The sequence below is a fragment of the Carcharhinus amblyrhynchos genome, chromosome 5 (genome assembly GCF_965287045.1).
Source record: "Carcharhinus amblyrhynchos chromosome 5, sCarAmb.v2.hapA, whole genome shotgun sequence".
In the NCBI taxonomy this organism is placed as follows: domain Eukaryota; kingdom Metazoa; phylum Chordata; class Chondrichthyes; order Carcharhiniformes; family Carcharhinidae; genus Carcharhinus; species Carcharhinus amblyrhynchos.
The window spans coordinates 38,839,750-39,113,838 of NC_137328.1; the positions used below are offsets into that span (position 1 = coordinate 38,839,750).

At 43.1% G+C, this 274,089-nt stretch overlaps 1 protein-coding gene and 1 non-coding gene across 2 annotated transcripts; both read left to right on the forward strand.

Moving 5' to 3' along the window:
- Positions 1 to 4,677: 4,677 nt before the first annotated feature.
- On the forward strand, positions 4,678 to 170,859 carry mtap (methylthioadenosine phosphorylase). Its single transcript, XM_080188684.1, has 8 exons — positions 4,678 to 4,803; positions 26,360 to 26,446; positions 40,720 to 40,778; positions 47,626 to 47,793; positions 115,067 to 115,169; positions 121,171 to 121,410; positions 165,099 to 165,221; positions 170,700 to 170,859. The coding sequence occupies exons 1-8, from the start codon at positions 4,792 to 4,794 to the stop codon at positions 170,736 to 170,738; spliced, it is 831 nt and encodes a 276-aa protein (XP_080044810.1). The 5' UTR covers positions 4,678 to 4,791; the 3' UTR covers positions 170,739 to 170,859.
- trnak-uuu (transfer RNA lysine (anticodon UUU)) lies at positions 46,887 to 46,959 on the forward strand. The gene has a single exon. It is a non-coding gene; the product is annotated as a tRNA-Lys (tRNA).
- Positions 170,860 to 274,089: the final 103,230 nt, after the last annotated feature.

Below are 274,089 nucleotides of genomic sequence, written 5' to 3' on the forward strand. Positions count from 1 at the left end.
ATAAATCAAAGAAAGGGTTTAATAAAAAATCATCATTACTCCAAACATGGGGCCTCACCCTGGGCCACTCCAAATATCTCACAATTCTACATAGTTCCTTATTTATAGTGAATCAGTTGGTCAGCTGACTATTACATCATTTTGTGATTGGCTCCATGTTTTACTGGGTCAGCTGGTCCTTACATCTTGTTCCTATTGGTCACATTACAGCCAATACAGATTTGTCACTGGTTATATTGTAACACAGGTATGATTCAAATGACCCACTAAGAAGATTATATCAAACAAAGTTTATTTAAGTGTATTGTTAATATATATAGAAATAAGATTAGCAACATTTTTTACCAATTAAAAACAAGAAAAAAAAATCAAGATATTGTGTAAACCTTAACAGCTAAACACCATTCCAATGAAATAAATCCCTTACACAGGTTTAACACAGAAAAAACATATGCTCATGTGATACTGGAATTCAGTTCTTTGGTTGAATGCTGCAGTTCTCTTGTGTGGCACACACATACAAGCTTGGAGTCAGAATAGATTCCCAAAACACCAGGGAGACTCGAATAAAGCCAACCACCAACAGCAGATTTTCTACTCCTGGAAGGCCAGGAAGCTTGCTTCCAACCGATAGTAGAATTTCCAAAACTGGGGGGACAGAGAGAAAAACATTGCTTTCCAGTCTGAGGGTCACCCCTTTCTAAGTTAAAACTGAAACTGAATTCTTAGATTTTTTTTCTGGGGAGGAACCACCTGACTTTGACATGTCAATCACACTTCCCTCTCACAATGCAAGGTCATAAAAGATCCCAGTATAAAAATAAATAAAGTCCCATTTAAGCCATTGAAGTAGCAATAAAAGGACTTGTAGCATAGCATACCACCCGGCAACAATGAGTAAACAAAACTGAAAAGGTCTGCCTACAGTTGCAGAGAACATGATTTTAAAAACATTTCTTAAAGGTACACTAAGGTCATATATCCCATGCTTAAAGTTACAAAGCCAATGCTCAGAGTGAACTGGGCAAACCCAAATTCATTGCCTTGCTTGCTCCAAAAAACAAATTCAAATTGAATCCAATTCAAGGTCCCCACAAGAGTGGCAAACAAAATTCAATCTATCCAGATATGGGATGCGAATATCAATGCAATGGATGTATTGAGGGCAGACTGAATGGTGATGAAAGTAAATCTGGTTACATCAGAAGACAAAATTGAAACAGTAATAAAGGGCAAATACATTTTAAGACTATCCCAGGTCAAATTAACGGATAAAGTTTAAAGTTTGTTTATTATTGTCACAAGTAGACTAACATTAACACTGCAATGAAGTTACTGTGAAAAGCCCCTAGTCGCCACACTCCGGTGCCTGTTCGTGTACACTGAGGGAGAATTTAGCACGGCCAATGCATCTAACCACTATGCCTTTTGGACTGCGGGAGGAAACAGGAGCACCCGGAGGAAACCCATGCAGACATGGGGAGAATGCGCAGACCCCTCACAGTGACTCAAGCTGGGAATCAAACCCAGGTCCCTGATGCTGTGAGGCAGCAGTGTTGCTTTGGATGTGACTATTGTGTGGTAAATTGCCCAGAATGATCAAGCAAGATCTTTGAAATAACACATAAAGAAAATAGTGCTGATGAAGATTGTGATGAATACGAACAAATGAAACTGGTCACAGTGGGCCTTATTTTAACATTTTAATTCTAAATTCTGGGCAGATTTGAAACTGGGAGTGTTTTAGATCTGATTTTCAGGCCTGTTCTCAGGCACCCCATACACACTCTGCCTAAAAAAAATCAGCAGTTCTGAATCATGCTGCAGAAGCCTGTGAGCGGGGCTTAATGTGCCCAAAACCCTGTAGCTCCGATTGGCACCTCCAACTGCGCATGTGCAGGAAAAAAAGATAGAATGCGGCTCCCTGCCACATCCCTCCCAGGCTGGATAATACCTCCTCCTGATCTCCCCCACTGATCTCAGACAAAGTGGCAGCAGATCCTCCCTTCCCCCCACTGATCACAGGCAGAGTGGCAGTGGACCCCCTCTTTCCCCCACTGATCTCAAACAGAGTGGCAGCAGACCTCTGTTCATCCCCTACTGGTCTCAAGCAGAATGGCAGCAGACGCTCGACACCAACCTTCTCACTAACTGGAGCACCCGAATTGGGCTTTTATGGAGCATGCCTGTTTCACGCTGATTCCGGATGGGCGAATGCATGGTAAAGGGAGAAGTGCCGGTAAAGTTGGGCATGCAGCCCATTAAGTCAATTTTAATGCATGCAATACATTTTCGGGCCTTGGTAAAGGAGAATTGGCATCAAGACGGGCACCGATCGCGCTACTCGTCTTGAGTTTATCAAGTTTTTGCACCTGAAAGTGGGTGCAATGCAATGGTAAAATCAGCCCAATGAATTTTAATCCTTTGAAGAATGTTGCAGATTTCTTCAGTTGTGCAGTATTAGATGGCCTCATCTATTGCTCAAACCTTTGAGATACCTTGCCTTCTGGGGTAATCTGAGATAGACTGGGAAGTTTTCAGAGATGAAAGTGATGGCCTTAGGACAGTTCATGAGATTGCATGATATAAAATGTGATTTGAGTTTGAGTTATAAGGAGTTATAAGGAGAGGTTGGATAGACTGGGACTTTTTGCGCTGGAGCATCGGAGGTTGAGGAGTAATCTTATAGAGGCCTATAAAATAATTGGGGGGCACAGATCAGCAAGATAGTCAATATCTTTTCCCAAAGGTAGGGGAGTCTAAAAGTAGTGGGCATAGGTTTTACGTGAGAGGGGAGGCATACAAAAATGTTCAGGGGGAAAATTTCTTCACACAGAGGGTGGTGAGTGTCTGGAACAAGCTGCCAGTGGTAGTAATACAGACGAGTACAATTTTGTCTTTTAAAAAGCATTTAGATAGTTAAGTGGATAAGCTGGATATAGAGGGCTATAGGCCAAATGCAGACAATTAGGATTAGCTTACAGGTTTTAAAAACAAAGAACGGCATGGACAAGTTCGCTGAAGGGCCTGTGTTCATGCTATAAACCTCAATGACTCTATGATCTGATCAGGGGAATTATTATCCCAGCACATGCCTTTGATGCATCCTATTTCGGTATCAAGTTTGCATTGTGAGCAAATGGCTTGGGCCTTATTTAGGAACTTGCCAATAAGTCCAACCTTAGAATGCATAAAATTGTAAAAATCCAAATGTGAAGGTATGCTTGTGGTTGATCATGGTACAAAGCAACAGGTGAAGTAGCGAAATGAGTGGCATTCGCCATGACCAGGATGCTGCCATCACACCCTGAAATCCTCAAAACCAGTTTCTGCCAATCCACACTGTGAGCTGCTCTTTTTTCCTCAGCAGTGCTATTAATGGTGACGGTGTGAAGGATCTCCAAGAAATATATTAAAGAACTTGAATTTCAGCAGAGCATTTTACAACCCAAAGCACCTCACAGCAAGTGGAATCACTGCCCAAATATAAGCTAGGGTTGCAGCCAGGTTGCACAGCAAAGTCCCAGAATTGGTAGTAGATAAATGACAGGATAATATGGTGTGGATGGTGTTATTTGAAGCTAAGATTGGCCAGGGCTCAGAGAACAGAGAACATCAATTCAGAACATCTCATGTGAGATGACCAGGTCTATTATATTTGACAATGTTTTGAGTCGGGATGGTACACAGAAGTTAGCACTGCTGCTTCACAGCACCATGGTACCCAGGTTCGATTCTGGCCTCAGGTCACTGTCTGTGTGGAGTTTGCACTTTCTCCTGGTGTCTGCATGGGTTTCCTCCAGGTGTTCTGGTTTCCTCCCACAGTCCAAAGATGTGCGGGTTAGGTTGATTTGGCCATGCTAAATTGACTCTTGTGTCTGGGGGATTAGCAGAGTAAATGTGTGGGGTACAGGAATGGGGCCTGGGTGGGATTGTGGTTGGTACAGTTTTGATGGGCTGAATAGTCTGTTTTTACTGTAGGGATTCTATGAAAACATTGGCTCTGTTCCCTCTCTACAGATGCTGTCAGACCTGCTGAAAGTTTCTAGCATTTGCTGTTTTAGATTCCAGCATCCACAGTATTTGCCATTATTTTTCCTATTGGATATAACTGGTTTAGAGCATCTTCTATTTTCTACTAAACAATAGAAGTAAAGTTTATTTATTAGCCACAAGCAGGCTTACATTAACACTATAATGAAGTTACTATGAAAATCCCCTAGTCGTCATACTCTGGCGCCTGTTTGGCTACACAAATGGGCAATTTAGCATGGTCAATGCACCCAACCCGCACGTCTTTGGAGTGTGGGAGGAAACTGGAGCACCCAGGGGAAACCCACGCAGACATGGGGAGAATGTGCAAACTTCACACAGGCAGTGACCAAAGCCAGGAATCAAAGCAGTCCTGATAACCTACTCAAGCCTGTTGTAACACCAGTTTGTGGTCAGCAGTGTCAGGGGAGCAGTTACTAAACTGTAGATTAAAAGTGTTGCAATGTACTGAATACCAAAGATATGGGTTAGATTTGGAACTGTAAAACAAAAGTGACCAGGGTTGAATGCAATCAGTTCGATAGTTTCCTTCCTCTGCTGGCTGGTTCATTTCTGTTCCAGCGAATGAGTGAGCTGATTAAGGATACTGCAGCTCCCATGCAGCTTATATCACAATGTTTCTGTTTAATTTTCACACGGTGGCTATGAGTGAAGTCTCGCTGCTGTCAGTCTCTTCCTGCAGAGACACCGGAAGCTTACCCAGAGAGGCGGCTGAGGCCGGTGACACAGCAGCCGGGGATGGAGGTGAAGGTAAGGCCGCCCTCCAGCCGCACTGAGCGGCTCCGCTCCACTGGCACTGCCCGTGGCTGGAGCGGCTTCCAGCGCCCCGCGGCTTCCAGCCTCCCCTTCCCCTGGCGGGTTAGTGAGTCCGGGAACTCACCCGCGGGGGGGGATATCCCGGCCGCTCTAACCGGGGAGTTGGCCGGTGTAACTCGTGGTGGGGTGGGGGGGAGGGAGGAGCTGCACATTGTTCACTGACTGAGCCCAATCTCCTGGTCGCAACTTGCTGCCAGTTAGGGTGAGGTCAAAGTTGGCAGCCACTCACAGCTGGCACTGCTCCAACTTACTGCATTTATTCCCCAATTCGCGGGAGACACGAGCCGAGTGGCTCCAGCAAATGCTTTGGTTGCCCACTGAGCTTGTGCCTCTTGCAGTGATACCAGGATGGAGCCCTGGGTTGAGCCCTTGGGTACTGGGGTGGAGCTCTGAACTGAGCTGTGGGCATCAGGATGTGGAGGTGCCGGCGTTGGACTGGGGTAGACACAGTAAGAAGTCTCACAACACCAGGTTAAAGTCCAACAGGTTTATCTGGTAGTAAACCCACAGGCTTTCGGGGTTTGCCCCTTCGTCAGGTGAGGGCATCAGCAGCAGGAAGTCAGCTCATCAGGGCATCTGAGCTGAGCTGCGGGCATTAGGACGGAGCTCTGGGCCAGGCCATGGGCACCGGGGCAGAGCTCCAGGCTGGGTTGTGATGCCAGAGCGATGCTTCACGCTGCAACATTACTGTGAGGTCATTGTCATCATTGGGTGGAAGATGTGCGGAGTTTGAATTTTTCTACATAGTTTAGAAGTTTATTTTTAAGGTTTATTTATAAGTTTCACAAGTAGGCTTGCATTAACGCTGCAGTGAAGTTACTGTGAAACTCCCTAGGTCACCACAGGCATCTCTAGTGCCAGTTCAGGTACACTGAGGGAGAATTTAATATGGCCAATGCACCTAACCAGCATGCCTTTCAGACTGTGGGAGGAAACTGGAGGAAACCCACGCAGACTCCGGGAGAACGTGCAGACTCTGCACAAACAGAGAGCTGGGAATCCAAGCTGGGAATCAAACTCAGGTCTCTGGCGCTGTGAGGAGCAGTGCTAGGTGCTGTGTCACTGTGCTTTCTGCAGTGTGTAAACTGAGGTGATCCATTACATACTTAACTGGGTGGAGCCTTTATTCTATTGATGAATTCTTGACCTTTTGGCCTAAGATCAAGCATCAGATCAAGCTCAAGTTGGGTTCCAGTGCCTTATCTTATCAGCTTGGATCTTGTTTGTCTCTCTTGTGGGGACCATGAATTGGATTCAGTTGGATTTTGAACTTGGTCTTTGGAGCAAGCAAGGAATGGATTTGGGTTTGCCCAGTCCATTCTGAGCATTGGCTTTGTAACTTTAAGAGTAAAGACTTTTTTTTATAAAAGTGAATATCACATTTAAAAGGGAAGTTGATGTGTTGATTGACTATTCATAGAATCCCTACAGTGCAGCAGGAAGTCAGTCAGCTCATTGACACTGCATTGATGCTCCGACAGAGCCTCTTACCCAGGCCTCATCCCTGTCATCCCGTTTGTTTAATTAAGTAATTGAAATTTAATATGTACAAACCTTTCGCCTCCTGCAGATGATACTTTCACAATACTGGTATACAATAATGTGACAAAGAAGATCAAAGTTCAAATTCATTGAAACAAACAGACTAGAGCTTTATTCTTCAATAACATCTTAATAACGGGAAACAGCATAGAGATAATTATTTGAAAATTCCAGATTTCTAGAAACAATACATTGTAACATGCATCCTGTATTATGTAACCTTTATCATTTGATGCCTTCCAGAAAACTTACAGGATGCAAATAATCAATTTTCCTAAAACTCTCATGTCCTGCTAGAAGCCAACCTAACTTGCCTTTGTTTCAACTTAACATCTAAAAGGTGACCCCACCACATGTGTTACTTCAGTGATGGAGGCATCAAGTATCAACCTACTTTGTGTTCATTCGTTTCGAATTATTATCCCTTTTCAGATGGCTTTGTTCATCTCAGACTTTATCAAGACCATCATCACCATCTCTTAAAATAGTTTCAAACTCAAAAGTCCTCCTGTATGTGCAAACATTCATCACAAAAATGCTTGCGACATTCAGGGCACTGAACAAAAAAATATGAAATTAATTAAACTTTAATCATATTCTGTTGTAATCATACGAATGGTAATACCATCAGAAAAAATTAGAGAATCTACTTCAAAAAGACAATCAAAGGAAGAATTGGGTATTCATTTGTACTTCAAACTGACCCTGATGACAGTTATTAGGATCAGTTTGGGCAGCACGGTGGCGCAGTGGTTAGCACTGCTGTCTGAGCAACAGGGACCTGTGTTCAATTCTGGCCTTGGGTCACTGTCTGTGTGGAGTTTGCATGTTCTCCCTGTGTCGGTGTGGGTTTCCTCTGGGTGCTCTGGTTTCCTCCCACAGAACAAAGCTGCATGGGTTAGATTGATTGGCCACGATAAATTGACTAGTGTCAGGGGGTTAACAAGGTAATTATGTGGGCTTATGAGAAAAGGGCCTGGGTGGATTGTGGTCAGTGCAGACTCGATGGGCCGAATGGCCTCCTTCCGCACTGTTTGGGTTTCTATGATTATGTACAAGGACACCAAGCCACAAAGACAGTTAGCGTAGCTTTGCTAATCTTTTTTCTTGCCATTCTTTTGTCAAACTTCCAGATCTATTTTAAGGATAATTGGCTATGCCTTGATTACATTATTTTCCTATGATTATTATTATTTATTATAGTATTTATTATATGATTGTTTCCAATGCCACTAATGAATCAGGTTAGTTGCGTTGAAGTTCATTTTTAGATGTCACTCATATATGATACCTGTCTTTGAAAGCTGGCATGTGATTGAATCTTCACAAAGAGAATAGTACTTCAATATGCACAACATTATTCGGTTATATCTATCATACATAATCTATCAATAGATAAAAACAATTCTAATAACCTTTACTCCGACATTCATATCAGGTCAGTTTTAATTGGAATCACTAAAATCTGCTCAGTATTGAAAACACGCTTTGTCATTGTTGGGTAAAATAAAATAATCTTTTTCTTGCAATTGTTAAATTTCACAAGAATATAATTGTCTCCAACTTGTGCCATGCCATTATTATCTGAACATGAATGTTGGTAAAATTAAACAAATCTAATGCCTTCTCCAACCTTGCAAATTGAAAGTATGCAGGGAGGAGTGATTGGATTTTGTCTGTGTGACAGGAGTATTGATTTTTACATTGAAGGGATGGCTTTCCAAATTTATGCACCAGATGAAGCAGGAAAATTCATACTTCTTTTGTAAAGTGTTGCTTTAAAAAGCATTTCAATAACTTTTTACCTTCCTGATAGTATTGTCTTGTTCGCAGTTAAGAATATGAGCAAACCAATGGAAATAATGGCATTTCCATGATGTTGGAGATATAGTTACAGACCTGTGGCTATCATTTTCTTGCATGAAGTTTTTCAAGTAACTCAAAATTGTTGGAGCAAAAACTAATTTCCTAGTGCACGTCTCCATGCCGGGTTCTGCATATAGACAGTTTTTGAAAAGAGATTTTAAAAGCTTTGATACCAATTATTCCCTCACTAGTATACCAGATACAAGTAAAGCAATTTCACAAGTGCACAGAAAGGCTCCTGCAGCTTGTGCTGCTGTTGGCTGTGCAGTACCTTATTTCTGTCTTTGATTCAATGTCATTAATGTGGCACAGAAATTTAAAGCAGGAGCCAGGTTATCTTTGACATGCAGAAGATAACTCAAAGCTTTATATTTGGTCAGGAGACAAATTGCCATATTTCATGAGGCTTAATTAAGTTCTTGTTGCCGACAGTAAAGGACCTATTAGGTTATTTTAAAATTCTGACCCTTGTGTTCAAATTTCCTCATGCTTTGCCTTTTTCTATCCTTGTCATTTACTTCAGCTCTGTGTCCCTCCGAGGTGTCTCTGGTCCTTCAGTTCTGGCCTATTGCGAATCTTTGATTTTCTTCACTTCACTACTGGCAGCTCTACTTTCAGCTACCTCAAACTATAGCTCTGGAAATCCCTCTGTAAATCTCTCTACCTCTCCCAGACTTCCTCCTTAAAACCTACACATCCCCTATCCTAACATCTGCTTATGTGGCTCAGTGTCAGAGTTTGGTTGATAATGCTTCTATGATGTGCTTTTGGCCACTTAAAATCCCTACAGTGCCAAAGTAGACCATTTGGCCCATCGAGTCTGCACTGACGCTGATAGAACACCTTATCAAGGCCTACTCCGTCCTATCCTGGTCACTCACACATTCACACCGTTAATCCCCCTAACGTACGTATCTTTGGACATGTTAAAGATGCTATATATTTTTGTGTGGATTTGACAGGATAAAGCATCTTGGGATACGTTTCACAGAAGGAGGGTTCAGTTTTAATCTAATGGGTGTTTCTGAGTCAAAGCAAATTGCTGCTTTTAGGTGACGAGGGACAGTGGGAGAAATTTGGAAATAAACAAAGTGTTTTGCGGCACAGAACTGCTCTGGTTTCTGAGATGTAGTTTTCCAATACAGTTACAATTTAAGGTCAGGGTGTTTCTTTTGGTTACGTGATTTTTTTAAACTAGTCCTTCTCTCCAAGACTGATGTGTTGTCCCTTTGTATTTCTAATCTTGCCGTTCCTTATAATTACACTTTTGTAACTATTCATTTGCAATGTTTTATTTTCCTAACTCACTCTGATCTATGAAGGACTATATTTTTTTGTGTCACCAGTGGATCATCAATTGTCATTCACACCAGTTTCAGATGTAGATTCTGATCTGAAATTGATTGGAATGTAATTAGTGGACAGAATGATATATGCAACACTTTGTAGTATACTAGCACATTAAAGCAATACATCACGTAATCAGCAGGAGGTCAAAATATTATGTACATGACACTGATCCTATATTTTTCAGACTAACTATTAGAAGCTCTAGGCCTCATTGATATATTTGTAACCACATTTATGGTGTAGGAAACTGGAACTCATGGTATTTGTGATTTGTGAGCTGTGTTGCATTTAAACTTAGAACACTGGGGTAATTTTAATCCTCCTGTGTCAGAATTCAGGCAAAGGGCAAATGAAAGTGGCTGGGTGTTACCTCTGCTAACTTCAGTACTGGATCCTGCTCTCTTTTGTTATATCTTGCTCTTCTCAGCAGGTGACAGGAACACACTCCTGTGAGGTCAGGGATGGCAGGATTGGTTCTCCAGTTTCCATTATGAATAGATTAGGATTCCCTCATGCCAAATTTCAAAAACCACCTTCTGACAACGAGCCTACTCAGGTGCCAACTGGTTTTTTCCTTCCCACTAATCAACTGATCCTGCCCTCCAACCAGCCACTAGATGGCGTGCAGAGGGCCCTAGAGTTGAAATTTCCCATGCCTCGCATAGCTAAGGTCAAAGGTTACCACTCATCCCACCTCTCACTTGCCTGAATTCAGCTCCAGGTTACAATTCGGATTTGCTTCTAATTGATGTTTTGTAGCTTGATTTGTACTTTATAGGCTTGTGAGGTACAGCTTGTGAACAACGTTAATATAATGTATCGAATATACTTAAATACTCCCAAGGTATTTCACATGAGTGTTATCAAAGTTTGACACCAAGCTAGCTAAAGAAGTATGAGGATAGATGACCAAAAGTTTGAACAGGCACGTAGGTAGACAGTGGTAAAGAGATATAGAAAGATAATTCCAGACATAGTATCATTATTGCATTGCTGTTTGTGGAAGTTGGCTTTGTGCAAATTGGATGTTGGATTTCCTATGTTACATTTGTAACTACACTTCAGAAGTACCTTTTTGGCTATAAAGTGCTTTGAGATGTTTAAGAGATAGAGGTCCTGCGTTTGGAAGGTGCCGTGGAAGACTCTTGGAGAGTTCCTGCAGTGCACCTTATAGATGGTACACACTGGTGCCACTCTGCATTGGTGGTGAAGAGAGTGGATGTTGAAGGTGGTAAATGGAGTGCCAATCAAGTGAGCTGTTTGTCCTGGCTAATATGAAGCTTTTTAGTGTTTTTGAAACTGGAATTGAAATTAAGAATAGTTCAATAAGATAAAAACTGACAGACTGTTTCCAGTACCACTTTAACAGGAGAGCACACATATAAGATAATCACAAAAAGAGTTAAAAGTGAGTTTAGGAAAGAACAGTGTCCACAGAGTGCAATTTAAATGTGAAATTCTTGGCCACACACTGTAATTGAATCCACAAATTCCATGGAATTGGAATCAGATGTCTACTTGGAAAAGAATACCAACGATAGAGAGAATGAGCAGGCAAGTGGGTTAGATCATATATCTTATTTAGAGCAAAAAGCACAGAGCTGATGGACCAATCACTTTCTGTCCAAAACAGTCAAAAGTACCTCCTTTTTATAAGCATGCAACTAATACAGAACTAAATCATGAAAAACAAGGAAAATTAATATCCACCGCAATCTTTGTTGCTTGTTGAGCTGTGAATACCCACCTTAGCCAGACCCATGAGGAGTTTCTCCAACTTGCCTGTTCCCCCTCCACATTAGGACCAAAGATTAGGAGCATGGGACTGAAACGGAGCAAGAATTTGAGGAGTAGCTTCTTCAAATGATGATTTATTATTGTCACATGTATTAGTATGCAGTGAAAAGTATTGTTTCTTACACTCTTCAGACAAAACACACCATTCATAGAAAAGGAATGGAGAGAGTGCAGAATATAGCGTTACTGTCATAGCTGAAGTGTAGCGAAAGATCAACTTAATGTGAGATAGGTCCCATTCAAAAGTCTGATGGCAGCAGGGAAGAAGCTGTTCTTGAGTTGGTTGGTACGTGACCTCAAACTTTCGTATCTTTTTCCCAATGGAAGAAGGTGGAAGAGAGAATGTCCGAGGTGCGTGGGGTCCTTGATTAAGCTGGCAGCTTGACCATCTGCAGCATGTTTGTTCTGTTTGGGTTTTGAATGTTGGCCCTTCTAATATTCTGATAGGCTCCCTGTGAGTATTGCAGACTGTTTTGGACAGAAAGTGATTGGTCCATCAGCTCTGTGCTGACCTTTTACTCTAAATGAAGTACATGATCTAATCCACTTGCCTGCTGATTCTCTCTCTTCTTGGTATTCTTTTCTAAGCAGACATTTGATTCCCATTCCATGGAATTTGTGGATTCAGTTGTAGTGTGTGGCCAAGAATTTCACATTTTAATTGCATTTTGTGGACATTGTTCTCTTCTAAGCTCACTTTTATCTCTTTTTGTGATTATCTTATATGTGTGCTTGCTTGTTAAAGTGGTACTGGAAACAGTCTGTCAGTTTTTATCTTATTGAACTATTCTTAATTTCAACTCCAGTGGAAAAAAAATCTTAACTTCCCAAGTCTCCTTGTAATGTTCATCCCTGGTTGCACCCCGGTGAATCTGAGCAGTTGCTCTTCCATTGCTGTTATATCCTTTTAAGAAGGTGCCAAATCTGTGCTATTCTGCATTTCTGACCTCATTAAAGGAGTCTCACACAAATTCAGCAAAAACCATATTTGAAATGTAAAACTGTTTGCCTTTTCATGGACCTATCAAGTTGCATTGTCACTGTTTTTTTATTTAACTGAACATTTGTTGACACATTTAGCAGTTAAAATATTTATTTCTTCTTTGACATACTGACTCTGCGTGCTGAACTGCCTGTGGTCTTTGTGTGTTGGACGGACGCGCACACACACACACACACACACACACACACACCCACCCTCCAGAAGTGTTGCAGACCCCTGTGTGCATGGATCTCCTTCAATCGTTCCATACCTTCACGCAGTTTTATGTCCAGGCTGTTGTCCAGACAGCTTAGGTTTAAGGTGAGGAGAAAGCGGTTTAGAGGGGATCTGAGGAAATGTTCTCTCACCCAAGGGCGGTGGAAATATGGAACATGCTGCCTGAGAGGGTAATGGAGGCAGGACCTCTTGCAACATTTAAGAAGCATCTGGATGAACACTTAAATTGCCAAGGCTGAGTTCCAAGTGCTGGTAAATAGGATTAGTATAGATTGGTATTTGATGGTCAGCGTAGACATAGTAGGCCAAAGGGCCTGTTTCTGTGCTGTATGAGTCTATAAGTCTATCACTCTGATTAAAATGAGAGGCCATCAGAAGCTCGAGGTCATGATGCGGACTGAACAGATATTCCACAAAGCATTCACTCAATCTGCGTTTGGGCTCCCAGTGCAAAGGAAACAACATTGTGAGAAGTGAATACAGTAGGCTAAACTGAAAGAAATGTGTGTAAAGCATGTAAGGATAAACTGGCTAAGCCAGTTTAATTCCAAAGATAGAGTCATACAGGTTTACAGCAAGAAAACAGGCCCTCCGGCCCAACTTGTCTATGTTGCCTTTTTTTAAAACCCTAAGCTAATTCCAATTGCCCACATTTGGCCCATATCCCGCTATACCCATCTTAACCATGTAACTGTTTAAATGCTTTTTAAAAGACAAAATCGTACCCGCCTCTACTACTATCTCTGGCAGCTTGTTCCAGACACTCACCACCCTCTGTGTGAAAAAATTGCCCCTCTGGACACTTTTGTGTCTCTTCCCTCTCACCTTAAACTTTCGTATTTCTCCCCTCTCACCTTAGCTTTAGACTCCCCTACCTTTGGGAAAAGATATTGTGCCCCTCATTATTTTATAGATCTCTATAAGGTCACCCCTTGGCCTTCAACGCTCCAGAGAAGAGTCCCAGTCTATCCAGCCTCTCCTTATAACTCAAACCATCAAGTCCCGGTAGCATCCTAGTAAATCTTTTCTGCACTCTTTCTAGTTTAATAATATCCTTCCTATATTAGGGTGACCAGAATGTACACAGTATTCCAAGTGTGGCCTTACCAATGTCTTGTACAATTTCAACAAGACGTCCCAACTCCTGTATTCAATGTTCTGATCGATGAAACGAAGCATGCCTTCTTCACCAGTCTGTCCACCTGTGACTCCACTTTCAAGGAGCTGTAAACATGTACCCCTAGATATCTTTGTTCTGTAACTCTTCCCAACGCCCTATCATTAACTGAGTAAATCCTGCCCTGGTTCAGTCTACCAAAATGCATCACCTCGCATTTATCTAAATTAAACTCCATCTGCCATTCGTCAGCCCACAGGCCCAATTGATCAAGATGCCATTGCAATCGGAGATAACTTTCTTCACTATCCATTACGCCACCAATCGTTGTGTCTTACTAACTTACTAACCAATGGGTGAAGGGGTTAAAAATCATTGAGTGCGCAGAGTTCTCATTGAATTAAATACAGCAGAATTCCTGTGGGATGCTGTAGTGAAGTTCTTTCTGTGAAGCTCCCACAGCCACTGTTGGGCTGTACAAACAAGAAACCAGAAAAAGCTAGCTGTAACAGCCTAGGCTTGCATGTGTGGGTGTTTGGATGTTGTATCCATGTAGGCGTGCCTTGTTAGTAATGGAATATTATAATTAGGCATGAAGTTGTAACTGGTTAACTATATTCATCAGAAGTAGAACAATTAGCTGTAATTGGATATCCGTGACTTTAGAACAAATGTATTCTTGTGATGGGTATATAAAAATTATTTGTAAGCTCGCCAGAGATATAGTTAATGTTCCAGTGTATCATTCAGAGAAGTCTATCCTGTGGCGGCAGACTTCCCTCCTATAGCTTGAATAAAGATCTTTAAAAAGAGCTCCGCAAGTTTAGTCTGGTCTCTCATGGGAAGCCAAGTAAGAGGTAACTGGATAAGTAAAGTTCCCTAGCAATGAAACGATAATCCGGAACATTTTTGAAACGATAATCCAGAACTAAACTAAGTCAGTTGGACAAATGCAGATTGATTAGGGAAAGCCATCATAGGTTTCTTAAATTAAAGATGGAGTTTTTTTGATGAGGCTAAACAAGGGGTTAATGAGGCTAATGTGGTTGATGTGATGTACGCGGAATTCCAAAAGACAGTTGGTAAAATGCCACATGATAGGCTTTTCACCAAAGTTGAAGGCCGTGGAATAAAAAGGAAGTTGCCAGAATGACAGGAAATGGAGCGTAGTTGTGAACAGTTGCTTTTGGGTTGAAGAATGGGCTTCCAAGAGGTTGGTACTCGAATCACTGCTTTTCTTGATACATCTGAACTGTAGGATTCTATGATTCCATATTATGAGCTAGACTTGGGCATACAATGCACAATTTCAGTTTTCAGATGACTCAGAACTTGGACATATTGTGTGAAGGGTAATGATAGACTTCAAGAGGACATAAAGAGGCAGGTGGATTGGGCAGACACAAGGCAGATAAAATTTAATGCAAAGAAGCAAGTAGCACATTTCAGTGGAAAGAATAAGGAGAGGCATTATAAACTAAAAGGTGCAATTATAAAGGAGGTGTAGGACCAGCGAGACTGGGGTTTTACACAAGTGGTCATGTGGGCAGCACTGTGGCACAGTGGTTAGCAATGTTGTCTACAGCGCTGGGGATGTGGGTTCAATTCTGGCCTTGGATGACTGCATGGAGTTTGTACATTCTCCCTGGGTCTGTGTGAGTTTCCTCCAGGTGCTCCAGTTTCCGCCCACAATCCAAAGATATGCAGGTTGGGTTGATTCACCATGCTAAATTGTCCCTTAGTGTTAGGGAGATTAGCCGGGTGAACATATGGGATTACTGGGCTAGAGCCTGGATGGGACTCGTCGGTGTCGGTGCAGACTCCATGGGCGGAATGGCCTCCTGCACTGGAGGGATTTTATGATTCCAAGTCATTGAAGACAGCAGGGCAAGTTGAGAAAGTAACTAAATAAAGGTACAAAAGTGGGATGTTATGGTGAAACTTTCTAAGACGTTAAATGGCTCTTAACTGGAATAGCATGCCTAATCCTGAGCACCACACTCTTGTAAGGATGTGTGAACTTTGGAGAGGGTGCACAAAAATTTCATGAGAAAGGTTCTGGAATGAAGGACTTTAGTTATGTGGATCATTTGGAGAAGCTGGGGTTGTTTCCTTTGAGAAGTTTGAGAGGAGATTTGGTAGAGGTGTTCAAATCATGAGAAAGCTAGACAGTAAATAGATTGAAATAGTATGTATTGGAGGCCTAGCAGACATTGGTTTAAGATGGTTGGCAAAAGAACGGAAATAACATTGAAAAAGATACTGGAATTTGAAATCCATTGTCTGCGAGTGTGCTGGAGGAGATACATTTGGGCTTTCAAAGGGGATTGGATAAATGCCTGAAGAGAAATCATTTGCAGAGCCACAGGAAATGGGCAGATTAATGGGACTAGCTGAGTTAATCTTGTACAGAGCTGGCACGGGCCCAATGAATTGAATGGCTGCCTTCTGCACTGTGTAAGAATTCTGTGATAGTCCAAGAGATTTTCTTTTGCTCTATTCTGTTTCTGCTCTCCGAGCATCTCTCTTAATGTGGCCATGTTGCCCGCGATGCTTTTTCTCTTGGGTCTCCTGTGTACAGTCTTGTTTAGTTGACAGACGCAATTCATAAAGAATGATGTTTGAGTGAAGAGTTCTGGTAAAATGTCCTTCAGCATGAGCATGCTCTTGCCTGGAGAGAAGAGAGGAATATTAAAAAGAGAGGGTTTCATCAGCTCTGGACTAGATTGCATTCTGTACATGTAATGTCTCCGAGAGTGTATGGACATGTTTACTGAACGCATATAAGGGAAATCTAGTGGAGCATGGTTGGTTAAAGGAAGCATGTGTTGAAAGGATTAGATGAAGAAGCATGATGTGGAGCAGCAACACTAGAATACATCATTTAGGCTGAATGGTCCATTTGGGTGCTGCAGATTCTGTAATTCTGCACAGCTATTTGCATTGGTTTATTGAACTATTTTTCTGTTTTTTTTGTTATCTTTCCCCTTATTTAGTAAAGCACACAGTGGTACAGTGGTTAGCATTGCTGCCTCACAGCGCCATGGACCCGGGTTCGATTCACAACTTGGCTCACTGTCTGTGAGTCTGCACGTTCTCTCTGTGTCTGTGTGGATTTTCCTCTGGGTGCTCCGGTTTCTTCCCACAGTCCGAAAGATGTGCTGGTTAGGAGCATTGGCCATGCTAGATTCTCCCTTAGTGCACCTGAACAAGCACCAGAGTGTGGCAACTGTAGGATTTTCACAGTAATTTCATTGCAGTGTTAATGTAAGCCTACTTGTGACTAATAAATAAAGTTTTAAAGGAGAATTATCTTTCACGGAGCCTTGCAAGGAGTCAGCAGCAGTGGTGGTGGTGGTTTGGGGAGAGGGGTTACACAATGCAAAACAGTGTTTGCTGGGGATGCCTGCATTGTATGAGAACCTAGTCCTCTGATTACTGAATCAAATACAGGTAGGAAACTAGTTGCCTCATTATGTCTTCCACGTGTAAAAGAGAGACTATCTCCTGTCAAGTTAAGGGAGTTCCAAGTGAGGAGAAAATGAGGCACAAATTGAGGTGCGTGCAAGAAATGCAAGCCACCCGTTTCACTTGAGCACCATAACCACTGCACTATTGGTGATTCACAAGAGGGAAGGAGAAACAATAAGAAATATTTCTTCAAATTAGTCCCTCGGAGATTGAGTTGGGGGCGGGGGCTATCACGTTGGCACTTTGAAAGAGATCACCCTGGCTAACCTCATTCTACTCTGCACAGTCTGTGTGAGGTGGAAAATTAGCAAGACTCATTAAGCATTCCCATAAACAGAGACGTATTTAAAATTAAAACAAAAGCGCACAGGATGCAGGAGAAACATTTTGAACTGGCAACATGCCTGCTGGAGGCCGATTTAAAATAATTTCCAAAAGCATCAGAAGGGCATGAGGAGAATTTTTTTTCCACAGTGTGAAATTATTATTCAGATTGTCTAAGGAGCACCATTTTTGATTTGATTTATTATTGTCACCTGTATTGATATACAGTGAAAAATGTTTTTCTTGTGCTCTACACAAAGTATACCATATGTAGAGAAGGAAAGGAGAGAGTTCAGAATGTAGTGTTACAATCATAGCTAGGGTGTTGAGAAAGATCAACTTAATGCGAGGTAGGTCCATTTGAATGTCTGATGGCAACAGGGAAGAAGCTTTTCTTGAGTCCGTTGGCACGTGTCCTCAGACTTTTATATCTTATTTCTGATGGAAGAAGGTGGAAGAGAGTACGTCCGAGGTGCGTAGGGTCATTAATTATGATGGCTGCTTTACTGAGGCAGTGGGAAGCGTAGACATAATCAGTGGATGGAAGGTTGGTTCGCATGATGGACTGGGCTTCGTTCATGATCTTTTGTAGGTTGCAAGCCTAACTCAGGGCAGATATCAATTATAAATCTGATAGTTGGTGCAAGCTTCAAAAATAGATGATAAAACTGATTTTCTTTCTGTTATATCTGTCCTCAGTCTGTGTGACGAGGAGTGGAACAATTTGCGATGAGGGCATGCAGGTGCTAGACTTTCAGGAAAAGAACATATGACACAGAGATGGCTATGAGCTTACTTTGCAGTATGTGGGGCTGAAGGTGAAGCTTGGACGGTTGATGCTACTCAAGAAAGTCATTACTGGGTTCTATCAAATGATGATAGAGGCAAGGAAAACCTCTTTGATGGTTGGAACAATATTATTTATGTCAGATAGAATTTGTCTCCTTGGTGCTTTAACAGAGGATAACAGCATTAGATAGATGAAGGAATAAAGAAATGAGTGCTAAGGCCTGGGGACAGTATTAAGAGAGTGGGTGAAAACTTGGTTGAGAAAGTGGGTTTTGAGCGGGTTTTTAAAGTGGAGAGAGACAGAGGGGCTTACAGACAGAATTCCAGAGAGTCGACAAAAGTTGTCTTCATTGGTTGTTTAAAATTTAAAGTTTACTTTGTTAGCGTCACAAGTAGGCTTACATTAACAATGCAATGAAGTTACTGTGAAAATTCCCTAGTCGCCACACTCTGGCACCTGTTCAGGTACACTGAGGGAGAATTTACCATGGCCTATGTACCTAACCAGCACGTCTTTCAGATTGTGGGAGGAAACTGGAATATCCAGAGGAAAGCCATGCAGATACAGGGAAAACATGCAGACTCCGCACAGACAGTGACTAAAGCCGGGAACGTAACCCGAGTCCCTGGTGCTGTGAAGCAGCATTGTTAACTACTGTGCCACCACCATGCTAACATGCTGCCCCTTGTCTGTTGGGCAAAGAGAAGGAGAGATACACACAAGTCGTGAGTGGGAAAATTAGCAGGTGATGGGACAGTAAACGACAGGAAGGAGTTCCCATGATGGAGAAGAGTGAGGTCATCGAAGGATTAGAAGTTGAAGCCCAAAACTTTTATAATTGAAAAGTGTTGAGGACAAAGGAGCCAATATAGCTCAGCAAGCACAGAGATTATGCATGAGTAAAACTGAATATCATTCAAGATAAGGGCAGTCACATTTTTAACAAACTTATTTTTTGATATTACATGCTGATAGATCAGCAAGGATGATATTGAAGAAATGGACTTGAGAAGTAACACGAACGTGGATAAGGCTTTGAGTGTAGTGGGGATGGAGGTGAGTGGTTACAGAGATGGATTGGTTAGCTTTGGGTTGAAGAGGATTCCAAGACTTAGTCTTTTTCAGACTGTGTGTCAGGGGGGTAGTGTTTATAGTGCGGCTATAAATGGTGGCTTTGACATCCCAGTGTTAAGTTGGCGGACATTTTGATGTATCCATAATGTTATGGGGTTGTAATGCCTGCTCTGTGTTTGGTTAGTGCTGCAGTGATGGTTGTAATGGGTAAACAGTTGTACAGTCGTTTGAAGGTTCATGAATGATAGGTGAAATTGTAGCAAGTATATCAACTTGATTATCTGACTTAACAGGTGAAGCAATGTTACGACATTCATTCATGCTAAAGGGAAGAATATTTTTCAAAATTTACCTACTTAGCAAATTGATGCAAACAAGTGTTGGCAGAAAATCCTTCACGTGAGAGTCAGATTAAACCTAATTTGATATAGTTTCTGTAATGTCACTAGTTTTTCATACTGTGTATTTTAGAGAGTACTGGTGTATAGGGGAAGGTGGAAAGTATTTTTTTTTTAACCTGTCATATGTGTGTATGCAGTTTTGTGCTCAGTGGTGTTATTGTTAACTACGTTCCATGTCAATTAATCACAAATTGACTGCATCTAACTGACGAGAAAATTGGGGAAAGATATATTTTGTTGCTGAGGCTTGGGTTCAAAACACAGCCAAGTAGTTTCTGTGTATATGGTGTGTGATTCTTGAATAGGCCGCTAAGGGGTGCACAAGAATGGTCTAGTCTTTTTTCCTCTCTTCACTATTGCTGGGGAAAATACCCAGCCTCCGAAGATCTTCCTTAAGCCAAAATGTCTGAAATTGCGTCCTTGGAGAAGCAGCAACCCATGTTCTGTTGGTGCTTCAAATATCTGTTTCGCCACATTGCAGTTATATCTTAAATAAATTTATTACATAGTCAGTTGATCGATTGTTATACATGATGACCGTGGGACACAATTTTTTGGAATTGTACCCCTTGCCCAGAGAGAACAGAAAAGCTCTTCCTTTTGAAGTATGGTAAAATGCTGTAATTCTGTCAGTCTGTATAGTTGTTAAAACTGAACGTTAATGAGATCAATGAAGTCTATCGTTCGTACACGATTGACCTTGCGTTGATCTGATTTCGTCACGACTGGCTCCATTTTCGAATGGTTTCCGTGCGGCCATTTTCTCGATCGCTTATTTTAATCAAAATCGTGGACGAATCTTTTTTTGGCCACACGGGGGCAATAGATACGCAGTTATTTCAGAACATGATTGTATTTCAATTGGGCAAGTAGCAAGGCTGTTTGTTTGTTATGAATATGCTAGGTATTCCACCAACTGATTTTGTTTTTTGTGTCTCTTAGAATCAGAGTCAGAGTCTACACTGAAAAAAGTACCCTAAATCTACATTAATCCCACTTTCCAAGCCTTGAATGTTGTGATATTTCAGGTGCTCATCCACATATTTTTCAAAAGTTGTGAGATTCTCCCCCTCAATTATCTTCTCAGGCAATGCATTCTGGACTCCCACCACCCTCTGGGTGAAAATATTTTTCCTCAGATTCCCTCTAAATCTCTTACCCCTCACCTTTAAATTATGCCCCCTTGTTATTGATCCTTCAACTAAGGGGAACAGCTGATTCTTTTTGAGCTGTCCATACTCCTCATAATCTTAGACATCTCAGTTAGGTTCCTTGCAACCTTCTCTGCTTGAATGAAAACCTGAGCCTATCCTGCCTCTCTTCATAGTGCAAATTCTCCATCCCAGGCAACATCCTGGTTAATACCCTCTGCACCCTCTCCAGTGCAATCGCATCCTTCCTTTAGTGAGGTGACTGGAACTGCTTATAGTACTCCAGCAGTGGCCTAACCAAACTTTTATACAACTCCAACATAATCTCCCTACCTTTATAATCTGTGCCATGACTGATGAAAACAAGTGTCCTGTGGGCCTTTTTAACTACCCTATTAACCTGTCCTGCTTCCCTTAGGGATCTGTGGATAGGCACCCCAGATCTCTCTGTTCCTCGGAGCTTCTTAGTGTCCTGCCATTCATTGAGTACGCCCTTGTCTTGTTACTCCTTCCAAAGTGCATCACCTTGCACTCTTCAGAGTTAAATTCCATCCACCACTGATCTGCCCATCTGATCAATCCATCTATATCTTGCTGCAACCTAAGAACTTCTTCCTCACTATTAACCATCCCTCCAATCTTCATGCTATCTGCAGACTTACTTATCATCCCTCCCCCCACATTCTTGTCTATGTCGTTTATGTATATTTCACTTGAATATATATGTCCTGAACACAACTAGCAGAATAGTGGTACATTGATGAGCACTGTTCCCTCATAGTGCCAGGGACCAAGATCCAATTCTAGCCTTTCGTGACTATCTGTGTAGAGTTTGTATATTTTCCTTGCATCTGTGCGGGTATCCTTCGGGTACCTCCAGTTTCCTCCCACAGCCCAAAGGTGTGCAGATTATGTATGCAGCCATACTAAGTTGCCCCTTAGTGTCCCAAAGTGGATAAGTTAAGGGGATTAGCAAAGTAAATAGGTTGGGTAATGGGGACAGGGCCTGGATGGGTTACTGTGTCGGAGATTCAGTGCAGACTGTTCAGCACTGTATGAAAAAATAAAGCAAGAGAAACTTTGATTTATGTATTTACATATAAATGTGTAACTACGAGCTACTCCTTTTCCTTGGTTACTGTTCCGGTTCCATATTGGAATTCAGAATTGCTTCCATACCTGCATTGCAGCCCTGTTGGTACTTGATCATCTACCTTTCAATTAACATTGCCGTGGTAACAAATGTTGATATCTATTGACATGTCACAATCATTCCTGAACCAGTGGAAGCTGTAGTTACCAGCTGGAACATGCGTGACACCCAGGGAAGTTTGTTTGGTGTGCTATTTCTCTTACTCCACTTTGTTCTGAATGATGCTTTCCAAGCATCAGATTGTTGTCTGTGGGACCTTGCTGTGTGCCAATTGGCAGTTGTGTTTTCTACATTATAATTGTGACGACTCTTTAAAAAGTATATATTTGAATTGATTATAAAGCAATCTGGGACAGTGTAAGGTTTTGAAATGTACTCAATAAACACAAGTCTCTTTTGTGCTGACAAATTGGAAAAGCCGATCATACCTCTCCAGGGATGGTTAAGCGAACCTGGCACTTGCATATTTGCAGTATCACATCCATTGTTAGAACATTATCTGTACAACTTTTACACCTTGAAAGAAATGCCTAATTGTAGCTGTTGGCCAGTGTGACCTGACACATCTTGCTGCCGACTGTTTCTCATGTCCCGACACCGACTTTGCTGACAGCAATTGGGTGGCACGGTGGCACATTGGTTTGCCCTGCAGCCTCACAGCACTAGGAACCCAGGTTCAATCTGGCCTTGGGTCACTGCCTGTGTTGAGTTTGCACGTTCTCCCCATGTCTGCGTAAGTTTTCTCCGGGTGTTCCAGTTTCCTCCCACTGTCCAAAGATGCACGGGTTAGATGGAATGGCCATGCTAAATTTCTCCATAGTGTCCCACGATATATAGATTAGAGGATTAGCCATGGTTAGTGTGTGGCGTTACAGGGATAGGGTGGGAAAGAGGGCCAGGGTAAGGTACGTTTCCAGAGAGTTGGTACAGACTTGATGGGCTGAATGGTGGCCTCCAGCAGTGCAGGGTTCCTAGAGGATTTTGTGAGTATGGTTTTTTTGTTTACACTGGTTGAATCCAGTAATGCATTGAGTGAAATGAATGGCCAGTAAAAAGAAGAGGGAATCCGTGTTTGGCAGTTGTCTGACAAAAGCAGAGGAACAGGTTAAATTAACTCAGAAATCTAAGATGGAAGTAAATACATTTAAATTATTGACACATATTTAGGGAAAAGCAGCAAAAATAATTTCCAAGCACAAAGAGGCAGTCTGTTTGGCATTGATAGTGAGGAGGTCATTGTGGAGACAAAATACATTTGGCTCTTTGCTGTGAGGTGAGTTTGGAAAGTTATACAGGTCTGGAATATGCAGTCTGAGAGGGTGGTTGAGGTGGATTCAGTCATGGATTTCAAAAGGGAATTGGATAAAAACCCTAAGGGTCAAACTGCAGTAAACAGTGATCGTGGAAAAGAGAGGGTACAGAGGCTGCCTAAGTTTAAGTTTATTTATTAGTGTCACAAGTAGACTAACATTAACACTGCAGTGAAGTTACTGTGAAAATCCCCTAGTTGCCACATTGTGGTGCCTGTTTGGGTACACTGAGGGAGAAATTAGCATGAGATTCAATTCCTGCTGTGGCTGGGATGGACAGGGGAATCTTACCCTGCCTTGTGGTGCTGTGAGTCGGACCTGCCTTGAAGAAGAAAACTGAAGTAGAAGAAAAATAATTAACTTCTTGTTTACTCATTTTTTTCTTACAATTGCTTACCTCCTGGCTAGCTTGATCACATGATTGGTCACTAGAAGCAATTTGCCTCTGACCAAAAAAAGTCATCTTCCAGAGATACCTTGTCCTTAAAGGGACCACACTATACAAATAGTGTGATTTGTAGCACAGAAGGAGGTCATTCATCCTACCATGTCTATGCTGGGTCTTTGAGGAGCAATCCAGTCTGACCCTTTTCCCCATTCTTTCTTCAAGAGACCATCTAATTTCTTTTTGAAATCACTGTCTGTGCTTCCACCACCCCCAAAGGCAGCAAGTTCCACATCATTACCACTCACATATTTGGCCATAGCTGTAGGCCAATGGATTTTAAAACCCTGTCCAGGTGAATCATTCCTGAGAACCCTCATTTCCAGTGGATGGTGCCAGTTCACAGCAACCACTCAGCAATGACGCTGTGTGTCTGGACCATGTTCATGAAACCCTCCGCTATGGTCCTCAGAGACTGAATCTTGGACTCTGCCACTCATGGCCTGGACATTCTGTCCCAGGCTTTCCATTGTGAATGCCACCCTTGCAGTGTTGGCCTGGTTCCTATACTGGCATCATTTCCTGCGACAGAAGGCCTTGGGACTCCTCCAGGCAGCTTTGCTGGAATGTTTCTGACACCCTTTCCTGCATTTCCCCACTCTAGCTTTGCATCTCCAGCAGCTCTGGGAGAAACCTAACCAGAGGCTGGACATCTGGTTGGGGGCCAGCAGACGTCCGTCTGCCCAGTGCCATGGACGTTCCTGCCTCCGCTTGATGTGCAGCAGCAGCTATGTGATGGATGTCAGATAGTGATCCAGAAGCCTGTCCAAGACATGTCTGACCGAGGTGTGTGTCTCTGGGCTGGTGGACGATGCGGGTGATTTCTGTGATGACTGATCAATGTTATCTTCTGATTTCTCCTCTGAGGTGACTCCAGGGTTGCAGAGATAATCCCCCTGACTTACACCCGGAGGAAACCCACACAGATGTTGGGAGAACATGCAAACTCCACACAAACAGTTACCTAAACCTGGGCCCCTGGCGTTGTGAGGCAGCAGTGCTAACCACTGTGCCACTGTGTCCCCCAACTGTTAATCCCAGTCTGGTGAAAAGATTCCATTCTACCGCATCAGGAGAGATTTGCCTGGCATTCTGGCCAACAATTATTCCCGAACTAACGTCAAAAGCAGAGAACTTGAACATTCATCTCATTGTGGAAAATTTCTGTGTGCAAAGTCATTGCTTGCAGTTTTCTACAAAACAACTTTGACTATACTGAAAAAGCAGCCCATTAGGTATAAAGCACTTTGGGGTACCTTAGAGACACGAAAAGAATTTATAAATGCTAGTTTGATTGCATTGTTGGTCAACTCTTGAGTCCATGCATGCTGCAAAAAACCCCCGAGTTTGTGACTGCAGTTTCATGAGAGAGTTTCTGTCTACAGTTATTCGTCCTGATTTGACTATTCCAGTGTTCCTTCGGATTCTTACGGAAGAAAACAGAATGTGCATTTATAAAGTGCCTTTATGACCATGGGTTGTCACATTACGTTGTTCTCAGACCAGCTGAACTATTATACAACCGGAAATTTGGACATTATTTTATTGACCAAGACCGAGATCTTCTTAGGTGGACAAAATAAAGACATCTAAATTTAGTACAAGTCTACTTTATTCAGAAGAACTATCTTAATTTAAGAGAATATAGTACAGAGATGACTCAGACTCACTACTGCGATCTAGGTATTACCCACATTGGTAATACCTAGATTACCCTAGAGGGAGCCAGACAGGCTTTAGTCACTTGATACGGATATCTTCTTCTCAGAGATCAGGGTCCTACTTCACTAACGATGCATCCCAGTTTGTGGCATTCTTTGCATGTTCCAAGAGCCCTTATACAGAGTTAATAAAGTGATCAACCCCAACATGTGATAAATTGATCAACCACCACATCCCCTGACTTACCTCTGTCAGGTTTCTGCTTCGGGCTTACAAGTTAGGACACACTTTTCTGCTATATTTGCCTGTCTACCTGTTACAATTTAAAGGAGGACTTTTTAAGATTTACTAAATGGAATGTATAAATGTGACCAGCAGTGAGGACAGAGTGAGAGTCAATTGCTTCATTTTGTGTTGATAACAAATGCTGGGAGTTAGTTTAGTTCAGTTAACTGGATGACTGGTTTGTGCTGCAGGGCGATGGCAACAGCATTGGTTCAATTCCCGTACCAGCTGAGGTTATTCATGAAGGCCCTGCTTTCTCAACCTTGCCCTCACCTGAGCTGTGCTGATTTTAGGTTCATTCACTGTGGTCATCTGGGACTGTGTATTAAAAATCTATCTGCTTTTGGTTGTGATCTTGGTCCCACAGTTGGTGTAATACTAAAATATGCAATAAATTTGTATAAATTTGACTGAAAATTTCAGCATCCTGAAATTACCTGAGAAGCTTGATTAAACATTCTTGTCCACTAATTGTTGCCTGATTAATAAAGAGTATACATTTAAATTTAACTTTCCGTTTCTTTGGATTACAGATTGGAATTATTGGTGGGTCAGGATTGAGTGACATGGACATTTTGGAGGAAAAGACTGAGAAATGTGTAGATACGCCGTTTGGAAAGGTTTGTTACTTCTTGTGTGTTTTGAATCATGGATCCACATATGATTGTTCATATACTTTTTTCAATGCAAAGAAAGTACATATATCTCATCTGGTTTTCTTTTCTTCTTTCCTTGAGGCTTATACTATGCTTCCATGTCTATAAAAGGATCTTTTCATCTACATTTTCAAAGAAAAAACTTATCTTATTTTATCTTTTTTCTTTTCTCTGTAACATGTCAGTGCAGTGTTTCAACACTGGCTACAGGTTAGAAAAATGTATTTGATTTTCACATCCATAGAATTTTACCTTTAACAGTCTGAGCTTATTGAGGTAGAATCATAGAATCCTTACAGTGCAGAAGGAGGCCATTCAGCCAATCGAATCTGCACCGACCACAATCCCACCCAGGCCCAATGCCCATAACCTCACATTTTTACCCTGTTAATCCCGATACTAGGGTCAACCTAATCCGCACATGTTTGGACTTTGGGAGAAAACTGGAGCACCCAGTGGAAATCTACGCTGACACGGGGAGACTGTGCAAACTCCATATGGACAGTGATTCGAGGCTGGAAATTGCAGCCGGGTCCCTAGCACTGTTAGGCAGCGCTGCTGACTACTGCGCCGCCCTTGGTGACGAGTGCCGTGAAATGACAGTTTGTGCAAATGCTCCAGCACAATAAATAATTTACTAAAATGCTGTTTCTTAATAAGAATACAAAAAGAATAGATGGAAATGAAAACCTAATCCCTATTAATGAGCTTTCCTAGTCTCATATCAGTTATCCATGTCTGGAATTTGTTCAGCATTTTGTAAACTTAATCCCTGCAGTGAATCAGATTGACTATAAAGCTACCAACTTTACAACAAAGAACATAAAGTAATAATTTAAAATGTACTCAATATTTGAGGATTAGAATGTGCGACTTTATTTAAGGAGCAAAGGGTTTCCGTTACCATTAGTTGCTTCTGTTAGAAACAAGTTAGACAGGTACACTGAGACCTGAGTGCTGCTGACTCATTTGCCATGGAATGTTAATTTTTATTTGGTTTGAGAAGTACCAACATTAAAAGCCGACTCTTGAATGAGGTCCATTTTATTAGTGGCACATCCTGAAAGAGAAAAGCTGTTAGATTGATGTTCTTTCATTGTAAGCTATGATAGAAGCGTGTTATGCAAATTGCCTAGGACATGTATGGTGTTCACATCTGTGCAGATGTTAATAAGATGGACTAAAAATCTCGAAGTGCTTTTAGAGATCCATATTTTATAAAATGGTGCTGATTGCATGTAGCCATATAAAGTCATAGGCCGGAATTTTACTGTCTTGCTCGCCACGGGAATTGGAATGGGTGAGGGGAGGACCATGGAAAGGTCCGTTGACCTTGAGTGGATTTGACAGTTTTGGGACAAGTGAGACTGTAAAATCCCATTCATAGTCAGCACGGAAACATGCCCTCCGGCCCAACTCATCTATACCAACCAGGTTTCCTAAACTGAATTAGTCCCATTTGCCTGCATTTGGCACATATTCCCTGAAACCGTTCCCATCCGTGTATCTGTCCAGTGTCTTTTAAATGTTGTAATTGTACCCACCTCTACCATTTCCTCTGCAGCTCATTCTATATGCACACCACCCATTGTGTGAAAAAGTTGCCTCCCAGGTCCCTTTTAAATCTTACCCCTCTCACCTTAAACCTGTGACCTTTAGTTTTGGATTCCCCCCACCCTAGGAAAAGACCATTGGCTATTCATCTTATCTATACCTCCAATGATTTTATAAACCTCAATAAAGTCACCCCTCATTCTCCTACACTCCAGGGGAAAAAAGTTCTAGCCTATCACACTCCCCCTTATAATTCACACATTCCAGTTCCGGTAATACCCTTGTAAATCTTTTTTGCACCCTTTCCAGTTTAATAACATCCTTCCTACAGCAGGGTGACAAGAATTGTATGCAGCACTCCAAATGTGGCTATACTGATGTCGTGTACAGTTGTAACGTAACGTTCCAACTCCTGTACTCAGTGGTCTGAAGGCAGGTGTGTCAAACGCCTTCTTCACCATCCTATCTACCTGTGACGCCACTTTCAAAAAACTATGTACCTGCATCCACAGGTCACTCTGTTCAAGGTTTATTCTAGCAGATCACAACTAAAATAAATTGGAAGGTATTTTTTGCAACGTTAATTGCATCATTGATCGCTAGTGTAAGCTATAGGTCCTGTGTACCAGTTTGATCCTTTCGAGTATCAGAATAGCATTTTTGCTATTTTCAAAATACGGCAATGGCATCATTGAATTTATCCTCCCACTTCTTCTGTAGCTTAGTGGAAGCACTCTTACCTCTGAATCAGAAGGGCATTTGTTGAAATCACAGTCCAGTGACTAGAGCTAACATGCAGGGTGGAGAGCCCAGTGAAGTAGATAAGGAGTGCTGCTGTGTTGGAGGTAACGTTATTGGGTTGTTGCATTAAACCTGCTCTCTAGGTTCGATGTAAAAGATCCTGTGGCACATTTTCAAGGAAGAGTGGTGTTGATGTTCCGATTTGACCTGGCGAATGTTTACCCTCCAATCGACATCGTTGAAATTATCCAGTCATTTTCTCATGACGGTGGTACAGTGGTTAGCAGTGGTTGCCTCATAGTGCCAAGGACCCAGGTTCAATTCCCAGCTTGGGTCACCGTCTGAATGGAGTCTGCATGTTCTCCCTGTGTCTGTGTGGGTTTCCTCCGGATGCTCTGATTTCCTCCCACACTCTGAAAGATGTGCTGGTTAGGTGCATTGGCGATGCTAAATTCCCCCTCAGTGTACCTGAACAGGCATCGGAGTGTGGCGACTAGAGGATTTTTACAGTAACTTCATTGCAGTGTTAATGTAAGCCTACTTGTGGTACTAATAAATAAACATTTCTTTTTGTGGGAGCTGCTGTGTTTCCCCACATTTAACTGCAGTGAATATATTTCAGATTGACAGTTAAGCCCTTTGTAAGGTTGAAAGGTGCTGAATAAATGTGTGTTCTTTCTTCGACATGTCAATTGGTTATTTGCTATAAAATATGTCGCGGTTAGTTTTTCTGATTTCCCAGATGCTGATCCTTGGTCATGGCACCACTAAGAGGAAATAATCCTGTCCAAGGAGAGAGAAAAGTATATCTGCTACACAGTTGGCCCTGACCATGGGTTCCTACTTTGTTGCGGTTGGTTCTGTAGCAAATCCTTATGTTGTGTGCTGACCTCTGTCCTTGACTAATGATGGTGGTTGCTCTGGGAAGACCATAAAGAGAAGGAATAAGCAAGAAAGCCTATTTCATTCATTCACAAAATGCAACCATCACTCAGCCAGCATTTATTGCCCAGCCACAATTGCCTTTTAGAAATTATACGGAAAAGTACTTCTTAAATTACAGTTGTTACAGATCTTATGCCGTTGTCTTTCTTGACATGGACACTAGCTAGATCTTCATGTGGTCTCTTAGTTGGGAAATTGTATACACAAATACAGGTAGGTTTGGGTGAGGTGAAATCTTAAACATCAGAATCTTGACCCAAACCTATTTCCAACCAGTCTGTTTCTGGCTTTAAAGGAGGCATGATAGAGACAGGCGACTGACCTGCACGAAGGAGGTAGGTTGTCTCTTTAACTACGATAATGAGGCTACAATGTTCAGTTTTCAATGCTAACCATGGACTGCTGAGTTTTCCCAAGCTTCAGGAAAACCTGGCTACTAAATCTGGGAGATGAGTTCCATTGCACCTACTCTATCCAGCATATCTGTCTTTGAGTTTTGCTGTACCTAATGCTCAGCTTTAGTTTTTATTGTGAAGTTTTATTTCCAAATTTTAAACAAATTAAGCAAAATCTTTCACTTCATTGAGATAAGACATGTTGGTGCTGAGGGATAGATCATAATTAAGATATTTTCCACCCAGCATCATGAGAAAAAACGTGGGTTAGATGAACAAGGTGAACAGCTCATACACTAGCTATTCTCCTGATCTCACAAAGCGAAGAATTTGATTTGATTTATTATTGTCACATGTATTAGTACACAGTGAAAAGTACTATTTCTTGTGTGCTATACAGATAAGGCAAACTGTTCCTAGAGAAGGAGACGAGACAGCACAGAATGTAGTGTTACAGTCAGAGCTAGGGTGTAGAGAAAGATCAACTTAATGCAAGGTAGGTCCATTCAAAAGTCTGACGGCAGCAGGGAAGAAGTTAGCTGGTATGTGACCTCAGACTTCTGTATCTTTTTCCCAATGGAAGAGAGTGAAAGAGAGTATGTCCGGGGTGCACGGGGTCCTTAATTATGCTGGCTACTTTTCCAAGGCAGCGGGAAATGTAGACAGAGCCAATGGATGGGAGGCTGATTTGCGTGATAGATTGGGCTCCATTCATGACCTTTTGTAGTTTGTTGTGGTCTTGGGCAGAGCAGGAGCCATACCAAGCTGTGATATGATCAGAAAGAATGCTTTCTATGGTACATCTGTGAAAGGTGGGGAGAATCATAGCTGACATGCCAAACTTCCTTAGTCTTTTGAGATAGTTGAGGCATTGGTGGGCTTTCTTAACTATTGTGTCAGCATGAATAGCCAATATTGTTCCTTTGTTTAAGAAGGGTAGCAAGAATAATCCACATAATTACAGGCTGTGAACCTAAGTCAGTGGTGGGGTAATTATTGGAGAGAATTCTTCAAGACAGGATTTACTCCCACTTGGAAATAAGTGGACGTATTAGCGAGAGACAACATGGTTTTGTGAAGGGGAGATCACATCTCACTAACATTAAAGAGTTTTTTGAGGAAGTGATGAAGATGATTGATGAGGGTAGGGCAGTGTATGTTGTCTGCATGGACTTCAGTAAGGCCTTTGACAAGGTGCCTCATGGCAGACTGGTGAAGTCACATGGGAGCAAAGGTAAGCTGGCAAGATGGATACAGAACTGGCTCGGTCATAGAAGACAGAGGGTAGCAGTGGAAGGGTATGTTTCTGAATAGTGGGCTGTGACAAGTGGTGTTAGGGATCAGTGCTAGGACCTTTGCTGATCGTAATATGTATAAATGATTTGGAAGAAAATGTAACTGGTTTGATTAGCAAGTTTGTTCTTTCCATGGGGGGGCCAGGACAGGTTGTTGGTGATCAAACACCTAAAAACTCGAAGCCCTTTCTACTTCATTCTCGTTGATGTAGACAAGGATGTGTTCTCCTCTATGCTTCCTGAAGTCGATGACAATCTCCTTTGCTTTGTTGACATTGAGGGAGACATTATTGTTGCCGTACCAGTTCACCAGATTCTCTATCTCATTCCTGTACTGTGTCTCGTCATTGCTAAGATCTGTCCCACTGCGGTGGTGTCATCAGCAAATTTGAAAATCGAATCGGAGGGGAATTTAGCCACACAGAAGTTTGTTTTGTTTCTCTAGCTTACAAATAAAAAGCTCATATCTGAGGCTGAGGGTTTCATGCGGTTTCTCAGGTGTGTGCCAAAATGTTCTGTTCCAGAAAGCTAACTGGTGAAGGATAGGACTGGAATCCAGCTTTGCACACTGTTACCAAAATGCTGGGAAAACTCAGCAGTCTGGCAGCATCTGTGGAGTGAGAGAATAGAGTTAATGTTTCGAGTCCGCTTAACTCCTCTTTAATGAGTTTAATCAGGCAATTGCGCTTGGCCTATTAGAATATGAACTCCCTGATTAATTGACGGGCCAATCAGCAAGCCTCTTGCTTTGTGCTTAATCAAGAATGTCTGTTCCTCTGGGACAAAAAGAGAAAATGCTGGAAAACCTCAGCAAGTCTGGCTGGAGTCCCTCTGGGACTCCTGGTGTAGGATGTTAATGGAAGGCATTCTGTATACTGTTGTCAGGCTTGTAAATAGAAGAATTTTGGTGAAGGGACTTGTGCCTCTGAGGACTTACTACACTTCTTCAGCACTTTTATTTATACGCTTCTATATTTGTTTACAGAATTGCACAATATAATCAACTACAGTTTAGCTGCTGTCTATTTATTAGGGACTCAGGTGAATCATCAGTTAATAATCCACACCAGCATACAAATAAACATACTTATTATACAATTACCTCAAAGTTGACCAGGGGTGACCACAGAGGGATCTACACATTATGCTGGCAGAACTCTGTGGCGAGAATGGCCATTTGTAACGTGTAATATTGTTAGAAAGGACTTGAGCTATAAAACAGTTTTTTACAAACGAAAGGAAAGCACTGCGGCACCTCCTTGCCCACAAGCAGTGCTGCAAAGGCTTGTAACTTCCTCCCTGAAGCTGTTCTTGCCTGCAAGGCCCAGAAAACTTGGCTATCCACCATAAAACCTGCAGAACAAGTTGAATCAGAGGGCGCTAGCCTCTTTAAAGCTCAAAATTGCTAATCTGCCTCCTGGGAGCAGGTTGGCAGTCAACACCTAGTTCTGCCTCTTAAATTTGCAAGTGGGGAGGTTGTGTTGGAATTCAGATTTTTAAAAATGTTACCACTTGTTGAAGCCATCCGTCTTACTTCAACTCTTCATGTCTGCACCTGCAATTTGGCACTTGTGACTCCAGGCACAGCCTTAAGTCTTCAAATTTTCAATCTGTAATCAAATGATTCTGATCATTGGAATATTTATAGTGATGATTACAACATCAAGCTCACCAGCAACAAAAAGAGTGCAAAAAAGTAAACAACTATACTGCAGCAAAATAGGGTCAATATTAGATGCAGCAATCACTCAAATGGCTGAAGGCAATTCTCCCTTCCTGCATCTGTTTTAAATGGATTCAAAATAACTTCATTCATTGCCAGCACTGAGATTGAAGATGACATCAAAAGATACTTTGAATATATTTGCCTAAATGTTAATGATTTAGCGAGCAAATTGCACACAAGCCCTCTGGAGCCTGACAGTAAAATCCACAATGCTTGAGAAATAAGCCGGTTCAACTGATTCTACTTCTCCCCTGAGTTCAGCTGACTGGTGGCAGCTTTACTGATCCACTTAAAGGTTTAAATGTTTTGTTTATTTATTAGTGCCACAAGTATGCATACATTAACACTACAACAAAGTTACTGTGAAAATCCCCTAGCTGCCACACTCTGGTGCCTGTTTGGGTACTCTGAGGGAGAATTTATCATGGCCAATTCACCTAACCTGCACATCTTTGGACTGCGGGAGGAAACTGGAGCATCCAGAGGAAACCCATGCAGACATGGAGAGAGTGTGCAAACTCACACAGACAGAGACCCCAAGGCTGGAATCAGACTTGGATTCCTAGTGCTGTGAGGAGCAGTGGATTCAATTTAAATTTGAATTGGTTTTTGGAGCAAGCAAGGAGATTGATCAAGGACTTGGTGTGCATCGGCTTTTTAAATCTGAGAAAGGAATAACGTTTTTAAAAAAAAATATCTTTTACATGCTTTAATGCATTGTACCCATTTGGTGTTCAACAGGAGAATACAGTGAAATCATGCTACTTATGCAGAAGAAATTAAGTGCTCCCTAAACCATTACAATAGAAGCTCAAATTGGTTGACGAAATTCTGTCTTTGACTTTTAATTCTTTTTGTATGGGTGTGGAATGCTCCTAGTTCAATGTATATATTGCGAACAACACATCCTTTATTCAAGAACTCTTGGCATTTAAGGCACCCTTTGTCTCGAAACAAGACTGTCTACTTCAGCTGACTGACTGCCCTCACAGAGTTCTCATATTTTCACAACCATTTTTCCTCTTTGGTGAGCAAGAGTGAGGTTTTTTTTCAATATTCACACTGTGCATGGCAATTGCTGGTAACATTACATATAAATTTGTTACCCCGTGTTATAATAACAAATATCTTCATCACACAGAATTTAGGTTGTAGTTTTGCGGTACTGATTCAATGCACGTGCCATGCATTCGGCTCCAGTCATAGAGATCTCAGTGGGATGGTTTACATGCTCTTTACTCATCCACTAAGATGTGGATAAAACTGATTACAGTTCTCAGAGAACATTGTGTATCAGGGCAGAGGAGACTGTCCTCTTTGAGCTGGTTCCTGCTGCTCAGGCTGCTCTACCTAGCTTCCTTATCATCTTGAACCATTTAATTTAAGCATTTACTGCCTGTTGCTTTTATATTGTGCCAAGGTATGCGATAGTGGTGCCAGTTCCCAAAGTACGAGTCGTATGCTGCCAACTACAGCCTAAAAGCCAACATATTGGGTTTTGGCGTCACTGGCATAGGGTGGCAATGAGAAGACTGTGGTGGTGGGTGGGGGTTCCAGTGCAATATACAGTTGATAAGTTTGCTATCAGCAGAAGGGAGCAGGCTTATGAGTGATGTCATACTTTGGATATAGGCCGCACTATGCTTTATTTGGCTGCATCAGGTGCAGCGATCCTGGGCGAGCTTCTCCCAGGATTCAGTCAATGTCAAAACGCCTAAGAAAAGCCTTCAGAGTGCCTTTGCACCATTTTTTTTGAGTGCCATAGGAGCTCTCCATAAAAGATTTGCCTTAGTAAAGTTTAGGGCGGCATGGTGGCACAGTAGTTCACACTGCTGACTCACAGCGCCAGGAACCTGGGTTCAATTCCGGCCTTGGTTGACTGTTTGCACTTTCTCCCCATGTTTGTGTGGGTTTTCTCCAGGTGCTCCAGTTTCCTCCTACAATCCAAAAATGTGCAGGATAGTTGGATTGGAGATTGGAAGGGTAAATACATGTGATTATGGGGATAGGGCCTAGGTGGGATTGTGGTTGGTGCAGACTCGATCGGCCGAATGGCTTCCTTCTGCACTGCAAGGATTCTATGATGGTTCTTCTCAGTGAGCGTCGGACATTCTGATGATGACCAGCCCGACTCAGTTCTGTCCCAGTAGAGTATGGATGCTTGGCATGCCAGGTCAGGTGAGCATCTTGATGTCTGGTGTTTTGTTTTGCCAACTGATCTTCCTAAACACCTGAAGGCAGCTCAAGTGAATATGGCTTGCCATGAGGGTGGTAGATAATCCAAGTATGTGTGTCTGTGTGTGTATGTTAAGGGTTACGTGTGGCCATGGCAATATAGACAGCTTGAGAAGGTGTGCTGCCAAGATCAATGATCTAATCCACTGCTGACAAGTTCTGGACATCAACAGAATCCTTGTGCTCAAGGTTGGGTTGGCACTTGACTTCAGTTCACTTTGTGTTGATGCTAAGGCCAAAGTTGTTACATGCACTGAGAACAAGTTCATGCTACATTGCCTGTCAGGCTGGAATCCAGCAGTTAGTGCCCTTTCAGTGGCAATTAGCAAGTTGTACAATAAATGCTTGGAGACCTTTTCTTTGCCTGGGCCTGTCTCAGAGTGAGAGATTTCCGTTCATGCGATATCTGATTTTGATGCCAGCCCTGCCATCATGGAAGAGAAAACCAGGCTGCAGGGCTGATTGTTTTTTCATCAATAACACAATCCTATTACAGATTATTGATAATATTTCTGGTGAAGGAAATTATTTTTTCCATAAATTCCTCTCATTTCTATTTGTTATCCATTATATACTGTATAAATCAAGCTTGATGAGAGTTGTTGTGATAAAAACCAGTCATAGTCCAGACCACAATGCTCCTTTCCCATGTTCTTAATGTAGCCTAATCCCTCAATTTAATGTAGCAGTAGTTCTTTTCCTCCTGTCCTTGACATTTGTCATGCTCATGTTATTTGAATCAGTGAAAATAATTTTCTTGAATTTGGTATAAATGGTGTTATATCCATTTGTCATCAATATTTCAGAATTAATTTCAAATATATGATTTTATAGTTGATCTGTAAAAAGTTTAAAACTTCATTCCATTCAAGCATCTTTCTGGGAATTAAATTTAGTTTTTCAAAAATTAATCCGAAGTTGCAAAGACAAGTCCAGGTGGTGTGAAGGTGGTTAAATGTAAGGGTGTCTGAATCATAGAATCCTACAGTCCAGAAGGAGGTCATTTAGCCCATCGAGTCTGCAATTCCTGCAATCCCACACATTTATCCTACTAATCCTCCTGACACTAGGATCAATTTAGCATGGCCAATGAACCTAACCCACACATTTTGGACTGTGGGAGGAAACTGGAGCACCCGGACGAAACCAACGCAGATATGGGGAGTATGTGCAACCTCTCCGCAGACAGCACTGTCGTACGTCGCAGAGTCGCTGAGCAGAAACTGACAGCCAAGTTCCACACACATGAGGATGGCCTCAACTGGGATTTTGGGTTCATGTCACACTATTTGTAACCCCTATGACTTGCCTCGGCTTGCAACATCTCGCTTACTGTCCTGTCTGGAGACAATACACATCTCTTTAACCTATGCTTAATGCTATCTCCACTCACATTGTCTGCACCTTTAAGAGTTGACTAGCTGTAAAGACTTGCATTCTAATCAGTATTCTGTAAACTGAGTGTGTGCTTTATATGCTCTATTTGTGATCAGAGCTCCCCACTCACCTGACGAAGGGACAAAGCCCTGAAAGCTAGTGGCGTTTACTACCAAATAAACCTGTTGAACTTTAACGTGGTGTTGTGAGATTTCTTACTGTGCTTACCCCAGTCCAACGCCGGCATCTCCACACCATCACCTTAACCCAGAGCTTCTATCATGCTAATATCCCTAACTTACTCATCTTTGGACACCAAGGGGCAATTTAGCATGACCAATTCACCTAACCTGCACATCTTTGGAGTATGGGAGGAAACTGGAGCACCAGGAGGAAACTCATGCAGACACAGGGAGAATGTGCAAACTCTACACAGGCAGTGACCCAAGGCCGGAATTGAACCCGGATCCCTGTGCTGTGAGGGAGCAGCGCTAACCAATGTGTGACCCTAAATATGGCAACCTAGTGGATATTTTATACTAAAGGAGTGAAAAAGTAAAGGAGTTCAAGAAACTGTATCGTTTCTCTGTTGCTTGCACTCCTAGATATGAATGAGCTGAACTGCTGGCTGTGTTTTGAATTTCTGAAAATATCCAGTTAAGACTACCTGGTTCAGTAAAGTTATTGTGTAGGGCAAGTGCAGCACCTATAAGCTCTCGTCTGTCAGAGAAGGGAATACAGACCTGGCTCCTTGTGGTTCCATTTCCACATTTTGTGGTTGTTTCTTTCCTGTTCTCTGAAGTGGTCACTTACTTACTGAAGAATCACCAAAGGACCCAGGGATGGATAATGAATTGACAGTGTTCACATTCAAGAACACATTTTTGTCAAGTAATGCCCATAATTATTCTTTCTTTATTTGCAGGATGTGGGCATCACTAACCAGGTCAGCATTTATTGCCCATTCTTAATTGTTCTTGAGAAGATCACTTCTTGAACCATTGTCAATGTATACCCAGAGTACTGTAGATAATGCAGGGAGTTCCAGGGTTTCAACACAGTGACAAAGAAGGAAACCCAATGAATTTGCAAGTCAGGATGTTGTGTAACTTAAAGGAGAACTTGTAGCTGACAGTGTTTCCGTGCGCCTGCCACCTTTGCTCTTTCAGGTGGTCAAGGTTTCGGGTTTGGGAAGGACTGTTGAAGAAGACTTGCTGGGTTGCTGCAGTGCATCTTATAGATGATGTACGCTGCAGCCATGGAGTGCTGTTGGTGGAAGGAGTGAAGAATTAAGATGGTGTATAGCTGTAAGTCAGCAGGCTGCTTTATCCTGGATGGTGTCAAACTTCTTGAATAATGTTGGAGCTGCAATCATCCCAGAAAGTGGTGAATATTCCATCACACTCCCAACTTGTGTCTTCTCGATGTTGGAAAGTCTTGGGGAGTCAGAAGTTGATATATTTGCTGCAGATGACCAAACCACTGACCTATTCCTGTTGCCACTGTATTTATTTGGCCTATCCAGATAATCCAGTTATCCAGCCTATCTAGAGAGGGCGGCACAGTGGTTAGCACTGCTGCCTCACAGCACCAGGGTGCGGGTTCAGTTCTGGCCTCGGGTCACTGTCTGTGTGGAGTCTGCACATTCTCCCTGTGTCTGCGTGGGTTTCCTCTGAGTGCTCCAGTTTCCTTCCAGAGGCCAAAGATATGCGGGTTAGGTTGACTGGCCATGGTAAGTCGACCCTAGTGTCAGGGGGATTATGTGGGGTTATGGGAATAGTCTGGGTGGGATTGTGGTCAGCGCAGACTCAATGGGCCAAATGGCCTCCTTCTGCACTGTAGGGATTCTATGATTGTACAAAGTTTCTGATCAGTGGTTTGGATGGTGAGGGTGGGGTGGTTTTTACTGTTGTTAGTGCCATTGAAAGTGATGATTGAATTGGTGATGATTGGATTCTTTCTTGTTGGAGATGATCATTGCCTGACACTTGTGTGTTGCAAATGTTACTTGTCACTTACAAGGCCAAACTTGAACGTTATTCAGATCTTACTGCGTGGGGGAACAACCTGTTGCAATATCTGAGGAATTGCAAATGGAACTGGGCGTTTCATGATCATCAAGTAGCCCCTCTTTTGATTTTATGCTGGAAGTAAGATCATTAAGTAAGCAGAGCCAGGCAGTGACCATCTCCAACAAGAGAGAATCCAGCCATCTATCCTTGACACTCAATGGCATTACTGTTGCTGAACCCCAACTATCAACATCCTGGGGGTTAACACTAGTGATAGTGAATGAGCATGTGCACACAGAGCTATGTCACAGTATGTCACTCACAGGGGAGTTGAATGTGAAGCATTTCAGAGAGTATCCCCAACCATGTTTTGGTTTTAATTAACCTTTGTAAATTGTTAGGTAGTTTTTGAACAAAATACCATTGCCTCCGGCAAGACCTCTTCTAGAGTAAGAAACCTGAGATAAACCTACAGTAACAGAAATTGATTTATGAGAAGTATAATATTAGGTGAATATATAGAGATGTGGATGAGCTTTTTTATCTATTTGACCAGTAAGAGATTTTTGAGTTAATTCATGTTGTTGTTGAAATAAGGTCAGGTTCAACTAACAAATGATTATCTTGCAGAGGACACGTAGATTGTTAATTAGAACAGTAGAGATCATATTACAGAAAGGGGTAATTGCTCTGGAGAGAGCACAGAGGAGGTTTACAAAAACGTTGCCAAGGCGAGAAAAGTGTAGCTATGAGTAGAGATTGGATAGTTGGGATTATTTTCCTTGGAACAAAGAGGGTTAAGGGGTGACTTGATAAAGATGTACAAAATTATGATGAGGAGTGATGAGGACAGGATAAAATTGTTTCCCTTGGTGGAGAATTCTCAAAGCAGGGGACATAGATACAGTGAATGAAGGGGGAACATGAGGAAGAATTTTGTTAAGCAAAGGCTGGTGGAATTCGCTGCCTGAGTTGGTGGTGGAGGCAAAGACCCTAAACTCTTTAAAAACATACTTGGATTTGGACTTTAAGTGGTGTAAGCTACAGGGCTGAGGGCTAATTGGAGGAAAGTGGGATTAGAAAGAACACTTGAGTGTCCTTGGGCTGGCAGGGACAAGATAAGCCAAATGGCCTCCTTCTGTTCTGGATCTTTTCTATGGTTCTATGGATAGGAAAACCAGTAACTCCAGAACCTTTTAGACAGCCCACAACAGTTCACATCCAATGAAGTAGACTTGATAGATGACTTAATGATCTGCTTTGGTGATGTTGGTTGAGAGATAAATGTTGACCAGATCACCAAGAGAAATACCCTCTTTCTAAAAAGATCCAGGTAAATGTCCATTCGTAGTGCCACTTATTTCAAATATTTGGTGCTGTTTGAAATCTGTATGAAGCAAGAGTCTGTTCAAAAATGATTCGATCTGTACTACTGTCGTGAATTTCTTTTAGTTGAATTCAACTTATCGTTAACTGTACAAGGTCTACATACCATCCCCTGTGTTTCTGTCTCGTGATGAATTGGAATGTGTTTCTGCTTTATGGAATTCATCCTTGATTCCCCAGAGTACTTACTATTAGATTCTTTTGATTGTGCAATTTTTTGTTTTAGTGTGTGCAGTAATCACCAAGTCAGTGGAATAGCTTCCAAAGTAGCTAAAGGAGCTCACTAGCTCTCTGCTGAATTTTGTTAGGGGCAGTCTTCAATAATGTGAGTCATTGCTTGGGGGTGTGATGATATTGTTTGTGCCTTTAAGAAATGTACTTATGTCATGTTTCTTGTGTAGGTTTTTTTTAGCAGTCAGTTCCATATACATAGTGCCACTTTATGGAATTGATGCAAGTTTTAAAAATTGAGACTAAAGGACATTTGCCCAACATGTTTTAACATACTTGTCCAATGATGGACAATGGTTTATTTGTCTAATGCTTTACAATTGTTCTTTTTCACAAATAGCCTTCAGATGCCCTAATACTGGGGAAGATCAAAAAGGTTCAGTGTGTTCTCCTTTCTCGGTAAGTTCTTTAAACAAAAATCAGTGCTTGGATATTGACTGTAGTCTGCTTTATTATTTCTTGGAAATCGACCTGCCATACCAACACTGGGTAGTCTTCAACCATTTCCATACTGGCCAAGGCCATGGGAACCCGGACTGCAGCAGTGGTGCCCCCTGTTAGGGACCAGGTCAGAAATTCCAAGGTATATTGTGAAGTTAGCTGAGTCCCCAACGTTTTTTGGCATTATTGTGAGCATAAGGTGTTTCGTTCCAGGTGTGGTTCTATTGACCCAGTAAACAAACTTTATTTAACAACACAGTTAAAACATAACAAAATGAATTAGCGTAACCTGTACCAACTGAGTTACTTAAACATGGCAAGGTGTAATTCCTAACTGCTGGCTATCTCTATAGTTCCAAATTAAGCAATATCATCACAGACGCAAATCCCTCTTCAGAATTAGTTAGCACAAAAACATATAGGCTCATGTGGATGCTCGATTTCAAGCCTTTTAACCCTTCTGGACAGAGATGCAGGACAACACCTGTCTTCTGACTCCCATACAGCCATCTCCAGAGAAAAATCTATCTTCAAACAGCAGACCTTTGGAGAAAGAGAGAGAGAGAATTGTTTCTCCCTAACGATTCCAAGCAGCATCTGCTTTCTCTGCATAAGCCTAGTCCCACCCCAACACTTGATTTTTCCTGTTAATCAATCTAATCAAATCCCACTCTGAAGAACCTCAGGGTAAAACACTAAAATAATAGAACTACATCAGCCCAGATTAAAACAGCAATGAGGATCGTTTGTGCTTTTGCAGTGTTGACAGGGGCACTACCTGTTACAAACAAAATGGCACCAGGCGAATAGAACTGCACAAGAAACATGATATAAATACATTTCTTAAAGGCACAAAATACATTTTGCCATAGATTAATAAAGAGCCCATAAAGCACTTTGTTGAGGACGCACCATATTTATTATCTGTGGGGAGATCAGCGCTCTGGCTGCTAGGAAATTTTTTCCCGGTTTAATTACCTTATGTTGGGTATTGAAATAAGTTAGGAGAGTGATATAAATTCTTTGGGCTGCATCACCTTTTCTCATTCCCCAAGCAATGGCTTACATCATTGAAGACTGCCCCTGACAAAATTCAGCGCAGAGCTCCTTTAATTTGGAAGCTATTCCCACGCTGAAACAAAAAATTGCACAATCAACAGAATCTAATAGTAAATACTTTGGGGAATCAAGGATGAATTCCTATCCGGGTTCAGGTGATAATTCTGGGGAGTGGAAGTCATGAGATAGATCGTTCTAAGAGCTGGCACAAGTGTGTGGGCTGAATATCTTGCTTGGGTGCTGCATCATTCTATAACTCTCAACCAATTAAATCCTTTAAAAAGAAGCCAGCTGATATGTCCAGAGGATAGATCAAAAATACATTTTGGCATAGCTTAATAAAGAGCCCATAAAGCACAATGGGGCACTTTGTTGAGGACGCACTGTATTTATTACCTATGGGGGAGATCAGTGCTTTGGCTGCTAGGAAATTTTTTCAGAGTTTAATTACCTTATGTTGGGTATTGAAGTAAGTTAGGAGGGTGATATAAATTGTGTGTTTGATTTGGGCTTCATCACCTTTTCTCATTCCATTTTTTCTGATCTGTTCTGGTGAAGCACGCTTGAAAAACTAGACAGACCAAATTGTCCCGTATTTCTAAAGCAGTCTTTGCCAAGTTATGAATAGCTGCTTGGCTCAGTATTGTAACATGATAACCAGTCAGAAATCTTCCCATCTGTGATTCCTTTTAAAATAGGGAGGTGTTTTTCAGAAGTGACGCAGAAAAAACTCTACTAATTAGCAATTTCTGTTTGTTTTAACTCCTTTTAACAGCTTAAGGCAATTTGGTGCAAAATAGGCCAATGGGCGGCACGGTGGCACAGTGGTTAGCACTACTGCCTCACAACGCCAGGGACACGGGTTCAATTCCGGCCTCGGGTGACTGTCTGCGTGGAGTTTGCACATTCTCCCTGTGTCTGTGTGTGTTTCCTCTGGGTGTTCCAGTTTCCTCCCACAGTGCAAAGATGTGTGGTTTTAGGTGGATTAACCATGTTCAATTGCCTGTTAGTGTCGGGATTAGCAGGGTAAATATGTGGAGTTATGGGGATGGCACCTGGGTGGGATTGTGGTCGGTGCAGACTTGATGGGCCGAATGGCCTCCTTCTGCATTGTAAATTCTATGAAACTGCCCAAATAGTTTTATACTTCAATGAGTGATAACCTGAAAATGGCACATTCTTCAAGGGCAGGGAATGGATGTAATGGGAGCTGAGGCAGCAGGACTTTGGAGCTCAAGCAACCTTCTACTGGACTCTTCCCCTTCCTGACTGGTGTGCTTTGATTGGCAGTGGGGGTATTATGAGGGCAAGGCTGACCGGTCTCCCTGAAAGTCCCACCCCTTCCACTTCCTCTAGTGCCAGGGATAATTGTTGCTACTTGTAGGCTTCACAGTTCTATTCAAGTGGCAGTCAACCCAAGATGGTCTGTCTCTAATTTTTCATTTGGCTTCTGCTGTTAACGAGTCAGTTGTTCCCATTTATATCTCCTCTAGACTTAAACATAAGAACATAAGAAATAGGAGCAGGAGTAGGCCATCTAGCCCTTCGAGCCTGCCCCACCATTCAATAAGATCATGGCTGATCTGAAGTGGCTCAGTTCCACTTTCCTGCTTTCTCCCCATAACCCTTTAATTCCCTTGTCTGCCAAAAACCTATCTACCCGTGTCTTAAATATATTTAGCAAGGTAGCCTCCACCACTTCAACGGGCAGAGAATTCCAGAGATTCACCACCCTTTGAGTGAAGAGGTTCCTCCTCACCTCCGTTCTAAACTGTCCCCCCCCCTTATCTTGAGGCTGTGCCTCTAGTCCTGCTATCCTTTCTGAGCGGGAAGAATCTCTCTACCTCTACCCTATCCATCCCTTTCATTATCTTATACGTCTCTATAAGATCCCCCCTCATCCTTCTAAACTCCAATGAGTACAGACCCAGTCTATTTAGTCTCTCTTCATAGTCCAACCCCCTCATCTCTGGTATCAGCCTAGTGAACCTCCTCTGCACTCCAAGGCCAAAATATCCTTGCGCAAGTGCGGCGACCAAAACTGCACACAGTACTCCAGCTGCGGCCTCACTAATGCCCTGTACAGTTGCAGCAAGACCTCCCTGCTTTTATATTCTATCCCCCTCGCTATAAAGGCCAGCATTCCATTCGCCTTCTTGATCACCTGCTGCACCTGCAGACTGGGTTTTTGCAACTCATGCACAAGGACCCCCAGGTCCCTCTGCACTGTAGCATGCTGCAGCTTTTTGCCCTTTAAATAGTAATCTCTTAAATAGACTTATCTGTTGTTTCTTTACTTGCCTCAGTACCATCTCCTTTTGCCATGCAACATCACCTCTTTCCTGTCACAGACCTTGCCAAATGTTCTGCCATTGTCTCCCAAAAGGTACAACAGCAAGATGAAGCATGCATGGAGTTGTAAGCAATAGATTAGCACAGATAGAAGATTGGTTGACTGATAGGAAGTAGAGTGGGCATAAATGGGACATTTTCAACTTGGCAGGTTGTGAATAGTGGAGTACCACAAGGCTCAGTGCTGGGGCATTTATAATCTTTAGATGAAGAGACAGGAAATAATGTATCTAAATTTGCAGATGGTACAAAACTCGGTGTGAAGGTGTGTTGTGAGGAGGGCACAGAGAGGCTGTTAAGAGATATGTGCAGGTTAAGTGAGTGGGCAACAAGGTAGCAGATGGACTGTGATGCAAGGAAATGTGAAATTATTTACTTTGGTCGGAAGAATAGAAAAGCTGAACATTTTTTTGAAAAGGTGAGAAACTTGTAAGTGTTGATGTTCAAAGAGACTTGGAGATGCTCGCACAAGGAACACAGCAAGATGCAGCTTACAGAGAGCAATTACAAAGAAAATGGCTTGTTGGCATTTTTCAAGTGGCTTGGAGTACAGGAATAAAGGTATTTCATTAGGGGCTCAAAGGGCTAGATGGCCTACTCCTGCTCCTATTTCTTATGTTAGAATTGTACAGGGTTTTGATGAGACCAATCTGGAGTGGTGGGAACGGTTTTGGTCTCCACATTTATTAGAGATAGAATTGCACTGAAGGTGGGTGGTGCAGCGAAGATTTATCAAATTGGCCTCTGGGATGAGAGGCTGAGCAAATTGTGTCCTTTTTCTCTGGAATTTGGAAGAATGAGAGGCGATCTCATTGAAATGTATAAGATATATAAGAATGGATAAGGGGCTGGATATATTGATGCTGAGAGATTGGTCGAGGAGTCTAAAACACGGTGGGTACAGTCTTGGGACCAAAGGCTGATCATTTAGGACTGAGATGAGGGCAAATTTCTTCATTCAAGCGGTTGGGAATCTTTGGAATTCTCTGCCCCAGAGGGTTGTGGATACTCCATCATTAAACACATTTAAGACTAGGAGAGAGAGCTCAGAGAATTGAGGGATACGGGGAGGAGGGAATTGGAGGCCAAGATCAAATGTTATTATATTGAAAGGCAGAACTGGCTCCAGGGGTCATAAGGTGTACCCCCCTGCTTCTCTCCCCCTTCTCCCTAACTCCAGCCACTTTCTCTATCTCTGTTCTTGTTTAAAGCATGTTATATTTCTGCCAAGAAATTGGTGAAAAATATCATGCTGCTACTTAACGTGATCAAGTTCTGATGAAATACTGGTTCTGATGAAATACTGTCGACCTTGGAATGTTAATTCTCTCCACATGCATCCTTGGCTGTTGAAAATTTACTACTGCGTTCTCTGGCCATATCACAGATTGAGTGCTGCAAATTTTCAATTTCAACCAGTGCACCAGTGCTTCCACCCACTCCCATCCTGTTGGAATGATAGGCTGGTGTTCTAAACTCTCACTGGCTGTAAGGGAAGAGTGTGTGCCAATACCACCTGTGTTGATATCTGTCCTTGTTGTTTAAGTATCCCCATCTCCAGGAATCACGATAAGTCAATTCTGCCACAATTTTGATATTGCAGCCCGGGGAATATAAATTTGAGTTAATGTTCCAGTGCACTCCCAACATTATTTGTCTTTGAACTTGATCACGTTAAGTAGCAGCATGATATTTTTCACCAATTTCTTGGCAGAAAGATAGAATCCCTACAGTCCAGAAGGAGGCCATTCGGTCCACCGAGTCTGCACTGACCACAATCTCACCCAGGCCGTACCCCCCTATGCCTACATATTTATTCACTAATCCCTCTAACCTACGCATCTCAGGACACTAAGGGGCAATTTTAGCATGGCCAATCAACCTAACCCGCACATCTTTGGACTGTGGGAGGAAACCAGAGCACCTGGAGGAAAACCACACAGACACGAGGAGAATGTGCAAACTCCACACAGACAGTGACCCGAGCCGGGAATCGAACCCAGGTCCCTGGAGCTGTGAAGCAGCAGTGCTAACCACTGTGCTACCGTGCCGCCCAGATAGAATATGGATAGAAAACAGATAATTGGCAGCAGCTTTTAAGGCAGTTCCAACAATTAAAAAACAAAACAGGCTTGTTCATCTTTAATGACCTTGAATGTATCCATAATGGAAACAAATTGTAAATGGCATATCAAAGCATAATTCATAGTGTTATTAATGTTCATGTTGTTAATACTCTGTTAATGTTTTAAGAACATAAGAACATAAGAAATAGGAGCAGGAGTAGGCCATCTGGCCCTTCGAGCCTGCCCCGCCATTCAATAAGATCATGGCTGATCTGTCGTGGCTCAGTTCCACATTCCCGCCCTCTCCCCATAACCCTTAATCCCCTCTCTTATCAAAAACCCATCAACCCACGTCTTAAAAATATTTAGCGAGGTAGCCTCCACCACTTCAACGGGCAGAGAATTCCAGAGATTCACCACCCTTTGATCAAAAAATGATCAAAAATGATTTCCTGATCAAAAAATGGTGACAGAAGAAAAGGTGATGCGAATCAGCAGAAATGAAGTCCACAACAACTTCTCAGCCTTTTGGCTTAGATCAAACGTCACATCAAACCCAAGATGGGTTGCAGTGCCTTATCTTGTCAGGGCCCAGATAGCTCAGTCGGTAGAGCATCAGACTTTTAATCTGAGGGTCCAGGGTTCAAGTCCTTGTTTGCGTTTTGGGGCAGCACGGTGGCACAGTGGTTAACACTGCTGCCTCACAGCAGCAGGGACACGGGCTTGATTCTCGGCTTGAGTCACTGCCTGTGCAGAATCTGCACGATTTTCTTGTGTCTGGAAGGGTTTTCTCTGGGTGCCCTGGTTTCCTCCCACAGTCTGAAAGAAGTGCTGGCTAGGTGCATTGGCCATGCTAAGTTCTCCCTCAGCGTACCCGAACAGGCACCAGAGAGTGGCAACTAGGGGATTTTCACAGTAATTCATTGCAGTGTCAATGTAAGCCTACTTGTGACACTAAAAAATAAACTTAAAAACCTTGGATATTGTTTGTCTCTCTTATGGGTACCATGAATTGGATTCAGCTGGACTTTGAATTTGATTTTTGGAGCAAGCAAGGAATGGATTCAGGTTTGCCTGGTCCAATCTGGGCATTGGCTCTCTAACTTTAAGGGTAGAGAAAAGAAATTTAAAGGAAAACAAGAAAATTCCTTCCTCAATGTAGGAAAAATGCATCACATAATAACTTAATTAACAATTGGATACCAAGTTTAAAGGTGCATAGGACTTTGTACTGGTAGCTCCTTTCCGTAATTTTTTTTTACAGAAAATGTAATGCATTTGCCACCCCCTGTCGGGTTTTCTATAATCAATTTTCCTTTATTTTGTAGACATGGGAGGGGACACACCATTATGCCAACGAATGTCAACTACAGAGCAAACATCTGGGCATTGAAGCAGGAGGGCTGCACCCATATCATTGCCACTACTGCTTGTGGCTCACTGCAGGAAGAAATCCAACCTGGGGACATTGTCATAATCGACCAGTTTATTGACAGGTAATTTTAATGTGTGGTTTGTAACGCGGGTGTCAGAGTTTGAGTGTGGGTGTAACAGTTGAGCATTCCAAATTGGGGTGTAACATACTGAGTGTTACGCTTATTAAACGGCAAAATAAGTGACAATCAGGGCTGCAAGCAAATATTTTAATCTCCTGATTTCTGCATGCCTTCACCTCCAAATCGTTATCAGTTGTTCCTGTAGAGGTGAAATGTTTAATTGGCAGGTACCACAGAAGTAAACAAGAACATACTGTTTTAACCCCTTCATAAATTGAATATCTCTTTGTCCCTTTAGATTCTGTATGTATATATATATATGGTTTCCTTATTTGTCTCATGCCATTGTCCATTTTGAGCAATATAAGGTTGAGATAGGGGCCCAAATTTTCATTACCAAGACTGTTAGCTCAAATCAGGAAATTTCCCTACTTACCTCATATGCCTCTGTCAAATAGCTTTTGACTGGCAGGATCTACCCTCCGGGGAATGTGCAGAATAGAGCCGGGTCCACTGCTGTGGGCACAGATTAGACAGCCACAAGGGTTGTGCCAAGGCAGGCTGGTTAAAAGGCCCACCTTGGCTGTAGTCTCAGTCATTTTGCTGCACATCAAAAACAGCTAATCCTTTAATAGCTTATTTTAGCTGTCAGTCAAACTGCCCCACCATTGAGATAATTGTAGCTTGTGGAAATCAGCCAAGTATTCATAAAGAGACCTCAGGCAAAGGTCAACAAACAGCTATTGCAACTGCTGGAAAGAGCTTTCTCAACTCTTGCTGACATAACATTCTTAAATTTTTGTTCAGAGACTGGGCATATAAATAACTTGATGTGGAGATGCCGGCATTGGACTGGGCCAGGCACAATAATAAGTCTCAACACCAGGTTAAAGTCCAACAGGTTTATTTGTAGCATGTGTTTTCGGAGGACTGTCCCTTCATCAGGTGAGTGAAGTGTTGGGTTCACAAACAGGGCATATATAGACAGAGGCAGAATTTTACTGGCATGTTCGCCCAAGTTTCGCACGATCCCACCTGAGGCCAATGGAGAATGCCGTTCTCTGAGCCGAGGTTAAAGAGGTATGAATTGTCTCAAGCCAGGACAATTGGTGAGATTTTGCAAGCTCAGGTAAGTGTGGCGTTACAGATACTGTGCCATGAACACAAGATCCCAGTTGAGGCCGTCCTCACATGTGTGGAATTTGGCTATCAGTTTCTGCTCAGCGATTCTGCGTTGTCGTGTTTCTTGAAGGCTGCCTTGGAGAACACTTACCCGAAGATCAGAGGCTGAATGCCCTTGACTGCTGAAGTGTTCCCCAACAGGAAGGGAATGCTCCTGCTTGGTAATTTTCAAGTGCTGTTCATTCATCTGTTGTTGCAGCGTCTGCATAGTCTAGCCAATGTACCATACCTCAGGACATCCTTTCCTGAAATGTTGGCCGAGTTGCAATTGCAAGAGTATGTGCCCTGTACCTAGTGGGTGGTGTTCTCACGTGAGATGATAGCATTGGTGTCGATGATCTGGCACATCTTGCGGAGGTTGCTGTGGCAGGGTTGTGTGATGTAATGGTCATTGTTCTCCTGAAGGCTGGGTAGTTAGCTGCGTACAATAGTCTGTTTGAGGTTACGTGGTTGTTTGAAGGCAAATAGTGGGGGTTTGGGGATGGCCTTGGTGAGATATTCGTCTTCATTGATGACATCTTGAAGACTTCAGAGAAGATGTTGTAGCTTCTGCACTCCGAGGAAGTACTGGATGATGAAGGGTACCCTGTCTGCCATGTCCAGTGTTTGTCTTCTGAGGAGATTCGTGCGGTTTTTCACTGTGGCACGTGGGAACTGTTGATTGATGAGTCAAGCACCACATCCTGTTCTACGAGGGCGTCTTTCAGCGTCTCTATTGCGATCCTTCTCATCTGAGCAGATCCTGCGCTTATACGTAGGGGATGGCTTCTTTAACGTGTTTAGGGTGGAAGCTGGAGCTTCATGAGGTTATCCTTGGGCTTGCAGTACAGTGAACTGCTGAGGTGACTGCCCTTGATGGAGCTGTATATGTTCAATAGTGCAACTAATTCTGGAGAGTAGTCCATGGTGAGTCTGATGGTGGGATGGTACTTGTTGATGTCGTCATGTAACTGTTTCATTGGTTGTTCACCATGAGTCCAAAGGAAGACAATGTCATCAATGTATCTAATATATAGCGTCGGTTGAAGGCCCTATGCAGTGAAGAGGCCTTATTTGAACACATGCATTTCCATCAAGGACGGTCCTCTTCACCACACAGGACCTTCAACCTATGCCATACACTACAGCATCTCAGTTGTATAGACCTTATCCAACCTTGAACAGCCTGTATGTCTGCTGTATAAATTTATGATACTCATACTGCTGGTTAAGGACTTGGTACAGTGAAAATGGAACCTCCTACTCAGCACTGAGTTCTCTCACCCTTTCTCTTAACCAGCAAATGTGGGATCTATCAGAAATGTGGTTGGGACTTCTGAATCCACATTCCACTCACCATTTTAATGATTCATGGAGTCTGTATGACTCGACGGAAGTCCGAGGTATTGTGTCCACTCAGCACTTTTAATGGCATGAGAAGTTTACTGTGCTTACAGATCACAAAATGTTTCATTGGTTCAAATTGTATTTGTTCTGGTAAATTTTCAGCATGTTTGCGAGGAAGGGATTATCCTGTCATAATCTATGGTAAGATGTGGACAGCGCAGAGGCAACCTTTCACAGAGCAGCTTTATTCGTAGCATTGTGTTTGGATGAGAAATACCACCATTTAGAACGGTAAACCACAACTTTCAAAGTTGGCTCTGGGAGAGGCAGATTTCGCTAAACTCAGTCTTGGTTGGGTGTCACTGGAGATGCCGGCGTTGGACTGGGGTAAATACAGTAAGAAGTCTCACAACACCAGATTAAAGTCCAACAGGTTTATTTGATAACACAAGCCACTAGCTTTCGGAGCACTGCCCCTTCATCAGGTAAATGAACTTCCACTCACCTGATGAAGGAGCAGTGCTCCGAAAGCTAGTGGCTTGTGCTACCAAATAAACCTGTTGGACTTCAACCTGGTGTTGTGAGACTTCTTACTGACTATCACTACCCATGGTTATCCTGCTTCCTTGTTGTTTAAACCTACTGCTTCGTCTGTTTAATTTCTTCCCTTCTCCTCCCCACTCAAATTGTAAGGAGGGAGATGAATAGAAGAAAAAGGCAAAGAAGCAACCTAAACGATTGTGGGGCATAAAAGTGAAGCAAGCCAAACTTGAATATAAAAGATAAAAGCAAATTATTGCAGATGCTGGCATCTGAAACCAAAAGAGAAGATGCTGGAAAATCTCAGCAGGTCTGGCAGCATTTGTAAGGAGAGAAAAGAGCTGACGTTTCAAGTCCAGATGACCCTTTGTCAAAGCTAAAAGGCATAGAAAATGGTAGATATTTATACTGCAGTGTGCAGGAATGAAAGATGAGTCATAGCCACAGAAACAAGGGGAAATGGCTGCTAATGGCAATCAATAGAGTTAATAAATGGCCAAGCAGCAGAGAAGCTGAAGATTTGGTGAGGGGTGGGTGGAATGGGTGGAAAGGGGAAACAAAGGGAGAGAAAAGGAAAGGGGGCATAAAGTAAGGGAGAAAGAAAAATGAAGAAAGACAATAAAGAAATAAAAGGTAGAGAACAGTAAAAAATTAAATAAAATGAAAGCAAAGGGATTGAGATAGGGTAAAGCTAATCATCTGAAGTTGTTGAATTCGATGTTGAGACCGGAAGGCTGTAAAATGCCTAGCCGGACGATGATTTCTGTAAACCATCCTCCAGTTTGCATTGAGCTTCATTGGAACATTGCAGCAAGCCAAGGACAGATATGTGGGCACGAGAGTGGGATTGTGTGTTTAAATGGTAAGCAACCGGAACGTCAAGCTCCTGATTGCACACAGACCAAAGGTGCTCAGCAAAATGACCACCCAGTCTATACTTGGTTTCTCCAATATAGAGGAGACCACATTGGGAGCAGCGAATGCAATACATCAAATTGAAAGAGGTGCAAGTGAAATGCTGCTTAACCTGGAATGAATGTTTTGGACCTTGGATGGTAAGCATGGAAGAGGTAAAGGGACAGGTGTTACACCTCTGCGATTGCATGGAAAGGTGCCGTGAGCGATGGGAGATGTGTTGGGTGTAGCGGTGGAGTGGACTAGGTTATCCCGGAGGGAATGGTCTCTGCAGAATGCTGGCAGAGGGAGTGAAGGAAACATGTGTTTGGTGGCGGCATCACACTGGAGTTGGCGAAAATGGCGGAGGATTATGCTTTGCATGAAGAGGCTGGTGGAGTGAAATGTGAGAACAAGGGGGATTCTATCATTCTGGGAGGGAGGTGAGGGGGTGAGGATCATGGTGTGGGAGATGGACCGCACGCTGTTGAGGGCCCTGTCGACAACTGTAGATGGGAATCCATGGTTGAGAAAAAAGGAGCAAATATTCAAAGCACCAGTTTGGAAAGTGGCATCATCAGAACAAATGCGATGGAGGCAAAGGAGCTGAGAGAAAGGGATGGAGTCCTTACAGGATGTAGGGTGTGAGAGCTGTAGACCAGATAGCTGTGGGAGCCAGTGGTCCTGTAATGGATATTGGTAGAATATACTGTTGAATATAGAAGAATTGGAAGCAAACTATAACAAGAGAAGGCAGTCAAAGAAATTCAAAGGAATTCTTGTACCTTGCCAAATATGCTCATCAATCAAAATATTTCCATAAAACAATTGCGAACCACCTGCAGTTTTTATCAAGGTAACAGTTTTCTGGTGTAATGCTATGTTCCATTGTGATTTGCAGCAGGCTGTACATTTGGTAAACTTTCTTACTATTACTGTGCTGAAAAGCTTTTCTTGGTCAAAGAAAACAAGCATTGCAAAAATAGTTTCAGCAATGGTATAAGGCCTTCAGATTACTGTTAGCTGTACATTTTGGTTGTTGTTGCATTCTGCTTATATCACCAGGTAAATGGGTGCAAATGTCATAAATTTGCTATACCTTCACTAATTTACTGGAAATCTATACACTAAAGGCATTTAGATTTGTTTAGTCGCGGCTTTGACTGAAACTGGATGAGGAACTCTGAAAGTAGGATATCCAAATGCGTTTTGCAGACTCCATCTAGCTGGCGGTTGTGTTCAGAATCCGGACACATTTCGGAAGTAGCTTTACTTCTGTAAACCATTTTAAACCAAGTGTGATATGCTAATGTGAATTAATTCATGAATATGCACTACCTGCTTCAGTGAAGTGGCTGGGGAACTCCAACATTTGTAGTTTGGAAGAAAAACACTTGTTTGCAGGACAGGATCTCATCAGTATGAATTTTCTTTAACGGTGCTGGTTTATTTTGCAATTTTCTTGCCTATTTTTGGTCGCCATTGGATAATTGGTCAATCGGCTCTTCTGATTTCCACTACTTGCTTCATTTGAATTCAGATTTTCAGGAGATGTGCTTATGAAAAGCAAAATGTTTCCAAGTGATATCACGAAGGGGGTCATTTTCTGCTTGACTACACGAGTGTATGATGGCATCATGGGGGCAGGGTGGGACATTTGGAAAAGTTGTTGCTCTGAATGCATTCAGAGGGAGTGTGCTACCTAGAATTTATTTTGCCAAGCTCGCCTGCTGCAGCATGTGGGCCTTGTTAAGGGTTTGAACATAGTGTAACCCAAACCCTGCCCTATGTTTCACCAACTGTTTCTGTTGCAAAACAAATTAGTTGACCAGTTTTCCAAAGGAAGGCCCGGAAGTAGGGAGTGATTGTTGACGTTTTCATGGTGATTGGGTCAGCAAGACTGATGAAATCCAGGTGACCTCATAGGCTTCTTTCTGGAGAGCAGAGGGATTTATGAATAGGAAGGGGAAACACGTGTGTTTCACATGACCATCAGGGTTTACATCAGGCAGGTAAGAGACAGGTTCTGTGGAAGCATTCACCATCCATATAGCCATTGACAGTCAATAGCTTGCCCTGGCTGACCCATGATGTGAGGATGAGGAGAATGTCTCCTGGAGAGCGGAGATGTCCTTTTGAACATGGGTACCAGTTTGAAATGCATGAAGTATGACAGAGGTAAACTAAACAACCAAAGGCACACCAAAACAATGATTTTGCTGGTTGAACAGATCGGGTGATGTCCTCTCGTCCAGTCCCATAAAAATATCCAGAGTGATAGATAATAGTAATGTGCTCAATGGTACAAAGTTCCGAGGAGGAATCAGCATGAAACAGCTGGAATTGGAGGGTGAGTGAAGTGCTGAAGAGGATGCTGATAATAAATCCAAGCTGAAGAGCTGCCAGGTCCCCTCCAGCTGCACTGAGGAAGATAAATCCAACACATCTATTAGAAAACTACTTCAATTAATATTCCCATTCACTCCAGCATGGACATATTGTGTGTGCTACCAATGATCGGTCATAACAAACCGCATTAGTACTACACAATAAATAGAACAGCCATGTCAGGTGCACCTGTGGAAGGACAAACAAGTTGCTGTTTTATTAGAATTGTAAATTATTACACATGTAACAAATTTTAAGCAAGTGCTGAGGCAGGGAAAGGTGGTGGGGGAGAACAGAAGGGAAGGTCTAATTGGATGGAAGGCAGGAGTGATTAAATGACAAAAGGAATGTTGGTTCAAGGTGTGGTGAAATATGAGGAAATGTGTTTGCTCTGCAAATATTTTTGATTTGACTTATTATTGCCACATGCATTGGTATACAGTAAAAAATATTATTTCTTGTGCAATATACAGACACAGCATACTGCTCTTTGAGAAGCAAAGGAGCGAGTACAGAATGTAGTGTTACAGTTATAGCTAGGGTGTAGAGAAAGATCAATTTGATGCAAGGTAGGTCCATTCAAAAGTCTGATGGCAGCATAGAAGAAGCTGTTTTTGAGTTGGTTGATACATGTCCTCAGACTTTTGTATCTTTTTCCCGATGGAAGAAGGTGGAAGAGTATATGTCTGGTGTGCATGGTGTCCTTAATTATGCCGGCTGCCTTTCTGAGGCAGTGGAAAGTGTAGACAGTGTCAGTGGGTGGGAGGCTGGTTTTTTGTGATAGACTGTGCTTTGCTCACGACCCTTTGTAGCTTTTTGCAGTCTTGGGCAGAGAGCAGGAGCCATACCAAGCTGTTGTACAACCAGAAGGAATGTATCTGTAAAAGTTGGTGAGAGCCGTAGGGAACATACCAAATTTCCTTAGTCTTCTGAGAAAGTAGAGGCGTTGGTGGGCTTCCTTAACTATAATGTTGGCTGGGAGGACCAGGATAGGTGTTGGTGATCTGGACACCTTGAAGCTCTCAACCATTTCTACTTAATTTTTAATTTTAGCTTTTGCAGAGTCATAAGGACGCTGGAATAATTTAATATAAAGCACCAGGCCGTCTCATGTGGCATTGCACATGGGGCATTATGTCCCAGCATCACCCTGAACTGAAGGCAGGAGGCAGAGGGCAAAAAGCAGAAGATCGTAGACCAGCCAACTCCGATGTAATTCAATCCTCATTTTAGTTCCATTCAGTTTAATTATAAATCCAGTCCTTATTTTGATATAGTCCTTTATAAAATTCTTGTGTTCGTATTTATAATCGAATTAAACTTGTCACATTGTAATTACACCCTTTCAGAAGTGTGAGTGCTGTGTCCCTGTATACAGACAATTGGATAGAATTAATTGAAATTCAGTACCACACTTATAGCTCTTTTATTGCTCAATGTCAGTTTGAACACCACAGTTTTCTTGGGTGCTTTAGCCAGTGGCTTGGTTTAAGCAAGAGTGTCATAAATAAATGTAAATTAAGGTCCTAAAATAATCTCATCCCACTTCAACTTTGGCTACGGGCTCTATATTCAATAAGGTCTGGTGAACAATGAGTGGAGGTAAGGGATTTTTGCAGAGTCATAAGGATGCTGGAGCCATTTGAAAATGGTGGGTGGGATCCAATTTCAGAATTGCTGCCCCTATTCTTGGCACATCAATACCTGGCCAAATCCGTTGTGGGGTTAGACCACTCCTGGCGGCCCCGCGTCCCCACCCCCACCTTGGAATTTTTGTGGCCAGCTTCTTCATGATACTGGTTCATGGCCCCTCAGAGGGGTCAAACACCATCCCCTGGATTCAGCAATCTTTTGAAATGTAATCTCAAAAGACCACACCCACGCTTCCTGTGTTTTTCTTCTCTTTGTGCTTACTTAGTTAATAAACATCCAGGAACCACCAAGGGTTTGGTTCACATAAAAATATGTTGGTTCATTTATGATTGAAATGTTAGTAACAATATCATACAATTGGAGAACTTGTACACAGGCCTGAATTGGTAGCTTAGAACAAATTGAGATAAAGTCTGAATCAAATTATACATTGCATCATTTTTCCTCAAATGATATATACAGAAGACGTAACACTCACATAAAGTTGTACCACAACAGCCCCATGCCCCCCCTACATGCCAACTCATGCTTCCACCCACCACCATGGCCTCGCATATCCTCCATATCAACTCATGACATCGCCACACATAATGAGATCTGGCTGAGAGTTCAGATTCTCCTGAAATAATTACCTCTGTTGATACAGCTGGAGAGAAGGGAAAATGCTGTCTGAGTGATAGTTTTATGATGTTATAATAAATTATTTTCTATGAACTCTTTTGTCAATGGCTCGGTGTTGATTTGCACGAGGTATCAAGTGCTTATAGTATATGTTCTTGACACTTTAAAGGTTTGGTTGATTGACCAGGAAATGTTAGACAGAGCCTAACTCCTGGTTTCTGTATAGATGACACCCCAATCACTCACACTGATTCTCTACCCAACCTGACTAGTCTCTGACTTGACCTGACACGACTACACCGCACCACCCCCCCCCCCCCCACCTGCCACTCTACCACCACATGTGCTACCCCCTTAACTACATGCCTTACCCAACTGTACCCCCTTGCTCACTCGATCACTTATCCGCTCTTGACATCTTTTCAAAGAAGCTTTGACACGTTTAACATCTTTATTTACCAGCTAGTGTTGGAAAGATTGGGATGGGAGGGAGGGCCTTCCCCTGATGACCCAAGGCTATGAAGAAGCCAGGATTGGATGCCCTGGCCAGAAAATACAGAGCTCTGCTATGGTAAAGAAAAGTACGCGTGGAGTGGCAATCTGATGTTAATTACTCTTCCTTGCAAGATTTAGGTCATCATCTTTAGAAATAAGGTAATATAAAATAAGCATGCAGACTACATGGGAAGGAATATAGGAGATCATTCAGCCTCACAAGTCTGTTCCAACATTCACTCAGTTTGTGGCTGTTCAGTTCATGGGGGGCAGCGCAGTGGCATTGCTGCCTCACAGTACCAGGGAGCCGGGTTCAATTCCAGCCTGAGGTGACTGTGCAAACTCCATACAGATATTCTCCTCGTGTCTGCGCTGGTTTCCTCCCACAGTCCAAAGATGTGTGAGTTAGGTTGATTGGCCATACTAAATTGATCCTAGTGTCAGGGACGTTAGCAGGTTAAATACGTGCAGTTGCAGGGATCGAGCCTGGATAGCATTGTGGTCAGTAAAGACTCATGGGCCAAATGGCCTCCGTCTGCATCGTCAGGATTCTATGATATCTTAATTCTCATCCGCTGTGATACTTATGCCTAACCAAAATTGATCAGCCTCAGTCTTGGAATTTGCAGTTGGCCTGGCCTCAGTGGTTTGTTGGTGGAGAGTTCCAGATTTCCAATACTCTTTGTGGCAAGAAATGCTTCCTAACATCCCTGCTGAACAGTCTGGCTCTCACCAGACTCAGATTTCAGGTCTACTGCAAAGTGACTCATTTCCTGATCAGTGGCTTCATGCATTCCTTTCACTGGTGCTTTTGTTCAACTAAAAGACAAGAGCAAAAAAAAAACCATGAAAGGTTAAAAACGCCTTTGTTTTTTAAAAAAAATTCAAAATGAGGAACATTCTAGCTGCTCCTGCATGGTCCTACACCTCCTGTATTAAGGACAAAAAGAGATGAAAGGTAATTATGTCTTTGGGTTGGAACAAAATAATTGAATCCTAGTTTGTGATCTCATCCAAATGACATTAACTGAACGCATTATCGGAAAGGCTCAATGTTAAGGTGCTGAGCGATGTTAATAAAGGTATATCTGATCTGTTTTTGGAAATAGGAAACACATTCAAGGAAGAAATGTATCACTTTGAGTTTTTTTAATCCTTCCTGGTATATGGATGTCACTGTGTTTAAAGTTTATTTATTGGTGACACAAGAAGTCTTATATTAACACTGCTGTGAAGTTATTATGTAAATCCCCTGTTTAATGCCTATTCCTAATAATCATAGAATCCCAACAGTGCAGAAGGAAATCATGCATCCATTGAATCTGCACCTATCACAATTCCATTCAGGCCCCATCCCCATAACCCCACACATTTACCCTACTAGTCCCCCTGATGCTAAGGGACAATTTAGAAATGCCAATCCGCCTAACCCGTACATCTTTGGAGCGTGGGAGGAAACTGGAGCACTCGGAGGAAACCCCCACAGACACGGGGAGAATGTACAAACTCCACATGGACAGTGATCAAGCCGGGAATCGAACCTGCATCCCTGGCAGCAGCCTAGTCACTGTGTTGCCTTGAGAATATGGTGATTTTTATTATAAATTTGCCACAAGCTGGTTACTTGTTTATAATTACATGAATAGTGTGTAGCTTTGGTTATGATAATAATCAAAATGGCAACGTAACTTTATTGCCAAGTTGGCTTTTACTTTGAGATCATTCATTTATAAACAGTTAGGAAAGAGATTTATGGATTTGACTGTTGGGGCATTTACATTATCATGGTCTGTATAAGGTCATGTTCTGTACAAATATGTTTTACACATTAGAGTTGTTTGTTCAGTTATTAACTTCTGGCTTTCACTGTTACTTCCTCTCTCAGCTGAAATGTTGCAAGATTGTGACGTCCAGTTACACATTGTCACTTGGAGATGAATGTAGTTGGCTGACTTCCTAAAATAAACCCGACATTTGAGTTTTGGCAAATTCGCAGAGAGGATGAGTCCCATGTCATGAACGTAGATGGCTTTACTCCAATGCTAAATTGGAAACCCCATTTCCTGAAAGTTGCAAAAGTTGAAAAGCCATTTAACCTGTTGACCTGTTCAGGGCCAATAAACTGCATGAATCTCAAGACTTTCAGCTTGAAATAATGATATAATGTGTTGCTTTACTGCTGAGTTTATAGACGGGAGAGACTGGGATTCACTGTGATTAAACCCAGTTGTTAACTGAACAGTCAAATCCATTTAGCTTGTGCTTCTCCAGAAAATAAATTGTTGGTAGTGGAATGGAACTTTCACTGGGAGTTTCCTGGGTGCGGGGTGAAGAAAGGGCGGGGCGGGGAGGTGTGGTGGTGGGTGCTGGTGGGGGAGGTGGGAGATGAGGTTCAGCTTTGACCACTAACTTTGGTGTGGAAATAACTTCCCTTGACTGACTTAGCAGCAGCCCTATGTTGCGGCAGTCTCCTGAGTTTTGTGGCTGTGATAAGGCCAATCTGCTCCACCTACCCTCATAAGACAAGCCCGTCATCCCAGGAATCAACTGAGTGAATGTTTTCTGAACAGCTTCTAATGCAAGTATGAAAACATGACTCATCCTCTTTCAGCATGTGATCACATTGGACGTGATTTATGAGGGTGATGCCGAGAATGGTGAACCCATCTCAAGAGGAACCCTTTCCATTTGAGATATTCCAATGCATTTTGATGCAATGCCAACACAATGATGTGCGTGCTGTCAGTGAAACCCTACACCATGGCAGAGCTACGTACGTACAAGCTTCCCTCAGGACGGACTGGAGGCAGTGTCTCTCTCTTTGCAACAGGACGTCAGTCAGCTCCCTTGCATAACAATGGATGTTGAACTATGAGTTGTTGGAGCTATCCCTGCTTGAACTGGGCAAGAACCTGCGATGAAGAAGTTCAGAGACACGGTCACTTTAACAGCCACTGGTAGTGCTACCCCAACCCACTGTGTGGCTGCAAAATGTAGCAGATTTCAGTGATCTCCACCCGAGAGAATTGGGGTGAAATGTTCCCTGTTAAGATTCGGTAGGGAGAATTGCACTCTGAAGGCTCTGGGTGAGTGCAACCTCCGACTGAGAGCCCTTCTTCTTCCCCCTCTCCTCTTCCTCCTCCTTGAGCAGCTTGTCCCTCTCCGTGTTGTCTCCGTTCATTCTCACTATCGTACTGCAGGCCGAGAGGTGGTAGAAACGACAACATCCTTGACTGGGAACAAATGGCCTGAGCTGAACCTTGCAATCAGAACCAAGACATTCAAGTTGCTCCCCATAACCGTTAGCAGTTTTCACTAGTAGTAAAACTGACACTTTATTAACCTGGTAAGACCCAACAGAAATCAGTCAGCGACTTTTTTTTTATTTCGCTCATGGGATGTGGGTGTCACTGGCTGGGTCAGCAGTCATTGCCCATTCCCCAGGGAATTTAGGAGTGAACCTTATTGCTGTGGCTTTGGAGTCACATGTAGGCCAGACCGGGTAAGGATGGCAGATTTCCTTCCCTAAAGGAGGTGAACCAGATGGGCTTTTACAACAATTGACAATGGTTTCATGGTCATCATTAGACTTTTAATTTGAGGGTTTTTATTCAATCCAAATTTCACCATCTGCCGTGGCAGGATTTGAACCTGGGTGCCCGGAGCATTACCTCGGGTTTCTGGATTACTAGCCCAATGACAATACCACTACGCCACTGCCTCCCCATAACCTGCAAGTGGTTCATTACGCAGCACAAGTGGGGGGTCCTTTCTGCTGCTGAATGAATATTTAGATTGAGGGTAAGGTATGTTGGAGTGTTGAGGTTGAAAATGGCTCTGCTGGAGTCACATCAACGTTAGATGCTGACTGCTGTCAGTCTGCCTGCACTGCACACCTCTTGAGGCATGATAGTCACACGAAACTACCCAAAATGGTGGTCAGCCTACTCTGCGGAAGACTTGTGTCCAGGCAGACGCCGTTTAACAGCAGTCTTGGCGTTGGGTGTGGGTGTTACAGAGCTGAATCGTCTTGGGCTTCCTGCATCTGGTGATGCACAAGGTATTTAAAGGATGTGCTTATGTTTCTTTCTGCTGCTTATTTTTCCTGGAACACTTGCTCACCTGAAGCAAGAAGCCATATGTAGCATGAGGTGTGCACACTGTATCAAGCCTAACTGACTGCGAGGCTCTCCTACACTTATGACCAGTCATAGGTGTGCTGCATGTATTTGCTGGTTGATAATCAACCTGTTTGGCCGTGTTATGAACACAGAGCTGAGTCTTGCAGCCCCAGCATCCAAATGGCCCCAGTAAAAGCCATGACCCGTGAATAATTCTGCCAAACTGAAGGGGAATCGTTTTTCTTTTACTGCCTTCTGCCTCGCCTGGCCTCAGGTTTGCAGCTGATGTAATTGCACAACCGAGCTGGGAGCAGAGGCTTTATTCTGTAGTCAGTAACACAACTCGTGGTAGCCCCTAGCGACTGGGCTGCCCACACTGTCCCTGGTTTTAAATAATGCTGCTGCAATGTTACTGCAGTCTTCACAGGGTCAGACTATCATCAGAAGCTTGTTTTGAAGTTTCCAGATCGAGATTGCATCATGTCTCAAATGCATCCTGTGCCATCAGAAAATGACGCTGTGGTTGGCTCTGTTCACGGTCATTCACAGTGCACACCTAATAAAGGAACACATCAACCTCGAAACAGCTCAGGTGCAGAACACATGACCCATGGATTACCTCAACTATTCAATGACTCATATGAGCTGATTGTTATTTGTTTGAGTTAGCTCCTGTGTTTGTTTGGTGTGTTGCAAAATTTTCGACATTGTTTCTACTTGTTCCCGTTTGCTGGTATTTGCTCACAAAAACAGCCGCGGTAATTTTCGGCATTGCATCTGAGCTCACCCCAGGGCAGGACCAAATTTTATTCTGTGTTCCAGAGACTTGAGCATTAGGGCGGCACGGTGGCAGACTGGTTAGCCCCGCCACCTCAGCACCAGGGATGTGTATTCAATTCTGGCCTCAGTTGTGGAGTTTGTATGTTCTCCTTGTGTCTGTGTGGGTTTCCCCCAGGTGCTCCGGTTTCCTCCCACAGTTCAAAGATGTGTGGGTTAGGGTGATTGGCCATGCTAAATTGCTCCTTATGTCGGGGGTGCGCGGTTTAGCAGGTTAAATACGTGGGGTTATGGGGATAGGGCCTGGGTGGATTGTTGTTGATGCAGGCTTGATGGGCTGAATGGCCTCCTTCTGCACTATAGGGATTCTACGATTCAATATTGGCTGACACTCCAATGACGTACAGAGGGAAGGCTGCCCTGTCAATGGAGCCACCTTTTATTTCAGAGAGTGGTGCCCTGTGTGTCCTTTTGGATCGATGTGAGGATTTTGTGATAATGTTCTGAAGAAGTAATGGAAATTTTCCATATTTGTCCTGCCATCAGTGAGTACCAGTAAAAAGGGAATACCTTGTCCTTATCTCCTTGCTGTTGGTCATTTCTGAAATCTGGCTGCCCTATTTCCTAACTCAACAAAGGCTGCTTTTCACAAGGTACATCGTTGGCTGTGTCGCGCTTTGCAGTACTCTGAGATTGTGAAAGGTGCTATGTAAATACAAACTCTATCTTTAGGAACAGAGCTGTGTAACCACTTGACTCCTGTCAGGAACCCCACCACTGCCCCTAGTAGACTTCCCAATGCCAGGAATGGAGTTCCATAATTATCATTCTAATAGCATGTGTTGACACCTTAAAGGAACATCATGGTTTCCTGCTTCCTCTCAAGAGGTTGCAAAATGCGCCATACTGTGTCCAGCCTATGGTTGGGTTGGGGAGAAAGGGCTTGGACTTTTGGGTAGGACCCACATGTACCTTACGCTGGGCAGACTGGTTGCCAATTCTGTCCCATTCTATCACTAGGCCAGGTGCAGATAGAGGCCTTTGCTTCCCAGTGGAATATAAAGGGTAGGCGGAGGCTTCTGCCTTTATAAGAGTTCAGAGAATCACCATTGCCAGCCTCTGATCATGCAAATCCAGGGGCTGAAGTTTCCAGCAGCAGAGGTGGCTCCCCATTGGCTGGCGTTGGGACTTTCCAGTCCTGCTGATGTCCACAGCGTTTTTTGCGTTGTTTGCCTGCTTGGGAACCAACTGCGGGGAGGTTGCCATCAATGGGACTGAATGATCCTGCTGATGGGAAGGGCTGGAAAATTCAGCCCCAGGCCCCAATCCGTTTCCAAGCCTTTTGGAACTTAGTACCTAGACTGCAGTAAAACAGTGCTTCAGAGGAGCATTGTCAAACAGCATTTGACACTCACCCATGTAAGGACATATTGGGACAGAGGACAGTCGCAGAAGTTTGTTTTAAGGAGCACCTTAAACGAGGAGAGAGAAAGCTGGAGAGGCAGAGGGAGGTTTTCCAGCAATTGGGCCTGGATGGCGGAGGCAGGGCTGCCAATTTTTGAGCATTTCAAATTGTATGCTTTCACAAGAGGCTGTAACTGGAGGAACATAATTTAATCTCCCAGATTTCTGCTAGATAGTTATTGTGGTCCTGGGTGAATAACAATGCAGTGCACGTTTCCGTAACTTGCCTTCAATTGAGCCAAAATTTAGCAGGCCAGCCACCTGAGTACTGGTGCCTGGATTTTACCCGCCTGAAACCTTGTGGATTTTGCAGAGTCAGGAAGCAGCTTATAGAATCATTGAACCCTCACAGTGCAGAAGGAGACTAGTCAGCCCATCAAGTCTGCACTGACTCTCCAACAGAGCATCTCACCCAGGCACATATCCTGCCCTTTACCCGTAATATCATACATTTACACCGTAACCCCTAACATTTACCCCACTAATCCCTCTAATCTACATATCTTTGGATACCAAGGGGCAATTTAACATGCTCAAGCTACCTAATCTGCACATCTTTGGGCTGTGAGAGGAAACTGGAGCACCAGGAGGAAACACACACAGAATAGAACTTGAGTTTCTGGCACTGTGGGGCAGCAGTGGAAACCACTGTGCCACCATACTGCCCATATTATTCCTATGTAACATTGAAGTGGAGGACCCTCAGATCTTTGGGGTACATTTAAGACTCCGCCACATGAGAGAGGCTGCAAAATTGAGCTAAACATTGGGGTTCCCTCCTCCTGAGTACTTTGTAAAGGGAACTGCTGAATAATGTGTGAGTCCAGAGCCAGCTGCAATTATGTGAGAATACAGACATCAGTATCTTCGTAATTCAAAGAAAAAGATATTTAAAATCTTTTATGATGTGCTTGTTAGTGTCTTTGTGTCTAAAATCAGCTTCAGTTTTAAGGCTTGCAGCAAGCACAATTAGTGGGAGTCAGTGGTGATTAATTTGATAGTGGGTGTGGCTAGATTTGTGGATGGAGTTGAGGTATCATGCAATTCTTAAAATAAACGCAAATGCAAAACACTGCAGAAGCTCATTGTGCTGAATGCAACTTGTGCTGAAAGTTGCACTTTGTGTTGCTTTGGTTAATTCAGAGTAAACAACCAGGAAAACAGAAAATCCAGGCCCAACATTGTGAACCGCACTCCAAGCTTGGTCTAACCAAGGTTCTGCATAAATTCAGCATTACCTCAATTCTTCCAGACCCCGTGCTTGTGTACACTCTTTATAGTATTATCAACACGCATTGATTATTTTAGTAATTTGTGTATCTGTCATTCTTGATCTCTTTGCTCTCGTATCCTATTTAGTTACTTATCTTTCATAGCCTCTTTATTTCTCTGCCAAAATAAACCACCTTGTATTGATTTTCATTTACTATTTATCCATGTACCAGGCAAGTCTGTTGACATCTTTAAACCTCCGTATTATTGTCGGGCATTAAGGTTTGATCTTTGTTTAGGCTCGCTGAACTTGGAGTTCGGCAAATTGATTTTGCACGAAGGACATCATTTAAAACAATTTTCTGAATCCAACTTTACCTCTTGTACACAGAATTTGCCTGCATTAAGGTAATGTATAACACATCATACAGTCCTCCCCACCCAACTCAGTCCATTTATTCCCAGGATCTCAAAACTGTGCAGTTCTTTAATTGTTGCTTTGTCTTCATTCCTATTCATTCTTGCTGCCTTAGTTTTATCCTACGATGTAGGATAAACTGGACCAGATGCTGGGCCACGCGACAGCTCAGTGACTATCACTGTTTGCTGTGCAGACACATGGACTTGGGCCAGTGTCTGCAGGAGTTTGCGCATTCTCCCCATGCTTGCGTGGGTTTTCTTCAGGTGCTCTGGTTTCCTCCCACACCCCAAAGATGTGCTGTTAGGCTGATTGGTGTAACAAATTGTCCCTAAATTAGTCTTCCCTCAATGTAGAATGCCATAAGCACAGACAAGGGTCATGGGTGGAGGGGGGACTCATAATGTTAAAATGGTGGCGTGGGCTCGTTGGGCCGAAGGGCCTGTTTCCTAGGCTGTGTTGTTGTTTTTTGTATATGTATTTGGGCCTTAACCTAGATTTTCCAAGTTTAATGCAAACAAATGTTGCTGAATTTAGTTTTGGTCATGTGCTGGCCAAGGTAGACTACCAGTTTCATGGTTTTGTCTTGTGTTATGTGCCTGCATTGCATTGTAATAGGAAGGTGCTCGGCAAAGTAAGGGTTAACATGGGACTGGACAGTAACACGACCCATGGTATGATGTACACAGTAACATGGTAAGGAATTCTGAGAGAACAGTTTAGAACTGAACTTTGTTAGTAAGCAGCCTATCTACATGGTGAACAGCACCATGCATGACAGTAACCTGGGAATTGTAAATAGTTAAAGACAACAAATAAAGAGTTCATGTTTAAATATACAGCCTCAAGCTCTCCTTCTCTAGACTTCTAAAGAACCCATAATACAACATATGGTGGCAGCAAACAGCATTCATACTGTGACATAATGTGCAGCAGTGATGGTGGTGATGACCAACGGCAGTGGTATCATGGTGATTAGCGGTAGTGGTCAATAGTGGTAACAAAAGTGGCATCTCAAATGCAAGAACTCCAGGCATTCCGAGGATTACAAAAAATGAAGCCTAAGTAGAGAGACATACACCTAAGAAAAAAAATGGCAAAACGCTAGAGTGAGCGATCACAGGATGGGTAAGAAACAAAGGAATACTTACGTTTTAGAATAAGTGGCAGTCCCAAGGCTCAGCATGCAGAGGGCAGCTGAAAGAGAATTGCGAATAAAAAAAAAAGTTTTAAAAAAAGCTGTGCAAAAAAGGCAGGCAGATACCAGCCATGCACAGTAAGAAAAAATGAGAACAGTCTGCAGAGTTAAGGCAATCCACGCCAATAGAAGGGTGTAGCTATAAGTTAGAAAAAGAGATTGAAAAGCACAGAAAAATTGAAACACAAGAAAGCGATAGCTTGCAAATTTACAGGGAAATGCACTCGCTGATCATAGAATCATAGAACCGTTCCGTGCAGAAAGAGGCCTTTTGGCCCATCGAGTCCCACCCAGGCTCTAACCCCCGTACCCCTACATATTATACCCACTAACCCCTCTAACCTACGCATCCCAGGACACTTAAGGGCAACTTCTTAGCATGGCCAATCAACCTAACCCCCACATCTTTGGACTGTGGGAGGAAACCAGAGCACCCGGAGGAAACCCATGCAGACATGAGGAGAATGTGCAAACTCCACACAGACAGTGACCTGAGTCAGGAATCGAACCCAGGTCCCTGGAGCTGTGAAGCAGCAGTGCTAATCACTGTGCTACCATGCTGATGCTCCTGAATTTTAATAAAAACCTGCAGAGTTTAAAGGCAGCATTGGCTGAATTTTCTCTTAATCAGAAAAATGTTTAGCAGTTTAGAGAACCTATAAGAGAAGAGGCCCATGACTGTCAAGATCCAAAAAAGCATGGGAAACTTGCAAGCAAAGGAACCCAACAAGCTGCTGACAACCTGAAGTAAAGAAAAGTTACCGTCTTGAAGTGGCAACACATTTCAAGGGATAAACACAGGGTTACACAAATGGCTATGCAGAACATGTTACAAAAGATCGCAGAAAGAGGGCAACTCTGCCAATCGTAACAAGAGACCACAGAGAGAGGACAACATCGCGGGAGACAAGTGACCCCAGAGAGAGAGGACAACATCGCGGGAGACAGGTGACCCCAGAGAGAGAGGGCAACATTGCGGGAGACAACAAAAGACCCCAGAGGGAGGGCAGTGGGAGAATAAACAGCTGAAAGATCAGTTGATTGCCCTTCAAGATTGAATGCAATAGGAATGCATAACCATTCAACAACATGAAGAAATTAGTATTGTCTTAAACAGCAGAGTGGAAGCATAGCAGATGAGATGTAAAGAGGTGCAACTGAATGACAGGAAAGCTCAAGGTGAAACAAGCGAACTTCACAATGAAAAGGAAAACCTTCTAAAATACTTCCACGTGTTACGTGACTTTCTCAGATTAAAGTTTATTCCTCTGAGCAATTACAAAGTAAAATGAGTTTAACATTACCCTGAATAAACTGACAAACTAGTTGGCAGAGAAGACTCAGCAATGCTCCATATTCTAGGAGGAAACGAAAGCTACAAGAAGCTGAAGAACTGAAGAAGCAGTTGAATGACAAAGAGGAGGCATTGAAAGAAAAGCCGTAGAACTTTCTGAGCTCTGAGTAGATAATCATAGAATCCCTATAGTGTAGATGGAGGTCATTTGGCCAATCAAGTCTGTACCGACAACAGTCCCAGCCAGGCCATACCCCATAACCCTACGTATTTATCCTGCTAATCTCCCTGACATTAAGGAGCAATTTAGCAAGGCCAATCAACCTAACCGGCACATCTTTGGACTGTGGGAGGAAACCGGAGTACCTGGAGAAAACCCATGCAGACACGTGGAGCATGTGCAAACTCCATAGACGGTGATCTGAGGCCGGAAGTGAACCCAGATCCCTGGCACTGTCAGGCAGCAGTATTAACCACTGTGCCACCGTGCTGCTCTTAATGAAGCTATGATGAAGCTATGAGTAGCACATTTACAGAACTGAAACAAGTTTCGACTTGGCAGGCGACAGACATGTCCGACAACGAAACTAAAGCAAAGGACAAGGACAGAGTTCTGCAGGAAGCAGATCAAGAAAGGACGGAAATGAGATTGGAAAATGTAAATCCAACACTGAAGGCGCCAGAAGAAGACAAGGTTGGATTGAATCAAAAGATTCATAAGATGGCACAATGACTTGAAAACAAAACAGCAAATACATGTTTGGTTGAAATTGTGAAATAGTTGGAAATGAAGGTTCCATTTGCTGTGCATGTGTTCAGTGTAAACATGATGGACACCACAGGAAAAGAAAATTTGAGTTCATTCTTGGAATGAAAGGAGTGCACATACTACTCGAGAGAAACGGGACAAATACACAGTGTCCAAAAAAAGACCAGAGAGTTGTTAATAAAAGGAAGCACAACTTGAAGGAGCGCAAAAAGCAAATCAAATGGAGATATCCAAATATGAGAAACACAGAGTACTACTACCATTCCTCCAAAAATGACAGATTAAGATGTGGCAATTCTGCCAAGCCTTAGGACCATCTGAAGTTATAAAGTCAGAAACTTGAGATTGAGTAGCAAGCAAAGATTGTATTATAAACTCTGTGAGAAGGGTGGAGAGTTTTCTTTAGAGAAGAAAGTAAGATATTGTGCTATGTGACAGTGTGCCATTGTAATATAAAGGTGTTCGGTAACATGGGACTAGACAATAACACTGCCCATGGTATGATGCAGAGAGTGACGTGGTAAGAGATTCTGAGTGAACGGTCTAAGACAGAACTCTAAGTAAGTAGTCTGAACAGCACCACGCATGATAGTAAGTAGAAGCTATAAGTAGTTAAAAACTACCTGTGAAGTGTTTCTGTTTAAGCATACAAGTCTCAAGCTCTCCTCATTCATACATCTAAAGAGCCCATACTGCAACATTCGGTAACAGCAAACAGCGTCCGTACTCTGATGTGTAGACTGCTATTTTTATAATTGAAGAGATATTGTTTTTATTTCTGCGGGAGCTTTGGCATGCCTATGTTGATGGCTTATGATAGAAATCATAGAATCATAGAATCCCTGCTGTGCAGAAAGACTGGATCTGGCCCATTGAGTCTGCACTGACCACAATCCCACCCAGGCCCTAACCCCATATCCCTACGCATTTACCCACTAATCCCTCTAACCTACGCAACTCAGGACACTGAAGGGCAATTTTTTAGCGTGGCCAATCAACCTAACCCGCACATCTTTGGACTGCAGGAGGAATCTGGGGCATCCGGAGGAAACCCACACAGACACGAGGAGAATGTGCAAACTCCACACAGATAGAGACCCAAGTTGGGAATTGAACCCAGGTCCCTGGAGCTGTGAAGCAGCAGTGCTACCATGCCACCCCATCCAGAATTGCCACATCTTAGTCTGTCATATTAGAAGGAATGGTAGTAGCACTCTGTGTTTGTCATACTTGGATGTCTCCATTTGATTTGCTTTTTGCTAAAGTTACTCAAAAGTTTTGAGTAACTTTAGCAGGAAAGCTTTGCAGTCTTCTGTTGTATTTTTGAATGTTTTACAACCTAAGTAGTCCAGCAGAACATGTCCTGTGAGGTCAAGGCAGTTAAGGCTGTCCTTTTTATGTAAACATTAGTGTAGGATTTAGATAAAATCCCTCTGGTGAAGTTACCCTCAATGTACGCAGTGACACATTCTATATTCCAGTTTTGAATGGCCAACAAAAATTAGGGGCCACACATTTAAGCCGATCACTAATAAATGTAAACAACAATTCAGAAGAATCTTCTTTAGCCAGAGAGTGGGTAAAATGTGGAATTTGCTGCCTCATGAAGTCATTGACGCAAGTAATATAGAAACCATTGAAGGAAAATGAGGAAAGCACAAATAAAGGGGAAATCAATGTAAGTTTATGGGGGTAGTTTTCCCATCCCACCCACCACAGGAATCCTAGTGGGCGGAGGTGGACCATACAAAGGTCCATTGACCTCAGAAGGGATTTTCAGGTTTTGGGGCGAGCGTTACTGGAAAATCCTGCCCTATGGGGTAATTCTCCCAAAAAAATTCTAAGTGTCAAATTTGCAGGAAAATGAGTAATTCACACTGGTTTTTTTTCAGTGGGAGTTCAGATTAGAATCTCTCAACTCTGTGCACTCAGGGGCCACCAGTGTGAGTGTCATTAGATTTCAGGAGGTGGGGCGTATTCCCACCCCGGAGGCTGAGACCAGCAAACTGGGTTCAAGCCTGGCCTTGGGCGATTGTGTGGCGTTTGCACATTCTCCTGGTGTCTGCACATGTTTTCTCTGAGTGCTATGGTTTCCTCCCACACTCCAATGGTGTGCAGGTCACGTGGATTGGCCATGCTAAATTGCCCCTTGGTGTTCAACAATGTGTAGATTAGGGGGATTAGCAGGGTAATTGCATGGGGTTATGGAGGAATAGGGCCTGGGTGGGATGCTCTGACAGAGAGTTGGTGCTGACTCCATGGGCCAAATGGCCTCATTTTGCACTGTTGGGATTCTGTGAATATGCTTCTATGAAATAGTGCATGAGATCTTTTGTGACCACCTGAAATGGAAGATAGGGCCTCAGTCTGACATCTCATCTGAAAGACAGTTTTACAACACTGCAGCACTCCCACAGTACTACGCTGATGTATGAGTCTAAATTTTTGTGCTTGAGTCTCTGGAAAAAGACACTGCCCCATGGCTTTCTAAAACAAATATTTGTTTTTTCTGACATAATAGGTATGATGCAACACGGTCCCAAACATTAACCTTCCACTCTCTGTCAAACTTTTCCTTTTTGCCCACAGTCCTAGACCTTCTATTACCTCCCAATTTATCTCTCCCTCAGTTGTCCCATTCATGAAAGAGATTGCAGCACACGTTATACATGTTTAACAAGAGACGCAAATCACAGTTTTGGATTTGTCCAATACTTTTCTTTTAATAGTTTCACAGTTGTCCCCACAAGTGACCCCTTGTCCCGTATCACTCAAAACTCTGGATAGGTTACAGTGCAAAATGTTAGACACCTTTTGTTGTTTGGGCTGTAGTTTTGTAGATTTTGCAAGAGATTGAGGAGTCTCTGCGTCTCTACATCTCAGAGTCTCAGCATCTCAGTCACGGCGTCTCCCATTGATATTTTTGGCTTTGTCACAGACAGCTAAAAATAGCCTGCAAAAGTATGGAAATTTATAAGTTAAAACAATTACAGTATTTTTAGAAGAGAAAGAATATTCAGAATCCAACAAAACAAGGTGACATTTTAGAAACTCGAGGATGTTTTAAAAGCGAGGTTTAAGAAAGTGAGTGATATTATCTGATAAGAGAAAGCAGGGTAATGAATTACAGTTTTACCACGCAAATTTATAACAATGACAGGATGAAATCTGTCAAATTCATATTTACAAAAGTAAATGCTGCAACTTAACATATAAAGGTTGTATGGTACGGATGGAAGCATGAATCACCCATGACTTTCCTGTGATGCCGATCATTATTACAAATTTTTGTGGAATGATTTTCTTTCTACAGTTCCATAGTAACTCCTATGAATGGACCTTGCTCCCTACCATTCACAAGCTGTGATTCTGTGCAATCTGCTTTTTGCAGAGTTGGGTGAACCAAGGATTAATAATTACCTTTTTTTCCGGTAATCTGCTTATTGGAACGGACAGTTTCCTGACATGACATTGCTTATGATTGACATGTTAAACCACAACAGAGCTTAACAAACTGCATAAACATGTGTGCTCATTTGCAGTAAGGTAGAAAAAAATGAAGTGCAGACATTGGCAACTTATAGTAAGCTCAACACCCAAATACAAGCCATAAAAAAAATCTGCAGCAGATTCATTACATTTTATAGGAATGTCTTTGTTCAGACAAAGAAACTATCCAGCCTAGTGCTTATAAGAATGGGAATTTCCACATGCTTTTAACACCTTGTACTTAGAATTGGTGAAAATTTGCTCCTCTCAATCAAGAGTTAAGTGGGCTTTCTGTTTGATTCCTTTGTGGGACGATCCTTGGTGGGCCATGTGATGGGCTGGACCCTATGGAGGGGCCACGTGGGAGCCGGGCCAATCAAGAGCAATAGCACGCATCCTGGGAGGAGGAGAAGAGAGTAAACCTGTGAGAGAATTTTTTGTAAGACTCTTAACTTGTATTTGTATTATTAAGTTAAACCCTTTGTTGTTGGACCCACACCGAGTTGCCTCCAGTTATTACACTGGCGACACAGAAAGACTATGTTCGTCATCAGAAGATCATAGTGCGCAGTTAGAGAGGCAGGAAGGTGACAGTGGAAGCTAAGAAGAAACAGGCACAGATGCCGTCTGCGTTGCAAGGAAACAGATAAAATTGACCAGAATCCCATCCAGGCCCTATTCCCATAACCCCACTTATTTACCTGCTTGTCCTCCTGACACTAATGGATAATTTATCATGGACAATCAACCTAACCTGCACACCTTTGGACTGTGGGAGGAAACTGGAACACCTGAAGGAAATCCACACAGACACGGGGAGAATGTGCAAACTCCATACAGATAGTGGCCCAAGGCCGGAATTGAACCCGGATCCCTGGCACTGAGGCAGTAATGCTAACTGCTGTGCCACCAGACCGCCCCAAATGATAAAGGCTTACATCTCCTGGAGGACAAGGTTAAAGAAGTACCACAGCCTAGGAACATGACGTTTCTAGGGATGGTAAACTATTTAGGGAGATTACTCCAGAATGTGTTCACGACTCTGGCCCATTACACTAGTTTCTGAAGAAGCATCAGTGATGGATATGGGGAGAGGCATTTGCTAAAGCACACCCTGAAGTCCTCAGCACTGCCTGTACATTTTGACCCAACCAAACCGTTAGTGTGACTTGCGGTGCATCACCATATGCAGTGGGAGCAGTCCTTTCCCACAAGATATCAAATGGAATAGAGAAGCCAATTACCTTTGCGTCAAGAACCTTATCTGAGGCTGAGAAGAAATAGTCTCAAATTGACATAAAGAGTCTGGTGGTAATCTATGCGGTGAAGATATTTCATCAGTGTATATATAGAAGACATGTCATCATTGTATCTGATCACAAGTCTCCATTAGGATTGTTTTGAGAGGACAAGCCAGTGTCTCCAGTTGCCTCTGCGAGGGTACAGAAATGGGCCAGGTTAGCTGTATACAGCTTTTCCTTCCATCATAGACCAGGGATGCAAATATTGAACACGAATATACTCAGCCGCTTCCCTCTACCACAGACTGTACCACCTTCACCTGCGCCACAAGAAATAGTTTTGGTCTTGCACCTTCTGGAGACATTGCCCATTTCTGCTGCCCATATAAAGTCTTGGACTGACAAGGATCCATTATTCTCCAAAGTAAAGAGGTGGTGCTGCAAAATTGGCACCATGATGAGTTGGAGTGAATAAGTTCCTACTTGCAGTGTAGGACTGAGTATATGAGGATGGCATGTTATTGTAGGGAGTCCATGTTATAGTGCAACCCAGGGGTGCAGTCTTTTACTGCAGGACTCGCATGATGCACACCTCAGACAAAATAGGGTGCAAGCACCGGCCTACAGCTATGTCTGGTGGTCTGGCATCAACAGAGAGATTGAAGGAATGGTTAACCAGTGCCTGAACAGACAAACGCAGCAGGCATTGCCATCAGCAGATACGCATCCGTGGGACTGGCTCGATTGGCCGTGGTCGCGATTGCATACAGACTTCGCTGGACTGGCCATGGGATACATGGTTTCTCATCCTGGTTGATGCAAATTTAACATGGCTAGATTTCCAGCTAATGAAATCTGCTGTGGCCACAGCCACTATTGACAGATTGTGGCAGATCATTGCCAGTCATGGCATTTCTGATGTCTTAGTGTCAGACAATGGCACTGCATTTACAGCTGCAGAGTTCCACCAATTTGTAAAGTCTAATGGCAGACGCCACGTTTGGTCTACCCTGTGTCATCCAGCCTCGAATGGCTTGGTGGAGCGAGCCATAAAATATTTAAAGCTTCAATGAAATGCAAGGTCACAGACCATTGACCTTATATCTGGCAAGTTTCTTGTTATTCTATAATACCACGCCAAAATGCTACCCCAGGGGTTGCACCAGCTGAATTATTAATGGGATGATGTCTACGAACCCACTTGGATTTGACATTTCCAGATTTATCAGGGAGAGTGGAGGCTAGGTGAGCCTCCCAGAAACGAGGCTTTGTGTTGTGCTTATTCAACATGCTAAAATTTAATTTTTTGTGGTTTTGAAAGTGGATCAAAGCGTGTGTGGTACCTTTGAGGCTCTTGTGCAGCTATGCTTGGGCAGTGCTTTGGGGGAACACTGCATGGGACATCCACCAATATACAAACAGAAATATGGAAATGTGGAGGTCAACCAGGTTCCTATAGTCCAGCTAAATTCCAAATGTCATTAATAGACAAACCATTCTATTAAAATGCAGCCAGACATTGCTACCGCACAAAACAACAAACTTATTTGGATTGTCTCTTATTTGGATTGATGCAGTCATCTCAGTGCAAACCATCTGAAATAAATTGATAGTATATTGTGGTTCTTTTGTAATGTAACAACAGTAAAAATTCAAATTCTGAGAGTGTAACATTGCATGAAAATACTTCTAGCTTTAAAGAATCCCTAGTGTGGAGCAAGCTGACTCTTTAGAAGGCTAGAACAACCATCGTGCATGTTATTGACATCTCACCAGCTCCATTATGGCCGTGTTGATTAGCCATCCTTCTCAAATTCATATATATTCAATCTTCCAACCTCCTACTTTCTCATACTGTGAAATTAACTGTCTTCAGTCAACATAATTCACTACTGGAAGAGTCAACTTTTTCCTGTTCCTGTTTTTCTCTTGAAGTGTATCTGTCTCCATTCTTCTCTCTTTCTTATCCTCCTTTTGCACTATGTCCCTGTTTTTCATTTGTATTTCATTAAGTGTTTTATGCTCATTTTTCACTGTAGCCCAAGGTAAGAGTTGATAGATGGGCTTTCTCCCCATCTAGCTGACCTAGCCCTGATCCTGAAAGAATTTTCCTGAGACAGCAGTGTTTATAGTTTTTATGTTTGGGAATTCCCCTGCAGGATTTCAACACTAGTGGCAACATAAACATCGATTTACACTACCTACAGCTTTCCACCTGGCTGCCTCCACTAATGAAGCAAAATTACATCAATTAGGATATTTGCCTTTGAAGTTCCTGCTATGCCAAGATCACTATCTGCCAGCTTCCATGTTAACTTCTACAGCCATGAGTAGAAGCCAGAATTACTTAGGCCACTATGATGGGGCATGATGTGTAGTGTTACTCTATTGTCATTCCCATGTACTATGCAATGGAATTTTCCCGTCTGCCATGGGAATCATAGTGGGCAGGACATGGACCACCCAAAGGTCCACTGACCTCAGGCGGGAGTTTCCGGTCTTGCAGTGAGCGTGGTTGGAAATCTTGCTTGAGATGTCTGGGAGAAATGCTTTTAGAAAGCCAGAGAAGCCACAGAAATGGTTTGGGGTCTATTGTAAGGGGATCTCATTGAATTTTTCACTCTAGCACTGTTGGTATATGGGACATGTTGTCGAGGAGACTCTTGCCAAATGGATTTTAGCATAGAGTTCCAGGGTCTTGACTGTGCAGTCGGTTTGGAGTTTCAGCGAGCATCGTGGTTTCTATTGTGTTCTTGCTCTAGTAGTCAGCAAAACAAAAGTACAACTTGATCCAAAGTCTCCTTTCTTTGTTTTCCGTCCATGTCTGTGTAACTGTCTTGGGGTTGTCACTTCACTCTTCAATGGAAGCCTTTTGTTTTCGTTGCCAAATGTTTTCCTTATTGTGATGATAGTTTGATCCACAGTAAAAAGGTGAAACTGCACATTGATGAAAAACCGGCTTCTCAAAAGACAGGTGTACTACCCAGCGTTGGATGCAAAGCTTTGATTTGGCTTCTTGAGCAATGTGACCTTGCGTGTGAAGCCCAGGAGTAAAACTGATGTCTCTGCATGCAAAAAGGGAAGCAACAGCAGACAACGTGGAGTTACAGCTGTACAAAAACCTCTGTCAAACTATACTTACTTCCATTTATTTACTCTTCCAGCTAACTTAGTTTAAGCAACAAAAGCTTGCATTCATGTAATATCTTTATTGTAGTAAAATGTCAGAGAACGCTTATCTGAAGATCAGAAGCTGAATGCCCATGACTGCTGAAGTGTTCCCCATCAAGAAGAGAACACTTGCCTGATGATTCATTGTCGTAGCATCTGCATGGAGTCCCCAATGTACCATGCCTCAGAACATCCTTTCCTGGTACTGTGTACCAGGTACACGGTACATACACTTGCAACTCGGCCAACGTTGTCTACCTCATATGTGCAGGGCAAGCGTTCTCCAAGGCGGCCTTCACAACAGACGACAGCGTAGAGTCGCTGAGCAGAGACTGATAGCCAAGTTCTACACATACAAGGATGGCCTTAAACGGGTTTTTGGGTTCACGTCACACTATCTGTAATTCCCACGGCTTGCCTGGAATTGCAAAATCTCACTAACTGTCCTGGCTGGAGACAATACACATCTCTTTAACCTATGCTTAAAGCTCTCTCCACTCACATTGTCTGTACCTTTAAGACTTGGTTACTTGTAAAGACTCGCATTCCAACCATTATTTTGTAAATTGAGTTTACGTCTTTATATGCCCTGTTTGTGAATAGAACTCCCGCTCACCTGACGAAGGAGCTAGTGGCTTTTACCACCAAATAAACCTGTTGGACTTTAACCTGGTGTTGTGAAACTTCTTACTGTGTTTACCCCAGTCCAATGCCAGCATCTCCACATCTTGATGACAGAAAACAGAGGGTGGTTACTGTGGGTTGTTTTTCAAACTGTAGGCAAGGGGTGTGCCTCAGCGATCAGCACTGGGTCCACTGTTATTTATATTAATGATTTGGATGAGAATTTAGGAGGCATGGTTCATAGGTTTGCTGATGACATCAAGATTGGTGACATAGAGGACAGTGAGAAAGATTATCTAGGATTGCAATGGGATCTTGATCAATTGGGCCAGTTGGCCGCAGAATGGTAGATGGTGTTTAGTTTAGATAAATGTGAGGTGATGCATTTTGGTAGATCGAATCGGGGCAGGATCTATTTAGTAAATGGTAAGACATTGGGGAGAGTTATAGAAAAAAGAGATCTAGGAGTACAGATCACAACCCTTTGAAAGTGGAGTCATAGGTCAGCATGGTGATGAAGAAGACATTTGGAATGCTTGAGTTCATTGGTCAGACCATTGAATACAAGAGTTGGGACGTCTTGTTGAAGTTGTAAAAGACATTAGTAAGGCCACACCTGGAATATTGTGCACAGTTCTGGTCACCCTATTATTAGAACGGGTATTATTAAACTAGAAAGAGTACAGAAAAGATTTATTAGGATGCTACCGGGACTTGATGGATTGAGTTATAAGGAGAAGCTGGATAGACTGGGCCTTTTTTCTCTGGAGTGTAGGAGGCTTAAGGGTGATCTTACAGAGGTCTATAAAATAATTAAGGGCATAGATCAGCTAGATAGTCAACACCTTTTCCCAAAGGTAGGAGAGTCTAAAACTAGAGGGCATAAGTTTAAGGTGAGAGGGGAGAGATACAAAAGGATCCGGAGGAGCAATTTTTTCACGCAGAAGATGGTGAGTGTCTGGAATGAGTTGCTAGAGGTAGTAATAGAGGAGGATAAAATTTTGCTTTTTAAAAAGCATTTGGACAGTTACGTGGGTAAAATAGGTATAGAACGATATGGGCTAAATGCGGGCAATTGGGACCAACTCAGTGGTAAAAACTGGGCGGCATGGACAAGTTGGGCCGAAGAGCCTGTTTCCATGCTGTAAACCTCTGTGACCCCTATGACTAAAGTTCCTTTATGTATTCTCTGCCCAAAGGCAGTTTTTTGGTTTATTGTCTGCTGATGTTTCATCTGGAGCATTTCTTGACAGCTTCTGTCAGTGTTGTTTTGCCATTGCTTTCCACTCTCGGGGCAAAGAGAGGAAGTGGGTGTCAAGCCCACCTAGGCCAAAATGAGAACCAAACTTGGACAGTTAGTGTTAATCTGAACCACACACTTGCCATCAAGCCTTATAAGCTTAACCAGCCTCGCCACATACTATTGTGTATAGAAACAGGGAGGCAGAACAGATAATGTGTGGCTGGAAAAGTGATGCAAGAGGGAGGATTTAAGACTGGGACAACGGGATTAGTTCTGGGGAGGTGGGATTTTACACAAGGTTGCTTCTCGGCAAGATCAGGAGCAATGTTTTTTCAGGCCAGTTAGCTAATAGTTTTGAGGAGCAGTTAATGAAACCAGGATATAGCACTAGAAAAGAGAAACAACATACGTGAAGGATTGGGAGGGACAGATAGCATTGAAGTAAGAAATAATATGGTATTCGGGGTAGTCAATGTAAGAGAAGATGCAATATTGTCTACATTAAATCGAAATGCACAAATCACAATAAATAAGGTTAGTGAACTGCAGGGGCAGATAACCACATGGGAGTATGATGTTGTGGTGATAACGGACTTGGCTTAAAAAAGGGCAGTTCTAGTTATTAAATATTCCTGGATCAAAAGAGCTCTGCTAAAATAGGAAGTGGGACAAAAAAATGGAGAGGAATGGCAGTATTGATAAAGGGGAATATTACAATGCTGGAGAGAGAGAGCAGGGGGATGTCCTAGACGGATCGAGAGCAGAATAAGCAATAAAGGTCCCATTGCGTTGCTGTGTATATTGTATAGACCATTATTTAGTAGAATAGATATAGAAGGCAGGGAAACTACTATACTATAAAATAGTGATAATCCCAGTTGATATTAAGGTAATAAATGCTGCAAAGGGCAGAATAGGGGAACATTTTCTGAATTGTGTTCAGGAGAATTTTTTTGATCAGTATGTTTCTGGTCCAACGAGACAGAAGCCAGTGCTGAATCTGGTTCTGAGGAGTGAGGTAGGTGTGAAATGGGTCAAGTATCAAGAAGGGAACATTGAGGAAAGAGAGATCCTTGTATCGAAAGATTTAGGTTAGCAGTAGAAAAGGACACAGAGCAATCTAAAGTGTAAGTTAATAATTGGAGAGGCCCAATTTCTGTGAGTGGGAGCAGATCTGGCACAAGTCTTCAGTACCATTGCTGGAATGTTGTCAGGGTCCATAGACTTTGCCTTCAACTATTTCACGTGGAGTGAATCAAATTGGCTGAAGACTTGCACCAGTGATGCTGGGGACTCCCAGAGGAGGCCACAGTACATCAACCACCCAGCACTTCTGGATGAAGGTTATTGCTAATGCTTTAGCCTTATCTTTGCACTGATATGGTGGGATCGGCCATCATTGAAGATGGGAATATTTGTGAAGTGTGATTGTAAACTTAAAATCAGAAATGATAAATTCAGTAATTAAAGCTCTTTGCTGCAGTTTGTATTATAAATGCCCAAAGTGTGCAAACAGGAAATTTTGCATTCTATCAAACAAAGGCCAGGATTTTCCAATTCCGCCAGTGGCAGTCTTCATTGCGGGTCGGATGGGAAAATTTGGAGAGCGTCAAAAGTTAAGGCAAACAGGGAATTTTTCAATATTCAAGAAACTCTGTAAATACAAGTTACACTTTTGGATATTTTAGTCTTGAAAGCATAACTGTTAAATGTAATTAAATTAATTGTTGATTGCACTATAGTAATATTTAATAATAAAGAAGAAGAACATAGAAAAGTACAGCATGAAACTGGTCCTTTGCCCTCCAAGCCCATGTCGATCATGATGCCCTGATTAAACTTAAAAAAAACCTTCTGCCCTCACTCAGTCTGTATCCCTCTATCCCCTCCCTATCATGTACCCGTCCAGATGCCTCTTAAATGTTGCTAATGTGCCTGCTTCCACCACCTCCTCTGGCAGCACATTCCAGCTACCCACTACACTGTGTGGAAAAACCTCCTCTGGACATCTCCCTTAAACTTTCCCCTTCTCACTTTGAACCTGTGCCCCATATAATTAACACTTCCACCCTGGGAAAAAGCCTCTGACTATCTACTTTATTTATGTCTCTCATAATTTTGTAGACCTCTATCATGTCTCCCCTTAGCCTCTGTCATTCCAGTGTAAAGAATCCTAGTGTATTCAACCTCTCTTCATAACCTATGCCCTCAAGGCCAGGCAACATCCTGGTAAACCTTCTTTGCACACTCTCCAAAGGTTCCACGTCGTTCTGGTAATGCGGCGAACAGAATTGCACGCAATACTCCAAATGCGGCCTAACCAAGATTTTATATAGCTGCATTTAGGAGATTTGCCAACTCTTATAATCAGTGCCTCAGCGAAGTAAATACTATTGTGCACTATAGTCATATTTAACAGGAAGAGGATTGGGTTGTTGTTAATGAAATGCTATAATTGAGTGGTTTAGTAAAGGGGCAGTCATTCTTCAACTTGCCATATATGTTTGCATGCCATTGATCCAACTGGCAAGTGTCCATGTGTAAATGTTTCACAAGGACATTGTCGGGATTGGATGTCGTGTACTGTTTGGTCAGCAAATGAACTTGTGCCAATATAAATGAGGGATGAACATTCTTGAATCTTGTCGGAGGTGGGACTGGAGGCAGGAAGACCCAATGATTGGCATTGGAGACTGGCGTGTCAGATTGCCAATTTGAAAATATCCCATTTATCTCAACTTTTTTATTGTTAAACAACCCTTTAACCGTATTAAATATTATTCTTACCTCCATCTTTTGGAAATCTAAGTGTACTCAACCCACAGGTTCCCTGTATCTACCCTACTAGTTACATCCTCAAAATCACTAAATAAATTTGCCAAGCACACTTTAGTGTTCTCATCATATTTTGCTTTCCAATGTTAAGACTTCCTTGATAATAGACTCCCAACACTTTCCTAACAACTGATACCAGGCTAACCAGCCTATAGTTCCCTGTTCTCTCTCTCTCTCTCCTTTCTTCAGTGTTGGTGTTCCATTGCAGACTCCCAGTTGGGAAAAGAATTGTGTTATTGTGGGATTTTTAAAAGCTAACAGGTCAGAATATTGTAGACTGGGTGCAGATTGAACAAAAGCTGAGACAATGGGACTGCAAATTTGAATTGTCTTTTGGAGAAATAGCCCACACAAACTTCCTAAAGGTGGGAAGAGGTTTGGGTCCCACTGACATGATGGAGAGAGAAAACATAAGAACATAAGAAATAGGAGCAGGAGTAGGCCATCTAGTCCCTCGAGCCTGCCCCGCCATTCAATAAGATCATGGCTGATCTGTCGTGGCTCAGTTCCACATTCCCGCCCTCTCCCCATAACCCTTAATCCCCTCTCTTATCAAAAACCTATCAGCCCGCGTCTTAAAAATATTGAGCGAGGTAGCCTCCACCACTTCAACGGGCAGAGAATTCCAGAGACTCACCACCCTTTGAGTGAAGAAGTTCCTCCTCAACTCCGTTCTAAACCGCCCCCCCTTTATCCTGAGGCTGTGCCCTCTAGTCCTACTGTCCTTTCTGAGCGGGAAGAGCCTCTCCACCTCTGTCCTATCCATCCCATTCAACATCTTATACGTCTCAATGAGATCTCCCCTCATTCTTCTAAACTCTAACGAGTACAAGCCTAGTTTATTCAGCCTCTCCTCATCGTTCAACCCCCTCAATTCCAGAATCAGCCTAGTAAACCTCCTCTGCACTCCCTCCAAGGCCAAAATATGCTTGCGTAAGTGCGGCGACCGAAACTGCACACAGTACTCCAGCTGCGGCCTCACCAATGCCCTATACAGCCGCAGCAAGACCTCCCTACTTTTATATTCAATCCCCCTCGCGATGAAGGCCAGCATCCCATTCGCCTTCCTGACCACCTGCTGTACCTGCAAGCTGGGTTTTTGCGACTCATGCACAAGGACCCCGAGGTCCCTCTGCACTGTCGCATGCTGCAGTTTTTCGCCACGTAAGTAATAGTTCTTCCTACCATTATTCCTACTAAAATGGACAACCTCACATTTGCCAACATTAAATTCCATTTGCCAGTTCCTGGCCCATTCGCCCAGCCTATCTAGATCCTTCTGCAGACTCTCCACACCCTCCGCACAATTTGCCGTTCCACCAATCTTGGTGTCATCAGCAAATTTCGACACCATACACTCGGTTCCCTCCTCCAGATCATCTATATAAATGGTGAATAGCTGAGGCCCCAGCACTGACCCCTGGGGCACTCCACTAGTCACCAACCGCCAATCTGCATAGCACCCATTGACCCCCACTCTCTGCCTCCTATTTGACAGCCAATCCTCTATCCACGCTAACACCCTACCCCCAACTCCATGCCCCTTGACCTTCTGCAATAACCTCTTGTGAGGCACCTTGTCAAATGCCTTCTGAAAATCAAGGAAGACCACATCCACCGGCTCTCCTCTATCCACCGCCCTAGACACATCCTCGTAGAACTCCAATAAATTCGTCAGACACAACTTCCCCTTAACGAAACCGTGCTGCGTCTGCTCTACCAAACAATTCTCCTCAAGATGCCTTGCTATTTTCTCCTTGATCACGGATTCTAACAAAAACTACAGGCCAGTTGGCCTGATGTCAGCTATTTGGAAAGTTGGCAAGCTGGACTAGTGGACTGCTTCAAGAATCAGTGCTAAGATCTTAGCTAATCCCAATATGTATCAATGACTTAAACAAAGAGACAGAGAGTAATGTGTTTAAGTTTGCTGACAAAGAAAGCTGAGTAGTGTTGCAAGCTGTGAGGAGGACTCAAAAGAATTTGCAAAAGCATATGGGCAGGTTAACTGAATGGACAACAAAACGACAGTGGAATATAACTGTGGGGAAGTATGAGATTACTCACTTTGTCACAGAGGAAGCAGAATATTTTTTCAAAAGAGTAGAATTTGTAAGTGTTGATGTTATGAGAGATTTGTACAAGGAAATAAATAAGTGAGCAATTATGAAAGCAAATGGCATGTTGACTCCATGGCTGGAAAACTTAGATACGCACCCTGATTCTACCAGCGCGGCTGCCTGAGCCTCATAAGATCGCAGCTGAGGCAACGGAGAATGCTGTCCTGTGAACTTCGCCCACCCCAATTTCGGGGCAGATGTGCTGGTAAAATCGGGGCCACAGTTACTCAATAAAGGGTGGATTATTTAGGACTGAGACGAGGAGAATTTTTTTTCACTCAAAGGGTTGTGAATCTTTGGAATTCTCTACCATCCAGAGTTGTGGATGCACCATTATTGAATATATAAGACCGTTTTTGGTGTCTCAGGAAATAATGGATTTAGGAGCAGGCAGGAAGGTGAAACTGAAGCCCAAGATCACCCACGATCGTATTGCATGGCATAGCAGGCTCAGTTTTTTATGTTTTAAAACCTTTACTCTGGAAATATGGTTAAAATTCATAAAATGTGACCAACAAACAAATCATTTAATCCATTGTAGATGGTACAGTGCTCTATCTCATCAGACAAAATATATTCCTTGGAGCTGAGAGTTTGCCAAAATTCCTCAGAGATAAGCTCAGCAGAGTTAGGTGTATATCTGTCAGAATGTTTTTTCTGAATGACAGAATCATTAACCGGTGAAAAGTATCATTATTCACTTTTGCCCCAGTCATGTCATGATTCGAAAAATCATCAGTCACACAATGATACCACTTTGTTTTCTTTTCTCTTGATGTCTAGGGATGGAAAATAAAAAAATACATTATTTGGAAGTGAATCTGTGTCATCTGTGCAATACAAGTGGCAAGGACCAGGTGTAAGCATTCTTGCTTTGATCAAGCTCCATTAACTGTAGATGTGCAGTTGTACCACTAATGGCAGTTCTAAATGTTAGCAACGTCCATACAGTTGATGACTTTGTTCTCTTAATTTATGGAGCAAATGGTGCTGAGATGAAACTGTGTCTTTCCTATCTGCTGTGAGCACATACTGAAAGAGCATTTTCCTAGAAGACTACACAGTTTGAAAATGAATCGTGACGTCTTCGGACACAATGCATTTGTGGGTGCAGAACAACCAGTCTTCAAGACCATAGTATCTTCTTGGTCATAGTATCATTGTATCAAGTATCTTGTTAGCCTCAGATTGGTGTTAAGATGAGTGACACAATAAGTTTTTTGGTTATGACTGCACGTTAAAGGCTAAGTGCCTTCCCCCAAGTTTTCATTTGTACTAAGTAAGAAGGAAGAGAGCACGCGACTCTCATGCTTTACACACTGGGAGTATTGCATTCCTTATCCTTTGGGTTTGGTTTGATAAGGGACGAAAATCAATGGTTGTTGCCAGTAGCAACTGTGGCCTTGCTGGTTAGGGTCATTCCCTTGGCTGGTTTCAGATGATAAGCAGCTATCATTTGCACATGTTGTTCTGTTCTTTTTCCTTGGTCGGAGGACGGGGGAGAGGTGGTAATATGTCCTGCACAGAACGTCTTAAACAAATAACAGAAAATTTATGTTCTTATCTTGCTGCAGGACAATGAGTGACAGAGATGACTACTTTGCTGCTAAGAAAATAAGGGCTTGTAAACTCTAAGCCCTGTCTTATCTATACACAGCCGCCTCTCTCTTCGTTGTTCTCCCACCTTATCACATCAGCTGCAGGTTGCAATTTTATTTTGCAGGAAAATAAAGTCAGCTGGACTGGTTTCACTTTCAGTTGCCTAGACGTTTACGCTCCTATTGAGCCAAAATGGACGTTATCTTTGAGGCAGACAGCACTTATCCTTATTTCTGTGGAAATCCCACAGCAGCTTCTGGTGACCACTCATACACAGTTAAACGCAGAAATCAAAAATTTGTCACCCGAAATGCATTGCTCCTGCAAAGGCTTTGCAGTAATTTGTGAGAGAGACATAGCGTTGAAAACAAAATCAGGCTGAAACCTGTTGTATCAAAAGAATGCCAATTATGTCAGCAAATGTTACTCTGCGTGAGTAGCTACATAATGAAGTCATGTGGATAAATAGTGCAGTTAAGATTGATTTTTAAAGTAGGTGCATGCTTGAACAGGACAAGATCTAGTGCATAGTGTGATAATAAAGAATGAGTGGTTTAAACCAGTACTGCAAATTCAACAACTTGTTTTGAAAGGATATTTCATTGCACTCTCACCGAACAGCACTGTTTAACCCAGATGAAACTCTGTTCCATCTTGGATTGCATGCAGCACCTTTTGTAATGTGGTGGCGTTTTGTCTGCTTTTTTTCTCTTTTTTCCTCTCTTTTGCCCTCCCTTTTCTGTAGGTGCTGTATCGTTTCACACATGTCTAACTTAAGGCTAGAATAATTGGAGTGAAATTCATTGAAATTCTTCACAGTTACACCGATTGTCACACCTGCAGCTTCTTTGTCTATCAGGTACAGTTACACTCTTGATAGCCCTCATTACTAAGTGTCCTTTTGCTCATTTTTAAATGGTAGGTACCCTTTTAGGAACATAGAAACAGGAGTAGGCTGTTCAGCCTGTTGAGCTGGCTGATTGGACACTGTGATGCCTTTTATATCCATTATTCCCATAATGTTTTGCTGGTACTAGCAAAGGAACACTTAATGTTTTGATAACGTTCCTCCATTCCCCACTTTAGGAAGTGTTAAACCATTTACTGTAAATAATTTAATGCCCACATTAGCAGCAGACAGGAGAATTTCATATAAACGTATTAAATGTTTGTTGCCAACTGTTATTTCCAGGCTATAGTTTTTATAGAAAACATGGACGATATTGGATAGATCTGTTTATTCAAGTGTCTGGGCATATTGCTGGTCAGTTATAACAGCACGCACTAATTGAACATTCGTTGAAAGTGGTTGCTGACTCTGGATAGAAGATCAAGTGAAACTCCCTCCTCCTGCACAGCTCATTTTGCTTTAGTTGTATGGAATTTGCCTTCAATTATAAAATCAGTTTTATTTGTATTCCCAAGTGACCTCATATCTTTGTGATGCCTGGAGTGATGCCATGGTGCCTCATTCCAGTGAATGGGGAGTAAGCAGATGTGTGGTGTGCACTCTCACAACTGCTGTCGCATGCAAGGTTTTTTTTGCAGTAAGCTGCCTACTTACTGACTTTCGACTGGATTTTACTCTTAGAATGAATCACTGCCCATAATAACCCACTGCGCTTGGCAGTATCTCCAGCCACAGTTGATTCTTAGAATTCACCAGAAAAAAGAAAAGTGCAGCCCCATTCTGACACTCAGCTGTGTTCACGGCACATTATCACACGTCAGGCGCAGCTGAATAGGAAGTTTGTTGAATTGGGTAATCTTCAAGTGCTCTTGCTGCTGTGCTGGTGAGAATCCTGACATCACAATGCCACATAATTTGGTTCACAGCTTGCATTTTGCAGACCTCGCATAGTTTTCCGATCAAGAGGATGATAAAGCCACTCTTGGATTGATGACCTTGTTCTTCAGAGGTCAGATTTGAAAACCAATACAATGCAAAAATGTGTTGGGATGTTGGGACTCTATTGTCTCTCCACAGAGCTGCTGAGGTTATCCAGCATTTTTGTTTTCGATTCATATGCGTTCCTTTCCTGCAGCAATAGCTTTGCTGGCATTCTGACACTATTATGGAATTAATGACCAGGGGTCTATCTTCTGACAGGTCTCTGTGTTGCAAAGATGAAGTTGTGGGACCCACATTTAAGAGTAGATAGTTTGATGATGATTCATAAGTTGAAGCGTGGTATCAGTTGTAAAGGCTGGAGGCAACTTGGGTCCGCACATACACTGGGAGTATTTTGAACACTGGGAATTTTAAATACAAACTGCTGGGAGCTGGGAGTCTGCCTTAATTATGATGTAAATCAGGCTGTTGCCTTATAATGTGATTGGAGTCTTGAGTGGTGTTGAAGAGGAGACTGCGGCGAAAACGGAAATTCTGGCACATGTGCCCGGCACTGTTCCCTGTCAGATAGGAAAATTGCCCGCTGCATAAGCAGACACCCAGCAACCTTGCACCAGCTGCTGGTGCCTAGCACTACAGCATTCTTCTTCATTGTGAACAGCACACCCAGGAAGCCAGAAGCTATTGCAAATCAGCAAAATGCTGGATAATCTCAGCAGGTCTGACAGCATCTGTGGAGAGAGAGTAGAGCCAACATTTCGCGTCTGGATGACCCTTCGTCAGAGCTCTGTTGAAGGGTCATCCAGACTTGAAACATTAATGCAATTCTCTCTCCATTGATGCTATCAGAGGTGCTGTGATTTTCCAGTATTTTTCTGTTTTGGTTTCCGATTCTAGCAATCACAGTTTTTTGCACTTACCTGTTGCAAATCAGCTGGTCACTTCATTTATGTGCAAATGCATCTAGCACCATTTCTGCAAACGCTGTCAACCTCTTCATTTTAATATGTGTTAAAATGTCTTCAGAACAATGCAGCTTTCATTGCAATGCACCTCCTTTACTCTCAGTTTTCAGACTCAAATGTCATGTTGCTGCGACTCCTGTGTTAATATAGTTGGAAGTTGCACAGCCTTCATAGATCAGAGTTATTCCATTTAACCAACACACGTGAGGACTTGAGAAGTATTTATCAAAGAATGGAGTGCAGGGATGGGAAATGGTTTGCTTGTTAACTTCACATTCAGGAGTAGTGGTGTGGTGAGGTGCTGGATCTCACTAAAAATGTTCGCTGGTCGAAGAGAAATGTGTATTCGGACAGGACTGAACTTTAACCTTCACTCGAAACTGAGTTCTCTGCGTTAGCAGCATGGCTGTGTTTCCAGATGCAGCGACTGGACATTGCCAACTTTTCATGCTGACAATGTGCAGCTTTGCAAAAATATTTTGTTTTAATTGAGAGTTTTGCTACATTTTACAAGCAATAAAATCATTCTCCTGGTTTATCTTTGAGCTGTCAGTCCCATTTGTAGTTAGACATCCATGAGTTGAGATAGAACTTACAATAAATTGTGGGGAGGTGATAGCTAGTGTTATTATCGCTAGACTATTCATCCAGAAACTCAGCGAATGTTATGGGGACCCAGGTTCGAATCCCGTCACAGCAGATGGTGGAATTTGAATTCAATGCAAAAAATATCTGGAATGATTACCATGAAACCATTGTCAATTGTCAGAAAAACCCATCTGGTTTGCTAATGTCCTTTAGGGGAGGGGATCTGCTGTTCTTACCTGGTCTGGCCTACGTGTGACTCCATAGCCACGGCAATGTGGTTGACTCTCAACAGCCCTCCCTCTGAACAAGAGCAACTAGGGATAGGCAATAAATGCTGGTGAGCCAGCGATGCCTATGTCCCACAAATGAATAAAAAAAATTACTTTGAAAATAAATCAGTTATCCTGAAACTTGTCTATTCAAAAACAATTGTTCGAACTCCTTTAAATGTGGAGAGAAATTCTTTAAAAATGTGCATCTGTTATATATAGTATGAACATCAACGTTTAATGTTGGATGTAAAAATAGATATTGGAGAATGTATTGAATTTTCTTGATGTAGTAGTCCATTGTGTGAGCAAGGAAAAAGTTGCTGCCAGGCAGTGTTTTAGACGTTCAGAAATGTGTTCATTGTCCCCAAAGGGTTGTTGCATTAAATGGACAGTTTTAAATTGACTAGGGCAAAATTGGCCTGCACCAGCAGCATAAAGCAGGCTTACCGTGAATCAGCCATCTATTTCACACTGCATTACTTTTTATTTTCTGCTACCTTGGAGAAAATATTGACAAAATACTTCACATCAAGCCAAATAATAGCAACAGTGAGACTTGACTTTAGCATACTCAGTGCACTTAACCAGCACGTCTTTTGGACTGTGGGAGGAAACTGGAAGAAACCCATGCAGACATGGTGAAAATGTGCAGATTCCACACAGTCACCCAAGCTGGGAATCGAATATGGGTCCCTGGCTCTGTGAGACAGCAGTGCTAACCACTGTGCCACCGTGCCTCCAAAAATGAGTTTGAACCATCATTCCGTGAACATCAGTGTGACAAAGACTGGGCGCGGTGAAAAATTGCAGCAACTACTAATTTGCTGAAAACCCCTATTGCTTTATTGCCATTGATCAATTTCTACCACCACCCCACTACATCCACCCACTGAAATGAAAGATGTGATCCAACTTTTAAATCTAGTTTCTATTGCAGTGGACTTGGAACAGTGGGGAGCTGAATCATGTGCTGTGGTCAGGGTTTTAACTGGCACAAAACTCATGAGACATCCGTTTAGTTGAGACTTGAAATGGAAATTGCGATGTATGTTTGTTTGCTGCAGTTCTGTTAATCTCTTCCTCCACACAATCCGGCATCATCGGGAAAAAAGCCTCAGATGCTCAAACCTTGCCCAAACTACGATATTACCTGCCCTGCCCTGGTTGGAAAAAAGCCAATATATTGTGTCAGTAGCCTTTATTTTAAAATAATTATCCATCTTTACAAATACTTTTTCAAAAAAAAAATCTGTGAGAAGTATTGTCACAGATAATACTTCTCCCCACAGGCTTTACTTCCTCTTTAAAAAAAACTATTCACCAACAATTTTTTTTTTGCTTAATTCCAGAGAAGCAGTGAAACTGGAAATCATCTGCAAAAATGGGAAGTGTATTGAAGTGGGTATTCAGAGGTGTTCGCCATTACTGTACTGATTGCAACCCAGCACCTCAAGTCATCATTATAACATTGCATATTCAGTTTTTAATTTTGCTATTCTATCATGCCTTTCTTCCAATCTTCTATTTAGTCACATTGCCACAAGAATATGATTGACTCTCAACCTCTTTTGGACAGCTGAGATGGGTAATAAATGCTGGCCAGCCAGCGATGCCCATATTCCGCGAATGGAACTAAAAAAAAATTTAGATTGTGTTTTGAACCTAGCACATGACCCAAGTCAGGGCAGAGGAGAACTGAACACTCTGGTGAGGGCAGATGACTGAAGACAAAGTCAAACCGGCTTTCTAAAATTGGGGAAAGAGAGTGATGTGAAAGGGCTTTATGAGGTATTTCATAATAAATCGGTTGGACTGAAACCTGGTGTTGTCAGACTTTTTACTGTATTTCATAGAGTCATAGAAGAATCATAGAATCCCTACAGTGCACAAGGAGGCCATTCAACCCATTGAGTCTGCTCCAACAACAATCCCACCCTGGCCCTATCCCTGTGACTCCATGTGTTTACCCTGCTAATCCCCCCGATGCTAAGAGGCAATTTAGCATGGCAATTCGATCTAACCTGTACATCTTTGAATTGTGGGAGGAAACCCCTGTGGACGTGGGGAGAATGTGCAAACTCCTGGCAGACGCTGATGGTGGAATGGTAGAAAACAGAATGGAAAACTGGAGAATATGGGCAAGCATGGAAGTGGGCGGAAGCAAAAAATAGCAGTAGCTATTTAGATTGTCTAAAGGCAAATAAAGGCCTACTGTTATGAGCAGACTGAAATTTTCAATTTGGCTTACAAAACCCTTCTTCCCACCAACATGAGATACTAGGCCAGTTGCCCTGATATGGCCTTCTGACAGCAGACGGAGTAAACCACAGGGCCTAACCAAGCTTTGATACTCCCCTCACCTACCTGACCACCGCTGAGGCCACAGGCTGTCCTGTGGAAATAACCCATTCGCCATTGTGGCCTGGCTGCTGGGGCCATTGTCTGATTTTAAAGTTTGATGAGCTGAAGAGAGGACGCCTCAAGATAGAGTCACTCTCTCTTTATGTTTTTCCTGAACTATGAATTACTGTGTTGGAGGGCTGGATAACTTCGAGAGCCTGCTTGCTGTTCACAGCTAAATTATTAGTCTGCCAGTGGCTATTAATTGGCCAATTTGACTGAAATTGCAGCCGGGTCACTATTTCCTACACACTGCAGGGTTGTGATCCATATTTGGCCATGATGTAGGTGTTCCAACCCAAACCCCTCCCCCATGAGTTTGAATGTGGGACTGGAGGAAGTTGATGAGAAGTGAAGCATAGAGTCCAGGGACTCGAGTAAGGTATAAGTTGAAAGAGGTGGAATGCAGATATTTGGAAGTTAATAAGAATAGAGGTTGCTGATGCTGAGTCTGGAGCTAACAAATGTGTGTCAGAGCTTTGGTAGTGGTGCCAGTGTAGGGTAAGGACAGAAGTGTACGTTGTGGCCAGAACAGTCTGGATGCAACATGTAGCAGGAAGCTTAGCGCAAAGTCACCGAGGCTGTGCGCCATAAGGCTCAACCTGTGCACACAGCTGTGAAAACAGTTGTGCCAAAGCCAAGGCACACTCGGCTTTGGGGGGGAATGAAACAGGATAGCTTTAGGCTTGACCGCGTAATTTGGAGGAACGTTTAATTTCAAATCAAAAAATGTGTTTGAAACCCGCATATTAATGATATATTGTCTGCCAGCACAGTGATGGTTATGGAACCAAGTGTGACAGCAATAAGAAGAAATGCATTTTGACACTCCAGCTGTAGAGAGTGTCCCATCTGTAACAGATGTCAATGAGAGGCAGCATGTAAATCAGAAATTGGAAAGGCCAAGGGTGGAACTTTGGGATATTCCCAAGAAGACAGTGTGATGACAGGAGAAGATGTTATTTCAGGATATGTGGGAGCAGCATTGGAAAATGTATAATCAGAATCAAATGATGGCGTTAATATGGAGATTGACCACAAAGGGGAAATTAATGACAGGAATAGACTATTTAAGCCCTTGAAATTGTATTGCTACCATTCAATGAGATTGTGTCTGATGTTTGATCTAACTTCATACATCCTCCCTTACCCCAAATCCCTCAATATCCTTGGCAAACAAAAATCTATCAATCTCAATTAAAAAGGTGGTGTAGCTATAGTTGTCCTTGGAAGAGAGTTTGAAATTTCTGAAATCCTTCTGTCTGAAGACATGTTCCCTAATTTCATGCCTGAAAGGCCAGAGTCCAGTTTTTACTCTGTGCCCTAAACTCCCGACTAGCAGAAATTCTTTATTTCAACCTATCCTAACTGCTCCCCTCAATATGTTAGAGGCTTAAATCAAATTACCCCGTAGCCATCTAAATTCCAGAGAATATATAACCCTAGTTTGTTAAATCCTTGAATGTTAACCATTGGGAGTCCAGATATAATTCCAGTAAATCTGACTTGCATTTTCTCCAAGGCCGAGATATTTTTGTAAAAGTCTAGTGCCCAAAACTGCTCGCAGTACTCCAGGTGCGGTCAAATCAGGGGACTTGTGGTTTCCCTCTGTGATATGCACGATCTTCCAGTAGTCAAACAGAATAGTTTCCAAAACCGCCTGGTTCTGGGAATCCATCATTCTTTAATGTCACAAGCAAAGTAACAGTTATGGAAAGATTTATATTAATTTTGATTTAATTATAGCCTCCCTGGGATGTCTGGCATGCTGACCTCGTACTCAACTATAAATCCTGATAGAAAGTAATTATTCAGTCTGTCTGGCATTTCTTTATCTCCATTAACATTCACTTGTTCGTTTTAAAGGGACTGGTATTGCTTCTGACCCACCTAATTCTCCCGAATGTAATTGCAAAAGTCAATCGTGTTGATTTTGAATAGTCCTTGCAGGTTTCTTATCATATCCCTTTTTGGAGCGCTGTCTGCTTTGTCACCCTTTTCTGCTTTTTGTGTACCTTCCTGTGGGTGGAGCAGGAAGCCAGAAAATTGACTTGAGTGAGTTTGAATGGAGAATTGTGGGAGAGGTTGAGATGGAGTTGAGTGGCAGCGAGAGGAAAGGAAGTTTAGGAAAGAGATGGCGGCTGGAGAGGATGAAGAGATTGAAGATAGTCCTTTGAAGAAGGGGCGGTGGTAACAATTTGAAGGGCATAGATACAATACCTTTGCAAAAGAAGCCGTTAACAAAGTCAGCTGACTTCGTTCATGGCTTCCTTTGCAAAGGTATTGTATCTGTGCACCTCAAATTGTACCACTGGTAGTTGAGGCAAGAAGAGGAAATCATAGTTCTTGAGGAAAAGCGAGGAGAGGGCAGTGTCAGGTCTGGAAATGGTCAATGTTGCAAGACAAAGAGCCCATTCTTTACTGTTGTGAGTGAGGAAGGAATTGCACAACCAAAGAAAAAGGAATCGTGGTTTGTCGGGTGCCAGCCAGCAGATGTTTTAAACAGTTTGAAGGCACTGTGGACTCAAAGGAAAGTCTCCCAAAAGCAGTGAAGCATTTCTTAATCTCGTGTTTCTCGGATTTTGAAATGGAAAGCGGCCATTTTGAAAGACTGAGCGTGTGAAATGGGAATTGGGTTAGAATGTGAAAGTTAACGCTTGGGTAACTTAATCATTAAAGAGCTCAGGCAATCCTTCTGACAGCTGGCCATTGTAAGATATAAAGCTAACAATGTTGCCAATGAACCCCGTGTAAAATGTCTGGACAGATTATTGAAGGAGAGATTGGTTCTTTTCGAAAGTAAACCTGAAGAAATATAAATGAAGATGTGTCACATCTGGAAATTTTCTAAGTTAGATCCCTCTGCTGCCTCCACTCTCGATTGGACTGTTTGTCTGACATCCGGCATTGGATGAGAAGCAATTTCCTCCAAATAAACATTGGGAAACCTAAGCCATTGTTTGTATTCCACCCACAAAGTCTGTTCCCTAGTTACCAATTCCATCCGTCTTCCTTACAACGGCCTAAAAGTTGAACTTGATTGTTTGGAACCTTGGTGTCATATTTGACCCTGGATGAACCTCTGACCAAACATCTGCACCATCAGTTTGACCACCTATTTTCACCTTTGCAATGTTGCCCATCTACCATTGCCTCAGCTCACCTGCTGTTGAAATCGTCATCCAAAAATCCAGGCTGACACTCCAATGCAGTATTGAGGGGGTGCTGCTCTGTCAGAGATTTGATTTGATTTAATACTGTCACATGATAAAAAGTATTGTTTCTTGTATGCTATACAAAGCATACTGTTCATAGAGAAGGAAAGGAGAGAGTGCAGAATGTAGTGTTACGATTGCAACTAGGGAGAAAGATCAACTTAATGCGAGGTAGGTCCATTCAGACATCTGATGGCAGCAGGGAAGAAGCTGTTCTTGAGTCGATTGGTACATGCCCTCAGACTTTTGTACGTTTTTCCCAATGAAAGAAGGTGAAAGAGTGTGGGTCCTATTTTACCATTTTGATTCTAAATGCTGGGTGGAGTTGAAATTGGGAATGATTCAGATCTGACTTTTAGACCTGTTCTCACTCTGCCTGCAAAAATATCATCGATTCTGAATCGCGCTGCAGAAGCCTGTAGGCAGGCCTTAACGTACCTGACATCCTACAGCTCTGACTGGTGCCTCAAACTGCGCATGCGCAGAAAAAGATTGATAGAATGCTGCTCCCCTCCCACATCCCTCCCAGGCCAAATAACACTTCCGTCTGGCCCGCACAGACATTGCTCCACCCCCACAACATTACTGATCCCTTTATGCCCCCACCCCTCCTCCCCACCCAGACAGATTGCACCACCCTTCCCCGACTGATCATAGGCTGAGTGGCAGCAGAGCCCCCTCCCCCGCCACCCCCCTTTCCCTCCACCGATCTCAGGTAGAGTGGCAATGGACCCACTTCCCCACCCCCACCGATCTCGAGCAGAGAGCCATTGGCGCTTGGCACCTATCTCCTCACTAATTAGAGCGTCCGAATTGGATTTCTATGGAGCATGTGTATTTCATGCTGATTCTCGATGGGCGAATGCAGTGGTAAAGAGGGAAGTGCTGTAATGTTGGGCGTGCAGCCCATTTAGTTAACTTAAAGGCATGCAAATGTTTCGGGTGCACTCCCAATTGTGGCCATTTTTGAGCCTTGGTAAAGGGGGAAACAGCACAGAGGCAGGCATGGATCATGCTACTCACCTCAGTCCAACTTTACCAAGTCTGTGCGCCCGAAAATAGGTGCAATGCGATGATAAAGTCGGGCCCAGCATGCCCAGGGTGCGTGGGACCCTTTTCCAAGGCAGCGAGAAGTATAGACAGTGTCAATGGATGCGGGCTGCTTTGTGTGATGGACTCGGTTTTGTTCACAAATCTTTGTAGTTTATTACAGTGTTGGATAGAGCAGAAGCCATGCCAAGCTGTGATACAACCAGAAATATGCTTTCTACGGAGCATTTGTAAACATTGGTGAGAGTCTTAACAGACATGTCAAATTTCCTTAGCCTCCTGAGAAGGTAGAGACATTGGTGTGCTTTCTTAAAGATAGTGTTGGTATGGGGGAGTGGGGGGTGTACCAGGACCAGTTATTGGTGATCTGGACACCTAAAAATTTGAAGTGCTTGACTATTTCTACTACTTCTCCATTGATGTAAACAGTGGTGTGTTCTCCTGTATGCTTCCTGCTATCTCCTTTGTTGTGTTGACATTGAGGGAGAGATTATTGTCATCGCACCAGTTCACCAGATTCTCTATCTTTTTCCTGTACTCCATCTCGTCATTGTATGAGATCTGACTCACTATGGTGGTGTCATCAGCAAACTTGAAAGTCAAGTTGGAGGAGAATTTGGCCATACAGTCATAGGTGTATAAGGAGTATAGTATGGGGCTAAGGACACAGCATTGTGGGACACCAGTGTTGGGGATCTCCTGGAGGAGGCATTGTTGTCATTCCTTACTGATTGTGGTCTGTCACTAGGATCTAGTCGCAGAGGGAGAAGCCAAGCCCCAGGCCATGGAGTTTGGAGATGGGTTTCGTAGGAATAATGGTGTTGAAAGCTGACTTGTAGTCAATAAATAGGAATCTGACATAGATGTCTTTGTTGCCTAGATGTTCCAGGGTTGAGTGTAGGGCCAGGGAGGTGACATTTTCTGTGGACCTGGTGTGGTGGTAGGCGAACTGTAATGGATCCAGGCGATCTGGAAGGCAGAATTTATTCATGCCTTATGAAGCACTTTACAATGATAGGGGTCAAGTCACCGGACGATAGTCATTAAGGCACATGCTTGGCTTTTCTTTGGTAGTAGGTTGTCTTCTTGAAGGAGATAGGGAGGTACTGTCTTTCAGATGAAGTATGAAACTCAGGCCCCATCTGCCCCCTCAGGTGAAAGTAAAAGATCTCTTCACTATTTTGAAGATGAGCAGGAACGTTATCCTTGCTATCCTGTCCAATATTTTTCACTTGATCAGCTTGCTGTGTGCAAATTGGCTGCAGCACTTCCTACATGACAACAGTTAACAACACTTCAAAAAGTACCTTATTGGTTTAAAGCATTTTAAGACTTCTTAAAGTTGTGAAAGGTATATAAATGCAAGCATTTTTCAATTATCATCCCTCCTCCAGTGAAGTCTGTAAATTGACAGAAAGATTGGGATTTATAGATCTGCTGTCACACCCTCAGGACCTTCCAGGGCACTGCCAAGCCCATGAAATACTTTTGAACTGTGGCTGCGATCTTATCACCATTCACACTGGTCGGATTTTCCCATCCTACTGTCATGAACAGAGATTTGGCCTGCCGCCAAATTTTCCGACCTCGCTGCAGCGGGAACGTGGCACGAACGGGTGGTAAGATTGCACCCAGTTTCTTTGTTGCCATATGGGAAACCTGGACTGAAACTCTTAGGGAATGTGCCCTATGATTTCCCATGTTTTTTCTGACAAATTTGCAACCCAGCGGAAGGTTTGGGAAAATCCAGGGCCAGTTGGTGTCCCTGGCTAGCCAAACTGTGTGCAGGGGAACATAAATTTGTAACTTACTCCTGACACGCGGAAACTGCCTTGTTCTTTGAGTTCCCATTGGAAGGAGGGTCAGTGCTGCAAGAATGATTGCTGCTTGTGGAATGTTTACTTTAAATGAAAATGATTGAAAGTAATGAAACAGTTTTTTTCTCTGCTTGGAGCGGTGCGTAATAGGATGAGATCAGCTGGCTAATACCATGGCCTGTTCCTTTGGCAACAGGGATCAGCTCAACCTCCTGCTGGTCTCATTGCTGACTATCAGCAGAATCTGTTCGGTGGAGTTTCAGTATCTGCTGTTGGTCGATAGTCTGACAGCAAAGCCAACTGGAGGGAGGGGAATAAAAAGAGAGCGTCTGACATTTAATGAAAATTCTTTCAGCACCACCCCCTTCCTCAAAAACCTATGCCCTGTGACTGACTATCTTGCTAAATGAGAACAACCTGAAAATTTATTGTATTGCTCTTTTAAAGGTAAATGTCAGTGTTAATCAGTATTCCAGCGGATATTAGTTCTTCTGCGACCTTCAGCTTTCACTTTGTTTCTCGGCATTCTTTGCCAATCTCACATGCCTCATTTCTGGCATGTCCGGGCATGCTCCGATAAAGGAATCTGCTTGTTTGTGTCTGGACTTGTTGAGACCTGCACTCCATGTGATGAAGTTTGTCTGTGCAGTTTGTGGTGACTGAGCCAAGTATATCTGTTTAAACAGCTAAGTGAGGCAGCCCAACAGAGGTTGAAATGGGTGCACAGTTGAAGCCCTGGACTGACATGCCACTGCTGAGGTGGTTTTAGCTGCCTCACACCAACTGATTTGGTACATCCAATAATGTAATTGAAAACGGAGGGATCGGTGCAGGAGTAAACCATACACCATTTCGAGCGAGCTGTACAACTATTGGCTGAACTTCACTTTCAACTTGCACACACACCAACCACCTCCCCGCCACCCCCCCCACCCCCGACCCCCCAGCCACCCCATTCCCCTGCTGACAAAAATGGTTTCTATCCAATATGAGGTTCAGATTTGAGGATTGAAGATCCGTCCGCCATTTTGGATATGGTGCAGAGTCTTGTCGACACTGTGAAAACCCAAGCCCAAAAATCTGTCTTTCCCAGCATTGAATATGTTTAATGATAGAGCATCCATAGCCCACAAGGATAAAAAATTTCAAAGGTGCACAATTCTCTGAGTGAGAAAGGTTTCTCATGAGTCCTTAATGATCATCTCCATATACCAAGACACTGTATTCTGGATTCCCTAGCCAATGTTCTTTCAGTGTCTACCCTGTCAAGCCTCTTCAGAATCTTGTGTTTTTCAGTGGGACCACCTCTTATTCTTTTAAACTGCAGAGAATATAGGTCAACCCTCTCATCTCATCTAGTGAACCTCTCCTCTGCAACCTCTCAGGTAAGTGCAACCATGCACGGTGGCACAGCGGTTAGCACTGATGCCTCACAGCGCCAGGGACCTGGGTTCAATTCCCGACTTGGGTCACGGTATTTGTGGAGTCTGCATGGGTTTCTTCCCTATGCTCTGGTTTTCTCCCATGATCCAAAAGATGTGCTGGTTAGATGCATTGGCCTTGCTAAATTCTCTCTGTGTACCTGAACAGATGCTGGAGTGTGGCAACTAGGGAATTTTTCACAATAACTTCATTGCAGTGCTAATGTAAGCCTACTTATGACACTAATAAGTAAGCTTTAAACTTAAACTTTAAACATCCTTCGGAACCGCTTAATACAACATCTTGACCAGGATCTGTTGCTGGGGAGTCTGCAGCTTCAGAAAAGTTTGAGGTACTGCTGAAATGTTGTTTTCAGTTGAACAGCTCCAGGAGAAATGCACGAACAGAACATGGACCTCCACACCATGTTTGTTGACCTGACCAAGGCCTTTTGACATAACCCATCTGAGACCCTTTGGGAGGTAGTGGAGAAACTTGGCTGTACCGATAAATTCATCACGATGGCTCAACGGTTCCATGTTGGCGTGCTTGTGCATGTCCTGGATCGTGATTCAGTCCCAGCCACTACTGGCATTAAGCTGGCCCTCTTCCTGTCTTTCTCTGCCATGTTGTCTGATGTCCACAATGCTGGTGATCCTGGCTTCGAAATCCAATATTGTGTGGATGGGAAGCTGCTCAATCTGACACAACTCTGGGGTAAAGATCAAAGTTGCCAAGGACACACACACAATTTCCTGTTTATTGATGATTGTGTGTGCGTTGATGGTTCAGAGATATCACACAGTGTGGCATGAACTTGCTGCCCAGTACATGTGACAACTTTAGCCTTATGATCAACACAAAGAAAACTGAAGTAATTTACCAGCCTACTGCAGGAAAGCCCTCCCTCAAACACAAGGTTTCAGTCCATGGCCAGAATCTGTCAGTAGTGACTAAGTTACTTTATCTCGGCAGCACTCTCTTTCAAAGCGGCTGTATCAGTGATAAAACACGTACAACAATTGCCAAAGTTAATGTAACCTTTGGCTGACTTCAATCAGCAGTCTGAGAATTAAAGAGAGTAAGTCTGCCTGCCAAACTGAAAGTCTAGCGGGCAATAGTCCTACCCATTCTGCTCCACGCATGTAAGACATGTACTGTCTACTAGCATCATTCCAAGAAGCTCAACCACTTGCACATGAGCTGCCTTTGGAAGCTTCTAAAGATCAGATGGCAGGACAATGGAGCAGACACTGAGGCACTCACCTGAGCTGATATTCCAAGCATCTACATGATACTGAGATAGCCACAATTGAGTTGGGCTGGTCATATAGTTAGACTGTTTGACTCTCGGTTCACTGGAAAACTTGAGTCTTTCAGAAAATGAAAGATTTCTCTTTCATCAATGTTTGGTTGCCATTTTTCGGTTTTCAAACCTTTCTAAACCACAGTCTTGTTTTGCAGCATTCTAAAATCTTTTTAGACCATGTTGGGCAAAGGTAGATACATCTACAAAGACACTCTGAAAGCTTTATTTAGGAGTTCTGGGAGAAACTGGCCCAGGATCGCTGCAGCTGGTGTAACCAAAATAGAAAATGGTGCTGCCTATTTCAAAAGCAAGGAGACAGAGGCAGAGAGAGAATGCAAGGATACAATAAAGCCAACATGCCCTTTCCCTTCTTAATTCCATGTGGTACCTGCATGCTATCGTTATGTTCCTTACACATGTACACCCAAGTCTCTCTAAACTTAAATCTTTAAAGGTTTCAAGCCTTTGAAGAAAATATTCTGTTTATCTGTCCTTACAAACCGAAGTGAATAACCTCAGAATTCCTCACATTATACTCCGTTGCCATCTTGTTGCCCACCTGCTTAACCTGTCTATATTTCTTTGCAACATCTTTGTATCCTCCTCACAGCTTGCATTCCCACCTAACATTATCTCATTAACAAAATATAGGTACATTAATCACTCTCTTCCTCCAACTCATTCATATAAATTGTAAATAGCTGACACCCCTTGCTACACTTGTCTAGTCACAGCCTGTCAACTTGAAAGTTCCCCATTAATCCTTGAACTCTGCTTCCTGTTCATTAACCTGTCTTTGATCTATGTGAATAGATTATCCCCAATTTCATGACCCTTATTTTGGGTATTAATTTTTTGCATTAGCTTGAACGCCTTTGGAAATCCAAGCATACTGCATCTACTGGCTCCTCTTTATCCACCCTATTGTTATGAAACTCTAATAAATTTGAAAAGCAAAATTTCCCTTTTGTAGAGCCCATGTTGGAGTTCTGATCATGCCATGATGTTTTAAGTGCATCATTAAGACTTTTTTATAGTAGATTTCTGCATTTCCCCAATGACTAATGGCAGACTGACTGGCCCCTCTCATTCTACTTTTCTCTCTCCCTCCCTTCTTGAAGAGTGGTGTCACAGTTCCTAACTTCCAATCCATTTGAATCTCGAGAATTTTGGAAAATCATAACCAGTATCTCTGCCGCAACCTCTTTTAGAATCCTGGGATGTAGGACATCAGCCCATGGAGATCTGTTGGCTTTTAGTCCTTAAGTTTCTGTAATATTTTTTGCTCTGTCTACTTTCAGTTTCTCACTCTTATTAGTCCCATTGATTACCCTCCATGTCTGGTGTGTAATTTGTGTCTTCTGTTGTGAAGACGGATACAAGCTATTTATTTAACATCTCTAGTTATTTCCTCAAATTCTATGATAATTCCTCTTGTCTTTGCCCTTCAGGAATCAGTGTTTGTTTGCCACTCTCGTTTTTATACCCATTTAAACAGATTGTAAGCAATGTTACACTCCTGGCAAGTTTACTCTCCTATTCTATTTTTCTCTTTCATCAGTGTTTGGTTGCCATTTTCTGCTTTTTGAACCTTTCTAAACCTCAGTCTTCTTTTGCAGCATTCTAAAATCTTTTTGTAATCCGATACTGTCCTTAACTTCCCTGGTTGGGCATGGATGAATCCTTCTCACTGAGTTTGTTTTACGGAAAGTCTTTCTATTGAACACTTTGTATAAATTCTTAAAATGTTTCTCACTGTTCATTTACCACTATACAGTTGAGTCAATGTGCCCAATAAAACTTTGCCATCCCTCCCCTGTGTGATTGACTTTGTTTGTTTAAGATTCTAGTATTGGACCTGAGCATGTCAGCTTCAAACTTAAAATAGAATTTAATTGTTTTATGATCACTTTTACTATGAGAGTGCCAATTAACCTAGCCCTGTTACATAATACTAGACCAAAAATAGCTTTGGTCCTGGTTGGTTCAACAATGTGGTGTTCTCGGAACTGTTATGAGAGCACTCTATAAACCCATCTATCAGAATGTCTTTGCCCATTTGCTTCGTAAAGTTTCCCATGGCTATTACCGGCATTTTCATTATTCCTAATCTCCATCCACATTTATTCTACTCTCTGATCTTTGGAGGCAAGATCATTTCCTACAGGTGTCCTTTTGCCATCTCTTATTATTAGGGCTTCCCTTCTCCTTTACCATTCTGTCTATCAATTCAAAATGTTGTCTACCCTGAAACGTTTATTTCCCAACCATGGTCACCGCATAATGTAATGATGAATATATTAAACCCTTTTATATCTAAAGCCTCAGAAGGCTTGGTCTGCCAGCATTTTAACATTGAAACTCCCAGCGGAAAATATTTCACTGTGATAAAATGTGGCTTCTCTTTCCTCAGTTGTCTTACTCTTGGCTTTAAAGACTGTTGAATGTCATTTTTAGAACTTTCCATTCTGGCTTGAATTTACGAACTGCAACTCCAACTGCACCACCTTCCCATTTGTTAGACCAGGTATAAGTTAACATCCTTGGCTTTACTTAGAAATATAGAAGATAGGAGCAAGAGGAAGCCATTTGGCCATTCAAGCCTGCTCCACTATTCAATACAATCATGGCTGATTATCCAACTCAATAGCCAAATCCTGCTTTTTTCCCATAACCTTTGATTCCATTCGCCCCAAGTCTAGCTGTCTCTTGAATACATTCAGTGTTTTGGCATCAGTTACTTCCTGTGGTAATGAATTCTACAGGCTCACCACTCTTTGGGTAAAGAAATGTCTCCTCACCTCTGTCCTAAATAGCCTACACCAAATCCTCAGACTGTGACCCCTGGTTCTGGACTTCCCCAACATCGAGAATATTCTCCCTGCATCTATCCTGTCTAGTCCTGTTAGAATTCTATAAGTCTCTACAAGTTCCCCCCTCATTTGTCTGATTTCCAGTGAAAACAATCCTAACGTAGTCAATCTCTCCTCATACATCAGTCCCACCATCCCCGTAGCCACCCTGGTAAACCTTTTCTGCACTCCCTCAAGAGCAAGAACATTCTTCCTCAGAAAAGGAGACCAAAACTGTGCACAATATTCTAGATATGGCCTCACGAAGGTGCTGTATAATTGCAACATCACTTCCCAGTTCCTGCCCTCGAAACCTCTTACAGTGAAGGCTAGTATACCATTTGCCATCTTTACTACCTGCTGCATCTGTATGCTTACCTTCAGTGACTGGTCCACAAGGATATCCAGGTCCCACTGCACAGTCCCCTCCTCCCAATTTACAGCCAATCAAGTAGTAATATGCCTTCTTGTTTTTGCTTCCAAAGTGAATAACCTCACACTTATTCAAATTATACTGCATCTGCCATTGATTTCCCACTCACCCAAACTTTCCAGATCATTCGGAAGGATCTCTGCATCCTCGTCACAGTTCACCCTCCCACCTGTCTTGGTATCATCTGCAAACTTTGAGAAGTTACATTTTGTTACCTCATTCAAATCATTAATATATATTATGAATAGCTGGGCTCCCAGCACCGACCCTTGTGGCACCTCACTAGTTAAAAGCATCCATTAATTCCTACTCTTTGTTTTCTCTCTGCCAACCAATTTTCTATCCATCTCAATACACTTCCCCCAATCCCAAGCACTTTAATTTTGCACGATAATCTCTTATGTAGGACTTTGACAAGCACTTCCTGAATGTCCAAATATACTACATTGACTGGCTCCCCCTTAATAACTCTATTAGATACATCTTCAATGAATTCCAACAGATTTGTCAAGCATGATTTCTACTTCATAAGTGCATGCTGACTCTGTCTGACCCTGCCACTGTTTTCTAAATGCTCTGTTATAAAGTCCTTGATAATGGATTTGAGAATTTTCCCCACTATTGATGATAAGCTTACTGGTCTATAATTGCCTGTTTACTCTCTACCTCCTTTTTTGAACATTGGAGAGACATTAGCTACCCGCCAATTTGCTGGGACTGTTCCAGAGTCTATAGAATCCTGAAAGATGACCACCAATGCGTCCATGTCCCTCCATGGCCTCAAACCTCGTTATACCTGTAACCTTCTTTAGTCTTATAACTCTACTTTCTCAGGAGGCTAAGGAAATTCAGTATGTCCACTATGATTCTCACCAACTTTCACATATGCACCATTGAAAGCATCCAATCAGATGTATCATAGCTTTGTATGGCTCCTGTTCTGAGCAAGTCCGTAAGAAACTACAAAGGGTAATGAACAAAGCCCAGTCTGTCATTCAAACCAGCCTCCCATCCATTGACTCTGTCTATACTTCCCACTGCTTCAGAAAAGCAACCAGCATGATCAAGGAGCCAGGCACCCTGGACATAGTCTGTTACACCTTCTTTTGTTGGGAAAAAGACACAAAATCCGAGGTTGTGTACCAACCAACTTGAGAATAGCTTCTTCCTTGCTGCTATTCCTTCTTGATCCTGGATCTACCTTATATTAAGTTGATCTTTCTCTACACCCTAGCTATGACTGTAACAGAACATTTTACACCCTCTCCTTTCCTTCTCTATGAATGGTATGCTTTGGCTGTATGGCACCCAAGATACAATACTTTTCACTGAATACCAATACATGTGACAATAATAAATGAAATCAAAAACTCTCTCAGGTCTCTGCCCACTCATTGGGTGATATTTTATGGCCTCGCTCGAGTGAAACCAAAAATTCCTGCCTGAGGTCAATGGACATTTCCATTCTCTACCCCTTTCCCTTTCCAATTCCGCAATGGGCAAGGCAAAAGAATTCCAGTGATTGTGTCTTCTTGCTCATGTCTGATTTTCCATCTCTCCACATAAGAAGGAAGGAAATAGATAAGATAGAAGTAGGGAAGTTGTTTCCTCTGGCGGGTGAAACTAAAACTAGGGGGCATAGCCTCAAAATAAGGGGAAGCAGGTTTGAAGAGGACCTTTTGTGTAAAGGGCTGTGAATCTGTGGAATTCCCTGCCCAGTGAAACATTTGAGGCCTCATTGAGTGTTTCTAAGGCAAGAGTAGATACATTTTTGGACAGTACAGGAATTAAGGGTTATGGTAAGTGGGCGGGTAAGTGGAGCTGAGTCCATGAAAAGATCAGCCATGATCTTATTGAATGGCAGAGCAGGTTCGAGGGGCCAGATGGCCTGTTCCTGCTCATTGTTCTTATTTGCCTCTTACATCTTCAGCTGCCTCGGCTTAAGTTCTGGAATTGCCACTCTGACTTGTTCTTCTCCTCTAAAATGCTTCTTTGAAGTCCATCTCTTTGACAAACGTTTTGGTCATTGGTCCCAGAGTCTTTGTATGTGTCTCGGTGCAAAATGTTGTTTGATAATTGCTCCTGTATTGTGCCTTGGGACGATATGCTATTATTAAAACTGCTGTACATATGTTGGCTGTTTTTAGAAAGGCAGAGTGTGGGCACTCAGCACTAAGTGAATATGGAATAATTTTATGAATGCATACTTTTTTAATTTACCTTGGATTGTCACTCATTGTCAAATTGCATACTGTACTCTTAAGCTGTTTTAATACAAAAGTGAAAGTAATTGTCACTTTCTTCATTCTATCATCTCTCTTCCCAGCTCCAACCCCGATTGTGTATTCGAAATTCACAAATTACTTCCATACGTAGAATATCTTTTCCTTCACTGCACCTTAGTCTCTCACCCCTAACCCCCACCTTGCCCAACCCAGCTCCCCCAATAAAATTAGTGAGAGGCCATGGTTTACATGATGTCTTTTTTATATGTGATGTGTTTTTGGAAGCCAGTAACCATTGAGTTAAATTTTAGAATAGTGATTGATACATTTCAGCATGACCGTCCTATTGAAAGCAATAACACTAACCAGAAATAACTGCAGTGAATATTACAGCAGCAGAATTTGCTTTGCATCATCTACACATTACTGTCGGCTCTCATTTTAGAGTTTGTTCAGTGGATGGCTGACAGCTCCTTCTGCTTTGAAACTGACTGTCTACCCTAAGCGTACTGAATAGCTGTCAAATATGATTTGTTATTCATGTAGATAAGCATGTAGGTGACAATAATTGCATGTAGCTGACGCCCTTGACATTAGCATGGCTGGCTGAAGGTCTTTTTTAATGACTGGTACAGATGTTTGTTGACGCTATGATTTCATTTTACAAGACTTAATGGAGCATAAACAAGTGAGCCACCCAGTTGCTGTTTACCAAAGGAAGAAAAGGCAAGAGTGGGACATTTCTTTCCTTACCCTTTTCCATTCTGTTTGTTCAGCGTTGGCAAATAAATGAGCAATCTTGAATTCTTAGCTGCCTGATCGATGTCCAGTATTCAACCTTAAAGCTGGTAGTTTCCAATATGTTCTGACCCAGTAATCTATCTAATAAATGGTAGAACAATGCTTCCTCTTAAGCAGACCTTCACTTTTGCATTTGATAAAAGTTTATTTAAAGCAGCTGGCTGTTTTTATATTATACTTGTGCATCCTGCCAGAATGTACAGCTTTAATGTACAGCTTAATCTCCAAATTTGCAGATGGTACAAAGTTGGGTGGGAGAGTGAGCTGTGAGGAGGATGCAGAGATGCTTCAGCGTGATCTGGATAGGCTGAGTTTATAGGCATCTGCGTAGCAGTATAATGTGGATAATTGTGAGGTTCTCTACTTGGTAGCAATAATAGAAAGACAAATTGTTATTTGAATGGGTGTAAATTGAGAGAAGTGGATACTCACTGAGACCTTCGATACATCATGCATCAGTTGCTGAAAGTAAGTGCGCAGGTGCAGCAGGCAGTAAAGAAGACAAATGGTATGCTGGCCTTCATAGCGAGAAGATTTGAGTATAGGAATAGGGATGTTTTGCTGCAATTGTATAGGACATTGGTGAGGCCACACCTGGAGTATTGTGCATGGTTTTGATATCCTTATCTGAGGAAGGATGTCCTTGCTATAGAGGGAGTATAGTGAAGATTTACCTGGCTGATTCCTGGGATGGCAGGTCTGTCATATGAGGAGAGACTAAGTCGGTTAAGATTATATTCACTGGAGTTTAGAAGAGTGAGAGGGGATCTCATAAAAGCTTATAAAATTCTAATAGGGTGACAGGGTAGATTCCCACAAATGGTGGGGGTGTCTAGAACTGGGGGTCATAGTTTGAGGATAAGGGGTAAACCTTTTAGAACTGAGGTGTGGAGAAATTTCTTGGGTTTGGAGATAGAGGTCTAGGAGTAAATGAAACTAGATAGTTGAGAGAGGGCAGAAAACAAATGGTTGGGTGAGACCTGGGAATGGATGGGATTGTGTTGAAGATTAAGGTATGGAGTTGGCTCTAAAGGTGGTGATAGTGCTGCAGCAGACGAGAATGGGGTTGGTGACATTTTGGCAGGTATGTTTCAACATCATTCAATCATAGAATGCTATGGTGCAGAAAGAGGCCATTTGGCCCATCGAGTCAGCACCGACCACAATCCCACCCAGGCCCTATCCCCATAACCCCATGCATCTAATCTACTAATCCTTCTGACACTAAAGGGCGATTTACTGTGGCCAATCCACCTAACCCGCAAATCTTTGGATTGTGGGAGGAAATCGGAGCACCCCAAGGAAAGTCATGCAGACATGGGGAGAATGTGCAAACTCCGCACAAACAGTGACCCAAGCCAGGAATCGAACCTGGGCCCCTGGTGCTATGAGGCAGCAGTGCTAACCATGGTGCCATTGTGCCGCCCTTGTTTGCCTCTTTCCATTTCTATGTAAACAGGAAATACTCAATGGTTGGGTGAGACCTGGGAATGGATGGAATTCCTGCAGTTGGAGGTTTTCATTGTTATAAATATAAAGAAGATACATTGCTGCTTCAAGACAACAGATTGACTGCGTGAATTAACTGAGGAAACAAAGCTTTGAACAGTTTAGAACAAACCCGAACACACGACGAGTCATGGTCACATTATACAGTTTAGAACCATTCTAAAATAAGAATGACTTGCTGAGCATGCAGTTGTCAGGTTAATCTAACATGATAGACACATGTGTTTATAGCTAATCATGATTGTCGTGTGCTCTCCTCACAGGTACACACCAGGTGTTTACCAGATTACATACTGTCAGTGAATCATAGACTTTAAAATGATTATAAAGGAGCAACACTTACTAATGGAGTTGTTGTAAAGCTATAATAAATGTTACAATAAAGCTAATAATAGAATCTAAATACGTTATTTTGTGTCCAATGTCTTACGTTAGAGCCTTCTAATCACTTTAGTCCAAGCTTGTATCTGAATAAATTGCAAATAACTAATTGGATACTTTCAAAAAAATGCCCCACGTTAACCTGACAACTGCATGCTCAGCAAGTCATTCTTATTTTAGAATGGTTCTAAACTGTATAATGTGACCATGACTCGTCTTGTGTTCGGGTTTGTTCTAAACTGTTCAAAGCTTTGTTTCCTCAGTTAATTCACGCAGTCAATCTGTTGTCTTGAAGCAGCAATGTATCTTCTTTATATTTATAACAATGAAAACCTCCAACTGCAGGAATTCTTGAGCAAAAGCTGGAAACTCCCAGCAGATCAGTCAGTAGCTATGGTGGAGACAGACAAATGACTGTTATACTTATGATTGGGACTGCAAAGAAATCACGGGAACAGCACCTTAAAAGGAGCAGAGCAAAAACATGGAGAGAAAAAAACCCACACACACATAAAAGGGGAAAGAGAATGTTTAAATAGAAAAGAGGGGGTGGGTAAATTGCTGAATTGATAGCAATACAAAATAGTACAATACAAACTGATCACACTTAAGGGATACGGAGAACACTGGAATCACTGAATAAATTGGGGGTAAGGCAGTTCTGAAATGGGACGGTGAAATGCTGGCAGTGTAGAACAAAGTGAAGCAACAGGAGAAGAAAAGGTGCAGATTTCTTTGCCAAGAGGGGGCAGCTCCAGTAAAATCCTGTTTTTCCACTTCACTCTCATGAAAAGCCGGTCCCACATGAAGAACGTGGCAGCTAGGTGTTATATATTTAAATGGCTGCATGATTGTTGGAAGAGTTGGTCACATGATTTGATGATGCTGTCACTGGGCTGTTTCACAGGCTCCTGCCTTAGTTTCAATGTCCACTCTGGACAGGCAACAATAAACCTAATAACCCTTCAATAAACCCGTTGTTGTTATTTTGAATCTACAAGTGCAAACCACAACTTTTTCTTTTTGTTTAAAATCTACAACCCCTAACGTTGTTCGAGCATTGCAGTAAGGTTTAAGATTGAGTTTGGTAAAACGAATGTTGGGACCAGAGCATTGCAAAGTGTCTAATTAAAAGATAATTGGCTGTTTCCTTGTGTTGAACTTCCTGACAGCACTGCAGAAAGATCAGAGCGGGGTTGGAACTGGGAATTAAAGTGGCAAGTGATAAGACACTCAGGATGACACCTAAGTGTGTTTGGTCTTTCCATTATAGACCAGACCACACAAACAACTGAAGACACCTACCAGACTGAGCCAGCAGCATGTCGTAAGAGAACTAACAAGTATCTTCACAAATCTTTCTGTCAAAGATTAATTTATCCATGATAGTATTGGTAGCAGTGGCCGCTTTACAGTCCTTGTGGAAGCCACATGATGATGGGACTTCATCTTCACATTGCTAAATGGGATAGAGCCAGAATGCACTAGCACCTCAAAAGTGGGCCTCCATGAATCACTGAGGGCCAACAGCAGCAGCAGAATTGTGTTCAATGGCATTTTGTAGCCGAGCTTATTCCTCACTCTATCCTTTTCATAAGCCAGGGACCAACCCTGGCAAAATAGGAGCAACATCAGCCACATCAAAAAGGAGTCTAACCTGGTAAAGCAACAACACAGCACTGCATGCATGATGAATAGCAGAAGCGGCACACAGTAGACAAAGCTCAGCAATCCCACAATCATTTGGCCAGATCACAGCTCTGCAGTCCTGCCACTTCCAGCTCTGAATCGTAAAGGACAATAAAACAACTAACTACAGGAGGGGACTTCAAAAACATGCCTATCCCCATACGTCAGTGTCAGAGACAAAGCTGAAACATTTGAAACCATCTTCAGCCAGAGTTCGGAGTGGATGATCCAACTCTGTCCACTCTAGCGATTCCCCAGCATCACAGACGTCAGCCTTCAGGCAATTTGGTTCACACCACATGATACTGAGAAATGACTAAAAGCATTGGATACAGCGAAGGCCATTCCATTTGTGGTTCTGAAAGCCTGTGCTCCAAAACTAGCAAAACACTTTGCAAAGCTGTTCCATACGTCTACAACACAGGCATCTTCCTGACAATGTGGAAATTTGTCTAGGTGTGTCCTGTCCACTGAAAGCAGGGCAAATTCAATCTAGCCAATAACCATCCCATCAGCCTACACTTGATCCTGAGTTAAAGTGATGTCAGCTGGAATTTACAGAGCAACAACCTGATCGTTGATGCTCTGTGTCATTTCCACCAGAGCCACTCAGTTCCAGACTTCACTACAGTCTTGGTCCAAAAATGGACTAAAGAACAGAACTAACTCGCAGAGTGAGGTGAGAGTGACATCGAGGTGGCATTTGACTGAGTGTGGCATCAAGGAGCCCGAGCAAAACTGGAGTCAGTGGGAGTCAGGAGAAAACTGTCCACTGGTTGGCATCAGACCCAGCACAAAGTACGATGGTTTTGCTTTGGTTGTTGACGGCCAAATATCTCAACACTAGGGTATTGCTGCAAGAGTTCCTCAGGATGATGTCCCAGGCCCAACCATCTTCTGCTGCTTAATCAATGATCTGCCGTCCAACATAAGGTCAGAAATGGGGATGTTCGCTGATGATCGCACCATGTTCAGAATGAGTTGCAATGCCTCAGAGACTGAAGCAGTTGATATCCATTTGCAGAAAGACCTGGACAATATCCAGACTTAGTCTGATGAGAAGCTAGTAACATTCATATCACACAAGTGCCAGGTAATGACTGTCTCCAATAAGAGAGAATAAAACCATCCCCCCATAACATTCAATGGTATTACCATTTCATGAACCCCCCATTATCAGAATCCTGGACTTTACCATTAACCAAAAACTGGACTGAACCAGTCAGATAAATACTGTGGTTAAAGAATAGGCCAGAGACTAGGAATCCTGCAACAAGTGACTCATCTCCTGAACCCCCAAGCCTGTCCACCATCTACAAAGCACCAATCAGGAGTGTGATGGAATACTCCCCATTTTCCTGGATGAGTATAACTGCAAAAACACTCAAGAAGCTCAACGCTGTCTGGGATAAAGCAGCCCACTTGATCAACAACCCATCCACTAACTTAAATGTTCACTTCCTTCAGCACCAATGCAAAGTTGCAGCCATAAGCACTATATACAAGATGCATTGCAGCAACTCATTAAGTCACATTCAACAATACTGTCCAAACATGTAACCTCTACCCCCTAGAAGGACAAGGGCAGCAGACTCATGAGAACATCTTTATCTGCAGTGTTCAAGAAGGTGGCTCACCAACACCTTTTCACAGGCAATTCGGGATGGACAAATGGTGACCTTGCTAATGATACCCACATCACGTGAAAAAAGTTTTGAAAAAGTGTCCTGAAAATTGCCTTGAAAGTGTCCTCCAAGTCAAATCAGAAGGCTAATGGGACGATGGGATATACGTCATAGGTAAGAGCTGTGAATAGCTTTGGGAATAAACCATGTTCATACAGCGGCAAAATGCAGGACTTTCAGGCCATAAACTGACATGGTTTAGAAGCAAGAGAGCAACAGCTTCTGACAGATTGGTCACTCAGATGAATAGAAAGGGGAGTTTATTTAAGTTTGAAGTGTAAATGCAGAAGGTGCTTTGGCAAAGATTCAGGTCTGGAAGCTCTCCAGAGTTCTTGTTTTGTTCAGAGTTTGCTTCTTTGATCTTATTGTTGTATTAGTGATCTGTATGGCTCATGATGAGTATTTCTAACGATCAAAACAGAGAATGAAAGACTTTAGACATCAAAGTGTACGACTGTGCCAACTGGTGCATGTCTGTGTACATATTTATCTGAGTTTAGGGATGGTGATATTTAAGCAAGCAATTTCTGATTAAAAAGAAAGACCTTCATTTATAAAACATCTTTCATGACCTTAGGATTCGCCATTATTCTTTACAAGTAGAAGTGAGGAATGTCGGATCAGCCCTGATCCTAATGAATAGCAGAGCAGGCTCAAGGGGTTGACCAGCCTACCTGTGTTCCTATTTCATATGGTTTGATGGTCATCTGAGAAACATGGAAGGGAAGAGACCAGATATTGATGGGGGCGATGAATTGATAGATCGGAATGATCAGAGGTCAGGTGGGGTGGAAAAGGGGGATCAGAGGATCAAATTTTGTAAAAGAATTTGGCTGCAATGTGCCAAATTGAGAGGTATTTGGATTAATGTGGTCAAGAAAGCATACAGCATGCTTGCCTTCATCAGCCAGGGCATCGAGTATGAAAGATGGCAAATTATGCTACAGCTGTATAAAATTTTAATTAGGCTGCATTTGGAATATTGCATGCAGTTCTGGTCACCACGCTACCAGAAGGACATGGATGCTTTGCGGAGGCTGCAAAGAAGGTTTATCAGAATGTTGCCTGGTCTGAAGGGTTTTAGGTACGAGAATATGGATAAACTTAGATTGTTCTCACTAGAAAGATGGAGGTTGAGGGGGTGACCTGATAGAAGACTACAAAATTATGAGAGGTGTAGATAGGCTGGATAGTCAGAGGCCTTTTCCCAGGATGGAACGGTTCCCACAAGAGCACACAGATTTAAGGTGAGAGGTGGCAAGTTTAGGGGAGATGTGCAGAGAAAGTTTTTCACACAGAGGGTAGTAGGTGCTTGGAACGCACTGCCAGTTGAGGTGGTGGAAGCAGGCACAGGAGCAACATTCAAAGTGCATCTTGATAGACACGGGAAATGGGAGGTGAACAGAGAGATAAAAACTGAGTATTGGATCGGGCCTATTGGACCAATGAGCCTGTTACTGTGCTGTGTTGTTCTTTGTTCTCCTCTCACCACCTGTCCGTAAACAGAAATATGTTTTGATTTTGATTTCCCATTTTATAATCTGTGGTGTATGTCACAACCCCTCAGCTTTGGTGTGATCCAATTTTTATTAACACCACAGCAGATTTGAGAGAGGATGAACTCCGAGGGTTAGTTTATTTGTGCACACTCAAAGCACGGAAAGGGAGTGTCACAATAAAATAAAAGAGGGACAGCAAAAGAAGAATTTGCAGGGCCAGAAGCACAAAGAATTATTATTTCATGTGAATGCAAAATACAGAATCAAATGGTTATTCCTTCACAGAGGTTGGCAGGCTGAACTGATGCTGAATAATTCACCTTACCAGTGGTGTTGATTCTATGATGAGTGAGGCATGCAGAGATGAATTAGTCTCATAGGTAGTGCTCCATAAATTCAAAAGTCCAACCATTAAAAATGTGTAAGGAGGTTGCATGGTCCTAGAGGACTCTTTTGACCAAGCCTGGATTAGGAAATGTAGATGGCCTTTCCATCATTCCTTTCACTGCAACCCACAAGGTCATTAGTGTCTCTTTGGAGATAACAAGTTGTAAGCTTCTCTGATACTACCAGAAAATTCCTTTGGTTCAGTGTTATAACCACCCATGGCTTCAATCATTTTAAAAGCTGATTGTCCAATTTTAAAATTTGAGGAAATAGCCATGATGATGGATATAAATGTGAGGTTTTAGCTCCATTAAAGTAAGAACAGAGGTTGTCAATATTCAAGTAGAAGATTCCACAAACAACAATGTGGTGATGACGTTGGTTGAAGAAAAGATATTGGCCAGAATATTGCGAAGTACTCTGCAAAATAGTGTAATTCTTTCTGCTGCACCCACCTGAGAGGGCAGACTTGGATTAATGTCTTGCCTGAAACATGACACCTCACGACTGTGTAGCATTCCCTCAGTCCTGGATTCTCAGTTTAGACTTCATGCTCACATCCCTGGTGTTGGCTTTAAGCCTTCTGACTGAAGAGAGAGTTAACACTTAGCCAGAGTTGACACAGTTAACAGAGCATAAGGTGGATTTACCCAGCAGCAGAGGACGTAAGGGGAACAAAGAACACAGCTCCAAAAAGATGCTCACCATTCAACCTCTTGGAAACCAGCACCACTGTCCCAGGGCAAATAGCTCAAAAGACAAGTTGTATATGTTCTAAAAACTTTGCTTGCCACCAGTACATAAATTTGATTCCATTCAACAGCCTGGTTGCTACCATGTGTATCTAAGCAATTGCTGTCCATTGCTATCTAAGCAATTTAATTATAAATTCATCTCAATCTCAGATTCTGATCTCAACTGTAATTTGATCATCAGTAACCAAGTTACTGTTGAATTACTGTTATACCATTGATTTGCCTTCATAACCTCTGTTTGCAGTGGAGAAGAGCAGTGATGTTGAGACACAGAATAAATGTTTGCATATTTCTAAACCATCAGAATTTTGTGCTACCCGGACATTGGGTGTGCTTCAGATGGTACCAATAGAGAGCACAAATTAAGGGTGATACAGTGGTTAGCACTGTTGCCTCACAGTGGCAGGGACCCCGGTTTGATTCCCAGCTTGGGTGGAGTTTGCACATTCTTCCCATGACTGCGTGTGGTGCTCCGGTTTCCTCCCATAGTCCGAAAGATGTGCATTGGCTGTACTAAATTCTCCCACAGTTTACCTGAATAGGTGCTGGAGTATGGCGACTAGGGATTTTCACAGTAACTTCAATGCAGTGTTAATGTAAGCCTGCTTGTGACACTAATGAATAAATATTTAAGCTATGACCTTTTACACACTGTTGATGGAACAGGCATAGAGGATACCTGCAGGATACTGAATGAGGAACAATAAATTATATCCTTTTAGTTCTCATCAGCAGGGATTGTCAGTTAATTGTGAGTGAACAATGAAATGAATAGTGTTCCACAGTTACGGATGAGTATTTAGGATTATAAATATCTGACCATGAATTTAAATATTTCAAATGATGGTTTAGTTTTAAGACGGTCATGGGGCTCTCTCCCTATCATGATAGACAGCTTGCTTCCTCCTTTAATAATTAAACATTTAAATGGAAATGGTGAGCTAAATTATTTAAAATTATTTACAAAACTTGAAGGGAAATGTTTCTTAAAAAAATTAAAATTTCATTAACTTAGAACTTAATTAAAAATTTAAAATAATGCATGATTGAGTCTTTCAGAAACATCCCAGAATGTTTAACATATCATGCAGCAGCCATTTTATGCGCAGTAAGATTTGCCAAGCAGCTTTGGCTGAGGGAAGAATGCTGTGCAAGACCTTTCTGACTTTTTTCTTTCAACCATTGCCATAGAATCTTAAGTATCAGAAGGGGTAGGAAGACCTTTGCTTAACCAATCACTGAAAGAACTGTTCCAGTGACAGTGGAACAACCGATTGCAGAGGAAATTTGTATGGCTCAGTGAGAGAGCGGGTGAGTGGCAATGAAGGTATTCTGATTTCCTTTGTTGTTGTGCACAAGATTTCACATAAAATGGAAATGGATTGTTTCATAAGATATTTCCTCAGTGAATAATCTTAATATTATGTTCAATTTCCAGCTCTCAATACACTCTGTGCAGCCCTATAATACAATCTTGTTTCATTCAATCACAGAACAACAAAGAGGCATCAGACGTTCTATGAAGGCAGTTCAGCCAGCCCAGTTGGAGTTTGTCATATTCCAATGGCTGACCCATTCTGTCAGAAAACTAGAGAGGTGAGTACTGAATCATGCAATAGGACCAACAGGTGTCTCACCGATTTGAAACACAGATGTATAAAATGATCCTTTTTCCACAGAAGCTCCTAGCTAAGCAAAATAGGCAAACCTACTTGTCTAAAGTTAAGGCAGGCTTGCAGGTTGCAGAGAGACTTCAAAGTATAGTTTCCCATAGTCATAGAGATATACAGCGCAGAAAAAAGCCCTACGGCCCAGTGTGTCTGCTTCGGAGGGAGCGAATGTGAAACCCACTCCTGCCCAAGATCAAGTTATTAATGCGATATTAGGCTGACTGGCCAATTAACAGCCACCCAGTGCAAAACTCGTTCTGTGAAAGGCAGGTAGAGGATAAGTGCCAAGAAAAGGTAGCATGCAGGCTGGCGCTTCCTATGTGTTCCCTCAGGTAGACAGTCACCACTGAGCTGTCTGAGGGAGCTGCTAGCTTATCAAAAATATGTATAAGTGAAAAATGATGCCATGAGTGTCTGGGCAGCACAATCGTACACAGCCCTCAGTACCCAGACACATCCGTTAACTTAATTTGAGCTCTGATTTTCATCCCATTCTGGATTGAGATTACAGCTAAAACATAAAGGCTGCCTTGCCAATTGACCACCCGGCAACTGTGAAGGCAGACAAAATCCCAGTTAATTGCTGTTTAATTATCAGCCGTGATCTTATTGAATGGCCGGACAGGCTCGAAGGGCTGGATGGCCTACTTCTGCTCCTATTTCTTATGTTCTTATGTAATTAATCTAATTGGCTGCTTGATTGGCAGTAGGCACACTTGTGACTTGTGTCCATGCTGCCGACCAAAAGACCAAAAAGGCCTGATGACATTGGGACACGCACTGAATTTCTTCCTGTGCAATTTTATGCACATGTGGGAATGGCACGCGCCTGCCCGAGTCACATAAAAGTCTGGCCCACCTTAACTACTTCCACCATTTTTTATTTTCATTTCAACACAGAATCTAAGATCAACATTGTGCATCTGCAGGGGGGCAGGGCGGGGGGGCTTGCTGTATACTTCACAAACATGATATATATAAGAAAGCAAGGTAATTAAGGATAGAAATAGAGCTAATACTTTGACACACTTCAAGAAGCATTTGTTTTACAGAGATACACATTCTCAACATGCACCTCCTAACCCAACATGATTTTAGTCTGTTCTTATTTGCAAGAACACAGTGCATCTCCAGTTAATAGAGTCATAAAGGTTTACAGAATGGAAACAGGCCCTTCGGCCCAACTTGTCCATGCCGCCCCTTTGTTTTAAAACCCCTAAGTTAATCTCAATTGCCCGCATTTGGCCTATATCCCTCTATACCCACTGTACCCATGTAACTATCTAAATGCTTTTTAAAAGCCAAAATTGTACCCACCTCTACTACTACCTCTAGCAACTTGTTCCAGACACTCACCACCCTCTGTGTGAAATAATTGCCCCTCTGGACACTTTTGTATCTCTTCCCTCTGACCTTACACCTATGCCCTCTAGTTTTAGACTCCCCTACCTTTGGGAAAAGATATTAACTATCTAGCTGATCTATGCCCCTCATTATTTTATAGACCTCTAGAAGATCACCCCTCAGCCTCCTATGTTCCAGAGATGAAAGTCCCAATCTATCCAGCCTTTCCTTATAACTCAATCCATCAAATCCCAATAGCATCCTAGTAAATCTTTTCTGCACTCTTTCTAGTTTAATAATATCCTTTCTATAATAGGGTGAGCAGAATTGCACACAGTATTCCAAGTGTGGCCTTACCAATGTCTTGTGAACTTCAACAAGGCATTCCAATTCTTGTATTCAATGTTCTGACCGATGAAACCAAGCATGCCGAATGCCTTCTTCACCACTGTGTCCTCTTGTGACTTCACTTTCAAGGAGCTATGAACAGGTACCCCTTGATCTCTTTGTTCTGTAACTCTCCCCAGTGCCCTACCATTAACTGAGTAAGTCCTGCCCTGGTTTAATCTACTAAAATGCATCACCTCACATTTGTCTCAATTAAATTCCATCTACCATTCATCAGCCCACTGACTCAATTGATCAAGATTCCGTTGCAATTCTTTACTAATGTCCATCGCCTGTATACATTAACATACATGTCGGCCATTTAGCTCCTCAAGTTTGTTCTGCACTGTTTAATGAGAACAGAGTTCAGTTGTGACCTTCACATATCCCCATCACACCACCCCCCCCCCCCACTTTGTCCCACATCCCTTAATATCTTTGATTAAACAAAATCTATCAGTGTCTCACTGTAGAAGTTTGGGGCTGGTACTAATAGTGTAAGGACATTAACTGACAAGATTTATATTCCTGCAATGCTACTCAACCTCTGGACAGAAGGGGAACATTTATATTCATGTTGTCTCACTCCTGCAAGTAATAAATTGTTGGTGGTTATTAAAATTGAAACTTTTTTTTGTTACATCTCTCTTTTTCTCGATCTCCCTTCCCTATTAATTGTTCCTTCTGTCTCTGATTTGACTCTAATTCAGCTGGTATCCTTTGTTCGGGTTTTGGACCCGAACCCTAAGGTGTATTATGAAGTCAGATTAAACTCCAACAATTTTTCTGTTTTTGGCATAAGTGTAAGGAAGGGAAGCCTCAACTCAGGAGTCACTTCACTGACAAACTAGGGATCTTATAATCAAAACAAGTTTTATTCATAACCCAATTTGAATATAATTTTAACAAAATGAAACAGCTTAACTCTTAACTGGTGAATAAGCTTTAAACATGAATAGAAACAACAACTTATCTCTATGTCCGTTCCAATTAAGCATTATTTCTCTTATTGGCTTAAACCCCACTTTAAGAACATAAGAACATAAGAAATAGGAGCAGGAGTAGGCCATCTAGCCCTTCGAGCCTGCCCTGCCATTCAATAAAATCATGGCTGATCTGAAGTGGATCAGTTCCACTTTCCCTCTTTCTCCCCATAACCCTTAATTCCCCTGTCTATCAGAAACCTATCCACCTGTGACTTAAATATATTCAGCGAGGCAGCCTCCACCACTTCAATGGGCAGAGAATTCCAGAGATTCACCACCCTTTGAGTGAAGAAGTTCCTCCTCAACTCTGATCTAAACTGCGCCCCCCCTTATCTTAAGGCTGTGCCCTCTAGTCCTGCTGTCCCTTCTAAGCGGGCAGAATCTCTGTACCTCTACCCTATCCCTTGCATTATCTTAAAAATAGTTAGCAAACACAGATATGAAGTGCAGACCCATTATAACACGATGGTTGGGCCCATAAAATGTTAGCGTGGATGTTATTGGAGTGGAGCTAAATCGGGGTTGCACTAAAATCACTGAACTGGAAGGAGCGAAAAGAAGGATCCATCCGTCATATTGCTTCATATCTGATTTTTGCACTAAATGGGGGGGTGGAAATTGGGGTTCCACTGTACTTGCGCTGACTTGGATAACAACTTTGTAGCTTTCAGAGAGAGAGTCTCTTTTTAAGATCTCCAAGCATCAGCTCCCTTTTCGAAATTAAAATGAAACAGTTTTTTCCTGCTATAAGCCTTGCTCCTCCCATTAACCTAATGTCACATGACTGTCAATTACTCCAATCTGAAAACCCAGGAGAACTTAAGTTAACAAAAATACATGAGGCCTTCTACTTAGTAAAAAATAGCTAAAATGAGTAATTATCTTGCTTTCTAATATCTGCTGCATTCCTTCGAAACAAACCGACTGCTTGTAACAAAACACTGCTTCTTAAAGCAGTTCCCCTCAAACATATATTAATAGCACAATATCGTCACACCGTCTCTATTATTCCTCTGTTTCATAAGAACATAAGAAATAGGAGCAGGAGTAGGCCATCTGGCCCTTCGAGCCTGCCCTGCCATTCAATAAGATCATGGCTGATCTGTCGTGGCTCAGTTCCACATTCCCGCCCTCTCCCCTTAACCCTTAATCCCCTCTCTTATCAAAAACCCATCAACCCGCATCTTAAAAATATTTAGCGAGGCAGCCTCCACCACTTCAACGGGCAGAGAATTCCAGAGATTCACCACCCTTTGAGTGAAGAAGTTCCTCCTCAACTCCGTTCTAAACCGCCCCCCCTTTATCTTGAGGCTGTGCCCCCTAGTCCTACTGTCCTTTCTGAGTGGGAAGAGCCTCTCCACCTCTATCCTATCCATCCCATTCATCATCTTATACGTCTCAACGAGATCTCCCCTCATTCTTCTAAACTCTAACGAGTACAAGCCTAGTTTATTCAGCCTCTCCTCATAGCTCAACCCCCTCAACTCTGGCATCAGCCTAGTAAACCTCCTCTGCACTCTCTCCAAGGCCAAAATATCCTTGCGTAAGTATGGCGCCCAAAACTGCCCACAGTACTCCAGCTGCGGTCTCACCAATGCCCTATACAGCCGCAGCAAGACCTCCCTACTTTTATATTCAATCCCCCTCGCTATGAAGGCCAGCATCCCATTTGCCTTCCTGACCACCTGCTGTACCTGCAAGCTGGGTTTTTGCGACTCATGCACAAGGACCCCGAGGTCCCTCTGCACTGTCGCCTGCTGCAGTTTTTCTCCACGTAAGTAATAATCCTTCCTACCATTATTCCTACCAAAGTGGACCACCTCGCACTTGCCAACATTAAATTCCATTTGCCAGTTCCTGGCCCATTCGCCCAGCCTATCTAGATCCTTCTGCAGACTCTCCACACCCTCCGCACAATTTGCCGTTCCACCAATCTTGGTGTCATCAGCAAATTTCGACACCATATACTCGGTTCCCTCCTCCAGATCATCTATATAAATGGTAAATAGCTGAGGCCCCAGCACCGACCCCTGGGGAACTCCACTAGTCACCAACCGCCAATCCGAATAGCACCCATTGACCCCCACTCTCTGCCTCCTATTTGACAACCAGTCCTCTATCCACGCTAACACCCTACCCCCAACTCCATGTCCCCTGACCTTCTGCAATAACCTCTTGTGAGGTACCTTGTCAAACGCCTTCTGAAAATCAAGAAAGACCACATCCACCGGCTCTCCTCTATCGACCGCCCTAGACACATCCTCATAGAACTCCAGTAAATTTGTCAGACACGACTTCCCCTTAATGAAACCATGCTGCATCTGCTCTATGAAGCAATTCCCCTCAAGATGCCTCGCTATTTCCTCCTTGATGACGGATTCTAACATTTTACCTACAACAGACGTTAAACTAACCGGCCTATAATTCCCCGCCTTTTGCCTGGCACCCTTCTTAAACAACGGCGTAACATTAGCTGTTTTCCAATCTTCCGGCACTTCCCCGGAATCCAGCGATGTCTGGAACGACGTCCAGCGACGTTTCTTTCGCAATCCATAAATCTTATTCGTTAAGGAGACAGACCATTGGTCTCATCCAGGTAAGAAAGTCAGAAGAAGTTTCTGTCTCTAATTCAGAGTTTAAGACCTTTTTTCAGTGGATCCCAGAGAGAAGAGGGATTTGCTAATTGCAGTTCCCATGGAATCCTTGCATTGGGACATCCGACAAGTCCCTTATAGCTTCTTCCAGGGTACATCCGCAGATTGGAAGATCAAGGCCATTATTCCAACACTGGACTAGTAATCAGCCATGATGGAACTTAGTTCACTTTTGAGGTTTGACTTATATAAAAATGCAGCATTTTGAATGTTGTGGGCAGTAGAACAGTTTCACTTGCTGGTGTAGACACAATGCGCCAAATGGCCTCACAATGAAGGGACATAGAGTTACTCTGACAAAAGCAGTGCATCTTGGGTCCACTGCGCTTGTCATAACTTTAACTACACCCTTCTGCATGTATAATATTGTTAACACAGAAACCTGCTAAATATTGAATCCTGTTTGTTCAGGAAAATGCCTTTGTATCTGCTGCTGGTTACATTTAGGCTTTCGCATTGAGTTTAACTTAGATTTTCAAACATGTTCCTTTTATCATCATAATTGGTGAAAGATGATCCTTAATTATCTCATTGCTTTTATCCATTTGAACTTAAGGTGTTGCTAGATGTTGTAAAGAAACTGGGAATTAAACACCATGCAAAGGGGACCATGGTTACGATTGAAGGACCCCGCTTCTCTTCTCGAGCTGAGAGTCTGATGTTCCGTCAGTGGCACAGTGATGTTATCAACATGACCACTGTTCCTGAGGTAGTACTAGCTAAAGAAGCAGGCATTTGCTATGCTAGCATTGCCATGGCAACCGACTATGACTGCTGGAAGGAGCATGAAGAGGCGGTGAGTACAATGTATTCTTTTCGAATCACTGAGCACATGAATAAAATATATTGTTGTGGTATAATTTAGGTGGATTTATCACAATAAATTGCCCCTTGGTATGTCTGCGTTTGTGAATGTGAGTGTGATGGATTGGCGTCCAGTCCTGGGTGGATCCTGCCTCAAGTCTAGTGTTTGTTGGGAAGGGCTCCAACTCCCTTCGTTGTCCCTGAATTGGAGTAAGCGGTTCAGCGAAAGTGAAATGAATAAGAATAACCTTGTTGCTAACAGTGGTGGAGGCAAAGATAATGGATGAGTTATATCAAGAATACCCTGTTTTTCTTGTGATTGTTTAAAACAATTTTTATATAAAATTAACACAGAAAATGCAGGAAATATACAGCAAATCCAGCAGCATCTGTGCAGAGAAAAATAAAGTTAACGTTTTTCTCACAACAGATGTGGATAGACTCACTGTGTATTTGCAGCATTCTCTTTGCTTATCTCAGATTTCCAGTGTCTGCAGTGTTTTGCTTTTGGATCTGTTTTCCAGATCCCCTGATTTTTATACTGAGGTGACTTAATCTGAAGCTGAGATTACTTTCCAGAATCTCAGCTTGATGGAGGCTTTGCAGAATCTGTTCAGTCTTTTAGTTGTATATCGACATGCTCATTTGTATTACCAAAAGATATATTTTTCTTTCGTGCTATCAAAAACATAGTGCAGCCAAAAAGAGGTTAGCAATATTGTAAATGTGTGCTGTTTTCAGATAGGATGCAAACTGCAGCATATTATATAATTGAAACATATTAAGTGAATTAAGTATTAAGTGAAGATCGCATTAATGTTACTTTCATCTTGAGATATGTCAGTGCTCTGGAATGTGGTACTAAGCACTTTATGCAATTTATTTTTGAAGTATTTCTCCATCTTTACTGAAGGTGCTAAATATTACAGGGATATTGCTTGCACTAACACTTCCTTGGTCACTCAGAATCTTCACCATGTTGAGATTAAGTTTTAGTTATTTGTCTCTCCAGTGAGTCACGGTAGATCCTGCTACCGGAAATCTGCACAGGAGCACGTGACTGAAGAACAGAGGGCAGCGGATATTCTGGCTGTTTATTTCTTCCCATCCCTGTAGGCCATCTATAACACACCAACAGCTTCCCTATTTGTGAGCAGCTAATTCAACTCATTTCAGGAGACAAGCTGGAATGCTTGGATCTGTTTGATTTAGCACTAAGCCTTAAAGGGAGTGGTATTTTCATTATTTTACTAAGACAGACAATAATTGGTCATTATGTTCCAAATTTGTACAGCACAATTAGACAGGGAAGTGAAAGATATTTTTTCTGTACAGCATGCAGAATTCAAAGGCCACCTTGAGTAATCAAATGTAGTAATCAAAACCATTGTCTCGTGACACAGAAGACTGCCAGAAAAAAATTTGCAGTGATCAATAAAATCTTACTACCCAGTGAGTAAGGGGTTGCCCATTTCAAACAGAGGTGAAGTGGAACTTTTTTCTCTGTGGGTTGTGAGTCTTTGGAATATCCTTCCTGACAAAGCAGTGGAAGCAGAGAGTTTGAATATTTTTAAGGCAGAGATAGATAGATTCTTGGTGAGTAAATGGAGTGATAGTTATTGGGGAGTATGTACTCAAGTCCACATACACAACCAGTTATCAACATGATATCCCTTCCTTACCAGATGAAAAACATGTCCATGATTTCTTCTGTTTGGTATATGTAGCTTACACTCCATCTCTGAGTAACATACCGCAATAATCTTTGCAAACAAATTTGAAAATCATTTCCCTACTTCACTGAGTAATTGAATGTCTTCAGTTATGAATGTTAGATAAATTCAGTGCATCTTGTCCAAAATAGGTCATCTTTTGTTTGGTATTTCCCTCTCTGAAACTGCTATTTCCAATTTCATGTTCTCTCGCTAAACTACCCAAAATCTTCACATCACTTTTGTGGTCTCCTCTTGTGCTGTGATCTGCTGCTGTCTCAGAAATTCTGATCATCCAGTCAGGATTAAAAAGTGTCGTTGACTCCTCTGGAACTGATGCATTTCCTGCTGCATAGCAAGATGTCTGCCTGCCATCAGCATCGCCGGGTTACATTTACTGATTTCTGGATGTCACCTTCACCTGAACCCTGAATCTGTTTCATCTGCTGCTGTGTCTTTGTCGCCATATCTTTTAACATAAGGAAATTATATCATGAGGTACTTCTGGCTATAGCACAGCCACAAAGTTTCCCTTCTACAATGACATGGTATAGGTTGGGGGAAAATGGTGTATTCATCTTACTCGGTCTCTCAAGTCTCAGCTGTACCTCATCACCTGGCACCATATCAGTCTCTCTAGTTTACCTTCTATGGTCTGCACAGAACATTGCTGCTGCACCACCTCCTGATCCACACTGATGTCCCTCAGCACTGGCATCTTGGTGTGTGTTTTGCTTTCAAAATAGTAGCCTCACTGGGCTCTTCCCCATCATAGTGTGTGAAGTTGCTCCATAAGTGGCCATATATGACAGCAATGCCTCATTACAATCTTTGCCCTCAGTCTGAGCAATCGTCACCTGCTTCTCTAAGGATTGATTTTGTTGTTTCATTTTCCTCTGGCCATTTAGTCTGTGAAAGCCTATGATTTGACTGAAATCTGCAAAGATCCGTGAAATAAAATGTAACCAGTTCTCTCTCTAGTTATCATTTCTCTGTGTGTAGCAAGAACGGCCACAAACTGCACAAACAATTCTGCTTCCTTCTCTAGTAGGGATCTGTGTGTTTGATCCTCTGTAAGTGGGTTGTGACAGTGGGTCAGCAACGTTCATCCTTCAAGCAGTGTGAAGTACTTGTACTGCTGGAGACCCAAAACCCATCTTTCAATTCTGGTAGTTGCACCTGAGACATTAAATCATCTCTAATGGCTTGTGATCCATCACTAATTCAAACTCAATACCAAACAAGCATGCATGGAATCCTTCACGTGTCCCCACCAATACTCAGATCTCCTTCTGCATTTGTGACTATCTCCTCTCAGATTTCCATCAGTGATCCACTCTCAAGGGCAGTGATTCTCAGGCCTTTAAAATGCATTCCTCCTCATCCTATTGGACTCCTATCAGCAATGGCTTTCATTGGTGCATCCGGCACTTGTAAAGCTGCCTTTCAATATAGCAACTTTGAAAACAGCTTTCTGTTCTTCATCAAATCTGAATGGCTCATTCTTTCTGATTAATGGATCAGCCAGAGTAGCAAAGCTTGGGATATACCCTGTTCAGTAGTTCACAAGTCACAGAGAACTTCTCACTTTTCTGGCATTCTGTGGCTCACATGTCTCTGCTATTGCTTCTATCTTGTCTTTGGTCAGATTGATCTCAGCACTCGTTAGTTTATGTCCTGTGAACGTTGGCTCTGTTGTGCCCAACAAGCACTTGTCTGCATTTACCGCTAAGTTCTGCTGCTGGCACAATTAGCCAATACTAATCTCAGCCTCTCATTGTCTTTGTGAAAAATGCCAGCAGGATTATTTACATTGTTGGCTTTTTCAGTGGCTATATTAACATGAATGGCAACGTGCCTGTTAGTATATTTATACTGTTTGGTGCTGTCGGCAGATATATTTGCAGTAATGGTTGTAGCTGGTGAGTATTTTTACCTTAATGGTTACTGCCAGTGGGTATGTTTACATTGAGAGGTATTCTCCGTGGGTATGTTTACATTGAGAGGTATTCTCAGTGGGTGTATTTACACTGAGAGGTATTCTCAGTGGGTGTGTTTACACTGAGAGGTATTCTCCGTGGGTGTATTTACACTGAGAGGTATTCTCCGTGGGTATATTTACACTGAGAGGTATTCTCCGTGGGTATATTTACACTGAGAGGTATTCTCCGTGGGTGTATTTACACTGAGAGGTATTCTCCGTGGGTGTATTTACACTGAGAGGTATTCTCCGTGGGTATATTTACACTGAGAGGTATTCTCCGTGGGTATATTTACACTGAGAGGTATTCTCAGTGGGTGTATTTACACTGAGAGGTATTCTCAGTGGGTGTATTTACACTGAGAGGTATTCTCAGTGGGTGTATTTACACTGAGAAGTATTCTCAGTGGGTATGTTTACACTGAGAGGTATTCTCAGTGGGTGTATTTACACTGAGAGGTATTCTCAGTGGGTGTATTTACACTGAGAGGTATTCTCAGTGGGCATGTTTGCATTAACCAGGAACAGCCAGCAAAGATATTTACACTAATTGGATAAGGTAAGAGGAGCGGGAATTGGCATTGGGTTTCTTTACACTGATCAGAAACTCCCATCATGAATATTTACAGCAATAGCTCAGGTAATTATACCAATTAGGTGTTGTCAGCAAAAATACTGAAACTAACTGATTATTGATGACAAAATTTTACCATTGCAATCATACTTTTACACTTGCTGGTCACTGGGATAGGAGTACAGGAGTGTCTTATACTAACCAGTGATTAAAATTCAAGACATTTTCTCTCCTAGTGCCTCTGAATTGTCCCTAATATGTGATCTAAAATTGTCATTTATGCTTACAAGGCTATGGCTATTGGTAGTGATCAACTTATTGTCCTTATCAGTGTGGTCAATATACCTAATGTTCTGTATTGCTAAGAATTACCTTTCATCTTCCTGTTGTAGCATTGCCACATTTTTTACAGAAAGGGAGTATATAACATTCTAATACTTCAGGCAAGGCAGAAACAATGGTGAAGAAATACTGGGCATGATACTGTCATCCTTCAGTGTTGTAGTGCTGCTTGACTTTTGTCGAATACAATATATGTTGACATCACATGGTGTGGGTATGCCGGCGTTGGACTGGCGTAAACACAGTAAAAAGTCTGACAACACCAGGTTTTAGTCCAACCTATTTATTTGATAATATACTCACAAGCTTTGAGTATATATTTGAGTACTCAAAGCTTGTGAGTATATTATCAAATAAATAGGTTGGACTAAAACCTGGTGTTGTCAGACTTTTCACTGACATCACATGGTAGCAGAGACTGATAGCCAAGTTCCGCACACATGAGGACGGTCTCAATAGGGATCTTGGGCTCATGTCGCACTATCTGTAACCCCCGTGACTTGCCTGGGTTTGCAAAACCTCACTTACTGTACTGTCTGGAGACAATACACATCTCTTTAACCTGTGATCAGTGCTCCTTCCACTCACATTGTCAGCCACTTTAGATCTTGAACAGCAGGTTAGGTGTAAAGATTCGCATTCTAATCAGTAATCTCTAAACTGTCTGTGCTTTATATGCTCTGTCCGAGGCCAGTACTCTCCATTCACCTGACGAAGAGGGAAACCTCGAAAGCTGGTGAGTTTACTATCAAATAAATCGGTTGGACTTAAACCTGGTGTTGTCAGACCTTTTACTGTGTTTACCCCAGTCCAACGCCGGCATATCCACATCATGACATCACATGCTGAGCAGGATTTTAAAAAAATCTTATTTATGATTGCCACATGAACTGTTTATGATTTATTTAACCTGTAACATCTTATACACTCTGTCCTGATGTTTGACAGGTCCTGTTATAGTTTGGATGTAAGGCACTAAATCAGATATGTGCATAAAGCTAAAAGGCCAGGAGAGGGAGTGCAGAGTAAGTGTAACTGGAGGGGGAGACAGTGGAGACCAGTGGCTACTTGCTATCCAAAGAACACAGCTAGTCTGGGAAGCAAGTGAAAACTGAGATTTTGGAAGAAAGTACTGTTGTGGTTAGTATGTTTTGTGAATCCATTCTAATATGATGGCTCAAACCTTCTGGTCTCTAGATCTTTGGAGACCAGACATAAAATGAAAGTGAGTCAAGATCTTGAGTGAGTTCTGACATGTGGACGTAGGTGACAATTGCTTGAGAAGTTTTAATTTCCGCTGGGAGTTTAAAACTGGGTCTAACAGCTGGAAACCTTCACAACACAACTCCCTAATTAGACTACACCCATCTGACTATTGCACCCCACCCCACACCGGAGCACCTGACTGCACTGTAACCTTACCAGACTACCACCCTACAACACCTCCATTCTGACTAAATGCCCCCCTCACCCCCGCCACAACCTGACTCGAATGGTCCCCCATCTGACTACCCTGCCCTGCATCTGACCTGACTGCCCCCACTGACCAGGTCTAAACACCTGACCAGATGCAAATATGTCTCCAATCACCTGACTACCTTCCACTTACTCGACTACCCACCTAAGCCATCTACCGGCTTCATTAACCCATTCACCAATCCACACTCTGTAATTAAAAGCGTGGACCTTTAAAAAAATTACCTGAAAGTGGCAGCTAGTGCCCTAAAAAGGAGGGCAGTGTCCTCTCCCTCCACTGGCTGGAGTTAAACACTGCGCTGCCAATTTTTCCGTCAGTTGGGATCAGAAGATCCCAAGAAATGGGCAGGAGCATTGTGTCAGGAAAATCTTCGTGGGCAGTGGTGATGCACAACCATTACTGTTGACCGGAAGACCTAATCCAGCATTGTGGCCAGATAAAAGAGTAATCCAGTAGTGTTGAGAAACGAAAACAGCAAGCTTGTCAATGACCAACACAAGGTGGAAGGAAGGAGGCCTAATGGTGATTTAGGGTAAGTGGTCATTTATTTTCCCCCACAAGAACCTGCTGGGTAAAATCAATTTCCTTAAGATAGATGAATGGTGAATATGCATGCAGACGGCAAGCCTGAGAGAGGCAGCTCCTCAGTTGGCACCTGGGGATTTAAGGAGTGAGGTGGCATTCATCGTCCTGCCCCATATATAGCTTTATTCAAATAAACAATTTTGTTGGTTTTCAGCTACCTAGTTTTTGTTGCGCTTTGTGGTGGTGACAGATATTTTCCCAAAAAATTCCAAGTGTAGCGGTCCATTTTGGCAGGAGCAACGGGATGCAGGAGTACAATATCAAGGATAGGAGTCTTAGCTGGGTTGAAGACCAGAAGGATCTTGGGGTCCGGGTCCATAGGACTCTTAAATCGGCCTCTTGGGTGGAAGATGTGGTCAAGAAGGCATATGGTGTACTGGCCTTCATTAATCGAGGGATTGAGTTTAGGAGTCGGGAGGTAATGCTGCAACTTTATAGGACCCTTGTCAGACCCCACTTGGAGTACTGTGCGCAGTTCAGGTTGCCTCACTACAGGAAGGATGTGGAAGCTATTGAGAGGGTGCAGAGGAGATTTACAAGGATGTTGCCTGGATTGGGAGGCATGCCTTATGAAGATAGGTTGAGGGAGCTAGGTCTCTTCTCCCTGGAGAGACGAAGGTTGAGAGGTGACCTGATAGAGGTTTATAAAATGTTGATAGGAATAGATAGGGTGGATTCTTGGAGGCTATTTCCCAGGGCTGAAATTGTCGCTACGAGAGGACACAGGTTTAAGGTGCTGGGAAGCAAGTACAGAGGAGATGTTAGGGGAAAGTTTTTCACTCAGAGGGTGATGAGTGAGTGGAATCGGCTGCCATCGGCGGTGGTAGAGGCGAACTCGCTGGGGTCTGTTAAAAGACTTCTGAATGAGTATATGGGATCTAATGGCATTGGAAGTTACAGATAGTTCTATGGCTTGGTAGGTATAGATGTGATCGGCGCAACTTGTGGGCCGAAGGGCCTGTTTGTGCTGTAGTGTTCTATGTTCTATGTTCTATGTTCTATGTTCTATGTTGGCCCACAAATATAACAGAGACTTGAGCCTGCCCAAGTTCAGGTTTTTCTGTACGGCATTGTTTTCGTACAATTGGCTAAATTCTCTTCCTTCATAGAAACCCTACAGCACAGGAGGAGGCCATTCAGCCCATCAAGTCTGCACTGACCACAATCCCACCCAGGCTGTACCCCCATATCCCCACATATTTACCCACTAATCCCTCTAACCTACGCACCTCAGGACACTTTCAGCAAGGCCAATCAACCTAACCCGTACATCTTTGGACTGTGGGAGGAAAGCAGAGCACCCGGAGAAAAACCCACGCAGACACGAGGAGAGTGTGTAAACTCCATACAGACAGTGATCCAAGCCGAGAATCGAACCCAGGTCCCTGGAGTTGTGAAGCAGCAGTGCTAACCACTGTACTACCGTGCCACCCGGTAATCTGGTGATCTAAGTAGCTGTGACAATGAAGCTACTTTATATTTCCATCTATTTCTAACCAAAATGTGCAGAGGAACATGTTCAGTAAAAATGACCTTGTTTTCGCACACTCACATCAATCTAGAATTTTCTCTGCAGATTATTTAGATAAAGGGAACATTGTGATCTTGTTTTTTTATATCAGTTCTCTGCCTCTGGGTGACACTGGCTAGGCTACATTTATTACTCAGTCACAGTTACTCAGTGAAAGTGATGAGAGGCCTCCTCCTGGAAAAAGTGTGCTCCAACAATGGTCTTGGATGGGGAATTCCAGGATTCTGATTCAGTTACAATGATAGAACAGATACGTATATAGATATACAGATTAGATGCTGTGGAAGTCTGTAGAGTGTAGCAAATCGATGTAGAATTTGGTGGTAGTGATACCCACATGAACTGCTCTCTCCAAGATAATACCACACTACTTGGAATAGTAATTTGCCATGGATAATATCATAGAATCCCTACAGTGCAAAGAGGCCATTCGGCCCACCAAGTCTGCACCAACCCTTGGACAGAGCACCCCACCTGGGCCCTGTCCCCGTAACCCCACACATGTCCCATGACTAATCCATCTAACCTACACAAGTTGGGACATTAAGAGGCAAATTAGCATGGCCAATCCTCCTAACCCACACATCTTTGGATTGTGGGAGGAAACTCATGTAGACATGAGCAGAATGAGCAAACTCCACACAGATAGTTAGCCAAGGCTGGAATTGAACCCGCATCCTGGAGCTGTGAGGCAACAATGCTAGCCACTGTGCCACCGTGCTGCCTTCTACAGCTGATGGTGAACAAATCCCTTTATTTTCAATGGGGAGTATTTTTCCACATCAAACCTAACAACTGAATATAATAAACCAAGGCACTGATAACATTGAAGGGTTAGTTATCTCAATACAGAGTCTATTGTCTTGCATGTTTCTTTTAAATTCCTGTTTGTGTTAATACCACAGTTAACTTACTTATTTGAATTGGTTTGATGAGTGAGTTGTGAAGTGAAGGCAAGAATCTGATGAGCACATGTTAGCCAGTGTTCTAAAAATAATCCACACATTGATTTGTGTGACATCATGCAGACTGATAAGAAATTGAGTTAAGTCCAGTTTTTTTATTATTTGTTCTCAGGAAAGTCTCCACCCACTCCTTTCAGACACAGCTGTTTCCAGTACCGTCCACACCTGAATAATGAAAGGTTTTGTAACCTAAAAACAATTCCAAGTGCTTTGATGGAGTAAATATTTTCAGTTAACTCTTCAAGATTACCGTTTGTTTCAAGATTGAGGGACTATGGAATAGCTACAGAAGAATGCTGATTTGGAAGCCTTGCCAGTGACTCTGCACTCAATGTCAAAGAGCACCAAGTTGGCACAGAGCTGGATGCAGAGCTTGGGATGTCATCCTCACTAGTGGGGAAGCGGTGACCAACACCATTACCACATCTTGTACCCAAACGTGATGCAGCATCATGTGGCCAATTCTTCAAAACTGCAGCACGAGCAACTTTCACCAAGAATGCTGTAAAGGAAGCTGAGACTCAAGTCACACAAAGCTACCTCAAAGCCATACAAACTCACACCTGCTGGTGCGGTGTCTAAGGATATTTGTCCTCAGAGAGACTCATGTGGTGTTACAGCAGTCCAGTAATCGGATCTCCAAATAGAATTGCTGATACATGAACCCTGAGGGTGCAGGATTGGCTCTATGGAGTACAAACCTATTGCCCTCTCTTGGGATGACAACATTCATCTTCCCTACAGTACTGCTGCCCATCAGCCAGCCAGCCCAGATTGCAGCCGTTCATGTCAAATCAATGCAGTCTAAAGCCAGGCTTTCTATGTCCAGAGCAGCTCCAGGCTGTCCATCTGCAATCCATCCACTCAAAGTCAAGGTCTTCAACCATGCTCCAGCCACTGAGAGAGCACTGGATAGAAAAGTAGGACAGGTAAAGACACACAAAAGACAGGCAGTAAGGGAATACACATTTGTGTGGAAGGTGGATGCTGGTCCAGTTTGAAATGTTTATTTTTTTGTTGGTTTTATGTCTCCTTTATGGTCAAGTGGATGCAGTGATGATTGGTGGCAAAGGTAAAGTAAGGCTGGAGTTGTTGAACAATGTGTTACTAGTATTTCACTTTGGCGAGTTGTTCAGGAATAGCCCACCAGAAAGGGGCTGCTTTGGTCCCCTCCTCATGCTCTTGCTGAGTGGTTCACCGTGTAGCTATAGGTAAGAGCAGTCCTATTATGATTACTAGGCATCAGACCAACACCATTTTTGACGATTTGCCAAGTACTGCAGGGCTCCTCCAGTGAAGCCCAGTTAGAAGAAGTGCTGCTTTGCTGATGGTCTGCTCTAACATATTACCTGTGGCAGCGTGGCTGTCATTGTATGCATGCTGTTTTTGTATTGTGCACTGAAATCATCAGCCATGTCATCAGTAGGCAGTCTTCCGCATCCCATAACCCTCCTTCGGCTCATTGTAGTGGCTGTATTCCAGTAGACACAGAGGTCTGACACAAAATGAAGGCCATGATGCAGAGACGTAGAGAACCTTCCACATACCAGACGAAGGCACAGCGTTTCCGAAAGCTTGTGGGATTACTATCAAATAAACTGGTTGGACTTTAACCTGGTGTTGTGAGACTTCAAAATGAAGGCATCATGACTCCTGCCAGGATGCCCGACATTGACCTACATACTTTGCTGTATGTGGTCACACAGCAGTTGGATGTTGAGGGAGTGAAGTCCAGTATGGGGCAGAATTGACATGTGCCATCGGCAAAATGATGTGCATGTGGTATATGTACATTACACCTTCAGGAAGCCTGCAGTCCTAGTGAAGCTACATGCTCACTCCCCCTGCTTGCCCCTGGCAGGAGGTAATCGAATCTAGCTAGGTCGCTTTGAATAGAGAGCCTCTATGACCTCCCACAGTGGATGGCAAGCTGTAAATTATTGCAAATATTCCCAGTTTCAGCCTGGAAACAGATGGCTACATAAAGATTCATCACTAAAGTCACCTTCGTGGTCATTGACAAAGCAGCCTAGTCCTGCTCTGAGGTGTCAATTGTGGCTGCAGAAGGTGCCAGATTACAGAGAGGATACCCTTACTGAAGTACAGATGTGTCATGCGTTGTTCCTTGCTCAAGTTCTGGTTCGAGAATTGCTCTGTGGGCATGGCTTTCTCACCCTTTTCCTCCGTCTCATTTTTCCAGCAGTTTTGTTCTGCTTTTTGTGCTCTCTGTTCATTCTGCAAGAATGCTGTGTTTCAAGGGACACATCTGGGAGTTAACATTTGTACAGGAGCCTTGAAGTCAACAGAAATTCCTGCACATGGAATAAGAACATAAGAACATAAGAAATAGGAGCAGGCGTAGGCCATCTAGCCCTTCGAGCCTGTCCCGCCATTCAATAAGATCATGGCTGATCTGTCGTGTCTCAGTTCCACATTCCCGCCCTCTCCCCATAACCCTTAATCCCCTCGCTTATCAAAAACCCATCAACCCGCGTCTTAAAAATATTTAGCGAGGCAGCCTCCACCACTTCAACGGGCAGAGAATTCCAGAGATTCACCACCCTTTGAGTGAAGAAGTTCCTCCTCAACTCCGTTCTAAACCTCCCCCCCTTTATCTTGAGGCTGTGCCCCCTAGTCCTACTGTCCTTTATGAGCGGGAAGAGTCTCTCCACCTCTATCCTATCCATCCCATTCATCATCTTATATGTCTCAATGAGATCTCCCCTCATTCTTAATGGCACCATAATATGCCAGCTGTACACACAACTGGCAGCTATTCTCGTGATCCAGATACCCAAGCATTGCTCTGGGGCTCAAGTTCAAATCTCACCAGAGCAGATGATGAAATTTGCATTCAATAAAAATCTGGAATTAAGAAGTCTGGTGATGACTGCAAAACCATTGTCAATTGTTGCAAAACCCATTTGGTTCATTGACGTCCTGTCAGGGAGGAAATCTGCCGTCCTCACCTGGACTGGCCTACATGTGATTCCAGATCCACAGTAAGTGGTTGACTCCCCTCTGAAATTGCCTAGCAATCCACTCAGTTCAAGGGTAACTAGGGATGGGCAATCAATGCTGGCCCAAACAGTGACACTCGCATCTCATGAATGAATTTAAAAATTGCTTTAACATCTATCCCAATATGGCATCTAATGTGATTCCCTTGAAAGTGCGCGTGCCGTAGATGTTGTTTTGGAACTTTAGGCACTCGGAATAACCCAGAATGGGTGGCATCAAGCTCAATTTCTCACCCCTAAAGTGTGCCTGGCTCATATGGGGAACAGTTTGGTTAATCCCACTCCCCTGCTCATTTTGAATGAAATGAAGAAATGAGGAAGCGAGATTAGAAGAAACTATTTTGTGAAGTCACGGAAGTTTACAAGACACAGGGAGTCCGTTAATGCTAAAGTAATCCAAAACTATTCCACTGTCCTGCCTTTTCCCCGTTCTGCTTCAAATATTTATCCACTTTACTCTTAAACCCACAATGGCCTCAGACTCAGATACATACTGTTGCAAAGTATTCCTTATTCATAATGTTTCTCCTTGCAAAAGCATTTTGCCAATCTCTATTATCTCTGTCAGAAGGGCAATTTTAAATTGATAAAGCCTTTTCACTGATTTTCCAACCCAAAGAAATTGTCGTACCCTCATATTTCCATCAAACTTCCACGCTGCAAACTAGTTTAGCAGTACTTAACCATAATGTCAAAGTGACATTTCCAGCTTCATTCCCTAACTTATAAACAAGAAACTGTGTTGGACTTTTCTTAATGACTTCACTGAGCTACACGGCCCCTGTCAAGAAATTCATCAATCAAATTCTTTTGCTACATTTCTCTGATCCTCAGTATAAGATACAGCCCTGATCCTGCTTCCTAACATTGCTTTTGATTTCCAGAAGTAATATGGGTGTGCCGCAGTTTTGCTTCTAGATTGAGATGGAGGTGGGGTGTGTGCCTAATGGAGCCACAGGAAAGGTGTTTTGCTTTTAACTGGATATCTGGCTGAAGTGGGGAGGGAATTGGATGTTTGTGCTGGTAGTCTGCTACTTTATGCACAGGTACATGGTGATACATTCGCCTCCAAATTCACAATCCATAAAATAATTGTCAGTTCTTTTCTTCTCGGTGTGAACCAGAGTGGTAACCATTTCTTTGGACATTTCATGGCTAAAATTATTGTAAAGGGGAAGATTTTGTGTAGCTGAAAGGGGAAAATAGTCAATTGAGAAGAACGCAGTGGAGTAGAGTTGCTAGTTGTTCGGCCAATCTCCCATCGTTCATTTGTCAAAAGCCCCATTCGTATTGACACCATTTCTTCATGGCCTCCAGCCAGCAGTCTTTTGAGATGTTACAGAAAATGATCAGGAGAACCTCTGATGAAATGGCTAACAAAGAAAAATTAGCAAGCACCCAAGGTGGACACCACGTTTGAAGCACTTGTCAAAAATACAAAGTTTTTCTTGAAATGTGTGAGTGGGATTTTACAGCATCGCTTGTCCTGAAACCGTAAAATCTTGCCTGAGGTCAAAGGACATTTCCATGTTCCGCCCCTTGCTTGTTCCAATTCCTGCGATGGGTAGGGCGGTAAAATTCTGGCCTACGTATCAATTCTGTCATTATGTACACTGGAGATTTCTGAGCATAACCCTGCTCCTTGATATGAAGATATCTTTCGAGGTCAGTGATGGTTTAGATGTTCTGCTTAATATCGGGTGAGTGATCAAGTAGGGGCATGTTTTGATTGAGAAAAAGAACTGATACTGCTTCCAAAACTGTGAAATGTATAATATAGCAGGGAGATTGATGACCTGTACATCAGCTGTAATTGCAGAGGTCCATGACTCTTTCAGAAATAGTCTTCAAGAGGAAGAGTATGACTCTTTAAGAATCTCACTGTTAGCAGATAATTGCAACAGGCTTTTCCCAGGCAATGGAACATAAAAGAGAAGGAAGATGATAAATTAGGAGTTGGATATAGGAGAAAGGAGGATCCAAGGTAATGGGAGAGAAATCTGTTTGTGTAGTGTGGCCTCTAATGGCGCTAGGCAGACTATGTCAGTTCCCTGGGATGCAGACAGAAATAACAATGAAGGCAGCCATCGTGCTGTCTGCCCCACAGAATTGACATGGTCACTATGGGAACACATTTCTCCCCAGTACAGACAGTAACAATATCTACATGAATACTCATAGCATAAGGCCTTAAGACATAGGAGCAGAATTAGGCCACACTACCCATTGAGTCTGCTCTGCCATTCAATCATGTGATATTTTTCTCATCCCCATTCTCCTGCCTTTTCCCCATAATCCCTGATCCCCTTATTAATCAAAAACCTATCTATCTCTATCTTCAAGACACTCAATCACCTGGCCTCCACAGCCTTCTGCAGCAAAGAGTTCCACAGATTCACCACTCTCTGGCCAAAGAAATTCCTCTTCATCTTTGTTTTAAAGGATCACCCCTTTAGCCTGATGTGGCACCCTCTGGTTCTAGTTTTTCCTACAAGTGGAAATATCCTTTCCATGTCCACTCTATTCAGGCCTCAGAGTATCCAGTAAGTTTCAACAAGGTCCCTCCTCATCCTTCTAAACTCCCAACAAGTACAGAGTCCTCAACCATTCCTCATGACAGGGTGACATCTATCATAGCCCAGGTATCAAAATAATTTTTGAATAAGTAAAAGAAGACAGATACTTCATCCTGGAAGAAATTCACAAGCAGTTTGGGTGGGATTATTCTCCTTGCATTTCAGCATAATTCAGAAGTATATAGCAGAAATGATTTATTTTTCCTTTGGCCACCTAATTTACAGTAGTACATTTTTTTACACATTTAAAATCATACAATTGCTACAATGCAGAAGGAGGCCATTTGGCCCATCGGGCCTGCATTGACAGCAATCCCACCCAGACCCTATTCCCGTAACCCCACACTTTTACCCTACTAGTCCCCTGACACTAAGGGACAATTTAGTATGGCCAATTTAGCATGGCCAATCAACCTAACCTGCACATCTTTGGAGTGTGAGAGGAAACAGAGCAACTGGAGGAAGCCCATGCAAACACAGGGAGAATGTATAAACTCACACTGATAGTGACCTGAGGCCAGAATTGAACCCGAGTCCCTGGTGCTGTGAGACAGCTGTACTAACCACTCTGTCCCCAGAGTTATGGGAGGGCAGGACCTTTGGTCCATCATCTCATCCAAACAGAAATAACCTTTGATAGCGCAGCACTGGACTGAGACTTCATCACACAAATTACTGGCCCAGAGATAGAGGTGAGTGTGCCACTACTGAACCACAGAGAAAGTGCCAAGAACAAATGACAAAAGTGGACGATGCCAGGAAGCTGTCTCTCAAAACAAAGCTTTGACCAATGAAAAACCTGTTAGATAATTGTTGTGGTGGCTCTATTTAATTATGTAGCTTACAAATTAACATGTGTTCAATTCCTGAACTTTGCTTGTAGGGACTGTTGTTTTGTTCACTTCAAGCGAAACCCGAGTTCTATAGACCGAAGGTGTGTTTTTAAATGGAGAGGGAGTTTCTTTAGTTCCTGTCACTGACCCTGGTTATCAGCGCCGGATGCTGAGTTTTTTGTGCTCACTCTCTGTTCATGAAGATACCACATCCTTCCTACTTACTGTACCTGAGTGTTTGCTGAGCCAGCTGTTGTAGACTGCTTGCCAAAAAAGGCTTAGTCATCCCCGGAATAAAAGTGGCAGTGTTCCGCTTTCCGGATATCAGCTGAGCCCGTGAGCCATCTACTAATGCAGATAGCTTAGATTCAGAGTGACCGGCTGATCTTGTTTGTTGGGGAAGGCAGGCTTTAGCTGCAGAGAGAGTAGCTGGAGAGATATGAGCATGTGTCCTGGAGCTGCTAAGCTATTTATTTTGGAGTTTTACAATGTAACTCAACATCACATGATGTATTGTAAACACCATTCCTCTTCAAGAAGGCTGGGAGCTGTGATCCTTTTGCTTGAAGAGGCAGTACTTGATGAATTACACCAGTGGCTTGGCAGATCAGCGGTCCATACTTTGTGCAGCTCAGAACAGCTTTTCCTAAGTTGACGGAACAGTGGGTAGGAAAACCAGTGCAGGCATTCTCCTTTTTATAGCTTAGCTTTCTTTTAAACATTTGAAATGATCTGCAGCAGTTTACACTGCAACAGCATGTGCACATACATTAAAAAAACCTGAAGGCACAACTCTTTTCCAGTTCACATGAAGAATGTGATGTATTAAGTGCTGGATTAGAAGTTGTGAGCAGTAAATAACAGGGCTAAAATTCAGTTGTGCAACTCCTGTAACATCTGAACAGTGAGATTTAATTACTGCCTTAAATCACTGACCATTGTTTGTCCTTTCGTAGAATCATAGTCTCAGAGCCATTTATAGTACAGAAGGGGGCCATTTGATCCATTGAATCATAGAATCTCTACAGTGCAGGAGGAGGCCATTCAGCCCATTGAGCTTGCATTGACAGCAATCCCACCCAAGCACTATTCCTGTAACCCCACGCATTCGTCCTGCTACTCCTTCTGATACTAAGGAGAGGTGGGGGGCAATTTATGGGGGCTCTAAGGGCCAATAAACCTAACCCGCACATTTTTGAAGTGTGGGAGGAAACCAGAGCACCTGGAGGAAACTCACGCAGACATGGGGAGAACATGCAGACTCCATATAGACAGTCAGCCAAGGCTGGAATTGAACCCGGGTCCCTGGCGCTGCAAGGCAGCACTGCTAGCCATGTGTTTTGAATCGTGCTGAATCCAGGCTGACTCCCTGCGGAGCAATCCTGTCAGTCCCACTTCTCAGCTTAGGTTTAAAGTTTGTTTATTTATTACAAGTAGGCTTACATTAACACTGCAATGACATTATTGTGAAAATCCCCTAGACACCACACTCTGGAAGGAAACCCATGCAAACACCGGTGGGGGGGAGAATATGCAGACTCCACACAATGACCCAATCACTGACTTGACTAAGTCAACTCTGAGTTGATTGAGTCGAAAATACTGTTTATTTACCCATCCCTCCAAAACTCTGGGCCGGTTTATCCCTCACCAGGGCTATACACAGGCTGTGATAGGTTGGTCCACCAACAATATTTGATAGAATCGTAGAATCCAACAGTACAGAAGGAGGTCATTTGGCTAATCGAGTCTGCACCAACCCCGTAATGGGGATAGTGCCTAGGTGGGACTGTGGTCTTGGGATCTTTTCCAACAATAAATGCCAATTGCTGTTGCATAGGCTAGCTACATACTGAACCATCGCTTTGGGTGCAAACAGAGATAAAGGGTGAGAGTAGATTGTGAGGGAAGAAAAACAAGTGGAAATAGTAACAAAAAGCTTCCTTCATTCTAATTCTCTTTATGAAAATAAGGAAGTTTAAAGCTACAGTTCTGGGTGGTACACACAGGTTTGATTTATTTTAAGCTTTGTTTGGCTCCTTACCCAGTCTCTTAACAGTACAGCTGTACTATTTTCTGTAAGTGTATTTTATGCAGAGTGAGGTGGGTGCTGTCTATTTTGTCCTGTTGCACATAACAGGAATTCATGGACACTAAACGTTGATTGCTGACAAAGATGTATTTGAGTTATTTATATTTTACTCCCCCGGACTGCTTCCTGCTGTACTATCCTCTTGAAATATTTTGATTCTTCATTCCCAGGATGTGCAGATTCGGAGGTGGTTGGAGTTACAGATGAGGAACCAGGAAACGTAGTTAAAAACTGTGGGCTCTTTTATAAATTCTCTGTCCAGGTTTGCTGCCCAGTCAACAGCTTGATTGACAGGAACTCAAGAGTAGGAAGCTGACAACAGAAAGGAGAAGCAGGAAGGAAGAGATTGACATTGCGGAAGGAAGGGTGCGGGTATAGTGAGTGCTGAGATCACAGGAGGTAGTTGGAGGAGGTGATTTTGTGGTCTTTGGGTGAATGTGTTGTGAATGGGGGAAAGGTGGGTATGGTGTTTTCAGATGAGCTTGGAGGAAATACTTCTACTGCTTCTGATCCACAAGCAGTCCTCCCTTCATCCTCACTCCTTTTTACTGTCACCTTTCCTGAGTAAGAAGTCCCACAACACCAGGTCAAAGTCCAACAGGTTTATTTGGTAGCAAAAGCCACTAGCTTTTGGAGCACTGCTCCTTCATCAGCTAAGTGGGAGTTCTGTTCACAAACATGGCATTCAAAGACACAAACTCAATTTACAAAATAATGGTTGGAATGCGACTCTTTACAGGTAATCAAGTGTTAAAGGTACAGACAATGTGAGTGGAGAGAGGGTTAAACACAGGTTAAAAAGATGTGTATTGTCTCCAGTCCAGACAGTTAGTGAGATTTTGCAAACCCAGACAAGTCGTGGGGATTACAGATAGTGTGACATGAACCCAAGATCCCGGTTGAGGACGTCCTCATCTGTGCGGAACTTGGCTATTAGTCTCTGCTTAGCGACTCTGCGTTGTGTGTCTTAAAGGCTGCCTTGGAGAATGCTTACCCGAAGATCAGAGACCGAATGCCTGTGACCACTGAAGTGTTCCTCACCAGGAAGAGAACGCTCATGCCTGGTGATTGTCAAGCGGTGTTCATTCATCCATTATAAGAACATAAGAAATAGGAGCAGGAGTAGGCCATCTAGCCCTTTGAGCCTGCCCCGCCATTCAATAAGATCATGGCTGAGCTGAAGTGGCTCAGTTCCACTTTCCTGCTTTCTCCCCATAACCCTTAATCCCCTTGTCTACCAAAAACCTATCTACCCATGACTTAAATATATTTAGCGATGCAGCCTCCACCACTTCAACGGGCAGAGAATTCCAGAGATTCACCACCGTTTGAGTGAAGAAGTTCCTCCTCAACTCCATTCTAAACTGCACCCCCCATCCCACCCCCATCTTGAGGCTGTGCCCTCTAGTCCTGCTGTCCTTTCTGAGTGGGAAAAATCTCTCTAGCTCTACCCTATCCATCCCCTTCATCATCTTATATGTCTCTATAAGATCCCCCCTCATCCTTCTAAACTCCAACAAGTATAAGCCCAGTCTATTCAGTCTCTCTTCATAGTTCAACCCCCTCAACTCCGGTATCAGCCTAGTGAACTTCCTCTGCAGTCCCTCCAAGGCCAAAATATCCTTGCGCAAGTACGGCAACCAAACCTGCACACAGTACTCCTGCTGCGGCCTCACCAGTGCCCTGTACAGTTGCAGCAAGACCTCCCTGCTTTTATATTCAATCCCCCTCGCTATGAAGGCCAGCATCCCATTTGCCTTCCTGATCACCTGCTGCACCTGTAGGCTGGGTTTTTGTGACTCATGCACAAGGACCCCCAGGTCCCTCTGCACCATAGCATGCTGCAGCTTTTCGCCCTTTAAATAGTAATCCCTCCCACTATTATTCCTGCCAAAGTGGATAACCTCACACTTGCTAACATTGTACTCCATCTGCCAGGTCCTCGCCCACTCACTTAGCCTATCTAGATCCCTCTGCAGACTTTCCACACGCTCCGCACAATTTGCTTTTCCACTTATCTTTGTGTCATCAGCAAATTTCGACACCTTACACTCAGCTCCCTCCTCCAGATCATCTATATAAATGGTAAATAGTTGAGGCCCCAGCACCGATCCCTGGGGCACTCCACTAGTCACCAACTGCCAATCTGAATAGCACCCATTGATACCTACTCTCTGCCTCCTATTAGACAGCCAATCCTCTATCCATGCTAACACCTTACCCCCAACTCCATGCCCCCTAACCTTCTGTAGCAACCTTTTGTGCGGCACCTTATCAAACGCCTTCTGAAAATCGAGAAACACCACATCCACCAGTTCCCCTCCGTTCACCGCACTAGTCACATAAGAACATAAGAAATAGGAGCAGGAGTAGGCCATCCAGCCCTTCGAGCCTGCCCCGCCATTCAATAAGATCATGGCTGATCTGTCGTGTCTCAGTTCCACATTCCCGCCCTCTCCCCATAACCCTTAATCCCCTCGCTTATCAAAAACCCATCAACCCGCGTCTTAAAAATATTTAGCGAGGCAGCCTCCACCACTTCAACGGGCAGAGAATTCCAGAGATTCACCACCCTTTGAGTGAAGAAGTTCCTCCTCAACTCCGTTCTAAACCTCCCCCGCTTTATCTTGAGGCTGTGCCCCCTAGTCCTACTGTCCTTTCTGAGCGGGAAGCGCCTCTCCACCTCTATCCTATCCATCCCATTCATCATCTTATACGTCTCAATGAGATCTCCCCTCATTCTTCTAAACTCTAACGAGTACAAGCCTACACATGTAAACTCTAACGAGTACACATCCTCGTAGAATTCCAATAAATTTGTCAGACACGATTTCCCCTTAACGAATCCGTGCTGCGTCTACTCTATCAAACAATTCTTCTCAAGGTGCCTCGCTATTTCTTCTTTGATGACGGATTCCAGCATTTTTCCTACAACAGATGTTAAACTAACCGGCCTATAATGTTATCGTAGCGTCTGCATGGTCTCCCCAGTGTACAATGCCTCGGGACAGCCTTTCCTGCATCACATCAGGTAGACAATGTTGGCCGAGTTGCAAATGTATGTACAGTGTACCTGGTGGATGGTGTTCTCATGTGAGATGATGGCATCCGTGTCAATGATCCGGCATGTCTTGCAGAGGTTGCTGTGACAGGGTTGTGTGATGTTGTGGTTACTGTTCTCCTGAAAGCTGGATAGTTTGCTGTGGACAGTAGTCTGTTTGAGGTTGTGCAGTTGTTTGAAGGCAAAAAGTGGAGGTGGGGGGATGGCCTTGACGAGGTGTTCGTCTTCATCAATGACATGTTGAAGGCTCCAGAGAAAATGCTTCTCCGCTCTGAGGGAGTACTGGACGATGAAGGGTACCCTACCTCATGGCTACCGTCAACACTGCATTTCCACATCACACCTTTCCCGAGCCCAGGAGGAACCTAACTGACATGAGCAATGGATAAGAAAGGTCATTGGTCACCCAACCTTCATCCCGTTTTGGTTAAAGCTGGAAGTAGATGAGTGTGAGGCAGTTTGCAGTTCAGGTTTGAAATTTTACCTTTTCATCCGATGCAAATCCACCAGTTTTTGGGAGTTAAAATTCCACCCATGTTGATTGAAGGTCCTGCACTGTAACCAAATGACCAGCCTTTATATGTGAGCTTAGGATGCAAACAGCAAAGAGCTTCTTCATTATTACAGTCAAGCCAATACAAATCTCTCTTTCAACATTCACGCACACAATCTCCAGTAGATATCACTAGTGCAGCCAGGAGATACATTTTTAGCCCTTCTCGCGATCAACCATGCTCCCAAAACAGTGGACAATTGTCTCCTGCCCATTGTGAATGGTTGCAGCAGTGTTAGCCGGAGCAGCAATTAGGAGGTAGCATAATTAACATGGAAATCAGTGTTCTGTCAAACCAGTAGGAGACTGATTGATTGGCATTTTTACACTGAGCTGGGCGAAGGACGCAATGTACAATTAGAGGCAGTTCAAGTGAAGAGTACCTAAAAGCTGAGTTCCTTTTCAAATTTGTGCAGCGGGGCTTGGGGAGGGATGAGAATGGGAAGGGTGTGAGAGCAAGGAAGCGGGGATGTTGGGCAGAGGGGCGAAAGCGGAAAAGCGGGGAGGTTGGGGGTTGAGGCAGGGAGGGGAGTAGATACTGAGTGGTTCCTCCTGACTGCACAAACTAAGCCTAGCCACTGTCACACACACACCCTGCCCCCACACCATGGATCAATGCTCCACACCTGGAAAGCTGTCTACCTTCCAGCCCAGGGGCAGACCAGTCTCTCTGACGCTGTGGCGGGCTATCACCAGGAATTACCCTGAAGCGCACACACCCCAGCCATTGACCTGATCCCAATAAGCAAGGCTAGCTGGTGGGCTGACTGGACAGCTGGATACCCATCTGAAGCAAATTCCATCCCAGAAGTCAGAATCCTTGGTTGATTTTTGTTTTCTCCCTCTGGTTCCTCTGTCAAACGCCAGTGGAACTTAAGTAACCTTCCCATTTGAGTCCATCTAATTCAATACTGACCGGGTATCACTTGTGCAGAAGAATGTCGAAACCACCATGTTAACTATCGGGAAGTTTTTCTTTTGTACTTCATGTTTACTGTGTGATTTTAACCTATCTCTGAACTGTCTCTCAGTTGAAATGCTGCTCACTGTAGTAGAGTGGCTGCTGTTCTGCATACATTGCAGTTTGGGGTCAGTCACTAGCTAGCAACTGGCAGTGCTGTTTGAAGTCCAGCCAAAGCAACGAGTTGTTCCTTTCATTGGCTGGAGCAGTTACTGTGGCCGCTTTGTCTGTGTGCTTTGGAGAGGCTCAGTTTCCATTTGGGCTTCAGTGCTTTTATGAAGAATTTTTTTGGGTTACTTCTGTTGACCATGTGAGGCTTTTGAATTGTTAGGAAATAAGTAGCTCGATAGCAGACAAGTGGCAACTCTTACACAGTTTGAAAAGAGAGACAATCTCACATAGAAATTTAAACTTCAAGTATTTTTGCTCCAGTTTGAAATTAATTGCAAAGAAATCTTGTCAGGGATAGCAGAATCTATGTGAAAACAACTAAGTTTAACTGACAGTAAATGTGGCCTTGCCTCTTACTGCTGTGCTTCCAAGAGGCAGGGATGAAATAAAGAAAACTATCTACTTATTGGCCAGTGTGATCTTCTTGGTTTTGTTGGTGTAGTTAAGCTAACAGCTACATACAAAGGAGTTCCTGTAATCCAATGGAAGGCTTCACAAGCCAGTATTAACATCAAGATTGTGATTAACCAGTAAACATAAAGGTGAGTTCAAGCTTCTGCTGTTATCTCAAATTTTAACATCATTACAATCTTACATTCTTTCAAACTGGCCATTTTCTTATCAGTGTGCATTTTGCTGAGCATGGTTGGCAATTTACCTGTTTTAAATAAATCAATAGTGATGATGCGGGTTTGCCAGAACACCATTAACAGAAAGACATAAGTAAGGAAGCAATACTAAATTAATTGAACATAGAGTCTAATGTGACTGAAATAAACATTTTATTTAAATCTGTATTGGTCTCTTTATATAAGGAAGCATATAAATGTGTTTGAGCAGTTCAGAGAAGGTTTACTAGACTAATGTGAGTGGCACGGCAGCATAGTGGTTAGCACTGCTCCCTCACAGATCCAAGGACCTGGGTTCAATTCTGGCCTTGGGTCACTGTATGTGTGGAGTTTGCGCATTATCCCTGTATCTGCGTGGGTTTCCTCTGGGTGTTCCAGTTTCTTCCCACAGTCCAAAGATGTGAGGGTCAGGTTGATTGAATATGTTAAATTGACCTTTAGTTTCAGGAGATTAGCAGAGTAAATATGAGGGTTTACGGGAATAGGGCCTGGGTAGGATTGTGTTCAGTGGAAACTCGGTGGGTCAAATAGCCTCCTTCTGCACTGTAAGAATTCTGTGATTCTAATACTTGGAATGGCAGATTGTCTTATGAGGAAAGGTTGGACAGGTGAGGCTTGTATCTGCTGGAGTTTAAAAGAATAAGAGGTGACTTGATTGAAACATATAGGATCCTGAAGTGGTCTTGATAGAGTGCGTGTGGAAAGGATGTTTCCTCTTACAGGAGAATTTAGAACTGGAGGTCTCTGTTAGGAGTTGCCAATTCAGGACAGAGATGAGCATTTTTTCTTCAAAGTTGTGAGTCCTCGGTACTCTCTCACGAGGTGGTGGAAGCAGAATCTTTGAATATTTTTAAGGCTGAGGTAGGTAAATTCTTGAAAGTGATGGGGTGACAGGTTATTGGGGGTAGGTGAGGAATGTGGAATTGAGGTTACAGTCAGATCAGCCATGATCTTATTGAATGACAGAGCAGGCTGAAGGAGCTGAGTGGCCTACTCCTGCTCCTAATTCATATGTTCGGATATTCCATCTGCCACCTTCTTGACCTGTCTGCAGCCTTATCCAAGGTTGAGAGTACCACTTTGCAGCTGGGTGGGATTGCTTTCACCTGGTTTGCACTGCTTTCACCTGGTTTCATTTACATCAATCTTATCGTATAATTTGCGATGGCTTCTTTTCTCACTCCTAACACCTTTATCCTAAGAATCAGTTCTCCACTCTAATTTTTCATCCATATGCTGCACCTTGGCAACATATTCCACATGTATGCTCACAACACCCAGCTCCATTCACCACCACCTCTCTCAACTCCTTCACTATCAAACTATCAGAATACTTATCTGAAATCCAGTACTGGAAGAGCAGAAAGGACCTCCTGTTAAATATTGGGAAGGTTGAAGCCATTATTTTCAGTCCCTAATTCTAAACTTCATTCCCAAGCTACTGGTTCTATGCACACCCTATAATACTTTACTCCTTCAAGCCACTCCTTAACACCTACCTATTTGACCAGCCTTTTGGCCATCTGATCAAATATCTCCTTAATGTGGCTCAGTGTCATATTTTGTCTTTATGCTCCTGTGAAGTGCCATGAGATGTTTTATTACTTCAATGGTGTGAAATTGTTGTTGTTCTTTCCCACTCAGTTAAGCTGTTTATATCCCTCTGCAGACTCTTTAATGGTAAGTGGCAGAGGATGGGACTTCCAGCCTGTCTTGGAAGGAGGTCCCACCTTGTCATTGCTCTCCAACCCCTCCAGGCACGGCGCTTATGTGGCCAGAAGAGGTACTGCTGTGCTCTGCCTGGAATTAAGTTCCTGGGCTGTTCCCAAGGTAAGTGCCGGAGGTCCTGGGATACGGGACATTAACTGTCGACACATGCTGCCAATCTGTGCCTGTGCCCACTGTCTAATATCCCGCGAGTGCGGGATGACATCAGGATGTGTGCCCAACACCATTGCGCACCATTTCATGTACCTCAATGTTGGGTACCTGTTCTTTGTGTCCTTCTCACAACTCGCTTACCCACCTGGCGGTGTATCGTCAGCAAACCTGGATACACTGCAGTCATCCCTTTGTAAGTGATTAATGTAGACTGTAAATAGCTGAGCAGCACTGATTCTTGCAGCTGCCCAATAATAACAGCCCGTTAACTTGAAAATGACTCGTATCTTACTATTTTGTTCTTCCATTTTCCTTCTGTTAGCAGTTTCTTGTTCTTCTGCTTTCCACAGCTTTTCTACACTGCGAGTTAAATTCTCACAGGAACTAATAGATTTTCTCTCATCTTCCTTGAATAGTTAGGTCACGTTGCTATGCTTCAGTCCACACGGTGACACCTCGGATCTATGGAACTCTGGAAGATCATAAACAATACTTTCACTAGCTCTGCAATCATCTCTTTTGGATTCCCAGAGGTCATTAATCCCACTAGTTTCTCCAGTTCATTTTATCTGATATTGATTAGTCGACGTTCCCCACTCTTGGCTCCTCACTTTTTCTGATTTGTTTCTTCTGTCTTGTACTTTGATGTGGGTATGCCAGCGTTGGACTGGCGTAAACACAGTAAAAAGTCTGACAACACCAGGTTTTAGTCCAACCTATTTATTTGATAATATACTCACAAGCTTTCGGGGTTAGCCCCTTCGTCAGGTGAAGAAGGGGCTAACCCCGAAAGCTTGTGAGTATATTATCAAATAAATAGGTTGGACTAAAACCTGGTGTTGTCAGACTTTTTACTGTTTTTATTGTACTTTGAAGACAGATAAAAAATATTTGTTTAATGTCTCTACCAGTGCCTTATTGCCAATTATAATTTCTCCTGCCTGAGCTATTTGGGACCCATGTCTAACTTTGCTGCTTTCTTCCTTATTGAATATTTGTAGGAGCTCTTCCAATCGATTTTTATATTTCTTGCTAGTTTACACTTGCATTCTGTTTCCTTCCTTATTATGAAAGTAGTGGTTTGGTGATATTGTCAGAGACCCGTGTAATGTCCTGGGGACCTGGGTTCAAATCCAACAAGGTAGATGGTAAAATTTGAAGTTAATTTTAATAAAAGGAAATCTGGAATTAAAAGTCTAATGTTAGCCATGAAGCCATTGTCGTATAAAAACCCAACTAGTTCACTAATGTTCTTTAGGGAAGGAAATCTGCCTGCCCTACATGTGACTCCAGATCCACAGCAAACTGGTTGACTCTTATATGGCTCCTCAAGTGGAATTAAAGATGGGCAATAAATGCTGGCTCAGCCAGTGATGTCCATGTCCCATGAAGAATATATTCGAGCTGAGATGACTGTTTGACAACAGGTCATCTGGACTTGAAAAATCAACTCTTCCCTCTCCTTACAGATGCTGCCAGACCTGCTGAGATTTTCCAGTGTTTTCTCTTTTGGTTTCAGATTCCAGCATCCACAGTAATTTGCTTTGATAAGAATATATACATATATTTTCAACTTTTTGGTCATTGGTTTCAGCCACGGAAACTCTCTCAATCCCGAGGTTTGTTAGTCTTCTTGACAATGTTACATGCCTTTTCTTTTAATCTAATATTATCCTTAACCTCTTTAATTTGGCTGAACCGCTTGTTCAGTCAACTTTTTTGTTTCTCAATGGCATCTATATTCATTGATAATAATGAAAACATTTCTTAAACGTTTGTCAATTTACCTTTTAATCTGATTTCTCAATCTGGCTTTGCTAATTTGCCCCTCGTATCCATGTAATTACACTTACTTAAGTTTAATATTCTAGTTTTGTACTTAAGCATGCCGTTCTCAAGCTCAGTGTGAAATTCTGTCACATTCTGATCACTTTCCAGCAGAAGTTCCTGACAGAAAGCCTCTTAGAAATGACAAGGTCCATATGTGTTGTTGTAGAAATCTATCTTGAAGACATTCCATGAACTTGTTCTCCCAATTATTTTTGCCTGTTTGATTCGTCCAGTCTATATAAAGATTAAAATCGTTCATGATTATTACATTACCTTTATTACAAGTTCTGGTTATTTCTTGATTAATATCATCTCCAACAGTATAGCTTTTTTTCAGAGGCCTGTTGACTAGCACCAATGCTTTTTGCCCTGTTGTATCTTATCTCCACCCCTACTGATTCTACTTCGAAGCCAAGATATTTCTTGCTATTGACCTTACAACATCCTTTATTATCAGGGCTACTGGTCCACATCATCAACTCCCCCCTCCCACCCCCCACCACTTCTCCATTTCGCCTGCCTTTTTCAAACATCAAATAATATCTGTAATATTATCTCGGCATCACGATGGCACAGTAGTTAGCACTGCTAACTCACAACGCTAGGGACCCGGGTTCGATTCACAGCTTGGGTCACTGCCTGTGTGGAATCTGCATGTTCTCCCTATATCTGCGTGGATTTCCTCTGGATGCTCCGGTTTCTCCCACAGTACAAAAGGCATACTGGTTAGATGCATTGGCCACGCTAAATTCTCCGTCAGTGTACCCGAACAGGCGCCAGAATGTGGCAAGTAGGGGATTTTCACAGTAACTTCTAGCAGATCTGATTTGATTTTATTCACTGGCTCATTATTGCTGTAAGACATCCTGTCACATTCTGCTTTACCCAAATCACCACATTGCCCTATGGCCTTAGATTTGCTCTTTGGTTTTATACATTTCCCTTCACCTAAAACCTCCATCCTGCCCTTTCAGGGTGGATGTTGGTATTTCCAACTGTGACCCAAAGCTGTGACCTCCAAATCTCAGTGTTTTTAAAGTGGAACACCCATTACTTAGCCCAGAAAGCAGTGAGGAAACTCCACCCACATTGAACTTGGGACACAATGAAAGGAGCAGTCAGTGCGGGCCTGACAAGCAGAAGAACCAAGCAGCTGGGTTGAGTTTCTTTTTTTATAAACATATTTAAGTATACTGAACTGGGATACTAGCCTCCTTCAAAGGAAACGCTTGACATCTGTATCCTTGTAAGCTATTTTTCCTAGGCAATTTTGAATTGAAAATGGAAATGAATGGATGATTAATGATCCAATTTGTGTATGATTGTTTCTGGTGTTGTAACACTATATGTGATAGTTCATGACAGGCATCATTTCCAATTCTGACACCAAGTGATAAAACTAATGATGCATTGGTAGACCTTTAGTGTGTGGGTAGCATTCCAGTTCTCTAATTTCACATTTTTCTTCTTTACTTTCTCCCCTTAAAGTCTGCTATTCTCCAGTACTTTATCAAATGTCCATAGTGCATCTGTGACCCCATATAGTGAGTGTTAGCAAGGTATTTAACCATGAAGGCAATCACGGATAGGCCGAATGTTATGTATCTATGCGTGTGGACTTTCCAGAATGGTCACTAAGTATTGATCATGAATGGCAGGTTTCAATTTACTCCCTTTTCTGACTGAGTTAAGCTGCCAAAACTGGCTAAGAATAGCTAACTCAATGCATTCAAGTCTGGGATTTTTCTGATCTTTTTGCTTCAGGGCCAGGGTTCATATTTACCTCCCTGTGGGATTTTGATTCAGTTCTGTGAGTGCAACTGCATACTGCCCTGTTACTGTGTGGTCATTTTTGTTAGGAGAAATTTATCCATGCTCTCCAAGCTGTAGAGAAGGTTAGTTAGGAATTAGCCCTGGTGAAAAACCACTACAACTTGAAGCCCGGTGTAGTCCCCCAGTGATATTGCTTCAGCGTGGCTGGGAGAATCTCTCATTGCCCAGAAGCCTGATCCCTTTACCACCATTACCACCATTGGAAGAGGTTGTGATGACTGAATTTTTGGAGACCTTGCCAATGTCAGCAATTTAAGCTGGATTAAAGCCTGAACCAGAAAATCCAACCTTATCCAAAATAAGGCACATGATCCTATATGGTGAATTCCAAGAACCGCTCTCCAAAGAAATGAAACCCTATCTCATTAAGGAAGCTGAACTTAGTGTTGCAGATGGGATCATTCTTTGACCGTCCCGAGTAATTGTTCCACCATCAGGTTGAAGTCCAATAATAATGGAACTACATAATGGCCACCCTGGGCTATCAAAAATGAAGATGTTGGCTAGGAGTTGCGCCTGGTGGCCTGGTCTTGACTGACATCACAGACTTGGTGAAATCTGCTGACCTGTGTGAGGAAAATCCAAAAACTCCCACCCTCAGCCTCCCTACATCCATGGAAGTGGTCTGGCAGGCACTGAGTGCATGTACATGTGGATTGTGCAGGCCTCTTTACGAGCTCCATGTTTTTAATCATGGTAGAGGGACACTGCAAGTGTTAAGAGGTGCACCATGTGGGTTCCACGACTTCTGAGGCATAATAAAGGATGTTGGCAATGGGAAATTGGTGTTTACCTGAATTACTACAGTTAGATTCTCTCTTGTTGGAGATGGCCATTGTCTGGTACAAATGTGTGGTACAAATGTTACTTGCCACTTGTCAGCCCAAGCCTGAGTATTGTTCTTGCTGCATTTGGACTTGGAGGGCTTCAATATCTGTAGAGTTACAAATGGTGCTGAACATTGTGCAACATTCAGTGAAGATACCCACTTCTGACTTTATAATTGAGGATAGGCTATTGAAGAAATGGCTGAAGATGATTGGGCCTAGGACACTACTCTGAGGAAGTCTGCACTGATGTCCTGGGACTGAGATGGTTGACCTCCAACAATGACAACCATCTTCCTGTGTGCCTGGTATAAGTTCAACTAGTTTTCCCTTGGATCCCATTGACTCCAGTTTTATCAAGGCTCCTTAATGCCACAATCAGTAAAATTCTACCATGATGTCAAGGGCACTCACTCTCCCCTCACATATGTAAAAATACGCAAATCATAAAAATACATACAGCATTCCTGTAAAAGGTGGACCACCTGTTATTGCTGGGAGTTGATGTAATGGCCATTCACTTTGGTTTTGGATCTGGCCTGGAATAATGGGATACAAGTTTCCTCTTTCTGTTGTCTGACAGCTTTCATTGGAGTTTCATTCCACCTGTTGGCTCCTGTAGATCCACAATACAAGGACAATTCAGCACAGATTTAAAATCATTTGAAGGGGCTGTAAAGATAGTTAGTGCAGAAAGTAGACATTAGTCCAAGTACAAATAGAGGGTGTTCTTTCCAAAATGTGAGTTAAGGTATACTGTTAGAGCAGGCCAGAAAGACTTTAACTTAAAGTTTAAAGTTTATCTATTTGTGTCACAAGTAGGCTTACATTAACACTGCAATGATGTTACTGTGAAAATCCCCTAGTTGCCACATTCCGGCATCTGTTCGGGTACACTGAGGGAGAATTTGGCATGGCTAAAGAACCTAACCCACATGTCTTCATACTGTGGGAGGAAACCGGAGCGCCCGGAGGAAACCATGCAGACATGGGATAAAATGCAGCCTTCGCACAGACAGTGACTCAAGCCAGGAATCGAATCCAGGTTCCTGATGTTGCGAGGCAGCAGTGCTAACCACTGTGCAGCCGTTTACTTCATACTGAACCTGCACAGTTACTGATCTTTGAGCACTTGATCCTAATGCTGGGTACCTGCATTGGAAAAGCACTTTGGCATGCTCGTCACTGTGATTCTCAAAAAACCCAAATTCAGTGAAGTCAACCCTCACTTTAGGATTGAAGGTGTTTAAAAAAATTAAAGCTTTTACTTTTGATTCTATGAGAAAATTGCCATGGAAATCAATGTCAGCTGTTGAATCTAGTGCTTTAGCTTGTTTGGTCACATTCTTCTTAATTATCTTGTACACTTAGGCCTTGAAAAATGGAAAAGATATCTCTAGTTTGACTGAATTCACAGTACGTAAATTTAATCTGTCCATTAGAGGGGTGTGGGATGTGGCCTGTGCTGTAGAATTGGAAGAGAAAGTGGAAGGGTGCAATACCCACCACTTGCTCACTCTGATTCTTGCCCAGTGACCGGTTGGGAGCCTTATTCTCCTCTGCCCTCCTGCCCTCAACAATGACTACACCTCACCCAACACCCCTGCACCCTCACTTCACAGTGGCCTGCCAGATTTGTCTGCATGCTAGGGTCTCCTCCATGACGACAGCTCTTGGCTGGGTGCTGCTTTCAAATTCTGCCCAATTTATACAATTGTATTTTAAAATTCTAGCAAAAGAAAAGCTCGCTGTTTTTCCAGAGGCTTCTTGTGGAAATATATCTTTGTGTCATTTTGATTTCCAGCACCGACAAGGCAGCTGACTGCTCAGGTTCTGTGTAGATCAGGAAACTATAGGTGAAGTACCTGAAACAGATAATTAAAGACTGAAGAGCAAGTGTGGGGTTTTTAATGAATGTCAGGGTGTGTTGGTTTACTGGCACCCTCTCACTCCTGTCCTATTTTCCCAGAGACGGACCGTAGCCGAGTAAGGGGTGAGTAAATGGCCACTATTTTTTGATGCTGAATTCCAGTTGGGATCATGGGTTCTTCCTGGCACCAAGGACTAGGCCAGCTGCCTGGGAGCTGTCGCCCAGCAGCAGACTTTGAGGCTAGCACTTCCTGTTAGGCTTTGGGGCTTTCCTGTCTGCTGCAGCTGTAGGCCAGCCTTGTGGAAGGGTTCCTCTTCCACAACCAAGGGCATTCTCTATTTAAAATTTTAAACATTTGGAGAGAGGACACTTGAGGCTCCCTCTCCCTCTTCTACCTGAAAAAGCAGCCTGCTGCTTCTTCTGAGTTCCTATTGACCCTCCAAGCTTTGAGGGCCCACCCACAGTTCTTAATTGGAGGGTGAACCTGACCTCTGGCCCCCAATTTGGGGAAAATCCTTGCTGGATGACTGTTCTGACACAGTGCGAGGCTGGAACCCTATTGGACCCTGCTGTTGGGGTGCCAACTCAAAACCCCAGATCTTGACCCTAATAGTGAATTATTTCTGAAATTTTTGCCAGTAATGCCTGAGGCTGTGTCAGTGCTTGGCTACCTTTGCGTGACCTAGCTTTCAAGCATTTCACCGGAGAATTTTCACACGCCCGTCATACCACTATTGAATTCTTTAAAGATTTTTTCTGTTTGCTTTGCATTTTGTTCATTTCCTTATTTTTAATTTGCATGTGTGATTCCCCCACTTTAGTCTTTCAGTTGTGGCTGTAGCTGAGCCTGGAGCTGGAGCTGCTCTTTGGCAATTCCTTAAAACACAACTATTCAATCGGATGCAACACTTGTGAAACTCAGCACAGTGGTTGCTATTGCTTGGATCTCCACTGTCAAACCCCAATTACCTTGGGGACCTGGGGTGGGGGGTGCTGATTGCAGCGGTGTCATACAACCGTAGGTTTTTCTAGTACACGGGCTCCTGAGACTGCCCTTTCTGTGGCCTTGTGGAGTTCATGGACCATGTCTACGTTTTATGTTATAGGTTGCACACCCTTTTTGGTTTTCTCAAACACCTTTTACTGATGTTTTGTTTGCACTTCAGTCCCACGCTCCTGATCTATGGACACCTGGTGCGGAGAGGGGCGGATCGGGATGCTGACCTCCTTGTGAACCTGCACCTGGGCCTGGCGAGACGCGCCATCAATAGGTCCAGGCAGCGGGCGATCGAGGGGGCTGTCCATCCCAACTGTCTGTCTCTCTACCGTGGCTATGTTCGTGGCCAGGTGTCCCTGGAGAGGGAGCATGCGGTGTCCATGGGCACAGTTGACGCCCTCCATGCCCGCTGGGCACCGCAGGGGCTGGGGTGCGCTATAGACCCCAACAATCACATTTTGATTTAATGTTTTAAATTTCCTTTCGACTTTGTTTTTTGTTTGGGCTGTCCCCTTCCTTTAGGGGGGCTCCCCTTTTAATTTGTCCCTAAGTTAATTTGAATTTCTTTACTCGTTTGGTATGCAAAAGAGCTCCCAAAGCGAATGAGATTTGGCAAATAGCTCCTCCTGTTGTTTGATGCCCAACAGAGAGACTGTGTTACTTGAATCAGATTCAATTGAGAGTTATGGTACAAGTAGTTAATATTTATTTACCAGCCACAACAACTTGCACTTTGCAAAGATAGCCAATATTTATTTATCCTGCCACGTAAAATGGTGGATTTATAAAAAATTTTAGTTTTTATTTATTGGTGTCATAAGTAGGCTTACATTAACTCTGCAATGAAGTTAGTGTGAAAATCCCCTTGTCGCCACACTTCAGTGCTGCTCGGGTATACTGAGGGAGAATTTAGCATGGCCAATGCACCTAACCAGCACGACTTTCAGACTGTAGGAGGAAACCGAAGCACCCAGTGGAAACCCACACAGACTTGCGTAGAACATGCAGACTCTGCACATCAGTGACCCAAGCCGGGAATTGAATGCAGGTCTCTGGCACTGTAATTAGCAGTGCTAACCACTGTGCCTGGAATTTGAACGCAGTAAAAAGATAACTGGAATTATGAATCTGCTGATGACCATGAATCTATTGTCAATTGTCAGAAAAACCTATCTGCTTCACTAATGTCATTTTGGGAAGGAAATCTGCCGTCCTTAAGTGGTCTGGCCTACACGTGACACAGTAAAAAGTCTGACAACACCAGGTTTTAGTCCAACCTATTTATTTGATAATATTCTCACTAGCTTTCGAGGGGACAGCCTCTTCGTCAGGTGAATGGAGAGTTCTGGCCTCAGACAGAGCATATAAAGCACAGACAGTTTAGAGATTACTGATTAAAATGCGAATCCTTACACCTAACCTGCTGTTCAAGACCTGAAGTGGCTGATAATGTGAGTGGTAGGAGCACTGATCACAGTTTAAAGAGATGTGTATTGTCTCCAGACAGTACAGTAAGTGAGGTTTTGCAAACCCAGGCAAGTCACGGGGGTTACAGATAGTGCGACATGAACCCAAGATCCCTGTTGAGACCGTCCTCATGTGTGCGGAACTTGGCTATCAGTCTCTGCTCAGCGACTCTGCGCTGTCGTGTGTCGTGAAGGCCGCCTTGGAGAATGCTTACCCGAAGGTCAGAGGCTGAATGCCCGTGACCACTGAAGTGTTCGCCAACAGGAAGGGAACAGTCTTGCCTGGTGACTGTCGAGCGATGTTCATTCATCCGTTGTCGTAGCGTCTGCATGGTCTCCCCAATGTACCATGCTTCGGGACATCCTTTCTTGCAACGTGTCAGGTAGACAATGTTGGCCGAGTTGCAAGAGTATTTACCATGTACCTGGTGGACGGTATTCTCACGTGTGATGATGGTATCCATGTCGATGATCCGGCATGTCTTGCAGAGGTTGCTGTGACAGGGTTGTGTGGTATTGTGGTCACTGTTCTCCTGAAGGCTGGGTAGTTTGCTGCGAACAATGGTCTGTTTGAGGTTGTGTGGTTGTCTGAAAGCAAGAAGTGGGGGTGTGGGGATGGCCCTGGCGAGATGTTCGTCTTCATCAATGATATGTTGAAGACTCCGGAGAAGATGTCGTAGCTTCTCCGCTCCGGGGAAGTACTGGACGACATCCAGACACATGGAACAGCCATGGGGACCAAATTTGCGCCTCAATATGCCAACATCTTCATGCACAGGTTCGAACAAGACTTCTTCACTGCACAGAATCTTCAACCGATGCTGTACACTAGATACATCGATGACATTTTCTTCCTCTGGCCTCATGGTGAACAATCACTGAAACAACTATATGATGATATCAACAAATTCCACCCCACCGTCAGACTCACCATGGACTATTCCCCAGAATCAGTTGCATTCTTGGACACACGCATCTCCATTAAGGACGGTCACCTCAGCACCTCACTGTACCGCAAGCCCACAGACAATCTCACAATGCTCCACTTCTCCAGTTTCCACCCTAAACATGTTAAAGAAGCCATTCCCTATGGACAAGCCCTCCGTATACACAGGATTTGCTCAGATGAGGAGGATCGTGACAGACACCTCCAGACCCTGAAAGATGCCCTCGTAAGAACAGGATATGGTGCTCGACTCATAGATCGGCAGTTTCGATGCGCCACAGCGAAAAACCGCACCGATCTCCTCAGAAGACAAACACGGGACACAGTGGACAGAGTTCCCTTCGTCGTCCAGTACTTCCCCGGAGCGGAGAAGCTACGACATCTTCTCCGGAGTCTTCAACATATCATTGATGAAGACGAACATCTCGCCAGGGCCATCCCCACACCCCCACTTCTTGCTTTCAGACAACCACACAACCTCAAACAGACCATTGTTCGCAGCAAACTACCCAGCCTTCAGGAGAACAGTGACCACAATACCACACAACCCTGTCACAGCAACCTCTGCAAGACATGCCGGATCATCGACATGGACACCATCATCACACGTGAGAATACCATCCACCAGGTACATGGTAAATACTCTTGCAACTCGGCCAACATTGTCTACCTGATACGTTGCAAGAAAGGATGTCCCGAAGCATGGTACATTGGGGAGACCATGCAGACGCTACGACAACGGATGAATGAACATCGCTCGACAGTCACCAGGCAAGACTGTTCCCTTCCTGTTGGCGAACACTTCAGTGGTCACGGGCATTCAGCCTCTGACCTTCGGGTAAGCATTCTCCAAGGCGGCCTTCACGACACACGACAGCGCAGAGTCGCTGAGCAGAGACTGATAGCCAAGTTCCACACACATGAGGACGGTCTCAACAGGGATCTTGGGTTCATGTCGCACTATCTGTAACCCCCGTGACTTGCCTGGGTTTGCAAAACCTCACTTACTGTACTGTCTGGAGACAATACACATCTCTTTAAACTGTGATCAGTGCTCCTACCACTCACATTATCAGCCACTTCAGGTCTTGAACAGCAGGTTAGGTGTAAGGATTCGCATTTTAATCAGTAATCTCTAAACTGTCTGTGCTTTATATGCTCTGTCCGAGGCCAGAACTCTCCATTCACCTGACGAAGAGGGTAACCCCTCGAAAGCTTGTGAGAATATTATCAAATAAATAGGTTGGACTAAAACCTGGTGTTGTCAGACTTTTTACTGTGTTTACGCCAGTCCAACGCCGGCATACCCACATCATGACTACACGTGACTCCAGAGCCACAGCAATGCGGTTGACTCTCAACTGCCCTCTGAAATGGCCTAGCGAACCACTCAGTTCAAAGGCGTCTGGGGATGGGCAATAAATGCTGGCCAGCCAGTGATGCCCATGTCCCACAAATGATTAAAAAAAATTATACTGCACCCACCCCCATTTTTCTTTATCTTTTTAGCCCTTAAGTTCTCTCCACATATAATGTGGTGCCAAATCTGTGCTAATGCCACTCTTGAGCCAAGGGAGGATGCAAATAAGGTAGCATGTGTTGATTGATTCTTTTGTGCGCACCCTCCCTGCCTCCCGCCCCCTGCCATTCTCTGACCTATCCTGAAGTACAACAGTTGAAGAAACACAGCGTGAACTTCACTGTTGTCAAGAATTTGGGATTTTCTAATAGTACTTTTCTCTGATTTGATGCCACCTGTCTGTCCTGTAAGCAAACCTCAAATTCTCCATGATCGGAGTGCTTATTTTACTGCAAATGCAACTTGCGTTTATATGGCACCTTAACGTAGTAAAATGGCACAAGGGACTTTACAGGAGCAAAATCTGAAGTCGAGAAACAAATGGAAATAATTAAGGAATCAAAGCTGGGTGAAAGGTGTAGATCTTAAAGAATGCCTTGAAGGAGGAGTGAGAGAAACAGAATGCTTTAGGGAAGGAATTCTCCAGCTTGGAGTCCAGGCAAGCAAAGGAGTGCCAGTGTTGGAATGATGAAAATCAATGATGCTCAAGAATCCAGAATTGGAGGAATGTAGTGATCTTGGAGAGCTGAAGGAGGTTTCAAGATGTGCTCATGTGTTCGGGTTCAGAAAATAGAAATCTTGTAGATACAAGTTGCTAATACGTTGTGTTTTTTTTTAATGACAAGTGATTTGAAAAGCATTCCATCAAAGACAGGCACAATTTCAAACCGGTCACTGGTTTGTTTTGTATAAAACACATGAATAGAAAGTACATGGGGTGGCTGATTCTTTTTAGTGCAGTGGGCCGGGAGTTCAAGCGGCACCCAATTTGCATGATCCGTGCAGGGTGTCCGGGCCCGAGTATACCTCCCAGTGCCGGATATCTGGCGCCGTCAGCTTCGCACCAGTAATCAGCACAGAGCTGTATAATGTATACAGCCGCTAACTTACATATCATCTCCATGCCATTAGCGGGCCCGCTAACATCTCTTCCCCCACCCTGACTCCCCCACCAGGCGTGATTCAACATTGTCTTAGCATTGGCACCTGGGCAGTGCCGGCCTGAGCCCCCTGGTACTGCCCAAGGGACAAAGTGCCAATGCCCAGAGGGCACCTTGACATTATTGACTGTGCCCACTGGGCATCGAGTGATGCCAAGGGAGCGCAGTATGGTTGGGGGGATGCGGCCTCGGGGTGAGGGGCTGTGATCAGTAAGGGGGGAAATCCCACTGCCATTCTGTAGTGGGGAAGGGAGGGAGGCCAATGATCGAGGCTGGCCATTGGGGTTGGGGGGATAAGGGCTGTGGGGGGGGGGGGGTGCATCAACACTGCGGGGAGAGGTCAGCACTGCGGGGTTGGGGGAGTTGGGATTGTCAGTGGTGGGGAGGGGAAGATCAAGGAGGGCTGGGAGAGGGGGAGGTTGGGGCTGGGCTGGGTCATGTTCGGGGGGCCAGCAATCGGGCCATGGAGGGCTAGTGGTGATCAGGAGGCTGGCAGTGAGGGACCACTGCGCACGCGCTGATCTCAGCGCCGACAGATCGATGCATCTGCAGTGACCCGCTCAGTGCAATGCTGCTGGCCTCTCTAGTGGGGATCAACCCCACCCACTGATTTTCGATGGGATTTACACTGAGGGACTCTGCAGTGCACAGAGTGTAAGGGATCCCTTTATAAAGTCCCACTGACAAAAAAGCATGATTTACTCCAAATTGTACACAAATTTGACACTTCAAATTTTTTTGGGACAATACCCCCCTCCTCTCATTAACTTTCATAGTGAGAACTATACTGCTAAGTTCTGAGAAAAATAATACAGATGTTATTACTACTATCTCTTCAGGCACAGGTCCACTTTCTAACTAAACTGTTGCCAAGCTAAAATAAGTAAAATATAGCAGATTTTGGCATCTGAAACAAGAATACTGGAAAAACCCTGGCAGCATCTGTAGGGAGAGGAAACAGAGAGTTAATGGTTAGAGTCCGTTCCAAAGCTAGCTTATTTAGACTTTCTGTTGCTGCTTGCTATGGCACTGCTTACCCACCACGTCCAAGGGAGACAATCCCTTCAAGTCAATGATTCAACCATCAATTGAAGTCACCAGCCTGACTGAAATCTCTCTTCTTTTATGTGGGAGCATGCAGATCCCAAATGTCTGAGCCAGCCAAGCCCTTAACCGAAAGGAAACGGCATCTAGATTGTCAGAAGGAAACCATTACTCTCAGGCACATGCTCGAGAGTGTGTACAATGGCTGTTTACTGATAACCACTTCAAATTCATCTGGTAATCTGACCAATATTTCTTAGGTAAAATCTGGAACAGAAGAAAGTATAAGTTGAGAAATCAGGCAAAAACATCTAAAACCATGATGAATTCCCCTTTCATGCTGGCCACTAGAACGGATGCAAGAGCAGGGTGAATTTATTGACTTTTGATGTGTTTGCACAGGTGCTTACATTAAAGATTTTTTACACACCATTCAGAAAAATGCTCAGCCCAGGACTTTTTTTTCTCATACTTTTGTAAATCCGGCATCTAAGACCTTACTGAATGATGGATTTGATCTATTTGGACCTGCATTTACATACATCCAGTTACATCAGTTTTATTTATATCTAAGGTGCTTACATTGACAGGGACGGGTTTTGCTGCTGTCAGAACTGAATTGTTACATAATACTTACACCGTTTCCTGCTTATGGGAAGCATCCATTTAACTGGAGCGTTTGTTGAGTTGCTCATTTCCAATCCATACTTCATGCATCGCTTGCCTAATGGCAGTGATTGGTATAGGAAACATTTGTGCTTCTCATGGCAGCAGCCTATTCACATGCTTTCATCACTTGCGCATATCTTTATTTTTATTTCAGACATCTTTCTATTTTTCATTCCAGTTATCTTTTGAAATTTATTTTATTCTTGCCTCATTAGTCCTCTTGGGGAAAATTGAATTGGAAAATGTGACCATATTAATCTTGGTTTGATTTATTATTGTCACGTGTTGGTATACAGTGAAAAGTATTTTCTTGCACAGTATACAAACAAAGCATACCGTTCATAGAGTACATAAGGAAGAAGGAAAGGAGCGGATGCAGAATGTAGTGTTACAGTCAGACTAGGGTGTAGAGAAAGATCAAGTTAATACAAGATAGATCCATTCAAAAGTCTGATGGCAGCAGATAAGAAGCTGTTCTTGAGTCGGCTGGGTAAATGATCTCAGACTTTTCTTTCTATTTCCCAATGGAAGAACATGGAAGAGAATATGTCCAGGGTATTCAGGATTCTTGATGATGTTGGCTTTTCCAAGGCAGCGGGAAGTGTAGACGGATGAGAGGCTGGCTTGCATGATGGACTGCTATGTTCACAGTCCTTTATAGCTTCTTGTGGTCTTGGGCAGAGCAGGAGCTGTGATACATATAGAAAGGATGCTTTTTATGGCAGAGGACATGCCAAATTTCCTTAGCTTCCTGAGAAAGTAGAGGCGTTGGTGGGCTTTCTTAACTATAGCGCCTGCATGGGGGGACCAGGACAGGTTGTTGGTGATCTAAACACCTCGAAACTTTACTCCTTCTCATCATTGTTTGAGATTCAACCCACGGCAGTGATGTCATCAGCAGACTTGAAAATGCAGTTGGAGTGGAATTTGGCCACACTGTCATAAGAAAATGAACCCTTGCCGTTACAAGAAGTTGATCTCTCCTGAAATGGATAATGAAGATTATTTTTGAAAACGTTCAAAGATAAACACATTTTCCTCTCAAACTTAATTTGATGTAAAAAAGAGGATGTAGTAAATAAACATCTGGATATTTGCCATACAAAAGACAAGATGTGCCTAGGTCTGCTCTGTTTTGCTTCAGTAAGTCAAGTATGACCTGTGAAGTACTGTACAAGATAATATCTTGGAGCAAGAATGGAAATCACATTCTAATCACTGACCACCATACTGATTAAGTAAGCTTGTGTGTATATTTTTTCTGTTGTGCTACACACTCTTGCAATTGCCATGACTGGCACAAATACTCTGGGTAGTTTGAAAATCCTATAATCACCAGAAGAGATAATAGTCCTGTGTGGCACTTAGCATTTGTAGAAAGATAGTATCAGATGCACGGTGCCGTAGCGATTTATTTCCTTTTTTTGTACTGCTTCGAAGAGATTGCTCATTTGCATAATTGACAATGACTGTGAAAGTTTTACATGGCTCCCCTGTCCTTCCATGGTTGTGAGGGGAGGGGGGACGGTGTCACCTGTGGCACAATAAACGATTCCACTACCAGGAAGGGCCAGAAAATCCTGCCCCATATGTCCGTGTTATATATGTGGGATTCAAGTACTAGGTATTCTGACATTTATGTATAAAACAACTATGACAACTTATGCAGTTTGTATAATTTTAGGAATCATTTCTTGCTGCAACTCTCAGTCAAGGGTAAAACTTTCTTTATACAAGGGAAAGATGGAAATCTGTTTGTTTGCAGATTCTAGAAATACCTAGATATTTTGTTTGTCTATCAAAAGCTTTTATTATCAGATCTATGCATTGTATCATTTCTGCAGTAATTTGAAGTAAATCAGCTTGCTATTTTGGGTATGGTCTTCACAATGGGTGGAATTTTCTCACATTGAGGGTCCTGGTGATGAGACTGGAATGGGTGTCACTTGTGCTCAGAGGCAGGGTGGCTGGCCATGTGCAGTCAAGTGGCAGCAAGCCAATTACATGTGCAGAGGTGAGGGCCACTGAAAGAAGGTGTTTGCTCCAAGTAGTACATACAGGAAGTCACTGGCTTCACCATTATCCCATGGGGTCAAAATTCCATGTGCCATATTTAAACAGCATCCATAGAGTCGCCCTCTCCTTGTCATCGAGCAACGTCAGTCAGCTATTTGTGAGGAATTTGTCATCACTGGATCTGTTGTGATTCTCTTCCCCAATGACTTTTGAATCTTGTCACCCCCTCCCTCTCCCATCACCCGTGGCCAACTAGCATTCACCCGAGCGCATCCCCATGGCGTGGAGGAGCACAATGAGAGGCCTTCAAGATAGTCACCGAGAAATCCAATCGAGAATTCAGAACCTTTTTACCTCCCCTCTCCCCCCTGTAGAGTGGTGAAAATGTGGATCTCACGATCACAGAGAGTGGTTGAATAAACAGTACGGATACATTTAACGAAAAGTTATACAAGCATATCAGGGAGAAGAGAACAGATGATTACAATGGTACATGCAGAAAAAAATAGGAGGAGGCTTGAGTGGAATAAAAAGACCAGAATGTACTGCTTGGAGCAAACACCCTCTTTCAGTGCCATATATTATAGATGGACTTCAAAGCGGATAAATGTGTAGTGGTCCATTTTGGCAGGTCAAATAAGATGAAGGAGTATAATATTAAGGGTAAGACTCTTAGCAGTGTAGAGGATCAGAAGGACCTTGGGGTCCGAGTCCGTAGGACTCTTAAATCGGCCTTGCAGGTAGAGGATGTGGTTGAGAAGGCGTATGGTGTACTGGCCTTGATTAATAGAGGGAGCTTTATAAGACCCTGGTCAGACCCCTTTTGGAATACTGTGCTCAGTTCTGGTCGCCTCATTACCAGAGGGATGTGGAAGCTATTGAAAGGGTGAAGAGGAGATTTACAAGGATGTTGCCTGGATTGAGTGCCATGCCTTATGAGGATAGGTTGAGGGAGCTCGGTCTTTTCTCCTTAGAGAGACGAAGGATGAGAGGTGACCTGACAGAAGTGTATAAGATGTTGAGGGGTATGGATCGGGTGGATTCTCAGAGGCTTTTTCCCCAGGGCTGGATTGGTTGCTACGAGAGGACACAGGTTTAAGGTGCTGGGGAGTAATACAGAAGAGATATCAGGGATAAGTTTTTCACTCAGAGAGTAGTGGGTGAGTGGAATCGGCTGCCATCTGTGGTGGTGGAGGCAAATTCGATAGGATCTTTTAAGAGACTTCTGGATGAGTATATGCGACTTAATAGGATTGAGGGTTATAGATAGGCCTAGTAGGTAGGGATATCATTGGCGCAACTTGTGGGCTGAAGGGCAAGTTTGTGCTGTAGTTTTTCTATGTTCTATATCCTATGTCATCCTCGTCCTGATACTTCATACTCAATGAATTTTCTTTTGAGGTTCAGTCACTATTGTGCATAGTTCATATTTGCTATTGTTCATAGCAAATAATGTTCTGACAGCAAATCTGTATGAATGACTGTTTAATATGATTCATTGAAATTGATTGAGGGAGCACTGCTGACTAGGAAACTGGGAGAACCCTTTGCTCCTCTTCAAACAATGTGATGGAATTTACCTGATCCATCTAGATCACCAGAGCAGGGTACCTCATTTTAATGGCAAAGTACTGTGGATGCTGGAATCTGAAACAAAAACAGAAAATGCTGGAAAATCTCAACTGTTCTGGTAGCATTTATGGAGAGAGAATAGAGCCAATGTTTCGAGTCTAGATGATCTTTCATCAGAGCTCTGGCAATGAAATATAATGTCTGTATCTGCCCAAGTTACGTGTTCAAGTTCACAGATCTGGTTTGAGCTGTCTCTGAGTCAGAGGTGAAGTGTTACTTTGACTCAGTCAAGCTGATCCCCAATATTAGAACAGCCTTGCAGCTCAGCAGGTATCATGAGACCGTAAGATACAGAAGCAGAATTAGGCCATTTGGCTCATCGCATCTGCTCTGCCATTGATTCATGGCTGATAATGTTCTCATCCCCATTCTCCTGCCTTTTTCCCTAAACCTTGATTCCCCTTATTGATCACGAACCTATCAATCTCTGTCTTAAAGACACTCAGTGACCTGGGCCTCCACAGCACTCTGTGGCAATGACTTCCATAGATTCACCACCCTTTGGCTGAAGAAATTCCTCTTCATCTCAGCTTTAAAGGAGCAACCCTTCATTCTGAGGTTATGCTGTTCCACTAGTGGAAACATCCTCTCCACGCCCGCTCTATCTGACCCTCTCAGTATTCTGTAAGTTTCAATTAGATCGCCCTCATTTTTCTAAACTCCATTGGGTATAGACCCAGAGTCCTCAACTGCCCCTCAAATAACAACTGTCACTGAAAATCCTCATCATCAAAGGGAAGTACTAATGGGTGGAGTATCATCAACGTCTCAAAATAGTGTGAAACCTGAAATATCCTGACTCCAAATAAATCCGGTTTGTCACGTGTTGTGATAATATTAAATCTTAGTCACTTACAATCCTCAAGCAGTCTGTTTTTTCTTGTGTTACATAAGGATCACATATGTAAAAAGGAAGTAATGTTCGGGAGGGAGGTAATTGGACAATTCACTTTGGGCATTTTATGTAGAAATCAGAAACTGATTTTGCAAGGCGTGTATAATATCGTCACACGCAATCCCTCCATGGATCTGAATGAGTAAGGAAAGAGAACTAATTGCCTTTCTCTTCCCACATTTAAACTGCAGGTCTCTGTGGAAAAGGTCCTGAAAATAATGAAGGAGAATGCAAACAAGGCTTTGAGTATTATTCTCGCTGCAATTCCACAGGTTGCATCCATGGATTGGTCAGAGAACATCAAGAGTTTGAGAGTAAGTTCTGAAAATACAACCAATTTCACAGGTCGCAATGCAGACGTATCTTGTCTTTGTTGTATTGTGACTGCATGCAAACTGTTCCTCAGCTATGAGACAAACGGCCCCAAACCTTGGTCTTGTCTGACACATAAAACAGAGCCTGTACAGCTACTGTACCATGATTGTCAAATTGGCTAAGTTGGTAATGTTGTTGCTCTAGTCCAGAAAGTTGTGGGTTTGAGTCTGTGCTGTAATCTGACTGTGGATCAGAAATTCAGGTGCATGGGGTAATGTTATACAATCCATTTTTCTAAATGGTTGATGAATCACAGGCCTTGCATAGCAGAATGGCCAATATGGACTGGTGACGCTCCCTACCAGAAATCCAAAGTTGAAAAATTGCCCCCTCTTTATATTTGCAGCATTTTTTATTTTCGTTTTGGATTTGCAGAATTCACAGTTTTGTGAACCAAAAGGTGGCAACAACCACCAACTACCCCGATGCAAAAAATCAGAACGATGCAAAAAAAAATTAATTGTCCACTTTAAAACTTGCTTAAGTCTCCTACATTCCTCTTGGATATTTCCTTTTGTCTTGTGTAGAAAAAAACGCTATTGAGAGAATGCTCTGCGTCCTTGTGCACACGTACACACTAATAACAGGGGAGGTCTATCAGTAAGATCTTACCCACGCATTGGAAAATACCAAGGGCTTAAAATGTCGATTTATCTGTCTTCCTCCATGGATGGCTGTGTGGGGCTCCATATGACACATCCTATAAACAAATTGAAAAGCTATCATCGTTGTTCATCCTTCAAATCATTGTGGTTGCATAACCCCAGGAAAAAAGGCATTCCATGAACAACGTATGTTTTGAAAGGAATGAACAAAGAAAGAAAAGTGCAGCACAGGAACAGGCCCTTCGCCCCTCCAAGCCTGCGCCGATCATGCTGCCTGCCTAAACTAAAAGCATATGCACTTCTGGAGTCCATATCCTTCCATTCCCATCCTATTCATGTGTTCATCTAGTTGCCCCTCACATGACAGCTTAGTCACATTAATTCCTTTTTATGCCTGGTAAGGTATTTTAAATATTCTCAGATTTTAACCATTTACAAACTTGCTTCCCTCACAATAAGCATTATCACAGGTACGTAATTTTTCTTTATGCTGTTTGCACATTTCCTCATGGGGAAGAAATTAATTTGCATAGCACTGCGTCTGTTGGCACTTGGCAGACTTATTTCGATTCGGGGTAGGCGGTATGCAGCCTCGATCGGCAAGGCATTCTTCATTGATAGCATTGAAGAATGCCGTGCAGGCCATGCAAAAGTGGTGCAAATTCTAACCCCCCCTCAACAAAAAGTGTGAGCATTTAGCATTTACCAGTCAGATATAGCACACGCCAAAATAAAAGGTCATTCTGCTCCAAAATTCGAGATTTTCCCTCTGAGGCTGTTATAGAACCATAGAATCCCCCTAGTGCAGAAGGAGGCTGGTTGGCCCATCGAGTTTCTGAAAAAGCATCTTACCAAGGCCTGCCCTATCTTGGCTAATCCACATAACCTACCCAAAAATACCAAAGGGCAATTTTAGTATGGCCAGTCCACATAACTGCACACCTTTGGACACGAATGGGGAATTTTCCTGTCCCACCCACCACGAGAACTGTAGAGGGGCGGGGGCTGAACCATGCAACGGTCCATTGACCTCAGGTGGGATTTTTTGGTTTTGGGGTGAGTGCGGCCAGAAAATCCCACCCTGGGGCACAGTTGTAGCATGGCCAGTCCATCTAACCTGCATATCTTTGGACTGTGGGAGGGAAACCAGAGGAAACCCACATAGACATGGGGAGAACATGCAAAATCCACCAAGCCATCCAAGGCCAGAATGGGACCTGGGTCCTTGGCACTGTGAGACAGCGGTGCTAACCACTGTGCAACCATGCCACCCTCTTTTTTTTAATGAAGTCAAAATACTTTAAACAACACATTTACTATTTTGTTAAACATGGAAGAAATTTTCACAAAATCTATTGTAGATGTTATCCTTAGAAAAGCAGAAACAGTGTGTCACCATTCCAAACTACATCAAGAGGACATAAATGAGATGAAAACCAGATTTGTTGCAGTAGAAAGCTAATTGATTGATCAGCAGTGGATACTTGTGAAAAACTACTCATTGGAGAGAAATTTCAGGCGGATGAAGCCTTCACTAAATGCAAGTGTTGAATGATGTAGAATGGTAGCGCAGTGGTTAGCAGTGCTGTCTCACAGGACCAGGGACCTGGGTTCAATTCCAGCCTCAGGTCACTGTCTGTATGGAGTTTGCACACTCTCCCTGTGTCTGCATGGGTTTCCTCAGGGTGCTCTGGTTTCCTTCTATAGTCCAAAGATGTGCGGGATATGTTGATTGGCCATGCTAAGTTGATCCTTGTGTCGAGGGATTAGCAAGGCAAATATGTGAGGTTACGTAATAGAGCTGGGTGGGTTTATGGTCGGTGCAGACTCGATGGGCCGAACAGCCTCCTTCTGCACTGTAGCGATTCTATGATTCTATTTCCCACAACAGTTAGCTCAGCACTGCATCCAGTTTATTCTTTTGAACATTTTTTGAGAATTAGGGAACATCTTTTCATCATATCAGTTTCAGATAAGGCCATCTTTGAGCACTTCCCTTTTGTGAAAATTCATTGCCCCAATTCACTTACAACTGTATTCTCAAAATCCTAACTGACTGGCCTTTGGCCCCTTGTTCACCATGAAGCTGCAACTACTCATCTACTCAAACGTCCTCACCTCCATGTTTGATGCCTTAGTCTCCCTTAAAAACATCACTCTCTCTTACACCAACCATTCTCTATGGTACAGCCTCATCTCCACTCCCTTAAGTTCAATGGAAGCAAACACAAACAGATATGATGAACTGCCATCCGCTGCCAGATCTACCATTGGATCCTGTTTGCATCTGCTATGAATGCTCACTATTCCAGGATCATCCTGGAAAGCAAAAATGACCCTGGCTCTTTTTCTCTACCGCAAGCTGTCTTTAGTAGCTACCCACCCCAACTTGTTTCCTTCATCTTCACCACCAACAGATGTGAGAAGCTCCTGGATTTCTTTGTCACTAAAATATTGATATCTCTAACGTCTCTATCACCGTGGGTCTGTGGCTAAAAGAGGAATTAGGGCTGTGTTTCCCAGTGACAGAGACGTTAGAGATATCAACATTTTAGTGACGAAGAAACTCATGAAAATGTAACAATAGGAAACGCAGCCCTGAGTTCCTCATGATTAGCCCAATTGGAAAGGAACCATCTAAGTTGCTTCCTGATATCCTGTTCTGCCTGCTCCCCCTTCTTTAAGCTCCTGCTCCAGGGCTTCTTGGCAGGTAGCTGGCGGTGAAGACAGTCCCCTCAGAATGGAGAGTTGTTGGTGACAACCACACCTCCTCTTCCATTGATTGCAGGGTTTCATGCTGTCAGCACATGCATTGTTTCAGCATGTCAGTGGTCTGCTTCACCACATTTTGTGTGACAATGTGATTTTCATTGTACCCCATGCTGAGGGTGTGTCACATGGGTTATGCACTAGTGTCATCAGTCATGTTGTCAATGCATAGCAGCATTTGTTGTCCAAAAGCTGTCTTTTGCTTTGCCTTTGAAGCTGAAATGCCTGAGAACTGCTGGCAGGATACCAGGCATTGACGCCCATGATTTCCTGCCATTGGTCATACACCAGCTGGATGCTGAGGGAGTGGAATTCCTTTTGGCTGCAGGATAGGGAAGGGTTGTCAGGTGGCTCCTGCATGCAATCGGTGCACCCTGCACTATGCGGGGATGACTGCTATCTTTACAAAGCCTCTTGCTCACTCCACCTGATTCTCTCTGGCTAGACAATATGACATGTAGTTAGCCCTGTATGAATAGAGAATCTCTGTGATATATCTTTTTCAATCGTGGCCAGCAAAATGATGTGGCAATCTCTCTGGCTCCGAGTCCACCATCACACTCATCTTCAAAGTCATTGGTAATGAGACCCATGTCTTGTTCCAAGGGACAGGTATGGTTGCAGCAGGTGGCAGATTTCAGACCTTATTGAAATACAATATCTCACACGCAGGTTAAAAGGGGTGCTGATTGGTGGCAAGCCGACTCTGGTTGCCTGAGTCATTGCCTGGGTGGGAAACAATGGAAACTATAGGGCGTCCCATGTTTCCGGGTAAAGGTGCAAGACTTGGACAGACTCATTTTGTTATCCAGTGAAAGACCCCTGTGTATGAATGTCATTTCTTGCAAGCGTAAATGAGCCAGGTTTTGAGTTTGACTGAGGCAGTAAGGATCATTCTTCAAATCTTCATTTATGTAACATTTTCAAGGCCCAATTTCTGAGGTGGGAATTTCTCCGAAGTGAGAGGGGGAAGTTCAGCCTCAAGACAATTAACACTTTCAGACCTAAAAATCCTGGCTGTTATCTTTTTGAGATGGAGAGAATATGAACTGGTGTACCCATTACTAGTGGGCACAAGCCCATTCCAGAATTGTGTACATAATCTCTGCTGACATGCCTGTGCGTTCCATTGTCCAAGGTGTTGTCCCGAGGATAGATTTTAAACTAAGGCCCCCTATCCTGGCTCATGTAAAGATTTCATGCTAATTTGTATTTGAGCTTGGCATTATCTTCGTCAAAAACAACTCAACTGGCCGCTCATCTCTGCTGTTTTATGAGACATTGTATACAATGCTTTGTCTGTGTAAGAATACCTAAATTTCAGAGGAAACAAAGCATTTTCACTCCTTCATTTTTCCCAAGAAAGCAATAAGGTAAAGTTTAAAATGGTGGCTTTTCATGTCTATACTGGCACTGATCCACTTTGCCTGGGAGATGCTATGGTGGCAGAGTCAGACCCCCTGGTAAAAACACCCTGCACTTGGATTCCGACACTACCACTGGGGCCTGATGTGCATATGCCAGAAATGACCTCAACTGTCTTGTAAGGCAGTGTGCTACCTGCTTAATTGAGAGGGTTAAAACATGAGGTTGTAAACTCCTGGCATTTCCAGGGTAGTAAGTAACTGCCTACCTATTGAGGTTTCCATTGGTAAGAGTTCCCCAATGCCTTTTTTTGTTTACCTCCAGTCATTTTTGAGAGCTAAAAACAACGTCAGAACTTTACCATGCCCTGACTCAACCCAAATTTCAGTGGCTGGTCTGTTGCTAACATGCTTGACGTTCTCTCTGGGATTCCAAGTAGGGGTGGGAGTGACAAGGGCAGAAAATTGGATTAGCTGCCTGTTTCGTATCTCCACTCAACCTGCCTTCCATTAAAGTTAAGCAAACCTTTTACAGATGCCAATTGATGTTGTCAATTCCTGCCTCAGCTAAAGTTCCATGTTTTTCCTGATATTGCTAATTGTTACAGTGAAGGATATTTTTACTTGCAGTCAGTTCAGGGAATTGTGTGTTTTAATAATGCTGATCTTTGATTTTCAGGTCTCTCAGGAAGGGTCAGTTATGTTGCCAAAGCATTGAAACTTAGGTGACCAGAAGATGGTTCAACTCCTCAATTTATATTACATGATTATGATTTCATTCACTGCTGTTTCCAATATGTTACTGTCAGTGTATTCATTAATAAAAATCAAACCATTACCTACATTGTTGGCATTCAATTTTATCACCACTTTGTCTGCCATTTTCCGACCCAGTTTATTCCATGGTTTATTATTGTTTTCGAAACAAGTGGTGAAAGGTTCTTCTCATCTGTTAATCTCACTGATCCCAGAGAACAAAGAATTCAGATCAGTTGTTTTAGCAAACTCTTTTCCCAACAAGTTATCTGAATCTGTCTCTTTCATTTCTGGGGTCAGATGAAAGTCATTGATAATTTTTTAAAAATGTTACTTTGATTTCTTCAATTCATTTCCTAATTGCATTAAAAATTTACACCTTAAAATAGGTTTTCAGTCAGTGAGGGATGTATTTTGACTATTATAACCTTGGCACCGCATATCGCCAGCCAACATTGAGGAAGCTGGGCAAGTTTTTATCAAAAGGGATTCACAAGTGTGTACGAAGTTTCTGGATATAGCTGTCCTGACTGCATGTTGACACAGTCTCAAGTGCCTTAACTGTTCAGCTTTTATGGAGGCTCTTGGATGGTGAAGGATATCTGCTGAAGACATGACTGATGCCACCCAGCTTCACAAAGTCACCTCAAGAGGCCTGAGCAGGCCATTGACTTACTTAAAACACATTTCCAGAGCCTTGATGAGTCCAGAGATGACATCCAATGCAACCCTTCAAAGATTTCATTATTGGAGTGGTGTATAGTGCTCTGCACTACTTGCTGTTACAGAGAGATGTGGAACTAGCACTAGAAGAGGCTGATGACTGTTTCATGTCCTCCAAAGAAGAGGAGGAGTGAAGGTGAAGATCTACAGGTGGAGCCACACACAGCTTCCACTGATGCCTACAGCCGTTGACCTGTATGCAAGGGAAACCTGCATCTCTCTCATCCAAGTACGTGTGCTGGGCTTCCTGATGAGATGTTGTTGTGGACTTTGCATCAGGAAACTATTGTCCCCCAAGTTTTTGTTTATTACCAAAAAACGGGCAATGCATGGTCAGTTTTTTTTCCCTTTACTGAGTGTAGATCACTTTATAGAGTGCAGATGCACTCTAAACACCCTGGCCCGTGTGACAGTGGTAGGGGCTGCACTCACAAGCTCATTTTGATGACATTAATCCTAAACAACCACCCCTCCCACTGCAACACCCAATGCAATATATTCATGGATTCCTCTTCCATGCTGCCCCATTTAGTATAGATGCAATGGAGGAACTCAAACTGTATATGCCTCGTCATTTAGCCTGCACTAATGGTTTCATTAAAGAAAAATCCACAGGTCAATCACACAAGACAAAGCACCAAAGTGATTTCCTTTGTGTAGTTAGTGTTTCCACATTCTTCTCGGCTTATGCTGCCTGTGTGGCTGGAGTAGGTAGAGGCAGTCTGCTCACGCCTGTGTGGTGATGAATCAGATGTCCATAGGGTTGCAGTGCCTGTGAGCTTCCTGCCACAGACTGGCATACCTGCATCTGTGTATGGGCAGCCTTTGTCACAGGAGCAGGAGTCAGCATTTGCATCTCCATCAGCGAGGCTGAGGGGTCACCTGCAGGGCAGAGGGAACCTTGAAGGGAATCTCCATTGCCATCAGCCATGCCTCCCTCTGTGCTCAGTGTCCAACTGCATTTCCCTGCCAACCAAGAGTGGTGAGCACCTGCTAGCGTTTCCATGGGCTCCTGAGCCATCAGTGTAACCAATACTGCTCAAGATTAAAAAGGTAACATTAGAGCCTGCTGCACTGTTTCTGCATCCACTCATTGACTTGCTGCTGGTGCTGTGCCCTGTCCTCCAGCTGTCACTGCTTCCATCGCCAGCTCCTGTTCACCTTGTGCCACCCATTCTATCTTTGACTGAGGCCCTACCAATGTGAGTGTATCTATGCTGGTGAGGGACTTGCTCGATTCCTATGAAGCTTGTAACCCTGGTTCCATTCCACACACTGTGTGCTCTCTGCTGCAGTGAAACGAGAGCTCTTCCATGTCTGGCATCCACCTTCTGATTCCCTGCTGAAGGAAACTTCCTCACGTGTCTCAGTGTAGCCACTGTACATGTTGCTGCCTTTTAACTTGTTGTTTTATTCCTACCATTGACTCCTCATCCGATCAATTATCCCTAATTGGGTGCTGACCCTGCAGATGGGCTGTTAATTGGACACTTATCACAAGATGGACCCAAAATTTCCTAAATTACAACAATGACTACATTTCAATTGTACTTCATTGGCTGCAAATTGACATCTAGTGCCAAGACAGGTGCTATATAAATGCAAAGATAAAAGCAAAATATTGTGGATGCTGGAATCTGAAACAAAAACAGAAAATGCTGGAAAATTCCAGCAGGTCTGACAGTGTCTGTGGGAGGAGAGAATAGAGTCAATGTTTTGAGTCTAGATGACCCTTCATCAGAGCGGCTCTGGACTCAACATTGGCTCTACTCTCTCCCCTGATTGATTCTGCCCTGCCAGCAACTCCATTTTATAAAGATCAGGGCATTCTTTTTAAATGCTGCCCCAGTGCATAAAAGTTCATATGGAACCCCCCCATACACACTCCCTTCCGCCATACAACCCTGCTCCACCCAAGTGATGTACTCACCTGAATTTTTCTAGGAAGTCTGCCCACCAGGTGCCCGCCGTGGGAGAACAGGCGTAATTCACTCAATCTGTCCTCAAGCTATCTGCCCTCATACTGCCCGTCCTCAAATGGTGTGCCTTCACGCAATCTACCCTTACACTATCTGCCCTCACGCAGCCTGCCCTCACGCAGCCTGCCCTCACCCAGCCCACCCTCACCCAGTTTCATTGGCAAATTTGGCTACTTGGCCTTCTACCCATTATCTAAGTACTGAAAACTTATGTTCCATAACTCTCTGTACCCCTAGCCAAGGTGTTCCAGTACAGCTACAGTACTGGTATCTACCTAGCAATTTGGAAAACTGCCCAGTCCTGCACACAAAAAGCAGGACAAAACCAACTTGGCCAATTAACATCCCATCAGTCAGCTTTTGGTCATCAGTAAAGTGATGGAAGGGGAGATCGATAATGCTATTAAGTAGCATTTAAAATTAACAATAACCTGCTCACAAATGCTGAGTTTGTGTTCTGGCAGGGTCACTTAAGCTACAGTGAAGGCAGGAGCTTTGTCCAAAGAACAAAGAACAAAATCAGCCCGGAAAACAGGCCCTTCGGCCCAACGAGCCCGCGCCGCCATCCCAACACCACCAGTCCACCTCTCCACCCATGACCCCTATCTAATGTTTTATGGCCATCCAGATTGAGGAAAACTGATTTAGGGACAATTTATTCCTGCCAATCAGCCTAACAGCACATCTTTGGGGTGTGGGAGGAAACCGGAGCACCCGGAGAAAACCCACGCAAGCACGGGGAGAATGTGCAAACTCCCACAGACACCGGCCCAAATCCATGTGTCTGCACAGCAATCAGCGATAGTCACTGAACTGTCGTCTTGCCCAGTATCTGGTCCAGTTTAGGCACACACTAACGACATGAAGCACTAGGCCAATCTCGAACAACCAAGAGCAGCCCCAGTACGACCCATCGCGTGTATGCCCCTCGTTGGACACGAGGTGGACCGACTTAAAACCTGTGAATGAAAGAGAAAAAAAACATTATTATCATACTATACCCATTTACATTACCAGGGACTCTCCAATGCTAATGACCCTTATTTAAAACGTTCTCCTATATCCACCCATCTCCAACTCAGTCATGTGCCTGTCTAAGTTATTCTTAAAGGACTCTAGCGTGTTTGCCTCCACCACCTTACTTGGCAGAGCATTCCATACCCCCACTACCCTCTGTGTGAAAAACCTCCCTCTAATATCTGTGTTGTACCGCTCCCCCCTCACCTTAAGTCCATGGCCCCTTGTCCTACGTGTCTCTATTATAGGAAATAGCTTACCTCTGTTTACTCTATCTATACCCTTCATAATCTTATATACCTCTATTAGATCCCCCCTCAGTCGGTGTCTTTCAAGAGAAAAGAGCCCCAATTTCTTCAATCTTTCCTCATACCCCAGTCCTTCCATACCAGGCAATATCCTGGTAAACCTCCTCTGCACTCCCTCCAGAGTCTCCACGTCCTTCTGGCACTAAGGTGACCAGAACTGTACGCAGTACTCCAAATGCGGCCGAACCAACGTTCTGTACAACTGCAACATTAGACTCCAGCTCTTATATTCTATACCCCTTCCTATAAAGGCTAACATACCATAGGCTTTCTTCACCACACTCTCCACTTGCACTGCCACCTTCAAAGACTTGTGCACTTGCACCCCCAGGTCTCACTGCGACTCTATACTCCTTACGGGCTTACCCTTTATCATATAACTTCCCCCTACATTATTCCGGCCAAAATGCATCACCTCACATCTATCCGGATTAAACTCCATTTGCCACTTATCTGCCCAACCAGCCTATCAATATCCTGCTGTATTGCCAGACACTACTCCTCACTGCCCGCCAATCCAGCCATCTTGGTGTCATCAGCAAATTTGCTGATCACACCACCTACTCCCTCTTCCAAATCATTTATATACACTTCAAAGAGAAGAGGTCCCAGTACCGAGCCCTGCGGCACACCACTAGTGACAGACCTCCAGCTAGAAAAAGAACCCTCCACAACTACTCTCTGACTCCTCTTTGCAAGCCAGTTCTCTACCCATCTAGATACCTGACCACATATCCCATGAGCTTTAATCTTCTGTACCAACCTACCATGAGGGACTTTGTCAAACGCCTTACTGAAATCCATATAGACAACATCAACGGCTCGTCCTTCGTCAACCGTTTTTGACACCTCCTCAAAGAATTCTACCAGATTCGTAAGGCAAGACTTCCCCCTGACAAAGCCATGCTGTGTATCCTTAATCAGATCGCAACGCTCCAAGCGCGCATACATCCTATCCCTAAGAATCCTCTCCATCAACTTACCTACCACTGACGTTAAGCTCACCGGCCTATAGTTACCCGGGCTATCCCTCCTACCCTTTTTAAACAACGGTACCACGTTCGCTATCCTCCAGTCCTCTGGGACCTCACCTGTGTCCAAAGAAGAGACAAAGATTTGCGTCAGAGGCCCAGCAATCTCATCCCTCGCCTCTCTAAGCAGCCTGGGATAAATGCAATCAGGCCCCGGAGATTTATCGGTTTTAATGCCCTCTAAGAGCCCTAACACTTCTTCCCTCGTAATCAATAGATCTTTCAATCGGTCTACCGCTCCCTCAATGACCGTACTAGACACCAAGCCCCTCTCCTTCGTGAATACCGACGCAAAGTATTCATTCAGGATCTCCCCATTCCCTCTGCCTCTAAGCACAATTCCCCACGTTTGTCCCTGAGAGGACCGATTTTACCCCTAGCCACCTTTTTGTTCTTAAGATAGAAGTAAAACACCTTTGGATTCTCCTTAACCCTACCTGCCAAAGCCATCTCATGCCCCCTCTTTGCTCTCCTAACTCCCCGTTTGAGATCCCTCCTACTCTCTCTGTATTCCTCCAACGCTCTCTCCGTTCCCAGCTGCTTAGACCTGACATACACCTCTCGTTTCTTCCTAACCAGGTCTTCTATATCTCTAGTAATCCACGGTTCCCTAATCCTACCTTTCCCATCCTTTCTCCTAACCGGTACATGCCTTTCCTGCACCTTTTGCAGTTTTCCCTTGAAAGACTCCCACATGCCTAACGTGGTCCTGCCTTCCAACAGCCTATCCCAGTCTGTATCCCGAAGCTCCTGCCTAATCCGGCTGTATCTAGCCTTCCCCCAATATAGCACCCTCACCTTAGGACGGCTCTCATCTTTTTCCATTCGTATCCTAAAGTAGACGGAGTTGTGGTCACTATTAGCCACATGTTTGCCTACCGCAACCTCAATCACCTGACCCGGCTCATTTCCCAGAACTAAATCCAGTATTTCCCTCTCTCTAGTTGGGCTATCTACATACTGTTGCAAGGATCCTTCCAATACACATCTTATGAATTCCTCCCCGTCAGGCCCCCCAGCTCTAGGCACCTTCCAATCCACCCCAGGGAGATTAAAATCTCCCACTACAACAACCCTATTCTTCCTACACTTATCCAAAATGTCCCTACATATACCCTCTTCCACTGCCCGAGGGCTATTGGGCGGCCTATAGTACACTCCTAGCATAGTAATGGCCCCCTTCCTATTCCTCAACTCCACCCCCAAAGACTCAATTTCCAACCCCTCCATGTTATCCTCCCTTTGCACCGCTGTGATCTGATCCCTAACTAAGAGTGCCACTCCCCCTCCTCTTTTCAACCCTCCTCTATCACGCCTAAAACACTTATACCCTGGAACATTTAGCTGCCAGTCCTGCCCCTCCTTTAACCACGAAACATGAACAAAATTGCTGAACCTGAGGTGAAATGAGAGTGCCTGCTGTTGACTTCAAGGTAGCATTTAGCAAAAGCAGCATCAAGGACCCCTAACAAAACTGGAGTCAGTGGAAATCAGGGGGGAACCACCTGCTGATTGGAGTCTTACCTGGCACAAAGTAGGTTGGTTGTGGTGGTTGGAGGCCAATCATCTCAGCTCACGGACATCACTGCAGGAATTCCTCAGGGTAGTGTCCTAGGCCCAGTCAGCTTCATAATGACCTTCCTTCCAAGCACAGTGAATAGTTGAGGCTCCAACACATATCCATGCATAACATCACCAATGACATCTTGTCAACCAACACACATGTCCATCATCCCCATTCTGTCTCCTGTCACTCACTAACCTTTCTAATCAGGCCAATAATTTGCCTTCAATTCCATGTGCTTTAACTTTAGCCAACTGTCTCTCATGAGGGACTTTATCAAATACCCTTGGCGAGTCCTCATAAATAACATTCATAGACATTTTCCTGTCCACTGCTTTCATCCCCTATTCAAAAAGCAATCAGGTTATCAGTCACAACCTCTCGTGTTACAAATCTCTCTCAGATCAGCTGGAAATTTTAAATGTTTTCAGTCATTCTGTCCTTAATTACAGACTTCAGTAATTTCGTCATAATGCTTATAAGACTAACTGGTTTATAATACCCTGGATTTTTCTCTCAATTTCCTTGTAACATGAATGATTTTCCAATCTGAAGGAACAGCATAGAATAGAACAGAATAGAAAGCATTCTTTCTTGTTGTACCAAAACTTGGTATGGCTTCTGCTTTGCCAAGGCTGCAAAAATGACAAAGGCTTATTAACAAAGTTTGGTCCATTACACAAACCAGCCTCCCATCCATTGACATTGTCTATACTTCCCACTGCCTTTGAAAAGCAGCTAGCATAATCGAAGACACCACGCACCCTGGACATTCTCTCTTCCACCTTCCTCCATCAGAAAAAAAAATAAAGTCTGAGATCACGTACCAGTCGACTCAAGAACAGTTCTTCCCTGCTGCTGTCAGACTTTTGAATGGATCTACCTTGCATCAAGGTGAATTTTCTCTACACCCTAGCTACGACTAATACTACATTCTGCACTCTCTCCTTTTCTATGAATATTATGCTTTGTCTGTATTGTGCACAAGAAACAATATTTTTCACTGTAAATACATGTGAGAATAATAAATCAAAATCAAATTAGTTCCCGAATCAACAGAACTTTGGATGATTACATTTAGAAATTGCAATATTCTCACTTCCTTTAAAACACAGGGATGGAAACCATCTCGTCCTGAGGATTTTTCACTCTAACTATCATTATTTTCTTCATTGTTTGCTCATGTTAGTTTTGGTGATTAACAGCCTCTGATTCAATATTAGTTTCCTTGGGATTTCTAATTTAGTATCTTCCTATATTGTAAATACTGACCTGAAACTGACAGCAGCATGCATCCAACCTGACTTGCACAGGTACACTCTTCACTAAAATGGCATATTGCTGCTGAAGCTCCTCAGCTCGCTCAAGGCTATCTTGATCATAAGACATAGGTCCTGGTGTGGTTCCCTCTAAACAACCCTGTGCATTGTATGGCCAGATCGGGTCAATAGTTACCACAAGCAAAAAAACAATTGCCACGCCCTTGTATTTGCCTATTTCCTGCACCTGCAATCAGCTATTGTTTTTTCTTCTTCTTCAGCAGTGCCACATTCCCTCTACTCAGAAGTCGGTTATATAAACCTTTCACGCCAGCTGGGCTCACATTGGCCTGTTTGCATTCTCCTTTGCAGCAACTTATTGGCATAACCAGCCCTTTCCTAAACACGTGGTTGACAACTCCCAGAGAACATCAGGCAGGACAGCTAGGGCAATGGGTAGGTCCCCCTGTGTGAAACGTGAATGTGTTAGTGGTGGCCTGCTTTTGCTTCCTTGGCGCTATTCATTTTGCTCTGCAAGCCCGGCCACCTCACTCTCTCGCTGCTGCAGGCTGTGTAAAACCGCTGACTTCAGCACACTCCACACTTACTTGCATTAAGCATGAAAGTATGAGATTAAATTTGAAACAGTTACTGCCCCAAGGTGACATGAAGCACACAACATTGGAGGCAAAAAACATCAAGCCTCCACACCAAATTCCAACCTTTCTAACATTTGCAATGTTTACTTTCTGTTTACAGTGGAATCTGTGCCAACCACTCTGCACCACATTTGTACAATTTTTTTACACCACACCTAAATTACAACCACTGAATTTGCTGCCTCCACTTAGAATAAATTATCCTTTAATTATTCCTCCACTTACAATTCCCTGCCACTCACAGGCAGTTACTGTTAAGTGTTGGCTAACATGCAAATATTATTTCATTTTTAATACTTTTTATTTATACTGAATTTTACACTAATCACCTGGCCCTACTCAGCAAAGAAGTCCTTTAGCCCCAATTTCCAAACTTTGCACTCTGTGACAGATGCACTCTGTAAACGATGTTCTTTGCGAAAGATGCTTTCTGTGAAGATTCTCTCTGTGAAAGATATAAATGGTACAAATGACATAGGTTAAAAAAAAGGAATGAGATCCTAAAAGCAGAAGGAGCTAGGAGGAAAGTTAAAAAAAATCAGACCTCAAAGGTCATGATCTCAGGATTACGACTGGTGCCATGTGCTGGTCAGAGTAGAAATGACAGGATATATCGGGTAAATACATGGCTGAAGAGATGGTGTCAGAGTGAGGGGTTTCAGATTCTTGGGATTTTGGGACTGGTTCTGAGGAGATGGGACCTGTACACATTGGGTGGGTTACACCTGGGCAGGACTGGGACTGGTGCCCTAGGGGGACTGTTTGCCACAGTGGTTGAGGAGGTTTTAAACTAATGTGCCGGGGGGGATGGGAACCTAAGTAAGGAGCCAGAGAAGTAGGGAGTAAGGACAAAACCAAAAGGTAGAAAAGGGAATAAGATATGTGATAGAGAAACCAAGGTCAATCAGACCTACAGAAAAAAATACTGGGATCAAAGCAAACAATGTTAACAAGACCAGCTTAAAGACTCTGTCCCTTAATGCATGGAGCATTTGCAATAAAGTGGATGAACTAATCACATAGATATAAACAGGTGCAATATAATTGGGATTATGGAGATATGGCTGCAGGGTGACCAGAGATGGGAATTGAATGTCCCAGGGTATTTAATATTTACAAAGGACAGGCATAAAAGAAAATGTGGTGGAGTGGCACTGTTGGTTAGAAGAAACTAACACAATGGTGAAAAAAGATATTAGCTCTGACAACGTGGAATCTGTATAGGTAGAGCTGAGACATAGCAAGGGGCAAAAAACATTATTGGCTGTCATATATAGACCCCCAAACTGCAGTGGTGATGTTGGAAATCACATTAAATGCAAAATTAGTCTTGCATGTGATAAGGGAATATTGGTGATCATGATTGATTTTAATCTGCACATAGACTGGGCAAATCAAATCAGCCACAATGCTGTAGAGGAAGGATTCCTGCAGTGTATACAGGATGGTTTTCTTGACTCACATGTGGAGGAACCAACTGAAGAGCAAGCCATCTTAGACTGTGTAATAAGAAGGGAATCATTGCCAATCTAGCTGTACGAGACTCCTTGGGGATGAGTGACCACAACATGATAGAATTTTTTATCACGGTGGGGAGTGAAGTAGCTGATTCGGAGACTGGGTGCTGAATCTTAATAAAGGAAACTTTGAGGATATGAGGTATGAGTTGGCCTTGATAAATTTGGGAGAGTCACTTAAATGGATGACAGTGGAGAGGCAATGGCAAACATTCAAGGAATCCATGGGGGAACTGCAGCAACTGTTTATTCCTGACTGGCACTAAAGCAAAATGGGTAAGAGGGCCAATCTGTGGTTTACAAAGGAAATTGTAGAGAGTATCCGAACTAAGGAAGAAGCTTACAGATTTGCTGAGAAAAATAATAGGTTTGAGGATTGGGAGCAGTTTGGTATTCAGCAAAGAAGGACCAAGGGATTGATTAAGAAGAGGAAAATGCAATATTGAAAGTAAGCTTGCAGGGAACATAAAGACTGACACTGAGGGCCAGATTTTACCATCAAGTTGCGACAGTTTTCAGGCCCAGAAAATGGATAAAGTCAGGCACGAGGCGAATAGCGCGCTACGTACCCACCTCCGTGCTGGCTCCCCCTTTACCAAGGCCTGAAAATGGCTATGATCAGGACCACACCTGGAATGCACGCAACGGCCATTTAAATTGATTTAATGGCCTGTATGTTCAACCTCACTGGCAGTTCCCCCTTTACCACTGCGTTCACCCATCCAGATTCAGCGTGAAACAAACATGTTCTACAAACGTCCGATTCGGGCACTCCAGCTAGTGAGGAGGTAAGTGCCAAGCATCCGATGGCACTCTGTTTGAGATTGGTGGGGGGGAGGGTGGATCGGGTGGGTGGGGGATAAGGGGGTCAGTAATGTTCTGGGATGGGGCAATGTCTGTTCCCTGCGAAAGATGCTCCCCGTGAAAGATGCTCCCTATGAAAGACGCTGTGAGTGAAAAATGCCATGTGTGAAAAACGCTGTGTGTGAAAATCGCTCTGTGTGAAAGATACTCTGTGTGAAAGGTGATCTGTGTGAAAGATACTCTCTGCGAAAGATGCTGTCCGCGAAAGATGCTGTCCGCGAAAGATGCTCTGCGCGAAATATGCTTTGTGCAAAAGGTGCTGTCTGCGAAAGATGCTGTCTGCAAAAGATGCTGTCTGTGAAAGATGCTCTGTGCGAAAGACGCTGTCTGCGAAAGATGCTGTCCACGAAAGATGCTGTCCGCAAAAGATGCTGTCTGTGAAAGATGCTCTGTGCGAAAGACGCTGTCTGCGAAAGATGCTGTCCACGAAAGATGCTGTCTGCGAAAGATGCTCTGCGCGAAAGATGCTTTGTGCAAAAGGTGCTGTCTGCGAAAGATACTGTTTGCGAAAGATGCTGTCCGCGAAAGATGCAGTCCGCAAAAGATGCTGTCCGCGAAAGATGCTGTCTGTGAAAGATGCTCTGCGAAAGATGCTGTCTGTGAAAGATGCTCCGTGCGAAAGATGCTGTCTGTGAAAGATGCTGTCCACGAAAGATGCTGTTCGGGAAAGATGCTGTCTGCAAAAGATGCTCTGCGCGAAAGATGCAGTCTGCAAAAGATACTGTCTGCGAAAGATGCTGTCCGCGAAAGATGCTGTCCGCGAAAGATGCTGTCTGCGAAAGATGCTGTCTGCGAAAGATGCTCTGTGCGAAAGATGCTCTGTGCGAAAGATGCTGTCTGCGAAAGATGCTCTGTGCGAAAGATGCTTCCTGTGAAAGATGTTGTCTGTTAAAGATGCTGTCTGCGAAAGATGCGCTGTGCGAAAGATGTTGTCTGCGAAAGACGCTGTCTGCGAAAGATGCTCTGTGCGAAAGATGCTCTATGCGAAAGATGCTGTCTGCGAAAGATGCTCTGTGCGAAAGATGCTTCCTGTGAAAGATGTTGTCTGTTAAAGATGCTGTCTGCGAAAGATGCGCTGTGCGAAAGATGTTGTCTGCGAAAGACGCTGTCTGCGAAAGATGCTCTGTGCGAAAGATGCTTCCTGTGAAAGATGTTGTCTGTTAAAGATGCTGTCCGCGAAAGATGCTGTCTGCGAAAGATGCTCTGTGCGAAAGATGGTTCCTGTGAAAGATGTTGTCTGTTAAAGATGCTGTCCGCGAAAGATGCGCTGTGCGAAAGATGCTGTCTGCAAAAGATGCTTCCTGCGAAAGATGCTGTCTGCGAAAGATGCTGTGTGCGAAAGATGCTCTGTGAGAAAGATGCTTCCTGTGAAACATGCTGTCCGTGAAAGATGCTGTCTGCGAAAGATGCTCTGTGTGAAAGATGCTGTCTGCGAAAGATGCTCTGTGCGAAAGATGCTCTCTGTGAAAGATGCTCACTGTGAAAGAAACTCCCTTTGAAACATGGTCTGTACGAATGATGCTCACTGTGAAAGATGCTCTGTACGAAAGATGCTCACTGTGAAAGATCGTCTCTGTGAAAGATGCTCACTGTGAAAGATGCTCTCTCTGAAAGATGCTGTCTGTGAAAGATGCTCACTGTGAAAAATGCTCTCTGTGAAAGGTGCTCTCTGTGAAAGATGCTCACTGTGAAAGATGCTCACTGTGAAAGGTGCTCTGTGTGAAAGATGCTCTGTTTGGAAGATGCTCTCTGAGAAAGATGCTCTGTGTAAAAGACAGTCTCTGTGAACGATGCTCTCTGTGAAAGATGCTCGCTGTGAAAGATGCTCTCTGTGAAAGATGGTCACTGTGAAAGATGTTCTCTGTGAAATAAATTCTCTGTGAAAGATGTTCTCTGTGAAAGATGCTCTCTGTGAAATATGCTGTTTGTGAAAGATGCTCACTGTGCAAGATGCTCTCTGTGAAAGATGCTCTCCGTGAAAGAAACTCTCTGTGAAAGATGCTCTATGAAAGATGCTCACTGTGAAAGACGCTCACTGTGAAAGATGCTCTCTGTGAAAGATGCTCTATGAAAGATGCTCACTGTGAAAGATGCTCACTGTGAAAGATGCTTTCTGTGAAAGATGCTCATTGTGAAAGATGCTCTCTGTGAAAGAAGGTCACTGTGAAAGATGTTCTCTGTGAAAGAAATTCTCTGTGAACGATGTTCTCTGTGAAAGATGCTCTCTGTGAAAGATGCTCACTGTGCAAGATGCTCTCTGTGAAAGATGCTCTCCGTGAAAGAAACTCTCTGTGAAAGATGCTCTATGAAAGATGCTCACTGTGAAAGATGCTCACTGTGAAAGATGCTCACTGTGAAAGACACTCACTGTGAAAGATGCTCTCTGTGAAAGATGCTCTATGAAAGATGCTCACTGTGAAAGATGCTCACTGTGAAAGATGCTCTCTGTGAAAGATGCACTCTGTGTAAGAAACTCTCTGTGAAAGATGCTTATTGTGAAAGATGCTCTGTGTGAAAGATGCTCTGTGTGAACGATGCTCTCTGAGCAAGATGCTCTGTGTGAAAGAAATTCTCTGTGATCGATGCTCTCTGTGAAAGATGCTCACTGTGAAAGATGATCTCTGTGAAAGATGGTCACTGTGAAAGATGTTCTCTGTGAAAGATGCTCTCAGTGAAAGATACTGTCTGTGAAAGATGCTCGCTGTGAAAGATGCTCACTGTGAAAGATGCTCTCTGTGAAAGAAACTCTGTGAAAGATGCTCTCCATGAAAGCTGCTCTCTGTGAAAGATGCTCTCTGTGAAAGATGCTCTCTGTGAAAGATGCTCTCCGTGAAAGCTGCTCTCTGTGAAAGATGCTCTCTGTGAAAGATGCTCTCCATGAAAGATGCCCTGTGCGAAACATGCTGACTGTGAAAGATGCTCTCTGTGAAGGATGCTCTCTGTAAAAGAAACTCTCTGTGAAAGATGCTCTCCATGAAAGATGCTCTCCGTGAAAGATGCTCTCTGTGAAAGATGCTCTCTGTGAAAGATGCTCACTGTGAAAGATGCTCTGTGCGAAAGATGCTCTCTGTGAATGATGCTCGCTGTGAATGATGCTCTCTGTAAAAGAAATTCTCTTTGATAGATGCTCACTGTGAAAGATGCTCTCTGTGAAAGAAACTCTCTGTGAAAGATGCTCTGTACGAAAGATGCTCACTGTGAAAGATGTTCACTGTGAAAGATGCTCACTGTGAAAGACGCTCACTGTGAATGATGCTCTCTGTGTAAGATGCTCTCTGTGAAAGATAGTCACTGTGAAAGATGTTCTTTGTGAAAGAAATTCTCCCTGAAAGATGCTCTCTGTGAAAGATGTTCTCGGTGAAAGATGCTCTCTGTGAAAGATGTTGTCTGTGAAAGATGCTCTCTGTGAAAGAAACTCTCTGTGAAAGATGTTCTCTGTGAAAGATGCTCACTGTGGAAGATGCTCACTGTGAAAGGTGTTCAATGTGAAAGATGCTCTCTGTGAATGAAACTCTCTGTGAAAGATGCTCTGTGCGAAACATGCTGACTGTGAAAGAAGCTCACTATGAAAGATGCTCTGTGTGAAAGATGCTCTGTGTGAAAGATGCTCTCTGTGAAAGATGCTCACTGTGAAAGATGCTGTCTGTGAAAGATGCTCTGTGTGAAGGATGCTCTCTGTGAAAGATGCTCTCTGTGAAAGATGCTCTCTGTGAACGATCTGTGAAAGATGATCTCTGTGAAAGATGGTCACTGTGAAAGAAATTCTCTGTGAAAGATGCACTCTGTGAAAGATGCTGTCTGTGAAAGATGCTCGCTGTGAAAGATGCTCTCTGTGAAAGATGCTCTCTGTGAAAGATGCTCTCTGTGAACGATACTCTCCATGAAAGATGCTCTCCGTGAAAGATGCTCTCTGAAACAATCTCTCTTTGAAAGATGCTCTGTGCGAAACATTCTGACTGTGAAAGATGTTCTTTGTGAAAGATGCTCTCTGTAAAAGAAATTCTCTGTGAAAGATGCTTTCCATGAAAGATGCACTCTGTGAAAGATTCTCTCTGTGAAAGAATCTCTCTTTGAAAGATGCTCTGTGCGAAAGATGCTCTCTGTGAAAGATGTTCACTGTGAAAGATGCTCTCTGTAAAAGAAATCCTCTGTGATAGATGCTCACTGAGAAAGATGCTCTCTGTGAAAGATGCTCTCTGTGAGAGAAACTCTCTGTGAAAGATGGTCTGTACGAAAGATGCTCACTGTGAAAGATGCTCACTGTGAAAGACGCTCACTGTGAAAGACGCTCACTGTGAAAGATGCTCTCTGTGTAAGATGCTCTCTGTGAAAGAAACTCTCTGTGAAAGATGCTCACTGTGAAAGATGCTCTCTGTGAAAGATGCTTTGTGTGTAAGATGCTCTCTGAGAAAGATGCTCTGTGTGAAAGAGACTATCTGTGAACGATGCTCTCTGGGAAAGATGCTCACTGTGAAAGATGCTGTCTGTGAAAGATGCTCATTGTGAAAGATGCTCTCTGAAAGATGCTCTCTCTGAAAGATGCTCTCTGTGAACGATGCTCTCTGTGAACGATGCTCACTGTGAAAGATGCTCTCTGTGAAAGATAGTCACTGTGAAATATGTTCTTTGTGAAAGAAATTCTCCGTGAAAGATGCTCTCTGTGAAGGATGGTCTCTGTGAAAGATGCTCTCTGTGAAAGATGCTGTCTGTGAAAGATGCTCACTGTGAAAGATGCTCTCTGTGAAAGAAACTCTCTGTGAAAGATGTTCTCTGTGAAAGATGCTCACTGTGAAAGATGCTCTCTGTGAAAGAAACTCTCTTTGAAACATGGTCTGTACGAATGATGCTCACTGTGAAAGATGCTCTGTACCAAAGATGCTCACTGTGAAAGATCGTCTCTGTGAAAGATGCTCACTGTGAAAGATGCTCTCTGAAAGATGCTGTCTGTGAAAGATGCTCACTGTGAAAAATGCTCTCTGTGAAAGGTGCTCTCTGTGAAAGATGCTCACTGTGGAAGATGCTCACTGTGAAAGGTGTTCAGTGTGAAAGATGCTCTCTGTGAATGAAACTCTCTGTGAAAGATGCTCTGTGCGAAACATGCTGACTGTGAAAGAAGCTCACTATGAAAGATGCTCTGTGTGAAAGATGCTCTGTGTGAAAGATGCTCTCTGTGAAAGATGCTCACTGTGAAAGATGCTGTCTGTGAAAGATGCTCTGTGTGAAGGATGCTCACTGTGAAAGATGCTCTCTGTGAAAGATGCTCTCTGTGAACGATCTGTGAAAGATGATCTCTGTGAAAGATGGTCACTGTGAAAGAAATTCTCTGTGAAAGATGCTCTCTGTGAAAGATAGTCACTGTGAAAGACGTTCTCTGTGAAAGAAATTCTCTGTGAAAGATGCTCTCTGTGAAAGATGCTCGCTGTGAAAGATGCTCGCTGTGAAAGATGCTCTCTGTGAAAGATACTCTCTGTGAAAGATGCTCTCTGTGAAAGATACTCTCCATGAAAGATGCTCTCCGTGAAAGATGCTCTCTGTGAAAGATGCTCTCTGTGAAAGAATCTCTCTTTGAAAGATGCTCTGTGCGAATCATTCTGACTGTGAAAGATGCTCATTGTGAAAGATGCTCTCTGTAAAAGAAATTCTCTGTGAAAGATGCTCTCCATGAAAGATGCACTCTGTGAAAGATTCTCTCTGTGAAAGAATCTCTCTTTGAAAGATGCTATGTGTGAAAGATGCTCTCCGTGGAAGATGTTCACTGTGAAAGATGCTCTCTGTAAAAGAAATCCTGTGTGATAGATGCTCACTGAGAAAGATGCTCTCTGTGAAAGATGCTCTCTGTGAAAGAAACTCTCTGTGAAAGATGGTCTGTACGAAAGATGCTCACTGTGAAAGATGTTCACTGTGAAAGACGCTCACTGTGAAAGACGCTCACTGTGAAAGACGCTCACTGTGAAAGAAATTCCCTTTGAAACATGGTCTGTACGAATGATGCTCACTGTGAAAGATGCTCTGTACGAAAGATGCTCACTGTGAAAGATGCTCTATCTGAAAGATGCTGTCTGTGAAAGATGCTCACTGTGAAAAATGCTCTCTGTGAAAGGTGCTCTCTGTGAAAGATGCTCACTGTGAAAGATGCTCACTGTGAAAGGTGCTCTGTGTGAAAGATGCTCTGTTTGGAAGATGCTCTCTGAGAAAGATGCTCTGTGTAAAAGACAGTCTCTGTGAACGATGCTCTCTGTGAAAGATGCTCACTGTGAAAGATGCTTTCTGTGAAAGATGCTCATTGTGAAAGATGCTCTCTGTGAAAGATGTTCTCTGTGAAAGATGCTCTCTGTGAAATATGCTGTTTGTGAAAGATGCTCACTGTGCAAGATGCTCTCTGTGAAAGATGCTCTCCGTGAAAGAAACTCTCTGTGAAAGATGCTCTATGAAAGATGCTCACTGTGAAAGATGCTCACTGTGAAAGACGCTCACTGTGAAAGATGCTCTCTGTGAAATATGCTGTTTGTGAAAGATGCTCACTGTGCAAGATGCTCCCTGTGAAAGATGCTCACTGTGAAAGACGCTCACTGTGAAAGATGCTCTCTGTGAAAGATGCTCTATGAAAGATGCTCACTGTGAAAGATGCTCACTGTGAAAGATGCTCACTGTGAAAGATGCTCTCTGTGAAAGATGCTTTGTGTGAAAGATGCTCTCTGAGAAAGATGCTCTGTGTGAAAGAGACTATCTGTGAACGATGCTCTCTGGGAAAGATGCTCACTGTGAAAGATGCTGTCTGTGAAAGATGCTCATTGTGAAAGATGCTCTCTGTGAACGATGCTCTCTGTGAACGATGCTCTCTGTGAACGATGCTCACTGTGAAAGATGCTCTCTGTGAAAGATAGTCACTGTGAAATATGTTCTTTGTGAAAGAAATTCTCCGTGAAAGATGCTCTCTGTGAAGGATGGTCTCTGTGAAAGATGCTCTCTGTGAAAGATGCTGTCTGTGAAAGATGCTCACTGTGAAAGATGCTCTCTGTGAAAGAAACTCTCTGTGAAAGATGTTCTCTGTGAAAGATGCTCACTGTGAAAGATGCTCTCTGTGAAAGATGCTGTCTGTGAAAGATGCTCACTGTGAAAGATGCTCTCTGTGAAAGAAACTCTCTGTGAAAGATGTTCTCTGTGAAAGATGCTCACTGTGAAAGATGCTCTCTGTGAAAGATGCTCTCCGTGAAAGAAACTCTCTGTGAAAGATGCTGTATGAAAGATGCTCACTGTGAAAGATGCTCACTGTGAAAGATGCTCACTGTGAAAGACGCTCACTGTGAAAGATGCTCTCTGTGAAAGATGCTCTATGAAAGATGCTCACTGTGAAAGATGCTCTCTGTGAAAGATGCTTTGTGTGAAAGATGCTCTCTGAGAAAGATGCTCTGTGTGAAAGAGACTATCTGTGAACGATGCTCTCTGGGAAAGATGCTCACTGCGAAAGATGCTGTCTGTGAAAGATGCTCATTGTGAAAGATGCTCTCTGTGAACGCTGCTCTCTGTGAACGATGCTCTCTGTGAACGATGCTCACTGTGAAAGATGCTCTCTGTGAAAGATAGTCACTGTGAAATATGTTCTTTGTGAAAGAAATTCTCCGTGAAAGATGCTCTCTGTGAAGGATGGTCTCTGTGAAAGATGCTCTCTGTGAAAGATGCTGTCTGTGAAAGATGCTCACTGTGAAAGTTGCTCTCTGTGAAAGAAACTCTCTGTGAAAGATGTTCTCTGTGAAAGATGCTCACTGTGAAAGATGCTCTCTGTGAAAGATGCTGTCTGTGAAAGATGCTCACTGTGAAAGATGCTCTCTGTGAAAGAAACTCTCTGTGAAAGATGTTCTCTGTGAAAGATGCTCACTGTGAAAGATGCTCTCTGTGAAAGAAACTCTCTTTGAAACATGGTCTGTACGAATGATGCTCACTGTGAAAGATGCTCTGTACCAAAGATGCTCACTGTGAAAGATCGTCTCTGTGAAAGATGCTCACTGTGAAAGATGCTCTCTGAAAGATGCTGTCTGTGAAAGATGCTCACTGTGAAAAATGCTCTCTGTGAAACATGCTCTCTGTGAAAGATGCTCACTGTGGAAGATGCTCACTGTGAAAGGTGTTCAGTGTGAAAGATGCTCTCTGTGAATGAAACTCTCTGTGAAAGATGCTCTGTGCGAAACATGCTGACTGTGAAAGAAGCTCACTATGAAAGATGCTCTGTGTGAAAGATGCTCTGTGTGAAAGATGCTCTCTGTGAAAGATGCTCACTGTGAAAGATGCTGTCTGTGAAAGATGCTCTGTGTGAAGGATGCTCACTGTGAAAGATGCTCTCTGTGAAAGAAACTCTCTTTGAAACATGGTCTGTACGAATGATGCTCACTGTGAAAGATGCTCTGTACCAAAGATGCTCACTGTGAAAGATCGTCTCTGTGAAAGATGCTCACTGTGAAAGATGCTCTCTGAAAGATGCTGTCTGTGAAAGATGCTCACTGTGAAAAATGCTCTCTGTGAAACATGCTCTCTGTGAAAGATGCTCACTGTGGAAGATGCTCACTGTGAAAGGTGTTCAGTGTGAAAGATGCTCTCTGTGAATGAAACTCTCTGTGAAAGATGCTCTGTGCGAAACATGCTGACTGTGAAAGAAGCTCACTATGAAAGATGCTCTGTGTGAAAGATGCTCTGTGTGAAAGATGCTCTCTGTGAAAGATGCTCACTGTGAAAGATGCTGTCTGTGAAAGATGCTCTGTGTGAAGGATGCTCACTGTGAAAGATGCTCTCTGTGAAAGAAACTCTCTTTGAAACATGGTCTGTACGAATGATGCTCACTGTGAAAGATGCTCTGTACCAAAGATGCTCACTGTGAAAGATCGTCTCTGTGAAAGATGCTCACTGTGAAAGATGCTCTCTGAAAGATGCTGTCTGTGAAAGATGCTCACTGTGAAAAATGCTCTCTGTGAAAGGTGCTCTCTGTGAAAGATGCTCACTGTGGAAGATGCTCACTGTGAAAGGTGTTCAGTGTGAAAGATGCTCTCTGTGAATGAAACTCTCTGTGAAAGATGCTCTGTGCGAAACATGCTGACTGTGAAAGAAGCTCACTATGAAAGATGCTCTGTGTGAAAGATGCTCTGTGTGAAAGATGCTCTCTGTGAAAGATGCTCACTGTGAAAGATGCTGTCTGTGAAAGATGCTCTGTGTGAAGGATGCTCACTGTGAAAGATGCTCTCTGTGAAAGATGCTCTCTGTGAACGATCTGTGAAAGATGATCTCTGTGAAAGATGGTCACTGTGAAAGAAATTCTCTGTGAAAGATGCTCTCTGTGAAAGATAGTCACTGTGAAAGACGTTCTCTGTGAAAGAAATTCTCTGTGAAAGATGCTCTCTGTGAACGATGCTGTCTGTGAAAGATGCTCACTGTGAAAGATGCTCTCTGTGAAAGAAACTCTCTGTGAAAGAAATTCTCTGTGAAAGATGCTCTCTGTGAAAGATGCTGTCTGTGAAAGATGCTATCTGTGAAAGAAGCTCGCTATGAAAGATGCTCTCCGTGAAAGAATCTCTCTTTGAAAGATGCTCTCTGTGAAAGATGCTCTCTGTGAAAGAATCTCTCTTTGAAAGATGCTCTGTGCGAAACATTCTGACTGTGAAAGATGCTCTTTGTGAAAGATGCTCTCTGTAAAAGAAATTCTCTGTGAAAGATGCTCTCCATGAAAGATGCACTCTGTGAAAGATTCTCTCTGTGAAAGAATCTCTCTTTGAAAGATGCTATGTGCGAAAGATGCTCTCTGTGAAAGATGTTCACTGTGAAAGATGCTCTCTGTAAAAGAAATCCTCTGTGATAGATGCTCACTGAGAAAGATGCTCTCTGTGAAAGATGCTCTCTGTGAGAGAAACTCTCTGTGAAAGATGGTCTGTACGAAAGATGCTCACTGTGAAAGATGCTCACTGTGAAAGACACTCACTGTGAAAGACGCTCACTGTGAAAGATGCTCTCTGTGTACGATGCTCTCTGTGAAAGAAAATCTCTGTGAAAGATGCTCACTGTGAAAGATGCTCTCTGTGAAAGATGCTTTGTGTGTAAGATGCTCTCTGAGAAAGATGCTCTGTGTGAAAGAGACTATCTGTGAACGATGCTCTCTGGGAAAGATGCTCACTGTGAAAGATGCTGTCTGTGAAAGATGCTCATTGTGAAAGATGCTCTCTGAAAGATGCTCTCTGTGAAAGTTGCTCTCTGTGAACGATGCTCTCTGTGAACGATGCTCACTGTGAAAGATGCTCTCTGTGAAAGATAGTCACTGTGAAATATGTTCTTAGTGAAAGAAATTCTCCGTGAAAGATGCTCTCTGTGAAGGATGGTCTCTGTGAAAGATGCTCTCTGTGAAAGATGCTGTCTGTGAAAGATGCTCACTGTGAAAGATGCTCTCTGTGGAAGAAACTCTCTGTGAAAGATGTTCTCTGTGAAAGATGCTCACTGTGAAAGATGCTCTCTGTGAAAGAAACTCTCTTTGAAACATGGTCTGTACGAATGATGCTCACTGTGAAAGATGCTCTGTACCAAAGATGCTCACTGTGAAAGATCGTCTCTGTGAAAGATGCTCACTGTGAAAGATGCTCTCTGAAAGATGCTGTCTGTGAAAGATGCTCACTGTGAAAAATGCTCTCTGTGAAAGGTGCTCTCTGTGAAAGATGCTCACTGTGGAAGATGCTCACTGTGAAAGGTGTTCAATGTGAAAGATGCTCTCTGTGAATGAAACTCTCTGTGAAAGATGCTCTGTGCGAAACATGCTGACTTTGAAAGAAGCTCACTATGAAAGATGCTCTGTGTGAAAGATGCTCTGTGTGAAAGATGCTCTCTGTGAAAGATGCTGTCTGTGAAAGATGCTCTGTGTGAAGGATGCTCTCTGTGAAAGATGCTCTCTGTGAAAGATGCTCTCTGTGAACGATCTGTGAAAGATGATCTCTGTGAAAGATGGTCACTGCGAAAGAAATTCTGTGTGAAAGATGCTCTCTGTGAAAGATAGTCACTGTGAAAGACGTTCTCTGTGAAAGAAATTCTCTGTGAAAGATGCTCTCTGTGAAAGATGCTGTCTGTGAAAGATGCTCGCTGTGAAAGATGCTCTCCGTGAAAGATGCTCTCCGTGACAGATGCTCTCCGTGAAAGATGCTCTCTGTGAAAGAATCTCTCTGTGAAAGATGCTCTCCGTGAAAGATGCTCTCCGTGAAAGATGCTCTCCGTGAAAGATGCTCTCTGTGAAAGAATCTCTCTTTGAAAGATGCTCTGTGCGAAACATTCTGACTGTGAAAGATGCTCTTTGTGAAAGATGCTGTCTGTGAAAGATGTTCACTGTGAAAGATGCTCTCTGTAAAAGAAATCCTCTGTGATAGATGCTCACTGAGAAAGATGCTCTCTGTGAAAGATGCTCTCTGTGAGAGAAACTGTCTGTGAAAGATGGTCTGTACGAAAGATGCTCACTGTGAAAGATGCTCACTGTGAAAGACGCTCACTGTGAAAGACGCTCACTGTGAAAGATGCTCTCTGTGTAAGATGCTCTCTGTGAAAGAAACTCTCTGTGAAAGATGCTCACTGTGAAAGATGCTCTCTGTGAAAGATGCTTTGTGTGTAAGATGCTCTCTGAGAAAGATGCTCTGTGTGAAAGAGACTATCTGTGAACGATGCTCTCTGGGAAAGATGCTCACTGTGAAAGATGCTGTCTGTGAAAGATGCTCATTGTGAAAGATGCTCTCTGAAAGATGCTCTCTCTGAAAGTTGCTCTCTGTGAACGATGCTCTCTGTGAACGATGCTCACTGTGAAAGATGCTCTCTGTGAAAGATAGTCACTGTGAAATATGTTCTTAGTGAAAGAAATTCTCCGTGAAAGATGCTCTCTGTGCAGGATGGTCTCTGTGAAAGATGCTCTCTGTGAAAGATGCTGTCTGTGAAAGATGCTCACTGTGAAAGATGCTCTCTGTGGAAGAAACTCTCTGTGAAAGATGGTCTGTACGAAAGATGCTCACTGTGAAAGATGCTCACTGTGAAAGACGCTCACTGTGAAAGACGCTCACTGTGAAAGATGCTCTCTGTGTAAGATGCTCTCTGTGAAAGAAACTCTCTGTGAAAGATGCTCACTGTGAAAGATGCTCTCTGTGAAAGATGCTCTCTGAGAAAGATGCTCTGTGTGAAAGAGACTATCTGTGAAAGTTGCTCTCTGTGAACGATGCTCTCTGTGAACGATGCTCACTGTGAAAGATGCTCTCTGTGAAAGATAGTCACTGTGAAATATGTTCTTAGTGAAAGAAATTCTCCGTGAAAGATGCTCTCTGTGAAGGATGGTCTCTGTGAAAGATGCTCTCTGTGAAAGATGCTGTCTGTGAAAGATGCTCACTGTGAAAGATGCTCTCTGTGGAAGAAACTCTCTGTGAAAGATGTTCTCTGTGAAAGATGCTCACTGTGAAAGATGCTCTCTGTGAAAGAAACTCTCTTTGAAACATGGTCTGTACGAATGATGCTCACTGTGAAAGATGCTCTGTACCAAAGATGCTCACTGTGAAAGATCGTCTCTGTGAAAGATGCTCACTGTGAAAGATGCTCTCTGAAAGATGCTGTCTGTGAAAGATGCTCACTGTGAAAAATGCTCTCTGTGAAAGGTGCTCTCTGTGAAAGATGCTCACTGTGGAAGATGCTCACTGTGAAAGGTGTTCAATGTGAAAGATGCTCTCTGTGAATGAAACTCTCTGTGAAAGATGCTCTGTGCGAAACATGCTGACTTTGAAAGAAGCTCACTATGAAAGATGCTCTGTGTGAAAGATGCTCTGTGTGAAAGATGCTCTCTGTGAAAGATGCTGTCTGTGAAAGATGCTCTGTGTGAAGGATGCTCTCTGTGAAAGATGCTCTCTGTGAAAGATGCTCTCTGTGAACGATCTGTGAAAGATGATCTCTGTGAAAGATGGTCACTGTGAAAGAAATTCTCTGTGAAAGATGCTCTCTGTGAAAGATAGTCACTGTGAAAGACGTTCTCTGTGAAAGAAATTCTCTGTGAAAGATGCTCTCTGTGAAAGATGCTGTCTGTGAAAGATGCTCGCTGTGAAAGATGCTCTCCGTGAAAGATGCTCTCCGTGAAAGATGCTCTCTGTGAAAGAATCTCTCTGTGAAAGATGCTCTCCGTGAAAGATGCTCTCCGTGAAAGATGCTCTCTGTGAAAGAATCTCTCTTTGAAAGATGCTCTGTGCGAAACATTCTGACTGTGAAAGATGCTCTTTGTGAAAGATGCTCTCTGTAAAAGAAATTCTCTGTGAAAGATGCTCTCCATGAAAGATGCACTCTGTGAAAGATTCTCTCTGTGAAAGAATCTCTCTTTGAAAGATGCTATGTGCGAAAGATGCTCTCTGTGAAAGATGTTCACTGTGAAAGATGCTCTCTGTGAAAGAAATCCTCTGTGATAGATGCTCACTGAGAAAGATGCTCTCTGTGAAAGATGCTCTCTGTGAGAGAAACTCTCTGTGAAAGATGGTCTGTACGAAAGATGCTCACTGTGAAAGATGCTCACTGTGAAAGACGCTCACTGTGAAAGACGCTCACTGTGAAAGATGCTCTCTGTGTAAGATGCTCTCTGTGAAAGAAACTCTCTGTGAAAGATGCTCACTGTGAAAGATGCTCTCTGTGAAAGATGCTTTGTGTGTAAGATGCTCTCTGAGAAAGATGCTCTGTGTGAAAGAGACTATCTGTGAACGATGCTCTCTGGGAAAGATGCTCACTGTGAAAGATGCTGTCTGTGAAAGATGCTCATTGTGAAAGATGCTCTCTGAAAGATGCTCTCTCTGAAAGTTGCTCTCTGTGAACGATGCTCTCTGTGAACGATGCTCACTGTGAAAGATGCTCTCTGTGAAAGATAGTCACTGTGAAATATGTTCTTAGTGAAAGAAATTCTCCGTGAAAGATGCTCTCTGTGAAGGATGGTCTCTGTGAAAGATGCTCTCTGTGAAAGATGCTGTCTGTGAAAGATGCTCACTGTGAAAGATGCTCTCTGTGAGAGAAACTCTCTGTGAAAGATGGTCTGTACGAAAGATGCTCACTGTGAAAGATGCTCACTGTGAAAGACGCTCACTGTGAAAGACGCTCACTGTGAAAGATGCTCTCTGTGTAAGATGCTCTCTGTGAAAGAAACTCTCTGTGAAAGATGCTCACTGTGAAAGATGCTCTCTGTGAAAGATGCTTTGTGTGTAAGATGCTCTCTGAGAAAGATGCTCTGTGTGAAAGAGACTATCTGTGAACGATGCTCTCTGGGAAAGATGCTCACTGTGAAAGATGCTGTCTGTGAAAGATGCTCATTGTGAAAGATGCTCTCTGAAAGATGCTCTCTCTGAAAGTTGCTCTCTGTGAACGATGCTCTCTGTGAACGATGCTCACTGTGAAAGATGCTCTCTGTGAAAGATAGTCACTGTGAAATATGTTCTTAGTGAAAGAAATTCTCCGTGAAAGATGCTCTCTGTGCAGGATGGTCTCTGTGAAAGATGCTCTCTGTGAAAGATGCTGTCTGTGAAAGATGCTCACTGTGAAAGATGCTCTCTGTGGAAGAAACTCTCTGTGAAAGATGTTCTCTGTGAAAGATGCTCACTGTGAAAGATGCTCTCTGTGAAAGAAACTCTCTTTGAAACATGGTCTGTACGAATGATGCTCACTGTGAAAGATGCTCTGTACCAAAGATGCTCACTGTGAAAGATCGTCTCTGTGAAAGATGCTCACTGTGAAAGATGCTGTCTGTGAAAGATGCTCACTGTGAAAGATGCTGTCTGTGAAAGATGCTCTGTGTGAAGGATGCTCACTGTGAAAGATGCTCTCTGTGAAAGAAACTCTCTTTGAAACATGGTCTGTACGAATGATGCTCACTGTGAAAGATGCTCTGTACCAAAGATGCTCACTGTGAAAGATCGTCTCTGTGAAAGATGCTCACTGTGAAAGATGCTCTCTGAAAGATGCTGTCTGTGAAAGATGCTCACTGTGAAAAATGCTCTCTGTGAAAGGTGCTCTCTGTGAAAGATGCTCACTGTGGAAGATGCTCACTGTGAAAGGTGTTCAGTGTGAAAGATGCTCTCTGTGAATGAAACTCTCTGTGAAAGATGCTCTGTGCGAAACATGCTGACTTTGAAAGAAGCTCACTATGAAAGATGCTCTGTGTGAAAGATGCTCTCTGTGAAAGATGCTGTCTGTGAAAGATGCTCTGTGTGAAGGATGCTCTCTGTGAAAGATGCTCTCTGTGAAAGATGCTCTCTGTGAACGATCTGTGAAAGATGATCTCTGTGAAAGATGGTCACTGTGAAAGAAATTCTCTGTGAAAGATGCTCTCTGTGAAAGATAGTCACTGTGAAAGACGTTCTCTGTGAAAGAAATTCTCTGTGAAAGATGCTGTCTGTGAAAGATGCTCGCTGTGAAAGATGCTCTCTGTGAAAGATGCTCGCTGTGAAAGATGCTCTCTGTGAAAGATGCTCTCTGTGAAAGATGCTCTCCGTGAAAGATGCTCTCTGTGAAAGAATCTCTCTTTGAAAGATGCTCTGTGCGAAACATTCTGACTGTGAAAGATGCTCTTTGTGAAAGATGCTCTCTGTAAAAGAAATTCTCTGTGAAAGATGCTCTCCATGAAAGATGCACTCTGTGAAAGATTCTCTCTGTGAAAGAATCTCTCTTTGAAAGATGCTATGTGCGAAAGATGCTCTCTGTGAAAGATGTTCACTGTGAAAGATGCTCTCTGTAAAAGAAATCCTCTGTGATAGATGCTCACTGAGAAAGATGCTCTCTGTGAAAGATGCTCTCTGTGAAAGAAACTCTGTGAAAGATGGTCTGTACGAAAGATGCTCACTGTGAAAGATGTTCACTGTGAAAGATGCTCACTGTGAAAGACGCTCACTGTGAAAGATGCTCTCTTTGTAAGATGCTCTCTGTGAAAGAAACTCTCTGTGAAAGATGCTCACTGTGAAAGATGCTCTCTGTGAAAGATGCTTTGTGTGAAAGATCCTCTCTGAGAAAGATGCTCTGTGTGAAAGAGACTATCTGTGAACGATGCTCTCTGGGAAAGATGGTCATTGTGAAAGATGCTGTCTGTGAAAGATGCTCATTGTGAAAGATGCTCTCTGAAAGATGCTCTCTCTGAAAGATGCTCTCTGTGAACGATGCTCTCTGTGAACGATGCTCACTGTGAAAGATGCTCTCTGTGAAAGATAGTCACTGTGAAATATGTTCTTAGTGAAAGAAATTCTCCGTGAACGATGCTCTCTGTGAAGGATGGTCTTTGTGAAAGATGCTCTCTGTGAAAGATGCTGTCTGTTAAAGATGCTCACTGTGAAAGATGCTCTCCGTGAAAGAAACTCTCTGTGAAAGATGTTCTCTGTGAAAGATGCTCACTGTGAAAGATGCTCTGTGTGAAAGAAACTCTCTTTGAAACATGGTCTGTACGAATGATGCTCACTGTGAAAGATGCTCTGTACCAAAGATGCTCGCTGTGAAAGATCGTCTCTGTGAAAGATGCTCACGGTGAAAGATGCTCTCTGAAAGATGCTGTCTGTGAAAGATGCTCACTGTGAAAAATGCTCTCTGTGGAAGGTGCTCTCTGTGAAAGATGCTCACTGTGGAAGATGCTCACTGTGAAAGGTGTTCAATGTGAAAGATGCTCTCTGTGAATGAAACTCTCTGTGAAAGATGCTCTGTGCGAAACATGCTGACTGTGAAAGAAGCTCACTATGAAAGATGCTCTGTGTGAAAGATGCTCTCTGTGAAAGATGCTCACTGTGAAAGATGCTGTCTGTGAAAGATGCTCTGTGTGAAGGATGCTCTCTGTGAAAGATGCTCTCTGTGAAAGATGCTCTCTGTGAACGATGTGTGAAAGATGATCTCTGTGAAAGATGGTCACTGTGAAAGAAATTCTCTGTGAAAGATGCTCTCTGTGAAAGATAGTCACTGTGAAAGACGTTCTCTGTGAAAGAAATTCTCTGTGAAAGATGCTCTCTGTGAAAGATGCTGTCTGTGAAAGATGCTCGCTGTGAAAGATGCTCTGTGAAAGATGCTCTCTGTGAAAGATACTCTCCATGAAAGATGCTCTCTGTGAAAGATGCTCTCTGTGAGAGAATCTCTCTTCGAAAGATGCTCTGTGCGAAACATTCTGACTGTGAAAGATGCTCTTTGTGAAAGATGCTCTCTGCAAAAGAAATTCTCTGTGAAAGATGCTCTCCATGAAAGATGCACTCTGTGAAAGATTCTCTCTGTGAAAGAATCTCTCTTTGAAAGATGCTATGTGCGAAAGATGCTCTCTGTGAAAGATGTTCACTGTGAAAGATGCTCTCTGTAAAAGAAATCCTCTGTGATAGATGCTCACTGAGAAAGATGCTCTCTGTGAAAGATGCTCTCTGTGAGAGAAACTCTCTGTGAAAGATGGTCTGTACGAAAGATGCTCACTGTGAAAGATGCTCACTGTGAAAGACGCTCACTGTGAAAGATGCTCTCTGTGTAAGATGCTCTCTGTGAAAGAAACTCTCTGTGAAAGATGCTCACTGTGAAAGATGCTCTCTGTGAAAGATGCTTTGTGTGTAAGATGCTCTCTGAGAAAGATGCTCTGTGTGAAAGAGACTATCTGTGAACGATGCTCTCTGGGAAAGATGCTCACTGTGAAAGATGCTGTCTGTGAAAGATGCTCATTGTGAAAGATGCTCTCTGAAAGATGCTCTCTCTGAAAGTTGCTCTCTGTGAACGATGCTCTCTGTGAACGATGCTCACTGTGAAAGATGCTCTCTGTGAAAGATAGTCACTGTGAAATATGTTCTTAGTGAAAGAAATTCTCCGTGAAAGATGCTCTCTGTGAAGGATGGTCTCTGTGAAAGATGCTCTCTGTGAAAGATGCTGTCTGTGAAAGATGCTCACTGTGAAAGATGCTCTCTGTGAGAGAAACTCTCTGTGAAAGATGGTCTGTACGAAAGATGCTCACTGTGAAAGATGCTCACTGTGAAAGACGCTCACTGTGAAAGACGCTCACTGTGAAAGATGCTCTCTGTGTAAGATGCTCTCTGTGAAAGAAACTCTCTGTGAAAGATGCTCACTGTGAAAGATGCTCTCTGTGAAAGATGCTTTGTGTGTAAGATGCTCTCTGAGAAAGATGCTCTGTGTGAAAGAGACTATCTGTGAACGATGCTCTCTGGGAAAGATGCTCACTGTGAAAGATGCTGTCTGTGAAAGATGCTCATTGTGAAAGATGCTCTCTGAAAGATGCTCTCTCTGAAAGTTGCTCTCTGTGAACGATGCTCTCTGTGAACGATGCTCACTGTGAAAGATGCTCTCTGTGAAAGATAGTCACTGTGAAATATGTTCTTAGTGAAAGAAATTCTCCGTGAAAGATGCTCTCTGTGCAGGATGGTCTCTGTGAAAGATGCTCTCTGTGAAAGATGCTGTCTGTGAAAGATGCTCACTGTGAAAGATGCTCTCTGTGGAAGAAACTCTCTGTGAAAGATGTTCTCTGTGAAAGATGCTCACTGTGAAAGATGCTCTCTGTGAAAGAAACTCTCTTTGAAACATGGTCTGTACGAATGATGCTCACTGTGAAAGATGCTCTGTACCAAAGATGCTCACTGTGAAAGATCGTCTCTGTGAAAGATGCTCACTGTGAAAGATGCTCTCTGTGAAAGATGCTCACTGTGAAAGATGCTGTCTGTGAAAGATGCTCTGTGTGAAGGATGCTCACTGTGAAAGATGCTCTCTGTGAAAGAAACTCTCTTTGAAACATGGTCTGTACGAATGATGCTCACTGTGTAAGATGCTCTGTACCAAAGATGCTCACTGTGAAAGATCGTCTCTGTGAAAGATGCTCACTGTGAAAGATGCTCTCTGAAAGATGCTGTCTGTGAAAGATGCTCACTGTGAAAAATGCTCTCTGTGAAAGGTGCTCTCTGTGAAAGATGCTCACTGTGGAAGATGCTCACTGTGAAAGGTGTTCAGTGTGAAAGATGCTCTCTGTGAATGAAACTCTCTGTGAAAGATGCTCTGTGCGAAACATGCTGACTTTGAAAGAAGCTCACTATGAAAGATGCTCTGTGTGAAAGATGCTCTCTGTGAAAGATGCTGTCTGTGAAAGATGCTCTGTGTGAAGGATGCTCTCTGTGAAAGATGCTCTCTGTGTAAGATGCTCTCTGTGAACGATCTGTGAAAGATGATCTCTGTGAAAGATGGTCACTGTGAAAGAAATTCTCTGTGAAAGATGCTCTCTGTGAAAGATAGTCACTGTGAAAGACGTTCTCTGTGAAAGAAATTCTCTGTGAAAGATGCTCTCTGTGAAAGATGCTGTCTGTGAAAGATGCTCGCTGTGAAAGATGCTCTCTGTGAAAGATGCTCTCTGTGAAAGATGCTCTCTGTGAAAGATACTCTCCATGAAAGATGCTCTCCGTGAAAGATGCTCTCCGTGAAAGATGCTCTCCGTGAAAGATGCTCTCTGTGAAAGAATCTCTCTTTGAAAGATGCTCTGTGCGAAACATTCTGACTGTGAAAGATGCTCTTTGTGAAAGATGCTCTCTGTAAAAGAAATTCTCTGTGAAAGATGCTCTCCATGAAAGATGCAATCTGTGAAAGATTCTCTCTGTGAAAGAATCTCTCTTTGAAAGATGCTATGTGCGAAAGATGCTCTCTGTGAAAGATGTTCACTGTGAAAGATGCTCTCTGTAAAAGAAATCCTCTGTGATAGATGCTCACTGAGAAAGATGCTCTCTGTGAAAGATGCTCTCTGTGAAAGAAACTCTGTGAAAGATGGTCTGTACGAAAGATGCTCACTGTGAAAGATGTTCACTGTGAAAGATGCTCACTGTGAAAGACGCTCACTGTGAAAGATGCTCTCTTTGTAAGATGCTCTCTGTGAAAGAAACTCTCTGTGAAAGATGCTCACTGTGAAAGATGCTCTCTGTGAAAGATGCTTTGTGTGAAAGATGCTCTCTGAGAAAGATGCTCTGTGTGAAAGAGACTATCTGTGAACGATGCTCTCTGGGAAAGATGCTCATTGTGAAAGATGCTCTCTGAAAGATGCTCTCTCTGAAAGATGCTCTCTGTGAACGATGCTCTCTGTGAACGATGCTCACTGTGAAAGATGCTCTCTGTGAAAGATAGTCACTGTGAAATATGTTCTTAGTGAAAGAAATTCTCCGTGAACGATGCTCTCTGTGAAGGATGGTCTTTGTGAAAGATGCGCTCTGTGAAAGATGCTGTCTGTGAAAGATGCTCACTGTGAAAGATGCTCTCTGTGAAAGAAACTCTCTGTGAAAGATGTTCTCTGTGAAAGATGCTCACTGTGAAAGATGCTCTGTGTGAAAGAAACTCTCTTTGAAACATGGTCTGTACGAATGATGCTCACTGTGAAAGATGCTCTGTACCAAAGATGCTCACTGTGAAAGATCGTCTCTGTGAAAGATGCTCACGGTGAAAGATGCTCTCTGAAAGATGCTGTCTGTGAAAGATGCTCACTGTGAAAAATGCTCTCTGTGAAAGGTGCTCTCTGTGAAAGATGCTCACTGTGGAAGATGCTCACTGTGAAAGGTGTTCAATGTGAAAGATGCTCTCTGTGAATGAAACTCTCTGTGAAAGATGCTCTGTGCGAAACATGCTGACTGTGAAAGAAGCTCACTATGAAAGATGCTCTGTGTGAAAGATGCTCTCTGTGAAAGATGCTCACTGTGAAAGATGCTGTCTGTGAAAGATGCTCTGTGTGAAGGATGCTCTCTGTGAAAGATGCTCTCTGTGAAAGATGCTCTCTGTGAACGATGTGTGAAAGATGATCTCTGTGAAAGATGGTCACTGTGAAAGAAATTCTCTGTGAAAGATGCTCTCTGTGAAAGATAGTCACTGTGAAAGACGTTCTCTGTGAAAGAAATTCTCTGTGAAAGATGCTCTCTGTGAAAGATGCTCTCTGTGAAAGATGCTCGCTGTGAAAGATGCTCTCTGTGAAAGATGCTCTCTGTGAAAGATGCTCTCTGTGAAAGATACTCTCCATGAAAGATGCTCTCTGTGAAAGATGCTCTCTGTGAGAGAATCTCTCTTCGAAAGATGCTCTGTGCGAAGCATTCTGACTGTGAAAGATGCTCTTTGTGAAAGATGCTCTCTGCAAAAGAAATTCTCTGTGAAAGATGCTCTCCATGAAAGATGCACTCTGTGAAAGATTCTCTCTGTGAAAGAATCTCTCTTTGAAAGATGCTATGTGCGAAAGACGCTCTCCGTGAAAGATGTTCACTGTGAAAGATGCTCTCTGTAAAAGAAATCCTCTGTGATAGATGCTCACTGAGAAAGATGCTCTCTGTGAAAGATGCTCTCTGTGAAAGAAACTCTCTGTGAAAGATGGTCTGTATGAAAGATGCTCACTGTGAAAGATGCTCCCTGTGAAAGACGCTCACTGTGAATGATGCTCTCTGTCTAAGATGCTCTCTGTGAAAGAAACTCTCTGTGAAAGATGCTCACTGTGAAAGATGCTCTCTGTGAAAGATGCTTTGTGTGAAAGATGCTCTCTGAGAAAGATGCTCTGTGTGAAAGAGACTATCTGTGAACGATGCTCTCTGGGAAAGATGCTCACTGTGAAAGATGCTGTCTGTGAAAGATGCTCATTGTGAAAGATGCTCTCTGAAAGATGCTCTCTGTGAAAGATGCTCTCTGTGAAAGATGCTCTCTGTGAACGATGCTCTCTGTGAACGATGCTCACTTTGAAAGATGCTCTCTGTGAAAGATAGTCACTGTGAAATATGTTCTTTGTGAAAGAAATTCTCCGTGAAAGATGCTCTCTGTGAAGGATGCTGTCTGTGAAAGATGCTCACTGTGAAATATGCTCTCTGTGAAAGAAACTCTCTGTGAAAGAAATTCTCTGTGAAAGATGTTCTCTGTGAAAGATGCTCACTGTGAAAGATGCTCTCTGTGAAAGATGCTGTCTGTGAAAGATGCTCACTGTGAAAGATGCTCTCTGTGAAAGAAACTTTCTGTGAAAGAAATTCTCTGTGAAAGATGTTCTCTGTGAAAGATGCTCACTGTGAAAGATGCTCTCTGTGAAAGATGCTCACTGTGAAAGATGCTCTCTGTGAAAGAAACTCTCTGTGAAAGATGTTCTCTGTGAAAGATGCTCACTGTGAAAGATGCTCTCTGTGAAAGAAACTCTCTTTGAAACATGGTCTGTACGAATGATGCTCACTGTGAAAGATGCTCTGTACCAAAGATGCTCAATGTGAAAGATCGTCTCTGTGAAAGATGCTCACTGTGAAAGATGCTCTCTGAAAGATGCTGTCTGTGAAAGATGCTCACTGTGAAAAATACACTCTGTGAAACATGCTCTCTGTGAAAGATGCTCACTGTGAAAGATGCTCTCTGTGAAAGATGCTCTCTGTGAAAGATGCTGTCTGTGGAAGATGGTCACTGTGAAAGATGTTCTCTGTGAAAGAAATTCTCTGTGAAAGATGTTTTCTGTGAAAGATGCTCTCTGTGAAATATATTGTCTGTGAAAGATGCTCTGTGTGAAAGAAACTCTGTGTGAAAGATGCTCTGTACGAAAGATGCTCACTGTGAAAGATGCTCAATGTGAAAGACGCTCGCTGTGAAAAATGCTCTCTGAGAAAGATGCTCTCTGTGAAAGATGCTCTCTGTGATAGAAACTCTCTGTGAGAGATGCTCACTGTGAAAGATGCTCTCTGTGAAAGATGCTCTGTGTGAAAGATGCTCTCTGAGAACGATGCTCTGTGTGAAAGAGACTCTCTGTGAACGATGCTGTCTGTGAAAGATGCTCACTGTGAAAGATGCTCTCTGTGAAAGACGCTCATTGTGTAAGATGCTCTCTGTGAAAGATGTTCTCTGTGAAAGATGCTCTCTGTGAACGATGCTCACTGTGAAAGATGCTCTCTGTGAAAGATAGTCACTGTGAAAGATGTTCTTTGTGAAAGAAATTGTCCGTGAAAGATGCTCTCTGTGAACGATGTTGTCTGTGAAAGATGCTCTCTGTGAAAGATGCTGTCTGTGAAAGATGCTCACTGTGAAAGATGCTCTGTGTGAAAGATGCTCTATGTGAAATAAACTCTGTGTGAAAGATGTTCTCTGTGAAAGATGCTCACTGTGAAAGATGCTCACTGTGAAAGATGCTGTCTGTGAAAGATGCTCTCTGTGAAAGAAACTCTCTCTGAAAAATGCTCTGTACGAAAGATGCTCTCTGTGAAAGACGCTCACTGTGAAAGACGCTCACTGTGTAAGATGCTCTCTGTGAAAGATGCTCTGTGAAAGATGCTCTCTGCGAAAGAAACTCTCTGTGAAAGATGTTCTCTGTGAAAGATGCTCACCGTGAAAGATGCTCTCTGTGAAAGATTTTCAGTGTGAAAGATGCTCTGTGTGAATGAAACTCTCTGTGAAAGATGCTCTGTGCGAAACATGCTGACTGTGAAAGAAGCTCACTGTGATAGATACTCTCTGTGAAAGATGCTCTGTGTGAAAAATGCTCTCTGTGAAAGGATCTCTGTTTCAAACCTGGTCTGTACGAATGATGCCCACTGTGAAAGATGCTCTGTATGAAAGATGCTCAATGTGGAAGATCATTTGTGTGAACGATGCTCACTGTGAAAGATGCTCACTGTGAAAGATGCTGTCTGTGAAAGATGCTCACTGTGAAAGATGCTCTCTGTGAAAGATGCTCACTGTGAAAGAAACTCTCTGTGAAAGATGCTCACTGTGAAAGATGCTCGCTGTGAACAATGCTCTCTGTGAAAGAAACTCTGTGAAAGATGCTCGCTGTGAAAGATGCTCACTGTGGAAGATGCTCACTGTGAAAGACGCTCACTGTGAAAGATGCTCTCTGTGTAAGATGCTCTCTGAAAGAAACTCTCTGTGAAAGATGCTCACTGCGAAAGATGCTGTCTGCGAAATATGCTTTGTGCGAATGATGCTGTCTGCGAAAGATGCTGTCTGTGAAAGATGCTCTGTGCGAAAGATGCTGTCTGTGAAAGATGCTCTGCTCTGTCAAAGATGCTGTCTGCAAAATATGCTGTCCGCGAAAGATGCTGTCTGCGAAAGATGCTGTCCGCGAAAGATGCTGTCTGCGAAAGATGCTGTCCACGAAAGATGCTGTCTGCGAAAGATGCTGTGCGCTAAAGATGCTGTCTGCGAAAGGTACTTTCTGTGAAGATGCTCTGTGCGAAAGATGCTCCATGCAAAAGATGCTCAGTTCGAAAGATGCTGTCTGCGACAGATGCTCTGTGCAAAAGATGCTGTCTGCGAAAGATGCTGTCCGCGAAAGATGCTGACTGCGAAAGATGCTGTCTGCGAAAGATGCTGTCTGCGAAAGATGCTGTCTGCAAAAGATGCTCTGTGCAAAAGATGCTCTCTGTGAAAGATGCTGTCTGCGAAAGAGGCTCTGTATGAAAGATGCTGTCCGCGAAAGATGCTGTCTGCGAAAGATGCTGTCTCCGAAAGATGCTGTCTGCGAAAGTTGCTGTCTGTGAAAGATGCTCTGCTCTGTGAAAGATGCTGTCTGCGAAAGATGCTGTCTGTGAAAGATGCTCTGCTCTGTGAAAGATGCTGTCTGCGAAAGATGCTGTCTGTGAAAGATGCTCTGCTCTGTGAAAGATGCTGTCTGCAAAAGATGCTCTGTGCGAAAGATGCTGTCTGCGAAAGATGCTGTCTGCAAAAGATGCTGTCCGCGAAAGATGCTGCCTGCGAAAGATGCTCCGTGCGAAAGATGCTATCTGCGAAAGATGCTCTGTGCGAAAGATGCTGTCTGCGAAAGATGCTGACTGCGAAAGATGCTGTCTGCGAAAGATGCTCTGTGCGAAAGATGCTGTCTGTGAAAGATGCTCTGCTCTGTGAAAGATGCTGTCTGCAAAAGATGCTCTGTGTGAAAGATGCTGTCTGCGAAAGACGCTGTCCGCGAAAGATGCTGACTGCGAAAGATGCTGTCTGCGAAAGATGCTGTCTGCGAAAGATGCTGTCTGCGAAAGATGCTGTCTGCGAGAGATGCTGTACGCGAAAGATGCTGTCTGCGAAAGAGGCTGTCCGTGAAAGATGCTGTCTGCGAAGGATACTCAGTGCGAAAGATGCTGTCTGCGAATGATGCTGTCTGCGAATGATGCTGTCTGCGAAAGATGCTGTCTGCGAAATATGCTCTGTGCGAATGATGCTGTCTGCGAAAGATGCTGTCTGTGAAAGATGCTCTGTGCGAAAGATGCTGTCTGCGAAAGATGCTGTCTGTGAAAGATGCTGTCTGCGAGAGATGCTGTCCGTGAAAGATGCTGTCTGCGAAAGATGCTGTCTGCGAGAGATGCTGTCCGCGAAAGATGCTGTCTGCGAAAGATGCTGTCCGTGAAAGATGCTGTCTGCGAAGGATACTCAGTGCGAAAGATGCTGTCTGCGAATGATGCTGTCTGCGAAAGATGCTGTCTGCGAAATATGCTCTGTGCGAATGATGCTGTCTGCGAAAGATGCTGTCTGTGAAAGATGCTCTGTGTGAAAGATGCTGTCTGCGAAAGACGCTGTCCGCGAAAGATGCTGTCTGCGAAAGTTGCTGTCTGCGAAAGATGCTGTCTGCGAAAGATGCTGTGCGCTAAAGATGCTGTCTGCGAATGATACTCTCTGTGAAAGATGCTCTGTGCGAAAGATGCTCCATGCGAAAGATGCTCTGCTCGAAAGATGCTGTCTGCGAAAGATGCTCTGTGCGAAAGATGCTCTGTGCGAAAGATGCTCCGTGCGAAAGATGCTCTGTGCGAAAGATGCTGTCCGCGAAAGATGCTGTCCGCGAAAGATGCTCTCTGCGAATGATGCTCCGTGTGAAAGATGCTCTGTGTGAAAGATGCTGTCTGCGAAAGATGCTGACTGCGAAAGATGCTGTCTGCGAAAGATGCTGTCTGCGAAAGATGCTGTCTGCGAAAGATGCTGTCTGCGAAAGATGCTCTGTGCGAAAGATGCTGTCTGCGTAAGATGCTGTCTGCGAAAGATGCTGTCCGCGAAAGATGCTCTGTGCGAAAGATGCTCTGTGCGAAAGATGCTGTCTGCGTAAGATGCTGTCTGCGAAAGATGCTGTCCGCGAAAGATGCTCTGTGCGAAAGATGCTCCGTGCGAAAGATACTCCGTGCGAAAGGTGCTGTCTGCGAAAGATGCTGTCTGCAAAAGATGCTGTCCACGAAAAATGCTGTCTGCGAAAGATGCTTTGTGTGAAAGTTGCTCTGTGCGAAAGACTCTGTCTGCGAAAGATGCAGTCTGCAAAAAATGCTGTCCGCAAAAGGTGCTCTGTGCGAAAGATGCTCCGTATGAAAGATGCTCTGTGCTAAAGATGCTGTCCACGAAAGATGCTCTGTGTGAAAGATGCTCTGTGCGAAAGATGCTGTCCGCGAAAGATGCTGTCTGCCAAAGATGCTCTCTGCGAAAGATGCTTCCTGCGGACCGTGCTCTCTGCGCAATATGCTCGCTGTGAAAGATGCTGTGTGTGAAAGATGCTGTCTGCAAAAGACACTGTCTGCGAAAGATGCTGTCCGCGAAAGATGCTCTGTGCGACAGATGCTCTGTGCGAAAGATTCTCTGTGCGAAAGATGTGTCTGCGAAAGATGCTTCCTGCAAAAGATGCTGTCTGCAAAAGATGCTGTCTGCGAAAGATGCTGTCTGCGAAAGATGCTGTCCGCTAAAAATGCTGTCTGCGATAGACACTCTCTGTGAAAGATGCTCTGTGCGAAAGATGCTCCATGCGAAAGATGCTCTGTTCGAAAGATGCTGTCTGCGAAAGATGCTCTGTGCGAAAGATGCTCCGTGCGAAAGATGCTCTGTGCGAAAGATGCTGTCTGCGAAAGATGCTCTGTGCGAAAGATGCTCTGTGCGAAAGATGCTCTGTGCGAAAGATGCTCTGTGCGAAAGATGCTCTGTGCGAAAGATGCTGTCTGCGAAAGATGCTGACTGCGAAAGATGCTGTCTGCGAAAGATGCTGTCCGCGAAAGATGCTGTCCGCGAAAGATGCTGTCCGCGAAAGATGCTGTCTGCGAAAGATGCTCTGTGCGAAAGATGCTGTCTGCGAAAGATGCTGTCTGCGAAAGATGCTGTCCGTGCAGGATGCTGTCTGCGAAAGATGCTCTGTGTGAAAGGTACTGTCTGCGAAAAATGCTGTCAGCGAAAGATGCTCTGTGCGAAAGATGCTGTCTGCGAAAGATGCTGTCTGCGAAAGATGCTGTCTGCGAAAGATGCTGTCTGCGAAAGATGCTCTGTGCGAAAGATGCTGTCTGCGAAAGATGCTGTCTGCGAAAGATGCTGTCTGTGAAAGATGCTGTCTGCGGAAGATGCTCTGTGTGAAAGATGCTCCGTGGGAAAGCTGCTCTGTGCGGAAGATACTCCGTGCGAATGATGCTCCGTGCGAAAGATGCTCTGTGCTAAAGATGTTGTCTGCGAAAGATGCTGTCCGCGAAAGATGCTGTCCGCGAAAGTTGCTGTCCGCGAAAGATGCTGTCCGCGAAAGATGCTGTCTGCGAAAGATGCTGTCTGCGAAAGATGCTGTCCGCTAAATATGCTGTCTGCGAAAGACACTCTCTGTGAAAGATGTTCTGTGCGAAAGATGCTCCGTGCGAAAGATGCTCTGTGCAAAAGATGCTGTCTGCGAAAGATGCTGTCCGTGAAAGATGCTCTGTGCGAAAGATGCTCTGTGCAAAAGATGCTCTGTGCGAAAGATGCTCTGTGTGAAAGGTGCTGTCTGCGAAAGATGCTGACTGCGAAAGATGCTGTCTGCGAAAGATGCTGACTGTGAAAGATGCTGTCTGCGAACGATGCTGTCCGCGAAAGATGCTATCCGCGAAAGATGCTGTCTGCGAAAGATGCTGTCCGCGAAAGATGCTGTCTGCGAAAGATGCTGTCTGCGAAAGATGCTGTCTGAGAAAGATGCTGTCTGAGAAAGATGCTGTCCGCGAAAGATGCTCCGTACAAAAGACGCTCTGTGCGAAAGATGCTCTGTGCGAAAGATGCTGTCTGCGAAAGATGCTGACTGCGAAAGATGCTGTCTGCGAAAGATGCTGTCTGCGAACGATGCTGTCCGCGAAAGATGCTGTCTGCGAAAGATGCTGTCTGCGAAAGATGCTGTCCGTGCAGGATGCTGTCTGCGAAAGATGTTCTGTGTGAAAGATGCTCCGTGCGAAAGCTGCTCTGTGCGGAAGATGCTGTCTGCGAAAGATGCTCTGTGCGAAAGATGCTGTCAGTGAAAGATGCTCTGTGCGAAAGATGCTCTGTGCAAAAGATGCTCTGTGCGAAAGATGCTCTGTGTGAAAGGTGCTGTCTGCGAAAGATGCTGACTGCGAAAGATGCTGTCTGCGAAAGATGCTGACTGTGAAAGATGCTGTCTGCGAACGATGCTGTCCGCGAAAGATGCTGTCCGCGAAAGATGCTGTCTGCGAAAGATGCTGTCTGCGAAAGATGCTGTCCGCGAAAGATGCTGTCTGCGAAAGATGCTGTCTGCGAAAGATGCTGTCTGAGAAAGATGCTGTCTGCGAAAGATGTTCTGTGTGAAAGATGCTCCGTGCGAAAGCTGCTCTGTGCGGAAGATGCTGTCTGCGAAAGATGCTCTGTGCGTAAGATGCTGTCAGTGAAAGATGCTCTGTGCGAAAGATGCTCTGTGCGAAAGATGCTCCGTGCGAAAGATGCTATGTGCGAATGATGCTCTGTGCGAAAGATGCTCTGTGCGAAAGATGCTGTCTGCGAAAGATGCTGTCTGCGAATGATGCTGTCTGCGAAAGATGCTGTCTGCGAAAGATGCTGTCTGTGAAAGATGCTGTCTGCGAAAGATGCTCTGTGTGAAAGATGCTCCGTGGGAAAGCTGCTCTGTGCGGAAGATACTCCGTGCGAAAGATACTCTGTGCGAAAGATGCTCCGTGTGAAAGATGCTCTGTGCTAAAGATGTTGTCTGCGAAAGATGCTGTCCGCGAAAGCTGCTGTCTGCGAAAGAGCTGTCTGCGAAAGATGCTGTCTGCGAAAGATGCTGTCCGTGCAGGATGCTGTCTGCGAAAGATGCTCTGTGTGAAAGATGCTCCGTGCGAAAGCTGTTCTGTGCGGAAGATGCTGTCTGCGAAAGATGCTCTGTGCGAAAGATGCTGTCAGCGAAAGATGCTCTGTGCGAAAGATGCTCCGTGCGAAAGATGCTCCGTGCGAATGATGCTCTGTGCGAAAGATGCTCTGTGCGAAAGATGCTGTCTGCGAAAGATGCTCTGTTCGAAAGATGCTGTCTGCGAAAGATGCTCTGTGCGAAAGATGCTGTCTGCGAAAGATGCTGACTGCGAAAGATGCTGACTGCGAAAGATGCTGTCTGCGAAAGATGCTCTGTGCGAAAGATGCTCTGAGCTAAAGATGTTGTCTGCGAAAGATGCTGTCTGCGTAAAATGCTCTGTGTGAAAGATGCTCCGTGGGAAAGCTGCTCTGTGCGGAAGATGCTGTCTGCGTCAGATGCTGTCTGCGAAAGATGCTGTCTGCGAAAGATGCTGTCCGCGAAAGATGCTCTGTGCGAAAGATGCTGTCCGCGAAAGATGCTGTCTGCGAAAGATGCTCTCTGCGAAAGACACTTCCTGCGGAACGTGCTCTCTGCGCAAGATGCTCTCTGTGAAAGATGCTGTCTGTGAAAGATGCTGTCTGCAAAAGACACTGTCTGCGAAAGATGCTGTCCGCGAAAGATGCTGTCTGCGAAAGATGCTGTCCGCGAAAGTTGCTGTCCGCGAAAGATGCTGTCCGCGAAAGATGCTGTCCGCGAAAGATGCTGTCTGCGAAAGATGCTGTCTGCGAAAGATGCTGTCCGCGAAAGATGCTGCCTGCGAAAGATGCTGTCTGCGAAAGATGCTGTCTGCGAAAGATGCTGTCTGCGAAAGATGCTGTCCGCTAAATATGCTGTCTGCGAAAAACACTCTCTGTGAAAGATGTTCTGTGCGAAAGATGCTCCGTGCGAAAGATGCTCTGTGCAAAAGATGCTGTCTGCGAAAGATGCTGTCCGTGAAAGATGCTCTGTGCGAAATATGCTCCGTGCAAATGATGCTCTGTGCGAAAGATGCTCTGTGCGAAAGATGCTGTCTGCGAAAGATGCTGACTGCGAAAGATGCTGTCTGCGAAAGATGCTGACTGTGAAAGATGCTGTCTGCGAACGATGCTGTCCGCGAAAGATGCTGTCTGCGAAAGATGCTGTCCGCGAAAGATGCTGTCCGCGAAAGATGCTGTCTGCGAAAGATGCTGTCTGCGAAAGATGCTGTCTGAGAAAGATGCTGTCCGCGAAAGATGCTCCGTACAAAAGACGCTCTGTGCGAAAGATGCTCTGTGCGAAAGATGCTGTCTGCGAAAGATGCTGACTGCGAAAGATGCTGTCTGCGAAAGATGCTGACTGTGAAAGATGCTGTCTGCGAACGATGCTGTCCGCGAAAGATGCTGTCTGCGAAAGATGCTGTCTGCGAAAGATGCTGTCCGTGCAGGATGCTGTCTGCGAAAGATGTTCTGTGTGAAAGATGCTCCGTGCGAAAGCTGCTCTGTGCGGAAGATGCTGTCTGCGAAAGATGCTCTGTGCGAAAGATGCTGTCAGTGAAAGATGCTCTGTGCGAAAGATGCTCTGTGCAAAAGATGCTCCGTGCGAAAGATGCTCTGTGCGAATGATGCTCTGTGCGAAAGATGCTCCGTGCGAAAGATGCTCTGTGCGAATGATGCTCTGTGCGAAAGATGCTCTGTGCGAAAGATGCTGTCTGCGAAAGATGCTGACTGCGAAAGATGCTGTCTGCGAAAGATGCTGACTGTGAAAGATGCTGTCTGCGAACGATGCTGTCCGCGAAAGATGCTGTCTGCGAAAGATGCTGTCTGCGAAAGATGCTGTCCGTGCCGGATGCTGTCTGCGAAAGATGTTCTGTGTGAAAGATGCTCCGTGCGAAAGCTGCTCTGTGCGGAAGATGCTGTCTGCGAAAGATGCTCTGTGCGAAAGATGCTGTCAGTGAAAGATGCTCTGTGCGAAAGATGCTCTGTGCGAAAGATGCTCCGTGCGAAAGATGCTCTGTGCGAAAGATGCTCTGTGCGAAAGATGCTGTCTGCGAAAGATGCTGTCTGCGAATGATGCTGTCTGCGAAAGATGCTGTCTGCGAAAGATGCTGTCTGTGAAAGATGCTGTCTGCCAAAGATGCTCTGTGTGAAAGATGCTCCGTGGGAAAGCTGCTCTGTGCGGAAGATACTCCGTGCGAAAGATACTCTGTGCGAAAGATGCTCCGTGTGAAAGATGCTCTGTGCTAAAGATGTTGTCTGCGAAAGATGCTGTCCGCGAAAGCTGCTGTCTGCGAAAGAGCTGCCTGCAAAAGATGCTGTCTGCGAAAGATGCTGTCCATGCAGGATGCTGTCTGCGAAAGATGCTCTGTGTGAAAGATGCTCCGTGCGAAAGCTGTTCTGTGCGGAAGATGCTGTCTGTGAAAGATGCTCTGTGCGAAAGATGCTGTCAGCGAAAGATGCTCTGTGCGAAAGATGCTCCGTGCGAAAGATGCTCTGTGCGAATGATGCTCTGTGCGAAAGATGCTCTGTGCGAAAGATGCTGTCTGCGAAAGATGCTCTGTGCGAAAGATGCTCTGTGTGAAAGATGCTGTCTGCGAAAGATGCTGTCTGCGAAAGATGCTGTCTGCGAAAGATGCTGTCTGCGAAAGATGCTGTCTGTGAAAGATGCTCTGTGTGAAAGATGCTCCGTGGGAAAGCTGCTCTGTGCGGAAGATACTCCGTGCGAAAGATGCTCTGTGCTAAAGATGTTGTCTGCGAAAGATGCTGTCCGCGAAAGCTGCTGTCCGCGAAAGCTGCTGTCTGCGAAAGATGCTGTCAGCGAAATATGCTGTCCGCGAAAGATGCTGTCCGCGAAAGATGCTTTCTGCGAAAGATGCTGTCTATGAAAGATGCTGTCTGCGGAAGATGCTGTCCGCTAAATATGCTGTCTGCGAAAGACACACTCTGTGAAAGATGCTCTGTGCGAAAGATGCTCTGTTCGAAAGATGCTGTCTGCGAAAGATGCTCTGTGCGAAAGATGCTGTCTGCGAAAGATGCTGTCTGCGAAAGATGCTCTGTGCGAAAGATGCTCTGAGCTAAAGATGTTGTCTGCGAAAGATGCTGTCCGCGTAAAATGCTCTGTGTGAAAGATGCTCCGTGGGAAAGCTGCTCTGTGCGGAAGATGCTGTCTGCGTAAGATGCTGTCTGCGAAAGATGCTGTCTGCGAAAGATGCTGTCCGCGAAAGATGCTCTGTGCGAAAGATGCTGTCCGCGAAAGATGCTATCTGCGAAAGATGCTCTCTGCGAAAGATGCTCTCTGCGAAAGACACTTCCTGCGGAACGTGCTCTCTGCGCAAGATGCTCTCTGTGAAAGATGCTGTCTGTGAAAGATGCTGTCTGCAAAAGACACTGTCTGCGAAAGATGCTGTCCGCGAAAGATGCTGTGTGCGACAGATGCTCTGTGCGAAAGATTCTCTGTGCAAAAGATTCTCTGTGCGAAAGATGCTGTCTGTGAAAGATGCTGTCCACGAAAGATGCTGTCTGTGAAAGATGCGGTCTGCGAAAGATGATGTCTGCGAAAGATGCTCTGTGCGAAAGATGCTTCCTGTGAAAGATGCTGTCTGTGAAAGATGCTGTCCACGAAAGATGCTGTCTGCGAAAGATGCTGTCTGCGAAAGATGCTGTCTGTGAAAGATGCTGTCTGCGAAAGATGCACTGTGTGAAAGATCCTGTTTGCGAAAGACGCTCTGTGCGAAAGGTGCGGTCTGCGAAAGATGCTGTCTGTGAAAGATGCTCTGTGCGAATCATGCTCTCTGTGAAAGATGCTGTCTGCGAAAGATGCTCTCTGTGAAAGATGCTGTCTGCAAAAGATGCTGTCTGCGAAAGATGCTCTGTGCGAAAGATGCTGTCTGCGAAAGATGCTGTCTGTGAAAGATGCTCGCTTGTGAAAGATGCTCTCTGTGCAGGATGGTCTCTGTGAAAGAAACTCTCTGTGAAAGATGTTCTCTGTGAAAGATGCTCTGAGTGAAAGATACTCGCTGTGAAAGATGCTCGCTGTGAAAGACGCTCACTGTGAAAGATGCTCTCTGTGTAAGATGCTCTCTGTGAAAGAAACTCTCTGTGAAAGATGCTCACTGTGAAAGATGCTCTCTGTGAAAGATGCTCTGTGTGTAAGATGCTCTCTGAGAAAGATGCTCTGTGTGAGGCTCTCTGTGAACGACGCTCTCTGTGAAAGATGCTCACTGTGAAAGATGCTCTCTGTGAAAGATGCTCTGTGTGTAAGATGCTCTCTGAGAAAGATGCTCTGTGTGAGACACTCTCTGTGAACGACGATCTCTGTGAAAGATGCTCACTGTGAAAGATGCTGTCTGTGAAAGATGCTCTGTGCGAAAGATGCTCCGTGCGAAAGATGCTCTGTGCGAAAGATGCCGTCAGCGAAAGATGCTCTCTGCGAAAGATGCTGTGTGTGAAAGATGCTGTCTGCAAAATATACTGTTTGCGAAAGATGCTGTCCGCAAAAGATGCTCTGTGCGAAAGATGCTCTGTGCGAAAGATGCTGTCTGCGAAAGATGCTTCCTGCGAAAGATGCTGTCTGCGAAAGATGCTATCTGCGAAAGACGTTGTCTGCGAAAGACGCTGTCTGCGAAAGATGCTCTGTGCGAAAGATGCTTCCTGTGAAAGATGCTGCCCGCGAAAGATGCTGTCTGCGAAAGATGCTGTCTGCGAAAAATGCTCTGTGTGAAAGATGCTGTCTGCGAAAGGCGCTCTGTGCGAAAGATGCTCTCTGTGAAAGATGCTGTCTGCGAAAGATGCTGTCTGCGAAAGATGCTGCCTGCGAAAGATGCTCTCTGTGAAACTTGCTGTCTGCGAAAGATGCTGTCTCCGAAATATGCTCTGTGTGAAAGATGCTGTCTGCGAAAGATGCTGTCTGCGAAAGATGCTCTGTGTGAAAGATGCTGTCTGCGAAAGATGCTCTCTGTGAAAGATGCTCTGTGCGAAAGATGCTTCCTGCGAAAGATGCTGTATGCGAAAGATGCTCTGTGTGAAAGATGCTGTCTGCGAAAGATGCTGTCTCCGAAAGATGCTCTATGCGAAAGATGCTGTCTGTGAAAGATGCTGTCTGTGAAAGATGCTCTGTGCGAAAGCTGCTCTCTGTGAAAGATGCTCTGTGCGAAAGATGCTCCGTGCGAAAGATGCTCTGTGCTAACGATGCTGTCTGCGAAATATGCTCTACGCGAAAGACGCTGTCTGTGAAAGATGCTCTGTGCGAAAGATGCTTCCTGTGAAAGATGCTGTTTGTGAAAGATGCTCTGTGCGAAAGATGCTGTCCGCGAAAGATGCTCTGTGCGAAAGATGCTCCGTGCGAAAAATACTCTGTGCGAAAGATGCTGTCTGCGAAAGATGCTGTCTGCGAAAGATGCTCTGTGCGAAAGATGCTCTGTGCGAAAAATACTCTGTGCGAAAGATGCTGTCTGCGAAAGATGCTGTCCGCGAAAGATGCTGTCCGCGAAAGATGCTCTGTGTGAAAGTTGCTTCCTGCGAAAGATGCTGTATGCGAAAGATGCTCTGTGCGAAAGATGCTGTCTCCGAAAGATGCTGTCTCCGAAAGATGCTGCCTGCGAAAGATGCTCTCTGTGATAGATGCTCTGTGCGAAAGATGCTTCCTGCGAAAGATGCTGTATGCGAAATATGCTCTGTGTGAAAGATGCTGTCTGCGAAAGATGCTGTCTGCGAAAGATGCTCTGTGTGAAAGATGCTGTCTGCGAAAGATGCTGTCTGTGAAAGATGCTCTATGCGAAAGATGCTGTCTGTGAAAGATGCTGTCTGTGAAAGATGCTCTGTGCGAAAGCTGCTCTCTGTGAAAGATGCTCTGTGCGAAAGATGCTCCGTGCGAAAGATGCTCTGTGCGAACAATGCTGTCTGCGAAATATGCTCTACGCGAAAGACGCTGTCTGCGAAAGATGCTCTGTGCGAAAGATGCTTCCTGTGAAAGATGCTGTCTGTGAAAGATGCTCTCTGTGAAAGATGCTCTCTGTGAAAGATGCTCTCTGTGAAAGATGCTGTCTGCGAAAGATGCTCTGTGCGAAAGATGCTGTCTGCGAAAAATGCTCTGTGCGAAAGATGCTCCGTGCGAAAAATACTCTGTGCGAAAGATGCTGTCTGCGAAAGATGCTGTCTGCGAAAGATGCTCTGTGCGAAAGATGCTCTGTGCAAAAAATACTCTGTGCGAAAGATGCTGTGTGTGAAAGATGCTGTCCGCGACAGATGCTGTCCGCGAAAGATGCTCTGTGCGAAAGATGCTCCGTGCGAAAAATACTCTGTGCGAAAGATGCTGTCTGCGAAAGAAGCTGTCCGCGAAAGATGCTGTCCGCAAAAGATGCTCTGTGCGAAAGATGCTCTGTGCGAAAAATACTCTGTGCGAAAGATGCTGTCTGCAAAAGATGCTGTCTGTGAAAGATGCTCTGTGCGGAAGATGCTCCATGTGAAAGATGCTCTGTGCGAAAGATGCTCTGTGCGAAAAATGCTGCCTGCGAAAGATGCTGTCTGCGAAAGATGCTCTGTGCGAAAGATGCTGTCTGCAAAAGATACTCTGTGAAAGATGTTCTCTGTGAAAGATGGTCACTGTGAAAGGTGTTCTGTGAAAGAAATTATCTGTGAAAGATGCTCTCTGCGAAAGATGCTCTCTGTGAAATATGCTGTCTGTGAAAGAAACTCTCTGTGAAAGATGCTCTGAACGAAAGATGCTCTCTGTGAAAGAAAGTCTCTGTGAAAGATGCTGTCTGTGAAAGATGCTCTGTGTGAAAGATGCTCTCTGAGAAAGATGCTCTGTCTGAAAGTCATTCTTTGTGAACGATGCTCACTGTGAAAGATGCTCTCTGTGAAAGAAACTCTCTGTGAAAGATGTTCTCTGTGAAAGATGGTCACTGTGAAAGGTGTTCTGTGAAAGAAATTATCTGTGAAAGATGCTCTCTGCGAAAGATGCTCTCTGTGAAATATGCTGTCTGTGAAAGAAACTCTCTGTGAAAGATGCTCTGAACGAAAGATGCTCTCTGTGAAAGAAAGTCTCTGTGAAAGATGCTGTCTGTGAAAGATGCTCTGTGTGAAAGATGCTCTCTGAGAAAGATGCTCTGTCTGAAAGTCATTCTTTGTGAACGATGCTCACTGTGAAAGATGCTCTCTGTGAAAGAAACTCTCTGTGAAAGATGCTCTCTGTGAAAAATGCTCTCTGTGAACAATGCTCTCTGTGAAAGATGCTCTCTGTGATAGATGCTCTCTGTGAAAGATGTTCTCTGTGAAAGATGCTCTCCGTGAAAGATGCTGTCTGTGAAAGATGCTCGCTATGAAAGATGCTCTCTGTGAAAGATGCTCTCTGTGAAAGAAACTCTCTGTGAAAGATGCTCACTGTGAAAGATGCTCTCTGTGAAAGAAACTCTCTGTGAAAGATGCTCTCTGTGAAAGATGCTCACTGTGAAAGATGTTCTCTGTGAAAGATGGTCACTGTGAAACATGTTGTCTGTGAAAGAAATTCTCTGTGATAGATGCTCTCTGTGAAAGATGCTCTCCGTGAAAGATGCTCTCCGTGAAAGATGCTGTCTGTGAAAGATGCTCTCTGTGAAAGAAACTCTCTGTGAAAGATGCTCTCCATGAAAGATGCTCTCCGTGAAAGATGCTCTCTGTGAAAGATGGTCTCTGTGAAAGAGCCTCTCTTTGAAAGATGTTCTGTGCGAAACATGCTGTCTGTGAAAGATGCTCACTGTGAAAGAAGCTCTCTGTGAAAGATGCTCTTTGTGAAAGAGAATCTCTGTGAAAGATGCTCTCTGTGAAAGAATCCCTCTTTGAAAGATGCTCTGTGCGAAAGATGCTCTCTGTGAAAGATGCTCGCTGTGAAAGATGCTCTCTGTGAAAGATGCTCTCTGTGAAAGAAATTCTCTGTGAAAGATGCTCTGTACGAAAGATGCTCACTGTGAAAGATGCTCACCGTGAAAGGCGCTCACTGTGAAGATGCTCTCTGTGTCACATGCTCTCTGTGAAAGAAACTCTGAGTGAAAGATACTCTCTGTGAACGATGCTCTCTGTGAAAGTTGCTCAGTGTGAAAGATGTTCTCTGTGAAAGATGGTCACTGTGAAAGGTGTTCTGTGAAAAAATTCTCTGTGAAAGATGCTCTGTGGAAGATGCTCTCTGTGAAATATTATGTCTGTGAAAGATGCTCACTGTGAAAGATGCTCTCTGTGAAAGATGCTCTCTGTGAAAGAAACTCTCTGTGAAAGATGCTCTGTACGAAAGATGCTCACTGTGAAAGATGCTCACTGTGAAAGACGCGCACTGTGAAAGATGCTCTCTATGAAAGATGCTTCTGTGAAAGAAACTCTGTGAATGATGCTCTCTGTGAAAGATGCTCACTGTGAAAGATGCTCTCTGTGAAAGATGCTCACTGTGAAAGAAGCTCTCTGTGAAAGATGCTCTCCATGAAAGATGCTCTCTGTGAAAGATGCTCTCTGTGAAAGATGCTCTCTGTGAAAGAATCCCTCTTTGAAAGATGCTCTGTGCGAAAGATGCTCTCTGTGAAAGATGCTCGCTGTGAAAGATGCTCTCTGTGAAAGATGGTCTCTGTGAAAGAAATTCTCTGTGAAAGATGCTCTGTACGAAAGATGCTCACTGTGAAAGATGCTCACTGTGAAAGGCGCTCACTGTGAAGATGCTCTCTGTGTCACATGCTCTCTGTGAAAGAAACTCTGAGTGAAAGATGTTCTCTGTGAACGATGCTCTCTGTGAAAGATGCTCAGTGTGAAAGATGTTCTCTGTGAAAGATGGTCACTGTGAAAGGTGTTCTGTGAAAGAAATTCTCTGTGAAAGATGCTCTCTGTGAAATATGCTGTCTGTGAAAGATGCTCACTGTGAAAGATGCTCTCTGTGAAAGAAACTCTCTGTGAAAGATGCTCTGTACGAAAGATGCTCACTGTGAAAGATGCTCACTGTGAAAGGCGCGCACTGTGAAAGATGCTCTCTATGAAAGATGCTCTCTGTGAAAGAAACTCTCTGTGAAAGATGCTCTCCATGAAAGATGCTCTCCGTGAAAGATGCTCTCTGTGAAAGATGGTCTCTGTGAAAGAGCCTCTCTTTGAAAGATGTTCTGTGCGAAACATGCTGTCTGTGAAAGATGCTCACTGTGAAAGAAGCTCTCTGTGAAAGATGCTCTTTGTGAAAGAGAATCTCTGTGAAAGATGCTCTCTGTGAAAGAATCCCTCTTTGAAAGATGCTCTGTGCGAAAGATGCTCTCTGTGAAAGATGCTCGCTGTGAAAGATGCTCTCTGTGAAAGATGCTCTCTGTGAAAGAAATTCTCTGTGAAAGATGCTCTGTACGAAAGATGCTCACTGTGAAAGATGCTCACCGTGAAAGGCGCTCACTGTGAAGATGCTCTCTGTGTCACATGCTCTCTGTGAAAGAAACTCTGAGTGAAAGATACTCTCTGTGAACGATGCTCTCTGTGAAAGTTGCTCAGTGTGAAAGATGTTCTCTGTGAAAGATGGTCACTGTGAAAGGTGTTCTGTGAAAAAATTCTCTGTGAAAGATGCTCTGTGGAAGATGCTCTCTGTGAAATATTATGTCTGTGAAAGATGCTCACTGTGAAAGATGCTCTCTGTGAAAGATGCTCTCTGTGAAAGAAACTCTCTGTGAAAGATGCTCTGTACGAAAGATGCTCACTGTGAAAGATGCTCACTGTGAAAGACGCGCACTGTGAAAGATGCTCTCTATGAAAGATGCTTCTGTGAAAGAAACTCTGTGAATGATGCTCTCTGTGAAAGATGCTCACTGTGAAAGATGCTCTCTGTGAAAGATGCTCACTGTGAAAGAAGCTCTCTGTGAAAGATGCTCTCCATGAAAGATGCTCTCTGTGAAAGATGCTCTCTGTGAAAGATGCTCTCTGTGAAAGAATCCCTCTTTGAAAGATGCTCTGTGCGAAAGATGCTCTCTGTGAAAGATGCTCGCTGTGAAAGATGCTCTCTGTGAAAGATGGTCTCTGTGAAAGAAATTCTCTGTGAAAGATGCTCTGTACGAAAGATGCTCACTGTGAAAGATGCTCACTGTGAAAGGCGCTCACTGTGAAGATGCTCTCTGTGTCACATGCTCTCTGTGAAAGAAACTCTGAGTGAAAGATGTTCTCTGTGAACGATGCTCTCTGTGAAAGATGCTCAGTGTGAAAGATGTTCTCTGTGAAAGATGGTCACTGTGAAAGGTGTTCTGTGAAAGAAATTCTCTGTGAAAGATGCTCTCTGTGAAATATGCTGTCTGTGAAAGATGCTCACTGTGAAAGATGCTCTCTGTGAAAGAAACTCTCTGTGAAAGATGCTCTGTACGAAAGATGCTCACTGTGAAAGATGCTCACTGTGAAAGACGCGCACTGTGAAAGATGCTCTCTATGAAAGATGCTTCTGTGAAAGAAACTCTGTGAATGATGCTCTCTGTGAAAGATGCTCTGTGTGAAAGAGATTCTCTGTGAACGATGCTCTCTGTGAAAGATGCTCACTGTGAAAGAAGCTCTCTGTGAAAGATGCTCTCCATGAAAGATGCTCTCTGTGAAAGATGCTCTCTGTGAAAGATGCTCTCTGTGAAAGAATCCCTCTTTGAAAGATGCTCTGTGCGAAAGATGCTCTCTGTGAAAGATGCTCGCTGTGAAAGATGCTCTCTGTGAAAGATGGTCTCTGTGAAAGAAATTCTCTGTGAAAGATGCTCTGTGCGAAAGATGCTCACTGTGAAAGATGCTCACTGTGAAAGGCACTCACTGTGAAGATACTCTCTGTGTCACATGCTCTCTGTGAAAGAAACTCTGAGTGAAACATGCTCTCTGTGAACGATGCTCTCTGTGAAAGATGCTCAGTGTGAAAGATGTTCTCTGTGAAAGATGGTCACTGTGAAAGGTGTTCTGTGAAAGAAATTCTCTGTGAAAGATGCTCTGTGAAAGATGCTCTCTGTGAAATATGCTGTCTGTGAAAGATGCTCACTGTGAAAGATGCTGTCTGTGACAGGTGCTCTGTGTGAAAGATGCTCCCTGAGAAAGATGCTCTTTGTGTAAGACACTCTCTGTGAATGATGCTCTCTGTGAAAGATGCTCATTGTGAAAGACGCTCACTGTGAAAGATGCACTCTGTGAATGATGTACTCTGTGAAAGATGCACTCTGTGAAAGATGCTCTCTCAGAAAGAAAATCTCTGTGAAAGATGCTCACTGTGAAAGATGCTCTCTGTCAAAGATGCTCTCTGTGAACGATGCTCTCTGTGAAAGATGCTGTCTGTGAAAGATGCTCACTGTGAAAGATGCTCTCTGTGAATGAAACTCTGTGTTAAAGATGCTATGTGCGAAACATGCTGACTATGAACGATGCTCACTTTGAAAGATGCTCTCTCTGAAAAATGCTGTATGTGAAAGATGCTCACTGTGAAAGATGCTCTCTATGAAAGGTGCTCTCTGTTAAAGATGCTCACTGTGAAAGATGCTGTCTGTGAAAGATGCTCACTGTGAAAGATGCTCTCTGTCAAAGATGCTCTCTGTGAACGATGCTCTCTGTGAAAGATGCTCACTGTGAAAGATGCTCTTTGTGAAAGATGGTCACTGTGAAAGTTTTTCTCTGTGAATGAAATTCTCTGTGAAAGATGCTCTCTGTGATAGATGTTCTCTGTGAAAGATGCTCACTGTGGCAGATGCTCTCTGTGAAAGGTGTTCAATGTGAAAGATGCTCTCTGTGAATGAAACTCTCTGTTAAAGATGCTATGTGCGAAACATGCTCACTGTGAAAGATGCTCACTGTGAAAGATGCTCTCTCTGAAAAATGCTGTATGTGAAAGATGCTCACTGTGAAAGATGCTCTCTGTGAAAGATGCTCACTGTGAAAGATGCGCACTGTTAAAGATGCTCACTGTGAAAGATGTTCTCTGTGAAAGATGCTCACTGTGAAAGATGCTGTGTACGAAAGATGCTCACTGTGAAAGATCGTCTCTGAACGCTGCTCACTGTGAAAGATGATCTCTCTCAAAGATGCTGTCTGTGAAAGATGCTCACTGTGAAAGGTTCGCTCTGTGAAAGATGCTCACTGTGAAAGATGCTCACTGTGAAAGATGCTGTCTGTGGAAGATGCTCTTTGTGTCACATGCTCTCTGTGAAAGAAACTCTGTGTGAAAGATGCTCTCTGTGAACGATGCTCTCTGTGATAGATGCTCACTGTGAAAGATGCTCTCTGTGAAATATGCTGTCTGTGAAAGATGCTCACTGTGAAAGATGCTCTCTGTGAAAGATGCTCTCTGTGAAAGAAACTCTGTGAAAGATGCTCTGTACGAAAGATGCTCACTGTGAACGATGCTCTCTGTGAAAGATGCTCACTGTGAAAGATGCTGTCTGTGGAAGATGCTCTTTGTGTCACATGCTCTCTGTGAAAGAAAGTCTGTGTGAAAGATGCTCTCTGTGAACGATGCTCTCTGTGAAAGATGCTCACTGTGAAAGATGCTCTCTGTGAAATATGCTGTCTGTGAAAGATGCTCACTGTGAAAGATGCTCTCTGTGAAAGATGCTCTCTGTGAAAGAAACTCTCTTTGAAAGATGCTCACTGTGAAAGATGCTCACTGTGAACGATGCTCTCTGTGAAAGATGCTCACTGTGAAAGATGCTCTCTGTCAAAGATGCTCTCTGTGAACGATGCTCTCTGTGAAAGATGCTCACTGTGAAAGATGCTCTCTGTGAAAGATGGTCACTGTGAAAGTTGTTCTCTGTGAAAGAAATTCTCTGTGAAAGATGCTCTCTGTGAAAGATGTTCTCTGTGAAAGATGCTCTCTGTGATAGATGTTCTCTGTGAAAGATGCTCACTGTGACAGATGCTCTCTGTGAAAGGTGTTCAATGTGAAAGATGCTCTCTGTGAATGAAACTCTCTGTTAAAGATGCTATGTGTGAAACATGCTGACGGTGAACGATGCTCACTTTGAAAGATGCTCTCTCTGAAAAATGCTGTATGTGAAAGATGCTCACTGTGAAAGATGCTCTCTATGAAAGATGCTCTCTGTGAAAGAAACTCTCTGTGAATCATGCTCTCTGTGAAAGATGCTCTGCGTGGAAGAGATTCTCTGTGAACGATGCTCTCTGTGAAAGATGCTCACTGTGAAAGATGCTGTGTACGAAAGATGCTCACTGTGAAAGATCGTCTCTGAACGCTGCTCACTGTGAAAGATGATCTCTCTCAAAGATGCTGTCTGTGAAAGATGCTCACTGTGAAAGGTTCGCTCTGTGAAAGATGCTCACTGTGAAAGATGCTCACTGTGAAAGATGCTGTCTGTGGAAGATGCTCTTTGTGTCACATGCTCTCCGTGAAAGAAACTCTGTGTGAAAGATGCTCTCTGTGAAAGATGCTCCCTGTGAAAGATGCTCGCTGTGAAAGATGCTCTCTGTGAAAGATGGTCACTGTGAACGATGTTCTCTGTGAAAGAAATTCTCTGTGACAGATGCTCTCTGTGAAAGATGTTCTCTGTGAAAGATGCTCACTGTGAATGATGATCTCTGTGAAAGATGCTCACTGTGAACGATGCTCTCTGTGAAAGAAGCTCAGTGTGAAAATGCTGTCTGTGAATGATGGTCACTGTGAAAGCTGTTCTCTGTGAAAGAAATTCTCTGTGAAACATGCTCTCTGTGAAAGATGTTCTATGTGAAAGATGCTCTCTGCGAAAGATGCTGTCTGTGAAAGATGCTCTCTGTGAAAGATGCTCTCTGTGAAAGATGGTCTGTGTGAAAGATGCTCTCTGTGAAAGATGCTCTCTGTGAAAGATGTTCTCTGTGAAAGATGCTCACTGTGAAGATGCTCTCTGTGAAAGATGTTCACTGTGAAAGATGCTCTCTGTGAATGAAACTCTCTGTGAAAGTTGGTCTGTGCGAAACATGCTGACTGTGAAAGAATCTCACTGTGAAAGATGCTCTGTGTGAAAGATGCTCTGTGTGAAAGATGCTCTCTGTGAATGAACCTCTCTTTGAAACATGGTCTGTACGAATGATGCTCACTATGAAAGATGCTGTGTACGAGAGATGCTCACTGTGAAAGATCGTCTCTGAACACTGCTCACTGTGAAAGATGATCTCTCTGAAAGATGCTGTCTGTGAAAGATGCTCACTGTGAAAGGTGCGCTCTGTGAAAGATGCTGTCTGTGAAAGATGCTCTTTGTGTCACATGCTCTCTGTGAAAGAAACTCTGTGTGAAAGATGCTCTCTCTGAACGATGCTCTCTGTGAAAGATGCTCACTGTGAAAGATGCTCTCTGTGAAAGATGCTCTCTGTGAAAGATGCTCTGTGAAAGATGCTCTCTGTGAAAGATGCTCACTGTGAAAGATGCTCTCTGCGAAAGAAACTCTCTGTGAAAGATGCTCTCTGTGAAAGATGCTGTTTGTGAAAGATGCTCGCTGTGAAATATGCTCACTGTGAAAGATGCTCTCTGTAAAAGAAATTCCCTGCAATAGATGCTCACTGTGAAAGATGCTCACTGTGCAATATGCTCACTGTGAAAGATGCTCTCTGTGAACGAAACGCTCTGTGAAAGATGCTCACTGTGAAAGATGCTTTCTGTGAAAGATGCTCTGTGTGAAAGATGCTCTCTGTGAAAGAAACTCTCTTTGAAACAAGATGCTCTGTACGAAAGATGCTCACTGTGAACGATCGTCTCTGTGAAAGATGCTCTGTGTGAAAGATGCTCTCTGTGAAAGGTGCCCTCTGTGGAAGATGCTCACTGTGAAAGATGCTGTGTGTGACAGCTGCTGTGTGTGAAAGATGCTCCATGAGAAAGATGCTCTTTGTGTACGACACTCTCTGTGAACGATGCTCTCTGTGAAAGATGCTCATTGTGAAAGACGCTCACTGTGAAAGATGCACTCTGTGAAAGATGCTGTCTGTGACAGATGCTCTCTGTGAAAGATGCTCCCTGTGAAAGATGTTCTCTGTGAAAGATTCTCACTGTGAAAGATGCTCTCTGTGAAAGGTGTTCAATGTGAAAGATGCTCTCTGTGAATGAAACTCTCTGTTAAAGATGCTATGTGCGAAACATGCTGACTGTGAACGATGCTCACTTTGAAAGATGCTCTCTCTGAAAAATGCTGCATGTGAAAGATGCTCACTGTGAAAGATGCTCTCTATGAAAGGTGCTCTCTGTTAAAGATGCTCACTGTGAAAGATGCTCTCTGTGAAAGATGCTCTCTGTGAAAGATGCTCACTGTGAAAGATGCTCTCTGTCAAAGATGCTCTCTGTGAACGATGCTCTCTGTGAAAGATGCTCACTGTGAAAGATGCTCTCTGTGAATGAAACTCTCTGTTAAAGATGCTATGTGCGAAACATGCTGACTGTGAACGATGCTCACTTTGAAAGATGCTCTCTCTGAAAAATGCTGCATGTGAAAGATGCTCACTGTGAAAGATGCTCTCTATGAAAGGTGCTCTCTGTTAAAGATGCTCACTGTGAAAGATGCTCTCTGTGAAAGATGCTCTCTGTGAAAGATGCTCACTGTGAAAGATGCTCTCTGTCAAAGATGCTCTCTGTGAACGATGCTCTCTGTGAAAGATGCTCACTGTGAAAGATGCTCTCTGTGAAAGAAATTCTCTGTGAACGATGCTCTCTGTGAAAGATGCTCACTGTGAAAGATGCTCTTTATGAAAGATGGTCACTGTGAAAGTTGCTCTCTGTGAAAGAAATTCTCTGTGAAAGATGCTCTCTGTGAAAGATGCTCTCTGTGAAAGATGCTCACTGTGAAAGATGCTGTCTGTGAAAGATGCTCTCTGTGATAGATGTTCTCTGTGAAAGATGCTCACTGTGAAAGATGCTCTCTGTGAAAGGTGTTCAATGTGAAAGATGCTCTCTGTGAATGAAACTCTCTGTTAAAGATGCAATGTGCGAAACATGCTGACGGTGAACGATGCTCACTTTGAAAGATTCTCTCTCTGAAAAATGCTGTATGTGAAAGATGCTCACTGTGAAAGATGCTCTCTATGAAAGGTGCTCTCTGTGAAAAATGCTCACTGTGAAAGATGCTCTCTGTGAAAGATGCTCACTGTGAAAGATGATCTCTCTCAAAGATGCTGTCTGTGAAAGATACTCACTGTGAAAGGTTCGCTCTGTGAAAGATGCTCACTGTGAAAGATGCTGTCTGTGAAAGATGCTTTTTGTGTCACATGCTCTCTGTGAAAGAAACTCTGTGTGAAAGATGCTCTCTGTGAACGATGCTCTCTGTGAAAGATGCTCACTGTGAAAGATGCTCTCTGTGAAATATGCTGTCTGTGAAAGATGCTCACTGTGAAAGATGCTCTCTGTGAAAGATGCTCTCTGTGAAAGAAACTCTCTGTGAAAGATGCTCTGTACGAAAGATGCTCACTGTGAAAGATACTCACTGTGAAAGATGCGCACTGTGAAAGATGCTCTCGATGAAAGATGCTCTCTGTGAAAGAAACTCTCTGTGAATGATGCTCTCTGTGAAAGATGCTCTGTGTGAAAGATGCTCTCTGAGAAAGATGCTCTGTGTGAAAGAGATTCTCTATGAAAGATGCTCTCTGTGAAAGAAACTCTCTGTGAATGATGCTCTCTGTGAAAGATGCTCTCTGAGAAAGATGCTCTCTGTGAACAATGCTCTCTGTGAAAGATGCTCACTGTGAAAGATGCTCTCTGTGAAAGTTGGTCACTGTGAACGATGTTCTCTGTGAAAGAAATTCTCTGTGAAAGATGTTCTCTATGAAAGATGCTCTCTGTGAAAGAAACTCTCTGTGAATGATGCTCTCTGTGAAAGATGCTCTGTGTGAAAGCTGCTCTCTGAGAAAGATGCTCTGTGTGAAAGAGATTCTCTGTGAACGATGCTCTCTGTGAAAGATGCTCACTGTGAAAGATGCTCTCTGTGAAAGATGCTCTCTGAGAAAGATGCTCTCTGAGAAAGATGCTCTCTGTGAACAATGCTCTCTGTGAAAGATGCTCATTGTGAATGATGCTCTCTGTGAAAGATGCTCACTGTGAAAGATGCTCTCTGTGAAAGTTGGTCACTGTGAATGATGTTCTCTGTGAAAGAAATTCTCTGTGAAAGATGTTCTCTGTGAAAGATGCTCTCTGTGAAATATGCTGTCAGTGAAAGATGTTCTCTGTGAAACAAACTCTCTGTGAAATATGCTCTATACGAAAGATGCTCACTGTGAAAGATGCTCACTGTGAAAGATGCTCTCTGTGAAAGATGCTCACTGTGAAAGATGCTCTCTGTCAAAGATGCTCTCTGTGAAAAATGCTCTCTGTGAAAGATGCTCACTGTGAAAGATGCTCTCTGTGAAAGAATTTCTCTGTGAACGATGCTCTCTGTGAAAGATGCTCACTGTGAAAGATGCTCTTTGTGAAAGATGGTCACTGTGAAAGTTGTTCTCTGTGAAAGAAATTCTCTGTGAAAGATGCTCTCTGTGAAAGATGCCCTCTGTGAAAGATGTTCTCTGTGAAAGATGCTCACTGTGACAGATGCTCTCTGTGAAAGGTGTTCAATGTTAAAGATGCTCTCTGTGAATGAAACTCTCTGTTAAAGACGCTATGTGCGAAACATGCTGACGGTGAACGATGCTCACTTTGAAAGATGCTCTCTCTGAAAAATGCTGTATGTGAAAGATGATCACTGTGAAAGATGCTCTCTATGAAAGGTGCTCTCTGTGAAAGATGCTCACTGTGAAAGATGCTCTCTGTGAAAGATGCTCACTGTGAAAGATGCTCACTGTGAAAGATGCTGTGTACGAAAGATGCTCACTGTGAAAGATCGTCTCTGAACGCTGCTCACTGTGAAAGATGATCTCTCAAAGATGCTGTCTGTGAAAGATGCTCACTGTGAAAGGTTCGCTCTGTGAAAGATGCTCACCGTGAAAGATGCTCACTGTGAAAGATGCTGTCTGTGAAAGATGCTCTTTGTGTCACATGCTCTCTGTGAAAGAAACTCTGTGTGAAAGATGCTCTCTGTGAACGATGCTCTCTGTGAAAGATGCTCACTGTGAAAGATGCTCTCTGTGAAATATGCTGTCTGTGAAAGATGCTCACTGTGAAAGATGCTCTCTGTGAAAGATGCTCTCTGTGAAAGAAACTCTCTGTGAAAGATGCTCTGTACGAAAGATGTCTACTGTGAAAGATGCTCACTGTGAAAGACGCGCACTGTGAATGATGCTCTCTATGAAAGATGCTCTCTGTGAAAGAAACTCTCTGTGAATGATGCTCTCTGTGAAAGATGCTCTGTGTGAAAGATGCTCTCTGAGAAAGATGCTCTGTGGGAAAGAGATTCTCTGTGAACGATGCTCTCTGTGAAAGATGCTCACTGTGAAAGATGCTCTCTGTGAAAGATGCTCTCTGTGAACAATGCTCTCTGTGAAAGATGCCCACTGTGAAAGATGCTCTCTGTGAAAGATGCTCACTGTGAAAGATGCTCTATGTGAACGATGGTCACTGTGAGAGATGTTCTCTATGAAAGAAATTCTCTGTGAAAGATGCTCTGTGCGAAATATGTTCTCCGTGAAAGATGCTCTCTGTGAAAGATGCTGTCTGTGAAAGATCCTCACTGTGAAAGATGCTCTCTGTGAAAGATGCTCTCTGTGAAAGAAACTCTCTGTGAAAGATGCTCTGTGTTAAACATGCTGACTGTGAAAGATGCTCACTGTGAAAGATGTTCTTTGTGAAAGTAGCTCTGTGTGAAAGATGCTCTCCGTGAAAGAAACTCTCTTTGAAACATGGTCTGTACGAATGATGCTCACTATGAAAGATGCTCTGTACGAAAGATGCTCACTGTGAAAGATCGTCTCTGTGAAAGATGCTCACTGTGAAAGATGCTCTCTCTGAAAGATGCTGTTTGTGAAAGATGCTCACTGTGAAAAATGCTCTCTGAAATGTGCTCTCTGTGAAATATGGTCTGTGTGAAAGATGCTCTCTGAGAAGGATGCTCTCTGTGAAAGATGTTCTCTGCGAACGAAACTCTCTGTGAAAGATGCTCCCTGTGAAAGATGCTCGCTGTGAAAGATGCTCACTGTGAAAATGCTCTCTGTGAATGATGGTCACTGTGAAAGCTGTTCTCTGTGAAAGAAATTCTCTGTGAAACATGCTCTCTGTGAAAGATGTTCTATGTGAAAGATGCTCTCTGTGAAAGATGCTCTCTGTGAAAGAAGCTGTCTGTGAAAGATGCTGTCTGTGAAAGATGCTCTCTGTGAAAGATGTTCTCTGTGAAAGATGCTCACTGTGAAGATGCTCTCTGTGAAAGATGCTCTCTGTGAAAGATGCTCACTGTGAAGATGCTCTCTGTGAAAGATGTTCAATGTGAAAGATGCTCTCTGTGAATGAAACTCTCTGTGAAAGTTGGTCTGTGCGAAACATGCTGACTGTGAAAGAATCTCACGATGAATGATGCTGTGTGTGAAAGATGCTCTGTGTGAAAGATGCTCTCTGTGAATGAACGTCTCTTTGAAACATGGTCTGTACGAATGATGCTCACTGTGAAAGATGCGCACTGTGAAAGATGCTCTCTATGAAAGATGCTCTCTGTGAAAGAAACTCTCTGTGAATCATGCTCTCTGTGAAAGATGCTCTGTGTGAAAGATGCTCTCTGAGAAAGATGCTCTGTGTGAAAGAGATTCTCTGTGAAAGATGCTCACTGTGAAAGATGCTCCCTGTGAAAGTTGCTCTCTGAGAAAGATGCTCTCTGTGAACAATGCTCTCTGTGAAAGATGCTCATTGTGAACGATGCTCTCTGTGAAAGATGGTCACTGTGAACGATGTTCTCTGTGAAAGAAATTCTCTGTGAAAGATGTTCTCTGTGAAAGATGCTCTCTGTGAAATATGCTGTCAGTGAAAGATGTTCTCTGTGAAAGATGCTCTATACGAAAGATGCTCACTGTGAAAGACGCTTTCTTTGAAAGATGCTCACTATGAAAGATGCTCTGTGTGAAAGATGCTCTGTGTGAAAGATGCTCTGTGTGAAAGATGCTCTCTGAGAAACATGCTCTGTGTGAAAGACACTCCCCGTGAACGATGCTCTCTGTGAAAGATGCTCACTGTGAAAGATGCTCTCTGTGAAAGAGGCTCATTGTGGAAGATGCTCTCTGTGAAAGATGCTCTCTGTGAAAGATGTTCTCTGTGAAAGATGCTCTATACGAAAGATGCTCACTGTGAAAGACGCTCTCTGTGAAAGATGCTCACTATGAAAGATGCTCTGTGTGAAAGATGCTCTGTGTGAAAGATGCTCTCTGAGAAACATGCTCTGTGTGAAAGACACTCCCCGTGAACGATGCTCTCTGTGAAAGATGCTCACTGTGAAAGATGCTCTCTGTGAAAGAGGCTCACTGTGAAAGTTGCTCACTGTGAAAGATGGTCACTGTGAATGATGTTCTCTGTGAAAGATGCTCACTGTGAAAGATGCTGTGAAAGATGCTCGCTGTGAAAGAAACTCTCTGTGAAAGATGCTCTCTGTGAATGATTTTCTCTGTGAAAGATGCTCATTGTGAAAGATGCTGTCTGTGAAAGATGCTCTCTGAAAGATGCTCACTGTGAAAGATGCTCTCTGCGAAAGAAACTCTCTGTGAAAGATGCTGTCTGTAAAAGAAATTCTCTGCGATAGATGCTCACTGTGAAAGATGCTCACTGTGCAAGATGCTCACTGTGAAAGATGTTGCCCGTGGAAGATGCTCTCTGTGAACGAAACGCTCTGTGAAAGATGCTCACTGTGAAAGATGCTTTCTGTGAAAGATGCTCTGTATGAAAGATGCTTTTTGTGAAAGATGCTCTGTGTGAAAGATGCTCTCTGTGAAAGAAACTCTCTTTGAAACAAGATGCTCTGTACGAAAGATGCTCACTGTGAACGATCGTCTCTGTGAAAGATGCTCTGTGTGAAAGATGCTCTCTGTGAAAGGTGCCCTCTGTGGAAGATGCTCACTGTGAAAGATGCTGTCTGTGACAGGTGCTCTGTGTGAAAGATGTTCCCTGAGAAAGATGCTCTTTGTGTAAGACACTCTCTGTGAACGATGCTCTCTGTGAAAGATGCTCATTGTGAAAGACGCTCACTGTGAAAGATGCACTCTGTGAAAGATGTACTCTGTGAAAGATGCACTCTGTGAAAGATGCTCTCTGTGGAAGTAAATCTCTGTGAGAGATGCACTCTGTGAAAGATGCTCACTGTGAAAGATGCTGTCTGTGAAAGATGCTCATTGTGAAAGATGCTCTCTGTCCAAGATGCTCTCTGTGAACGATGCTCTCTGTGAAAGATGCTCACTGTGAAAGATGCTCTCTGTGAAAGATGCTCTCTGTGAAAGATGCTCTCTGTGAACAATGCTCTCTGTGAAAGATGCTCACTGTGAAAGATGCTCTCTGTCAAAGATGCTCTCTGTGAACGATGCTCTCTGTGAAAGATGCTCTCTGTGAAAGATGCTCGCTGTGAAAGATGCTCGCTGTGAAAGACGCTCACTGTGAAAGATGCTGACTGTGTATGATGCTCTCTGTGAATGAAACTCTTTGTGAAAGATGTTCTCTGCGAAAGATGCTCACTGTGAAAGATGCTCTCTGTGAGTGATGTTCAGTGTGAAAGATGCTCTGTGTGAATGAAACTCTCAGTGAAAGATGCTCTGTGCGAAACATGCGGACTGTGAAAGAAGCTCACTGTGAAATATGATCTCTGTGAAAGATGCTTACTGTGAAATATGCTCACTGTGAAAGATGCTCTCTGTGTAAGATGGTCACTGTGAAAGATGTTCTCTGTGAAAGAAATTCTCTGTGAAAGATGCTCTGTGTGGAAGATGCTCTCTGTGAAAGAAACTCTCTTTGAAACATGGTCAGTACGAAAGATGCTCACTGTGAAAGATCGTCTCTGTTAACAATCGTCACTGTGAAAGATGCTCACTGTGAAAGATGCTGTCTGTGAAAGATGCTCACTGTGAAAGGTGCTCTCTGTGAAAGGTGCTCTCTGTGAAAGCTGCTCTCTGTGAAAGATGCTCTCTGTGAAAGATGCTCTCTGTGAATGATGCTCTCTGTGAATGATGCTCTCTGTGAAAGATGGTCTCTGTGAAAGAAACTCTCTGTGAAAGATGCTCTCTGTGAAAGATGCTCACTGTGAAATATGCTCATGTGAAAGATGCTGTCTGTGTAAGATGGTCACTGTGAAAGATGTTCTCTGTGAAGGAAATTCTCTGTGAAAGATGCTCTGTGTGAAAGATGTTCTCTGTGAAAGATGCTCTCTGTAAAAGATGCTGTCTGTGAAAGATCCTCACTGTGAAAGATGTTGTCTGTGAAAGGTGCTCTCTGTGAAAGATGCTCACTGTGAAAGCTGCTCTCTGTGAAAGATGCTCACTGTGAAAGATGCTCACTGTGAAAGAAGCTCCCTGGGAAAGATGCTCTCTGAAAGATGCTCACGATCAAAGATGCTCTCTGTGAATGATGCTCTCTGTGAATGATGCTCTCTGTGAAAGATGGTCTCTGCGAAAGAAACTCTCTGTGAAAGATGCTCTCTGTGAAAGATGCTCGCTGTGAAAGATGCTCGCTGTGAAAGATGCTCACTGTGAAAGATGGTCACTGTGAAAGATGTTCTCTGTGAGAGAAATTCTGTGTGAAAGATGCTCTCTGTGAAAGCTGCTGTCTGTGAAAGATCCTCACTGTGAAAGATACTCTCTATGAAAGAAACTCTCTGTGAAAGATGCTCTGTGTGAAATGTGCTGACTGTGAAAGAAGCTCACTGTGAAAGATGCTCTCTGTCGAAGATGCTCTGTGTGAAAGATGCTCTCCGTGAAAGAAGCTCTCTCTGAAAGATGCTGTCTGTGAAGGATGCTCACTGTGAAAAATGCTCTCTGTGAAAGGTGCTTTCTGTGAAAGATGCTCTGTGTGAAAGATGCTCTCTGAGAAAGATGCTCTGTGTGAAAGACACTCTCTGTGAACGATGCTCTCTGTGAAAGATGGTCTGTGCGAAAGAAACTCTCGGTGAAAGATGCTCCCTGTGAAAGATGCTCGCTGTGAAAGATGCTCACTGTGAAAGATGCTCTCTGTGAAAGATGCTCTCTGTGAAAGATGGTCACTGTGAACGATGTTCTCTGTGAAAGAAATTCTCCGTGAAAGATGCTCTGTGTGAAAGATGTTCTCTGTGAAAGATGCTCTGTGTGAAAGATACTGTCTGTGAAAGATCCTCAGTGTGAAAGATGCTCTCTCTGAAAGATGATCTCTGTGAAAGATGCTCATTGTGAAAGATGCTCTCTGTCAATGATGCTCTCTGTGAAATTTGCTCGCAGTGAACGATGCTCTCTTTGAAAGATGCTCACTGTGAAAATGCTCTGTGAAAGGTGGTCACTGTGAAAGCTGTTCTCTGTGAAAGATGCTCTCTGTGAAAGATGCTGTCTGTGAAAGACGCTCTCTGAGAAAGATGCTCTGTGTGAAAGACACTCTGTGAAAGATGCTCTCTGTGAAAGATGTTCTCTGTGAAAGATGCTCACTGTGAAGATGCTCTCTGTGAAAGATGTTCAATGTGAAAGACGCTCTCTGTAAATGAAACTCCCAGTGAAAGATGCTCTGTGCGAAACATGCTGACTGTGAAAGAAGCTCACTGTGAAAGATGCTTTCTGTGAAAGATGCTGTCTGTGAATGAAACTCTCTTTGAAACATGGTCTGTATGAATGATGCTCACTGTGAAAGTTGCTGTGTGCGAAAGATGCTCACTGTGAAAGATCGTCTCTGAACGATGCGCACTGTGAAAGATGCTCTCTCTGAAAGATGCTGTCAGTGAAAGTTGCTCATTGTGAAACATGCGCTCTGTGAAAGATGCTGTGTATGAAAGATGCTCACTGTGAAAGATCGTCTCTGAACGATGCTCACTGTGAAAGATGCTCTCTCAGAAAGATGCTGTCTGTGAAAGATGCTCACTGTGAAAGGTGCGCTCTGTGAAAGATGCTCACTGTGAGGATGCTCTCTGTGAAAGATGTTCAATGTGAAAGATGCTCTCTGTGAATGAAACTCCCTGTGAAAGATGGTCTGTACGAAACCTGCTGACTGTGAAAGAAGCTCACTGTGAAAGATGCTCTCTGTGAAAGATGCTCTCTGTGAATGAACCTCTCTTTGAAACATGGTCTGTATGAATGATGCTCACTGTGAAAGATGCTGTGTACGAAAGATGCTCACTGTGAAAGATCGTCTCTGAACGATGCTCACTGTGAAAGATGCTCTCTCTGAAAGATGCTGTCAGTGAAAGTTGCTCATTGTGAAAGATGCGCTCTGTGAAAGATGCTGTGTACGAAAGATGCTCACTGTGAACGATCATCTCTGATCGATGCTCACTGTGAAAGATGCTCTCTCAGAAAGATGCTGTCTGTGAAAAATGCTCACTGTGAAAGGTGCACTCTGTGAAAGATGCTCACTGTGAAAGGTGCTCACTGGGAAAGATGCTCTCTGTGAAAGATGCTCTCTGTGAAAGATGCTCTCTGTGAACGATGCTTTCTGTGAAAGATTCCGTCTCTGAAACTTTCTCACTGTGAAAGATGCTCTCTGTGAAAGATGCTCTCTGTGAATGATGCTCACTGTGAAAGATGCTCTCTGTGAACGATACTTTCTGTGAAAGATTCCGTCTCTGAAAGTTTCTCACTGTGAAAGATGCTCTCTGTGAAAAAAACTCTCTGTGAAAGATGCTCACTGTGGAAGATGCTGAATGTGAAAGATGCTCACTGTGAAAGATGCTCTCAATGAAAGATGGTCACTATGAAAGATGCTCTCTGTGAAAGATGTTCTGTGTCAAAGATGCTCATTGTGAACGATGCTCAGTGTAAACGATGCTCACTGTTAAGGCAGCAGTCTGTGAAAGAAACTCTCTGTGACAGATCTTCTCTGTGAAAGATGCTCACTGTGAAAGATGCTCACTGTGAAAGATGCTCTCTGTGAAAGATGCTTTCTGTGAAAGATGGTCACTATGAAAGATGCCCTGTGAAAGAAACTCTCTGTGAAAGTGCTCTGAATGAAAGATGCTCACTGTGAAAGATACTCACTGTGAAAGATGCTCACTGTGAATGGTTCTTGATGTGAAAGAAACTCTCTGGGAAAGATGCTCACTGTGAAAGATGTTCTCTGTGAAAGATGCTCTCTGTGAAAGATCCTGTCTGTGAAAGAAGTTCTCTGTGAAAGATGCTCTCTGTGAAGGAAACTGTGAAAGATGCTCTGTGTGAAAGATGCTCTGTGTGAAAGATGCTCTCTGTGAAAGATGTTCGATGTGAAGGATGCTCTCTGTGAACGATGCTCTCTGTGAAAGAAACTCTCTGTGAAAGATGCTCTGTACGAAAGATGCTCTCTGTGAAAGATGCGTTCTGTGAAAGATGGTCTCTGTGAGAGAAACTCTCTGTGAAAGATACTCACTGTGAAAGATGGCCTCTGTGAAAGATGCTCTGTAGTGAAGATGCTCTCTGTGAAAGATGCTCACTGTGAAGAATGCTCACTGTGAAAGAAGCTCTCTGTGAAATGTGCTCTGTGCGAAACATGCTCACTGTGAAAGATGCTCTTTGTGAATGATGCTCTCTGTGAAAGATGCTCTCTGTGAAAGAAACTCTGTGTGAAAGATGCTGTCTGTGAAAGAATCTCTCTGTGAAATATGCTCTCTGTGAATGATGCTCTCTGTGAAAGATGCTCTCTGTGAAAGATGCTCACTGTGAACGATGCTCTCTGTAAAAGATCCTCCCTGTGAAAGATCCTCTCTGTGAAAGAAGCTTTCTGTGAAAGATGCTCTTTGTGGAAGAAACTGTCTGTGAAAGATGCTCTCTGTGAATGATGCTCTCTGTGAAAGATGCTCTCTGTGAACGACGCTCTCTGTAAAAGATTCTCACTGTGAATGATGCTCTATATGAAAGATGCTCTGTGTGCAAGATGCTGTCTGTGAAAGATGCTCACTGTGAAAGATGCTCTCTGTGAAAAACGATATCTGTGAAAGAAACTCTCTGTGAAAGATGCTCTCTGTGAAAGATTGTCTCTCTGAAAGATGCTGTGTGCAAAAGATGCTCTCTGTGAAAGATGCTCCGTGTGAAAGATGCTCTCTGTGAAAGAAACCATCTTTGAAAGATACTCTTTACGAAAGATGTTCTCTGTGAAAGATACTCACTGTGAAAGATGCTCACTGTGAAAGGTGCTCTCTGTGAAAGAAACTCTCTGTGAAAGATGCTCTCTGTGAAAAAAAACTCTTTCTGAAAGATGCTCACTGTGAAAGATGCTCACTGTGAAAGATGCTCTCTGTGAAAGAAACTCTCTTTGAAACATGGTCTGTACGAATGATGCTCACTGTGAAAGATGCTCTGTACGAAAGATGCTCACTGTGAAAGATCGTCTCTGTGAAAGATGCTCACTGTGAAAGATGCTCTCTCTGAAAGATGCTTTCTGTGAAAGATGCTTACTGTGAAAAATGCTCTCTGTGAAAGGTGCTCCCTGTGAAAGATGCTCACTGTGAAAGATGCTCTCTGTGAAAGATGCTCTCTGTGAAAGAAACTCTCTGTGAAAGATGCTCTGTACGAAAGATGCTCACTGTGAAAGATGCTCACTGTGAAAGATGCTCACTGTGAAAGATGTTGTCCGTAAAAGATGCTCTCTGTGAAAGATGCTCTCTGTGAAAGATGCCCTCTGAGAAAGATGCTCTGTGTGAAGGACACTCTTTGTGAACGAAGCACTCCGTGAAAGCAACTCTCTGTGAATGAATCTCTCTGTGAAATAAACTCTCTGTGAAAGATGGTCTGTATGAAAGATGCTCACTCTGAAAGAGGCTCACTGTGAAAGATGTTCTCTGTGAAAGATGCTCACTGTGAAAGATGCTCTCTGTGAAAGGAACTCTGTTTGAAACATGGTCTGTACGAATGATGCTCACTGTGAAAGATGCTCTGCACGAAAGATGCTCACTGTGAAAGATCGTCTCTGTGAAAGATGCTCACTGTGAAAGATGCTCTCTCTGAAAGATGCTTTCTGTGAAAGATGCTTACTGTGAAAAATGCTCTCTGTGAAAGGTGCTCCCTGTGAAAGATGCTCACTGTGAAAGATGCTCTCTGTAATAGATGCTCTCTGTGAAAGAAACTCTGTGTGAAAGAAGTTCTCTGTGAATGATGCTCTCTGTGAAAGAAACTGTCTGTGAAAGATCCTCTGTGTGAAAGATGCTCTCTGTGAAAGATGCTCTGTGTGAAAGATGCTCTGTATGAAAGCTGCTGTCTGTGAAAGATGGTCTCTGTGAAAGGAGCTCTCTGTGAAAGATACTCGTTGTGAAAGATGGTCTCTGTAAAAGATGCTGTGTGAAAGATGCTATGTGTGAAAGATGCTCTGTATGAAAGATGCTCACTGTGAAAGAAGCTGTCTGTGAAAGAAACTCTCTGTGAAAGATGCTGACTGTGAAGAATGCTCACTGTGAAAGATGCTCTCTGTGGCAGATGGTCTGTGTGAAATATGCTCTCTGTGAACGAAACTCTCTTTGAAAGATGCTCACTGTGAAAGGTGCTCTCTGTGAAAGATGCTCTCTGCGAAAGAAACTCTCTGTGACAGATGCTCTGTGCGAAACATGCTCTCTATGAAAGATGCTGTCTGTGAATGATGCTGTCTGTGAAAGATGCTCCCTGTGAAAGATGCTGTCTGTGAAAGATACTCTCTGTGAACGATGGTCTCTGTGAAAGATCCTCTCTGTGAAGGATGCTTTCTGTGAAAGATGTTCTCTGTGAAAGATGCTCACTGTGAAAGATGCACACTGTGAAAGATGCTCGCTGTGAAAGATGTTCTCTGTGAAAGAAGCTGTCTTTGAAAGATGCTCTCTGTGAAATAAACTGTCTGTGAAAGATGCTCTGTGTGAAAGATGCTCTGTGTGAATGATGCTATCTGTGAAAGATGCTCTCTCTGAAAGATGCTGTCTGTGAAAAAAACTATCTCTGTAAGATGCTCACTGTGAAAGACGCTGTCTGTGAAAGATGCTCAGTGTGATAGATGGTCGCTGTGAAAGATGCTCACTGTGAAAGATGCTCACTATGAAAGATGCTGTCTGTGAAAGATGCTCACTGTGAAAGCTGCTCACTGTGAAAGATGCTCTCTGTGAAAGATGCTCACTGTGAAAGATGCTCACTGTGAAAGATGCTCGCTGTGAAAGATGCTCTCTATGAAAGATGCTCACTGTGAAAGATGCTCTCTGTGAAAGATGCTCACTGTGAAAGATGCTCACTGTGAAAGATGCTCTCTGTGAAAGATGCTCGCTGTGAAAGAAACTGTCTGTGAAAGTTCCTCTGTGTGAAAGATGCTCTCCGTGAAAGATGCTCGATGTGAAGGATGCTCTCTGTGAAAGAAACTCTCTGTGAAAGATGCTCTGTATGAAAGATGCTCTCTGTGAAAGATGCTTTCTGTGAAAGATGGTCTCTGTGAAAGATGCTCACTGTGAAAGAAACTCTGTGTGAAAGATGCTGTCTGTGAAGGAAACTCTCTGTGAAAGATGCTCTCCGTGAACTATGCTCTCTGTGAAAGATGCTCTCTGTGAAACATGCACTCTGTGAATGATGCTCTCTGTGAAAGATGCTCTCTGTGAACGATGCTCTGTGTGAAAGTTTCACACTGTGGAAGATGCTCTATGTGAAAGATGCTCTGTGTGCAAGATGCACTCTGTGAATGATGGTCACTGTGAAAGATGCTCTCTGTGAAAGAAACTCTCTCTGAAAGATGCTCTGTGTGAAAGATGCTCTCTGTGAAAGAAACTGTCTTTGAAAGATGCTCTGTACAAAAGATGCTCACTTTGAAAGATGGTCTCTGTGAAAGATGCTCTCTGTGAAAGATGCTCTCTGCGATAGAAACGCTCTGTGAAAGATGCTCTGTGCGAAAAATGCTCACTGAGAGAAATGCTCAGAGTGCAGGAAAATCTACGTAAAGGATGCTCTCCGTGAAAGATGCTCTGTGTGAAAGATGCTCTGTGTGAATGATGCTTTCTGTGAAAGATGCTCACTGTGAAATATGCCCTCTGTGAAAGAAACTCTCTGTGAAAGATACTGTCTGTGAAAGAATCTCTCAGTGAATGATGCTGTCTGTGAAATATGCTCTCTGTGAACGATGCTCTCTGAAAGATGCTCTGTGTGAAAGATGCTCTCTGTGATCGATGCTCTCTGTGAAAGATGCTCACTGTGAAAGATGCTCTGTGTGAAAGATGCTCTGTGTGAAAGCTGCTCTCTGTGAAAGATGGTCACAGTGAAACATACTCTCTGTGAATGAATCTCTCTGTGAACGATGCTCTCTGTGAAACATGATCACTGTGAAAGATGCTTTCTGTGAATGATGCTCTCTGTGAAAGAAACTCAGTGTGAAAGATGCTCCGTGTGAAAGATGCTGTCTGTGAAAGATGCTCTCTGTGAAAGATGCTCGCTGTGAAAGATGCTCTCTGTGAACGATGCTTTCTGTGAAAGATTCCGTCTCTGAAACTTTCTCACTGTGAAAGATGCTCTCTGTGAAAGATGCTCTCTGTGAATGATGCTCACTGTGAAAGATGCTCTCTGTGAACGATACTTTCTGTGAAAGATTCCGTCTCTGAAAGTTTCTCACTGTGAAAGATGCTCTCTGTGAAAAAAACTCTCTGTGAAAGATGCTCACTGTGGAAGATGCTGAATGTGAAAGATGCTCACTGTGAAAGATGCTCTCAATGAAAGATGGTCACTATGAAAGATGCTCTCTGTGAAAGATGTTCTGTGTCAAAGATGCTCACTGTGAACGATGCTCAGTGTAAACGATGCTCACTGTTAAGGCAGCAGTCTGTGAAAGAAACTCTCTGTGACAGATCTTCTCTGTGAAAGATGCTCACTGTGAAAGATGCTCTCTGTGAAAGATGCTCTCTGTGAAAGATGGTCACTATGAAAGATGCCCTGTGAAAGAAACTCTCTGTGAAAGTGCTCTGAATGAAAGATGCTCACTGTGAAAGATACTCACTGTGAAAGATGCTCACTGTGAATGGTTCTTGATGTGAAAGAAACTCTCTGGGAAAGATGCTCACTGTGAAAGATGTTCTCTGTGAAAGATGCTCTCTGTGAAAGATCCTGTCTGTGAAAGAAGTTCTCTGTGAAAGATGCTCTCTGTGAAGGAAACTGTGAAAGATGCTCTGTGTGAAAGATGCTCTGTGTGAAAGATGCTCTCTGTGAAAGATGTTCGATGTGAAGGATGCTCTCTGTGAACGATGCTCTCTGTGAAAGAAACTCTCTGTGAAAGATGCTCTGTACGAAAGATGCTCTCTGTGAAAGATGCGTTCTGTGAAAGATGGTCTCTGTGAGAGAAACTCTCTGTGAAAGATACTCACTGTGAAAGATGGCCTCTGTGAAAGATGCTCTGTGGTGAAGATGCTCTCTGTGAAAGATGCTCACTGTGAAGAATGCTCACTGTGAAAGAAGCTCTCTGTGAAATGTGCTCTGTGCGAAACATGCTCACTGTGAAAGATGCTCTTTGTGAATGATGCTCTCTGTGAAAGATGCTCTCTGTGAAAGAAACTCTGTGTGAAAGATGCTGTCTGTGAAAGAATCTCTCTGTGAAATATGCTCTCTGTGAATGATGCTCTCTGTGAAAGATGCTCTCTGTGAAAGATGCTCACTGTGAACGATGCTCTCTGTAAAAGATCCTCCCTGTGAAAGATCCTCTCTGTGAAAGAAGCTTTCTGTGAAAGATGCTCTTTGTGGAAGAAACTGTCTGTGAAAGATGCTCTCTGTGAATGATGCTCTCTGTGAAAGATGCTCTCTGTGAACGACGCTCTCTGTAAAAGATTCTCACTGTGAATGATGCTCTATATGAAAGATGCTCTGTGTGCAAGATGCTGTCTGTGAAAGATGCTCACTGTGAAAGATGCTCTCTGTGAAAGACGATATCTGTGAAAGAAACTCTCTGTGAAAGATGCTCTCTGTGAAAGATCGTCTCTCTGAAAGATGCTGTGTGCAAAAGATGCTCTCTGTGAAAGATGCTCCGTGTGAAAGATGCTCTCTGTGAAAGAAACCATCTTTGAAAGATACTCTTTACGAAAGATGTTCTCTGTGAAAGATACTCTGTACGAAAGATGCTCACTGTGAAAGATGCTCGCTGTGAATGATGCTCACTGCGAAAGATGCTCTCTGTGAAAGATGCTCTCTGTGAAAGATGCTCTGTGTGAATGATGCTCTCTGTAAAAGATGCTCTGAACGAAAGATGTTCACTGTGAAAGATCCTCAATGTGAAAGATGCTCACTGTGAATGGTGCTCTCTGTGAAAGAAACTCTCTGTGAAAGATGCTCTGTACGAAAGATGCTCTCTGTGAAAGATGCGTTCTGTGAAAGATGGTCTCTGTGGAAGATGCTCTCTGTGAAAGATGTTCTCTGTGAAAGATGCTCTCTGTGAAAGATCCTCTCTGTGAAAGATCCTCTCTGTGAAAGATGCTCTGAACGAAAGATGCTCACTGTGAATGGTGCTCTATGTGAAAGATGCCCTGGGTGAAAGAAACTCTCTGTGAAAGATGCTCTGAACGAAAGATGCTCACTGTGAAAGATACACACTGTGAAAGATGCTCACTGTGAATGGTGCTTTCTGTGAAAGAAACTCTCTGTGAAAGATGCTCACTGTGAAAGATGTTCTCTGTGAAAGATGCTTTTTGTGAAAGATGCTCTCTGGGGAAGATCCTCTCTGTGAAAGAAGTTCTTTGTGAAAGATGCTCTCTGTGAAAGAAACTGTCTGTGTAAGATGCTCTGTGTGAATGATGCTCTCTGTGAAAGATGCTCGATGTGAAGGATGCTCTCTGTGAACGATGCTCTCTGTGAAAGAAACTCTCTGTGAAAGATGCTCTGTACGAAAGATGCTCTCTGTGAAAGATGCGTTCTGTGAAAGATGGTCTCTGTGGAAGATGCTCTCTGTGAAAGATGTTCTCTGTGAAAGATCCTCTCTGTGAAAGATCCTCTCTGTGAAAGATGCTCTGAACGAAAGATGCTCACTGTGAATGGTGCTCTATGTGAAAGATGCCCTGGGTGAAAGAAACTCTCTGTGAAAGATGCTCTGAACGAAAGATGCTCACTGTGAAAGATACACACTGTGAAAGATGCTCACTGTGAATGGTGCTTTCTGTGAAAGAAACTCTCTGTGAAAGATGCTCACTGTGAAAGATTTTCTCTGTGAAAGATGCTCTCTGTGAAAGATGCTTTTTGTGAAAGATACTCTCTGGGGAAGATCCTCTCTGTGAAAGAAGTTCTTTGTGAAAGATGCTCTCTGTGAAAGAAACTGTCTGTGTAAGATGCTCTGTGTGAAAGATGCTCTCTGTGAAAGATGCTCGATGTGAAGGATGCTCTCTGTGAACGATGCTCTCTGTAAAAGAAACTCTCCGTAAAAGATGCTGTGTACGAAAGATGCTCTCTGTGAAAGATGCGTTCTGTGAAAGATGCTCTCTGTGAAAGAAGCTCTCTGTGAAAGATGTTCTCTGTGAAAGATCCTCTCTGTGAAAGAAGTTCTCTGTGAAAGATGCTCTGAACGAAAGATGCTCACTGTGAATGATGCTCTCTGTGAAAGATGCCCTCTGTGAAAAAAACTCTCTGTGAAAGATGCTCTGAACGAAAGATGCTCACTGTGAAAGATACACACTGTGAAAGATGCTCAGTGTGAAAGATGTTCTCTGTGAAAGATGCTCTCTGTGATAGATGCTCTTTGTGAAAGATGCTGTCTGTGAAAGATCCTCTCTGTGAAAGAAGTTCTCTGTGAAAGATGCTCTCTGTGAAAGAAACTGTCTGCGAAAGATGCTCTGTGTGAAAGATGCTCTCTGTGAAAGATACTCGATGTGAAGGATGCTCTCTGTGAAAGATGCTTTCTGTGAAAGATGCTCACTGTGAAAGATGCTCTCTGTGAAAGATGGTCTCTGTGAAAGAAACTCTCTGTGAAAGATACTCACTGTGAAAGATGGTCTCTGTGAAAGATGCTCTGTGTTAAAGATGCTCTCTGTGAAAGATGCTCATGGTGAAGAATGCTCAGTGTGAAAGAAGCTCTCTTTGAAAGATCCTCTGTGCAAAACATGCTCACTGTGAAAGATGCTCTCTGTGAATGATGCTCTCTGTGAAAGATGCTCTCTGTGAAAGAAGCTCTGTGTGAAAGATGCTGTCTGTGAAAGAATCCCTCTGTGAAAGATGCTCTCTGTGAACTATGCTCTCTGTGAAAGATGCTCTCTGTGAAACATGCACTCTGTGAATGATGCTCTCTGTGAAAGATGCTCACTGTGAAAAATGATCTCTGAGAAAGATGCTCTGTGTGAAAGATGCTGTCTGTGAAAGATGGTCACTGTGAAAGATGCTTTCTGTGAAAGAATCTCTCTTTGAAAGATGCTCTCTGTGAAGCATGCTCACTGTGAAAGATGCTTTCAGTGAATGATGTTCTGTGTGAAAGAATCTCTATGTGAAAGATGCTCACTGTGAAAGATGCTCTCTGTGAATGATGCTCTCTGTGAAAGATGCTCTCTGTGAAAGAAGCTCTCTGTGAAAGATGCTCTCTGTGATGAAAGATGCTCTCTGTGAAAGATGCTCTCTGTGAAAAAAACTCCCTCTGGAAGATTCTCACTGTGAAAGGTGCTGTCTGTGAAAGATGCTCACTGTGATCGATGGTCGCTGTGAAAGATGCTCACTGTGAAAGATGCTCACGATGAAAGATGCTCTCTGTGAAAGATGCTCTCTGTGAAAGATGCTCTCTGTGAAAGATGCTCACTGTGAAAGATGCTCACTGTGAAAGATGCTCTATGTGAAAGATGCTCTCTGTGAAACAAGCTCTCTGTGAAAGATGCTCTCTGTGAAAGAAGCTCTCTGTGAAAGATGGTCTGTGTGAAAGATGCTCTCTGTGAATGCTTCTCTCTGTGAAAGATGCTCTCTGTGATGAAAGATGCTCTGTGTGAAAAATGCTCTATGTGAAAGATGCTCTCTGTGAAAGAAACTCTGATTGAAAGATGATCCGTGTGAAAGATGCTGTCTGTGAAAGATGCTCTCTGTGAAAGATGCTCTCTGTGAACGATGCTCTCTGTAAAAGATTCTCTCTGTGAATGATCCTCTATGTGAAAGATGCTCTGTGTGCAAGATGCTGTCTGTGAAAGGTGCTCACTGTGAAAGATGCTTTCTGTGAAAGGTGCTCTCTGTGAAAGAAACTCTCTGTGAAAGAAGCTCTCTGTGAAAGAAACTCTCTGTGAAAGAAGCTCTGTGTGAAAGATGCTCACTGTGAAAGATGCTCACTGTGAAAGATGCTCTCTGTGAAAGATGCTCTGTGTGAAAGATGCTTGCTGTGAAAGAAACTCTCTTTGAAAGATGCTCTGTCCGATAGATGCTCACTGTGAAAGATGGTCTTTGTGACAGATGCTCTCTGTGAAAGATGCTCTCTGTGACAGATGCTCTCTGTGAAAGATGCTCTCTGTGAAAGAAACTTTCTGTGAAAGATGCTCTGTGCGAAACACGCTCACTGTGAAAAAACTCTCTGTGAAGGAAACTCTATGTGAAAGATGCTTTCTGTGAAAGATGCTCACTGTGAAAGATGCTCTCTGTGAAAGATGCTCTCTGTGAAAGATACTGTCTGTGAAAGATGCTCTCTGTGAACGATGCTCTCTGTGAAAGATGCTCAGTGTGAAAGATGCTCTATGTGGAAGATGCTCTGTGTGAACGATGCTCACTGTGAAAGATGGTCACTGTGAAAGATGCTCTCTGTGAAAGAGTCTCTCTGTGAAAGATGCTCTCTGTGAAACATGCTCACTGTGAAAGATGCTTTCAGTGACTGATGTTCTCTGTGAAAGAAACTCTGTGTGAAAGATGCTCTCTGTGAAAGATGCTCTCTGTGAGAGATGCTCACTGTGAAAGATACTGTCTGTGAAAGAATCTCTCAGTGGATGATGCTCTCTGTGAAATATGCTCTCTGTGAAAGATGCTTTCTGAAAGATACTCTGTGAAAGATGCTCTCTGTGAACGATGCTCTCTGTGAAAGATGCTCACTGTGAAAGATGCTCGATGTGAAAGATGCTCTGTGTGAAAGATGCTCTCTGTGAAAGATGGTCACCGTGAAAGATGCTCTCTGTGAAAGAATCTCTCTGTGAAAGATGCTCTCTGTGATACGTGCTCACTGTGAAAGATGCTTTCAGTGAATGATGTTCTCTGTGAAAGAATCTCTGTGTGAAAGATGCTCTGTGTGAAAGATGCTCTGTGTGAAATATGCTATCTGTGAAAGAAACTCTCTGTGAAAGATGCTCCTTGCAAGACATGCTCACTGTGAAAGATGCTCTGTGTGAAAGATGCTCGCTGTGAAAGAAACTCTCTTTGAAAGATGCTCTGTACGATAGATGCGCACTGTCAAAGATGGTCTCTGTGAAATATGCTCACTGTGAAAGATGCTCTCTGTGAAAGATGCTATCTGTGAAAGATGCTCTCTGTGAAAGATGCTTTCTGTGAAAGATGCTCTCTGTGAAAGAAACTCTGATTGAAAGATGATCCGTGTGAAAGATGCTCTCTGTGAAAGATGCTGTCTGTGAAAGAAACTGTCAGTGAAAGATGCTCTCTGTGAAAGATGCTCTCTGTGAGAGATGCTCTCTGTGAAAGGAACTTACTGTGAAAGATGCTCTGTGCGAAACATGCTCAATGTGAAAGATGCTCTCCGTGAAAGAAACTCTCTGTGAAAGAAGCTCTCTGTGAAAGATGCTCTCTGTGAAAGATGTTCTCTGTGATAGAAACTCTCTGTCAAACATGCTCACTGTGAAAGATTCTCTCTGTGAAAGATGGTCGCTGTGAAAGATGCTCTCTGTGAAAGATGCTCTGTACGAAAGATGCTCACTGTGAAAGATTTTCTCTGTGAAAGAAGCTCACTGTGAAAGATGCGCACTGTTAAATATGCTCACTGTGAATGATGCTCTCTGTGAAAGATGCTCTCTGTGAAAGAAACTGTCTGTGAAAGATGCTCCGTGTGAAAGATGCTCACTGTGAAAGATGTTCTCTGTGAATGATGCTCACTGTGAAAGATGCTGTCTGTGAAAGATGCTCACTGTGATAGATGGTCACTGTGAAAGATGCTCACTGTGAAAGATGCTCACTATGAAAGATGCTCTCGGTGAAAGATGCTCACTGTGAAAGATGCTCACTGTGAAAGATGATCTCTGTGAAAGAAGCTCTCTGTCAAAGATGCTCTCTGTGAAAGAAGCTCTCTGTGAAAGATGCTCTCTGTGGAAGACGCTCTCTGTGAAAGAAACTGTCTGTGTAAAATGCTCTCTATGAAAGATGCTCTCTGTGAATGATGCTCTCTGTGAAAGATGCTCTCTGTGAAAAAAACTCCCTCTGAAAGATGCTCACTGTGAATGATGCTCTCTGTGAAAGATGCTCACTGTGATAGATGGTCGCTGTGAAAGATGCTCACTGTGAAAGATGCTCACGATGAAAGATGCTCTCCGTGAAAGATGCTCTCAGTGAAAGATGCTCTCGGTGAAAGATGCTCTCTGTGAAAGATGCTCACTGTGAAAGATGCTCTCTGTGAAAGATGCTCACTGTGAAAGATGCGCACTGTTAAAGATGCTCACTGTGAAAGATGTTCTCTGTGAAAGATGGTCTCTGTGAAAGATGCTCTCTGTGAAAGAAGCTCTCTGTGAAAGAAGCTCTCTGTGAAAGATGCTCCGTGTTAAAGATGATCTCTTTGAATGATGCTCTCTGTGAATGATGCTCTCTGTGAAAGATGCTCTCTGTGAAAAAAACTCCCTCTGAAGATGCTCACTGTGAAAGATGCTCACTGTTATAGATGGTCCCTGTGAAAGATGCTCACTGTGAAAGATGCTCACTATGAAAGATGCTCTCTGTGAAAGATGCTCACTGTGAAAGATGCTCTCTGTGAAAGATGCTCACTGTGAAAGATGCGCACTGTTAAAGATGCTCACTGTGAAAGATGTTCTCTGTGAAAGATGGTCTCTGTGAAAGATGCTCTCTGTGAAAGAAGCTCTCTGTGAAAGAAGCTCTCTGTGAAAGAAACTGTCTGTGAAAGATGCTCCGTGTGAAAGATGATCTCTTTGAATGATGCTCTCTGTGAATGATGCTCTCTGTGAAAGATGCTGTCTGTGAAAAAAACTCCCTCTGAAGATGCTCACTGTGAAAGATGCTCACTGTTATAGATGGTCCCTGTGAAAGATGCTCACTGTGAAAGATGCTCACTATGAAAGATGCTCTCTGTGAAAGATGCTCTCTGTGAAAGATGATCTCTGTGAAAGAAGCTCTCTGTGAAAGAAGCTCTCTTTGAAAGAAACTCTCTGTGAAAGACGCTGTCTGTGAAAGAAACTGTCTGTTAAAAATGCTCTGTGTGAAAGATGATCTCTGTGAAAGATGCTCTCTGTGAAAGATGCTCTCTGTGAAAGATGCTCTCTATGAAAGACGCTCTCTGTGAAAGAAACTGTCTGTAAAAAATGCTCTGTGTGAAAGATGCTCTCTGTGAATGATGCTCTCTGTGAAAGATGCTCTTTGTGAAAAAAACTCCCTCAAAGATGTTCACTGTGAAACATGCTGTCTGGGAAAGATGCTCACTGTGATAGGTGGTCGCTGTGAAAGATGCTCACTGTGAAAGATGCTCACTATGAAAGATGCTCTCTGTGAAAGATGCTCACTGTGAAAGATGCTCACTATGAAAGATGCTCTCTGTGAAAGATGCTCACTGTGAAAGATGCTCACTGTGAAAGATGCTCTCTGTGAAAGATGCTCTCTGTGAATGCTGCTCTCTGTGAAAGATGCTCTCTGTGATGAAAGATGTTCGGTGTGAAAGATGCTGTATGTGAAATATGCTCTCTGTGAAAGAAACTCTGAAAGATGATCCGTGTGAAAGATGCTCTCTGTGAAAGAAACTGTCTGTGAACGATGCTCTCTGTGAAAGTTGCTCTCTGTGAATGATGCTTTGTGTGAAGGATGCTCTCTGTGATAGGTGTTCTCTTTGAAAGTTGCTCTCTGTCAAATTAAAATAAAAGTAGAGTAAATAATTCAGTCAGAAGTTAGGCTTACATTAATACTCCAATTTACTTACAGTGAAATTTTCCTTGTTGGCACCTGTTTGGGTAAATGCACCTAACCCGCATGTTTTTCAATTTGTGTGAAGGAACTGGAGCACCTGGATGAAACCCAGGGAGACTCAGGGAGAACATGTTAAATCCACAGAGGCAGTGACCCACGGCAGGAAGTAAACCAGGTCCCTAGCACTTGCAGCAGCAGTGCTCACCACTGTGCCACCATGCTATCAAAGATGCTGTCTGTGCATGATGCTCTCTGCCTGCGATGTACTCTGTGAAAGATGCTCTGTGTGAAATGTGCTCGCTATGAATGCTGCTCCCTATGAAAGATACTTTCTGTGAAAGATGCTCTCTGTATAAGATGCCCTGTGTGAAAGTTGCTCGCTGTGAAAAATGCTTTGTGTGGAAGATGCTCTGTGTAAAAGATACTGTGTGTGAAAGCTGCTCTCTTTGAAAGATGCTCTCTGTGTAAAATTTTTTCTGCGAAAGATGCTCTCAATGAAAATAAAGTCAAAGTGTATTTATTAGTCATAACTAAGGCTTATATTGACACTGATTAACAGTCACTAAATTACTGTTAAATTCCTCGAGTTGTTTCCCTCCAATGCCTGTTCGGTTCAATGCCCCTAACCAGAACATCTTTCATTTGGTGGGAGGAAACCAGAGCACCCGGATGAAAACAATGCTGAATTGAGGAGAATGTGCAAAGTCCACACATATACTGACCCAAGCCAGGAAAGAAGCTTGGTTCCCTGACATTGTGCAGCAGCAGTGCTAACCAGTGTGCCATCATTTGCCAATCATGCTTTTTGTCAAAATGCTCTCTGTGATAATTTCTTTCTGTGAAAGATGCTCTCTGTAAGAGATGTCCTCTGTGAAAGATGCTCTCTGTGATAGATGCTGTTTGTGAAAGACGCTGTCTGTGAAAGATGCTCTGTGTGAAAGATGCTCTGTGTGAAAGATGCTCTGTGTGAAAGAGGCTGTCTGTGAAAGATGCTCTCTGTGAAAGATCCTCTCTGAAAGATGCTCTCTGTGAAAGATGGTCTCCGTGAAAGAGGCTCTCTGTGAAAGATACTTTCGCTGGAAGATGCTCTATGTGAAAAATGCTCTGTGTAAACGATGCTCTGTGTGAAAGATGCTCTGTGTGAATGATACCCTCTGTGAAAGATGCTCACTGTGAAAGATGCTCTGTGTGCAAGATGCTTTGCACGAAAGATGCTGTCTGTGAAAGATGCTGTCTATGAAAAAACGTTGTGAAAGATGCTGTGTGTGAAAAATACTATGTGTGAAAGATGCTGTGTGTGAAAGATGCTCACTGCGAATGCTGCTCACTGCGAAAGATGCTCTCCATGAAAGATGCTCTCTGCAAAAGATGCTCCCTGTGAAAAATGCTCTCCATGAACATGCTCTCTGTGTAACATGCTCTCTGTGAATGATGCTCTCTTTGAAAATTATTTTCTACAAAAGTTGCTTTCAATGAAAGTAAAGTCAAAGTAAAGTATGCTTATTAGTCATAAGTAAGACTTGTATTGACACTGCAATTAAATTACTGTTAAATTTCTCTAGTTGTTTCACTCCAATGCCTGTTCGGGTCAATGCCCCTAACCAGCACGTCTTTCAGATGGTGGGAGAAAACCAGAACACCCAGATGAAAACAATGCAGAGTTGAGGAGAATGTGCAAAGTCCACATATATAGTGACCCAAGCCGGGAAAGAAGCCCGCGTCCCTGATGCTGTGCAGCAGCAGTGCTAACCAGTGTGCCTTAATTCGCCAATGATGCTTTCTGCCAAAATGCTCTCTGTGATAAATTGTCTCTGTGAAAGATGTTCTGTGTGAAAAATGCTCCCTGTGAAAAATGCTCTCTGTCAAAGATGCTCTCTGTGAAAGTTGCTCTCTGTGAAAGATGTTCTGTGTGAGAGATCCTTTTTGTGAAAGATGCTGTTTGTGAAAGATGCTCGCCATGAAAGTAAAGTCAAAGTAAAGTATATTTATTAGTCACAAGTAAGGCTTGTATTGACACTGCAACTAAATTACTGTTAATTTCCTCTAGTTGTTTCACTCCAATGCACGTTCGGTTCAATGCCCCTAACCAGCACGTCTTTCAGACGGTGGGAGGAAACTGGAGCACCCAGATGGAAACACTGCAGAGATGGGGAGAATGTGCAAACTCTACACATACAGTGACCCAAGCTGGGAAACAAGCCGGGTCCCTGGTTCTGTGCAGCAGCAGCGCTAACCACTGTGCCTTCATTCGCCAATGATGCTTTCTGTCAAAAATGCTATCTGTGATAAATTCTCTCTGTGAAAGATGCTCTCTTTAAAAGATACTCTCTGTGTATGATACTCTATGAAAATTGCTCTGTGGAAGATGCTGTCTCTAAAAGATGCCTCTGTGAATGATGCTTTGTGTGAAAGATGCTCTCTGTGAAGAATGCTCTCTGTGAAAGATGCTCTGTGTGCTGCAATCGCTCAGTGCCGACCACCCACCCTTGCACTGCACCTCCATCCCTTTTGTCAATTAATATCTGTTGCCTTCCACCTTTTCTCATACCTTTCCTTTTGTGTTTCCCTCTCTACCTCCATTAACTGCCTCTGAAGTTCCTTGACAACTCCCTACATCTCTAAATGTTTGCAGTTTTGATGAAATTCACTTGATTTGAAATGTTAACTTTGCTCGTCTGTCCACAGAAGCTGCCTGACCTGCTGAGCGTTTGCCACATTTTCTGTTTCTATTTCCAATTCCCAGCTTCCACGGTTTCTTTCTTTTGTCGGACTATCGAATGACAGACAAACAGTGGAATGTAAGTAGAGGAAGTTCTGATCAAACTATACGGCATTCTGGTCAGACAGCAGCTTAGTCATGAGTCAGTTTCTGGTCAGGACGAGCAGCTAAACTGGGCACGTGTGAATGTGGACTAAATTACAAAATACTTTATCATGAATGCATGTGGGACACACCTACTTGAAACAGAGGTTACATTGTTTTTGAGTAGAGCACCAGCCTTCAGCTTCTGTCAGGGTGGCATAGTGGTTCGTACAACTGCCTCACAGAGCCAGAGACATGGGTTCAATTCCCGGCTTGGGTTACTATCTGTGTGGAGTCTGCATATTCTCCGCTTGTCTTTGTGGATTTCCTCCAGGCGCTCCCGTTCTCTCCCACAGTCTGAAAGATATACTGGTTCGGTGCATTGGCCATGTAAATTCTCTCTCAGTGTTCCGAACAAGGTGTCAGAATGTGACCACTGGGAGATTTTCACATAGCTTCATTGCAGTGTTAATGTAAGCCTGATTGTGACACTAATAAATAAACTACCTTATTTTTGAAAATATTTCCCAAAAACTTTTCAAGACTCATTTCGTATCTTTTGAAGGTGCATAAAATTTGGGCAAGGGAGAGAAATATTCAAACATCTGGTGAAAATTGGAGAAAAGGATGTTGGAAAATGGTTCACAGAAATCACAGAAACCCTACAGTGCAGAAAAATGCCATTTGGCCAATTGAATCTGCACTGACCACAATCCCACCCAGGCCCTAACCCCCTATCCCTCCAACCTACATACCTCAGAGCACTAAGGGGCAATTTTAGCATGGCCAATCAACCTAACCCGCACATCTTTGAACCGTGGAAAGAAACCGGAACACCCAAATGAAACTCATGCAGACACGAGGAGAATGTGCAAACTCCACACAGATAGTGACTCAAGCTGGGAATCGAACCCAGTCCCTGGAGCTGTGAAGCAGCTGTGCTAACCACTGTGCTACCGTGCCGCCCCATGCCAGTTGCATGCATGTCATCAGTATTCATTCTCTGTATGTCTGTGAGTAAAAATAAAAACTGTTGTCTTTTGTCAGCACATACGGCAGAAAAAGAATGCAGATTTTTGGAAAGCTAATAATGATTCAAATATACGCATAACAAGGCTTTTGAAAAATAACCCAAGATAAAATAAAAAATTGTGAATGAAGTGAGGTGGGTAGGAGAAATAAATGGGCAGGCTGGGGATTGCGCGGGGGGGCCGGGTATGGGGTTCGGCTGGGGTGGAGTATATACATAATAATGCAGTGTGGACTTTCTATGGGGATTAACACTCAAAATGCCAAATTCTCCAGTTGATGATTGCCCATGCAGCTTCTTACTATTTATTTTTATTTATTGTGCTTCCAAAATAGCCCAGGGCAATTGAATGTGAATTTGCACTATCAATCTGGTGAGCCACACTACTAAGATCCTTCTTCGAGTATCGATGAATCAGACCAAGAGCAAGATATAGCCAGAAATTTCAGCCCTTCACTGTGGTTTTATAGAAGATAGAGGGAGGAGAAATGCCATCTGTTTGGTCCACATTTTGTCAGAAAGAGCCAAAAAGATGAAAAAAGATGTACTTATGTTTTATTGATTATATTAAAGCATTTAATAAAGAGAGCCATGAAAAACTGAGCATGTTATAATCTCTTCACCCTAATGGTCACAATCTTTAGGTGAAATTAAATCTTTATTGGGAACAAACTGCAGCCATAAAAGTCGAGAACAATCTAAGTGATTTTGTGAAGATTAAAAGATAGGTCAGATAGTGGTGCATTTGCTCCTTAGATAAGTTCAATTTGTATAGTGAAAATACTCTTAGGGAGATAGAAGACCTTTCTGGATTATGAATTGGAGGTTACAGCTTTTGTAATATAAGATTAAAAGAAACTGCAAAAGATTTTAGACAGAGTAGCTAACGAAAGCGAGAAGAAAGGGCTGAACACAAATTGTCAGGAATCAAAAGATCTAGTGAAGCCCAAAAAGTTTAAGTGTAAATTTATTTATTAGTGTCATAAATACGCTTACATTAATACTGCAATAAAGTTACTGTAAAATCCCCGAGTTGCCACACTCTGGTGCTTGTTCAGGTACACTGAGGAAGAATTTAGCACGGCCAATGTATCTAACCAGCACATCTTTCAGACTGTGGGAGGAAACACACGCAGACTCAGGGAGAATGTGCAGACTCTGCACAGATAGTGACCCAAGCCAGGAATCAAACCCGGGTCCCTGGTGCTGTGAGGCAGCAATGCTAACCACTATGCTACCACGCTGCTCATAGAAAAGAAAATCATACCAGAATGCACAATCACAGTGAAGAATGCAATGGTCACACAGGTTGACAATTTTTTTTTATTCATTCGGGGGACATGGGTGTTGCTGACTGGGCCAGTATTTATTGCCCATCCCTAATTGCTCTTGAACAGAATGGTTTGCTAGGCCATTCCAGAGGGCATTTCAGGATCAACCATGGGTCTGCAATCACATGTAGGCCAGTCTGGGTAAGGGTGGCAGATTTCCTTCCTTAAAGGACATTAGTGAACCAGATAGGTTTTTCCTGACGGTTGATTCATGGTCATCAGAAGACTTTAAATTCCAGATTTTTATTGGATTCAAATTTTCACCATCTGCCGTGTTGGGATTTGAACCTAGGTCCCCAAAGCATTAGGCTGGGTTTCTGAGTTACTAGTCCAGTGACACTACCACTATGCCACTGCCTCCCAGTTCAAAGGCAACATCAGCTGGAAAGTGCAACTAAGAAATAAGAATTTGGAATTTCAAAAAGTGCAATTCCAACAGACTTGAAAGGATGTGATGGATAACATTTTAAACCACCCACCGCAAGATTAATTCAAAATTAGCCATGAAAATAAAGTTGAGAATCCTAGAATGGTGCATTTTGATGTACAGAAGCAAATGTTGGAGAATCAGTGAAGCAATGCAGAGAATTGTAGTTGCAGAGTTGTAGTATTTGAGGCAAATAATAATGATTTATTGGATAGGTCACAAAACCGATGAAGAGATGCTAATAAAATCTGAGACCAAAAGCACTCTGTTGACTGAGATGAGGAACAGGAGGTTGGAATTTCTTGGGCCTGTGGTTACAAATCACGACTGAGAGAGTCAGATTTTGATAGGAAAGATCAATGGTAAAAGAGATTACGGGAGACCAAGAATGATCTTTATAAAGGCTGTCACAAACTGGGTGAATGTACAAACAATGCAGATAACCCATTTCTCCAGAGGAAGATTAATATGGAGGTTCATGGTCATTAAAACCATCTTAAGGCATGGTACTTGAAGAGAATGTGCATTTTAGAAATTGCAACCAAGTCATACTTTTCACCAACATTATTTATCTGCTATTTGTTACATAGGGTGGCACAGTGGTTAGCATTGCTGCCTCACAGCGCAAAAGACCCAGGTTCGATTCCAGTCTCGGGTCACTGGCTGTGTGGAATCTGTGTGTTCTCCCTGTGTCTGCATGGGTTTCCTCCGGATGCTCTGGTTTCCTCCCACAGTCTGAAAGATATGCTGGTCAGGTGCATTGGCCATGCTAAATCTCCCTCTCTGGACCCAAACAGGCATTGGAGTGTAAGATATGACACCAAGACATAATAGGAGATAGATCAAATGACCAAAGGCTTGTCAAAGTAATAAGTTTTGTGGGATATCATAGAATCCCTGCAGTGCAGAAAGAGACCATTCAGCTCATCGAGCTTGTGTCAACAACAACTCCACCCAGGCTATATCCCCATGTATTTATCCCACTAACTTCCTGGACACTGAGGAGCAATTGAGCATGGCCAATCAGCCTAACCTGCACATCTTTGGACTGTGGGAGGAAACCGGAGCGCCCGGAAAAAACCCATGTGTGCATGGGAAGAATGTGCAAACTCCGCACAGACAGTGACCCGAGGCTGGAATCGAACCTGGGTTCTTGGTGTTTGCGGCAGTAGTGCTAACCACTGAGCTGCCCTTTGTACCACCGTGCCACCCTTAATCTTAAAGGTATCAAAGGAGAAAACACAGTAAAGTGTGGGGAGGTTTAGGGAGAGAATTCCAGAGTTTAGGGCCTAAACAACAGAAGGCAAGACCATTGGTGGTGATTAAATCGGGGATGCTCACATGTATCAGTGAACACAGGACAGAATGTTGAATAGGCAACCTGGTAATTTAGCAACAGTAGAAGAGTCAAGAGATGAGATAGTGCTGAGTGTTGTCAGTGTACATGTGGAAACTAATGCTGCATTTACAGATTGGTCATCAAAGGGCAGTGTGGAGAGGAGAAATAGAGGATGCCAAGAATGAATCCTTGAGGAATACCAGAGTAATTGTGCAGGAGCAGAAAGAAATGCAACTTGAAATGATAATTTGACTATGATTAGTCTTCCTCAGACAGCAGTGGAGCTAGGTCAATTGATACATTCAAGATTGTGTTAGACACATTTTTGATTGACAAAGGAGTCAACGACTATGGGGGCGGGTAGGAACGTGGAGTAAAACCCACAATCAGATCAGCCATGATCTTATCAAATAATGGTGCAGCCTTGATGGGCCGAATTTTGATTTGATTTGATTTATTATTGGCACATGTGTTGGTATACAGTGAAAAGTATTATTTCTTGCGCATTATACAGTCAAAACATACATTCACAGAGCACATAGGGGAGAGGGAAAGGAGAGGGTGCAGAATTTCTGGCTGCGCTTGGCCCAAAACCGGAAAATACCATCCATGGTCCATACCCCTCTCTCTGGGCTGCTGCGTTTCCCATGGTGGGCAGGATTGGAAAATTCCCCCCAAGTGTTACAATCATAGCTAGAGTGTAGAGAAAAATCAGCTTAATATATGGAGGTCCATCCAAAAGTCTGATGGCAGCAGGGAAGAAGCTGTTCTTGAATCGGTTGGTATGTGATCTCAGACTTTTGTATCTTTTTCCCAATGGAAAGTGTGGAAGAGACTATGTCCAGGGTGCATACTTTCTTGATTATGCTGGCTGCTTTTCCGAGGCAGCAGGGAGTGTTTACTGGCCTGTATGCTGTGAGATCACAGTGCGGGGGCAAGTGGTCAAATGGCAAAAGATGGGTGGGGATGGGGAGTGCAGCGACATAGTACATCAGCTCCTCGACCATGTCCCACCATTTACCGATGCTGGGACACAGATTCTCACAGGCTTCCTGCCACATGGAGGTGAGTAGAATATTTATATTTCAGGTGTCTGAATGCTAATAAATGGTGATCTCCTCGCAGCAGCCCAGAGAGGAGGTTTTTTATTATTTGGACAGAAGCTGTAGCCCTTGTGACCCCAGCAATCAGTTCAGAGGGCTTTCCCTCTTGAAGCTTTTTAAGGTTCCTGCGGCCTACCTGGTTTAGGCTGTGGAAACCCTACATTAGCCGTGGGTCTCCTTATGCCCTGCCAAGCTGCCAACCCCTGGACCAGGAGGCAGCGTACCTATCCTGCTCAGGACTCCAACTGCAGTGGCAGCTCATTCATGGGTTGCCACCTGTAAAATCAGGATGGAGTGTGGAGGTGCCATCAATTGACTCTGCCTGCTGCCGACATGCATTTCCAGTCACTAAGGAAACTCCAATCTTTTTGGGAAAATTCTGTCCAACATTGCGTCACTTCAAAGCAAAAAGTACTTCATTGACTGTATAGCACTTTGTGAAACATGAAGGCTGTGAAAAGTACTATTTAAATGCAAATCCTGTTTTCTTTTGACAGTATAGAGTGAATCCTATGATTAAAAAGTGTACAAAATATATCTTGTATTATTTCAAAACTACAACTTTCCAATGCTTATTTTGTTTATGTTTCTGTCACTGGTAAAGTCAGCATTTATTATCCATCCCTAATTGCCCTTTTGGAACGGCAACAGTTTGTGTGTTGTCTTGACTCCCACTGTGCTGTACATTAGGAAGTTCCAGGATTTTGATTCAGGAATGATGAGGGAACAACGATATATTTCAAAGTCAGGATGGTATGTGAGTTGGAGGGGAGTGTGTACATGGTGGTGTTCTTGTATATTGGCCATCCTTGTTGTTCTAGGTGGTAGAGGATTTGGAAGGTGCCGTTGAAGGAACTCAGCAAGTTGCTGAGGTGCATTCTGTAGGTTGTGCACAATGTCACCATGCTGCAGCAGTAAAAGAGGGAGTACATGTTTAAGGTTGTGGATGGAATGTTGACCAAACAGTCTTTTGTTCTGGATGATATATTGTTGGACAGTCCACCAGGCAAGTGGAGAGTGTTCCATCATACCCCTGACAGGTGCCTTTTAGATGGTGGACAGGCTAGGGGGTCAGAAAATGAGTTGCTCACCACAAAATTCCTAGCCTCTGACCTCCTATTCTAACTACAATATTAATGTACCTGGTCCTGTCACATTTTTGGTCAATGGTGACCCCAGGGTGTCGATGTTGTAAAATTCAGTGATAGTAACCAACGAATGTTAATGGGGATCTAGAACAGTTTCCCGCTTGTTCAGAGTTTTTGGGAGAATTGCAGCCACAGAAAGTAGAGGCAGGAGGATGCCATTCGGCCTTTTTAGCTGGCTCCAGCCTTCAATTCGATCATGACTGATCATCAAATTCAATATCCTGATCCTCCCTTCCCCCTGTATCTCTTGATCCCTTTAGCTCCAAGAGCTATATCTTATTTCTTCTTGAAATCAAACAACGCTTTGGCCTCTACTTTCTGAGGAAGTGAATTCCATACGTTCAGCACCCTCTGGGTGAAGCACTTTCAGTTCTAAAAGATTTACCCCTTATCCTCAAAATATGATCCCTAGTTCTGGACTCCCCTACCATTGGAAACATTCTTTCTGAATCTATCCTGTCTAATCCTGTTAGAATTTTATAAGTTTCTGGGAGATCCCCTCTCACTCTTCTAAACTCCATTGGTTGTTATTTTCCAAAGTTCTTTAGACTCTGGTTTGGTTTCTACAGATTAGAGGGTAGCTGACATAAGCCCACTGTTCAAAAAGGGAGGTAGAGAGAAAACAGTGAACTATGGACCAGTGAGCTATAGACGTTGGTACAGGGGAAGTTGCTACAGTCCATTATCAATGATTTCATAACTCAGCATTTGGAAGGCAGTGGTATAATCAGACAAAATCAGTATGGATTTACAATAGGGAAATCATGCTTGATGAATCTATTGGAATTCTTTGAGGATGTAACTAGTAGAGTTGATCAAGGAGAACCAATGGATGTGGTTTATTTAGACTTTCAGAAGGCTTTCGACAATGTGTCACATAACATACTATGTAAAATTAAAGCACATGGGATTGCAGGTAATGTCTTGAGAGGGACAAAAAGCTGGTTAGTAGTTAGGAAGCAGAGAGTTGGCATAAATGAGTCTTTTTCTGATTGGCAGTCAGTGACTAATGGGGTTCTTCAGGGATCTGTGCTGGAACCAGAACTGTTCATATTATATATTAATGATTTGGAAGAGGGAACTGAATGTATTATCCCCAAATTTGCAGCTGATACAAAGTTGGGTGGGTGGCTGAGCTGTGAGGAGGATGCAGAGATGCTTCAGCATGATTTGGACAGGCTAAGTGCATGGGCATATGTAATGTGGATAAATGCTGGTAGCAAAAGTAGGAAGACAGATTATTATACACCTGACTGGGTGTAATTTGAAAGAAGTGGATACTCACCAAGACTTTGGTGTCCTGGTGCACCAGTCACTGAAAGTAAGCAGGCATTTACAGCAGGCAGTAAAGAAGGCAAATTGTATATTGGCCTTCATAGTGAGAGGGTTTGAGTATAAGAATAGGGATGTTTTGCTGCAATTGTATAGGGCATTGGTTAAGCCCTATACACCTGGAGTACTGTGTGAGGTTTTGTTGTCTTTATCTAAGGAAGGATGTCCTTGCTATAGAGGGAGTACAGCAAAGGTTTATCAGGCTGATTCCTATGATGAAAGGTCTGTCATGTGAGGAGAGACTAAGTCGGTTAGGATTATATTCATTATAACCAAAGAAGTCTTCACAAAGATTGTGTGGTGACCACTTGTACTAATACTGTCATGAATAGGCATTTTTGCTGCAGGTTGATTGGTTATTATAAGGCCAAGAAAGTGTTTCCGTCATGTTGATACTCTCAGCATCTGATGCAAGCCCAGATTGACAATCATGTCCTTCAGAACGTGGCCAGTTGGTAAGCTACCAAATTACTGTCAATAATGGAGATTGAGGCTCCCCCATCCAGAATACATTCAATGCACCTCAATGCTTCTTTCAACATGGAACAGCACTGATTCATCAGTTGACAGAGGGAGGTTGGTGGCAATCATCATATTTGACATGTTCTAACCAACTTCATAGGGTACGGAGTCAATGCTGAGGTCTTCCAGGGCTACATCCCAGCATCCCCCCCTCCCCCATCCTTCCAACTTTATACTATTGAGTTGCCTCCATTTACCTTGCTGGTGGAGCAGGATTTACCCAAACATGGTGATGAAAGACTGTGGAACATTGGCTGTAGGGCATGATTCAGTGCATATGACTATATCAGGCTATTGTTTAACCAGTCTGTGGGACAGTTCCTTCAATGTTGATGCAAGTCTGCTAATGTGATATTGATGTGGAGGTCCTTGCAGAATTCACTGGACGTGGCGAGCCTTTGTCTTTTTCTGTGCCTAGGTTGATGCTGGAAGTTCATCTGGTTTATTGTTATCATACATCTGTGTAGAATTTTGAGTGACTTGCTGGGCCATTTCAGAGAGGTTAAAAGTCAATCACATTACTGTGGGCCTGGAGTCGCTTGTCAGCCAGACCAGGGCATTAGAGAACCTAACAATCTGTTTGTTTCAATGTCACCATTACTGATAGTAGCCATTCATTGAAGATTTAATTATTTAATTTAATTTAAATTTATCAGAATGGAATTTCAACCACAAGTCCCATAACCAAAATTCACCACCCTCAGGACTGAGACTTTGCTGCATTTTGGATTTCCTAGATTTTAAACAATAAAACGAGGTAGCCTACCCTCAGTCAAATTCAATGAATAAGGGATACATTAAATAAATTTTGAAAAGTAATAAATAATGATGTATACATAAAGTTTGTAAAATAATAAATAATGAGTTGTTTTTATTAGGGGGCAACTCAGAGCGTGGGAACTAAACCAGCACACCACTGTAAACAAAGCAATGAAGCAAATAACTTAGCCACCACGAGCCAGCACCTAGGCAAATTGTCCCAATATTTGGTCAATCAGTCAGAATTTCAAGTAACTGAGTATCTAAATGGAATATTTTCAAAAAATCTAGTTTTTGGACAATCCCAGTTTCAAGCAACTGGATTTTGGGACATGCAATCTGGACAGGTTCTGGATCATTAGTCCCAGTTACTGAATGAATAATTCTGTTTCATAGCCAAGTGGTCGTGATTGCCAATCTGAGAACTGAGCAGAGTAAACATCTATTTTTACGTGAGTGCTATGATCCAATCTGTACCATAAATGTAATATTGGCCAGTTGTAGCCACTATTGTTTGGTGCAAGTTTGTTTATAAGTCCTATCTCAGAATGTTCTGTATATTATGCAGCACTTTCATTTATGTAATCCACAGCTTACACACATTTCTCGACCAAAATAGTTGTACGAAAAGATTCACAAACTAAGATTGTACACAGTATTTTGCAGGAAAAACCTTGAAAGGTGTTGTTCAATATCCAATTTATTAAAATATACTAATCCTTAACTCGCCTTGTTGCATTTGTAGAAGTTTGTGGTCAAGTACACTCTCAGCATGTGTTAATTTTAAAAGACAAAAACAAACTTTAAGATGAGTAAGCTACTTACTATAGTAGCTGGAATTCTTTCTGGTAGAACATATCATTTGTACAAGCCTTTTGATGACAATTATCAAGAATTGCACCACCATTAAACAGAAACAGTAGCACAAAAGGAAACACAGTTTTTCAGTAACTTTGAGACATTTTCAAAGTATGAGTTAAGTATAGGAAAAGAGTTTGTCTTGACAGAAAGTGCTTATGACAAAAAAAGTGCCTCCAGTTTAAGTCTACAAAACAACATGATAATATCTAACTATGGCGCTAACTTTTTAAAATAATAATGTTAGTCCATTAAAGACAGGTTTTGAATGGGATCTAATCTGTACTGTACAACACATCACCTCATACATTGAGCAAGGAAATTATTTCTGTTTGCGTGATGTTAGGGCAGAGTATTACTGTCCTGAACCGAGAATAGTTTTGGAAAATTTCTAGTTTGAAGTTTTGACGCATTTATGGACAAATAGAAAGATTTAAAAGTAGAATTAGCCATACATAAAACCCCAGATGGCAAAAGAACCATTTTGTCTTTCATACATTTTTGACTATGGAATCTTATTTGCAGCATGCATAGGCTTGCTCCTAGTATAACATTTTGACCACGTAAAAGGACCAGTTGATTATGTTAGTCAACTTTTAATTATAGTACTGTAATTATATTCTTTCACATTGAGTGTCATGGCTGGACCTCCATTTACTGCCCGTCTCGAATTGTCCTTGAGAAGGTAGTGGCGAGCTGCCTTCTTGAACCAGTGCAGTCGATGTAGATATACCCACAAGGCTGTTTGAAAGAGAGCTCCAGTGTTTTGATCCTGCAATAATGAAGGGACAATGATATGATTCCACATCAGGATGGTATATGGCAAGGAGGGAACTTGCATGTGATGGTATTACCATGCATTTGCTGCTCTTGTTCTTTGAGGTGATAGAGGTTGCAGCTTTGGAAGATACTGTTGAAGGAGCCTTGGTGAATTGCTTCATTGCATTGTTTGGATTCTGCATACTGTTGCCACTGTGCTTTGGTGGTGGAGGGACTGAATGTTTAAGGTGTTGGAGGGGTGCCAATGAGGTGGTCTGCTTTTTCCTGGATGGTTTCCAGTTTCTTGAATATTGCTGGAGCTGCACTCATCCAGGCAAATGGACAGTATTTCATCACACTCCTGACTTGTGTCTTATAGATTTTGGACAGGCTTTGGGCAGGCAGAGGTGAATTACTCACTGCAGTATTCCCAGCCTCTAACCTGCTCTTGTAGCCACAGTTCTTATATTGCTAATTCAGTTTCTGGTCAATAGTAAAACCCCTGGTCATCCACAGAGTGGTATTCAGTGACAATAATGCCATCGAATGTCAAGGGAAGATGATTAGATTCTCTCTTGCTGGAGATGATCATTGCCTAATGCATGTGTGGTGTGAAAGTTCCAACCAGTGGAGAGTTTTCCCCCCGATTCCCATACACTCCAGTTTTGCAATGGTTTCTTGATAGCACACTCAGCCAAATGCTGCCTTGATGTCAAGGGAAGTCAGTTAGCCTCACCTCGCTTCTTGAGTTCAGCTCTTTTGTCCATATTTGAACCAAGGTTGTAACAAAATCAGGAGCTGAGTGATCCAGGAGGAACCTGAACTGAGTGCCAGTGAGCTGATTATTGCTGAGTAACTGCCACTTGTTAGCACTGTCAATGACTTCTATAATTTCGTTGATGATCGAGAGTAGACAGATGGGGCAGGACTGTAATTGGCTGGTTGGTTGGACTTGTCCTGCTTTTTGTATACAGGACATGCCTGTGCCATGTTTCACATTGTGTGGTATGTGCTAGTGTTGTAGCTGCACTGGAACAGCTTAGTTAAGGCCGTGGCTAGTTCTGGAGCACAAGTAGTCAGAAATTGCCTGAATATTATCAGAGCCTATAGCCTTTGCAGCATCATACTTACCATGCAGCATTTAATTAAACAAATTCTGATTTAGTTTGGAATTATATATGAATATTGTAAGTTTCCTTACACACATATGCACGTATAGCAACTTGTGTTGGTGCTTCTGTGTGCTGCTTTTTGCACGAATGTGGCAACTTGTGTTGGTGCTTATGAAATACTGCTTTATGTATGTCAAAAAACTTTTTTTTTGCTGACTGCATGCTGCTCTGAACATTTCAGTGCAGCTGCATTTGTGGATTGATGAGTGTCATCTTGCATACGCCTATTTTCAGTTATGTTAAAAACAGGAACTGCGGGACACACCCAGAATAAGGCTACCCTTTATTGTTACAAATGCTGATGGCCACTGTGTCTTTCTGCTTTAATTAGCATCTGTAGACTTGCTTGTTTTTCTGTTATTTGCTGTTTGATCCTTGCTTGCTAGACACTTAATTGGTCATTTATAGGGACAACTTAATTCGGAAACAGGACCATGATGAAGAAGATTTCCAGGTTTCCACATCTAAAGTACTATGGAAAATTGTGTTCTGTGGAGGCTTCCTCGTCTGATTGCCTCTATTACATGGGGGAACTATGGGACCATATCTGGAGGCATTCTTACCACATAAAACACCCCTTTGATAAACCTAGTTACATGCAACATGCAGCACAGGTATTCAGTTCAACAGGACTTTACATGTGAACCTCCTGCTTCATTGACTTTGTTGGTGGTGGAAATGGAGATGATCGATAATTTCAAAAGGAAGTTGGATGGGTGCTTGAGAGAATAAAGCTGCAGGGCTACAAACGATGGAATGGGGGAAATACACTGAATAGGTCTACAGACAGCCAACAGGAACTTGAAAGGTTGAATGGTCTCCTTCTGTTCTATAATGAGTGATTAGGTTACCCGAATTAAAATAACATATGGTTCAGTTATTTTCAGTGACTTAATATCTGGTCACTCACAGTTGGTATGTGGTGAACGTGCTTTCAGCTATTTTAATAAAACAGCCCTGGATTACCATTCTTCAATACAAAATTGAGTTTTTTATCATGCAAAGAAACATAAATAAAAAATGATACCTGCCCATTTGAGCTACTTCATGGACGTTTGTACATTTGTGATTATGCAAATCGGTGAAAGCTTAAACCATAACTTCACTCCAGAAATATAGCTCAATTGCTGTTTGAGCTCGAAGCAGAAATCATACCCCATTTCTTCCCCAATAACCTTATCAAACTTTTCCATTTTCTTCAAGATCCTTAGACATCACTCTTATGCTTTTTCTTTTGACAGAAAAGAGCTCCAGCTTGTTCCACTATTCCTCATAAGTATATCCTCTCAATTCCAACATCTTCCATGTGAATCTGTTACAAACATTCTTCAGTATCTTTTTATTATTTTCATAACAGGGTGATGAGAATTATACACAGTACTCCAAGTAATCTAAACCATGCTTCCCAAATGGTGTTTCTCGAATGGGACACCACCATCTGACCCCTTCCTCCCACCATGGGTTCATGGGAAAATTTCAGGAGTCCCTCAGTTGGATTGTCTTATCTTAGTTGGTAGCATTCTTGTTTATGAGTCACAAGCTTCTCAACTGAAGTCCCACCCCAGGGCTTGAGCATAAAAAAAATCAAGGCTGACACTTGGGGCAGTATGGCGCCACAGTGGTTAGCACTGATCCCTCACAGCGCCAGGGTCCAAGGTTCAATTCCAGCCTCAGGTCTGTCTGTGTGTGTGTGTGTGTGTGTGTGTGTGTGTGTGTGTGTGTGTGTGTGTGTGTGTGGATTTTGCACGTTCTCCCCATGTCTGTGTGGGTTTTCTCCGGGTGTTCTGGTTTCCTCCCACAGTCCAAAGATGTGCAGGTTACTTTGATTGGCCATACTAAATTGACCCCTGTATCAGGGGGATTAACAGGGTAAATGCATGCGGTTGCAGGATTAGGCCTGGTGGGATTGTGGTTGGTACAGACTCGATAGGCCCAATGGCCTCCTTCAGTGCTGGAGGGTAATAAATCTGTTGAATTCTAGACTGCAGAAGGATATAGAGACTGGGTCATTAAGTATGTTCAAGACTGAGATAGACAGACTTTTAATCAATAGGGGAATCTATGGTTCTAAGGGTTAGGCGGCTAAGTGGAGTTGAAGATTATATCAGATCAGTCATGATCTTGTTGAATTGTAAAGCAGACTCGATGGGCTGAATGGCCTACTTCTGCTGCTACATCTTATGGTCTTATACTGCAGCTCAAATCTAACACTACACAGGCTGGGGATTAAACCAAGGCACCTTACTGCTTTGTATGCCTTAGAACCACATTGAAAGGTACATCAAATAACAGCCATTTGCACTCAAAAAGGATTTTAGCAAAGAAAATTCAGCAGCTTATCAACTCCACTGTTAACTTCAATAACATACCCATTTGCTTACACAATATATCTGGCAATACTTTAAGTGTGTGGTGCTATAATGTAAAACACCATTTTTCTATAACCGTATTACCAACAGTTTCAAAGCAATGTGCTATATCTGCATCACAACACTTCTTAATATAACTCCTATTTATTCAGGAGCTACAAACTATCTGACTCCTTAATTCTTTTAGTCGACCTTTCCCTCTACAACTGATAAGCTCATAAAATCCAAGCTTGGCATTAGTTACTCATTAGGGACAGAGAGGAGTGCTGCCAATGGAAAGAGTGCATGTACCACAAGGTTTTCGAAGAGTAGAAAAGGGTAGTTATTGGTCTGTGGCAGGACTGTATATTTGGGATCCCATGTGAATCTCTCCTCAAATGTTTTTAGCCTGAGTGAATACAGTACAAGAAAGTGATACCATGGTCTTCCACATAACTTTTGTTGGGATCCCAAACCAAGACCCCAAAATATATTAGGAAGCCAGACTAGACACTAACAATTTTTCTATTTTGGCATAAATGTGAGGGAAGGATACTTCATTCCAGGAATGATCCCACTCAAAAATTAGGGATTTTTAAAATCAAAATAAGTTTTATTCATAACGGCTTAAGCATAAATCTAACCAAATAAAGCAGTTTTACTCTTAACCACTGAACAATCTTTGAACGTCTAACTTCTTACATATCACTATTTCAGTTCCAATTAGGCTTCATTCTTCCTGTAGACTTAAAAAACATTTTAAATATAGTTACAAATCACAGACATTCTTGCTCCAATTTAGGTTTCCAGTCTTAAAGCCTTAGAAAGGCTTTTATTTTCAGAGCAGCTCGCTGACGTCTATCTTTAAACCACTCCCACCAGCAACTGAATGCTTAACTGAAACATAACTAAAATCCTTGCTACATTCCTAGTTCCTCCTATTAACTCGATTGTCACATGACCATGCATACCTAAACACATCTTCCATTTCTTCAAGCAAAAAGCTCCAGGGCAAATCTCCATTTATAAACAACTGTCCATTAGCCTTCTCTTAAAGAAACACAACATGGCTAAAATGAGTCTTGCTTCACCATTATCTGAATTGCATGTTTTTCACACAACTGCTTGTAAAACAAAACTGAATGTTAAGACATAAAATATATCAATAGCACAGTATCATCACACTCTGACTTGAGGGTTAATATAAATGGCAAGGTGCTTTCCTATTCAACGGACAGGAAAATTTGTGGCTTCCTGTTTCTTTGGATGTTAGCAGTTACTGTGAAGAACTTTGACCCAGAAGCAATGACGTGATGGTTTTTGACCTGGAAGCTGTAACAGTGAGAAAAATGTACAATGACTTTAAAATGTCTTGGGAATCTGTAGTTGGTTGTTAAAATATTTAAAATTGAGTTTTGAACATTTATATTCATTGTAAAAGGATCAGTTATAATTTTGTTGAATAATATGAAATACGAGTTAATGTGACCTGATAACCCTTGATCTGCAAGCAGTACGAATGGGAAGGAAGTTAAAATATGGAGACAGAGTCGTTTAGTGTTGCAGTAGGATGCCAGTATACTTTTTCAAAATAAAGTCGAAGAAATAAGACACACAGCATTCAATGCTGCCAAATGCATAATAGACACATTTCAAAGACATCACATCATTTTAACCAAGCTCAGTGGAGCTAGGACACAGTTGTAGGACTGCTGATGTGTTTAGGAGTAAGTAACAAAATGTTTATAAAGAAGTCATTTTTCTCTTTGGCAATAAGAGAAGCAATGTATATATGAAGGAAAAGGGACTTAACTTTACAGTGTGTGTAGCTAAGACATGCTAAAGAACTGAGTGTTTGTATCAGAGGTGACCAGATCCGTGAACCAGGTATTGTTGTTCGGTCAGATGACAGGGAATTCTGGAAAGCTATACCATCAGGACTGCCATGACCCGAGTGAGAAAGGATATGTTGAACTGTGCCTTGTCAGTATTAACGATATCCAGGGATCTTAGATGGAATAGGGCTGGCTATGAATGTGGCTGAGGTGCCTAATGCACTGAGTGGAAGAAGTGAGAGATCCTATGTACCAGAGGTCAAGTTGGAAAAACTGAGAGATTGCACATGGTGCCACATATGTGTGAAGAATGATGTGAGTTTTTGTAATTTTGTGAGGTGTATCTTTTAGAATCAGCTGTTCAAAGTGGAATTCATCTTTTTGAGTGAAACACCATTTTTCTGTTAATTCATATTTAATTTACATTTTTTCTGACTCACATTAAAGTAAAAGGTTGAAGCTCATGGAATTCAGGGAAACTTGGAGGAATGGATCCGAGACTGGGTTAGTAATAGGACACAGGGTAATAGTAGGAGGCTGTTTGAGTGACTAGAGGTGGTATCTGGTGGTGTACCACAAGGTTCAATACTGGGATCTTTATTGTTTGTTATACAAATAAATGATATAGATAATAATGCTGGGGGAATGATAAGCAAGTTTGCAGATAACAAAGCAAGATTGGAAGTGTAGTTAATAGTGAAGAAGAAGGTCATAGATTACAGGAGGATATAGATGGGTTGGTCAGATGGGCAGAATAGTAGAAGGTGGTATTTAACTCTAATAAGTGCAACATAATGTACTTTGTAAGAAGTAACAAGATGAGGGAGTAATTAATGAATGGCTCGAAAGCTCAAAGGAACAGATGGATCTTGGGGTACTTATTCACAGAACTTTGAAGGTAGCAGGGCAGGTGAATAGGGTAGTTAAAAAGGCATATGAGACACTTGCTTTCATCAGTTGTGGCATAGAGTATAAGAGCAAGGAGGTAATGTTGGAGCTATACAAAATGTTGGTTAGTCCTCAGCTGGAGTACTTTGTGCAGTTCTGGTCACCTCACTATAGGAAGGATGTGATTTCACTAGATGGGGTTCAGAGGAGGTTCATCAGGGTCTTCCAGGTTCACTTGGAATCTTCCAAAGGACAAGTGTACTCCTGTTCTCACCTTCTTCCACCTCAGAGGTTAGAGCTCTGCCCATGGCGTCATCATCATCGATTTGCAAGGCCTCTTGTGCAAGGTTGTATTACACGCAGCACATCGCTACTATTCTTGATATGCTTGCTGGGGCGTATCAGTGATCGAGGCATCTGAAGGATATCTTTAAAATTCCCTCTCCATGGTACCGCTGGTGATGACATGGCTGCTGTTGTAGTTGTCGCTGTCTCAGTGTGTGGGCTCCTAAAGGGGGTATTTATTCAAGTTCTTAAAGGGTAACCATTGTTCCTCAGAAACAAATCACACAGATTTGGGTGGGTGCAGAAATAGCTAAAAAGTTAATATGAATAAATCATGGCAGATGCCAGAGTACATTGCACACTCATGATGGAAGACCTTGTGGACACAAGTCACCTATACATTGATGTAGCGGAACGAGTTCCAGTTGACAAAGGTGTCCACATGTGGAACTGGGACCTTTATGGCAACATGGGTGCAATCAATAACTTGAGGGAAGCCTGCTCAGTGGGCAAAGACTCTCTGCATCTCCAAATCTATAGGGAAATGAATGTGACCCCCTACACATGAGTAAACAGGGAATTAGTTACAGTCTTAATACAGCAGCATGCTACTGCCTGGGATATATTTGCCAAGCTCCTGATGACCTCTGGAAAAATCCTGAGGCAGAGAAGTTGAGAGTGTCGGTTATTTTCACAGCCACTGGCAGGGCAAGGGGGTTGATGGATTGTGGCTTGAGTTGCTGCTGAATCATGTGACAGTTGTCAATCAGCCCCTCATAGCCTAGCTTCACTCACCTTTGGCACTGGTTCTACTTGTGACTAATAAATAAACTTTTAAAAAAACTTCACTTTCAGGAAGATGTACATCCTTCCCACAGAGTAGTACCCGCTTGTCCTGCCTCTCCTTCTCCTTTCTGGTGTGTGAGTAATGGCTGCTTCCCCTTGACTTTCTATTCTCTCTCTGGCCTTCAGCTGTTCACAGTAGCTGGCTTCGATAGCCTCTGTGCAAGGGTGCTACTTCTATCTTAGTTGTTTCTTTGCATAAGGTACTATGCGCTCTTCTCCAGCACAAAGGTCCTCTGGCACCTGGGTGCATGCATCAGTTGAGGCAAAAACAATTCTCTTGTGAGACCAAGGACCCCACTCTCCCACTCCATTGGTTTAAGGGAAGACAGTGGAATTTGTTTTATACCACCTCTGAGGCTGTGAATAAAAATTTCACAAGAGTGTGCTACCTCTCCTAAGGGGTCCCCTGATTATCAAAAGGAATACACCAGGTTCAGACCTGCTCTTATCAAATCTACTTTGCAGACTTCAGGTTTCACACTCCTAGACTACTAAAGTCCCAGTGGAGTCAAGTGGAAGCAGTTGCTGATTTAACTGGCCAGCTGTCTCCATTAAACATACTTATGCGAAAGTGTCCTCATTCCCACCCGATGAGAATGGAAAGTGCTCTACTTAAGAGTGGAACTCATGATTTCTGGACAGTTCCATTATTTTCATCATGACAGAGAGAACAATTCCATGCTCATGTATACAGAGGTGAAAAGACTATCTTGATACAGGATGCTCACCTGTACGGTTCATCTCTGAGAAGAAGTACATACTTATCTGTTAAAATATCTTACTTTCAAAGATACAGAAGGATGTTGTGGAATTGGCTAAACTCTTATCCCTATAGACATTTTTTAAAATTAATTTATGGGATGTGTTTATTGCTGGCTTGGCCTATATTTATTGCTCATCCCTTGAAAACATGGTGGTGAGCTGCCTTCTTGAAACACAGCAGTTCATGTGGTGTGGATATATCCATAGTGCTGTTAGGGAGGGTAGTCCAGGAATTTGACCCAGTGGCACTGAAGGAACGGTGATATATTTTCAAGTCAGGGTGGTGAGTGACTTGGAGGGGAACCTCCAGCTGGTGGTGTTCCCAGGTTACTGCTATCTTTGTCCTTCCAGATGGTAGTGGTCATGGGTCAGGGTGATTGTGCCTAAGGAGCCGAGATGTATTTCTACAGTACATCTTAAAGGTGGTACACACTGGTGCCACTGTTCACTTGTAGAGGGAGTGAATTTTTGTGAATGGGCCACCAATTTAATGGGCTGCTTTGTCTTGGATGGTGTCAACCTTCTATAGTGTTGTTGGTGTTGCATTCATCCAGGCTGTGAAATGAGCATGTCAACTAAATCTATACAAATTGGATTAACTCTTTTTTTCACTCAGCATGAAAGAATTGAGGTATTCAAAGGAAAACTGGGAAGTTATTGACTGAGGGATCTACAAATATATTTGAACTCTTAAAAGATTTTGATGCAATCAAACCACAGATTGTCAAGCCCTTTTAATTGGCACAATAAATTTAGTACTTGTTTCTCATGGTGGAGAAATTTGCCATACACTTGTAGCCTAAAAAAGCCATGAGAGAAATATTAAAGCTGCCCTTTGATCCAGAAAAGCTATTAGCAGAGCTTATTGACATTTCATCAAACAGCTTCAACAGAGCCAAGTTCAGTGAAAACCCACTCGAGAGATAATTTGGTCTGAACCTTCTGATGAATTCAGCACTGCTTCTTCCACGGCACTGAATATTGCTCCAATTTGGATCAACCTACTTATGCAAAGCTACATTTTCAGCATTTACATCAATGGAGACAAAGTACTGAGCCAGGATGAACAATGGACCATTACATGTGCATGTGTGGTTGAAGATACCGCCACATCTTGACATCATTTCAGCTAAGTATCAGCTACAACTTTCACATTTGATGAGTAAGGCAAAATCAACAATAAATCAATATGTTTATAATTTCTAGATAGAAGTATGTCTGTTGTCTTACAGGGGCTTCCCTGGAATTCAGATAGGAGCTGAATGATTTCTTTGTCCTGGCTAATATCACTGCATTCAAAAGGTATGTGGATTGTTAGTCTCTTGAAACTCATTTTCATTGTCTTCAGGTGTTGGATGGGAATTTCCAATTTTTTCTTCCTTCAGTATTAGCAGAGTGTTTTTTTTAAATACATTTGGGGGTCTTACTTTGACCAAAGTGTCAAAGCAAGCCCTAAACCATTGCAGCGTGAATAAGGCATCTCTGTTTGAAATAAAATGCTGGCAGTACTCAGCAGGTTTGGCAGCATCTGACTTTTCAGGTCCATAATCTTTCATCAGAGCTGCAGTGGATGCATGATTGAAAATCTGGATTTATCTTAGTCTTAACAGTTTGAACCTGGAGGTGTTAAACCAGAACTGCCCTGATTTAGCACGTAAGCAGTTATTTGAGCAGTATATGTGGATACCTAACAGCCAGTACACTGAAGGTGTTGAGTTTTAAAAATTCATTTATGGGATGTGGGTGTCACTGGCTAGGCCAGTATTTATTACCCAATCCCTCAGGATTAAGTCATGGGAATGATATATTTTACATAAGCACTGGTAGTGTTCAGAAATGTCAGCCATTGGAAAAAGACAAGCTTTTTCCTCGCATGCAATTTTCTCCTTATCTCCTTTTGGATGGCTATTCTAAGGATTGCCATAGAGAATCAGATGAACCTTAAACCAGTGATGATGCCCATTTTACTGTTTGTAAAAAAAAACTTTGTAAATAGTGCAGTGGATTAGTGCTCCAAGAGACCATGCCATCAAGTAATAAGGAAAGGACGGGCAACATAATGACACAGTGGTTAGCATTGCTGTCTCATGGCTCCAGACATGCATGTTCAATTCCAACCTTGGGTGATAGTCTAAGTGGATTTGCATGTTCTCCACGTGTCTGCATGGATTTCCTTCAAGTACCCCGGTTTCCTCCCACAGTCCAAAGATATCCAGGTTAGGTGGATTTGCCATGCTAAATTGCCCCTTACTGTGCCAAGTTGCATAGATAAAGTAGATTAGGGTTACAATATTCAAGTGCGGGTAGGTATGTGTAAGATTCTGAATCAGTGCAGCCACAATGGATTGAATGAACTCCTTCTGCACTGTAGGGATTCAATGATTCAATGAAACTATGAACACAGCTCTCATAGTGAGTCCACTGGCACTGGAGGGAAGTGCTGATGGGAAGGGAAGATGCATAGATAGATGGACAGAGAGAAAACATGTTCCATGATGCAGGAAGACAGTTAAGAAACAATGGTTTACGGCAGTACTGTTACAGAGCAAGATGAAAGGTTTAGTTTTAAAACAATTGGAGCTTTTTGCAAACAAATATTACTTGGGTTATATCTCAGAAAACTCATGAATCTGAAACATTAAGTTTCACCACAAACCCTGCTTGACCTGCTGAGTACTTTAATTATTTTCTGGCTTACTTTGATTAAATTTTTAAAATTTATTTATTTATGTCACAAGTAGGCTTACATTAACACTGCAATTAAATTACTGAGAAAATCCCCTTGTCACCACATTCTGGTGCCTGTCTGGGTACACTAAGGGAGAATTTAGCATGGCCAATGCAACTAACCATCATGTCTTTTGGACTGTGAGAGGAAACCAAAGCACCCGAAGGAAACCCACACAGACATGGGGAGAACGTGCAAATTCTGCACAGACTCAAGCCAGCAATTGAACCAGGATCCCTGGCACTGTGAGGCAGCAATGCTAACCACTGTGCCACCCTGCCACCCCTGTGCCACCATGCTGCCTGTTGTTGATTTGATTTATTATTGTCCCATATATTAGTATACAGTGAAGAAGTACTGGTTCTTGCATACTATATAGCCAAAGCATACTGTTCATAGAGAAGGAGAGAGGGCACAGAATGTAAGTGTGTAGAGAAAGATTGCTTCAATGAGAGGTAAGTCACTTAAAAGTCTGATGGCAGCAAGAAAGAAGCTGTTCTTGAGTTAGTCGGAAAGTGTCCTCAGACTTATGTATGGTGTTTCCGACGGAGGAAAGTGAAAGAGAGAATGTCTCGGGTGGGTGGTGTCTTTGATTATTGCTAACTGCTTTTCTGAGGCTGCGAGAAGTGTCGACTGAGTCAACGGATGGGAGGCTGTTGCTGCTGTTTGATGAATAAATGCCTTGTTCTTTTAATAAATTTATTACAGTTTAGATTAATGCTAGAATTTCAATTTGTTTTTGTTTAGATACTCAATCTAATTCGTTTACACCCGTGTCAATGAACAGGTTAACAGCAACGGAAAGAAGAAAGCCGAGGAATGCGGGAAATGCCAAATAAAGACAGAAAATGTTGGAAATACTCGGCAAGTCTGGCAGTTCCCATGGAAAGCCGTCCGTCTGAACCGTTAACACGAGTTGTGTCGGATCAAAACATTGAATGGGGACAGTACTGGAATTCGCTGTGGGGTGATTCGAAAACACAACTACTGTCATAAACAGTAACAGTAAATCCCCCGCCACAAGAAATGAAACAGTGTGTAAAATTAGTATCGAGTTAAGTGCAACGAAATTAATAATTGTGAATTCCGATTTTGCTGAATTAAAACTTGTCACAAGTTGTGCAAGGAATCGCAGCCGAGCTGAAGACAGAAATAGGATTAATTGTTCATTG

Coding starts and splice junctions, on each gene's coding strand:
- mtap (XM_080188684.1), top strand. Junction 40,779..47,625: donor CAGTGTGTTCTCCTTTCTCG/GTAAGTTCTTTA, acceptor TTTATTTTGTAG/ACATGGGAGGGGACACACCA. Junction 165,222..170,699: donor AGAACATCAAGAGTTTGAGA/GTAAGTTCTGAA, acceptor TTTGATTTTCAG/GTCTCTCAGGAAGGGTCAGT.